Source organism: Nyctibius grandis, chromosome 7 (genome assembly GCF_013368605.1).
Source record: "Nyctibius grandis isolate bNycGra1 chromosome 7, bNycGra1.pri, whole genome shotgun sequence".
NCBI lineage: Eukaryota > Metazoa > Chordata > Aves > Nyctibiiformes > Nyctibiidae > Nyctibius > Nyctibius grandis.
In genome coordinates this window covers 23,784,343-24,072,700 of record NC_090664.1, presented here as the reverse complement: position 1 = coordinate 24,072,700, position 288,358 = coordinate 23,784,343, and the positions used below count along the sequence as shown (strand labels likewise).

The window sequence follows — 288,358 nt, the reverse complement described above, 5'->3', positions numbered from 1 at the left end:
ACCAGAGCAAAAAGTTAGCATGCTTAACTGAGTGATAACATGTATGTCCTCAAAATCCGTTTTGTGATCAAAAAGTCTAAATAATGTATCCTTTATGGCAAGAAGTCCCACGAAACACTGAAGTTCAAGATTTCCATTATTTGACTCATATTTTGGTGAGAGACAACTTGAATTAGGGCTTGCAAAGGAACTTACACAGTAAACATTATTTTGGCCATAAAAACAAAGAACAAAGGAAGAAGCAGGGCTGCAGTGAAGAGAGGACAATATTGAAAATATTCTAGGGATGCTCTCAAATTAAATTAATTCTTTGGGATTGAGGATGTAAGGCAGAAGATCTGAAGAGAATTGAGGGGGTATAAATAGAAATGATCACATCCAAAGAAAGTTAATATGTAGTGAGCATGAATCGACACTAACATCTGTCTCAGAATAGCGAAAGAACTCATACATGAAACTAAAAATCATGTGGCAAGGATTTTTAACAATACATGACATTTGGCAGTGGCAGTTAGGTGCTTACATTCTCCCCTTTGTCCAGGACTGAAGAAAGAGGAAAACCTGGCTAGACCTATCAGCTGGAGCTCAAGAGGGGCGGAGAACTGTAGAACAAAATTTAAAGGACAAAACAATTAAACACCAAAAAAAGTGGTATAAAACACAACATGGCTTTAGTTAGGGTGATCTTATCAGTCTAATATGATAACATTATTTAGTAAAATTACCACATTTTGCAAACAAGAAGAATTTAACCTCAGTCAAGTACTTCATACTATACCACTGAAGTTATTAATTTATCTGGAGAAGGGGAGATTAATACTGAAGAAGTATAGTATGCATACAGGACTGGCAGAAAGAGAAATGAGGTCAGATTGCTCTCAAAGAGGAGGTGTTGGGCTGGCGAGACTGCTAGTTGAATTCCTCAAGGACTTGCCTCAGCACCAGTCATCAGTATTTCCATCAGCACAGAGGAAGTTCAGAGCATCATAGAGGCAGAAGTAAGAGCTGGAGCAACAGAAGTGGGATAAATTTCAACAATGTAAATGAAAGGCTATATACATGGGAATTATTAACAGGAATCTCTGCATAAGCTGAAGGATACCTACAGACAAGGAGATGTATTTGGGTTCATTAACTGATCACATCAGGACCACGGCAATTACCAATATGAAAAGTGCAGCTGTCATGTTGACTGTTATGATCCTGAGCGTGTTTGTGGTCCACAAATGTATCAGGGAAACAAACATTAATGAAAGAAGAGAAACAAAAATAAATGTGCATAAATTAGCTACAGAGAAAGGTAGACTGAAAAGGAGATTTCCTGTGATCAAGAGTGTGAGATTCTGGGATAGCCTCCTGGTAGGAGTAGTGGGGGCAAAAACACGATCTTATTTTCAAATGGGACTTGATCAGTTTGTGAGTGAGATTATATGGTAAGGATACCTGAGATTGAAGAGGACCAAATGTAGTGATCCTTCCATCAGTGTGTTTCTAGCTGCACTGCTCTCATCCCGCTTCACACTGGTGAGCTGGGAGGTTGGGAGGTTTGCCTTAATCATAGGAGTATCTCTACTGAAGGAAGAGGAAGAAACCTGAACAGTTCTGAACCTTTTCCAAGGCTTCGGAGACATTAAAAAAGAAACCCAGGAATTCATCCAAGGTTTTATGTGACCTAGTTCAGCAGTTATGGTTCCCTCCCCCAGCACACACATCTTAAAAAAGACATAGTAGAACTGTAAGAAAGTAGAGATGGGAGTGATGGGGCTGATCAAAAGTATGGAACCACTTCCAGGTGAAGAACAATTAACTGCATTAGGACTCTCTAGCCTCTAGAGAGATACCTGAGGACAGATACATTACAGACATCTACAAAACCATGCACAGGGCAGAGTGGCTGCACAGGGATCATCTATTCGTGATCTCCACGAGTGGAACCAGAGGATGTCAAAAGGAACCATCCAGTGGCAGTTTTGAAAACCACAAGACGGGTGTTGTGGAGCTCCCTGCTGCAGGGTGATGTGGATATGACAGGACAAATCCTTTAAATGGAAAGGTATCACATCTGGCTAAGTTGCTGAAGCATGAATTGCTGTAGGATACGAAAGTATTTCTGGGAAGTATTGTGCTCTCCACTACTGACTTCTACTTGCTTCTCCCAGAGGCAAGATGCTGGGGTTAGGTGGACTTTTGGTCTGATTTGACACAACTGAAGAGTCCTGAACTGTTCAGTACTGAAAAATCATGCCATGGGCAGAACAGAGATCACGTTCAGGGTCAGCCCTGTGTCCTTTGCAGTCGGCAAGCACAGTCCTGGCACGATCACGCAGGATGGAGATCTTGGGCCACATCTGCCTGAAAACACCCCACACATTATCACAGAGCCAAGCATGCCCAGGCCAACTGGCTGTGTAGACGGAGGGCGGGCAGGAGCTGTCAAATACGGTGTTTTTTGAGCAATATAGCCACAGCTGCCGAACGCGAGATACATTCAACAGCTCTTGGCAAATCCTGCTGTTGGAGCACAGCTGAGAACATTTGGAGCGCATCTGCAAGAACATTTGCTGTAACGCTTACACCTGGGTCCTACTGTGTTTGTAACTATGACCCCATAAAAAGTCTCTGGGCTTTGGCTTCTAGTAGCTAGTCCATATAAGGACAGTTGAGGCTTGTGGGGTATCCATGACTTCAGATTTTATCAATTAACAGGGAGAAGTATGCTAAGATTTATACTAGTTTCTTACCATCTTCATTGATCTCAATGGAGTTAAACAGAACTGGAGTAAGGCAGCATTAAGCCAGACATTAAGGTTATGCTAATTGTCAGCATTAATCAATGTGATCTTCTCTCCAAATCTTCCACCCTTGCTTTGCTCTCCCTTACATTATTTGCTTTACTACCTGATCTTTCAGGGCATTATCCAAGGTTGTGAATAACAGGCAAGAGAAAAATAGGTCTCTCAGACCACACTACAGTGCCAGGAGTGCTTCCAAATTCCTAGGTAAGGCACACAAGCTGGCCACAGCTCAATTTCATACGAGAGTGAGACTGTGCACATGTCAGGCTTCCCCACACCTCAGAGTTTGCCAAGAACCACCCTAACATGCTCTCCAAACAAAAGCTCTCCCCACCCTGCCTCTGCCCCCCTCCCAGGCGGTACCCAGGGGTGCAGCTGGAGCCAAAACACCAAAGCTTAAGAAATCTGATGCCTATATGCTTTAAAGCTGCTTAACTTTAAATGTCCAAATAGCTCAGCTAAAGCTATGACTTACATATTTAAAGTTAAGCATGTGCTTAATTAATTTGCTGGCTAGGGGCCTAAAAGTACAGTAGCTGTTACCTAAATGCCTTACCTACTGCTGCTCTGTGAATTCCCTGCTCTTTTTTGTGGCCCGGGTCTTCTCTTCCCCCATGCATGAAACCAAAACATCCACCCCTGCAGCCAAGATAACCCAGGCTGCCATAACTAGTCTAACAGCTTCCAAGGAGCTGGCTACCGGGAGGGCATTTAACCATGTGTGACCTACCAATGTCCCTGAACCAGGACATCCAAAGGCTCTCTTTATTGCTGTAGAAATGATAAATTTCATTGATACATCTCCCGATTTCTGCACTCGACTGGGAGCACTTCTCAATTCATGCTAGTGTTTTTGTTTCAAGGATTTTCCCATCTTCTTTTTCTTTTAATGGACTGCTCTGCTGCAGCAAAAGATTCATTGCCTTGTTAGAGCCACTCTTTCCAACAAGGAAAAAGAGTTCCCTCTAGCCACCAGCTTTTGTAACAGCAGCCACGCTGCCTCCACGCAGCACTTTCCTTTAAATGTGGGTTTATGTTTATGTAGCAGTAAAACTGTAATCTGAACATCAGTGACAAGTCTACTGAATAGTTATTAAGCTTCTAAATTATTATATTGTTTTTTCAGTGAGAAGGAAAAACAAATGTATCTGGGGGCAGAGAGAATGCCAACCTGAGACAAAAAATATCAGCCATAATAATAAACTGAAAATGTTTGGAATAATTTAGGATAAAATGCTCATTCAAAAATATTTTCCAGTTTTTGGGGAAAAGCCAATACAGCCAAATAGGTCTGGGAAAAAATATCCTGAGATCAGAACAAGAAATAATTAGCTTGTAACAGAATTCAAAGAATCCTCATTTCAGTTCCCCAAACAGACTTAGGAACTGAAAATATTTTTATTTCATTTCTATTTGTTTTATATGTATCCCAAGGTACTAACTTTTAGTGTTAAAAGTCTTGCTTAAAATCACCCTTCTCAGGCTTATTCAGTGATCAATGCACTCTTTAGTCCACTTTGAGTGTTAGGAACGAACTAGAAAAAGCAGATCAACATTCCATGTAAAAATGATGCTGAAATATGTATGGGTTCTGCCAAACCAATATGGCTATAAAAAATCTCTATCAAGTGGTTGAAGCAGACATGGTGTAGACACCTCACAAACAAACCAGTGACCATTTTCAAACACCACTCTGCTGAAGACTCTATCCATAAACCACTATTCAAGAATATTGAGGAAATGAGGGTGGAATAAGTGATATCAATATGGGAGTGTGGGAGGTAGAACAGAGGAAAAAAGTCAATTTAATGTAATATTGAAACAATAATACCAAAGTGAAGTGAAAACTAGAATAATATGCAAAAGTGAAGTAAGTGATCATGAAAAATATCGCAGTGAGAGCCTGAGAAAAGACTAGAGAGAGGAAAAACAGAAATGATTGCGGTAATAAGGACAGAAAAACACAAGAGGAATCAAATCTGACATTAATTGTAGGATTGCATAGGACTTATTGTAACTATGGAAAGATATACTGTGCTGTGGGTTGTATACTGCTTTCAATATTTGCCTGATGTTTATGAAAGTTAACTACTATTTTATTATATCATATGATTAAACCAAAGAATTGAATGTGAGAAAGGAGTGTTAACTGTCAGGACAGTGGAAAACGTGCATCAGTATTTGTCATCATATTGGTCTAATGTTCATTTTCCGTAGGAACTAGATTGTCATTAAAGAATATAAAAAATGCCACATCAGCTTTTAATGCCTACTAGAAATTCCATGCTGCTCAAAGATGCATCGAAGCTCTCTATCAGCCCTCCTGTTGGGGTCCAATGCTCTCCCCAGGCTCGCGAGGCCCTAGCGAACTCTAACAGGACCATACAGTTGATGGTTTTTCATTAATTTTTTTTTTTTTTTAGAAGTTTGGGTTTTATTTAACAGTAATTTTGTTAGTAAAAGGGGGAATTGACACACCATCCCCACTGGTTGCTCCACTGCCCGGTCCCTCAGGGTAAATGGGGGAGAAATCCCTTCTCCTGCGGGTGAGATGCAGACAGTTTTGGGGTGGGACACAGCGTGTGTGTAACAGTGCACAACAGGTCTGCACAGCCACTATACAGTACTGTATCTACTGGCAAAGAGATCAGGAATGGTAAGTGCAGCAAGTATTGCCTGAATTCTCTTTAAAATTATCTTTGTCAGTGCTCACAAAACACTCTTAAGCTTTTTGAACATATTCAACTGACACGAGTATTTTCCACTGAGTATTAAACAACTTGCCTTAAAATGGATTTTTATCTATCATCAGTCATGTTAATACACGCGTGTTCTTCTGAAACAACCAGATAACCAATCACAGGTAACTGACTTCACTTGAATATATATTTCGTAGAAATGGCCTATGCGCAGATGATAAATTCTCAACTATTTATAAAAATCAGATTTAAAAAAGATGATAAATATGTGCACATTGTGAGGAAGAAAAAATGATCATGAAAATAAGCCATTCATTTAATGCAAACTATTTATGTGTCATTGGTTGTTACTAAAATGTGTATCAGGTCTGGTAGTGGAGTTAATATCACTGTCTTCTCAAAAAGACACTTGAGAGATGTAAACTGAATGTTCACTAAATCTTCTTGTGGCACTGGCTTGCTACTAAATGAAAGACCAGCTCTACTTCATTTATGGATGTGGATTTCTTTTTGGAGGACTTTCCTTGTTTGAAATACATAGCAGATCATTCATTTTGTGAGAGTTGGCAAGACCAGGACAGAAGGCTGAAAGAATGACAGCAAAATTAAATGAGAGGAAAGTAGCTCATGGGAGAAAATAGCTGGCTTGCCTATTTGAACCAGCAATTGATCTACAAATGCTATTTGATTTGAGTATAGGCCTTTTCTGTGATATTTATTTTAACTGTTTTCATAAAATTCATTTTAAACAGATTGTATAGATTTCCAATGAAGTCAGATTAATGTTTCGTTACAAGAAAGGAAAAAACTCACACGAAATGAAAATGCAGGTATTTAAATGGTTAAAATTTAAAAAAAAAGTTGCCTAATCTGTTTGACAAACTATTTTCATACGTATTATTCCTATCCTACTCAACCCTCCTAAATACTGGATAAAGATTCAGTTGACATCTATAACATGAAAATGCAGTTAAAATGAGGCCTTCTTAGATATTAGGTCTTTGATATGCTTATACCCTAGTTTCTGGCTGGGACAGAAGCATGTCCTTTGAAGACTACCATACAGCTTGTCTCACTGCTGGAACACTTAACTTTTATGACCTTTACCACTAAAATTGGACAAGATTGCTGGTCTAGTTCACAAGAGACAGCTCCAGTGTTCATTATTTTATGAAGTGGAATACAAACAATACCTTCAGATGAGCAGCAAAGTTTCAGTCATAGCAGATTCCAACAAATACCTCCCTCTTTCATGTGCAAGGTTCAAAGCTTTGCAAGTCTGGAAAGCTCGATAGAGGATGGAGAGTTAGCCAGATTCAATTCATTAGGACACATCTTAACTGGCAGCTTGTAAAATAAACCTTCTTCCCCACCTCTTTCACCTCCTTCAAAAAACATAATGCAACCCTGACAGAAAGCTGATAACTTAACCACGCAAAGGAAAGCCTGAAATCTGCAGACAAGGATTTTGCTATGTGCTGAGCCTGGAAAGTGGAAGGAAAATGATGTAGCATTGTCCCCTATGCACAGAACTTCAGGGAGAAATCATCCAACAGAGTAGGAAATGTGTTCATGATGTCCAGATTGTCACTAAAGCGGGGATAGATGGTGGCTTACCCATCATGGAATTGCTTGTAGAGAGCTACAATGTGTAGAAAGGAAGGATTCCTTATTATATATAGCTGTCTACACCTGTCTCTTCCCCAAACACACACAGGAGTGCACACACATGCACTCCTGAGATATTTTTCTTTTATGCATTTCAGACTATTTAAAAGCAAATCCCTAATTTTAACCTGCAGACTTGCATCTGCTATCTAGAGATAGTGATGCTCTTCCAGAATGAGTGAAGTGGCAGTTAAATGATATAAAAAATCATTGTGTCTTATATAAATGTTGTCCTAGGCAAACCCACCCTCTTAACATGCAGCAGGGGAATTCCCAGAAGAGACCCATGCAGGGGATTAGTGTTCCTTCCATCATTTTCTTGATCAAAAACATCCTGAAATAAGGTGTCGGGTGGTGCACCAGCAAAGTTATTCTCATTAACTGCCCTGCACACATATGCATACAGTAGTTGGTATACAATATGTATTTATGAATGTGTATGAATAAATGTATATCAGAGAGACACAACATAAAATTCTCTATCAGTGAATATCAGGCTACTAATTTTAGCAAAACATTTACAGTTGCAGATCTCCCAGGTTTTACCATGATTAGAACAATTTCTTCGCTGTACAGCTTACTAACAAATATTTCTACTATTGATTAGTTCCCTTTGTCAGAGGAATCACAGAATCACAGAATCACAGAATCACAGAATCACAGAATGTTAGGGATTGGAAGGGACCTCGAAAGATCATCTAGTCCAATCCCCCTGCTGGAGCAGGATTGCCTAGACCGTATCACACAGGAACGCGTCCAGGCGGGTTTTGAATGTCTCCAGAGAAGGAGACTCCACAACCTCTCTGGGCAGCCTGTTCCAGTGTTCAGTCACCCTTACCATAAAGAAGTTTTTCCTCATATTTAAGTGGAACCTCCTGTGTTCCAGCTTGCACCCATTGCCCCTTGTCCTGTCAAGGGATGTCACTGAGAAGAGCCTGGCTCCATCCTCTTGACACTTGCCCTTTACATATTTATAAACATTAATGAGGTCACCCCTCAGTCTCCTCTTCTCCAAGCTAAAGAGACCCAGCTCCCTCAGCCTCTCCTCATAAGGGAGATGTTCCACTCCCTTAATCATCTTCGTGGCTCTGCGCTGGACTCTCTCTAGCAGTTCCCTGTCCTTCTTGAACTGAGGGGCCCAGAACTGGACACAATACTCCAGATGCGGCCTCACCAGGGCAGAGTAGAGGGGGAGGAGAACCTCTCTCGACCTGCTGACCACATCCCTTCTTATACACCCCAGGATGCCATTGGCCTTCTTGGCCACAAGGGCACACTGCTGGCTCATGGTCATCCTGTTGTCCACTAGGACCCCCACGTCCCTTTCCCCTATGCTGCTCTCCAACAGCTCTGCCCCCAACTTGTACTGGTACATGGGGTTGTTCTTGCCCAGATGCAGGACTCTACACTTGCCCTTGTTATATTTCATTAAATTTCTCCCCGCCCAACTCTCCAGCCTGTCCAGGTCCCTCTGAATGGCTGCGCAGTCTTCCGGCACGTCAGCCACTCCTCCCAGTTTTGTGTCATCAGCGAACTTGCTGACAGCGCACTCTAATCCCTCATCCAAGTCATTAATGAATATATTGAATAGTACTGGTCCCAGAACCGACCCTTGCGGAACTCCGCTAGACACAGACCTCCAACTGGACTCTGTCCCATTGACCACCACTCTCTGGCTTCTTTCCTTCAGCCAGTTCACAATCCACCTCACTACCCGATCATCCAGAACACACTTTCCCAGTTTAGCTGCGAGGATGCTGTGGGAGACCATGTCAAAAGCTTTACTGAAATCGAGATAGACCACATCCACAGCTTTACCATCATCTATCCACCGGGTTACATCCTCATAAAAGGCTATCAAGTTGGTTGAGCATGACTTCCCCTTGGTGAAGCCATGCTGAGTGCCCCTAATGATCCCCCTATCCTTGATGTGCCTAGAGACAGCACCAAGAACAAGTTGTTCCATCACCTTTCCGGGGATGGAGGTGAGGCTGACCGGTCTATAGTTACCCGGGTACTCCTTCCTGCCCTTTTTGAAGACTGGAGTGACATTCGCTTTCCTCCAGTCCTCAGGCACCTCTCCCGTTGCCCACGACTTAGCAAAGAAGATGGAGAGTGGCCTAGCAATGACTTCCGCCAGCTCCCTCAGCACCCGCGGGTGCATCCCATCAGGGCCCATGGATTTATGGACGTCCAGGTTGCTTAATTGGTCCCTGACCCAGCCCTCATCAACCAAGACAGATTCCTCCTCTATCCTGACTTCTTCTGGGGCCTCAGGGGTCCGGGGCTCCTCAGGACAGCCTCCAGCAGTATAGACAGAGGCAAAGAAGGCATTCAGTAACTCCGCCTTCTTTTTATCCTCTGTCTCCAGGACTCCCACCTCATTCATCAGTGGGCCTACATTGCCTCTAGTGTTGGCTTTACCTGCAATGTATTTGAAGAAGTCCTTTCTGTTGTCCTTGACCTCTCTTGCAAGGTTTAATTCCAAGGAGGCCTTAGCTTTCCTAGTTGCCTCCCTACATCCTCTGACAACAGACTTATATTCCTCCCAAGTGGCCAGCCCCTCCTTCCATGATCTGTACACCCTCTTCTTCCACTTGAGTTTGCCCAGCAGTTCTCTGTTCAACCATGCAGGTCTCCTGGTACCCTTCCTTGACTTCCTACTTGTTGGGATGCTCTGATCTTGAGCTCGGAAGAAGCAGTCCTTGAATGCTAACCAACTATCTTGGGCCCCCTTACCTTCTAGTACCCTGTCCCATGGGATTTCCCCTAGCAATTGCTTGAAAAGGCCAAAGTTGGCCCTACTGAAGTCCAGGGTTGTGATTCTGCTAGCTATTCTGTTCCTGCCACATGAGATCCTGAACTCTACCATCTCATGGTCACTACAACCAAGGCTGCCCTCAACCTTCACCTCTTCAACCAGACCCTCCTTGTTAGTGAGGATAAGATCCAGCAGCGCTCCTCTCCTAGTTGGCTCATCCACCATTTGCATCAGAAAGTTATCATCAATGCACTGGAGGAACCTCCTGGACTGGGGATGGCTGGCTGAGTAGGCCTCCCAGCAAATATCAGGGTAGTTGAAATCCCCCATGACAACCAGGCCCTGTAATTGCGAGACTGCTCTCAGCTGCCTGTAGAAGGCCTCATCACCCTCCTCATCCTGATCCAGTGGCCTGTAATAGACACCCACAACAGTATCACCCCTGCCAGCCTGCCCCTTAATTCGCACCCACAAACTCTCAACTCGCTCCTGATCCCCCCCTGGACAGAACTCAATACATTCTAGCTGCTCACTCACATAAAGAGCAACTCCACCACCTCTCCTTAGTGGCCTGTCTTTCCTGAACAGGACATAGCCATCCATGACCACATTCCAGTCATGCGAGGCATCCCACCAAGTCTCTGTAACTGCCACTAGATCATAGCCCCCCGACCGAACACGGATTTCTAACTCCTCCTGTTTATTCCCCATGCTGCGTGCATTGGTGTACAGGCATTTCAGGGAGCGAGCTGGGCACACCGATTTCACCCCAGGGGGATGGGAGGCCTCCTGGTCTACCTCAACACTAGAGCATTGCCCCAGTGGTGCAAGCCCAGATACTACTCCATCCCCCTTCAAATCTAGTTTAAAGCTCTCCGAATGAGCCCTGCTAATTCCTGTCCCAGAACCCTTTTGCCCCTACGACATAAACCTTTCCCATGTATCACTGTCACGCCTGTTGTCTTATAAAACCAGCCATTATCAAAGAACCCAAAGCCCTGCCTGTAGCACCAGTCTCGTAGCCAGGCGTTAATAGAGAGAATCCTACTGTTCCATCCCACGTCATCACCTGAAAATGGAAGGAGGGAGGAGAAAACAACTTGTGCCCCAGACTCTTTCACCAACCGTCCTAGGGCCTTGTAGTCTTTCTTCATCCCCCTCAGACTACGGGATGCAGCTTCTTCCCCACCTGTCTGGAAGATCAGCAGGGGGTAGTAGTCTGTGGCCTTCACCAGGTTGGGGAGTTGCCTGGTGATATCCCTGATTCAGGCTCCAGGCAGGCTGCAGACCTCCCTGTGATGGGGGTCAGCTCTGCATATTGGGCCCTCAGATCCCTTTAGGAAGGAGTCTCCAACCACTAATACTCTTCTCTTCTTCCTTGTGGAGGAGGTAGCTATACGCCTGTCAGGTTTTTCTGACTGTGGTGGGACCTCTGATATAGGTTGCCTCTCCACCACATCCCCATTGGACCGGCTGTATTCCACTAGGGCTTCATATCTATTGCTCAGAGGCACCTGTGGAGGCAAGGTAGGCAAGGAGGGCACTCGCCTTTTGCTACGGCCATAGACTTGCCTCCACTCACTCCTCTCCTCTAGGTTATCGTTTTCCACCTGAGAGGGGCAGAGTACAGGGGTCCCTCGATCCTGGGAGCTCTCCGGCAGGTGCTCCCATTTTTGTTGCAGGGAGGGCAGAGCCTGGCTCCACCAGTCTGTCTCCATTTCAGCCTCCCAAATGCTCCTAAGCCTTTCTACTTCGGCTTGAAGCCTTTCAACCTGGCTTTGCAGCTGTGCCGCTCGGCCGAGCAGATCATCTACTTGCTCACAGCGCACACAGCCCCCTGACACCACAGAGACGCTGTAGCATTCCCTGCAGCCTGCAACCTGCACCATCGCCTCCTTCCGTGGGAGCTCTGTCTGGGTTCCCACATCCATTTTGGTCTTCTTCCACCGGGTAGATACCATTGTTCTTTCACTGAACTGGGAAATACCTGTTGGTGCCACCCCTGGTTGACAGCATCTTGGCACCTTCCTCGCCTTGTGCACTGGGAGGGAGTCAGCGCCCTCCCCAACAAGCTGCAAACGACTGCAGCCTCTCCTGCCCTGGAGGAGCCTCTCCTGCCCTGGGACACACCCAGTCACTGCTGACTCACACAGGCACAGCTGAGTCTCCCTTTCCCCTCTGGTCAGGGACTAGTCCCTACCCTCCAGGAGACTTTTTATCACCCAATCAACAGGGGGTGGAGCGTTTAAATCGTTTAAATCGCCCGCGGTGCCTCTGCCGTGCCTCCGGCTACACCCCCTCCTCTCCTGATTCGTTGCCGGGAACCTCCGGGTCCGGGTCCGGGGGAGCAGCTCGGGGCTGATGCTCGCGGGGGGCTCAGGGGGGGCCCAGAGTACGAAAAACCGCCCGGTTAAGCCCGATGTCGCCCTCGCCCCCGCACTAACCTCAAGTCGCTGCCGCTGCTTTCGCTGCTGCCGCCGCTGTCAGCTGTTTGTTCAATCACCATAGTGATTGCTACAGTCACAGGAATAAATCTCATGATTCTTTTAACTGTTATGCTACAGGAATAAAGGAAAGAAGACAAGTATTTTTACTGTTTCTCTAACTGTACAAATAGAGACTGCCAACCTTCTCAAAGACACTTCTGCCTCTATCCTGCCATTTTGTGATTGTTATGTGAGAATTTACTTTCATTTTACAAAACCTTTCTGTTGTTTTCTTTTTTCAATGTTCTATTACAATCTGGAAACTGTCTCTCTAGAAGTGATTTACCGCTCCAGTAGCTGTATATTTCTTTGGAATAATGACTTAGCACTTAGAGTAAACTTCAGGATTGGACCTGCCTTGATAAAGTCATGCATTATGCAAGATGAGCGCTTTGGTTCTTCATAATATCAAAACTACATTTGCATGCCATTCGCCTAACCCTGCAAAGCTTGAAACGGGAGAGATTCAGTGGTGGTGAAACAGAACAGTTCCTCCTTCTCCATGCAAAACACATACAAACTTGTCCAAGGCAGGGTTGGGGATGTCTGAGGCTCATGAAATGGATGGCCTGTTCTAAACTCAACCCCAGGACTGAGGACAGGGAGGGAAGAGTGATTTATTCCATCTCCCTGAAACAGACCTTGTACATTTAAACACCAGTATCACCTGAAAAACATGTACAAGGTAGCCTGAGAGGAAGGACAAGTGGAAGAAGGGAGAATTAGACCCCCTGATTTTTCACAGCTATGTTCACTTTGCATCTGAAGTAGAACTGTTCCTTGCCCTAAACTACACTATGAGGAAAAGAGTGGAGAAAAAAGCCCAGAAAATATCAATTCCCCTTAATGATATCGATCCCCTGATTCTAAAATTCTTACTTGGGTCAAAACCCTCTTAACAGGATCTGCGCCTGAATAAGAATGGAGTAACTCAGCTGCTTACAGGAGCTGGTTCACTGTGCTAGTATTCCCATTGCACCATTTTCCATGTGTAACAGTTAGTCCTGTATGCCTTTGTCAGAACCTGAAACTAAAGCTGCTAGAAACTAACAGAAAAGGGAGTTTTATTCTATGGAATGCCTCAGAATGACTCTCAAAAGACATGTTTTTTGGCTGTTAGGGTGGCTGCCCATCTGGTTATACTTTTCAAGAGAAATGATGATTGAATATTCCTTCTTATGTGAAACAGAATTACTAATTCAGAAATATCAAAGTGATCTGGTTTTTGTTCTGTCACAGCCTGGTGTTCAGGTTAGTCTATTAAACTACTTCAGCACTTTATTTCACCTACTCCAACTCTGCTATTCTTTAGCCAGGCTTTTGATACAGCAGTCCTGACTCACACTCCTTGCAGTTCCCTCAGATGGCTGTAGCATGACAATCCACTTAGCATCTAAACATTAAAATTTAGGAATAAGCTTTAATGGTTCTGTCCTTCAGAAAGTGAACTTACCGAATTTGGACACAGTCAGGACCAAAACTGGCCAAAGCCTCTCCTGCCCACGGATCCAGGGATCACTTTTCCTCTGGCTGCTCTGTGGTTCTGGCAGAGCTTCAATGACAGTTTCATCTTTTCCTCTTCTCATCTCTTATGCTAAGCAATTGCCTGGAGCGATCTCTTTCCCATTTAATCCCACGTGTTCACGTTCTCCCCATTTTCTAAGAGTTTTACTCCGTCTTGCTTTCTGTAATGAAATTTTGGCCCTTGTTATCACATATATATGAGACCTAATACACCATGTACTAAGAGCAAAGCAAGGAAATTGCGCTACATTTACTAAGACTAAGTAACACCTTGCTGGGTCAGTAATACTACTTTAAGTAAAATGCCTGGATAAAAGTGACTGCTAAAAGTGACTGAGGAGCCAGACTTTGCCCGTGCATTCTGTAACAGTGGGAGCCTTCTGTTTGCCACCCAGACAAAGTCTCGGAAATTCCTGTTAGCTCACCATTTAGCATTATCTAACTGCTTGTGGCTGATCACTGATTTACCCTTGAGTTTTATGAGTAATCTTGCACCAAGTGCTGATATTGAACAATGTGGTTTGGATTAAAGGTGCCTGTTCATCATCATTACAGCCCGTGAACCACCTACTCTGATAGAAATGTTTCTGTGTATTCATTAATTCATGCTTGAGAAGCTCTTTATAACTGTAAAGCAGTACATAAATGCTGATTTATTGTTTTTCTGAGATTATATGCTGTTATTGATCATCCTGTTGAGGTTTGTTGTAGGGCTTTCTGGAGACTGTACTGACTGTACTGTGTTCTTGGCAAGTCCACAGGCAGGGATTTCACAGCCCAAAGGAAGTAGAAGAGAGCTGAGTAATGATGGCACAAACCTTTTGCTGCTTGGACAGAGATCTCGGCAGTCCCTGGGGCCCTTGTCACTCAGAGGAGGCACAAAGTGGTGTGTTACTGCAGAGGACAGCCTTTCCCTCCTTCCCACTCTCCTTAGAGAGAGCCCTGGTGCACCTCCAGCCCACCCCCACTGCACTTAGTGATCCAGGATCTCAGCAAATGCTTTCCCATCACATTTCCTCTCCTCCTGAGTGCAACAGCAAAGCAGGTTTGGCATCCCCTCCTTACAAGCCTCACTGCCCTCACACATACATTACACATATACTCAGATCACAACTTAAGTAGGATTTCTTGGCATCACATGCTGCATGACTCAGTCGGGGTGGTCAATGTCCATTTGCATCTTTAAAGGAAAAAAAAAAAGCAGGTGTATTTTCAAACACAACAGAGTTCACCAGATAAAGCAAATGTCTCCTTCTTGTATAATATGTAGTTTTATCAGGCTGTTAAGCTGAGTTACCCAGCCAAACCCCAAAACAGGTCCTGAACAGTGGCATCTCTGAGGAATGCCAGTCTGTGCCTGTATGTAACATCTTTCTGCCTAAGGGAGCAGCCTATCCATAATCCAGCAAAACACCTTAAAACCAGGCTACTAGAACCAGAAAATCTTTACAGACACTGTCATCAAATCAAAAGGTTAAGTAATTTATTACAACTTTAGAAACAAAAATAAAAGCATAAAATGCAACATCAAATTTTATCTGAAATTTTAGTTTCATTCCTAGCTGCCCACACTGGTCTTTTCCTAGGATGTCCCTCTCTGTCCCAGGCTGAAGCTGAATTCACACTGTCATGTGCTGTTATGGAGAACTGCCATGGGAGACATCTGAGCCAGCAAAGCTGAGGGACAAATTTAAGAAGCAGTACCTGTACTGCAGTGTGGAACAGACCTTTTGTTCTGGTTTGGTGGCTATTTATATGTTAGTTTGTTCATTGAAAGCAAATTTAGAGGAAGGCCATTTTGATTGTCTTCTTCTCTATTCCTATAATTATAATTTAATGTGTGCTGGTTTTGGCTGGGATAGAGTTAATATTCTTCACAGTAGCTAGTATGAGGCTGTGTTTTGGATTTGTGCTGAAAACAATGTTGATAATACAGTGATATTTTCGTTACTGCTGAGCAGTGCTTACACAGCGTCAAGGCCTTTTTTACTCCTCACACCACCCCATCAGCAAGTGGGCTGGGGGTGCACAAGATGTTGGGAGGGGACACAGCCGGGACAGCTCACCCCAACTGACCAAAGGGATATTCCACATCATATGATGTCATGCTCCGCATGTAAATCTGGGGGAAGAAGGAAGGGGGTGACATTTGGAGTGACAGTGTTTGTCTTCCCAAGTAACTGTCACGCGTGATGGACCCCTGCTTTCCTGGAGATGGCTGAACACCTGCCTGCCCATGGGGAGTAGTGAATGAATTCTTTGTTTTGCTTTGCTTGCATGCGCAGCTTTTGCTTTACCTATTAAACTGTCTATCTCAAACACGAGTTTTCTCTCTTACCCTTCCAATTCTCTGCCCCATCCCACTGGGGGGGGTGAGCGAGTCGCTGTGAGGCACTTAGTTGCTGTCTGGGGTTAAACCACAACATCATGTAAACAACCATATTTTAAATATGCTTAAGTCAAGATTTGAAAGAGATACTGATCACATCTGCAAGAATAAAAGCTATATTCCACCTAACAACAGAGGCTCTACCTGCAGTGCCAATGGAGAACGGTGCCTGGAAAGGATTCCGGTAACTTCACATAGCTGTTGCTCTTCATTTTGGAAAATTCAGTATCATTGGTGGTCTCTAATGATACATGACTTTCTCAGTCTAACTGTGGCATATAGAAAAGGGGTCCTGTTGCCATCCAGACTACTTAAAAATATCTAACTCAAAGATTTGTTGAGAAAAGAATGCAGAATTATTCATGAAAAAATTGTCCTGCCTAACATAACCCTGCTGAGCTCATTCAAACCTACCCCAGCTATGAATGAGGCCCATTCAGTTTAACACAGGAACTGTTTGCAGGATTCAGATTCCAAGTTTGACACAATTAATAGTGTTTATAAATTCAAAAATGTTTCTGTTAGGACAGAGTGTATTCAAGACAAGTGATCATATTTCATAGCACACTTAGAGGGTGAAGAGGCACTTGACATAAGACACTCTCGTTTTCATAATTCAAATGATTTGATTGTTTAGGAAGATTTACATTTTCTTCAGCCTCTTTCCCTCCCTTCTACCAGTTTCATATATAACACAATTTTTCTTTTCCTCCTATTCCAGTGCCTTGCCTTTGGGAGGATCTAAAACAGAAAAAAAAGTTTGGCCTGAGTATCAGCAAAACTGAATAGCTGCAAAACTAAAGTATGCTTTTGCATTTAGTGGCTCTGCAGTTGCATGAAACAAGACTGTAGCATTGTCATGAAATTAATATCATGAAATGAATAGCAATGATTCTGTCTATTACAGGCATAAGTAGAGACTAGACTGAGAAAGGTACATAAAACTAGTGTATCTTGAACTAATTCAAAAGAAAATAAAGAGGCACTGGAGAAACATATATATAGGGAACACAGAATTTGGTAAATGCAAATTCTGCAGTCAGAATAACTGTGTCATTGACTTTTTTGTTTTGCACTCACAACATTATTTTTTGCCCACATGGCTATACAACTATACTAGGACCTCTAGTGTCCTGGTTTTTGTTCTCTTCAGAACCAGAAAACATTGTCAAAAACACAGGCTCTGCTTCAGGAAAGCATCTATATTTAGATGCCCAAGTTCCACTGAAATCCACATGCTTTAACTTTAGCTCATATAGATGTTACCTCAAGTTGGGGGCAAAAAAAAGAACAAAAAGTACAATCTGAAGGAGATACCTTTCAATAAAGTGTACCTATAAAGCAGGGAAGTGGACATGTAAATCATGAGCTTTTGGCTTAGGCTGTAAAAGAGACAGAAGAGTTACCTCAATTACTGAGAAGCATGTAAATGTGATTGACGGACGGGGGTAAAGGCAAGGGAAAAGCAAGGTCAGTATCAAGACAGCTTCAGAGTCTTGATCAGTATCAAGACAGGAGATAGTCTGTCCATCCTAGCTCCTCACGCTATGTTTACATGCTGCCTGGTGCTGCTACAAAACTGCTAGAATAAGAAAATACTACATGAAAGACCAATTAGTTAGAGCCCTAGACCTGGAGCAGAAAAGAAACAGCCTGTATTGGGCAACTAACACACGTTGCACATTAGCCTTCCAGGTGGTAGACGTGAGCTGTGCTTTTGTTATTTATCAGCATTCAACACTGAAGAGCAAACAAAAAAAAACAAACCCCAAACCAACCAACCAACAACAAAAAAAACCTCAGGTCTTCCTTAACAAGGAGTTCCTTTCAGCTGGTTATTAATTAGAGAAGCAAACGCTGGATCTCCTGCCCCTCCGCTGAGCTGCTCACAGCGAAAAGTACAAAGTGAGGGCCTGCTCTGTGAGTAAACTGATGACTCACTTTTAATATTGGGTTGAGCCAGGATCTCGAAGGCTGCCAAGTTAACTCTACAGGGATCCCCACTTCAGCCCACTCACATTTCCTAATAACAGCACTGCATTTCAGCAGACTGCGCTTAAGCGAGGCACTTTGATTTGTAAACAGAGGCGGTCTAGGAAATAATGTACCAGTGTGGTTAGCCCTATAATGTCATAAGACAACAAGGTATAATGGCAGCGCTGCTATTAAATAGCCAGAGGATATTGCTCAAATTTGAATGTGACAGCAATTAATAAGAGATAATTTTTAATGGTATTTTAAAATTCTACCCATGCCCTCTGTAGTCCCCGGAGAGGTATTACTGCCCCTCTTTGCATCACATAAAGAACAAAAGACTGCTGGTAAATGTATGCCTACAGAAGCACACATTTTAAAGAGTTTTAATTTATAGTTAGAAGACCAAAAAATATTTTATACAAAATAGACTGCATGTTCCTGTGTTTTGACATAAGGGCTTAAACCATCATGCTTGCTGGAATACTTTTATGGGTTCTTTAGACATTTATTTGAAGTCCCCTAGTCTCAGACTGGTGAAATTTAGGATGTGTAGAAACACGCCAGAGTACTGACTCACTCCTGGCAGATTTGTGTCTCTTTCTATCCCGGCAAAAACTATGACTCGCGCGCTGTTGCCACACAGATCAAAAGATGCATGTTTATTGTCTTGGCCACATGACTGAAAATATATCGCTGTGTAAGCTCTGCGTTAGGCTTCCTGCTTGAGGACAAACCTCTTTCTGTTCAGACATACAAAGGTTTTCTTAAAAGAGATGTCTGTTTGGTTATAAGACTCCACTGCCAAACTGATTGCAAATCCAGTAGTGTATTCTGAAATGTGAAACAACTCTGTGAAAGAGGTTTAGCTCCCTACCTACCCCTCTTACCCTCTTTGTCCACTTGGGTAAGGCTTTAAGTTTCTTTGTGGCAAACAGCCTTCAGCACGCCACGCACGAGGTGCTCTTTCAGGATTATGGTCTTGTGCCTGCCCTGTATACATGGGATAATGTGCAGGAGGTATAAGCCCTGTGGTAGGAAATGAATGCTTTTTCCCTCTCACTAAATCACTTTTGCTTCTACCAGGCAGTCACAGAAAGGGAGGAGAAAAGCCTAGCCAAGGGATATTTTAAAATCTAAACCCAGGCAAACGAAGGAAAAAATCCCCATCTGACCGATGACATTGCACCCGCCTAATCTTTCCCAGAGAATGTTATGGGGCAGTAAGCACGCACCACACTCTCAGTCCACTTTTCCTTAGTCTGTGTGCAGTGGGTTGTCAACCCTTAGCTCCCTGCTGGGGCTGTGCACCAGAACACCCTGTGCTCCTTAGCCCACAGGCAGGTAACTTCTCTCCCTATTAAGGAGCTGCTAGGTTCTGGATGCTCCTTAGTTAATTATATAAACCATGATTTTTCTTCTGCTGTCTCTAGTGGTGCAATATCACGTAAGACTTTTTTCAAAGTTTGTTCACAGTTCAAGCAGAGAACTGATTTTAAGTCTCATATACTTCCCTGTCCATGAGCTAGCTCTGGGGCTCAGCCCGCCATGGGGGGATGCTGTGGTGCTTCTGGGTGCTCACTTCCTCTCACTCACTCAGATTTTCAATTTTGATGTACAGCCAGTCAAAATGATGTGGTTTCCTGATGACAAATAATTCAAATTTTGCAATTAAAAAAGAACTATATGTAGGAGTTGCTAGCTAAATCTTGTCATTGCTACCAAGTAAAACATTAATTAAGTAAAATCTCTGTTTAACATGCCCTTGCGCACAGCATAAAAATGTAAAGCGAAAACTATTTTTATCTAATAGTAATTAATGCTTGAGATTCTCTTTGCCTTCTAGGCACCACAGGTCTCAGCAAGCAGTAACATAGACACAAAGCACTTAATATACATGATCTACCATCACTGTTGTTTAGCATTTCAAAAGTGGCTTTCCATTAGTAGGTATCAGTTTATAAATTTATAAAAATAGGAAATCTATTAATGGAACTTTTTTTTTTACAGTGGTTATAATGTCTTCTTTTCAGGGCTGTATTTTTGATTGTTTTTGAATGCTGCCTGGACAGAAAAGATGTGTTAAAATGTGAATGCTAGTCCAGCTGCTTTGAGAAGTGTCAAAATAAGTAGTGTATAAAAGAGCTTTTTGGCTGGTGTTAAACTACAGTAATTACCCCATGGTAAGAGAGACACCAGTGAGGATTTAATGCTAACTGTATGCAGTCATGGACACACACACACACTGTTACACCTTTTATTGGTTACATAGCAACATGACCCATATGTACTTGAAACACTGTTCATGAGATGTGAGGCTTTCAGGAAAACATGATTTTCTTGGGATTACACCAATTATTTAATCAGTAGTTATTATAAAGGGGTGTGTATGTACAGGACTGGAGGAGAAGGAGGCAAAAGTAATAGAAGTATGAAAAAGGAAGATGGCAATAGTCAAAGAAAGTAAGGATTCCTAACTGTACCAGGTGTAAGAGCTCTTAGAGAGACTGATGACATTATACATCTGTATGTGTGTGAGACAGTTATTTTGTAATCATTAGCTAGCGGCCTGCTTGGAAGGAGAGGAAAGAGACACCAATGGTTTCAAAGGATATAATATTAAACAGTGATGCATGTCACTGTGGCATTTGCAGTTAGTTCCTCAGTGCCTGGGTGGCTGACTATTCATCCTTCTTGTTCCGCATTACATTTCAGAATAGAGCATCTTCTAAATTGTAAATGTGGTATGAATAATCTCTAAAAAGGTATCTTTGCCTCAGATATAGCCCAAAACTCTGAGAACTTCAATGGGATTGTGGTGCAGGAAGTGCAGAATTTGCCCCAAAGCTCACGAATGCAGTTACAAAAAATGCCACACATTGCCCTTCCCCTATATATGTATGTTTGGCATTGTGTACACCGCACCGAAGGTGTACTGTGCAGAAGTAGTAGTTTAGTTATAATGGGATATAATACTTTTTGGCAGTACTAATTGTAACTGACCTCTGTATTCTCAGTGCATTAAAAATGGGTTCCCTGAAATGTGTTCATTTTTCATTACAGGAATATTTTTCCAGATCCAGAGGCAGACTGAGACGTCATTGATATAGCCTGCTCTGTTCTGGTTTGATGAGGAAATGCCAAAGCTAAGCTACCCACAATCTTCATGGCAGTTAAACCTGGCACAGGTGCAGTAACATTCTTTTCTTGCTGTTGGGACTAATCCTGATGGTATTGATGTGACTGTCTCTCATTTCAGTATTTTGCACTTGCTAATCTTCTCAGAAGACAGCCTAGGGCACTGATTTTTTTTTTTCAGCAGATTTTCCTAAACTGGGCACATGTTAAAAAATGTACGAGTTCTCCACGGATACAGATGGCTCAGGACATTCAGGATGGTAATGAGAGTCAGAGATGCTCATGAAAGAGCCTGTGGATGAGAAGTGGGAAGGAGACGTACTGTATCATGTTCATCTGTTTGATGGAAGTCACAGGGATAAAATTATGAGCTTTTGTAACACCCGTGTGAACACAGGGACTCCATAGTTCCTTGTGAGCACATGGGAGCACGAGTCTGGGGAAAGAAGCTTTCCTGTCCTACTCTATTTGAAGAACAGAAGCTTTTAGCAGTTGTGGGGTTTTTTGGTTCCCATCCCCAATAAAAACCAAAACAAAACCACTTTTTCCTCCAAAATAGCCATGAGTCTCAGAGTCTGGGAACTCAGCTGGGGCATGTAAGTAAGAAATGCAAGTGCCTGAATAGCTTATTGTCAAGGCTCCTCTGCAATAGATAATTCTCTGGAACAAGAATTTCTCTTCAGGAGCTGAGGGAATTTATCATATCATCTTCCCTTCTGCAAAAGTTGGGTGTTTTCACATCAGGGAATTTTCTACCAGACACTTGGCTAGAGTGAAAGGACGCTGGTGCACTGACGTCAGGGGATTCACATTGCTTTTATCTGATGTGAACTCAGGACTAGTTGGGAGGTTTCAGTAAGGTCCTCCATAATTTAGAATTCCATTTACTTTTTATCTGAAAAAAATAGCAAGTTTGAAGTTCCAGCTGCTGCATTGGTTAAAAGATTGAGCTTTATTTGACAGCCTGCTTAATAATTGCAGCAGCGACATGTAGAAGACCTATTCTGGCCTCTGAAAGATTAAACAAGATCAAGCCTGCCAGACCTCTGCAGAAATCCATGTGGTAATAAGCAGAGCAGATTCAGCAGATCGCTCTCTCCTTTCTGTAGCCCTAGTTCAGCAAAATAAGTGTATACATGAGCACTTCAAACAGTAATTTGTGGATACTGAATGACAGAGATTATAGATTTGATTGAAGATTTTAGGAGTATGATTGCTTTGAATTTGAAAAAGTATAAACTGGATTACGAGGAGAAAGTCTAATACCTTGCCATTATATTATTCAAGCTGTCAGTTGTATGTGACAAAAGTGCAAGAGAACTGTAGTTCCACAGGATTAAAAAAAACTTGTTACAGGAATTTTTGTGCTTACTTTCTTGCTGGGACTCCTTCAAATCTTCTAAAGGCTTTACTAATTGTCCTAATTTATATGGAAGATGCTCAGCTACTTTGGTAATGAGCAGTAGGTAGGAGTGTAATAGCAGCTCCATTTTTCTAATGAATGTTTCTGATTTGACACCACTCCATTAATAAAAAATGATTAGCACCTGATAAGAGACCTGATACTGGAATATACCAGTGTGTATGACATTCATGCCCCAGTTGTTCCTATACTGAACAGTTCATGAATGCTGGTGCTTGTTACCTCTAAAATCAGATAAGATAATTCCTTTGCTGTATCATAGTTGTTGTGATAAGGATTCTGGGACTCAGTAGGACCTCAGCTATTTCTCCAGTGTAGGGCTTCATCTTTCCTGAATTTTCAGTCTAGAAGAATGAGCTTCAAAGAGCACACCCAATTCTCTCTGCAGCTCTCAACATCAAATTGCTAATCTAATTAACATCCATAAAAATTTAAACAATACATTGACTCAACTTTTCGTGGAGCCCCATGGCACCTAGTTAAGTTACTTTCCAACACTGCTGTAAATCAAAAGAGAAAGGCTAAGGTCACTGTGTTTGCTGTATGCTTCAGCTTGGGACCCTGATTGCTTTACCAACTGCTCATTGATGTTGTTTTTATAACTTGCTAAGGATTACTTCATTTCTTGGTCCAAGTTTTTTATTTGTATCCTCACCTGACATGCAAGGTAGCCTCTAGCTCAAATATAATATGCACAAATTTAAAAACAAAAAACGATTCAGGAAAAGTACTTGCAAAGGACAAAGTGCACAGCAAAGATTTAACATAATCATCAGCAGAAAAATACATATTTCTTCAGTGTTTTGCTTTTAAGGTTTCCATTCCAGCTGGGCACAATTCCCATTCATACAGGGAGCATTATGGATGTATTCTTTGAGAGGAAAGTAAAAACTTGGACAAAATTTTCAACAAGAGTTTCTGTTGAGGGAGTGGCCCAGCAAAACAAAGCAATGGGTAAACAGTGGATCAAAAGGCTTGAACTGATAGATGGCAGTGGAAAAGCAGGAGGAGAGAGTGTAGTCAGGCCCAAGGCAGGATCAGCCAGGATAGACGTCTGCCTGTAATAGTGTCACCGACCTGGATGGGACCACTCCACTGCTCGGGGCTGGGGCGCAGCGATTTCCTTATTGGATCAGAGATGTAGCAATGCACGAATCTCTCACCCAGAGTTTCAGGCAGGTCTGGGTAATGATGCCTACTCTATTTTAAACACCAATTTTTATTGCACTAAGTGTTTGGGAAGCATCAGCTCCCAGTTGTGCAAATTATGTCACAATGCAATTTCTAAACTAATATAAAACTGACAGTGAAAAATCGTTATCATCTGCAGTAGATATTACAAATTCCCAAATAGTGGACCTTTAATGTTTTATACCATTGCAAGTTAAATTGGTTTTAACTGTCTTACATTTGTTCTGCCTTTCATAAAATACTGTGTAAACTATTCTATTCAATTTGAAGAAAAACAATAACATACTCAGGAGTCAATGCAAGGAAAAAGCGTTGATAAAATTTATCCAAGTGTATTCAGGGAGTGGGTTTTTCCTTAGAAAGTTTTCACTTATTTGTACATAAGAGTGTTATGGTTGACAAAACCTAAGGAGATTATGAAATCAAGGGCGTCTGATGTGGTCCTGTGAATTTGGACACACAGATGAGTTTTCTTCCACTAACACAATTCTGCATAAGAAGTAGTAAGTCTGGGAATGAAACATTATATTGGGTCATTCCCACATTTTTTACCATAATTTTTGTTGCAAATGTAAAAATCTATAAAGTACAGTCTCTGTATCTTGTACCCTTTGTGCAAATGTCTTTTTAAATACCTTTCTGAGACCCTCTTACTCCTGGCAAGTAATTTAAATTTTGGCACTTTTTTGCATATGTGCTTGTTTTCAACTATAAAATATCCCTGTATATTTCTTGGTCCTCTTTTAGCCTTCAGTGATTTTTTTATTACCTTTGTTTTATAAGGTGTATGTCTGGAAGCAACCATTGTACTTGGGCTTGCATGCTTGCTCATTGTCCCCACTGAAACTTGTACACAGATTTTACAGGGTGACTACATTGTTTTATTTATTTATAAATTAATTACTAATCCTTTCTTTCCTCAAATGAATCATACACTACAGATATTTTTTCTGAACTAAAGGACTTAAATTCAGTCCTCATCCAATATCCAATGGTTGAATATTTCAGACATGGGAGAGATTTTATTTTACAGACTCACAAAGTATTTTGAACAGAATTTTGAACTGAAAGGACAACATAGGACTCATAAACGATGTGGATCTGGGTTTGAGAAGACTCTGTAAAACTTCTGCTGCCATGATGTAAGTAGGAATCCTGTTACCTTCTGAATTTGAAAAGCTTGGATGCTTCACCGTGTGAATGTGATTCTAATTTGGATGTGGGGATGTACTGTAACTCACTTTTCTATCTTCTTACTTAGTATATAAATGGATTTTCCTAAGTGTAAAATCTAGTTCAATATTTTTCAGACAACTTGACTACCTTGAGGGGTTTTGTTGTTTAAACTGACATATTTGATAATTCTTGGGCATATGTTTTCTATTAGCCTAGTTATTCCTTTCTAATTTTCATAGAGTCTATGAAACTGTAAATAGACATCAGATATTATTTTTCTATTCCCCTATGTCCAAACAAATTACAATTTAATGAATGACGTGCAGGTTTTAATCGGACTGGAGAAGAACGGAAGATCAGGTTTTACAGCTGCCGTAAACATGGCCTAGCGCTGCCCAGTGGGTTTTTTTTTAAAAAGATGAAATTTCAGCGTATCCCACATTTACAAAAAATCTCAATAAAACTTTCCATGGCCAGCTGTGACTCCAAGCCCATCAGAGATACAGCTGTGGAATGAGTGGGATTTACTGCAGCCTCCTTCTCTTAATCTCCGGAGGATTTCTACTTACTGTCTAAACAAGTCACCACGTTAAATTATAAAGGAACCCTAAGGCTGCTCGCGGTACTATGAGATGACAGGATTGCACCGGCTGCTCTTCCAGCGAAGCTAACGGGAGCTGCTGCGGCTGCGGCAGAGCTCTGCCCGAGCGATGGGCAGGCTTGGGGCTCCCACCGGGGTCCCGCTCCGTGCCCTTCTAATTACAACTGGTTACAGTCAACCTGTGAGAGTTAAAGGCAGGGAAGAAAAAGTCAGCCAAGCTATCAGGATAAGCACATCAAACCTCTGTCATGACTGCTGGCTTTGGAATAACACCCCACCTGAAACATGCACTCCTAAGTTTCTCCTCCAGTTTCTGGAAGTGATGGTTATTTCAGAAGAAATCAATAAATGTCAGTATGCATAAAATATGGGACAGACCAAATAAAGGTATTTCAGTATTAAAAGCTATTAATTTTGTGCAACATACATTTGAATTACAATATTTTTAAATTCCATTAAGCTAAAATGATATATTTAACTCAGACTTCAGAGTGCTAATTTCATAGTCCCCTCCAAGCTGTTCCTGCAAAGGTGTTAGGGGTAATTAACTGCCATTTTCTCAGTAATTCAGAATCTGCAATTAATCAAAATGCAGGGCCTAAGTGATTGTAGAAAACAGTAACACTTAGTTTATTATGTAGCACATTCTCATTCTGGTTGTTTTATGATGGGATCAGCTACACTTTTTCCCCAGAATTTATTATGCTTACCCTTCAGCCAATTAGTTTTTCTCACTTTAACTTAAAACCTGGTGAGTTTGTTATATATATGTGTAACGTTGCTTGTCAGTTATATTGGTCGGAGACCTGCAGGACTGCATGTGTTTATGCAATTAGGAACCCGGTAGTGTCTAGAAAAATGGCAATTTTGCTTTCTAAAAGCAATAGCTTTTCTTTAAAAAATGGGAATGGAAAAATGAGAGCAATGAGAAAACTGTTTGCCACAGCTACAAGCGCCCACCACGGAGGGAGACCCAGAGCTGGCTGCTGTTACACCGCCCAGGGACAAGCTGTGGAGTCCAGGTCTACAGTCACTTGGTTGTGGTACATGGATACAGCCGTGCTTCCAGATCATGCATGCAGTACAAAATTAATTGGTACCAAGGCATTGTGATAATGATGAAGCTGAAACATTTGATTTTCATATTCAAAGTCAAGCTTAGAGGTAGCATTTTCACTGAGGTTCTCATGTACTTTTGGAACTAAACCCTGGTGCATTGGCACATGTTGATTTTACAGCTGGTCTCACAGGGAAGATTTTAAAATTATAGCCAGTTAAGTGGATAGTTTGCCAAATGCTACTTGTGTGGATAATAGTAAGTAGGCCTCCAAGATGGACTGACGGGATAGTTGTAATTGACTTAGTCCATTTTTGCTTCCTAGCCATTTAAACCTCCATCTGGAAATCCTTCTCTGATTTCACAGCTGTGGTCCTGAAACACATACTGTGGTGCAGTGGAGTTTAATCAGTATTAAAAAAGACAGAAACTCTGGAGTGAACCAGACTTTGACAAGATAACTACCGATGTAAAGCCATAAAAAGGACAATGCTGAAAGACTCCTGCTGTTTCTAAGAGTGTTGGTAGAAGTTAATCTCCCAGTTTGATAGGATTAATGCTGATGGAACAGTGTGCAGTATGTTAGACACCCACAGCACTACAACCACTTTGACCAGAATATTTATTTAACACAATTACCATTTAAAAATCTCTGCTGCTGTAGACTTCTTCCTAACCTGTGTTACCAATCCCATCTTTATGGGTGCTCAAAAAAACAGGCCTTTATAATTAAAAATAGCCCTCTTAGGTGGAGCCCATGCAAGTTATTCTGCCACAGTGATAAGAGGTGCCTTGTGTGAATGCATTCAGAAGTCTTGCTCTAGGCTGGATTTTTTCATTGGTTTTGATTTACAAGGGGCTGGTTAACACATTTGGCAAACCTATAGAATAGTCCTATAGAATAGTCCTATACAGTTAATTTATACTATACTGGTACTAGTGCTGCCCTCTACTGAGAGGAGTGTCCATTCTCAGCTAAAGGATGGGGTTTGTTGTTTGGCTCCTACCAGCTATTGCTTTCTCTTACTGATCTATAGGGGACAAAAGACACTTTTTGATGGGGTCACAGTCTAGGCCAAGAGTGGTCTAGGTCATAGTGGCACGATGCAGTGTACTGACAGCTGAGAGACCCAAATATGTCTACAAAGTACAGGTTTTGTGCACAAAGCAGTCTTCCCAACAGCTAACACCAAAGAATGTGCAGGCAGAGGATCTTCAGATCGTAGGTGGCATCACTAAATGTAACACCGTGGGTATACACAACAGAAATAGAGAGGATAAAAACCAAACCCCTGACTTGAAATAAGTGTGGTTTTAAAGTTATACTATATTCCTTTTTGACTCATGTATCCTATTTGGATCTGGATAATCCTAATAACCTCGCAAAGTATCTGAGAGCACTCGATTTGGCACAAATTTGGCAAGATAAATTGAATACTTATTTCCCAGAGACCCTAAAGAGAGGTGATATTGAAAGAAGCGACACAAAATTGAGATTTCACAGTGTTTTTGATAGATATCAGATACATATGAGAAGTGGCAGTATTACCCTAGTGATGGTTGCAGTGACATAGTCAAAAATGACAAGTGGTATTTCAGTCAATCTATCTCGCACGGCACCACACAGTCTGACTGCTTTGTTTTCTTGAAAAAAAACAGTTCCAACATATACTGCTGTGCCTTGGTTCAAAAAATATAAAATTATATTGAAAAAGAGAAAGAAGGGTCTTGTATTTCTTTTAGGCTGAAATAGAAACATACAGGAAAGTGAAGTAAGAGAGAAATTTAGAGAAAAGGAAAACTTATGAACAGATGTCGCTGTTTATTTTTATTTCTCTCTCCCTCTCCGTGATTATAATAAATTATCTCTTTTTGCAATGGTTAGGGAAGAAGAGGACTACAGCAAGGTTGGACAGAAGCATCAGATAAAACAGAATATAACCCCACTTAAATCCTCTATTCAACATTACTCCAAGATGGAATTAAAGCTACTGTGTGAATCTGGTGCTTTAAATGAGTGAGGCCATCAGAGTAGTGAACTGTCTTTAGACACACTTGGGAAAAAAAATCTGAGATGATTTCTATCTGGTCCTTAAACTGATTTCTGTATTCTGGTATGGATGAACTAGATCATCCACATATTTGGCTGGTTTATGTTGGTTAAAACATGAATAATAGGAAAGGCAAGTAAGGATTCAGAGATGTCAAAAGCAAAGGTCATGTCAAAAAAATAGGGCCATTCCACATATTTCTGTGCAACTGAGCGTATAAAAGACATTTATATTTTTGAAGAGAAGGCTAGTTTGTCTGAACTGTTCGTAACACTTTAAATTACTCATGCTGAAGAAACAATTTAGTCAGCTACATTTTTTCACTGTTCATCCTGTTTGCTTGCCTTTTTCGTATCTGAACTTGGAAAATCAAAACAGACATTTTTACAGCAGATTTTTCGTTCTTTGTTCCAAGCGTATTTGTCACGTGCCAGAGTTTAGAATAAGATCCAAATCCACTGCTCGTTGTAATGCACCCCAAAAGAATTCTAGGCTAAATGAAAGTATTGCTAGTCACCTTCACATTGTTTTCTAATATAAGCATAGAGATCAAGTAGATAGCAAAAAGTAAAAATCCTAGCAACAAACCTCTGTGTTTTCATGAGCATGAACATGACAAATTGTTTTCAAACTTCAGTAACACTAACTTCTGTGATAAATACATGGGCTTATTAGAAGTTTCCACTTTGGAAACCCTCCTGCATTAGTACACAAATAAAATGTGTTTTGGTTTTAGGGGATTTTTTTGTTGTTTTTTTTCTTTATAGTCAGACAAGTCATGCTATTTATCTGTCCCATAGAGGAGAACCATTATGCAGTTTCAGCAATGTGTAACTGAGCAGAGATTCTCAGGTCACGGGAAGCCAACAAGGTCTCAAAAAATTGATATTGATGAACTAACCCCAAAATTATTGGAGCATCTCCACCTAGTCTGAATCACTTGGAAAATCTTAAACAGGGCCAAAATGCGTGTGGATTGTCATGAGCCATGAAAATTCATTTTTAAGGGGAACTGCTGGGGTTCTTTTTAATTTATGAACTATTACTTCTCACAAAAACATACGACAAATGGCTTTTTACCTTCTCCTCCCATAAAACCATACAAAGCATTTTGCCAGGCTAGTAAGCATTAGCAAAAATGTTAATGTTAGTTTTGTATTGTAGGAACCGATTTCCTGGGATATAGATACAGTAGCATGATTTAAAGCTTTGCCATATTAAGCTTCTTTAAGTTTCTGCACACGCTGCAATTTTAATAGAATGTGTACATTCTTTCTGCTCCCAAATGTTTTTTGTGTTATACTTTGTTCTATTTAAAAAATGACACATATGAAACTGTACTTAGGATTAAGATATGACTACTTCATTATATAATTCTCATAGTTGAAGAAAAGATTTCCTTAAAAAAAAGTTCAAGCTGAAACTTGGCATACCAAGTTCTAGTTTGGGAAAGGCTGGGATGCAGAAAGGTTTTACAAAATTTCACATAAATCAGTATTGTCATTTTAAAATTATTTTTACAGAAGAGCACAACACCCCTTTTAGTACCATTTCTTGTTCTCTTAATATTTGCCGAGTCTTAAATAGAAATGAGCTATTTTTCTGAGTTGTTTTCCCAGCCTTTTCATCTCGGTTTAAATGATTGTTTCATCTTAAATAGAAAGTTTACCAAGTCTCAAATTCTACTTAGTACTTGTTTTGCTTCTCTCAAAGCATGTGTAGTGATGAATGCTTTAAGTTAATTTAGTGCTGTGAAAGGTGCCAAACTGTCAGACATGGAAACTAAAATAGTCTATTTGTGCTGAGAATGTTTACTTTATTTTATTGTTCAAATTGCAGTTGGAGGCTTCTCCAGCTTTGCGCAGCCATGAAGACCTGTAACATTGGCGAACGTGGAAGCTGGTGAAAGGGATGAGGCTGTAAATGGAAGTGTGCTGGCTGATCTATGCAATGGAAAAGATGAACCTGGCACAGAGCACTGTATTTTAAGTACTTCTAGGATACTAATCTCCCCCTTGTCAGCCTATTCAAAATTTTTCTGAAGCAAAGGAAATCACACTGGGATAAAACAGTGTTTGATAGAGCCTCATTGCCAATATACAGCAAAAAGATCATCAATGTAGTTTCCCATGATTAAGCACAGTGCACACTACTGTTGAGACTTCTTAGCTAGAAACTATCCCCAGTTGCTCCTCCGCAAATCTAATTATTCAGCTAGTTTCCCATAGTCACAAAGGCAAAATAGTAAGACATGCATTTTCTCTGGTTAGGGATAGCAACTTCATTTCTTACCAGTTCAGTACAAAGTACATGCCTCCTTCTCCTATCTCCTTATGATTTTTTTTTTTAAGGTTAGGAAGGAATTAACCTATGTCTTCTAAGTCATCCAAAATGACTAGCAACTGACAGATTTGCAAAGATACATTTAAGACAAAGGATGGACATACTTCTTGGTGCGTCTGAACTGGGCTTGTATTTCCTTTTTAACTGTATCTTGTTATTGTTTTGCATTAAAAACAATACAGTACAGAAAGAGTGGACTCTCACTCCTGAGGCAAGTACCTACATTCTCAGTAACAACCACTAGAATTATGTGAGTTAGAGAATACATCTCAATGTACCTTAAGACTGCTGTTTGTTATTTTTCATTAAGTTTATATTCTCTTATCAGAAGCACTTTGTTGGTAACAAATTCATAAAAATAATTCAAGCCCTTTGGGTTGGGGGTCTTTTTTTTCAGATTTTATATCTTCTACAGTCTGTTCAATCTCACCGTGTTAGTACAGGAATATGGCTATAACATTCTTGCATGTGAAGTTGTACATCAGGCACACTTTAAGAGATTTATGTCATCAACCCCCCCACAGTATTAATCATTTTTCAAGGTCATTTTTAGCTATCAAAGTAAGTGCCTTAGTAAAATTGCCAAGGCAGCTTTCAAGCCAGGTCAGTTGCAAGTTTTCAGGTGCCGGAAAAGAAAAAAAAAGCAAAAAAAAAAAAAATCAGCTGAGGAATTCACAAAACAAGTTTCTTGGCAAAGTGTCCATAAAGGTCTGTGATGGGAGAGTAACCATTCATCAACATACATGCAAGCTGTCTCTGTTATGGAAACCAGGGCACATTTAGAGGAAAAATAAACAGATTTATCAGTCTGGTTACAATTTTATGAAGTACAACCTTGAAAGGTTTCCTCTGTCTGTTTCAGACACTGACAAGATAAACTAGACATGGCTAAGGCTGAATGTGTTCTTTCTGACAGGTGCTATGATAAGTGTGAAAAGCCAGGTATGCTTCACACACAGTCTCCACATAAATCTCAGACAAGGTTTATGTTCCTTCATTTTGTTTTCCATATTTCATCATCGCTGAAGCCAAACAATCAATGACATATGATTTGGGGATGTTTATTACCACACCAAATGGCTGAAGCCTGCAAGTATGGAAAAACACATCAAATTGTTGGTTTTATGAGAGACCATGCTGACATTTAGTAAAAAATATTTCAGTTATAATCACTTGGGAATTCCTCTCTTTGCTTTACATTTTGGAGAACTCTGTGACAAGAAGATGCTGGTTTTCTGGGTCAAATTCAATTACAAAGGTTGTGCAGGCACAAGAGGCAGCCTGGAGGACAGTTAAAATACACCAGCATTTTATCAGCATGTGAGTACCAAATATCTGTTGTGGACCAAATTCAAGCGCTGATCAAAGCTCACGGTGTTTCTATGTTAAGTTTAGGACTATTTTTCATATGACTAAAGCTTGCAGGTGTTGTTATTTACATGTTCTTTAGGAACATGGAATGGAAATATTGAGAGGGAGGATGTCTGCAATGAAATCCTTTTTCTCCTACTTCTTCCTCTTCTACAGTTTGCTCCCAGAAGCCCTTTTGTTTAAAAGACACACAATATGTCACATTAAAAAGAACTTTTAATCTTGTAGTGGCATCCTAAATGACATGTATAGTCAAAGAGAGAGGCTGATATAAGAGAGAGGCCAGTACACCATATGATCCCCTCTCTGCTACAGCACCTGGCATCCCACAAGTGTTGTTAAGCTTTCTCCTTAATTTAACTCAGCACTAATGTAAGTCACCGTCATACCTAGGAGCTCTGTAGGTATTGACAACATACTTTCTCCAGATACCAAGACAGACAGAAAATGAGGAGAAGAAAAGAAAAGAAAAAAGAAAAGAGAAATGTGATAGAAAATAAGGAACCAGCCTCAAAATATGTAGGGGGAAATAGAATTAAAAGAAAAAGCTGATACAAGAAAGATACAACAAATCAAGCTGTAAGGAAAAAATATTGAAGGTGAAAGAGTTTAGTGTCAGGTTTTTTACTAGGTTAAGTTCTTTGTACTCATCTGTTTTTCTTTTCTTACCCCATGCTCCTCTGAGGTAATTCATGCAACTGAGCTCTTGAACATTTGCCTCACTTTTTTAAAAAACAGAACTGGTGTCTTCCCTTTGATGTGCTTGCTAACCTCACAGCAGGACTGGCAGGTTTCTCAGCAAGCTTGCCAAGATGCTCAAACTGCCTTAGAGACAAGGCCATGAGCTGCACAGGAGCCTGCTATGGGGTCTCAGGTTCCCAGTCACCTTTGCTGGCACCTGCCCTATTTGAACAATGCTGCCATCGAATATGGAGTATTTCCATTTGCCTAGTCCTTCCTTCATAGCAGCTGGGGTTACACGAAGATGCAGAGCTCAGTGGGTTTTATTGCATGATGCACAAATTGGCTTGATCCTGGAGAGTCAAAATAATGGACAACTTAAACATGTCAAGACCAAAATGGCGGGGGGTGGGTGGGCGGGGGGGTGTGTGTGCGCACGCGCACGTGTGTGCGTGTGTGTGTGTTTTACTTACAGCGACAATGTTCTGGTTCAGGACAGATCCCTGGGGATGGGAAAGCACGGAACGTGATGCTGAGAAGTCAGACAGAGATTAAACCATAACTTCCTTTGCACTCAGTACACGGAAATAATCAGAAAGTTATTCTGAGCATCAGAAATGCCTGACACAGAGTACCACTTGGCAACACAGGTAGGAAAAACATGCATCTTTTTTCTGATGTGTACTTGAAGTCATTTTAAATAAAATTACATCATTTTGTGGGAAGAAAGTTCCCTTTACCAACACCCAACTTTCTCCAAGAGCAAGCACTTCAGCAAGAGACAAGTAATATGTCATCTATTACTGTGTAGGAATACAGGACATCACGTTACACCAGAACAGGGTCTGCAGAGACTTTTCTCTGCTGAGCTTTTTAATGGCTTGACCTGCTGATTACATGTTCATAAAGGGGAATGGAGATACTTTCTACTACTCAGGAGAAAGAAAAAAGCTGATTTCATTCTGCTACCCAGTCAATATCTTCAAATAGGGAACCATAACAGACTGACCTTTTACTGTCTCCATCTGCCCACAATGAGAATTATGCTCCCTGTTACAGAGCAGTTGTCTCTCTTGATACTTTCTAATGAAGATTATGGCCATTTTCCTCTATTTGCTCGATCCTCAGGTACATAAGCTTGGTTTTTACCTCAAAATTTGCTATTTAGATTCTTGTGATCTCAGCACCATTGTCATTCATACACAATCAGTTACAAGGATTGGAGAATGTAAAAAACAATTTTCTTATGTAAATACATTTGTTACTTATGAAAAGGAACAGGAAAAGCATGAAAAGCAAGAGATTGGTAGATCTACATTGTAAACATAGAAAATTGGAAAGGCTTTTCATAAAAATTTTGGTACCGGGAAGTAGAGAAAAAAATCAGAGTATGTAGAAGACAAACTTTCTCAGTTATGCATAAAAATAAAAAAATCTTTAAGCCTAAAAAGAAGAAATTAAAATAAGCTAGCTTCTATGAGCTTTATTTCCATCTCTGGTAACTGACTGAACATCTTAAGCCTATTTTCTAAGATTAAAATTCAATACTGTTAAGGAGACAGTAATGAAGGAATCAAGGAGAAGAGGCAACCTGATGTTCATAGATAAAAACGAACAATAAAAATGTACCTGCTGGGATTCTGGGGTTGATTTCAGTAGCCCCACTACTCTTTGGCAAACATCCTATTGACTTGATCAAGACTAGACTTTCAACCTTGGCTTTTAAAAGGGAGAAATGATTTTAAAGAAATAACAGAGGCATTGTGCCAAGTGCACATTAAATACAGATGGGAATTCCCATTTAACTTCTGCTTCATCTGCAGAAACCAGGCATTCATGGTTCGAAAAGTAAAGGAAACCTGTGATTCTTTGAAGATTACAAGGAATAGGATTCATTAGGGGTTATGTTGAGAAAAACAGTGACAGAAAGAGCAGCTAGTAAATGGGAGCAAGAATGACAGTTGGGGATGGTGCTAACTCCTGAAGCACAAACGAAACAATAAATAGAAAGCTGAGAAACAGTTCTCGAAGAAAGCCATTATATTAATACAATAAATCAATTATACCCTGCTCTAAGCAGCAATTTTAAAACTGAGTAAGAGGAGAAAAAAGTGTAACACACATCACTGTCAAATCCTCCTAAAGCTAACACTTACTGACCAAAACCTGCACAAGACTCACAAAGGTGGGGCGGGGTCCAAGGTGTGGTCTCCTTGAACGCAGGATGCTCGTATAACTGCTAGAGAGAGTCCAGCACAGAGCCACGAAGATGATTAAGGGGGTGGAACATCTCCCTTATGAGGAGAGGCTGAGGGAGCTGGGTGTCTTTAGCTTAGAGAAGAGGAGACTGAGGGGTGACCTCATTAATGTTTATAAATATGTAAAGGGCAAGTGTCATGAGGATGGAGCCAGGCTCTTCTCAGTGACATCCCTTGACAGGACAAGGGGCAATGGGTGCAAGCTGGAACAAAGGAGGCTCCACATAAATATGAGGAAAAACTTCTTTACGGTGAGGGTAACCAAACACTGGAACAGGCTGCCCAGAGAGGTTGTGGAGTCTCCTTCTCTGGAGACATTCAAAACCTGCCTGGACGCGTTCCTGTGTGATATGATCTAGGTAATCCTGCTCCGGCAGGGGGATTGGACTAGATGATCTTTCGAGGTCCCTTCCAATCCTTAACATTCTGTGATTCTGTATGTGTGCAACGCTCTGGCTTGCCTTGAAATCCTGCCCTTGGTCTGGCCTAGGTAAGAACTTTCCTTAAAATTCTCAAAAATTCATTTTGCCTCATCCAACTCCTGTCCTTGGATAGTGTACATTCCTCCAGCTACAATCATTCTTTGAATTGAGATGGGGCTTACATGTACACTTCTAGCCCCAGGAGAGAAAAGCTGGGGTGCAGGCTGGATGGGGGCAGCAGCATACCCCGACAGTCCCCTGATCCTCCACAGCGGGATCCAGCTTGTAGAGCACATGGCAAAGCCCCTGGCATAGCCATAAATTACCTACAGTGTGTGTGACTATGACTAGCTGTTTGACTTCTCGTTAAGCAACACTTACAATATCTGTAGGCACACAGTACACAGTTTGAAATTGCTGATTGTACTCTGATTTATGAGGGGTGGTGGAGAGGGATGAAGAGAGACGTGACAGTTTGGAAATGGGTAGCAAAACTTAGCTCACAGGGAAGCTAGATAGGACTTTAGTTGGACCCCCAAATGCATACATGTAGGGCTTGCCTTTTAGTTATTTCTTTATTTTTTATAGTAAGTAATGCACTATTTCTCTTACTAGTTTCAGCTACAAATGAGAGTCTCAATATAGGGAAAAAAGGCTCTCCAGGTAGCATTTATTTACTATCCAGCCTAAGCAAAACCAATACTGATAAGTGTAAGTTCAAAACACAATTCAGATTTCATGATATTTCCAGATCAAAGAAGGTTAAGTGTGCTTGGAAGACGTTCAGCTATAGATCTACATTTTGGACATGTGTCCCTTCGTAACTTCCAAACTGTTGGACACTTGCTCATCATTTCTTTCTCAAATGATGTTTCCAGATCAACAAACTTCTCTTTCCCTGGGATGAGCCATTTCCTAAGTCTTGTCTTTCAGAATGCAATCCCTTTTCTGTCTGTTTTATGACAACTAGTAACACTGTGCTCCAGTTTTGTATGAATTTTCTGAGAATGTTATTTATTTTACAGTATTGGCAGAGCAGGAGACTTTCCTCTGCTTTTGACTAGGGCCCCCGGAGAGAGCTGACACACCACTAGCACAGTGCCAAAATAATACTGTAGGACATTCAGTCTAAATTAGCAAAAAATATTAAGATGACACTACTTCTTTTTCTTCCAAAACTGTTAAGGTTGATATGTTATGTTACAAAGAGCAGACTGAAATCAAAGTTCTACTTTCCTGCAACCTCCTAACCATACCCTCCTAACTGTGTTAGCTTCAGGCCTTCAGCAGAAGTTCTGCTATTCCCCATCTTGGCCTTGCTGCATAGTACTATGAATCATACTACATAAATTGCACAGACATGCAAAACAAAGAATTCGTTTTATTTGTCACTTAAATAATATTACAGTACTGATGTCACAAACGGTCTATTAATTTTATATTGAAATAGTGAGGATAATACTCTCCTTTTAATTTGTGTGCAAAGCTTTTCCAAACAAAATCTGACAACTCGAAGGGAAAAATAAGTGGTTTCGATTAAATTTTGTACCTGAAAATAAATAAACACTGCCAATTTTCTAGCACTAAAAACTATTTACAGAAATACATTTTGAAAAGGTTTTTTTTTCCAAATATTTCTGTTGGTGTTTCAAGAATAAAGGTAGATGAAATAGCTCTGTGGTGAAAGGCACTTTTTAGTAAGACTAACAGAATGGAAGTCTTTAAGCATGAATGGTATCTATCAAAAAAAAGATTCTGTTTTCTAGAGTTTTAATAAGCAGAGTTGAACGAACACTGGTCCCACATAGACTGTTTTTTTTTGATAGGGTCCTACACTAATTTTTAGATCTCATCCCACTAGAAAGCAGTGTGAACATCTTCCATAGTTTACTGTGCAGTTCCATTATTTCCCATTAGCTTTCATAGCAGATTTATTCAATACTGCCTCTAAAGTTATGAATTAGTCTTTTTATATATGCGTTTTTAGAGAATACCCTTAATTCCACTCTCTAGTTAACCTGAAAAATAATGCAATTCCCAGTCTAAGTCAATGGATACTTTTCATGACTAAATCTGAAGCAATCTGAGCCAGATGCAGCGATGCACATCCACTACAGAGCACAGACATATCATAAGCATAGTTGCATTTTCTATCCCCAATATCCACACACATGCCAGTCTTATTGATCTTATTGATTATCCAGAGTCTGGACAGGTTAGATAGATGGGCCGAGACCAACGGCATGAGGTTCAACAAGAACAAGTGCTGGGTCTTACACTTCGGCCACAACAACCCCATGCAGTGCTACAGGCTGGGGGAAGAGTGGTTAGAAAGCGGCCCGGTGGAAAGAGACCTGGGGGTGCTGATCGACAGCCGGCTAAACATGAGCCAGCAGTGTGCCCAGGTGGCCAAGAAGGCCAATGGCATCCTGGCCTCTATTAGGAATAGTGTAGCCAGCCGGTCTAGGGAAGTGATCGTCCCTCTGTACTCGGCACTGGTGAGGCCGCACCTTGAATACTGTGTCCAGTTCTGGGCCCCGCACTTCAAGAAAGATGTTGAGGTGTTGGAGCGAGTCCAGAGGAGGGCGACCAAGCTGGTGAAGGCTCTGGAGGGTCTGACCTACAAGGAACGGCTGAGGGAGCTGGGGTTGTTTAGCCTGGAGAAGAGGAGGCTCAGAGGTGACCTTATTGCAGTCTACAACTACCTGAAGGGAGGTTGTAGTGAAGTGGGAGTTGGCCTTTTCTCCTGGGCAACTAGCGATAGGACAAGAGGGCACAGCCTCAAGCTTCGCCAGGGCAGGTTCAGGTTGGACATTAGGAAGAATTTCTTTTCAGAAAGGGTTATTAGACATTGGAATGGGCTGCCCAGGGAGGTGGTGGAGTCACCATCTCTGGATGTGTTTAAGAAAAGACTGGACATGGCACTTAGTGCCATGGTCTAGTTGACAGGGTGGTGTCAGGGCAACGGTTGGACTCAATGATCCCTGAGGTCTCTTCCAACCTGATTGATTCTGTGATTCTGTGATGTTTTTGAGTCCCCACGTGCAGAAAGGATGCAAGCCTGAAATCTCCCCCACAGACAAATCCCCACAACCATTACATAAGCAGAACTCAGTTTGCTCTCAAAATGTAATTCATTACTAGAGGTAAAGATTTTGTTATCCACCTTTTCTGCAAGATTATCGTGGTTACACTGCTTACACATAAAACACACGGATTTATGTTCAGGCATAGTGGGAACATCACTCAACACGCTAAGTAGGATTAAGACACCTTTTAACCTTCTCAGTGAAGCTCTACAGAGATGCACTTAAGATGCCCTTACTCAGAACAAGAAAAAGCATAACTGAGCACATTACTGTAGTTCAGTGCAGTCAGGTAGTTTATGGTCTCAACTGCCAGGACAGTTTCTGTACTTTACTTTGTGACTGGCATAGTGCACAGGGCTAAACGTGTAATCTCGTGTCACCCTTTTTACATTAATACAACTCAAATGTGCCTACAGGTGGCATTGTCACAGCACAGCAGCCTATGGAGGTTGGCAGTACACAGAGAAATTCCCCCACCTCCAATTTACTCTAAAATCTTAATTCCAGGTCTTACATCAGCTGTTGAGACTTGACATGATCAATACTGAGCTTTTGCTAATTAACAGTGGCCTTATGTAAAAACTAAAATGCCTTGATGAACAAATGACTAACATGGATTTTTCAGCATGTTTGTCTTATCTAAGTAAAGGAGAACAGATTAGTATACAGCAAACCCAGAAAAAACAGATATGTAAATAAATAGAAAATAATTACATGTTGTAAAAAAAAAACAAACAAAAAAACAAAAAACCACACAAACCTGAGTGCAGTAAAGACAAAATGAAGTTGTTTCCTCAGCACTAGAGCAAAGGATGCCTCCCTTCCCATCCCCTCAAGCCTAATAAGGTGCAAAGTTTTGCCTGAAGCTTTTCCCACTGTCATGGAGCCCACAGAGGGGTTAGGGCTCCCCACAGCTGAGCCTGGGACACTTTTTCTTCAAACAGGGGAACTAATATAATTTCTCTCCCTTGCCCAACGACTCATTTCCATAAAACTTATAGGAATTCAGTATTTCAGCTGAGTAGACAGAAGTCTGCAAACTGGCCAATAAATAAAAATTTACTAAGGAATGACAAACAAATGCACCGACACTTCACAGCATTTGCATGAGCTTGTATTCACAGCATGGCCACATAAGCCTCTTCTCCTATACAACCAAATTAAGGAAAGAATCTGAAATATGAACAGTGAAAAACTGGATGAACACATGTATTAACTGTACTTTGAGATATATGAAAACTAGAAAATAAACTCAACATGGTCACAGCAGCTAGTGCATATACAAAGGTTTTGATGCTGAAATACAGAACACATAGAAATTCTGTTTGTCTCTTCCACTCTTATTTCAATTAGCTCACTAGCCTTCTGTGCTGTGTCTGTATTATACTTCATCCTGCTAAAATACTATTTAGAGAAAAAAAATGCAGCTTTGCATATTAGTTAATTTTCCACCTGAATAAACAAGTTTTCTTTACAGTCAACTGTCATACAGAAGTACCCTGCCATGTCACAAAGGAGGAATGAAATAAGTCTGCAGGGCTCTCACTGACTTTATTAATTTAAAAGAGGCATTATGAATGTAGTCCAAGGCTGGAACAGCAGCAATCAAAAAGTACAACAAAGTGCAGAAGCGTCCTTTGTCATTCAGAACCTTTTCTGGTTTTGACAAGAGACTTTGTAATTGCTCCAGTAGCACAGCACAAATTGAAAGTAATGCTCTGAAGCTAAAACGCTTACCAGAAACTTCCTGTCATCAAATACAAGTTCACAGAAGTTTTGAGTTCTTTAGATGACAGATGTGGTGAAAAAGCCTGACAGAAAAAGCAATACTCCACCGTGTGGCATTGCATGAGAACAGGCAGAACCCTTCTGCAAGCCAGATTTTTCCAAGTCCTACATTGATTTGACATATAAAGTGTAAATTCATAGTGGATCACAGTAGTTTTCTTGGAATCATATTCTGACACATTAAAAAAAAAAACAAATTCATGCAATTTCTCCAGAATATCGATTGGGAGAAAAAAACCCCTTTTGCTTCCTTATCTAACAACGTAATTCAGATGCTTAGAATGGAATAATTCTCTACTTGAAATGACTATTTGGACATTTTAAGCATGTTCTGTCACACTTCTAAAACCTAGAGAAGCATTTTAAATGGACTGAAGATGTTTGGTGGAGAGAAGAGAAATTTATTCAAAGAGAAGTCTTCAAGTTTCCTTCTATTCTTTGGATAGATTTTTGAAATTTCCAAAAATTTCCTTAAACTGAAATTTTACCTTTTGTACTCTGGGTTTATGAAGAAATCCCCGGCTTTTTTTCTTTTTTCTAAATCCTTCTCTCCTAGTCAGTTTTCCATAAAATTCATTGAATTTTCTTAGATCATTTTCCAAAGTGTTGTCCAGTAAAGAAACAAAAAGTCTAATCATAAATAATTGCAATCATTAAAAACAAAAACAACCCAAGCAAAAAGTGAAGTATCAGAACTCACTGTTCTCAAGTCTTCCTAACCACTAGAAATATTATTTAAAGAATAGTTTTTGCTCAGTGGTAAGAAAAAAACATCACCAAACTAAAAGTGTTACAGAAAATGAAAATACATGTTTTTTTTCATTTGTTACATTTATCATTGTAGAATTAGAAGCATTCCATAGGAAAACACTGAGAGAAAGAATCCTTCATCAAGGTTTCACATAATCTTTATGATAAGAAGCAGCATTGCTTGTACCTACAGTTCCTCATTGGTGATGTTGATGTGTCTTGCTGCATTGCAACCTGAAAGAGTTTAAGACTATAACCTACCTCGAGCCCCGTGAGAACTCTCAGAGCAAGACATTACAGAGATATTCAGTCTATTTTTTCACTTTATATCCACAGCTACTATTTGGCTAAAAATTAACAAATTTTTTTTTTCTTTCTTCATGAAACAGATCTCTCTCTTATTGACAGTATTTTAATTCAATCCAGTTTGTTAACATCTTTCAACTATCTTCTGTTTCAAGTGTAATTCAGAAATTTGAATGCCTGTCTCACAAATATAGTAATTACTCTTCTATATCTAAGACTTGTTCATAAAATGAGTAAACAGCCTTTGGGGAATTTGTTTTGCCTGAGAAAAGCCATTTGCTGCACCTAATTAATAGGAAGATAAAAAGTTATTTGCAACACATTTGTCATCATAATATTGCACAACCACAGATCTACAGCATAAATACAAATCAGGAATTAATAAAATGATGCTGGTCTCTATTTTGGGATTATTTCTGGCAATGTTTTTGCAAACCAGCCATTGGAGTGAGATGGAAGTAACCACAATACACATTACTACAGAACTAATCTGTGAGCACCTGCATATTTTGGTAAGTACTTTACAAATACTATCCAGGTAAAAATACGAATTTTCAAATGCACTTAAATCTATAATACATGCACACTTTTCTCTACTTCAGAAACCTTACAACTGTCCACAGTATCATTCACTTGGCTCAAGTGTTCCCGTTTACAACTAAGAGTTCCAGTTCAACTGACATCTATCCTAGATGAAAAGATGAATTTTGAAATTATACATATGAAACAGGAATTATCCTCTCTCTGAGAAAACTAGGAAAACATGGGATTTAGTAATAACAGACATAAAGTAGGTCGCTTGTGCTAAATTCAGTTTAACATCAAGAAAATCACATCAAAACAAGTTATCAGCAGATACCATTCATCATCAGTGCAGACTGTTCCATGTCCTTATTTCTAGCCACAAGACATGGAATTTCTTTGAAATGCAGAGGTCCTCTACACTGCATCTCTGCGTAGACTGTAGATACACCAGAGGCAACGGTGTGCCCCTCTTCACAAAGCCACAAGCTAATGTCGGCAAGTTCCATGAAGAAACCACAAATACCTATGTCTTATTTCTCCTTTCTCCTGATGTTGATATTAACAATTACTGATGCAGCATAAATTTGCCTTTCTTTTTAGTCCAGCTTTTAAATGTTGGTTTGACTGATCCATACAGAATTTTTAATTTATCCATGCACTAACACTTTTGAGAAAATAAAAGCATAGACTATGTCTTCATACACAGTAACAAACAAGCCTAAGCAGCTGACTTTATCAAGGCCAACTGTAGTCCAGTCCAACTCTCCTTGAAAACAAGGCAACTCTGGCTTCAGCCAGCTTCATGAATGAGTGGAAGTTATTCCACACTAGTTTTGACAAAATGCTTTCAATCAAATCTGGGACTGTACTTGCACAGTCTCCTGAGTCTTCAGCAGAAATAGTGTGTGCTGCACATGTAGGTATCACAATGAGTCCTTGCCCACTGACCGTGGCTTTGCAGATAGAACTGCATATTATTTCTGAATGCAACCTTAATCACAACTTAGTCAAGGTATTTGACAAAGAACTGCTTCTTTTAGTGTCCAAACTTCTAGTGGATCACATGCCTAATATGAGCTTCTAAACACCACAGTGACTGACACACTGGCTCTTACCAGAGCTTCTGAAACACACAGTTCTCCTCAATCAATTTGTGCAGCACAATGAAATCATGCTCTTGAATGAGGTCTCATCTTTCAGATGTAGTAAGAATATTCCTAGAGAAGCCCCTATACTCCAAAGGCACCAGTGAAAGAAAGCATAAAGGAAGAAGGAGCACAGAGGATAAGGAGCAATAGTCAGTCATATCTTGGTACCTGCACTCTTAAGAAGCTATCATATAGCTTTAAACATCAAAGGTCATAGGTTCAACCTTCTAGTCACATGAAATACACTAGAATAATCCATAGAAGAGGAAGGTATTGATAATGAGTTTTGTACCAGAATTTTTTCCTCTATTCATAAGGTTTCTTTGCTATGTACTAAGAACTACAGTTCACTCGCCTTCTGTACAGAAAGTTCATTTTAGCTGTTTCTGTAGATAGATTTCTCAAAGAAGTCTGTCAAGCTGAACTGTCTCTGGCTGAAATGGAAGTGTTCCAGCAGCGATAACACACTGTAGATACATCAGTTTGGGAAATGGGAGGAGATCATCTATGTATTCAATGTCTCGGAGCAGGGGTCCTTTAAAAGTTCTTGAGAATAGGTAAAGTGGGAAAACTAAAGCTCATTCCTTGATACCCATCTTTACCTGGAACAGTTGGCTCTAGGAGAACTTGAATCCATTGCCAGGCTGCAATTGTTCCTAATTGCTTGACATTACATTAATTCAACGGCTTGCTATGACTTACAGCTAAATTTAACCCAGCTCTACCTTAGTTATGTGGAAAGTTGTGATGAAGAACACAAAAATCATGATCTGTGTCTGTAAAAAACTTATTTATTGACAATGTTGGAGAATTGGGAAGCTTGATTTTCAGAGTTATTTTTGTTCACATTAATCCAGAAGACAAAGCATCTTCTCCCTATAAACAAAGTCTACTGGATACTAAGTCCTTCAGGCTTTATTGAAATTACAGAATTTCTGGAAGCTAAATAGCAGAATAGAATCAACATTATGGTAAGAAAAACATATGCCTTATTAGAATGAAACTATTTCAGTCCTTTCATAGACAATCCTAATAATCCTGAGAGTATCAGGTGACATAACCTCTTCATAGGTATATGGAAAAAACCACAACTCCAACAGTTTGGGTATGTAACTACCCTCATGCTTTTTATAGCAAAGGTCTGTACTGTCTGAGGGCTACCAAAGACTGGGATGCTTTCAAAGGCAAACTGTTTATTCAGAGGCAGATTTGATCAAGGCTCATGTTTCCCAAAACACAGTTAGCTTACTTAGACCCTTTTAAAAATCCTTTCCCTAGAGCTCATCCACTGGGCTGTTTGGGCTGCATATTTTAAGCAGCAGAAAAACTACCAAGTCAAAAGAAAAGACTTTGTTTCTAAGAGAAGCAAGGAAAAGACAAAGAGCAAAAGTTAACACCACAGATCACTGCAAGCTTCAGAGAGTACAAAACAATTGTTACAATGAGAGCTAAAAATACTTTCTTCTAAGAGTGCTTGCTCTTCTGCCAAAGGCATGCAATACACTGGGAAACATGTTCACACAATCAAACTATTTATAATACTACAAAGCAGCAGTCCCTGCTTTAGAAACTTATTATAGCTTGTTAAGTTGGAACTACATTTTTCATTATACAGACAAAAGATTATCAACCACAGACAGAAGTGAATATTGGCTTAGTTGCCAACTTAATGTTAAAACAAGAAAAAAAAACAGTATGTTTTCTCTAGATCATCTGATAGTTACCTTGGTGTAACTATCAATATAGTTATAGGCCAAAACACAAGTTTACTTTCTAACCTTCTCTTTGCTATGTGACAGAAGTGAATTGAACTAGAATGCACTCCGATAAAAAGGAACAGAAGGGCCGTGCAAACAAACATGAAGTCACCTGGTCTCACTGGAAGTTTTGCAATGTTTGCTCTCTATACTCAAAAAACTCGACTCAACTCAAAATTCAATACAACTCTTCATTTGTAGTCCAGGCGAACACAGAAAGCTAAACATTTATAATGATCAAACTTCAGAGAAACTTTTACGGAAAGTGTCAGGTTCAGCTTCCTTACTTTGTTAATTTCAAGCATAGGAAAATCTTACTTTTTTTTTAAGGAAAAAAAACAAAGAGAAGTGATTTAATGTAATGAATAGAGTGACAATTCACTTCTGAAAATCCAAGTTTTCTTGCCATATTTAGCTAATGCCGAAACAGTGTCTACCGCAACATCAACAGTGCAGCTGTGAGGCTGCCAATACTGGCTCCAACTGTGAAAAGCACTTTTTTCTTTAAGTTTTTTCTTCACATCTCCCCTTCCAAAGACACAAAACAGCAGAAAACAGTCAACTGCTTTGTACAATTGTCAGGCAAAGGAATCTACAATTTTATTTTGTAGCACAGTTTCCATTTGCATATTAACCTAGCAAGAATTTAATGTGACATATTAATAGTATTTGCAACATTGGAGCAACAACTTGTTCAGCAATTATGAATTGTCATCTCCTGCATTTAATTTATTTTTTAATTGCTCTCTTCTGTTGTAAGCCAAGAAAGAAAACCGAAAAATAATACAAGAGGGTGCTGGCCACACTTGTGTGCCAAAAAAATCCTGCCTTTAAATAAGGCCCAAAACTGAGAAAGATTACTTTAGGCTTTCAGAAAAGTTGCTGAATACCCTCAAAAAGACAGTTTGCATAGTTTGTTATATTACAGTAGGCAATTATCTTTCAGTAAGAGAATGGTAAAGCAGCAGAAGTGGAAAAAGAGCATTCAAAGTGCTGAAAGCATTTATACTATCTATGTTACTTGATTCATTAGTTGCAACTTCAGTTCTTCCCCCCGAACATCTCCCTTCTCTCCACGCTGACGAGAAGCTGGAACAGAGCAAGACAAACTCTTGGTGCTACAAGCTGGTTTATGAATTGGTGGGGCTTGGCCCATGCCGCAGTCATCAAGGTGGGTCTGCTGGAGATGCATTTCCCTTCCTTAAAAGGGAAAGTGAGCTATAATGATTACTAAGGACTAACGGATGAAGTCATATGACTCTCACAGTCCTTAGTTCATCTGCAATAGCAACTGTGTCTATCCTTCTCCTCCTGTAGTCAACAAAAAACATCCTCCTCTCTGATATATCCTCCATACCTACCCATCTAACTTCTTCCCTCTACATCAATCTGTTAAGAAAAAAAGGGAGGGGGAGCTAACACATCATTTCTGGCTGTAAATTATGGCCCAACCTTCAGCCTGTCTTGTGTATTTAAATTTTAAGCACACATTAGGGTGGGACTTTTTTTGTTACTCTCTGCAACACTTAACACACCAGAATACTGCCCTCAGTTGACCTTGTAGCATGCTGTAACAAATGCATTACAAACACATTATCTGACTTCTCAGATTTTGTCACAGTACAGGAAGAATGGAGTCAAGACAGCATCCATGAAATTGCATGTAGTTCAAGTGTCAGCATTGTCACATGTAGGAACACAACAGGGACAATTCATATTCATCTCAGGACTGTCCTACACATCAGAAACTGGTTTCAAGACCAAGTACACCAAAGAACAAACAAAAGAGGATATAATGAAGTTTCTGCTGCCCTTAAACATTTAGTTAAGCTCACCTTACGGGAGTCCAAAAACTCTTAACTCAGTTCTTTACGGTGTTATAGTAACTTTAAAATGCCTATGATGTACTGCCATGCCACCAAGCCTGGAAGATAGAACCTTAAGATTTGTTTTGATAAGTCTGGAGCTTTAAAGATACGTAAAAGACATTAACATAGCACGAAGTGAGCTCTAAAACAAGTATTATCGCACTTTAGGTCTAGAATATGTTCAATGTGAATGGATATGTTATTAGGCACTGTATATAAATCTACTAAAGTGAGCTAATGGTATCAGCATAATCACTAGAGCAACATGTTTTGTCTTGAGAGCACCTAGAGAACAAACACATGAACAGCATATTTCCACATACACGCTATTTACTTACAAGAGAGTAAGTAAAGTTCTTACTCAGAAGAGCTGGTGATGCCTTCTCAGAATAGCTAAATCAATACCAAAGTAATCATTGCCTTCTACCTTGGTTAAAGAATTAGCCAAACCATGCCACTCTAAGCTCTCCCCAGAACTCCTTACAACAGAAAAGAGCTGCAGCCAAAAGTACCTGTATTCAAAAAATTGTAATACAACAGGAAAATTCGTTCTTAATAAAGGCACATTTGTTAGCGTTTGACTGTCGGTTTCCCATTGTCAGAACTTTCCAGTAACATTAATTCCAACAGTTTGGAAAATACTGACAGTAAGTACTTGCTATTCTAGAGAGCAGTGTTTGAAAGTTACAACTAGCACAAAAAGTTGGGAGTTGCACTTTTTCTTTTTTTAAGAGAACTGTGAAGTCAATAAGCTTGATGTATAAAAATGAACTTTCTTATGTATGTCCTATTACCAACAGCTTTATCAGTCTGTATCTTAGTGGTATTCTAACCAGTAAGTGGTACTCCATTACACTAGACAACATTAATCTTCTCCTGTCTCCCCTGCTTGCTCTGCATCAACTGATCATACTGTTTTATTTCCTAGAGTACCACCAAAGGTGTTTTGAAAGATCCAAGACACTCAAGAGTTTGCTTAATCTTTTAAGTCAGGCTGCAGTTTCATTCACAGGCATTCACATGGCCTCTTACCACAATAAAAAAAAACCTCTTCTCAGCCTCCGGGAATTCAGGTGTATTTCCCAGAACCCCAAAGGTAAGCCTAACATACTCTTATAAAATCAAGACACTAAGCAGCAACGATGGAATTAGAGTAGCAAAGACCACAACTAGCCACTGGTTAACGCATGGAAGCAGGAAGCAGACACAGAGGTGATGTATGGGTTCCTGTAATTATGTTCCACTGTTCTGTGTCTTCCTTTCCAGTAAACAAAACAGGCAGATATTGCCTTTATCCCATTTCTTCCATTACTTCTTTAAAAGCTCCTGCCTTTAAAGCTGTTGGTGCACATATGCACACAAACATCATCCCACCTAGCAGAGCAGACTGTTTAATAAAGAAACATACATCTTGAAACAGGATTTTATTGGAAGCTTATAAAAAATGTCTGGAATCTTATTCAGGAAAGGCACTTCAGACTTTAGTCCCTTTTCTTTTTAGCTTTGGGTTCTTGTGACAGCTGAGATAATTCACTTTCTTCAACTTCATCACAATGCTTTCTTTTCTTTTTCTTTGACTTTTTATGGTCACTTTGGTAACCACTGGAGTCACTGGTAGGCAATACATGTTCCTGTTCTTCTTGCTTATGTTTTTTCTTTTTCTTCTTCTTCTTGTTTTTATCATCACATACTCCATCTACAGCATCAACACTTTGCTTTTCTGCATTTTCCCTCCCAGTGTTATCCATCTCACATAGATGCTCCTCTGTGACATTATCTCCCCTAGCATCATTCAAGCCATTTTCCTGGTGGTCAAACTTTTGAATTTCATCTCCATTTGTACTGTCAGTGATGGTCTCAGATCGTCTGGGCTGCATGCTGTAAAGAAATATGCAAAATAAGCTAAAGAAGAAACATCTAAGGGCACTTCACCCAGTGAAATGTCAAAATTTGCTAAAACACAGTATTTACACGAAGTAGATAGAAGATAAACATTTGCTACATACAACAACAAATGGAGAACATAATACTCTAGTTACAGAAAATCATACAGCTAGTTTAATACTTTCAGCTTAATTTCTATTACCTGAATAGCTTCCTTCTTACAACAGAATCCATATTCTCTTTCAAACCTTAGCCTCAATTTCTTCACTAAAATGCTGTACGTACCATTTCGGTATTTCCTCTTTTTTTCTACTCCTTCATCCTCTAATTCATAATTACACACTATGTGGTAAACTTTTTTTTTTTTGGTAAGTTATTCACAAACATGCACAGACAACGACCTGTTCAATCACACATGAGGCACGCTGCTGATTTCACCAAGTAATTGTCTTGCTGAAGTCAATACAGTTAAAACAAAGGTGATGCCAGAAGAGGCCAAAAAAAAAGAACAAAAAAGAAAAAAAAAGAAAACCAAAACAAAATCCAAAAACCCAGCAGGTACCTTGCAATCCATAGCACTGGAGAAAACATCTAGCAAAACAAATATGGAAAGAATGCAGTTTAAAAACCATGGAGGAAGAGATGCTCCCAGAGGTGTTGAGGACAAAATCATCAAGTTTCATTCTAAGTTCACTAAAACAATCCATAGTATCCTTCCAGATTAAAAAAAAACAAAACAAAACAAAAACAAACCAACAAAAAACTAGCACCAGAGACCTCTAAAAATGTTATGATTTTGTCAGTAGTCATCATATTGTACATTTAATTAAAAACATAACCACGTTGGTAGAAAAAAATTGCTCAGCTAATGACCATTTAAAAAACATCTGAATGAACTCTCTTAAAGATACCACTATTAAGATTTTTAGCAAGCTGCTCTAAAAATTTACAGAGGCATAAGTGAAAGGAGGAAGGTGATGCATTTTTTCATATAATCTTTGAGACCAAGTATATTTGTATGTTTCAGCAAGCATTTAAGTCCTCCACATCCATTGTGGTTATGTAACGTGTGCGGGCATGTAAGTGTGTAAACACCAATGTAAACGCTGTGTTCAGGAACTAGATTGTTCTCACTTGTAAAGTCTACACACATTCACAAACACAGCTACTCTAGATATTTGGGGGTGCTATTTTGAACATGTACTATTTATACAATCAACAGTTCACAGGTCAGCATACTTAGATTTTTAAAGCTAAAGCTAAAAAAAAGAATCTGTTTTTATTTTTCCCAGAGAAAATTTCCATGCAAGTCCTTAACACTACACAGTTTAGTTTAAGAAAACTAACACAGGCTATATATAGACATGGGTTTGTGTATAAGCAAGAGCGATTAAAGATTAAGATGTTAATTCAAAACATTTAGCTTGTAACAAACCCATTAAACCAGTTAAAAATATTCTCTAGTATGGCACAATACCTGCTTTTAGTGAGTCCTCCTCGAATGAAGAACACCCCAGCTGCATCAGAATCCAAGTGCAATACTTGAAATTTCAGTTCATCCCCTATTTTTAACCCCAGCTCTTGCCACTGTACAATTGACATGTGTTCAGGTTTAGGGATGGAAGCATTGAAGCATCCATGGATCAGGCAGCCAATATGACTCGGGGCCACTTTATTAATCACACCCTAAAAACGAAAGAGTGTCATATGAAGCTATGGGAGATCACCCCTTTAAATGCACACATGATACGTACTTAGTTTCCTATATAGACACTTCATAAGACTTTATTTGCACAAGTTATGAATTCTGTTTATCTAGCAAGTAAGCTAACTCTTCTTCACTAAAATCAAAGCTGTTCCTATATACTCTTCAGACAATTCCTCCCAAAATAGAAATGAACCTGTATCTGCAAGAGAAAGAAAGTCAAAGCATGGGATTTTAGCCATAGTGAGTATCTGAACAGAACAAGTAAGTCTTTCATAGAATCATATGATTCTATGAGTTACCTGTTGTACTCCTCACACTACAGCCAACAACTTTGCTTTAAAGCCAGTTGAAGTATGATTTACTTGCCTAAAACGGCCTTCATGGTGGCACAGCACTACTTAGCAACTAAAGATACAGATAACACATAAAAAGCTTTAAAGTACTCCATTCAGTGGGTTTCTGACACATTCCGTGCCCAACGTTATTCACTTTTGTTTTCCCCAAGCATGAATGAAAGACACAGAGGGCTTTTGCATTCTTTTTCTAGCATTCATTTATCACATTTAGAAAGACACAAGCTACGCTGCAAAAGGTATGGCACAACAAAAGTAAGTCAACTCTCAACTTATTTTTCCCACAAGTACTGACACATGGGTGTTAACAAGCTTAAAGCTGCTCTCTGAGCCATACATCTCCTTTTACAGAAAGGCGGGCTTCAACTTGATGTATTGCTCTTGTATTCGAACAAAATTAACTCATGAGAACATCCTAAACATTCCTGCTACTATTAAATAAGAACGAACACACCTGTTTGAGAATTATCTGCTCTTCAGAAGGAAACATCGATATAAATGATACACAAAACTATGATATAGTATTTAATATGTAATCCTTATGATACAATGTTTTAATGTATAAATATTATATAAATTTTAAAAAACAGACATACAGTATAGATAGATGACAACTACTACTACAAACTGCTAAGAAACTACTCTAAGCTACTCCTACACTAATAAACTACTAATATAAACTAAAATATAACTCCACCGAAGTCCCAGACCTCTGGTGATGATGGAGATAAGCCAAACTTTGATTACTTAAAAAAACGCCCCGTGAGACGTCAACACGTCTACATACCACCAGTTTTTTCCCTTTCTTGGGACTGAAGATGACGAAGTCAGCCTCGATGTTTAGGTGTATAAATCCTTGGTCGTCGTAAATGTCCCCGAGCTCACCCACCACTTTGATGTTGTCGTAAGCCACCGGCACACCCTGGAAGCTGAAAGAAGGAGGGGGGGGGGGGGGGCGGAACGGTTAGCTATTAGGCCGGAGACAGCCACCAACGGGGCGGGAGCCGCTCCCCCCGGCCGCAGCGCGGCCCCAGGCGGGCTGAGGCTTCCCCCGAGCCGAGCCCCCCTCCCCAGCCGCACCTTTCCGAGTAGCGCAGGAGCTCGGCGTCGAGCTGGGCGCGGATGCCGGTGCGCTTGCGGCCCAGGTAGCGCGGGGCCAGCGCGACGTGCCTGCGGTGCGGCGCCACCACCAGGCACGAGTAGCGCCGCCAAACCAGGCCGCAGGCCACGGCGAAGGACGGGACGGCGGCGGCGGGCAGCGCGGGGGCGAGCGGCGGCGGCAGCTCCCCGGCCACGGCCATGCTACGGGCGGGCAGCAGCTGCACACGCCACGGCGCGCCACGATGGCGTCACGCTCCATCCGGTGGGGAGGGGGCGCGGAATGCAGGAGCCCCGGCCGCAGGCAGTGACGCACTTCCGAGTGCCCCCGCGCCGCTGGCTGGGCTGCGCGGGCCCGGCGGTGCCGCCCGGTCATGGCGGACACCTTGGCGGCGCCGGGCCCGGGGGGCGCAGGGAAGCCGCTCCGAGGGCTTGCGGGTGTCCGGGGCTGCGGCCCGCCAGGTGCCTGCTCACGGGCTCCGCCTGGCTCCTCCCAGCACTGCCGCGGTCCTGGGCAGGTGGCGGGGTCTGTAGGGGCGCCTGGGAACAGCGTGTGCGCTCGGGCGCACCCTTCCGGTCCTCTTCAGATTATACCTCCGTGATCGGCGTTATTTATTTTCTCTTTTCAACTGGTGTTGCAGGGAATGACCCCCCTCATGCATCCGATTGCACCGTGAACCTAAATCAGACATTGGGTAGTTCAGACAAAACACGATGGCATCGTAAATTTGAGTTTAAACATTGGTAGTTAGAGACGAAAGATGCTGTTATGATGTCAAATTACCTTAAATGCTGTTCTTCATCTATGGCAATGTTAAGAATATATAATTTGTTTTCTGTTGCTATGACCCGGTCTAATTTGTCTATATAATGAGAAATGTTGTAACACTTTATTAAGCACATATTAAAAGGTGGAAGAAGAAGAAAGATAAAATTAGGAAATCCACACAGTGGGATGCTGGTGCCCTGTACGTTGCAAATGATGTAGGAAGTGAGCTGCAGTAAAAGCAATAGAGAAGCTCCTTGTTGTAACCAATGGAACTTGTGGCTGGTTAGTAAAGTCTTTGTCCAAAAAAGTCAGACCTTATATGAGCACAAAGTTGCACAGTATTGCCTTAAGATTTGATTTTAAACTGATCTAACTGAACTGGTGCAAAACCTTGAAAAAGATATTCTTTCTTTGATTTAAATCTAGTTTATATCAGCTTAACATGTTTTAGTAAGTGTACACTTTCAAACTGATTGAATCCGCATGGGGAGTTAGAAAAATAAATTTTTGATATATCATTTTCATGAAAGGTGTTAAAATTCCTTTTATGCTCTGAGGGCCTCAGAAACACTTTTGTTCTATAAAAACAAGCCTTACATCAGATATCAGAAATCCTTGAACTCCCAATAAAATGATAAACGATGCAAAACCCTTTGAAACTACTCAAATACTACATCACCAGTTTTCTTTGGCTGAACGTACTGTGAAGACAGGACATTGTTAGTTTTCACAGGTAAAACAAATGGTATAATTTGCAGTACTTTACTATGAGTAAGGTTGGATTAGTGTGAAAGAACTGACATAAAAATGACTTTCAGATGTCGGACTGAACTTGCAAAATTGAAAGAGAAGATGTCTTGAACTACTGTAATCTGTATTCTCTTGTGGCTTTAATCGTCCCAAAATATTTAATGTCTGTTGAAATTAATTGTATGTTATACATCCTTGGCTTTCTGGAAGAAATATCTATATTTTTTATTTCATCTATTCAGATCATATTTAATCCTCGCAATGTGCTTTCAGTCTTGGTTAAAGACCTTATACAATAACTGCATCTACTTCTATTCCTACAAGAAATATACGTTTTTTGACTCATTTATGAGTGGATTTAGTTTTCAGTGAGAACATATAATTCACTAAGGGTTACACTCAACTTTATCCAGCATAATAAAAAACTAACACTGCTCCTTAAATAGAAACTCCAAATAAGATGGAAAGGCAGCATGAACTAAAACGTGGGCTTTTGGCTTTCTCCCTGCAGGCAGGTTGGACAAGATGGTGCCAGAAGAGCTGCCTCCCTCTGCTCCTGCAGCAATCTGGGGTTATCCCCGCGGACTTCTGTCCCCAGAAGACTCCCTACTCTTGCGTGCCATGACCCAGAGCACGCAGCACGTGCACTTTCTGGCAGCCTACAGAAGTCTTAATCCGGCAGGCTGCAAAAAAATCCTTTGCTTTATTTCAAGCGCTCAAAACTGAAAACCTACAACAAAATAATGATGTCTTAAGGCCTACAGATACTGTAGGGGGCCTACAGAAGGCTGGGCCAAACCCTGAACTATGTGGACAATGCTGGTAGTCTTTAAAGAGAGTTGTGTTTTAGCAGCCACACTACCACTTGGCTGGGAAGCGCAGAATTGCTCCCCAAGACAGATGGCTGTGGTCATGTGTAGGTATTTTAGTTGAGATCAGGTCTGCACTTTCTAGTTGAATCTCCATTTATCCCTGCTACTGTGCTTTGGTTTTCATTGCAAAGTGCTTTTTGGACTTCCAGTTTTCCTTTCAGGCTAAAGTAATCTGGAGGATGAACTTTAAATCCTAATGGTTGTTACGTCTATAGGGTCAGGCCAGAGCTAACTCAAAATAGCCTTCTTGAAACTCTTTTAGTATAGATATCTGGTCTCAGCACCAGGCATTTTTCTCTGTGAATCCACACCTGTTTGGTCACACTGCTTGCTGATGCAACGCAGCATAGCTGGACCAAAAGCAGCATTGTCTTGCAGTCTCCTAGAGACTTCAGACCCATCATGTGACAGGCTTTCGTTACCTGATTGTAAAAGATGTCCTGACCAAAGAGAGGAATCTCAATCCAACTGCCATGTCCCCCAGACACTGTTCAGTTCTGAAAGCCACCTGGACACTAACACTTAAATCCTGATATCCTCACATTCACTTCTTGTAGGAGGACCCGGGTAACTATAGACCGGTCAGCCTCACCTCCATCCCCGGAAAGGTGATGGAACAACTTGTCCTTGGTGCTGTCTCTAGGCACATCAAGGATAGGGGGATCATTAGGGGCACTCAGCATGGATTCACCAAGGGGAAGTCATGCTCAACCAACTTGATAGCCTTTTATGAGGACGTAACCCGGTGGATAGATGATGGTAAAGCTGTGGATGTGGTCTATCTCAATTTCAGTAAAGCGTTTGACACGGTCTCCCACAGCATCCTTGCAGCTAAACTGAGGAAGTGTGGTCTGGATGATCGGGTAGTGAGGTGGATTGTGAACTGGCTGAAGGAAAGAAGCCAGAGAGTGGTGGTCAATGGGACAGAGTCCAGTTGGAGGTCTGTGTCTAGCGGAGTCCCTCAAGGGTCGGTACTGGGACCAGTTCTATTCAATATATTCATTAATGACTTGGATGAGGGATTAGAGTGCGCTGTCAGCAAGTTCGCTGATGACACAAAACTGGGAGAAGTGGCTGACGCGCCGGAAGGCTGCGCAGCCATTCAGAAAGACCTGGACAGGCTGGAGAGTTGGGCGGGGAGAAATTTAATGAAATATAACAAGGGCAAGTGTAGAGTCCTGCATCTGGGCAAGAACAACCCCATGTACCAGTACAAGTTGGGGGCAGAGCTGTTGGAGAGCAGCATAGGGGAAAGGGACGTGGGGGTCCTAGTGGACAGCAGGATGACCATGAGCCAGCAGTGTGCCCTTGTGGCCAAGAAGGCCAATGGCATCCTGGGGTGTATTAGAAGGGGTGTGATCAGCAGGTCGAGAGAGGTTCTCCTCCCCCTCTACTCTGCCCTGGTGAGGCCGCATCTGGAGTATTGTGTCCAGTTCTGGGCCCCTCAGTTCAAGAAGGACAGGGAACTGCTAGAGAGAGTCCAGCGCAGAGCCACGAAGATGATTAAGGGAGTGGAACATCTCCCTTATGAGGAGAGGCTGAGGGAGCTGGGTGTCTTTAGCTTGGAGAAGAGGAGACTGAGGGGTGACCTCATTAATGTTTATAAATATGTAAAGGGCAAGTGTCATGAGGATGGAGCCAGGCTCTTCTCAGTGACATCCCTTGACAGGACAAGGGGCAATGGGTGCAAGCTGGAACACAGGAGGTTCCACTTAAATATGAGGAAAAACTTCTTTACGGTGAGGGTGACTGAACACTGGAACAGGCTGCCCAGAGAGGTTGTGGAGTCTCCTTCTCTGGAGACATTCAAAACCCGCCTGGACGCGTTCCTGTGTGATACGGTCTAGGCAATCCTGCCCCGGCAGGGGGATTGGACTAGATGATCTTTCGAGGTCCCTTCCAATCCCTAACGTTCTGTGTGACGTTCTGTGTCTTCTTTTTCTTCCTTAGTTTTATATATTCTTTTCACTTCTTGATGTTAACTTTCAGTTTAAAAAGTCTGTCTTAGCTGACCTTTTAGCAGCACTGCAGCGAGCCTGGGTCCAAAAAGGCAGCTAAAATCAATGTCTAAAACAGCACAGCGATGGTACGTTTGCCAAGTCTCGCAGTGGCTGATAAAACTGTGCTGAGCCTGTTTTTCTGTAGCAGTCAGGTTGCCAGTAAGAACTGGGACCAAAAACAAAAGCTGCGTTTTCAATCACTGCTGTTCTTTTCCTTTCTGTTTTATCCGTGTTTGTCTTGTTTTCTCTTTATGGAAAGAAGGCCAGACTCCAGTAAGGAGATTCATTAACAGCTACATATCCAGCACCTCTCAGCTTGTTTTTTTTTTTTTCCCATACAGTCATTGCCATCTTCAATCCAGGTTTCTGAATTGACATCATATGTTGGGTAGAAGCCTCATCCAACTGCCCATTCATGCTTTTTTGTGACAGCTGCAGCTCATTCATTCAGAGGGCAGCCTCCATCCAGCAGTAAAATCCTGGAAGTCTGGGTGGCGATGGAATACACTGCAACTCGTGCAGAGTGGAAGAGTGCCCGTGGCTCTGTGCTGGAGTAGAAGATACCCTCCTTCTTTAGGGCCATGCGCTCAAAGGACTCAGTGCGTTTTGAAGTTGAATCCATGCCAGGTTCCTCATCGCACAACTCGTGCTCTATAAAAAAGAGAAATGAAGAAATGCCTCACAGTTACAAAGAAAGGGTGGATACAGTAGAAATCTCATGCTCAGGATTTTTTTTCAAATATTTTAGCCGGCTTCACATTTTTCATGTGATATAGAAACCTGCAGTATTTTTAATGACAGTTGTTGCTGTGGTATTTAGAATGAAGAATCAGTACTCAAACTCTCAGTTTTTTTTGAAGTTGTGTGTTAATAGGTTTGCTTTGACCCTCATCGCAAATAGAGACTAACCCTAGCATGTTTGATTAGTGAGAATTAAGCATCTAAATGCCATTGAGGGTCTCAACTTGTGGCTCTAAATATGGAATTCTGTTAGGCTAGTTTTGTGGAAGTGTTTTTGAGAGAGCCACCATTCAGTTGCATACAAAATTGATCAATGTAAGGGATTAGCTAAAGTTACAATAGTTACAGCAGTAAAAACTCATTTGACTGGAAATGTGAGAGGAATTCAGTTCTTACCCTCAGGCAAAACTCTGATTTGAGCAAATATGGGATGATAAGATGAATACTTTTTTTTTTCCATAACAAAGACATCTGGCCAAAGAAGGTGGATACTCCTGTCAGTATATCCAGCATCTCTGTATCACTGGGTTTGTACGTAAACAAAACGTGACAAATGCTGCAAATCCACCAGATGGCACACGAAAGCCTTGATACTGAAAAGTGCTGTCATCCAAGGGAAGGATAGTAACTGCATAGCAGGCTGAAACTTTAATCTGTATTACAATATGCAGACTGTGCTGTGTTTTGTCAGTGATTACTAGGTCAATCTTTAATAGCTAGGAAATGACTTGGAGAAACATTAAGGGAAAGAAATGGGATAAGAGCAATTATGTTAATTTTTTTCAGCTAATAATTTGTCTTGATTTGTAGTGACATTTACGATGTCTGGGATGGGCATCTCCTAACAGTGGGGGACTGACTAGATTTGCCTTTGGCCCTTGGTTCTCCAAGTAGGTTGCTCCCTGCCAGGCAATGGCTGATGTGGCTGGCCATCAGTATTGTCTACACTGTGAATCACTCTTCTGGAGACAAAACATCTAATCTATAAATATATTACTGAAAGAACTGTATCCAAGTAGTTCCCTGGCCTTACATCTGTGGAAATAAAAGAACCTGCCGTAGGATGGCTGGTGCTGGCTGTGGTGCCCCTCTCCAGCTTGCTGCTGTTTGAAGGCATAGTTTGAATGGCAGAGACATCATGACCTGTGGAGATCTGGCTGTTGATCTGATGCCGAGTCTCTCCTGCACGTTTCCAGCCAGTGAGTGAAGTGTGTTCAGATACTGGCTGAAAGTACAGCAAATAATGTGAGAACATGACTTTTCTCATGTATACAAGAGGTGATATTGCCACAGAAACATGGGAGGGAAGCAGCCTATGCCAATGTAAAGAACAGTAAGGCTTTTCTGCAGCATTGTAAATGCTTCTGACAAATTGCACTAGCAAATGGGATGGATGCACAGGTTGTAAATGGGGTAAATGAGGTGTCTCTTAACAATCTGGCTGTGTTATTTTGCAGTTCATACTCTGAGAAACTTCAAGCAACCCTTTACTCTAACTTTTTTAAAATTGTCGGGAAGGATGGGAATTAAGGATCCACAGGGGATTGCCTCCAGAAAAACCAGCTGCTCTTAATTTTAAGAGTAGAAAATACCTTTTTGCCATCATGTTTTATGACCCCTGTTCTTCTTCAAGGTACTACAGAAGATAAAATAATTTTCTGGTTCTACTAGTTCTTTGTCTTTTTAGTGTTCATATTAAGTCAAGTAGAGAATTGTGATGACATTTATAATGACTTGAAGAACATTCAGACATTTAGACCTAAATCCTTGCTCAGACAAAACTCTAGAAATTATATAGGTTTTGCTGAAGCACAGAAATTTTTAACTTACAGTGCTATTCCTGTTTTTGCATCTCTTACCATATTTCTTTTTAATGGAAAACTATTAATCCTTCTGGCCTGGAGACCAGGTCCGTAATCTAAGGAGTTTGCCGTTTAAGAGAGATCCAAAGTAACTATCTGCTAGGCTGCTTTCAAACTAAAGCCCCAGTCCTGCAATCTGGTTTTTGCAAGTGAGTTTCAGGAACGTTGACACTTGGAAAGTATCAAAAACAAGGATGAGGAATTGAGTTGTGTGGATGTTTTTTTACTTATCATCTACAGACTTTAACAGGTAGATTATTACCTGTATTTATGGTAACAGATTATTTGGTTTTCTTTTGTCTATATTTTCTTCTGCAGTTAAAGGTATATGCTTTTGTATTGAAAGACCAGAAAAACTGAAGCCTTTACCCCAAATGTAATGGAAATGAGAAACAATTCTTTTTTGAGGTCCAAAATGTGCTTAGTTTTTGTTTTGTGGCTATATGGTTTTGTTTTGGATCAAATATGGACTTGTTCGGATATCATCGAAAAAGTTGTTCTCGTTTTATTTCCAGCCTACAAGAATGAAAAAAAGTACCTCAAATCTGATGGGAATTCTGTTCTCATGTTGTAAACCAAAGAGGCTGAGTAAGCATCATAACATTTGGCTGTTTATTCTGTTCATTCTCCAAAAATACTGGGATTCCTTTTCCAGAAATATCCTTTGTTAACTCAAAGATAAGCTTTTAATTATTTCAAATCAGTATATGGTATACAAAAAACTGCCTAAACGATGAAGATATTCTTCCTCAATCTCTGCTTAAAGACGAGCATACAAATAATGACATCAGTGTAAACAATTCCAGATATATTATTTTTCTGCTACTGTTCTCAGGCAGTGTATACTGCTTCAGAAAATCTTTAATGTAATTGATTTTCTTAGAAGAGCTGAGCCTTTGACTATCAATAGCAGCATTATCTACCTTCAGGCAAATAAAGGGTAGTAGTCATTATTCTGAGTGGATACTGAAGAGCTCAATGTCACCATTTGCATTTGAGTATAGCAGCTCTACACGCTGAAGCAAATGCACCTGCAGTAGTTTAGGTAATCTCCAATGTACTGTGCCTATAGTAACTCTTATCTTGAAAAGTATTTGTGTGCCACTCACCTCTGAGTGATTCCATGCTAGGTATCGCTTGATGCCTGAATGATATCTCTGAATGACAGGGTTTAGAACAGACCCAGCATAATTTTTAGGCAATTACCAGGTTGTGCTAGTTTAAAGAGAAGATTTTGTGTTCTCGCTCAACTTCCTGCTGAGTTCATGGTTTAATTTGGCAGCTCACAGGGTTCTCATTGAACTGGTTCAACTGCTTACCGTCACATCCATCCACCCACATGCAAAAATCCCAAGATAACGGAAGTCATGGCTATAGTAAAAAAAAAAAATCAAAATAAAGAACCCAAAAAACAACCAATCACACAACAACCAAAACAAAAGAAAACATGAGAATCAGGGACTCTTCTGTGAGAGTCATGACAAAAGTACAATTTTAATGTTCCCTACACTGGTGAAAGTGGTAAAAAATAAACGCAATGTGGACAAAATCCTGCTCTCATTTCTCTTTTCACTTACCCAAATCCCTTAAGACCATGAGAAAATTTTGAAGTGCAGCATTGTCCTTAATATAAATTTAAATGTGACATTAATTATTGCTGACAGCGGCGGCAGCAGCGGCAGCAACTGAGGTGAGGGCGATATCGGGCTGTAACCAGGCGGTTTTTCATACTCTGAGCCCCCCCAAGCAGCAGCCCCAAGCTGCTTCCCCCCCCCACCCCGGACCCAGGAGTTCCCGGCAACGAATTAGGAGAGGAGGGGGCATAGCACCACCCCCTGTGATCGGGTGATAAAGAGCCTCCTGGAGGGCAGGGACTAGTCCCTGGCCAGAGGGGAGAGGGAGACTCAGCAATGACTGGGTGTGTCCCAGGGTGGGAGAGGCCGCAGCAGTTTGCAGCTCGGTGGGGAGGGCGCTGACTCCCTCCCAGTGCACAAGGCGAGGAAGGTGCCAAGGAGCTGTGATCCAGGGGTGTCACCAACAGGTATTTCCCAGCTCAGTGAAAGAACAATGGTATCTACCCGGCAGAAGAAGATCAAAATGGATGTGGGAACCCAGACAGAGCTCCCACGGAAGGAGGCAATGGTGCAGGTCACAGGCTGCAGGGAATGCTACAGCATCTCTGTGGTGACAGGGGGCTGTGTGCGCTGTGAGCAGGTAGATGATCCGCTCAGCCGAGCGGCACAGCTGCAAAGCCAGGTTGAAAGGCTTCAAGCCGAAGTAGAAAGGCTTAGGAGCATTTGGGAGGCTGAAATGGAGATAGACTGGTGGAGCCAGGCTCTGCCTTCCCTGCAACAAAAATGGGAGCACCTGCCGGAGAGCTCCCAGGATCGAGGGACCCCTGTACTCTGCCCCTCTCAGGTGGAAAACGATAACCTAGAGGAGAGGAGTGAGTGGAGGCAAGTCTATGGCCGTAGCAAAAGGCGAGTGCCCTCCTTGCCTACCTTGCCTCCACAGGTGCCTCTGAGCAATAGTTATGAAGCCCTAGTGGAATACAGCCAGTCCAATGGGGATGTGGTGGAGAGGCAACCTATATCAGAGGTCCCACCACAGTCAGAAGAACCTGACAGGCGTATAGCTACCTCCTCCACAAGGAAGAAGAGAAGAGTTTTAGTGGTTGGAGACTCCTTCCTAAAGGGATCTGAGGGCCCAATATACAGAGCTGACCCCCATCACAGGGAGGTCTGCAGCCTGCCTGGAGCCCGAATCAGGGATATCACCAGGCAACTCCCCAGCCTGGTGAAGGCCACAGACTACTACCCCCTGCTGATCTTCCAGACAGGTGGGGAAGAAGCTGCATCCCGTAGTCTGAGGGGGATGAAGAAAGACTACAAGGCCCTAGGACGGTTTCTGAAAGAGTCTGGGGCACAAGTTGTTTTCTTCTCCCTCCTTCCATTTTCAGGTGATGACGTGGGATGGAATAGTAGGATTCTCTCTATTAACGCCTGGCTACGAGACTGGTGCTACAGGCAGGGCTTTGGGTTCTTTGATAATGGCTGGTTTTATAAGACAACAGGCGTGACAGTGATACATGGGAAAGGTTTATGTCGTAGGGGCAAAAGGGTTCTGGGACAGGAATTAGCAGGGCTCATTCGGAGAGCTTTAAACTAGATTCGAAGGGGGATGGGGTAGTAGCTGGGCTTGCACCACTGGGGCAATGCTCTAGTGTTGAGGTAGACCAGGAGGCCTCCCATCCCCCTGGGGTGAAATTGGTGTGCTCAGCTCGCTCCCTGAAATGCCTGTACACCAATGCACGCAGCATGGGGAATAAACAGGAGGAGTTAGAAATCCCTGTTCAGTCGGGGGGCTATGATCTAGTGGCAATTACAGAGACTTGGTGGGATGCCTCGCATGACTGGAATGTGGTCATGGATGGCTATGTCCTGTTCAGGAAAGACAGGCCACTAAGGAGAGGTGGTGGAGTTGCTCTTTATGTGAGTGAGCAGCTAGAATGTATTGAGTTCTGTCCAGGGGGGGATCAGGAGCGAGTTGAGAGTTTGTGGGTGCGAATTAAGGGGCAGGCTGGCAGGGGTGATACTGTTGTGGGTGTCTATTACAGGCCACTGGATCAGGATGAGGAGGGTGATGAGGCCTTCTACAGGCAGCTGAGAGCAGTCTCGCAATTACAGGGCCTGGTTGTCATGGGGGATTTCAACTACCCTGATATTTGCTGGGAGGCCTACTCAGCCAGCCATCCTCAGTCCAGGAGGTTCCTTCAGTGCATTGATGATAACTTTCTGATGCAAATGGTGGATGAGCCAACTAGGAGAGGAGCGCTGCTGGATCTTATCCTCACTAACAAGGAGGGTGTCCTGGTTTGGCCCAAACCAGGCCAATTAGTCTTAGAGAAACCAAGGTCACTGCTAAATTCCTCACTGCTTACAAGTGAAGAGCCGAAGGGGGTTGTACCTGCAGGGAGGAGTGGATGGGGCAGGTGACCCAGGATTGACCAACGAGGTATTCCATCCCATACATGTCATTCTCACTTTCCTGCTTATCACTAACCCACTGCCTCCTGGAGGTGGGGCCCAGGAGGGAGGGGCCCTCCTGTCTCCCACTGATTGGTACCAGCTTTGCCAAATCTCCAGTTAAAAGCCTGCAGGTGTGATGGCAGGGGAGTTATTGCATTTTGCCCTCTGCCCGTGCTGGGTGGAGCTACTGCCTTTTCTCCTCTGTCTGTGCTGGGGGGAGGTACTGCCTTTTCCCCTCTGCCTGTACTGGGGGGAGCAACTCTGCCTGAGGAGGATTTCCAAGCTCTTGATCTTGGTTTTGTACATATTTGTATGTATTTGGTTATTTCTATTATTATTGTTATTATATTCTTTTTCATTATTATAGTTTATTAAAACTGTTTTAACTTTCCAACCCATAAGTCTCTCTCCCTTTTCCCTTTCCCTTGGCGGGGGGGGGGGTGGGGGGGGGGAGAGGGTTAACAGAGAGCATCTGCCACCTGGTTAATAGCTGGCCCAGCTTTAAACTGTGACAGAGGGTCTGGTTGAAGAGGTGAAGGTTGAGGGCAGCCTTGGTTGTAGTGACCATGAGATGGTAGAGTTCAGGATCTCATGTGGCAGGAACAGAATAGCTAGCAGAATTGCAACCCTGGACTTCAGTAGGGCCAACTTTGGCCTTTTCAAGCAATTGCTAGGGGAAATCCCATGGGACAGGGTACTAGAAGGTAAGGGGGCCCAAGATAGTTGGTTAGCATTCAAGGACTGCTTCTTCCGAGCTCAAGATCAGAGCATCCCAGCAGGTAGGAAGTCAAGGAAGGGTGCCAGGAGACCTGCATGGTTAAACAGGGAACTGCTGGGCAAACTCAAGTGGAAGAAGAGGGTGTACAGATCATGGAAGGAGGGGCTGGCCACTTGGGAGGAATATAAGTCTGTTGTCAGAGGATGTAGGGAGGCAACTAGGAAAGCTAAGGCCTCCTTGGAATTAAACCTTGCAAGAGAGGTCAAGGACAACAGAAAGGGCTTCTTGAAATACATTGCAGGTAAAGCCAACACTAGAGGCAATGTAAGCCCACTGATGAATGAGGTGGGAGCCCTGGAGACAGAGGATAAGAAGAAGGCGGAGTTACTGAATGCCTTCTTTGCCTCTGTCTATACTGCTGGAGGCTGTCCTGAGGAGCCCCGGACCCCTGAGGCCCCAGAAGAAGTCAGGATAGAGGAGGAATCTGTCTTGGTAGATGAGGGCTGGGTCAGGGACCAATTAAGCAATCTGGACGTCCATAAATCCATGGGCCCTGATGGGATGCACCCGCGGGTGCTGAGGGAGCTGGCGGAAGTCATTGCTAGGCCACTCTCCATCATCTTTGCTAAGTCGTGGGCAACGGGAGAGGTGCCTGAGGACTGGAGGAAAGCGAATGTCACTCCAGTCTTCAAAAAGGGCAAGAAGGAGGACCCGGGTAACTATAGACCGGTCAGCCTCACCTCCATCCCCGGAAAGGTGATGGAACAACTTGTTCTTGATGCTGTCTCTAGGCACATCAAGGATAGGGGGATCATTAGGGGCACTCAGCATGGCTTCACCAAGGGGAAGTCATGCTCAACCAACTTGATAGCCTTTTATGAGGATGTAACCCGGTGGATAGATGATGGTAAAGCTGTGGATGTGGTCTATCTTGATTTCAGTAAAGCGTTTGACATGGTCTCCCACAGCATCCTCGCAGCTAAACTGGGAAAGTGTGGTCTGGATGATTGGGTAGTGCTGTGGATTGTGAACTGGCTGAAGGAAAGAAGCCAGAGAGTGGTGGTCAATGGGACAGAGTCCAGTTGGAGGCCTGTGTCTAGCGGAGTCCCTCAAGGGTCAGTACTGGGACCAGTACTATTCAATATATTCATTAATGACTTGGATGAGGGATTAGAGTGCGCTGTCAGCAAGTTCGCTGATGACACAAAACTGGGAGGAGTGGCTGACGCGCCGGAAGGCTGCGCAGCCATTCAGGGGGACCTGGACAGGCTGGAGAGTTGGGCGGGGAGAAATTTTATGAAATATAACAAGGGCAAGTGTAGTCCTGCATCTGGGCAAGAACAACCCCATGTACCAGTACAAGTTGGGGGCAGAGCTGTTGGAGAGCAGCATAGGGGAAAGGGACGTGGGGGTCCTAGTGGACAGCAGGATGACCATGAGCCAGCATTGTGCCCTTGTGGCCAAGAAGGCCAATGGCATCCTGGGGTGTATTAGAAGGGGTGTGGTTAGCAGGTCGAGAGAGGTTCTCCTCCCCCTCTACTCTGCCCTGGTGAGGCTGCATCTGGAGTATTGTGTCCAGTTCTGGGCCCCTCAGTTCAAGAAGGACAGGGAACTGCTAGAGAGAGTCCAGCGCAGAGCCACGAAGATGATTAAGGGAGTGGAACATCTCCCTTATGAGGAGAGGCTGAGGGAGCTGGGTGTCTTTAGCTTAGAGAAGAGGAGACTGAGGGATGACCTCATTAATGTTTATAAATATGTAAAGGGCAAGTGTCATGAGGATGGAGCCAGGCTCTTCTCAGTGACATCCCTTGACAGGACAAGGGGCAATGGGTGCAAGCTGGAACACAGGAGGTTCCACATAAATATGAGGAAAAACTTCTTTACGGTGAGGGTGACCGAACACTGGAACAGGCTGCCCAGAGAGGTTGTGGAGTCTCCTTCTCTGGAGACATTCAAAACCCGCCTGGACGCGTTCCTGTGTGATATGGTCTAGGTAATCCTGCTCCGGCAGGGGGATTGGACTAGATGATCTTTCGAGGTCCCTTCCAATCCCTAACATTCTGTGATTCTGTGATTAATCACAAGGTTCTCATCACTATTTTTGCCATCACCATCTTCCTGGAAGCAAATGAGATGCAATAGTCAAATCCCCAGATATTTGTTAGTCTTCACTCAAGCAAATTTCAACTGACGCCAAAGGAATTTCTCTGAGTAAAGACCAGCACGGTGTGCTTGCTCCATCAGAGCGGTACCCAAGTGTGACCCACAGCATTACACCCATTCTCCAAGGCAAAGGTGTCTGTCTGATAGAAGTGCAGCCCTTGGTTGCCATCTGGACAATGCAGTGCTCTGCGTTTCCACTCGGTCCAACAGACAGTGTCCTGCCAGTGCCGGCTTGCACACAGGATAGTCAGTTACTTATGCACCAAGTAGCTGGAGACGAAGTCCCTTGTGTGTGATGGAGGGAGGGTGTAATACCTGCTATGCTTCTGTTTGCTCTAGAAGTGGGCCCCATAAGTTGACCTATATTAATGCATATAGTCAACAATTATTGCTGTCATTTTCAAATGCACAAAATGCAAGAAATATGAGCGGCATCTTCATGAAACAATGGCAACTTGGAAAATTGGTGTAGTTATTAGCATCATATAGAGTAATAAAATATTATGATGCAGTGGATCTGCTTCTGTTTGGGTCTTAGAAATCTTCAGAGGAATCAGAAGACTTAAGAATATATTATGAAAGTACATATATTCTGTATGTGAGGAATAACCCACTTTGTAATTCTTGTTTGTGCTTAATACAGTGGAACTGTTTTCAAGTGTTTGTTGGACCTATTCAAAAAATACCAAGTTGGCTCTGAGCTGGGAGAGCTCCTCTTTTTCTGTTTTATTGTGAAAGAGATGTAAAGGGTCTGAAAACTGGAGTGTCTTACTTGAAGCCAAGAGTGAGGTTTTACTTTGATTTCAGTACATTCTGGATTGGGTGTTTAGAAGTTGTTTCTGCCTCTACTACACAGGTTTAACATGGCAGCAATCCTTGAGCACTCTGGCTAATAAGAACATAGACAATTGAGTCCCACTTAGCCAGGTTTGTATCATTAATAAATATGGTTAATGAAATATTATTAATATCTTGAGTAAGTAAAGGACATACACTGCTGTGCCATTTTTGACACAGGGAAATGATAGCACAATGACTATATAATGGAGAGGCTGAAAGAGTTGGGCTTGTTTGGTCTGGAGAAGAGACGGCCGACAGAGGAATTAATTGGCTGTCTTCAACACCCTAATGATTAGCTATGGAGAGGATGGACCCATAGTCTTCCTGGCAGTGCACAGCGAAAGAACGAGAGGTGCACATTGTAGCAGGGGAAATACTCTTTAGATACAAGGAAAGAATTCTTCACAGTTAAGGTGATAAAATGCTAGAACAGGTTGCCTGGAGAAGCTGTGGGATCCCTGTTCTCTGAGATGCTAAAAATATTCTTTGGACAAGATGGCCTCCAAAGGTCCCATCTGACTTAAATTATTCTACGATTCTAGATTAAATGACAGCTTCATTACAGAAAAATAAGTATTTGGCAGTGACATAAACAGGGCCATGGCAGTCTTTTAAATCAGAGTTCATACTAGTAAAAGCTGAGGAAAGCAGAACAGATATGAATGTGCCCTGCAGCAGCCCTCAATCTGTCTTGTGGCCTGAGAAACTCTTTATTTACATATCTACATGGCAGCCATGAGCAGAAGCATTCTAGATGCCTCAGGGAGTGCTTAGAAATTACTCTCTAGATGCAAAACGAGATAGTATAAAAGATACACATGACTACACCCCTCCTGCTCCAGGGACAAATAGAGGCCATGGCTCCATTGTGTAAATTTGTCATGGACAGAGACTGCTCCAGAGACCCTGGTGGTTGTTAGCTGTACTCCAGGTGTGGCCTCACCAGTGGTGAGTAGAGGGGAAGGATCATCTCCCTCAACCTGCTGACAATACTTTGTCTAATGCAGCCAAGGATACCATTGCCTTCTTTGCAGCAAGACCACATTGCTGGCTCATGTTCAACTTGGTGTCCACCAGGACCACCAAGTCATTTTCTGCCAAGCTGCTTTCCAGCTTGGTGGCCCCCAGCGTATGCTGCATGGGATTGTTTCTCCACAGATGCAGGACTTTTCACTTCTCCTTGTTGAACTTCATGAGGTTCCTGTCAGCCCATTTCTCCGGACTGTCAAGGTCCCTCTGGATGGTAGCACAACCCTCTGGCACATCAGCCACTCCTCCCCTTGTGTTCTCTGCAAACTTGCTGAGGTTACACTGTGCCCCATCATCCAGATCATTAATGAAGCTGTTAAGCAGGATGCCACTGTTCAGTTAAACAGATGTTGAACAGCAATGCCACTGTGGTTGTTATCCATGAAATAGCAACCACCTTTCACCAAAAGTTATGACACTGCGGTTGCTGAGTTCTGCAGTATTCATCTCAACTTGAACCAGGCAATAAATGTCCTAGATGCCACTGTGTGGTTACTGTTGGTTCACTGACGTTTAACTGATGACATTTGTTGTACTGCTGCTCAGCAGATATTTCAGGTTGTGTAGTATATGGTGGATGAGGCAAAGCATAACTAACATGTTTACTCAGCACCACAGCAGTGTATTGCGTCAATGTACTTTGCAAATTGAAACAGGCTTTTTCAAAGCACTCTGTGCTCCAAAAATAATGTGACCCTCCAATTGCAACTCTCAACGCTGCTCAGTATTGTGATATTGCTGATACTTGCTAATGATCAGGTGCTGAAAGAAATTCAGAAATGTCACACTGCCAGCCTCCGGTTGCACAACATTTTAAATCTCAGCTCTTCAACACTTAAGCACACAGATCGCTTTGCTGTGAAAATGGACTTCAGTGAAACTACTCATGCTAACTGATAAGCACATGTCAAAGGGTTGGCAAGGGCTGGAGTCTTAGGTATTTCCACAGGCAATGTAGCTGCCCGGGGTTAGTCTGCCTTTGACAAGGAGGGCAATCCAGCAAGATTTTGAGTTAGAAGTTTAAATTATTCTCTCCATAAATGAACCATTCTCCTGGGCTCATCCAACACTGTAGTCTCCCCACAGCACAGTTACTGTGGAGCGTGTGGGGAGGAGTCTAGACCAGGACAGCAGGGCACAGTGCAGTCATTGTAACTACTTGTGCTTAATGCTGACCTTGCATACAGTCTACACACAGACCCTGTATTCCCCTTATGTATTCTTATAAGTCTTGTAAGACATAAAAATCAGAACTTTTATTGAAATTGGTGTAACTTCCCACAGGGTATTTCTTCATTGCATGCATTTTTGTAAAAGTAAGGACTGTGCATAGTAGATATACGTGAAACATGAGAGACATGAGAGGGAAGCTGAAATGCTAAGTGTATTTATTCATATAAGTTTATATTTGGAGCTTAATGAGCTAATAGTGAAAGAATTTAAAGCATACATATATGTTTTAAGGAGGAATTTGAATCTACAGACAGCTTGATTGAATTGTGCAATTAGAATAATTTGCACTTACCACATAGACATTACCTATGATTTATACTTTGTAAACATCTATATTAGTGTGGTTTGCATGGCTTTAAAAATATTTGGTTTTGTCTTCTTTAATTAAATTAATTTATTGTAAATATCTCCAGTTATTTGTGATACTTGTGAGTGATCCCATCAATAATGGAACTCAAATATGCTGAAAGAAAATGATCTGATTTCCTGAAATACATAACTTAAACATGCAGCTTAGCAGTTTGAGCATTCTATCTGCAAAATCAACTAAAAAGCATTCCTCTTGGGGCTAGCTACTATTATTATGGCATTATTTGAGATTAGTAAGAGGCTCATGGTGTGTGATTTCCTTCCTTCTTTTTTTTTTGTCACTACTGGTTAGATTAATAAGTAGCTAAAGGGTATAATAGCCCCGTTGAACTGGTGAGGCAAAGCACGCTGAAACGTCTTACTGGTAGTGATAGGAAGTCATATATTATTGCGGCTAAGACACTTCTTTCTCCTGTTGCCATAAAAGAGTTTCTCAGACACCTAATGCTCTGGAAACATAACAAATTTTTCTTTTTAAATTATGATCATGTAATTGGTGGTTTCTTATACCATTTTTGTAAACCTAACTTTGTATTTTATGTTGAAACTGTGTACGTGTCTGTAAGGCATGTTGCCTAATAGTTAAAATTAGATGTTTGGTGCATTCACTTGACCCTGCTAGTGACTGCCAGGGTGCAGCAGGGGCACTGTATGTACCACAGGACCTGAGCTAGAAGATCAGAGCATGTCCTTGATGGTAACCAGGGTTACTGGGGTCCACTACAAGCCAGACAGGTCCGTAGAGAGAAGGCAAGTCTGAGCTCTAGGCTAAAAGCCTAGAAATCAAGTTGCCGGGTCAGGTCAGATTAGAATCAGATTTGAGACCAAGCATATGGGGACCTGCAACAGGGACCAGGGTGAGCCTCCACTTAAATGCACCTCCCAAGAAAAGGGGAGAGCTTCTACTGAGGCTTCTTCGAGCTGTTTCTCAGAGAACTCTTTCTTCATAACCGTTTCAAGGCCTGACAGCTGCTTGTCGAGGTTGGTTCTTAGCCCAAGTAGCCAAACCCCCAGGAGGGAGAGAATGTGCTCAGGGCCCTGACAGTGATTGAGTTTGCGACTGTGGGCCCATCAGCTTGATTGTATTTATCTTGACTTCAGATTACTTATCAGTTTGGTACAATAGTATCAACCTCACACAGATGTTGTAAGCCTTAATTCATGCTCATTAAGTACTTTGACATTACTAGATGAAGCATGCTTTTTTACTTGTCTGGATGTATTGTTATTTTTACATGGTGTTATTTCAGCCACTGAGCCAGTAATATGGCACTTATATTTGATTCTTTAAATGGAATTTGAATCCCATCTTTCAGTGGTCCTTATGTAAAAGCAATGATTTTGTGTAGTTGTGGCTCCCTTTGCAGCATTTGCAGGTGATTACATATGTACTCTTCGGTAAGAGAGACTGAACTACAGCTGCATTGTTATTATTAAAGAAAGGTAGTTTATCTCACTATTAAAAGACCATATGAGTAACCAAAATAGTCATACTTTGCCATGTCACAGTAGTTGTACTGCTTTTAAGTCTACACAATGAGGTCTTTTCTTTCCAGTAGTCCAAACCATGGAACACAATTACATGTAAGTAAGAACCACCTCAGACTTGAAAAACTGCTAAATAAAGTCAAGGTGGGGATTCATACTGTTGTCAGCATGCAAAGAATCAGATAGTGCCACAGCAACAATAGGACAAAAATTACTGGGGAAAACTAGCTTGTCACTACAGCAGTAAGGAAAAAAAAAAAATCTATCCGATCCCTTTTCAGCTAGGAATGGTAAAAAAAAAATAATAAATGAAGCCTTTGAACCCTGAATTGCTTTCCATGAACAACAGCTTTGTACGAAAGCTTCAGGTTAGTAACGGTGTAACTCACTCAGGTTTATTGCAATAAATTATCACAATCCAAAATCTTTTCTTTCATGGAAAGTATTTTTTAATTATTTTATATTTTTATCACAGGTAGAAGAAGCAGCTATTTGTCGTCTTTAAAGTAATTCCACTGAAAGATGGTTTGCAGAGTAAAAGAGTCTCTTGGGTGATCTAATCACTGTGGTAGGTTATCATCATTCCTTTGGGCGATACTCTAATGAAGAAAGGAATACAAAAACATTGGACGTGGTTGTTTTAGGAAATAGTAGGAAGGAACAACCTCAAAAACGCTGACTTGCGTAAGTTATTTATGCCTTCAGTTGCAGCTTGTACACCTCGTTAGTTAATCTTATGCATGCACTGTAGCTTTGGAGGGCTTTGAAAGGATCTCACTGTTGGCCAGTCAGAACTGATTCTTCTTGTATCTTGTTCTTCCTGTCTGTGCTCCCTTGTTCTTGTAACCTTACATTTCAGTATCACTAGTAGATGTTAATTCACTTGTAGAAATAATTGAAATTTGCTGAAAGAAAAACATAAATTGCCTTCCTTTAATAATTTTGGAATTTAAATTTAGAACTCTTACTAAAATGTCAAATGTTTTGTGCTATCCTTTTATTTAAATGTTTGTTACACTGTATCTATAATAGGCTATCAAACTGTAGAAATAAGAAGTGTTGGGAGAAAAGGAGGCTGAGGGGAGACCTTATCGCTTTGTACAACTACCTGAAAGGAGGTTGTAGCGGGGTGGGGGTTGGCCTCTTCTCCCAGGCAGCTAGCAACAGGACTGGAGGACATAGCCTCAAGCTGCGCCAGGGGAGGTTCAGGTTAGACATTAGGAAGAATTTCTTCACAGAAAGGTTTATTAGGCATTGAAATGGGTTACCCAGGGAGGCGGTGGAGTCACCATCCCTGGAGGTGTTTAAGAAAAGACTGGACATGGCACTTAGTGCCATGGTCTAGTTGACGCAGTGGTATTAGGTCAAAAGCTGGACTCGATGATCCCAGAGGTCTCTTCCAACCTAGTTGATTCTGTGATCCTGTGATTCTGTGATTCTCCCATGTCTTGTTTTAACCCTGATGACTGAAACGGATGTAATACTGATTTTCAGCCAGGATAAGAAAGAAGAGATACCAAACCTGAGCATTTTGGTTTAAATCTTTACTTCTGAGAGTAAAAAATATTTGCTAGGTAAGTCTGAAATGGCAGTTTCAACTATTTTTTTTCTTTTTTTTTTCTCTGTATTGCTTAAGGCGAGAGCAAAGGATCAGTGGTATCCTACAGGTTCATGCCTGGATATACCAGTGCAGGAACTGGCGTTAGGCTACATTGTATTGGTGAAGCAAATGTCAGAACTGCCTTCTACAAAAAGAATCAATCAGATCCTATGAAAGACTTAAACAGCTAAAGCAGGACTGAGATGGATTTCAAGTGCCAATTCAGAAACTCCATTTTAATCCTGGGGCAAAGCTCAGTATGAGTTGTTCTGTGCTGCCTGAAGCTCGGCACGGTGCACTGGGCTGACCTGCCCCACTTCAAAAGGCTTCTTCTCCAGCTCCATCCTAAACCTTGCCGGGAGCCAAGCTCTAAGCAGAACAGGTCTTGAGGGCCCTAATCTGGGGCGTGTGATGAGAATACCTGTAAAATACATGGATAGTATCAGCTGTCTGCTCTCTCCAACACATTTGTAGTCTTTTTTCAAATGGAGGTGGATGAGAAGCCCTTATTTTATGCAGTGGCTAGAAGAGTGAGGCAGGAAGTGGTTCTGATTCCCTTCCCAGCAGGAGGAGATGCAAACCTGCAGTATCGGGGAGTGCTTTAACAACCCAGCTGTATGGCTGAGAGAGGACAGGGGAAAAGATTGGGGTTAAAACTGAGCTGTTCTGCAGCTGCTGGAGAGGGAGGTAGCACTGGGTAATGCTGATTTTTTTCAGTAGTCTGCTTCTGCCTTCAGGTTTGCTTAGGCAGTGGCGGAGGAAAGAATCCTCAACACGCAACCCTGAAAGAAACGCTGTGACAAGCTGACAGCAAAATTCAGGGCTTGTAGCTGACTATCCTAATCAGTAGTTCCCAGAGCTGTGCTGCTTTGTGTGCCCTTCTGTGCGGTAAATCATGTGTGCTTCGTTTCGACAGAAGAGGACCTCCCAGCTTAACCTTTTGCAAGACATTTGGTGAACACTCCTGAGAAATGGGGATAGGAGCTTGAATGCACTCAGGCTGAGCAAAATGGGCTCTTGCAGTTGAGATGTGATTCAAGAGGTAGAACCATGAAGTCCTCTCAAGACAGCCTGAGTTTCTGGGTACCCAGTTCCTTCACAGGTTCCCCATATAAGATAAAGATTCAGAGCTCTGGATCCTGAGAGCAAGAAATATTTCCTCCAGGGGGGCAAGGCTCACTCCTTTCTCTCTGGCTGGCCGTAGGTGGGCTACTACTCACCACTTAGCTTTCTGGTTGTCTTTTCAAGGCAACTGTCTCTCACACATGGTACAGGGAGCCAATTATATAAAGAAACTTTGGATATTCGACTTTGAGAGTGAGGCACATAAGATCAGAGTTGCAAGACCTAGCTTGCAGCTGCCCAAAGCTTTTATCAGAATCTAATGCTTTTTAACACTGTGCTGGACTCATAAGTGAGATTTAACTTTACATGGTCTTAAATTATGCTTAGCCTCCGTTTCAGTCCATGCTACACTATTTCCATAGAGTCTTTCTAAGAAAATCCAGACCTGTTGTCAAACTCAGGTTCACCAGCACAATCAGGCTGAAGCCACACTCCTAAGAGTGGTGTGAGGACATTGCGTGCTTTAGTATGCTCCCAGCCTCTTCATGGCCGGATGAGTCAGGGGTGATGTGAGTGCGTGCAGCCCGGTTCACTCACAGGCAGCCAAGCGTCAGTTCTTCCAAAGCAGCGTGGCTGCGGCAGCCAGGCTGGCAGCTGGTGGGAGCTACGAACAGTGAAGGCCACAGGGTTCAGCACACTTAAACACATGCTCAGGCCTGCTCCTAATCTCTTGCTGCTGACCTGTCCAAAATGTTAAGTAATCTGGGCTAAAACAGCACTGCTGTCAACCTTGGTGAGTAGCTTTCGCTTCTGCAGTAACCGCCTGTGCGATCAGTGGGACTGCTCATGTGGTACTGTGTATTGAGGGCATCAGTTGGAAAAATACACTTATTTCATAATCCGTTTTCATTTTTTTATTCTGTTTTCATTCTGTGTCTTGGAGCTGATGGCAATGTGCCTACATCAGTGTTGCGCATCTTTGGACCATCTCCACAGATGCTTGCTGACAGGAGGAACTGAGCAGCTCTCCCTGGCAGCCTCCTCCCTGCCAGGATTCATGCATACAGGTGAAGAGGACAACTTGGGGTGTTTTTCTTTTCCTCACTTTTTGCTAATTTCCAGCTCGGCAGAGAACTGTGGACACTCTTAGGAGGAAAAGGTCTTCTCCTAAGGAGGTCATTTTTCACCGCAACTGTATTCCAGTGAATCCATGGGATATTCTAACGTACAGGATAATTTTCCTGGCAAATTGCTGCTATTTCATACTTAGAGGATATTTATTTATTTACCTTTACTGGACGTGTATATTTGTAATTATGCCTAGGATGATGCTTTATTTTGGATGAGCTGCCTTGCACATATTTATAGATTGAGAATAATTGAATTTCTTGGCTGTCACACACTTTTGGTAGGAAATATTACACATGTTTATATGGAAAAGGATTTAAAGTTCTTATATTTATAAAGTGAGCATGAGCCTGCCAAGTTATGAAACTTTATTTGGAAATAAAGGTTCTACTTAAGTGTTCTTGAGACAGTAGTATAAACATTGGAAATGTAAATGCCAAAGATATGAGTGTCACCAAAGAAGGAGATTTAAAATTAGATTCTTAATTCCAGATAAATGTGCTGTTTTGACAGAAGCTCTTCTCTTTGCCAGTAAGCTGGTGGGCATCTGTTATGTTTCCATTCCTTGACAGACCCAATGAATATCCAGGAAGTCCCCAGAATGTACATTTATTTGAAACCAGAAGTAAATCCTCCAAACAAAACTTCAGAGTTCAAGCATGAACCTTTTTTAGGGTTAAGAGCAGTGCATTCAGGGGAACCATTAAAAAGAGTCATCTTAAAGACTTGCAAGTATTGCAGACTGTAAATGTAGGGGCCGTGAGGGGTGACGGACAGTGCAGTCTGCCTCAGGGGACTGTGCAGGCAAGGCAGCTGTGATTGCATTGACTGATAGAAATGGGCATTTTTCACTATTGGGTGCTAATGGAAAGGTGGGGAGAAGGAAGTAGAAATCCCTCCGTTTGTCTCTTTCATTTTTTTTCCTCTCCAGTAAATATGTACTTAGGAAATTCATTCATTCTGATTGATCACTTCTGTGGTTTTGGTCTACACATCCAGCTGCTATTTTTGCAGAGTTCAAGGTGACGCAGATTAAGGGCCTGATTCTCACATGGACACCACTGCAAACCAAGAGTAGTCATTAGTCATTGGACTCATCTCAGTGTTAGGCTGTCACTCACAAAAGAATCCCTGTTTGATTGTCCAGGTTTAACTTTAAACATAAGTCTTAGTCCCATTGCTCTCAGTGGAAGCAGTTCCTTAAGCACATATTTATATATAGTCTAGTCCTCGAAAAAGACATTAATTTAGGATTTGAGAAGTTGAGCCCCAAGGCATGTGTACATACTACCTTTTGTTCCTAAAGCATGAACAATTAATTTTAAATCTTTTTCATTATTTTATATGTGTGGGATTTTCAAACCAAATACTGAAACTAATACTCTACAGCACAGGGGAGTCGCAAACATACAAAAGAAAATAAATTGAACACAAAAATATTTGTTAAATGAAAGTGAAGAATTTAAAGATACATTGAACAAACCTACCTTGTTTTTCCTTTTTCTTTTTTTTTTTACTGCCGTTAGATGTATGATGTGCGAATACATCATTAAACCCTTTTTCTCAGAATTAAAGTGTTTTTTCAAATTTTCCAGTCTTGCAACAGGGGTGCAGTTGGTTCCTTCGTGCCTACACAAACTCTTCACTGCAGCCGTAGAACTGCCACAGAGTCAGTAATGTTGCAACACTTACTTGAATGGCAAATTGCAGCAAATTAATGTTTATATATCCTTGAAGCTGTTTTGTTGGATGCTCGTTCTGGCTGCATTACTTGCCAAGAGGCTGTTGTGACCCAAGTCCATAGCATAGACTCTGGAAAAGCTAACGTATATCGTAAGAGGGGGGAAGAAAGGTCATTCCCTCTTGAGAAAGCCATTTAATATAAGGCAAACATCTTTCTTTTGACAGATGGAAATGTAATCTCCGTGTAGTCTTTCAGCTTTCTTTGACAGTTGGCTTTGAACGCTAGCGAGAGCAGAGCTCTGTCTGTGCAGAGCTAGTCATGGAAGCAGTATAGGTGTGCCTGTGCCATGCAGTGCACTACGGTACATGATCTGTAATGTGCAGAAGCAATATAGTCATGTTGTGTGTGGTTCTCTGTTCAGGTTTGTCAGCCCTGCCTCTCAACACGGCTAATGAGTTCATGTTAGGAGTGCCTCATTAATACAATTAAACTGTAACTGGTTCTGCGTCTGAGGATTATGGGGGTTCTGCAGAATTCCTTATTGCATGGTGTAAACCTTTTAAGATCCTAGGTGTATGGGTGTCGATGCTAAAGTAAACTTAAAGCTCATACAGAAGATCTGTCTATGCATTGATGGAAGTCAAGGAAGGAGACAGATTCTAAAACATAAAGAATTCCTTATTTTCCTCATTACTCCTAGGGGTAAAATAGGCCGTTTTTCTGAGAAGAAACTAGGAAGAGAAAGCCAAAAAAGTATGAAATTTTATTCAATTTTAAAATCCTTATAGTATGAAGACTAGTTCAAAACAATCAGGGAAAGAGATGAGATGAGAACATTTAGCCTGCTGGCTGTTGGTCCAATGTAACTTTGGTAAAGCAGGGATGAATGGAATAAGTAATTAAAGATACTGTCATAATTCCTGTGCGTAGGAAAGAAATAATAAGCTTACATGGAAAAACTGGAAAGTGTTTAGGAAAGAAGTAAAAAAAAAAAATATATTTGATGTCTGGAAACCTGCCCCACAGTCAGGGAATTTAAGAAGCTCATCCAAGAGAAGGTTAAGACATGACTTGATTCCAGTTTCTCCCAAGCTTCTTAATTTAGCAGACAATAGGACAGTGAGAGCCAGTGCCTGGGAAATAAAGCAAAAAAAAATTTGCATAGAAACAAATCATTTTAAAGTGGGAAAATTTCTTCTCATTGGAATAAGCGAGGTGATGATAGATTACATCCTTTGAAGTCTTTAAATAAAGATCAGATTTCATTCTAAAAATAAAGTTGCTTACCCCAGGTGTTATGAGATTGATACAAGAATTGTCAGATGAAGTATCATGTCTTGTGTTATACAGAAGGAAAAACTAGTTGGTCATAAGGTGCTTTCTAGTCTTAAAATCCAGTCAGGTATTTCTTCATGTTTGAATGTCTTAATTTACAAACTTAACAGTGTTATTAATGGTTTTATACAATATTTTTAGCAGTATTAAATTAGAAACACAACAGTCCCTTGCATAAATGCGATCATACAGAATCCGATACCTTTTGTAGTGTTCAGATCCAGAACTCTTGGGCCATTTCAAGATCTCTGCTGCTGCCATCACAGTGTGGGTATCAATATTAACCTACTGTCCTCTATGTATAACGGTTACCAAAGGAACTCTGACACATGTATTTTTCCAGGGTGCTACACAGTTAATAAATAGTCCTCAGAAAAATATTAGCTGTCAGCATTCCTGGAGTTTATGCCTGGATTTAGGGGGGAAAACAGCAATGATATCAGTAAGTATAGCAAACCACAGGAATTTAATACTGTCAGTCTGGGTGTTTGGACTTCATGGTTTAGAGTTAGATTTGCCTCGTTTGCAATCTCTGTAAAATGAAGGAATGATCTGTGTTTGCTTTCTCTGGGCGGGGAAGGTAAGAATTTATTCAATACTCAACACTTTAAAGGGTACGGCTGTATTTTAACAGAAGAGAAGAGATAAGGGAAGATATAAGACATTACCTGCTAGCTTGAGCCTGCGTGAAGTGGAAGGGAGAGAAAAAAGGGTTCACCTAACGATGTGGGAGAGGAGCTGCACAAGTTTGTGGTCCCGGTTACATCTTTTGATTTGTCTCACACTAGCTACTAGTAACTGGGTGTGAGAAAGAGGGCAGGAAATCCTAATGGTTCTCAGCTCCTTTTAAATCTATATCTGCTTTTTAGGGGTACAAAGAGAAGTTGTGTTGACTCATATACCTAGTTTATATCTGTGGAATTATATGCGGCACTGCAGTGACACTTTGCACTTCAAGGCTTTTTCAGTTGTGCTTGTGGTCCCTCTTCCTGCCTGCCTTCCTAGCATGTTCCCATTGCACATTATGCCAGTTCATCAAAACAGCTATTTTCATGGATGCAACATTATTTTTAATTAATTTACGTGGTCAACCTGTTCAACGTGCCATAACTGCATATATTTTTAGAAGGACACATTTTGCAGTTTATAGCAGGATTAAAACTGGATTTCAGAAAGGTTCTCTGGGAAAAAAAAAACCTTCTACTGATTACAAAGCAAAATTACACTGATGTGGAAATCACTAAAGCAACCTGCTGTGACTCAGTGGTTAAAGGACATAAAAGATACCTTACAGCAAATAAAACATAATGCAAGGGGAAAAAAACAAACAAGCTGCCAATTCTATATATGCTCAGGACTCATTTGAGGGAGCCACAGAGCAATTGTGAGGCTGCTCTGCACAGCTTGTTGTTAGTTCCCTGACAGAAGTAGATGTGTCTCTCCTGTGTCTTCAATGTTTCTTTGACCACTTTGTAGAGGTGACAAGAGAGGCCTTGGTGCAGACCTCTGGACTTTTTGCTCCAAATCAAAGCTGCTTCTTTCTGAAGCAGAACAACAGTTTCACAGCCAAACAAGTCTCTCCAGGCACACAACTTTCTGCTGAAATTGCAGCTATTGATTCATCTCACCCAGTTCCCTTTTTCCCTTCTGAACACTAAATTACTTTTTCATGATTTTATAATTAGGGCGAAAAAAGGCCTTCCTGAGCAAGCTTCCCAAATTCACTCAGAGTTCCTCAGGCTATGATATTGAACTAGGGAACTAGGGTGAGTTTAGCATCTTCATTCCAATCAAAATATATTTTACCAAAAACATTCTGCTTTGTTCTTTTTTTTTTTTTTTCCCCCCCCACCTCCTCCCCTGGAGACTGTGAGTCTGTCTGGCTAGCCCTTGTACAAGTTCTAAAAATATTCTTCAAAATCTGTCTCCAGATGCATGTACAACAGCTTTGTGGAACTTGTTGGCGGTTTATAGTGGAGCTAAAGATGTCACTTTGATACAGGAAGGGAAAGCTAGCTAGAATGATTTTAAGCAGGAAGATTATGCAGTAATATCTGCAGTGATATGGTAGTCTAATACCAGTCTGCTTTTAGATATTTCTAAGCTTTTAATTATAAAAGGCTCCTTTTAATTCCTTAACCTGCCTGGGACTAGGATCTGAAAGGATTAAAATGGCTTTAACCATTATACTCTCTTTTCCCTCTATCTTCATAATCACACGCTCAGGCAAAATTCTGGTATAAGTATGACTATTATGGCTTACTGCTTATAAATTTTGTGTTGAATCTGACCAGCTCCACTGTCCTTCACATCTCCTCAGACCATCTGAAGGGAAATTCATGTGTCCTAATGGAACAGATCGATATATATTGAAGATTGTGCAAGACAAAGATTTAAAACATATTATATGCACTTTTCTGCACAGTTTGCAATAAAAAATGTTGATTGTTGTAAATTCAAAATGTGTGTGTTTCTCATAGGCTGAGGTTCTAAGAAATGCCAAGCATAGCCTAAAATATAGCTTAAAATATTAAAACATACATTAAAGACTTACCAGCTAAGTCCTATGTACAAAGTTCAATAAGTAACTTCCTTCAGGAAGAATGTTGCTTGTCCTAGTACGTAACAGCTGAATATCTCTGAGAGAATCTGAGCCAGCATCTGCTTTTACATCAGCATGAATCAGAAATAACTGCGTCAAGGACAATACGTGATTCATCTTATTTAGATTAAAATGGATTTTGATGCTCAGCCTTCAAGCTATTGGTGTAGATATATTGGCTGGGCACTTTCTGAAAATTGAACGTTTTGGTTTTCATACAGTTGGTAAGTGAAATGAGTGTCCTTTCAACCGTAGCAGTAATGAAGACATAGAGAAAATATTTCCATTACATTTGGACTCTGTATGTAGATATGGCACAAAACTTCATTAAACAAAGTGAAACATTTCTTAGAATTCCCCTACCACATCCATATATTATGGCAATTTACTTTGAATTTAAGAATTCTGGTCCTCTTTGCATGTCTCATGTAGGAGCAGTCATCTTTGTCACATTTGTTCCTAAGTCTTTTGAATTCCAGCTTTGCATTATCAAGGCTCTTATTAATGCAGGGTTCAGCCAGGTTTTCTGCATTTTACAGGCTTGGCAGCAAAAGAAGAAAAAGAAAACCCAAACAATTGAATCTTTTATTCTCTGGGGCCCAGATCTCTCCTCTCTCCTTCCAGCACCCCCTGAAAAGCAGCAGAAGTGGTATAGTTGTATTTCTTAAATTACAGTAGGGCTTCAAACATTGTGAGCTTGGAGACTGTATCCTCCCTTCCTTTCCAAAGCATGAGAAAGTGGTTGTTGCACTGGACTACTGTGTTGGATATAGAAGAAACACCTATTCCCCTGCACCATCCCATGCTCTTACTACCATGCCGGGAAATGAAGTGTTTTTGATAAGTAAATGGGTAGTATTTTGGTGTGTTCTTTCATGTCATTCCTGAGCAGATTCTGACCTGCAATTCCAAACCACTCTCTAGGATCTGAAGCTGCAGTTCCTAGTCCTGAGGTGTCACAAGATACCTCTGTATGAATTGTGATTTTACAGTTGTCCCCCAGAGCTAGTGATGAACCTCAGCCAGGTAGCTCTAGGTGGATTTTTGAGTAATTTTTTATTTTACTCTTGCTTTTCTTTGATAAGACCCTTTTACACTCTTTGTACTGATGCGATGAGGAAGGGAATCCTACAGACCCACCTCTTCTGGTTCTATGATATCCAGTGTGGATTTCTTCAACCTGTATGAAACTCTGCAGCCCATTTAGATGCACTTGACTGGTTGTGTCCAGAGCTGCAGCAAAAGTGCTCCCAGAAGGGGCACATACTAGGGACAGATATATCCCATGTTTCCTGCTGCTGAGGTAGAGAAGCATTAAGCTGAAGAGGCAATGGCACCTATAAAGAGCCCAAACAAGCTGGAATGTAGTAGAGGAGACAGTCTAAAGGCTGGTAGGACCTGGGAAGGGGAGCACTTTCCTCAAGCAGAGATGCCTTAACATCTAATTCTTTTGCTATGACAGTATCTATATTCTTTATGAACAGTCTCATTAGCAATTACTAATGTGCGTAATACGTATTAGTGTATCAGGGGATTAGAGAAGATTCAAAAACCCTTTGAGACAGTAGATAAGTGAAGAGAAGCCTTGTAAGGTGGACCAGTTTTTGACTCACAAGCTTAGCCATCCAACTAATTTGCATGAAGTTTAAGTGAGAGCCTTAAATCACAGTGAAGATGTTCCCTATGTTGTAATTAGACGGGAAACTCCTTTACAGACAGAAAATCCTCAGGTGATTGAACTGAAGATTATTTTATACCATATAGAGTCACAAAACAATTTAATATAATTTCTAGAGGTTTTTATGGCATGACTTGAATAATAACAAGATTCTATTCACACTTGTCTGGGAACATAGGTGTAAATCACCAAATGTTGCCAGTCTTCAATAATGCTCACATCTCAAACTCATGTTGAAGTGCTGCGCTTTGCAGCATAGTCATAGACTCAATATGAGTGATTTTATATGAACATTTTATATGGATATTATGCTGTATATGTTCTGTTACAGATTACATCTTCCATTTTTCATGGCTATATGAGCCAGTAGGTCCTACAATAAAGTTTGGGGCCAGTTAAAGCTGCTGCCTTAACATACACAATGCTTTAACAGACCACAGACTGTTGTGGGTGTGCAGAATTGCCAGTGTGTTCTGACCTTGATCATGCCTCTGTTCAGCCTTCATTTTTCTCCTTTCTGAGCTTGCTTCACCCCTTTAGGAACCTTTGAATGTGTTGGGCAAAACTGCAAGCATGACAGTTCAGCTTTGCAAGATCTTTCTAACAAGAAAAAAAAACCCAAAAGATGTCTCTAAAATCTGTGGTTTAGATTTCATTTTATTTGTCATCTTTTATGAACAAATTACGAAATATACTTCATTCACAAATTGGAAATATTTACAATTTCTTTACAACAAGGCATTGCTGAGGTTTTGATTTATGGCGTTCTTAGAGCATTCTGTCTTTCAAAACAAAGACAATGATGTTTTCAGCACACTGTTCATTGACACTCTGAATGTGAAATGGGAGCCTTTTGGAAGAGTAATTTGCACTTTCTTTTGATATGATCTACTGGGAAAACTGAGGCTGGATGCCTTTGCAATGTGGGGAGGGGGACTGTGCAGATGCGTTGCTGGTACCATGCCACATGATCTGAATCCATGATATTACACCAGATGCTGCTAAGTGGGGAGGAAAAAAAGATTCCCCTGAGCCATCCTTCCTCTGCCCTCTTCTCTTTAGGAATCCTGTGACTGGGCTTTAATTATTTAATTCCAGTTTAATTATTTTTTTCTGGTTTGTGAGTCTTCATGAGAAGAAGAGTCTTGAGAAGTCAATTTCAAATACTATCACAATTCTGAAAAGTTATTCAGACAAAAAAAACCAAAAGAGAGTAGCCAGGAAGTGAATAAGTATTGTATATCCGCAAAATGTTTAGGAGACAAATTTTGAACATGTTTCTAAAAGGGAAATGCAACTGTGCTGTTTTGCAGTTGTGACATTTGAGCCATAAAAGCTAAGATAGTTCCATTTTCTCAGTTTCTTGGAGTCAATTTTTTTCCTGGAGAAAATTCTAAACCCGCTTCTTTCCACGGAACTTTTTAAAATTTCTTAATATACACTTCCATTATAAATCAGATGTGGGCCACCATTGCTTAGGTTGTCTGTCATTTCCTGCAACAAGAATAGAAAACACTGATTAAAATTGCAATTATTTTATGTTGTTTGAAATTTAGTTAGCTAAGGTTATAATAAAAATTTAACAAACTCTACATTTCAAACATTCAACAAAACTTTAAATTTTATTTGGCTTCATAAATCTCACTGTAAAAAAAAGAAATCACATTTCTTCCTACATAAATTAGGTACATTTGAAAGCTGATAGACTCATTGATACTGATTGAGCTGGACATTAATCTCAGACTGCATATGCAGCATTGATGGCATCCGTGCAAGTTTTGTGATGTTGTTCTTTGAAAGTGCATCAACTCAAGCTTGTGTGGTAATCTACAAAGGAACAAGATGGTAATTAAATCTTCATTTCCATTCAAACTTTTTTCTGGGCTGACATGCTACAAACAGATGCCATTCGATGCTAGCTGGAATAGATATTTGGGAAGTAGATCTAGATCCAAACAGAGTCTAAGGGTTTTGACTGCTTGCCTTTGGATAGGACTGATATTGGTTTTCCCTTAATATGCCAAACTACAATTTTTAGCAGTTCAGCAACTGCTATTCAAGCAGCAGATGAGTCATCCTGGAGTAAGATGACCTGATCATGAGTCAGAATCCTAAAGCACCTAAACCAAGGTTTGTTTGGAGTTAGATTTTCTAATTCTCAAATTGCAATCCAAGTAATACCTACTTAGCAGCTGTCTAAGCCCAGATATGGCTACATTCATTAAGCACTTCTCTGACCTTCAAGGCTGCAAAGCCACGTGGAGTCTATGCTCAGAACTGCCTTATTCTGAGCAGTCCTAGGCCTAATTTCACACCAAATTGAATCAGGATGCAGAAATGAAGTGATCTGCTGCTTATGTCCAATGACAGATCCCAGAGAATATCCAACTATGCCCAGAGGAATGGGCACACGTGAAAATGCAGTTTGGGCTATTCTTTTTAAAATTCAGGTAGATGAGGTAGAGGTGCCGCTGTTGGTCTAGTTCTAAAATATTTGCATGAGAACTAGAAGCTCTTCTCCTCTTAAGTTCACCTCTTCCACCTCCTAGCTACAGTTGGAGAAAATGTAGAAGAAAAGGGATTTGTTTGTTCCCCTTCTTGTGGAAATTTCTATGAAGAAAGTAAAGCAAGATTCATTGGGCTAAAGAGAGAGGGAGGGAAAGACAGACAGAAAGAGCAAGCCTGACTCTACAGCATAGTAGCTGAGATTCTTGGTAAAGAGGAGGAAATTCTGAGGCTTGATCTTTATTCCTAGTCTGACTCTTTATCTCTCTTCTTTTAATCCACAATATTTGATTTATAAATAGTTTGGGAGGAACTCAAAATTTCACATAAAGTGGAAGCACTGGTGCCTCCTGTCCTAGGTGTTAGCAGCTACATTTTGAAGCAGATCGCAAGACTTAATTGTTACCTGCGCAGTTTTTGAAAGAATGGATGTGCTATTTCTCTCTACAAAGTAAACTTGGGGCTATCAAATCAGGTAGATTTGCCAATTAATACTCCTGAATCAAGTGTAAGTTTCAGAGAAAAGGTGTAAACTTCCTGAATTTTGAGCATTTTCTACCACCCAGCTCTCCATATGACAGGTGGTGGTGTTGGATGTATGGTGCCTTATTCTCCTCATATACTGAAGAGAAACATGCATGCCTAACACTGAACTCAAGATCCTGGTCTGGGGGCTGCCTGCTCTGAAACAAGGCACTATGGTTGCCTGTTTGTAGGTGCTTACACGCTTTGTTGGATCTATGCTGAAGATAGATACCACATAGCTGGGAAAGGGACCAAGAACACCAAACCCATTTAATATTAACTATGTCAGCCACAGTTTGATAGTAATCTGTCAGAAGACTACTCATGAGCAAGTGTAACTTTCCTTTTGTCAGCTTTATCACTTGAATCATCTGCAGACATCAGCTATTCGAATACCCTAATTTCAGAAAATATTGAAAATCATTTATTTTGCCCAATATTTCTGTTTTCAAAAATAAAAGTATTAATAGATTAAAAAACGTTGCTGAATTCAAGAAATGAAGGAGCACACAGATTAGAAGCAGAGTGAGTCAATGGTGGCAACATCCAAATAGGAGCATTTGGATGTCTATAACTAGGGTGAATATTTTAAATGCTCAACTTACTTCCAGATTGCAGCGTTCACCACGTAGAATTATGTCACCACCTGGAAGCACCGTTCCTGTCTCAGAGTGACATCACAGGATCAGCCAACTTTGATTAGCTGAAACTATGACTTCCTCTTAGAGGTGGCCCTTCCTGAAGTGACATAACAACATGGTAGCTCCCTAGTGTTCAGCGTACCTTGGAGGTAACTCTGGTGTCGGGGGAACCACCGGGCAGCTGGGCAGGTCGGTTATTTCAATACCCCTCAATCTCTAATATAAATATAACAATTATACAATAAATATAGCACAAACAAATGCACATGCAGTACATGTCTATATTACTGTATATCAGTATAAATATACAAAATAGTCTTATATCTAAAACACTTTAAATCTACTTTATAAATCAGGGCCTAATTTAATGTAAGTTCTCAAGTAGCCTTCATTACTTTTTAGGGGCATGCCTTGAGCTAATTTACTCAAACCTGCCAGCAGCAGGCAGTCCACAGGCTGTAGGTCTAAGAAGTCCCAGATCAGACCATCTGTGCATGCATACCTAATTCTACAACACACATGCAGGGAGTCCACCATCGGTGGGGTGCATCCCACATTCGCTGAGCATGTGCAATAGGGTTGCTCTGCACATGCATCATGGCCCTTCACCCAAGATAGGTGGGCACTTGGCAGTCCTCACTGCTAAGTGTCTAAAGGCTCAGTAGGTCAACACGCCGGGAAAGGAGGCAGTGAACTCCTGCTATACATGGTCATCTTCAGCCCAAATTGATAGGGTTGGCAGGTGTTTGTATTTTGAAAGGTTTTTCTTCCCAGGACATTTCTTTTTTCTTTACCTCTCTCTTTTTCTCTCAAATGGGCTTCATCTTTGTCCTTGTTGAAGCAAGAGCATCTTTGAAAGGCAGGATCTAGCCTACCATCTGCAAGACCATGGTCATACTTGCCTAAATAGCTCATCAGAATTCTGCTTCATTTTAAAATGAGAGGGAGAAATGTATCTCTTCCCTTGATTTTATCACCCTGTTTTATGTTACTGCTGTAACCTATACTATTTAACTTTTAAAAACATGTTTCAAACATCTTCTAAGGTGAATTCAGTCTATATTTCTGCTTGGAGTCTCATCTCAGTTAAGAAACCAAAGAAGAGCGACAAGTAATGTTCGCTTAATGGACAATTTACTGCTATATCATGTTTTGTCAGGGAATCTGAAAACATTCTACAGTCTGAATGAATTAATCATTGCTCTGCTGTTTAGAAGTCTCGGTAGATATGATACAAACTGTTAAACTTAACTGTAATGCAAACTTGCACGTACGGAGATTTAAGTGGGCAGTCCACTTGACTTCTGTTCCTGTCGCTACTCAGTTCTCCAATGAAAGGCATTGGATACGAAGTCCAAACGTAAAGCACAGGGTGTCAGTGGACATTTTACTTCTCAAATATGAATGGGATCTGTAACTCCCAAGGAGCTATTTCAAGAATTCTGTTCAATTAATTCTTTTATTCCTACATGCTCAACTTTGGGAGCTTAAGTTTCAGCACCTAAACATAGACCTAGACTCCTTGGTAAGCTTCCTTTTAACAGAGAAAGGCAGTAAATGCTCAGTGCTGCTGCAAATCAGACCAGTTTCATTTAGGTGTCTAAATATGCCCTTAGGTGCTTAGGTTTAGTCATCTGGGTTTGTGAACTGTGGCTTTTGTGTTTAAATAACCTACTTTATAAGCTGAGTACTTGGGAGAGGAAGAAATTGATTAAATCCTGGAAGCATGCAATGATGTGGTTACAGAAAGCATTCTGTGCTTTTTCACAGTACAATACATGATAATCCATATTAATAAGGTTTCCAATTATTTGTGAAATGCTATATTTAGCAGCTAAGCCCTTGAATAGCCATACAATGGAATTATGTTGGAAATGGATGTACTTCATTGAAATGGATGTACTGCAAATATACAGTACCTAAAAATAGCTCCATATAATGCAACATAATAAAGCTTACACAGAATGGCAGCATTTCATTTCCCAGAAGCTCTTTCTCATATAAAACTGAAAACTGAATAAATCTCTTGCCAGTTGTAAACGTTAACACGTACAGTAGCATTTTAGGAGAAGCAGAACAAATAAGGGAGGACACACAACTCACTTTTTCTGCCATTTCATGGGAGTGATGCAATGAATGTTCTCTTTCTGAGAACATTCGCCTTTGTTCATAGCTGGCTAGCCGACAAGTGAGCCATGAAGAAAGGGTGCAACCACCAATTCCAATGCATGCAAGAGACATGGAAGCAAGATGCAAAGAATAGAGAGCAGACGACTTCTTTGTCAGAGCACGAAGAAATTGAAAATTTAAGATTCCTCCGATTAGTCCACAGATGCAACAGGCAGAAAAAAGTATCATCTGTCAGGAAAGACAAGAGAGGTTATGTCACAGTAACATTTTTCAGAGACAGAGTCATCCATGTAAAAAATTAGACTAACCATAATGCAATGCTTTGTTAACATTATGGATTGCAAAAGACTTTACAGACACTCATTTTTAACTCCCTCAGCTCCCACAGAGCTCCAAGGGAATATAATACCTTCTGGTGTACAAGAGTTAAGATTGATGTTGAATGTAAGATAAAGTTGGGCAGAATGAATTGCTCATGTTAAAAGCTGGTCAATGGAAGGAATACTAGGACATAAATCTTCTGATTTCCAGCATTTCATTCAAAACAGTAACATGACAGAATGTGTCGTAATTTTCTATTGTGCAGTTTCTCACCACTCCTCAGGAGCAAACGCCTCATGTATTTGCAGTGATTCTCTCTTGCTTTGTGTGCCATCTGACTCTGCCTTTTGTTCAATTCTAATTTGTTCAGTCAGACAGCAGTTTGGAGGCTTCCTACAGCTTTTGTGGGGACTTCAAAAGTGTTCAAGGTGAGTGCGCTGGACAAAGAAGCAACAGAAACAACAAAGAAATCTGTGATGCAGCTCTACAGAAGGTCAGTGTGGTGACTGTGTGATGTTTGTTTGTTTGTTTTTAACTTGGTTAAAATGTTTCTGGGAACTTTGGAAGGATGTGAAACAGGCTGCAAATAATGAGACCTGTTTAAAGATCTCCTATCACTTTAATCACAAAGATGACACCGTGGTTCAGGATGTCCTTGAGCCACAAATGACTCGAGGGCAAAAGACCTTATTATGGGGACACTGCTAAATTATTGTCTTATTCGCTTCCCTTGATACTGCTGGCCTGTCAGATGTTGATCTAGATGGGCCTTTGATGTTACTCAGTATGGTTTTGTATTTGTACTTATCTACTGTGGTAAGAACAATTTATGGAGCCTTACAGACCACTTCTATACACAACGGGGATGAGAATTTCATCACGAATGAGGCCTTCAGTCAGTATGTTGCAGTTCATTGGGAAGTGACAATTCCATGAGACCACCAGAACAGACAGCTTTTAGAAACTGGTTATGGTCTACATGCTTTAAGAAATTAGACTGTCATTGTAACAGGGTTTAACTCATTAATAAAAATAATCTGAGAGAGATCTTGATTCCCTTCACACTTATACTGGTTTTACATGACTTCCATCTGTATATGGCAGAATAATCAAGCTGACAGAAAATTAAGCCAGACATTATCACGTACAATAGGATCACATCTTTAACATAAAATTCTGCTGTGACTTGTGTAGTAATAACACCATTTTGCTGCAGTCAGAAAAATGACTGTACTTCTGATTCTTAGAAGAGAGAGAAAACATCTGCCATCACTTTAAAACTGGCTTATTCATTATTCTGATTGCAAAAAGAACTTATTAAAACAGTGAACAGCTATGATATCTAGACTCAAACTTGGTCAGCAGCCTCATTGAGGTGGCAGCCCAGTCATGCCACATTTCACAGAAAGGGGTTTTTGAAGGAGAGAAGTTACAATCCAGTGAAGTTATTGAGGAACTTTTTACTGACTTGACATAAATTTGTGTCAACAGGTTTTCCATCCATGTTTATCCAGACAGGGATAAACAGGGATACGTGGCTTAAATAGGCATGACCTAAATAGGCCATTTCAGAACTGCCTTGTTTTGCTTGATTAACCCAAAGTGCTGATTGCCTTTTTGGACCGCTGACTTGCAATTTTTACTGACTTTTTATCAGAAACACTTGGACACAGAAAGCTCCCAGTAAGGAGTTCAAGTTAGATAAGTATGCCTTTCAAATACTTGTGTTATATATGCAATGGAAAAACTTACAACAAGTCCAGATTTTTTTTTGGCGCACAATATTCCACATATGCCACAAAGCAGAAACTGCAAAGAAAAAAAAACACAATTATTTCATCATTTAAGGTCTCAAGTTTAAATCCTGCTGTGTTGCAGTAGTGGTGACCACAACAGTAGATTAGGCAATGGTTACAGTTGTTGTCAGCATTTTTATCACAAACCTTATGTTTCAGGAAGTTATAACTCAACCATAAACACATTTATCCGAGAAGAAGAAACTGGAATGAGAAGTCAGACTGAGGATGATTACTCATGATAAAAGAAAAAAAAAATCCTACTTTTTTTGTGTTTACCCAGAGCTGTTTGGGTAAACAAAACATGAAAAAACTCCCCAGTGTTGCAAGCAATTTTTTTTTCTCAGAAAAGTTTATCAAGGTAGTAGTCAGTGATCCAAATCATCTACTTTCAAGCATAGCTGAGGTACTTAATGCCCTGATCCTACTGTGTGAACCACTGAGGGATCATACATGGATTGTTATCCTCAAGACAGTGGAACTCTGGGCAAAAATGCAGTTGTCACCTCTGTGGGTGCAGATGTAAATATGAGTACATCTTTTGATGTGGCTATACTGAGCATGCAGGAAAATCTGTTTTAGATTCTAGATAGCCCACTTCACAAGAGATAGCATGAAGGTATCTGTACTTTTTTCATGTAGTTCCCTTTCAAAAACGTATCTGCTAATTGTCGCATCAAGCATTAGGTAAAAACTGATTAACAGAAACAGAAACATTCCCTACCAGTTGATATGAATAGGTGTTAATGCTTTTTAGTGACGTACATCAAAGACCAGTGACATTCTCTGATGTCACTTTTTCTTCCTACAAAAAAGTTCAACGAGGGAAATAGGGAACAGGCCCTGAGGGAGCAGTCGTGTTAAGAAATACAGAAGTTGTATGAAAGCAATAAGGCCTTCTCCAGGTGTTTGTAATACTGTCAAAAGATTTCTTCAGCACCTCATAAATTCCTTTATTAAGAAATCTGTGCTACTTATTTTCAGTAAAGCTAACCCTACCCCTCCATTGGGAAGTAATTTTATAGTTTTAAAACTGGATTTTTCCATATCCTTTTTTGCACTGAGATGGTATTACTAGCAAAAAGTTCTGCTTGTCCTTGATTTAGGATTAAATCATGGAACAGACCTGGCTGTTACGTAAGAAGTGAAAAAAAATAAAGCAGTTCCTATACAGCATTCAGGGTCTGTGCAATATATTGCATGTACATTTCATTTACCCTCCAAAATTTTGCAGATTCAGTATCTCAGTTCAAGAGGTGCTTTAATACATAGTTTATCTCCCTACAACTGAAGTCGTTCATGCATATAGCTAAGCATAAGCCTTGAGAGGTGTTTTTACTCTGACTTAGGCCCACTGAATCAGTTCCCCACAATCAATATGGTTGAATTTTGTATATTATTTACCTCTGTACTAAACATGGGATGTGGACTAAATACCAATTTGATTATGGAGAGGGCTGGGTCGTATCGACCATGGTTCTGAATGGCTCGGGACATACCAGGACATACAACTGGTAATTGCTACTAGAGCTCACCCATTGGAATAACAATCAATCAAAACGCCAATGGGTAGGGCTCCCTCTGTCCCTTTCCCACAAGCAGAGGAGATTTCAGCTCAGAACTATCACACCTGCCTTGTAAGTTTTCACTCAGTCGTTCTGTGAAGTTTTGGAGTTTCACTCCCAATCCTGTTATTTCATATTGCCTTTAACTGAAGGCATGCTTCAGATTTTCACATGAAATATTTTGTATTTCTCCATACTAATGCAGAAATCTCAACAAAATTTTTGTTTGAGACATCACTGTAATTAAGTTCTATTCAGTCAGATTTGATAAAGCAGATTAATAATATTTTTCCTTGTAGTGATTGCATAGGATTAAAAGGAAAATTTTGTGAAAAGAAAAATTTATGAATTCTGGAAGGCTTAGAGAAAGGATCTGGAAGCTGCCATCAAAGATAGTTTCAACTTGTAACAAGTCTATGTTAACTAGTTTAAAAAGCTGGGATTTTGATAATTTACCTTCAAAGTTGAAAGAATATGTCACCCATTTTTCCAAGAATGCTCTAATTCTGCTCCTATCAGAGTCAATGGATTTTTTACCATTAATTTCAATTGGAGAATCTCTATTTCTATTGTACAGTCTTTGCTAGCCAGAAGGAAATGTAATGAACAAGTTATATTAGCCTTGCATATGACCAAAGGAGCAACAAGCAAATTACAGATTCACTCAGCATTAGAACCCACCAGTTTGGGCAGTTCTGCTATTCTTTACTGTTTTTCAAGGACAGGACACACACTCTTCCAAACCACCTTTACGTAGTGCCATATACATATATATTATGTAAGATACTTCCCAGTTGAAATCCAAAGAATAGTGAATGAGCTGATCTGCAAGCCCTAAGGTACTGGCTTTTCAAAAGCAAGGGGTGACTGCTCTATTCCATAGCTGTCAAAGTATCTGAGGGCCTACCTGGACTAATGATCTGGATGCAGGAGTCAAATGCACATTAAGTAAGTTTGCCAATGATACTACATTAGGAGGGGCTATAAACTCCCTGGAGGGTAGAGAGGCTTTACAGAGAGATCTAGATAGGCTAGAGAGCTGAGCAATCACCAAGTGTATTAAATTTAATGAGAACTAGTGCCAGATTCTGCACCTGGGACAGGATAATCCTGGTTGTATGTAGAAATTGAGGGATGAGAGGCTGGGGAGCAGCCCCACAGAAAGAGATCTGGGGTTTGGATTGATGGTAAGTTGAATATGAGTCAACAGTGTGCCTTGGCAGCCAAAAGGGCCAACCATGTCCTGGGGTACATCAAGGACAGCATAGCTAGCCAGTCGAGAGAGGTGATTGTCCCACTCTACACTGCACTGGTGTGGCCCCACCTCGAGTACTGTGTGCAGTTTTGGGTGCCTCAATATAAGAAGGACATCAAACTATTAGAGTGTGTCCAGAGGTGGGTGACCAAGGTGGTGAAAGGTCTTGAGGGCAAGACTTACAAGGAGCGGCTGAGGTCACTTGGTTTGTTCAGCTTGGAGAAGAGAAGGATGAGGGGTGCCCTCATCACAGTCTACACCTTCCTCAAGGGGGGCAGCAGAGGGGGAGGTGCTGATCTCCTCTCTCTGGTGACCAGTGATAGGACACATGGAAATGGAATGAAGCTGTGTCAGGGGAAGTTCAGATCAGACATGAGGAAAAGGTTCTTCACTGACAGAGTGGTTGGCCACTGGAAGACGCTCCTCAGGGAAGTGGTCATGGCACCTAGCCTGTCAGTTCAAGGAGCATCTGGATGACGCTCTTAGTCATATGATCTAGTTTTAGGTAGTTCTGCAAGGAGCAGGGAGTTGGAGTCAATGATCCTTAGGGGTCCCTTCCAACTCGAGGTATTCTATGATTCTATCATAATATTTTATTGTGTCAGAATCAGTATGTATAGTCTGTATGTATTTTCTCTCTCTGTACATTGACAATATTTATACATATACACAAGGAATAAAGTGTCCTGTAGTTAAAGAACTCGACAGAGAACCAACTGAAATTTCTATTCTATTCTATTCTATTCTATTCTATTCTATTCTATTCTATTCTATTCTATTCTATTCTATTCCACAGAATCACAGAATCACAGAATCAATCAGGTTGGAAGAGACGTCTGGGATCATCGAATCCAACCATTGCCCTGACACCACCATGTCAACTAGACCATGGCACTAAGTGCCATGTCCAGTCTTTTCTTAAACACATCCAGAGATGGTGACTCCACCACCTCCCTGGGCAGCCCATTCCAATGTCTAATGACCCTTTCTGTGAAGAAATGCTTCCTAATGTCCAACCTGAACCTCCCCTGGCGAAGCTTGAGGCTATGTCCTCTTGTCCTTCTATTTTATCTCAGAGGAGTTGGGTATTCCTCGTTCTTCCACCTTCTGTGTGAGCTTGGGAAGATCATGCCAAAGTTTTATAATCCATATGACTACAAGACAAGCAAGTTGTGAAACTAATGCACTAGTGTACCTGAACATGTTAAACACCTTGGAAGAAAAGCACTTCGGCAGTAGCAAAAGATTAATATTATTTGAGGTGTTTTTAGATGACAGTGTGTTACATTCACAGAGAAAAGACTTGCCCAAAAAACAGTGTGGTTATTTATTTATGACAGCAAGCATTTTGCTATTAAAACCAATGGATGAATTTGAGCCACAGCGTCAGGCAATTAAACCTCATGTAAAGCTTTGAAAATGATGAGCCAAGTTTACCACTCTCTTCTGAGGCTGCAGAGGATTCTGATTCACTGGAAGCAGTGGAAACCTGCTTTACAGTGAGAATATTAGCAATCCCCGGGGCTCAGGAACACTGCTCATGCAGAGTTGCCTTAGCCAGGCTTTTCAATGTAGAAACCTCTAGAAAGGTTAGGAAGTCAGTAGGACATTATGTTATTGACTCTGATCATTGCTTTGTGATAGAATAGCTAGGGACATGGGAATTTTTTTGTTGGTGTTATAGTAATTTCCTGTAAAATTTTTGATGTCTCAGTGTTGTGATCAGCAGTAGTGAAAAGTAGATGGGAGAAACTACACTGGCTCTTTGTACCAGAAAAAGGATGCAAGTACAAATCAGACTCAAAAGGAGTTTCCTATGTTTGTTCCTGTTTGTCTTTTAATTTTGAACTGTTCTATTTTATAATACTGCGAACTGGCATACAGCCACCAGGGGCTCTGCTGTTGTGTCACTTTCTGTCTGTTCTGGGCTATTGTGGAGGACTTCATCTTCATGTCAATATGTCATATGATTTAAATTTGATTTGTAACTGTTGATCTACTCTGGACTACAGTTTACCCATGACTAACTAATACTGTCATGATGAGAACTTGCCCGTTTCTACATGATCATTGATTATTGTCAATCAATTTTACCAACCTCTTGGACTCTTTAAATGTAGTTACATTTTCTAACCATGTCAAACCTGAAGTAATTTAAGGAAAATACACTTCCATTAAAAATAAAGTAAATCAGGGGTGGAAAAGAAACATATCACTGAAGATAAGTTACTTATAAAGATTGATCAATTGTTGAAGTGTTCACAACTCATTCCAAGAATAAGGCTAAAACATTTCATGAAAGATAAGCTAAATTAATAAGCCCTCCAAAATGCCCTGGGAGCCAGAGAGGGACTTTCAGCTGGGACTTGTTGAAGCAGATGTTTCACTGTTGGACTTTGATTTTGATTATTATTCATCAGAAAAATCATAAAAGGCTAAAAGATCCAAAATCTGACGTAAAAACCTGCATAGATCAGTATTTGCAGCGAATTCTCGTTACTTCTGGGGTTATTTTGGTTGCAGACTTGTTCTTACCTTCTATGATACATGATATTTCATGTCAAGACTAGCAGAGGAGGCAGGGATTGAATGTATTATCCAATGATAGATGGGGGCAGAACCACTCTTGGGTGATGGGTAAAAAATCCAGAGAAAGACAGTACAAAGCACAAAAGGTACTTAGGAGACTCAGTGGGCTGTGAGTGCCTCAGTCCCCCTTTCAGTGAAGATTTGACGAACGGGGACCTAAAAGAGTCAGCATCCCTCTGATAGCACTAGTATGATTACATGGTGATGCAGTAGCGTCTGTTTGTCTGTGGAGTCTTTGCCATTCACACTGCAGCTGTGCCTGCTTATGTTCAATATGCATATTTGAAAATCTCTCTTTTCATCTGTTGAACTTTGGAATAAAGAACCAAAGACCACCCAGAAAAGGAGAATGTTTATTTTGAGCCTGCTTTAATTTACTTTATAGTAAATATGGGCTTGAAACAAAACCTCAGATCCAAACACACAGAAAGTTCAGTAGGAGGCTGAAATCTCAGTTTACATTCAAGTTCTGTGGTTTGGATCCATCCCTATTTCATATTTGCTGGAAGAAAAGACTTGGCCTCGTTCACTTTCTCCTGGAAAAAGGGGGCTTTCTTACTGGTAGTCTGAGAAAAAGATTCCATTTTAGTTATATTTGCAGAGAGCCAAAGATTTGCTGTTTTCCATCAAGCAGAAGAAAAGGAACTATTTTTATTTTGTATCTTGAACTTAAGAAACCTTTTTTTTCTTCTGCTTTGAGGTGGCAAAAGCAATGGTGAGTGTAATTCCCTTGAGAAAATGAAACCGTCTATGGGAAGTCTTTATGGAGAGCGGCTGAAGAAAATAGTAGAGAAAACCTGTTGAATATAAGGACTGCTTGATCCCTAGTTAGTGTTCATGACAAAGAAGCAGCCCTAACTACATACACTGTGTGGAGTGCTCTCCAGTGTTCTGGGTGATCCATACATATCTGATGAAATAGAGGAAGGGAAATTATTCCAAATTTCAATATAACACAGTGAAAATGCAAGCATATCATACCTGCTCAAATAATCCCCCACTTGGAAGAGTAAACCATCAAGACAGAATCAAGAGCTTCACTTCTATCTAATCTTGTCAGGTGGTAAACCAGAAAATCTGTGTTTTTTAGTAAAAATGTATAAACATGTGACTGCCATGAGAAGACCCAGGAATTTGAAATTAGTAATATCTAGAAAGGACCATTCTATGTAAGAATCTTGTTGCTTTAACTCTATCCAAATGAGAAAAAATCTGAAATCCCTAATGGATTAACTGAGCAGAGAAGATATCTCTAATTGTAACTCTTCTTTGAAGAGTATTTCAGAACAAGGATTAAGTTTTCTTAGTGCAGGCATAAAGGGCACAGAATCCACTCATGAAAACAAAGGCATCAAACTAGAGAAAAATGACAACAGACAAAAAGAGTGAGCTTAGGTAGTAGGTTTGCCTGTTACCTCCACAGAGAAACACAATAATCTTTGCAAAAGAGAGATGGAAACTTCTAATGATGTTGTTGTCCCATGCAAGGGGTTGTGGGGACAGGAATGTCTAGCTGGCTGCAAGTCGTTCAGATCCAGAACCAGAAGCAACAGCACTGCCACAACTCAACCCTGTGTCCCACCAAATCTGTCATGCTGAGAGAGGGGCTCTGTTGAGGTGAGATGTATTAGCTCAGGTGGTGTTACAATTCCCACTGATTTGCCAGATTCAAGACAGATTCAGGCAGTTTAAATTCCATCCCAGTCCCTGTGTTTAGTGTTCCCTTTCATCTGGTTCTGGGCCTGCAGAGATACTTTAAGAATGGGAAATGGTTTTTAGAAACACTCAAGGAACTTGAGAAGTGGGTCCCTGGACCTGAATGTCTACCTACTATCAGTGATTCAAAAAACTTCTGGTCATCTGGAAAAAAAATCAAATTCTCAGCACAAAATAATAATATTTATTTACTTGTTTAGGGCCTATCAGAATAACAAATAGTAAATAATGCTTTTTGTTGGGTTTTTTGTATCAAATATTTAGTTTAGAGTATGGCTGCTTTTGTCTCAAAAAGTAATAAATTAATGATTATTCCCTGCAGGTGAACTAAAGCCTTATCTCAGCAAAACATTAAGCATATGCTTAAGTCAGTCTATATTCAACAAATCCTCTTAAATACAAGCCAGGCACTACAAGTCCCCTTAGACAGACCATCTTCCAGATTGGTTTATGCTTCTGGAGTGTCTGAATGATAAAAAAAAACTACTGCAAGACCTCAGCTGGAGTGAATTGTCCTGGTTCCATGCAAGGCAAGAACCTCCCATGCTTGGTACATCCTCCCTTATCTATAGGTACAGAACTCTCTCCAGATTCCACTGAGCTCACTGACAGTGCTGTGATTCCTTTCATCAGGAGCAGGAGCCAGACAGAAATATGGTCAGTTTGATGAAAATGCAATGCATATGTTAAAATAAAGTAGGATCACATCTGCATTTTGTCCGCATGCTAAACAATAATGTGATTTTTTTAGTGTTCGTTTGAAAAAAAAATAGTTTGACTGTGCTTTCCAAAGGAAACTTGGCAGCAGTAAAAACTAGATGCATAATTTAATGTTTTAAAATTTTAGGCCACCAACATTGATTTAACAATCTAAAATGATGTTCTTGCTCTGGGAGAGTTCCATACTGACTGACCCTTTTTCTTTTCCTTCAAATCCTGAGTAAAAAAAAAAGTCATTGAAATAAAATATTTCAAGTGCCAACTTGGAGCAAATTTCTGTAGCCAAACTCTAAATGCAGATTTTTAATGGGCAGGCAGACTTCCACTGTGCTAAAATCACAAATCATGGAAACAATAACTCTGCCCCTACAGACAGACCGGCCGACCGACCAACATCCAGAGAATGCGTATCTCTCAAATGCATTTAGATATTTGTCTTTATAAGGGAAGAAACTATTACTTTTGAGGGGCATAGCTGTAAGTGAATCATCAGGTCTCTCTCTTGCATATGAAGATAGATGGCATATTTGACTAAAGATGTGGCTGTTGTCTCTCATTCTCTTTCTCTCTCTCTGGGAGAATCGCATTTATGGCAAGAATTTATTCACCACTGCAGAATAAATGAGAATCAGAGCCATATACATATGTGCATGTGTGAATATATAGTCACTCATCATAGTGATAGTGATGCAACCATTATGTTCTAAATATAGATGAGAAAGTATGTGATCATTTGAAAAATATCTATGAATACTTTTTGAAAGATTAACTTCTGATTTTTTTTGTTGCTGCAAAAGCCTTTGCTATGGATGCTATCATTCTTGCTATGTTAGTGTTAGTGGTTCTGCACGCTCATTGGTTGGATCATTTCTATACTACATAATATAAATGAATTGGAATGGTGGATTTCAGAAATATACCTCAATTTCTGGAAAAAAAGAAATCTGGGAGACACTCAGTACAGCCTGTGGAGCAGATTATGAGACTGTACTTTTTTTTTTTTTTTTTTTCCAATTTAGCAGCCATGGCCTATTTTAAAAAGAACAGATTGGATATGATGTAAAATAAACTGGATAGTCGTCTCCACTTGCTCCAGGTAATTTGAGAAGTTAGTCACACCTTCAGTTGTTTTCTTTTGGCTACTTTTTAAGCAACAAATTTAGAAACTCTTTTCCCATTTCTATGCATTTTTGATGTAGACATTGTCCAGGCTTTCCATGTCTTCACTCTTGTCTACTCCACTTTCCCTGGCTTGCTTATACATAATGCAGAGCATGCAATGATCAGAGCACTTCAGCCCATGCTTAACTTCACTTTTATCTCTGATACTATGGGTGGGCTTCACATGCTTAAAGTTAGGTCCATTAGTAAATTGTCTGGCTGAATGGAAGCAGTGAACAATAGGAACAACTCTTTCAAGAAGAAAGCTAATGTGCGTCAAATGCAAAGCATCGTAGGGAGGCAAGTATAGGAGATAGAATTTTAAGATGCCCAAATTTTGGGAATTGAGGTTTCCATGGTGATGATATCTTCATCTACTTCCTTATGAACTTGGGCCTCTGCTGAGTTCCACCCACATAAGTAAAGGATAGAAGAGGGTCAAAATTTTTCAGTTTATTTCCAGGTAAATTACAACAGGAGACATGACACTGTTCAATTTAACTTCAGTGTTTTGCATCCTAACGTGTGAAAGTATTAGTTTTTCCTTTAATGTCCCTTTCATTTCTTTATTGTTCATTTCTCAAAGGAAAACCTTGATTCAAGGGTGTGAATTGGAAAAAAATAACATATTTTATGCAAGATGTATTCTTTCACACAGGCAACACGAGCTCAGTGTAAGATCCAGTGAGCAGAAAGGTGGTTTATGCCATTTCTGCAACAGGACAATTCTGAGGATTGTGCAAACAAACTTTTCTCCAGTTGTTTTAACTTGGACCTAGTTACCCATGGCCCTAAGCATCGCTGGAGAATGGTAGATCTCTGCCCCCTTTCTTGTTCTGCCTTACTTGCTAGTCCGCTAGTCAGAAGAACACAACCTAACAGACGATTTGAACGGCTGGAGTGGTACAAAGAGGGTGCCGTAAGGGTGACAATTTAGACCAAAGATTTTCAGTTCAAGGCAAAATAAGTAAGCCTTTATAGCCCTGTCACCCCACTCTACATATCACTGTGATTTCTCATTTCGTCTACTACATGAAATGTAAGCTGCTCACCTTCACTTTACAGTTTCTTTGTGGCCTTGCTCTGCCCAGCCAACCTGCAGTTGTTTGCTCAGTTCCTAGCAGTTGATGCCTGCCTCTGCTGGGTCTGGTTTGGGCATCCTTAACCCACTTGCTACATTTTCAAACAAGTCCATTTGGGTTCCCTTCCATGCCTCTGCACTCACATAGGGGGAGAATTTCCTATAAACATTTGCAAAACCACTTCATTGTCCTCTGTCTTATTCCTCTCTAAAACTCTACCTACAAACAGCTTGAAATCAGCCAGACTAATGGTGTGTTAGTGCAACCACCTGTTATACCAATCAGTTTTGGTTTGCTGTTTCTTTGTACTCCCTTACATCCTTTTATCCTACATCTGTCTCTTGCTTTGATTATAAGGTCCTTGGAGCCAACATGTAATGCAATAGGATCTTAATCTATGGCTAGTACAAACTCTGGGGTAACAGAAACCATAAAAATGAATGAGGCAGTTGTGCAGGAAATGTGCATTGTCATGAAATGCTATCAGCTGTGATAGCGTTGTCACAAAATGCAATCACTGCATAAAATGCTGATCTCACTGACTGGTCAAAACTCTGACTTCAGTGAAAGCCCGGATATTGCCCTCTGTCATTAAATCTTCAGATAGACCCATGTTTTTGAGTAATCTTTTTTCTTTGTCAGCAATGATCAGAAACCTCCCTCTTTGAAGTAATTTTGATAATATCATTACCTGTTGGCCACTGTCTTATCTTATCTGGTCTTCATTCTCATTTCTCACCTACCTGTTCTGCAGTGCAGAATTATGTGTGTTTATATACTGCCAAAAATATTTATGACTGTTGTCAATAATTAATATTTACTGACAGTGAGAATATTACATGAAGCACTTTGTCAGAATGAATCTATAAATTACAAGAGGTTACGCTGATGAATAACCAAGAGCATCTTTCATTTATCATCTTATCTCAAGCAAAGCAAACAATCTTTTTAGAAATACTGCTGTACGATCCAAGCTGGCCAAAACCAGCTTTGGAGTTCAAAAATGCCCACTCATGTTTAGGCTGAATATTCAGTATTTCCTACGCTTTGTTTCATAAATATAAATAACCATTTGGAGGAAAATTCTTCCTAGAAACATGCATATCTCAAACTGAAAAAATAAGAAATGTTTTTGAAAAGTAAGAAATGCTCTGTGATATGAACATGCTGCTTCTATTAACCCATTATTGGTGTTTGATTTTTTGTTCATTTTGCAACAAGCTCAGGGTGTCCAGATCATGAGAACATATCATTCCTTTTCCTTCCCATTTCCTCTTTATTTTTTTCCTCCAGAAGCTCAGAACTCAGCTGACATACCCTTGACGTTATTTTAAAACACCTTTTGACAGTCTTGTCATAAGGGACAGGGCTGTTCTTTTTTAAAAGCAAAACTCACAGTCAATTTAAAGATTGTAAGCTACAGCCCGTGTTCCACTTGAGGCATCGGGCTTTCCCAGGTGTGAGAATGGGTTCACAGAAAGTTCAATTGTTCACAGCAAAATTGAAAAATGAAAAGGAGGGAGAAAGAAGGGGTCTGCCCCCGCAACACACACATACATCTCTCCCCACTGTACCTCCCCCCTCACCCCACGAGGATGCAGGCTGTACCCCATGCACATCGGAAATGGACCCGGCGAGGCTCTCGGCGCAGCATGCACACGCGGAAGGGAGGGGGATGCCTTCGCACGGTCTGATCATCACCATAAAGAGTTAAAGAGAGAGTGAAATGGCTAACGTACACACACCCCGCTCCATACCGGAGAAGAGTCTCCCAGCTGAGGTTTATGCTCTGTGAGGACCAGGCTGAAACTGACGGCCCCCACGGCCACGCTGGACACCCCTAACCCTATCTCCAGCACGGAGAGCACCAGGAGGCTCCCGATGATCTGGCTGCTGGTGCACATCCTCCCTCGGTCATCCTTCCTTCCCGATCAGCCGGGGAAACCGCGCATCCGCCTTCTCCTCCGGTGCTCCCGCGGCCCTAAGTCGCCCCCAAACTTTTCTTCCTTCGCCGGCAGCCGGGGCGGAGCGGCGCATCCGCGGCCGGCGGGCGCTGCCCTGCCGAGGGGCGGCCCCGGTGCCGCCGGGCCCCGCGCTCGCACCGCTCAGCGCCGCGCCGGCAGCGAGCGCGGCCGCGGCGCCGCGGAGCTCTCCAAGGTGCCGGCCCGGCGGCGGGAGCGGGCGCGGCTGCGGCCGGCCGGGCAGAGCGGCGGTCGGTGTGCGGCACCGCGCTCCTCAGGGGCTGCGCCTCCTCCGGAAAAGTCGACCTTGTCTTATCGCCTCCTGCGCTCTCATTGAAATGACCTCACTGGGATTTTTCTCCTCATCCCTTATTTCTCTCCCCCCTCCCCGTCTCTTCCTGGGTTGGGGGTGGGGGGGAGAGGAGTGTGGCGAGCCCACCCCAGCTATATTTATGTACGAATCCAGACCCAATGCACAGGCGAGGCGCTACGGCAGCCCCGCCCCAGGGCCACAAGGCACGGCACCTTCCTCCGATCCTCCCCCCGGCTCGCACACCTCCTCCGTCCCGCACCCGATCGGGCTGGCGACAGGACGTGGAGAGCCCTGGCCATGCCAGCTGCAGGCTGCCGCCGCGCAACGCGCCCCTAAAAGGTGAGCCCCCGTGATGGGGTGTGCGCAGGCCTCCCTCCTCCCAGGTACTGCTGTCAAAATTGAGGAGGAAGTCCATCTTCCTCTTGTATTAGTGTAAGGTCTGGAGTCTGTCATGTCTCACCACTGCAAAACTCTGGTCTCCTCCAAAACACTATTGGTGAAACAGGCAACTGCTGTAGCCATTCTTGTCACTCTGACAACGGCTGCAACTGTGCCAGTCCTAAAGCAAATGAGCAACAAAGCATAGTATAACAAGAGATCCAGAGCTGCTACTAGAGCCATACTGGATTGCTTGGTACCAACCTTTATTCCTGTGGCTTAGATACAGGGAATGCTTTGCCACTCTGACTGCAATTTTACAATCCAGATGTGCTTTACAACATGGTAACACACAAACACTAAATCTAGCACATTGGATCTCCTAAATATGGATCACTAACCTACGAATAGTTACCTTAACAACAGGGCAAAAGCACTACTTGAACAATTATATCCCCCAAATCTAGATCATGATTCAAAGACATCAGCTTCCTGCAAGATTTAGCTAATTTTCTCTATAAATATTCTATGTTTTTATTCTAAGCAAAACATAAATGGAATTTTTCCTTATATGTGAAAAACTCGCATTCTTATCCTGTATAGGAATCCTACACTCAGGCAGCAGAATCCAGAAGGGCAGTCTAGACTTATCCATTATTTTCATGGTACAATTTGGAGACAAGAGTGTGAGATTAGCAGAGTCCTGACTGAACTTATTTCTTTGGGCTCCAAAACATGTCTCTTGTGTTTTGAGAAGACAGCAATTGAACCACACTCATGGGTGGAAGACAGGATGCTAAAGTGCAGGAGAGCAAGCTATACATATGTATTATATACACTTGAGAATATTAGATCCACCATTACAGGTCAGAGTTTAGATCTCATTTGTAGAAATCTTGCATACTTAATTGCTGTGAGTAGAATTAGACTGGCATCAAAGCCTGTCACCTTAAGCTGTTTATGTTCTTTAGGTATCCAAGAGTGAGAGAAAGGGGTTCTGAGATAGGATCTTATTGCTTTCTAGTTTAAAACTTTAGCTGTTTCATATTTTCTCACACTTTTCCCAGTTCACAGAAGCAGAACAGGTGACTACATCTAAAGGAAAGCTGCATTATAGTTAAACTTGAATTGTCCCCTTTCCATCTGTTATATTTTTAATGATACCTAACATCTCTGATCATTAAAAATCAAGGCACAGCATAAAAGTTCCTAAGCTACTATATTTATGTAGGAGGATGGAGAAAGCGCAGATTTTCAATTACCCACATGGGTGTAGGAAGGTGTTTCTGCAATGACAGTATCCTTATTATGTCAGATTGTTATAAACGTTAAAGTATGCTAAGGTGCAATGATTTTACTGCTCAGAGTATATTTTACCAGGACTACAAAAAACAGTGGTGATAAGTGGGGAATTGCATAATGACAGATATAATTAATATATTTAATACTTGCAACCAGATAGAGTGCCTGTCGTATCAGGATAGAGCTCGTGTGGCAGAAGTAAAATTTCCATAAACAGCTTGTTTTATGTAACATTTCCACTTCAGTCATAATAAGCTGTCAGAAAGATGGGGGGGCAAGAGACCTTGTGAAATGTGTGTCCTAGATGGAGATCACTTCATGTGACTGTTATTAAAACAGATATCAAACCTGAGTCCAGTGGCAGGAGAGGAAGTGCTCTGGGTGCCTGCTTTTTAATCTGCAGATTGCAGAGAGGTGAAGAGCTAAGCAAGACCTCAGGCAGAGTTAATAAGACTGCCCAGGAGGAGCTGCATGAGTTATCTCTGGTTTGCACCCTTTCAAATAAAGACAGGAAGGAAATGCAATATTCTAATCATTATCTTTTTAAAATGAAAAGATACAGTCTTTGTCCTTGTAATCTCTTTAGTTTATTTGTACTATGGTGCTGCATCATCATTATGTACTGATCTAGGCAATTAACTTTACACATGGGAGTATTCATGCATACATTTCAGCACATGCTTACATCTTTGCAGTATTAAGGCACTCTTTTCCAGAGTTATTTAACTGCTTACTGTCTCAACTGGTTGGTTTTGAAATGTTTCCTCTATTTCTGATTCCCATAACAAAAAGATTACGATTAAATACTAGGGAAAAAAAAATTAAAATCATTTGATATGCAGGCAAGTTTTCATTATGACTGCGGAAAGTTAAATACTGAAATCCCATCTCCAAAGTACAATTACTAGAGTAATGAGGGCTTTGGAATTTTTTAATTTAAACTGTTGAATTCATGAACAAAAGTCATCATTCTTATTCTTCTTGACTTCTTTGAAGGAAAACTTTTTTCCTCTTTTTTATCATTGGAGACTTTAAAATGGTTCATGACAAAAAAATTCTAGTCACACAGCGGGATGAAGGGTAATTGGATGACATAGTCCTGGCAATGAAGAAATAGAAATCAGAGTACAAAGATTTGTTTATACTAAGTTCCTTTTATATGGCTCTGATGACCAAAAGAAGAAACACTAAGGAGGTTATAGCCTCTCCATTGGAAATGACCAGATTTATGTAACGCTTCCGAGCATCATGTTAAAGTCGTTGAATTTATTTATTCCCTAATTCCATGTGTCTCTAAAACAATACTGTAAAGAGCTTTATTGTGAATAAGAACTGGGCCTATAACATTAAATCAGAATTCAAGCCATTGAATCCAATTTAGCCTAGGTAAATTGTAAATAAAATTGAAATTATATAGCTATCCTATGGCTGCTTAGAAGATGAGAAATAAGTTGGTGCAGTTCCAAGATGGGAGGTACTCATCCCCTAAAAGTTCCTGTTACTAATATGCAGGTATAAGGTAGCAGTCATGGGCAAATAAACAGAAATTTGGGTGGTCTTGGAAGCTGGATCACTCTTTTACTTTATGGATTTTCTTTTCTAGCCAGTCCCAAGGAATATCAGTTGAGCTATCTTGGAATAAATGACATAGGCTAAATGACTTCTACCACTACATTCTTTAGGAAATGGAAAAATTCAGCCTCAAGGGCAGCTTGAAAGTCCTCTTCTTTTCACAGGCACCTTCTGCTTTCGCCTTACTTTGGGGATTCCATTTCTTTATACCGATTTGTCACCTGGATCCCTTCAATTAAATTTGACTGAAGCAAAAGCAATGGAGAGCAGCAATCTAACAATGTCTTTTAAGTGTTTGGGGTGATACAGTGCCTTGGGTTCTATAAAGAGATGTCCATTGATTTCATTCTAAAACCAGCTGTATCAATTGCATCCTATGTATAGAAAAGTGTACAAAACAGTCTTTAGAACATTCCCTCTTTTTTTTTGGTGCAAAATCAACTCTTAGTACATTTTACTCCTTAGTTCATACTCTAATTTAACTGCACTGATATTCTAAAATGAGAAGCAAAACCCATCACAATCTTGCAAGGGAGAAGATAAGGGACTGACATTGATTTTTGTCTGCTTAAAATTCAATACTAAGACAAATTTTCTGCTGAATGAGTAGCTCAGCCCCAGCAAAGCTAGGATCTGTGGCACTTATGCGGCTGTTAAGGTTGTTAGGTCACAATTGTTTTTCTTGGATCGAGTCATTAAGGTATTGTCTTATAACACGCAAAAAATCTGATGACATAATCTAAAACTACTTGGCACATGTTTTCATTCAAGAGAAGTTAGAGGATTTGTGACAGTCATTGATGTTGGGTGGAAAATTTCACACGTTTTCAGGTTCAGGTTGAGTAGTGAAAATTGGATGGACTCTGTATAGGCCAAGTTAAAAGTGGTTATAAATTACTTTTTCTTGGTTTTATTCTTAACTACCTCCTTTTTTATACAACTGTAAGAAAGTCTGTTCCCCTTAAGGCACCTTTTACTAGTTTGAGAAGGATCCTCCTTCAGTAGAAGATATAAGAAACCTGCACACAAATTCTAAGTCTCCTGCTACTCATCAAAACATTAATTAGAAGCGCATGTGAAATTACTTACCCCCATGTTACATACAAGGACATGAGTCACAGGATCTTTAAAGTGACTTGCCTAACATTGTACCTAAAGTCTGTAGCTGAACCAAGAAGGTCCCTTTCATCCAACATCAATGTCCTGTTAAATAAACACACTTTCTACATTAATATGGTTTCGGTGGAAGCTGTAAGAAAGGATGATCATCAGAAAAGTCTAAGTTTTCCCAGGAACTGTGATTCCCTGGCTCTGCAGCACATAGTTCCCTGGCAGTGAAGACCCTTGGATGCATTTGCCGACCCATGTCTGCCCAGCAGCTCTGTTCATGAGTATAATATACAGCACTCAAATGCCTAATTAAAACAAGTACTCTTCTGTTACATACATAAATATGAATTTAATACTTGTAAAACAGTTCCTGTCCATTTCTTGGTGCAGTAGTGCTGTGCTAAATAGCCTCTCATAGAGATCTGGGGAGCATAAATCAGATGAAAAGACATTTGGTAACCCAGAAGGATGAGCTTTATAGACCCATCACCTCTGATCCACTAAAAGGAGATGTCACCCACTGAGGAATCTAGAGCAGAATATAAAACTGTTTGCTCTAGGAGCTGTTTTGAACTGTATGGTCAAACACTGGGTGTATGAAGTAATTATATACTTACCAGAGAATCATTAAAATATTTATGTTCTTTCACAGGATGGACAGGCTCTTTAGTAGGGACATAGGAGAGTTCAACAGTACTCGCTTTCCAATGCGATTTAGGCCAGTGGTGGCCCATCAACACAGTTTCCTTTGAGAGGGAGCACTCCCTCCTTAGTAGGAGGAAGTCATTTAAGCTGTTAAGGGAAGGTTTTCTGGAGATAATATCTGTGTAGGATTGTACTCTGCTGAGTAAGATCTAGATGTAAGGAAAAATCATATTGAAATAGGATTTCTGTGGGATTCAGGATTAAAGAATAAAGGAAAAGATCTCCCTACCATGGAGAAGAAAGGCTTGGAGCGATCTGCTTTTGGGGGACAGAAGCAAAGAGGGCTGGGGACTGACAAGACTGGAAGTCAGCAACTTATCACTCTGAGCTGAGCTGTTGTTTTATGCTAATAGCTAGAGAAGGAGAACATTTTAATGGAACATTTTAATGTGTTTGTTTCCATGAGGAAGGAAAACAAAGCCAATACTAGTCTCCTTAACAACGTAGGCAAGCATTACATTTTTGTACCCACTTTTGTCCTTATTTTGGGGGTAGCAAATGCAATTCTGTGATGATGACAGCATAGCTTGTTGGAAAAGGGTGAGGAGGAGACCAGAGAGGGATCGCTGGGCAGTGACAGGGCTGGGAAGTTTCAGCAGTGCTTATGGGGCTAAGGGAGTTTAAGGGGAATCAGTGGGATTTTGGTGGGCTGGGGCTGTGAGAGAGAAGATGGGACAGTTCAGTAGGGCATGAGAGGAATGGGAAGTGAGAGTGTTTGGAAAGTAATGCAGGGTCTTCCTATCTCTTGCTTATCCTTGCAAGTATGCGTGGACTTGCTACAAGCCCAAACCCTTACACATGAATATTTTGAATATGTGAGGGGAAGAGAAGAGTCACATAATGCCATTCTTTCCACAAGAAGGGGAAAGAAGAAGTAGCGTGGGATAGAAAATTCAAAAAAACCTTGTTGAGGACTTCTCATTTAGATGCCGAGGGGCTGTGAGTTAAAAAGTGTTGGGGCAAAGACTGCCTTGCCCACTCTAACCTGTGCATCAGCACAGCAGGAACAGAGTTCCATGTTGATTCATTAAGTGCCTGTTTCATCTGACTTGTGTCTGACCAAATAATCTGGTCCCTCCAGCAACCTGATGACTTAAGCTATTATGTATGATGTTTATGAGAAACTGAGGAAGGAATGGGGTCTTATACTGCAGAGGTGAGTCCTTGTTGAAATCTCCAGCTTTGCTCTGTCTGATGTGTGTATTACCTCGGGGTCCTAGTGGACAGCAGGATGACCATGAGCCAGCAGTGTGCCCTTGTGGCCAAGAAGGCCAATGGCATCCTGAGGTGTATTAGAAGGGGTGTGGTCAGCAGGTCGAGAGAGGTTCTCCTCCCCCTCTACTCTGCCCTGGTGAGGCCGCATCTGGAGTATTGTGTCCAGTTGTGGGCCCCTCAGTTCAAGAAGGACAGGGAACTGCTAGAGAGAGTCCAGCGCAGAGCCACGAAGATGATTAAGGGAGTGGAACATCTCCCTTATGAGGAGAGGCTGAGGGAGCTGGGTGTCTTTAGCTTAGAGAAGAGGAGACTGAGGGGTGACCTCATTAATGTTTATAAATATGTAAAGGGCAAGTGTCAAGAGGATGGAGCCAGGCTCTTCTCAGTGACATCCCTTGACAGGACAAGGGGCAATGGGTGCAAGCTGGAACACAGGAGGTTCCACTTAAATTTGAGGAAAAACTTCTTTACGGTGAGGGTGACTGAACACTGGAACAGGCTGCCCAGAGAGGTTGTGGAGTCTCCTTCTCTGGAGACATTCAAAACCCGCCTGGACGCGTTCCTGTGTGATATGGTCTAGGTAATCCTGCCCCGGCAGGGGGATTGGACTAGATGATCTTTCGAGGTCCCTTCCAATCCCTAACATTCTGTGATTCTGTGATTCTGTGATCTCTTAAGGTTTCTTAGTAGGAGAGGATGCTCTGAAAAAAACTGGGACAGGAGAGGAGGATTTTCACACCACCTCTGGTTCTAAGTTAGAAAGAAAGGTTCTATTTAGGATCTTTGCTTAGATGGTTGCCAAGAAGATGACCTGCAGTAATACACTAAATAGAGGCACTTTGAATTTCTCACTCTCATTTTGAACCACTGGAGAAGTTATTCCGTAGCTCCGTAGTACATCTCATAGCTCCACTCCTGAAGCTATGAAGCTATGGAGAGGTGTTATAGAGGTATATGGCATGCATATAGCAGCTCTACAAATTAAAAAAAAACCCCATTGCTGTGCAGTGCCTTCTTATACTCTAGTCAGTAATCACTAAACATACTAACAGTGAGCATTTTGTTCAGACCATTTCTGAAACCTGCCTACAGTCCTGAAGCTATTGCTTTTTAAGTAATGCACTACCGTACTAGGTGTGAACATACAAAAGTTACCAGATACAGTTCCTACCACCAGCTACTCCACAAGGATCTCACTGGCATCTTCTGAACACATCGCATTTTCATCTTGTCCTCTGCAACAAACTGAGAAGCTTTCAAATGACATTTATGTTGTCTTTGCTTGCAAGAAATCTCCACCAATTTACTCTGCTGGTTGGGATGAACACTAAGCATACTGATCCAAAATAAAAAAGAAACATAAATCTTTATTCCCAATAATTCATTCGATGTAATGTCCAGGAAAAATCCTGACTTAGTCACATTTTTTTTTAATACATTAACCTTGAATGTTCAAAACAAAGCAAAAGTGAGATAACATCATTACTGTCTTGCTATATAAACAGAAAGTATAAACAGTCTCTGCAGGATAGTGAATTAAAGTGCTTTTTGAATTGTGTGACTTACATAGCCCATCTGACATTCTTCCATCTTTCAGTCTCTGGCCTTCACTTTGTGCGGTAAGTTTCATATTCCACAGAAGTCCATTAAATCGAGATTTAATTAAATCTGGATGCAGTCAAAATATTTTTTACAATGATTCTCAAACCTAAAATGCCATGAAATGAGCATCTAACTAGAAGCTCAGTACATTATAGATCTGCCATCATTTTTTAGAATCCTGCAACACATTCAAGTAATAAAGGTTAGAAGGTGTCTTAGTAATAGCAGCCCTCATATGGTATAACACTCAAGTGCATGTTCAAAATTCACCTTATGAATAATGCTCTCCTGAATGAGGATGAACCTAACACATGTACAGCTAAATATGCACTAAAAGGCTTTGCTGAATCAGAGTCATTACAGCCTTCATCACGTAGATTCACAAAGCTCACATTTGCCTAAATGGGAGAACAGCCTGAACGAGGGCTAGAATAAACCTGCACACGTTAAGTGGCCTGACAGACTGTGTAACTCATGCATGATAAGGATTTGTGCTGCTGCAGTAACTAGGAATAATGCCAACATGGAAAGTGGCACTCGAGAACCTCAGGACCAGTATCTGCTCCCGTTTTTGGCATCCGATACACTGTAGAAAAAGGCAGAGTCCAGGCTCCAGCTGTTGCCTGCTCATATTCTTTGGATGAGTCATGAAAGAGAAAACAGCTGGGACAAACCCTGTTAAGAGCCCTAACTTGAAGCCTGTTAGGATAGTTTTGCAGATGAATAAGGAGTGTGGTTATTTCCCCTTTGCTAGCCCTTTTAATTAGATCAGAATCTATATCTCCCACTGAGTAATTTTTTCCGCTGATGGGATGCATTGTGTCTAGCAAAGTCCTTCAGCATGGGACACCTGGGCTGTTACTTGAGTAGATTTGGAACTGGGTTTTCTTTTGTTGCATTATACTTTTGCAAAACAATTGTTAAAATTTTGAGCCCAAGGTAAAGCACAGAAAAAAATCATAAAAAATTCAAAATAAAAATGAAAGCATTTGGGGACTAAACTTTAATTATTTCAACTTTTTCAATGTTAGGCAAAAATAGGAATTAATGGTTAACAAAAAGGTTTTCCTTCAGCCGCACATGCCTCCATCAACCCCTTTTCACTGCTAAACAGTAATAATTATTTTTGTAAGAAGCACACTGTATAGAGAAAGTGAAGAAGGACTCCAAAATGGTAAGCTCAGAGGGCATAGAGTTGAAGGAGTGATTTGTCAACATTCCTGGAAATCATTGTTTCTCTTGGACTACATCCAGCAAATTGTTAGTTTCTGTAACACATGATTTTATTAAAGATTTATAGTCTGATCCAATTCCTTGTCTAGTTGGTAGAAATCTTTCTATTGAATGAAATTAAGTTGAATTGGATATAGCTGTGTAATGGCTATTAGTTGGTCAACATTTACAAATAGCTTTTGCTGCTGAAACAACACAGGGTATATTGATAGACTGAAATCCTACTACATCCATCGATAAAACTCGGACTGATTTTGGTCAATAATTTCTGTATATTGATGACGGTTCAGCAGCAGCTGCTGAATCTGCTGTCTGGCTGGGAAAGTTGTCCAGTCACATCACTTTCATGGGCTTAGGGAGCTTATGCAAAAATGGCCAGTGTTAACAGCAGGAGGAGGCCAAAGGCACCCTGGCTCTTTTTTCACCTAATAAAATCACATCTGGGCTTTATATGAAGATATGCTATGGATGTAATATTATAAGTTAGAATTCTGGCCTTACAGCTCTGAAGAGCAAGTGTTACCTGAAACAACCATCCCTAGAGACACATCTTGAGTCCTCTGGGCTGCTGGTTGTGCTTGGTGCATGTGGTTCCCACGGGATTCAGTCAGATCAGTTCACACATATCTAACAAAGAAAACAGGTCCCATCATCAAAATCTCCGCTTATGTAGCTACTGTCGTGCTTCTTGCCAGGAGAGCTCTGCTTGCTCAGGTAACTGCCACCTGCCGTGGTGGAACAAGATAGGTGCACTTAGGTTTGCATTTGAGTGTTAATGACTCTTTCTAATTAAATGTTCAAATAACAGTGCATCAACAAAGCTATATTCCGTAGTTAAATTGTACAATGATTAATTTAGTAGCGTTTTAACTTGGGTGAGCAAGAAAAGAATGTATCTCAGCAAAAAACTGCTGAGGAACATCTTAATTGCAATTGTTTCAAGATAAAGTACTGAAGGCACAGGAAGGATTACAAATAATGATCTTAAAATTACATCCGTCTGGCAGCAATTACTGTAGTTGAGAAATCAAAAAAATCCCATACCTTCCAAACTTGCAGAACCGTGAGTACTAGCTAATAGTAAAGACTGATTTTGTAATAATTTCTAGCAGTCATATTGCAATAATATTTTCACTTCTGCTTAGTGCTTTCCATCCTGAAAAGACGATCACAGAGCTGTGTTGTGGTTTCTGATTCAAAGCACATTCCCCAACATGTGTTCCTGATACATTTTTTGACATTGCATGTTATAGCTCAGTATGATAATTACACCAAACTACTTTAAAAAATGCTTATTACTGCATAATTATTTTTGAGGGTTGTTTTTTGTTTGTTTATGTAGAGAGAAAATCAAAGCATAAAACAATAGTAACCTAAGAATCATGTATTTTAAAAGCTTTCACAGACTCTCTCATGCCTTCCTTAAAATGTGTCTGCAAGCACCACAGCCTCTGATGGAATGGAGCAGGTTATCTTCATGGGGCTGACATTTTCTTTCAGAGCTGGCACTGTGCTACTCTGAGAGACACCCTCCATCAGACCTTTATGTAGGGGAGGAAGAGCACTGCCTTCGGCCAGACACTCTCAGCCATCTCTAGGAGACTTCGTTCCTGTTTGCTTTTTACATTTCTTGTTTCACTGGGGCTCAACAGATTGTCTCTCACAAAAACATGATTTTCCCCACTGTTGTTCCACACTCTCTCAGTTTAAACCATACCCACAGAAGTCATTGATTATGCTTTGCATCTTTTGACTACTTTAACACTACCATGAAAAAAAAGAAGTGGAAACTATTTTTATGACCTGCCAGCCATTTCAGGATATTTCCCTTTTAGTACATTTGATATGAGCCTTTTCTCCCAAGTGTATTAGGAATAATTTAAAATGCAGTTGAGCTGTATATTTTTCTCAAAATTTAATTTTTAATCTAAACTAAATGTCCCCAAAACAGTATTTTCCTTTTGAAAATGAAATGCTAAATGTACACATAATTAAAAAAATAAGATATTTTAAATTTATTTTTTAAATGGAATTAAAATATAATGTAAATTGTGTCATGTCTGCAAGATGCCTGCATGAAAAATGGTGACAGTTCAGAAATAGATGCTTTTATGAAAACCAATATTTTGGAGAAAAAAAGAGATGTCACTTAAATATAATAAACAGAAAATATATTTTCCCACTGGCCATGGTACCTCATGTCCCTTCAATAGCACTCTAGAAATAACAGCATAGATTTCCGCTTACTCTTCCATGATATTCGGAAATTGGAAGGAAAAGATGATAAAACATCATTGAAATAAGCATATTTTAATCGGTTCCTAGCTAATGTGGTCAAGTGCAACTCAAGATAGATCAAACAGATTTCTGTCATTTACAGACTTAAGTAGATTTAAAGTTAAGCATTGAGTGCATTAATCTATTTTAAACCTGGTGGAGCTGAACCAATGAATTATCATCCAAGAATCTAACCTGTGGGAATGGATATGAATAAAAGCCTCCTGCATCCGTGTTTAACTACAGAATAATTATGTTTTTTTTAACTTTGCCTGCTCCTACCACATCACACACACCTTTTTATTCATCAGATATTTCTCAGAGCTGTAGTACCTCAGGGAAAACTATCACCCCTGGAAGATTGTTTTGTCATTCATAATTCATTTATGGTTCCTATCACTGTAGATATAGATTACAAATCAAGATATGGAATTTGAATATAGAATATAGAAATATATATAGGAATACATAAAAAAACCCATGTTGTTTACAGGAGATTGTCTTTTTATATCTGTTTTAACATTGCTTCAAATTATTTAATGTTCCTCCTAGTTACTGATTTAGAAGGAAAATTTGCGCTTTCAGAGAAGAATGCGATTGCCCTTGTTAAACATTCAAATAATTTAAATTTGTCAATCAAAAGATGTTCTTACTTGTTTAGGATCTAAACAAAGCCTTTTCTGAAATCTTCTTATCATGGAAAGACAGATAAGCTATTTGTATATGGTACTACCTATATAATATTAATAAAGAAAACAGGGCATCACAACTTGAAAAAAAAAACAGAAAACATTCACCAGAGTGAAACCTGTCAGGCTAGTGAAATATGCCACAAATCAACTATGCCAAATTCATAGTCACATTTAAAGTTAAATTTAAAAAAGCCCTGTCCAGATAATTTGTATTCCCTTATGTCACTATAAATCAGGAATATGAGACTGAAACTACTGTGCCATCAGCAGATGTAAAAATCCACACACCACATGCTTGTGTATAACCCTTGCATTTCCAGGGCAACATAAAGAGATGTAAGTATATATAAGAACCAGAAAATTTGCTTCTCATTAAGTCATTGAGTCTATTAAATAAGAACCTGATGTTCCCTGAAAATAACATAAAATGAGTGAATAAACTATTCCACAAATGACTTAAGCTCAGATGCAGAGAGTAAGGGGCTTCTCTGCACCATTGGACTGAGGGTGAGCAGTGGCAGGTTCGGTTTCCAGATTTGTTGATGAGACAGAATGACAAAATGACAGGATGGTTGAGGTTGGAAGGTACCTCTGGAGGCCATCTGGTCCAACCACCCTGCTGAAGCAGGACCCCGTAGAGCAGGTTGCTCAGGACCATGTCCAAACAGCTTTTGTATATCTCCAAGGATGAAGAGTCCACAACTTCCCTGGGCAATCTGTACCAGTGCTCAGTCACTGTGAAAAAGTGTTTCCTGATGTTCAGACAGAGCCTGCTATGTATCTGTTTGTGCCCATTGCCTCCTGTCTTGCCACTGGGCACCACTGAAAAGACCCTGGCTCCATCCTCTTTGCACCCTCCCTTCAGGTGTTTCTGCACATTGAGACCATGTGAGCCCTCTCACAAGGCTCTTATTTTCATACTGCATTTCCTGTTTGTAAGGCAGAAATAATCTTTGTGCTTTCCTTTTTGTCTGATTCGATTTAGAGCATGCCCTCCTCAGAGGCTGGTTCTTGTTATGTGTCAGTACTGTTGCTGCTGCAGTGCTGTTTGTTCACACAGAAGACAGCAGTAAGTGTTGTTGCTCCAGGTCTGAATCAGTAGGGTTTTGCTGTGATGCCAGCTCAAGGCACAATATTCTGTGGTTGGACAGTCATGACAATGCTTCAGCCCAGAGCCTGTCAGCAATAGAGTATCCTCATTGAAAGGAAAGTCCTCAACTCTTTACTGGATCTAAGCAAGGTTTCCTTGTGATGTGGTTCGTGATAACCACCCCGGCTCTTGAGGACAGGCTATGTCCCTGAATTCCACTCTTGTTTCAAGCAGGATAAAGGCCTCCAATCAACTGAAGAGCCAGGAAACCAGCCTTTCCTTTCTTGGAAATAAATGAGTGCTTTTTGGTTTCAATTTTTTTGCTCTCCATTTACAAAAGTATGTGAAGAGAAACATTAATTACAGATTTTTTTTTAAATCTTTGCTGTTGGGCGGAGAGAATGCTGTATAATCTTGAGAATTCATAACATGTCCATAGGCATACAGTTTTCTTAAATAAACAGAACAATTAGTAGCTTGACAAAAAGGGCTGAAGTTATTTCTTGCTATTCAGTTTCCAAAAAAACCAACTATTATTCAATGTATTTTAGCTCCAGAACAACATTTTTCAAATTAAATTAATTCAAAGACATCACAGGAAAATGCCTCAGGATGAGGGTAAATATAGCATAATCTCTGATACAGTCTATTTTAATAGATGTTGCTGGCTTCAATCCTTTATGTTGCCATATAAGCATAAATCACAATTTGAAATTATTTGAGCAGTAATGCAAAAAAAAAAAAAATAAAAAGATCAGTACAAGCAGTATCTATGAATAGATATGGTCAAACAATTTTAAGGGAACAATTCTTTCAAGAAAATATAAATTACATGGGAATGACTTGATTTCAATAACATTTTTAATTTAAAAATGTGAAAGATTTGCTTTATTTCCCCTTAGTCATTTTGTTTTCCACTTTTTGTGGATTGATGTGAAAGTATTCTATATATAATAATAACTATTAACTTGATCTTGACATTCTGTGGCAAAAGGAAATGTTGTAACTTGACTTTGTTCCAACAGGACAGAAATCAAGTTAGAAGCATTTCGCACAGAAAGGAGGGTAATGTTTCTGACACCCTCCAGAAGTAATCGTACTAGTCATCTTCAACAGCTACAGAGGTTATGGTGTAGGCCAACTAGTTTGTCTGCCCTGCATGCAACTTGAAAACTAATGTTTTCCATGTATAAGGAAATTGCCTGACTTAAACTCCTAAGTGAGGTACAAGACATTTCCCACTCCACTGGTCAATCTGCAAAAGAAAAATAGTCCCTCTTCATATTCCAAATACCCTATGCTGTTACCTACTCATCCTCTCTCGTCTTCCATTTCTCACTCTTCAGTAGGTAAAACAGAAGTCTCTCAACAGATTACTGTGGTATTGTAGAAATGCTCGTATCTATGAATATTTCTCTTTTACTTTGGGTTCTTTAAAGTTACATTTGTTTGAAAAATATTTTAAACTATCAATCAGCTTCTTCCCGTGTGTGTCTGCAGGTACTGGTGTCAAGTATTACAGGCTTGGTCCTGCTGTTAGTGAAGTCATTCAAAAAACTTCTGCAGAGATCAGGTACACTGGAATAGATGCTGCAGTAAACCCAACTACAGGACTGTAGAAATTAAATGATAGCAACATTGTGGAGTATATTAATAATCCCACTGATTTCACTGGGCTTCCGATCTGGCAGTGTGAATGGAGGTGCATAGCTGCTTACAATTCCAACACCACCACAAAAAAAGCTATTATATCAGCAACATACAGCTAAAACAGTTTTGGAAGAACAATCTGGATTTTCATCTGCCTTGTGTATCAGCAGTGAAATTGCCAGCTAAACCCTAATTGTGGATTCTTTATGACAGGTAATAATAGGAGATACAGAGAAGAGCACAGCTTGTATTTCAGCTACCATGCTGAGCTGAAAGAGCTAGCAGCTTAAAACACCCCATGTTTTGATTTGTAAGCAAAGCACATTTTATTTGGGTGTCACCAAGAAAGAATACACAAGGGACCATACCGTAGATGGAAGATGACCCTGGGGAAGTCAATAGGAATTTTCCCAATCACTTTAGTGGAACTGAGATTTCATCCAATACCTATTTTCTCAATACCTTGCAGCTTTGCAGGCTTATAAAAAAACCCCTCAAACAATACTCATAAAGAACACAAGAAAGATTTCTCTGCAGAAATATATCTTTGTTTCTTTGTCAAATGCTCTGCCTTGCAATGGAGGCACACTGCTCCCACTGACTTTGGCAGGAGCAGGGCATAGTCATGCAGTGAATAATTTGGCCCCTGAGCTTAGTGCCCTCTCACTGGCTTGGCACGCAACCCTTTGGATAGTGGTCTTGTTCCTTCTGCCTATGCGTTGACTGGAATTTAACATTACATCCACAGCTAATCTTAACTCTTGATAGGTCTCTGAGCAAAGCACAACTTCAGATCATAAATGAAACTGATTCTTTTAAATGCATAAGCCCAGCTAGAAGTTTTGTGACAGCAGATGGTTTCTAAGTTAGCTTTGATGTAATGTAACATAGGATATTTTGTTTTCATCAGTACCGTGTAGCTTTCCCTATAGCTAGTTTTGTGCAGTAACTGGCTCAGTAGATCTCTCATTTAAATATGTACTGGGGTGACGACTGAACTTGGAAACACACAGATGCATTTTTAAGATGAATCTCAGACACATTTCCTAGAGTATGAGCTCAGGTTAGCAGTTTTAAATATAGTCTGGTTGGGAATGACTTTTGCCCTCACTTTGCTGTAACTGTCAGTTGTTTAGACAGGCATCTGACATTCCCAAGTCTGGTGTTTCTTGTAAAATCTCATGCCTGACAGCAGAGAAGAGGTCTTTGAGCTCATTCTTTTCTGCTTTGCACCTACCAGGCTCATGCTCAGAGAAAGTATGAAGTAACTAAAGTGTCACAAAATTGGAATAAAGTCATCTCATCTCAAGAATATGTGTCATGGACAAAACAAGCTAACAGGCAGGGGAGCTGTAGCCAAATTTTGCTTTCTAATACATAGTATTGTTAGTCTTATTTTCTATTTATTCTTTTCAATGGCAAGGTAAAGGTATATTTGATGCTCTGAATCTTAAGCCAGGTTTTCCCTCAATGTAATAAATTATTTAGACCAATATCCTTAATTTTTATTCCATGGTCTTCCTAGTTAATCTTTGTCTAAAAGTTTCCATTATATAGAAAAGTGTTTATTAAGAAAAACTTCAGTTAAGTGTGTGCAGAATTTGACTCACATACATTTATCAACATACCACCTTCTTTTTAAAAATGTTTTATGTTGACTCTGCAAAGTACAGGAAACTATTTATTTTGAGTGGGAGTTTTTAGGTGGAGAATCCTTTGACCTAAAGCTTCACAGAAATGTAATAATGTTCCTAAACATTGATCCAGTAAGAATTCAACTTTTCAATCCTTATTTTTAATAAGTCCTTGGAAGGAAGAATCTTTCACCAACAAGTTTCCTTTAATTCCACATTCACTTTCAGGTTTTTTTGGTGCCACCACAGGACTGCTTGATACCAGGAGATCTCTTGCTGGCTGCAGTTTCCTTTTAAACTCTTAAAATATAAAGCATTTTTGGGAAAAGGAAAGGAAGCACAGAGGCCAGTTCTGCTCTCCATCACAGCTATGCAGACAGGCTGCTCCATTCTCTCTTGGCTTGTGGAAGCCTCTGAGTTCAGCAGCACCTTGCTGCTTCACGCACTGGCTGTTAGGAGGAGACCTCATGTCCTCCAATGAATTGAGTGGCTGGGGCTCAAGAAAGAAGCCCAAGTTATAAAGGAGAAAAAAAGAAAAAAAAAAGCAGCAAGTTGTTTCCTTCTCATTGCTTCCATGAAATTAATTTCCCTAAATTTAGCTACTCTAAAGCTAATTTTCCAAGGAGCTTCTTCTTAGTCTTTTCTGCATTAACCTGTGCAACAAAGCAGCAAAGGTGTCTGTCAATGGCACACACTGGCCTGAACCCATACCAAAAGGCTGCCCACCAATACTCCACCTGATGCTTTTGAGCCCAGGAGTAAGAGGTGGCTGATCCAATTCCCTGTGCATTGCTCATCACACAGCCTGCTCTGCCTTACCTGCATTGACTCAGTGGGTCCTTGAGGCTTGAGTGAATATTTGATTGTGGTCTAAAAGAACTAACACTGCTAATTATTCTTGTGGAGTCTTGGTCTCTCAGCTTTTTGGAAAAACACGTATTGGCCTTGTACTCTGTTTTTGCACTGCGACTCATTTTAGCCAATGGGACGTGCTTTGCATCTGCAGAGCATTAATGAATACCTGCTCATGAGTTGATATCAGAGCAGTTTTGATAGCATAACTGTTACATAAATGCAGTTACTTTGTATAAATATGCATATGCACACCCTAATGAGACTGGTTATACCAGTTTCTCCTTTCAGTAACACTCTTCAAGTTCAACGAACAGCTTAAGCATTGAACTTTGCAACCTCCAGATCAATGGCAGATTTAATGTTGCTGTACATGGTCTTAATACTAAAGGAGAACAAATGCTATCTACCACTGGTGCCAGTCAGGCTAACCAGGTCTGTCTGGCAGTCAAGCCAGCTCTTGAGCTCTGCAAAGCATCTTGTGCCTCCAGTTTCATTAAGCCTAACTCCTCCTCTCATGTTCAGGCCCTCACGGACTACAGAGACAGTGCTGAAGATTAGATTAGTACTCTGCATAAGGCTTTGTTAGATACCAAATAAGCCGGGACTCACATTCTGGCAAGTTGTGCCCTGTAGGTTGTCCTTTATTCATGAGGAGAACATCAGGCAGGCAACTGCTGCCATGCAGTTTTCACAAGCAGGTTAATTGGTTTCCAAAAGCATGACTTCATAGCAACTGACTTAATGTTCTGCAATAATGTTGCTAATGTGTGGGTATAAATGGCAAGGTTGGGGAAGGGGGGAGGTTGCTTCATGACTGACCTCTGTGGCAGGAGGTCAGGAACTGCCCTGTGCCAGACACAGCCAGTTCCACCCACCTCCGCAATGGACCCACCTCAGGACACCAGTGAGCCCAACAGTGGAGCTTTTGTTGCCTCTGAACCAGTCAGAGGAGTTTGTGATGCCTCAGGGAAAATGTATTTCAGAAATGAGAGAAAAGGAGCAAGGCCGGAGGAGCAGGAAGTGCTCCATGCTGGAGCAGGGACACCCCCAGAGGGACTGCAGCCCACGGATGAGCCCACTAGAGCAGATGCACCCCCAGAGGGACTGCAGCCCATAGTATTTAAATGTTGGTCATCTTTGTTTTTCAATACCTGAATCAGTAATTAGATGTTGTAAATTAAGTTAAATTCCCCAAGTCAAGTCTGTTTTGCTGCTGAGTGATTTCCTGGTCTTTATTTTGACTCACGAGTTTTCTCTGCTTCCTATTTTCTCCCCTGTTCCACTGGAAGACGAGGAGTGAGAGAGAGGCTGTGTGGGTGCTTGCCTGCTAGTCAGGGCTAACCCACCATGTAATGCTCATTTTTTCTAAGAAATATTTTTCTCCTAAATATTGCTTGTACGTTGTGTATATTTTAACTCCTTTTAAAATACAAGAAAGTAGACTTGACAGCAATTCACGACGGAAACAGGGAGAGACAAACTAGTTTGTTAGTTCTAAATACCACCAGGTGTATGGGTGGACTAAATGACAGACATCATGCAAGGTATAAACACATTTTTGGGGTCCTTAAACTCTGAGAGAAAATTTAATGGTTTAAAGATGCATACATATGGATAAGGCTTACTGATAGAAGCACAAGTATTATTTCCCTAATATCAATGCTCATGTGTTTCTTCATCTGTTTTAATATATTTAAGATTTTGCAGGTTACATATAATTTTCATTTCATTTCAGAGTTACCTGTTGGGGTTAGTTTCTTCTAAGTGTACAGAAATTAATTCTGTGTACATGCAGGAAGCCAGCTATCAACATCAGAGTCAAATATTCATGTTTCAATACATCTCAAAATGTGTCCAGCCCTTCCTCATCACTATACAAAAATAGTAGTTGAATTCCTCCAACCACAAGTTGTGAGATCTTGCTCATTTTTTATCTGATCACTGCATATGCCCAGGTATATGCAGTAGGTAGCCTCTTTGTATTTCAGCTCAGAAAAAAAATCAGTATAGACAAAACTGCTGCAGCTCATCTGCTGAGTCATCCAGAATAGCTTTTTGTATTTCTCTACCTCTTTGTCCCATTTCAAATAAGATTAGAAATGTTTTTTCTTTTCTGTCTGGTGTGCCCTCTGCCTCTGTCTATTTTCACTTTTTAGTTATTTCACTCTCTAAATTGTGCCTTGCTTATTCTGAGGATTGCTTTTGCACGATATCTTTATCATTTAAGGAGAGGTGCTCTGAAGGTAATAATGATAATATTTTTCAGTTAAATAGGGGATACAACATTTTGCTAAATGCAGATATAACAGTTATTGGCCTCACTAAAAATAAAGGCTGACCAGAGGAGTGTTGAGCAAAAATGATGGAACTTACTATAAGACTATGTAAATGTCATGTGCTGTACAACTTGTTTGCAAAGACTTACTTCAGTTTTCAATTTTCAGTTTCAATTTTCATTTTTTTTCAAGAGTGAGCTCTAGAATTTGAGTCTTCCATGAGCAGCTGTCCAACTGGAGACATTGCTGTGCAGGTGCTTTGAAGTACAAAGAAGTATCTTTAAAAATAAAGCCCTATATATATTTCAGAGAATGTTCCACATCAGCAAGAATCCATACAGATGAGCTGGTGGGTGACAAATCTAAAGAGGGAAGAGGCATCCCACTATAAAAATCTCTTCTGAAAAGAGTGGTAAAGTTACAAAGTACATGACAAAAGGAGGGGTTTGGAGACAGTAAGAACTGACTTTGCCTTACTTTTCTTAAAAAGGGAAAGTATATGAAGAGTTTGAATTTTTTTTTTGTTTCTGTTAGTAACAAGTTCTTCCTTTCTATAATTGAATCTGTCTCAATACACATGGGCTTCAGGCACCTTATGATGATGACGATGATGAGAAAGTGGTTTGCTATACGTATAATGAAACATCCTGCACTGGTATTTCACAATGTTATTTTTGGAAAACCATAAATAAACTCCAAGTAAATTAGAAGTTATGTACACTTCATACAGTTAAAAACAGTTTTAAGCACACCAAGAATGAGTACTCCAGTAATTTTTTTCTCCTCAGTGTCTTAGGGCAGGGTGGTTCAGCTTGCATCCAAAGTGTGCATGGGAAGAGAAGCTAGGATGTTTGCTGCTGATTCAGACAGGGTGCAACATGCTCAGTCTTGATCTGCTCAAATAATAGAGTGCTTGTTTCCTGTGCTGAGGTATGACCACTTTCATGCTCTCCTCTTCAGTAAAGCACATCCTCTGTTCTTCTCTGGATGTTTTCATAGCCTTACAAATCACACTATCTTCTCACTGTTTATTTTGGTGAAATTGCTAAACACTGACCTCCCATTACCTGCTTACTTTTCCTAGTTGAGTGAACTATATCAAAGGTGCAATTCATTTTTCTACCAGCTGACAGAACAAGAAGGAAACTGTATTTTCTCATGCTCAGTTTTTAATTCAGATACAAGCCCACTTAACTAATCACATTTATTAGCATCCTTCTCACAGAGTAGGTTTCTAGTTTGGAATTGTTCATGGAATATTTTCTACAAAATGCACATTAAAAATTAATGAAGTCAGCATGAACAAACACAGTAAATCACTTGTTTGTTTGTCTGGCCACATAATTTTGTAGACCTTTCTTCTATTTACATTAATGCAAGAAGAAAAACATTCACAGTATTAGTCCTATGTGGTTGTGGGGGTAGATGGTTTCTCTACATCCTAATGATGATGGAGGTTTATTGCCAGACTTCTAGTTCTTCATTCATTATAATTCACAAACAACAGAGCTTTAACAACATTGTCAGAGTATAAAATAATTATTTAAAAAATAGACAAGTGAAATTCACAATACAAAATGTCAGCCCAAGACAGGCTATTTATACATACTGGGCACAGGCAAATATTCTACCGTTGTAGCATAAGTAAATGCTTTGAGTCAAGGACTCACTGAGTGTGAAATTCTGATGGTACTAAGACAATGCCAAAATTGGAAAGAAGTCCTTCAACCCTGACTTTAGGGGGGTGTGGACACAGCAGGACATGTTTTGGATGCTATTGGAATGACAATAATAAACATTGATAGCTGTCTACAGTACCTGATGTTATAGCTCAGAGCACTCAGATGGCTAACAGGATATGTGATTTTTCAGGAGCTCTTCTTTCAGAGGCTCACTGTGATCCCGTTGGCCTTGGTGGGAGGACCGTTTGATCAGTGCTGAGTCTTTTGGCATCTCCAACTGAGGAAGCCATAAAAAGTTTTAGACAGAATCTAATAGTACCTCTGCAAAAGTTCCCTCTGTAAAAAAGAGGTTAGGTTGAGTAAAGAAGACAGGCTTTTTTTTTCCTGTATTACTCAGGAGACTGAATATCTGTCTAGATAGCCAGATTGGGCTGTAAATCACATTGGGAAATCTTCCTGCCTGAGGAAGAAATCTTTCTAGATAGTACTGGAGACAAGCCAGGGGATTGGTTATTGTAGGCTGGACTGAGAAACAATCAGTTCTCTGTGATGGTTCTCAGCATGCTAACAAAATGTATGCTGTAAGCCTTTGCTTATTCTGAAGCAGATAGCACTCTTGAATGCTGGAGAAATAAAGCTACTTCATTAGAACTTCCCCACCAGCTCCTTCTCTCTCTGTGGATCCTCAGGGCACTTATTGTCATCATGAGAGTGACTATGTAAAGCAGAGGTGCAGCTTTAGCAAAACACAATGAGACTCTATGGTGAGGTCTGCCACAAATCCTCAGTGAGGTCATAATGAATTAGAGGCCAAAATAATGGTCATCTATTGTGAACCCAAGTAGCACTGCAAGTTAATCACTGGCTATACAGAAAGAATAACTCTAATAGTCACGTCAGCGCCTAAAAATTAATATTAAATTCATCCTAAAATCCATTCCTTAAGAAAATATTTGAACTTGCTTTCCTAATATCCTGCCACATCAATCCAGCTGGACAATTTCTCCCACCACAACAGATTTGCAAAAGGATGGACTTTGAATGATCTTTTAAAGTCAACACATTTAGTTGCTGAAGAGAAAAAAAATAATGCTGACTGATGAGACTTTCCTCAACTCCTCTCTCTCAAACAGGTCCTGGTTGGGAAGATAATATACGTGGTGTGGACAAGGCCATACTGACCATGTTGTGCAACACACTAGCCTCAGGTTTTGAAGTCCTTGTCTTAAGAAGTCCTAATCGTGTTTAAAAAGTGAGGAGAAAGTATTTATTACTAGTATAATCTCCCAAAGAGAAGGAAGAATGTTTCTAAGTAGAAAAAAACTCAAGAAATTTCTCCGTTTCAAGATGAATAATAAAAAAAACACTTCAGTCTAGAGTAGTCAACATCATCTTCATTTTTATTTTATTTGGTACCACAAAAGAATCAATAGATAACCTGGGCAAGGGATACTGGGTGTACAGTATGAGCTGTGCTATGCTTCCCAAAACTACAAAATAATTGTTAAAATGAAAAACTTGCAGCATTACTTTGATCACCAAGGACATCCTCCAGCTCACAATATCTGTCAACAAAGCTACAAAACACAGGATTTTTAGACTTCGGGGAAGAAAAATAAAACAATGGAAGACTCCTAATTTTAAAAGTGTATGAGAAAAGGAGTTTGTAGTCTCTAGCAGGAGAATTCCTAGTAGCATAATTTACTGACAAATGCCAATCCTGAACAGGAGAACAAGTCTCTGAATAAAATACTATCTAAAAAAAATAGTATTTAAATGCATCAATCCTGACTTACACTGGAGCACACTTCAGAAAGCATTGCTGGTATCATCTCACCAAAGGTCACAACCCAGAACCATCACATACATTTTTGTGCAGTCTTGTATATGTAGTAGCTTCATCTGAGACAAGGCTGAACTCAAGATGGAGTTTTATGACATAGCTTGGCTCTGAGTAGGCGTTCCTCTTATGTATGTGCACATACATATGCTTGTGCACAGGAAGTCTTTTATGTGTAGCACACATAAAAATATTGACAAGGAATTATATCTAACATAGTAAAATCAAGTGACGGAAAAACATGCATCTAATTCACAGTTAATATAACTCCATTATTGTCTATGAAATCGTACCACTTTGTGATATTTATCTCAATTCAGTTGCAACAGAGATTAATATAACACAATGTCTAATTCACTAAGAGCTTAAGAACTAAATGTACAGATATGTTAAACCTGTATGTATCTAATTAAAACAGACTAATAGAGAAAGAGAGGAAGATGCAACCAATATCCTATTAATGTCTATAGCTAACAACGGAATGATAAATATTTTTAACTCATTCTTCAGCTGGTGTAAGTATCTATTTACACCACATAAGGACCTGCATTTTTATTTGTCACTGATGCCCAACAACATTTCACCAGGTTTACTTCTAATTTAAGTATATAAGCTTGATTCTGCTTTGGTCTTTATTAAGGCATGTCACAGAACTGAAGTAAAATGTACATCTTTGAGTAGATATGACTGGATTTGTGGATGAAGGAAGAGCAGGGGATGTCTCTTACTTCAACTTTAGCAAGGCTTTTGGCACTGTCTCTCAATACAAGAATACTGTCTCTTAGATACAATATTCTTGTATCCAAGTTGGAACACCACAGTACAGATGAGTGAAAACTAAGTGGGTGAAAAACTGGTTGGACAGCTGGGCTCCAGGAGCAGTGGTTAATGAGCCATACACTACCTGGAGGCTGGTAACAAGTGGAGTATTGCAGCCATCTGTACTGGGACTAGTCCTGTTTAACATCCTTGTTAGTGACCTGTATAAGGTGACAGAGTGCTGCTTGCTCACCAAGTTTGCAGATGAGACCAAGTTGGGGGGTGCAGTTGAGATGCTGGAGGGCAGGACTGCCATCCAGGGAAACCTAGACGGGCTGGGGGAATAGTCCAACATGAATATCATGAAATTCAACCAGGACAAATGCCAAAGTCCTGCACTGGGTTGGACTAATCCCTTGCACCAACTGTGGCTGGGGACTACCAGGCTGCAGAGCAACTCTGGGGTTATTGGTAGACAGTGAACATGAGCCAAGAGCGTCCCCTTAGCAGCAAAGAAGGTCAGCAGCATCCAGGGCTGTATACCTGTGCTGAGGTACTTAATGCCTTCTTTGCCTCAGTCTTTAGCAGTAAGACCAGTTGTTCTCTGGGTACCCAATATCCTGAGCTGAAAGACAGGGACAGGGAGCAGAATGAAGGCCCCGTAATCCAAGGGGAAATGGTTAGTGACCTGCTACACCACTTAGACACACTCAAGTCTATGGGGCCAGATAGGATACACCCAAGGTGCTGGAGCAAGTCCAAAAAAGGGCAACAAAGCTGTTGAAGGGTCTAATAACAAATGTTATGAGGAGCAGCTGAGGTAACTGGGATTATTAAGCCCGGAAAAAAAGGAGGCTGAGGGGAAACCTTATCGCTCTCTACAACTACCTGAAAGGAGGTTGTAGCAAGGCAGGTGTCAGTCTCTTCTCCCAAGTAACAAGCAATAGGACAAGAGGAAATGGCTTCAAGTTGCGCCAGGGGAGGTTTAGTTTGGATATTAGGAAAAATTTCTTCACCGAAAGGGTTGTCAAGCATTGGAACAGACTTGTAGATGTGGTGCTTAGGGACATGGCTTAGTAGTGGACTTGGCAGTGCTAGGTTGACAGTTGGACTCAATGATCTTAAAGGTCTTTTGCAACCAAAACAATTCTATGATTTTATGATTCTATAACAGGAGCAGAATGAGTAGATGGAGAGAAGTGCTTATTCCCCTTGGCACTGTTGCCACCGTAAAGGGGAATAATTAGACCACATCTAGATATTGCATCCAGCATTGGGATCCTCACTACAAGAAAGACGGTGACAAATTGGAGTGGGATCAGTATAGGGCCACCAAGATGCTTGCGGGCTGCAGCATATGCCCCATGAGGAAAGGCTGACAGAATTGGCCTTGTACAACTTGGAGAAGAGATGGCTCCAGGGGGCCTGGCAGCAGCCTGATGGGGCCTGTGGAGAAGTTACTGAGAAGACAGAGTCAGGCTCTTCACAGTTGTGTGTACAGTTGTGCATAGTGAGAGGCTGAGGGGCAATGGGCATAAGATGAAAGACTTCAGAGAGCTATTCAGACTGGATATAACACACGCAAAAAAAAGACATCATGAAAACAGTTGAGCAGTGGAATGAGTGCCTAGAGAGATTGTGCTGTCTATACCCCTGGAAGTTTTCAATACTAGACTGGACAAAGCCCTGGAACAACATGATCTGATCTCTGAGCTGGCCCAGCTCCAAACAAGAGGTTGGACAAGAGACATCCTGAAGTCTCTTCCCACTTGTATTGCCCTGTGATTCTCAGACAGTGTTCACTATTTATTCATGGGAGTATGATAGGCAAATATTTCTTGTTCCATATTCTTGCTTATCGATACAAAGGTCCCTGGTCTGTCCCAACATGTTTTTTCCTGAGGAAAGTTCTGCCATGCAGGAAGCAAACCTTAGTAATAAACCTGACAAACTCAAGCATACTGCATGAGTTCCTCAAACTGCATTAGAAATGATTCACTTAGTATTTTAAGCAGACCCAAGTCAGTATTTTATAGAATTATACAAATATTCACTATTGATAGTCACATTGTATGATTCTGCCCCTTTCCTGGTTGAGTATATTAATCTTAGTCAGGCATGAATATTTACAGTTATGAAGGATAAATTTCCCTCATTAAAAATATTTTGTAATTCTCCCTTAGAACTCACTGTTCTGGTAAATTTTCCTGAAACTGGATTCATTTATCAGAACATTTGCAAAAAAGCGACACAAAGTAAGCACTGTAGTTTGAAGGTTTCTTAAAGTCCTTCAGAATATTCACATTTAAGAGGCCAAATTTTCTGATTTCAGACATTTTAGCTGTTTTTCAGTGACTGCTAACTTGTACACATAGCAGGAGAGTCAAAGCTCATTGCTTTTCTAACTCAGAAAGTCATGGTACAGACAAGGAGGGAACTACGAAGACAAATACAGTAGTAGGCTGCTTTTATTTGCCTTATTATCACTTGTATATATATCTCACCAGAAGAAAAATCAACACAAAACTCATGATGTATGGCTTAGTCTCTTAATTATCTTAGCTGTTAAAGCAATCCCTGGATAAGATTAAAATAATTTATGTAGAAAATCCTTATCAGTATTGGCTATTCTTTTCAGGTTTCTCATATAGCCTTTCTTTCCATTCTAATATTCCCAATCATTTTAAGCTCTCGAGGGTATGTGCTTATGTAATTTTCCTATAATCATTTCCTCTTGAGGTTATTGAATATCTTGAAACTGTTACCACAGGGAAATAAAAGTATTACTAATTTCAAAGTAGTATAATTTAAGTACAACTTGAAGACATGAAGGGCTACTCCAGAGGAATTCATATGGAGGAGAGTAATCCATTGCAATGAATATTTCAAAGTGGCAATTTAAGGCTACAGTTGTAAAAGATTCACATACCATTTACAAAGCTTCAGTTAGCCTAAACTACCAATGTCAAAGTAATTCTTTCCTAAACACAGTGCACAGCTGTGTAAGTTCCAGGGTTTGGGGGTTTTCCTTTTGCCAGTAGCCTGTTTGCCATTACACTCAAGCCACAGAAGACAATTTGAAAAGACAGGAAATATGAAAACAGATGTTCCAACTATAAAATAAAAAAGGAGGGGTGGAGGGGAGAGAAAGAGAGAGTTAAAATACGGCAAAAGTGGCATAATGAGTTTACTAAGTATGTAAAAGATAGAGAAGGATCAGAGGAACAAGTTGGTCAGGGACAGGTCAGCATGGTTACTGCCAGAGTCCTCACCAGCTAATTCTACATCTTCATTAACACTTGACCCAGATGCCAGTTCCTGAGCAGATTTTTTATAGTGTGGTGGAGCTGTTTAGAAGCTGATTACTGTCCACAAATTACAAGCAATAGAGTTTCTCATTTTTAAAAGTAATGAAATTAGGGCAAAGTATTTGCAATATCAGACCTATCAGAGTGGGGAAATCCAACCCACTGACATTGCAGCAATTCAATATAGAAGTCAGGCATTAAAGACAAAAGGTAAAGGGCTTGAAGTGCTGTGGCTACCCAGCAGAATTCGTCCCATGGTTGACTCCTGTGAGGTACAGTACACTGAGTCAGATTCTTTCCTCAGCCTAAATCCACATGTTGCAGAAGAAATTAATGATCACTCAAAGTGAACTGTATACATGCTATACCTCATGTCATTTAGTTTCCTGCTTAAAGCTGGCCAGAACATAACCTATGGCAGCCTTAGGGCTGCTCTAATTTAGAATGATTTCTTAAGACCTTAACATAGTGTATTAGAGCTCCCTTCTACTTCCCGTCTTTATCAGGTGTAAATATAGTTTAGCCAGTTTTATTCAGCCAAAGGAAAAAAAAACAAACAACTTTTCTGGGCTAATCTTCGTATCAACAGGGCCAGCCCAAATTGGCTGTTTTGCTGGAAAGTGGTCAGATAATCTGGCCCAAGGGACAGAAAAACATCAGTTCAAAATATCTGAAGTACAAATGTGGCCTGAATGTAACCCAGGAAGTTTGGTTTGTTTTCCCAAAGCATGACCTGAGCTGAACTATCCAGTCAATATTTGCAAGAACAAACAAATGAGAGCCATAAAATTCTTGGTTGCAGTTAAATTCCCTTTTCCTGCTAGACTGGTGTAGAAAGATTTTACATCTGCTGTATGTAGGCAGCTGCCAATTTAGTCAGCATTTGGGAATCCCCAGATGGCATGAGAAAGGACAAAGCTTTTGCACAACATACTGCAATAGTTCTGGGGAAAGAACATTCCTCGGAAAGCTAGAACAACACTTCAATTTACTTGGGAGCTTGTTCATCACAGTGCTAAAATCACCGAAAACATTCCACCAGCTGAGCTGGTGAAAATCAAAGCTGTGTAGCTCCATTGTTCAGCCCACAGCATGGCCCAGGAAGTGATAATTGAATCAATATGAGAAGCAGTTCAAAAGAGCCTGATCGTTTTGGCTTCTTCTCAGGAAAGCAGGGAATCATTTTAAGACAAAAGTTGAGTCCTACTTTCTTGTCCACTCCAGAATGAAAACCCAGTCCCCAGCCTTTACTAGGGAAAGTCAGAAATAAAATCCTGAAAAAAGCAATAACAATTGCCATCATGATGTCTTGATTTTTGGACAGAAATCTTAAGAAAATCTGCACTGAATTGCCAGCAAATGTGTGTTTCCTATGCACAGTAAATATAAAATGTTATTAAATTAATATTTATTGTCCTATGTCATCACAAGTTCCATTTGTTAATCTATCTTCATGGGGACAAATAGCTACAGAGAGGAGAATGTATGGATAACAAGACCTTTAGGTAGAATAACTAATTCTATTTCTTCTTAAAAGATTTTAAATGTCACTACATCCTTTAGACCTGCAGTAGAATCAGCCATGTGAATAACAGTAATCTGGTTCCCTTATTCCAGGCTCCTCATTGTCTAGCTACAGTATCCTCTCATTAATTATTTTGGATTTATGGGGAACTTTCATTTTCAGACTTCCATTGGAAATATTTGATTTCTCAGTGCTTTGCACCATTAAAGGAGTCTTCTACTTCACTCAGATTTCATTCTTTCTTACACCAAAGTTATCCTTGAAATAAATGCAACTCTCCTGTAATGAAGTAAACAAATATCTAATCCAGCTTCTGATTTGTTGAAGATTTCTGGAAAATTAGTGCGCTTCTGCATTAAATTATAGTCTACAGCTAATATCCTCTTGCTACTGTGCTTTTGGATCTGGCTAGCATTGTAGTTAGCCAATTGCCAAAAACTTCTGTTGTTTGGTATACAATGCCATGTAGATGTGCCCGTTTTTCTTCTGTTCATCTAATACCTTCACCCTGAGATATCTGCCTGGCTTTACTTATTTAACACCAAAGTGTACAGTTTCTTTAAATGCTTTTATTTTAGACTAGCAGAATTTTGGAGGCAGCCAGCTTGCTGTCTGCAGCCAGCAGATATGGGCCTCTAGAGAAGGACCTTCTGCTATGCAAGGACTTGTGAGTAACCCAGGCCTTCAGCATAGCACAAAAAGAGCAATTTTATATTGTTATTTTCTTCATAAATGTACATATTGGGGTAATAAATAATTGCATACTTGGCTCTCATATCTAGGATGTTGTTAGTCTTTCTGTTCAATGAGGAGCAGATTTTTTTTCTGTTACTCTGCATAAACATTTACATTAATGGTTCACTAATGAACTCCAGTGGAATTTAGTTCTCTATATGCATAAAAGGATGTAAAACAAAAACTTTCTATCAACACCTCTATTATTGCCCTGAAAACCTTTTGCTTCATGTGCCTAGGACAATATGAATTATGCAGGATGGAGTTTAATATTAGTCTGATGTTGTGTTTGAAATACTAGTTACCGAGACATATGGCTAGGATTTCAGAGAAGTGGCAAAAGAACTAGCTTTCAAGGAGTTCTATCAACCATTTCATAAAAATCATATGGGAGAACAAGTCAAAAAACAAAAGAAATATAAAATATAAAAATGAAATCACACATCAAAAGTTAATCTGATTGACATCAGAATCCTTCTTAGCCATTCAGAGAAACACTTCTTCTGAAGCAGCACAAGCTGGTATCTGACCTTGAAAATTTTGAAAGTCCTTTTCCTTTTTTGTGTTTAATTTTTCTCATAAATGCTCAGTTCAATCAATTTAAGGGGACTTTGAGGGCTGGTGAAGCAATTTGAAAATTTAAGTCTGGAAAAAAGAGTCCTGTGAGAAGCATGTGACAAAACAAGTTCTTTCAAGAGAGGAGCACAGAAGAGGTAAATGTGTATCACTGTGCTAAGTGATGGAGAGGATATGAAGGGAGAAAAGGAGAGAAGACAATGGAAGATTATCTAAATTTTAAACAAGCTGTTTGTGGCATGATGTTTAGGGACCAACACAGAGCTAAATGTTGACGTGCTAAATGTGTGCTGTGCAGTTCAAATTTTCCCTCTATTTTCATCTAAAATGGCTTATGTGATAATTGACTTTGGTCAACAGAGTTTATTTAAATAATAAATTATATAAAGTAGAAAGTTAGCTATCTTTATATTTAGGACTTCTACATTAATTTCCATGGTAGTAAGACAGCTAACAATACACCTACAAGCTAGCATTTTAATGTGGTGATTTTGTGCTTAATTTCTTTGGATTGCCTTTGTAAATTTTATATTACCATTTCCAATTAAACAAATGACAGCATTTCCCAATTAAGTCAGTGAAAGCTGTGAAAAAAAGGTTGGTTACTTTGGTTTTACATTTTCACAAATGCAAGCAAGTTTTCATCCAATGCAGAACTCAAAGAATAAACTCTCTAAAACAAACTGACACATTGCAGAGCAAGCTTCACAATGACACAGGCTTTTAAGCAATGAAGATTCAGGAAAGACTGAAAGAATATTTGCCTAAAAGCTTGGGTGAGAGACGTTTCTCCATTGTGAGAACTATCATTGAGATTTGTTTGGCATTTCATCACAACGAGCCCAGCATAACTATAAGCATTTGCAAACTGGTTACAGCTCTGACAGGAACTCTATCACTGTGAATTATTCCAGCTACAATGCTATGATCCAGAAAAAAAGAAAAAAACTTGAAGACAAGCATGAGACATGCAATTCCAATGAAGTCTTTGAAAAGCCTTGGGTTTGGGTTTGTGTCTGTTTCACTAGTTGCACTTGTGAAGCCAGGATTCAAATTTAAGTGTATTTTTGCCTCACAGATTTCATGAGTGGTTTGACTTATTTCTAAAAATATAGGAACTTCATTATTTCTTTGATTTGCCAGTTGTATCAGAAAAGTGACAAAAATTCTGTAAAGCTGAGGGAAAAAAAAGAAGCAAATATAAAAAGTATTTGTTAAAATTTGAAAGCAAGTTACATATCTTGGGCACTTGAGATTTACTACAGAATACAGAAAAATTAAGGCAGTGTGACAGATATATTTTGAATGTGTACTTGCTTTGAGCTTAGCAAGAAGTTTTACACAAAGAGATTATGATTAATGATGAATACATCATGAAGAGCTCTTTCCATATATCAGAACAAACTTTCCTGAAAATTTTTGTGAGCATTCTGTAAGGGCAATAGCAGAGGTTACTTCTCCACATAATTCATGAAGCCCATGGACCTGCCTCAGAAACAGAGGAAAATATAAGTAAATTGGCTGAAAGCAGATGATATAGATTTCTGTGAGCAACTGGAACTGGGTTCTGCTCCAAGAAATGTATGAACTTGCAGCAAATTGCTCTGGAAAAATTCACTCATTTATGCTGAAATATCAGAAAACTTCGCTGTCAATCACTTTGAAACTGCGTGAACAAAGCTCAGGGAAGGGTATGTGAACAGAGAAGGACTAGTGGGAGATGTGAGGGTCGGTGGCCGTCTTGGGAGTAGCGACCACGAAATGTTAGAGTTTTCGATAGTGGGGGAAGTAAGGAGGGGCGAGAGTAGAACTTCTGCCTTAGATTTCTGGCGGGCTGACTTTAGCCTGTTTAAGAGGCTGGTGGACCGAGTCCCTTGGCAATCGGTCCTGAAGGGCAAAGGAGTCCAGGAAGACTGGACATGCTTCAAAAGGGAATTGCTAAATATTCAGGAGCAGGCTGTCCCAGTCTGTAGGAAGACAAGCCGTCGGGGAAAAAGACCGGCCTGGTTAAAGAGAGAACTTAGGCTAGAACTTAAGGAAAAAAAGAGAGCCTACTTGCTCTGGAAGAAGGGTCGGGTAACTTGGAAGGTCTATAGGGACGTGGCCAGGTTGTGTAGGGAGAAGATTAGAAGGGCCAAAGCTCAATTAGAGCTTGATTTGGCTGCTACAGTCAAAGATAACAAAAAAAGCTTTTACAAATACATCAACAGCAAAAGGAGGGTCAAGGAGAGCCTCCACCACTTGCTGAATGAGGAGGGTAGTGTAGTGTCAGGGGATGAGGAAAAGGCAGAGGTGCTCAATGCCTTCTTTGCCTCGGTCTTTAATGTCAAGACCGGTTGTCCTCAGGAGACTCAGCCCCCAGAGCCTGAAGTTAGGGACGGGGGGCTGTGTGAACCTCCCGTAATCCAGGAGGAGACGGTTAGTGACCTGCTGTGCCAGTTGGACACCCACAAGGCTATGGGTCCGGATGGGATTCACCCCAGAGTAATGAAGGAACTGGCAAACGAACTTGCCAAACCACTCTCTATTATCTACCGGCAGTCCTGGTTAACTGGAGAAGTTCCAGCTGACTGGAAATTAGCAAATGTAACGCCCATCTACAAGAAAGGTCGGAAGGACAATCCAGGGAACTATAGGCCTGTCAGCCTGACCTCGGTGCCAGGCAAGGTGATGGAACAGATCATCCTGAGTGCCATTACATGGCACATGCAGGACAATCGGGGCATCAGGGCCAGCCAACATGGATTCATGAAAGGCAGGTCCTGCTCGACCAACCTGGTCTCCTTCTATGACCAAGTGACCCCCTTAGTAGATGAGGGCAGGGCTGTGGATGTAGTCCATCTAGACTTCAGTAAGGTATTCGACACTGTCTCCCACAGCATCCTCCTAGACAAACTGGCTGCCCGGGGCTTGGATGGGTGGACTCTTAAATGGGTTAAAAACTGGCTGGATGACCGAGCCCAGGGAGTGGTGGTGAATGGGGCAAAGTCCAACTGGCGGCCGGTCACTAGCAGTGTTCCCCAGGGCTCAGGTCTGGGGCCGGTGCTGTTCAATATCTTTATAGATGATCTAGATGTAGGGATTGAGTGCACCCTCAGCAAATTTGCAGATGCCACCAAGCTGGGTGGGAGTGTCGATCTGCTGGAGGGTAGGAAGGCCCTTCAGAGGGATCTGGACAGGTTAGATAGATGGGCCGAGACCAATGGCATGAGGTTCAACAAGAACAAGTGCCGGGTCTTACACTTCGGCCACAACAACCCCATGCAGCTCTACAGGCTGGGGGAAGAGTGGTTAGAAAGCGGCCCGGTGGAAAGAGACCTGGGGGTGCTGATCGACAGCCGGCTAAACATGAGCCAGCAGTGTGCCCAGGAGGCCAAGAAGGCCAATGGCATCCTGGCCTCTATTAGGAATAGTGTAGCCAGCCGGTCTAGGGAAGTGATCGTCCCTCTGTACTCGGCACTGGTGAGGCCGCATCTTGAGTACTGTGTCCAGTTCTGGGCCCCGCACTTCAAGAAAGATGTTGAGGTGTTGGAGCGAGTCCAGAGGAGGGCGACCAAGCTGGTGAAGGCTCTGGAGGGTCTGACCTACGAGGAACAGCTGAGGGAGCTGGGGTTGTTTAGCCTGGAGAAGAGGAGGCTCCGAGGTGACCTTATTGCAGTCTACAACTACCTGAAGGGAGGTTGTAGTGAAGTGGGAGTTGGCCTCTTCTCCCGGGTAACTAGCAATAGGACAAGAGGACACAGCCTCAAGCTTCGCCAGGGCAGGTTCAGGTTGGACATTAGGAAGAATTTCTTTACAGAAAGGGTTATTAGACATTGGAATGGGCTGTCCAGGGAGGTGGTGGAGTCTCCATCTCTGGATGTGTTTAAGAAAAGACTGGACATGGCACTTGGTGCCATGGTCTAGCTGACATGGTGGTGTCAAGGCAACGGTTGGACTCGATGATCCTTGAGGTCTCTTCCAACCTGGTTGATTCTGTGATTCTGTGATTCTGTGAGTGTTGATGATACATTCTGTATACATGTTACCCATCCATGCTTATGTGCTGTATGGAGCTGTTGAGAAGATGAAGGTTGTGGTAGCTACTACTCACAAAGAGAGAGCCTGCTTCACCTTCATTTTGAACTATGTGGATTCTAGCTTTCATCTTACTGACATCAGGTGTAGTAGGTATCTGGCGCAGTGACCCAGGAGCAAATCAAGCTGTTGTACGTGGTTGTCACACTTTATTTCATTTAATCTGCTAGTAGTCTATGTTTTGAGCGGAATCGGCCCTTCTGTAACTGGTATTTCAAATCAAAGCATATTGATGCTTTGTCATGTATTGGGGAAGTCTTTTATAGCACTGAGGACACCAATTTCTAGTTTGTACAAAAGCTCATCGAAGTAGTCTTAACTATTCAGGTGGAAAGACTGAGCCATGACAGCATGTCTAAATGTTGACTGCATGTTTAAATGTAGAGCTGCATGCTTAAAACTGCAGCTGGTGCTTAGTCATGACATTAATAGCAATGTCATAGCACAGGAATATCGTCTACCCAAACAAAGCTCAGGGAAGCGTATGTTGGTTTAGCCTGACAAATGATGAAACAAAGATACACCTATAATGCTTTCATGATTGCAGTCCTTTCAATATGAGGGCAAGTTAATTTTACACTACTTCTACCAAGCTTGAAATCATGCAACAGGCTCTTCATTAGCGAGTATTAATATTTTCAGGAACAGCACTGTCCTCTCACTACCTTATTGTGTCTTATTGTATCTATGATGATGTTTTTCTGTCTTTGACGGTTTGCAAACTTCCTTTCCTGGAGGCATAATTTAAAGGATTATTTGAATTTAAAGATAAATTTAAATAAAAGCTTTTAGGACTGGAACTCCTCTTGCACATTTCAGTGATACAGTGAGGTTATTTGCAAATGTTATCTTTCGTTTTTGTTTCTGTGCTGAAAGGTTCATAACTACAAGGTTGGCAATTTTACAAATTTTATGGAGCATTCGCTACCATTGAAAAAGTGAGTTCAGAGCTGCAATCCTATGAACACAATTGCTGAACAATTTCATAAGATTCAGTGTGAGATTATAACATAGTCCAGGCATCTATTCCTGAGAAATTAAAAAACCTATCCAGAAGCATTCATTCTTTAACAAGTAATAATATTAAATATTAAGATTGAGTCATTAATGTACTAATAACTCATTCTGTAGAGTTTGTTACAAAATCGTTCTTAGGTTATTGTGATTTTCCCCTTATGTGGACGTATGAAACCAATCATATATCTGTTGTATTAAAGACTTAACAGAAAGCATGTTTTGACTAGAATAATAAAACATGGTAGATGCCATTAAAATTCCTCATCTGTGTTTATCAAGTAGCCTAAGTGGGGTGAGGAAGGAAGAAAAGAAGGAGGCTTACTGATAAAGCACTGATGCTGAAATGAAAAAGAATAAAGCATTAATAATATTTTTGATCCCTATGGTTTCTCTCCACCAGTTTCTCTTTCTCAATTTCACTGTCATTAGGAATGAATGTCATTGAAACATTGTGGAATAAGTCTAATCTAAATTCTTCCAACTGAGATCCTGAGCTATATGCACATATAAAACTAACATATTTGGTTTTTGCATAGCTCTGGAGGTTAATCTAGTAGAATTTTATCTGCAGCCCTAAAATATGCATATATAATTAAATACATATGAAAAACAGATCCAGTGAGTAAGAATCCATACCAAGTTTTACTATAAAAAACAATTATACTTTATGCTCTTCATGGGTTATCCTCCTGGACTGCAAGAATTATCCAGCTGCCAGATAACTTTTGATAGAAATATTCATGCTGGGATATATGTTTTGCAAAAGATGCTAATTGCCAGAGACAGGCTACCCTTGCATTTACTAAGAGGTTTATGAAATACAGGCAAGCCACAGTGTAGGTCTATCAGAGTAATCTGAAATGTCAATACTTTCAATTTACTGATGTAAGGAGTCATTATTTCATGCCCAGCTGATCACATTATCAGCCTCCCCTTACCGTGGGTTGGCCCCAGCCATCAGCCAAGCAACTGCTTGCTCACTCCTCCCTCATCTAGCAAGACAGGGGTGAGAATAGGAAAACCAAAAGCAAGAAAAATTGTGGGTCAAGGTGGAGGAAAAGGAGGGAAAAAAAGAAAGACGTCTGCAAAAGCAATCACTCACCACCTTCCACAGTCAGACTGATGTCCACCCATGAGCAACGGCCATGTTGGATAGCAACTGCCTCCTTTCTTCCTCTACCTCAGTTTTATTGCTGTTTGTGGTGTTATATGGTATAGAAAAACCCTTTGGCCAATTTGGGTAAGCTGTCCTGGCTATGTCCCCTCTCAGGTTCTTGCCCACTAACAGCCTACTTTCTTGGGTGAGGGAGGGAAGGAGTGTAGGATGGTAAAAAGAGAGCGCCTTGATGCTGTGCAAGAACTAGTCAACAGTAGCCAAAATATTGCTGTGTTATCAACACCATTTTAGCCACAAACCCAAAATACAGCACCATGTGGGATGCCATGAAGAAAACTGACTCCATCTTGGCCGGTACACATACAGTTTACCTTTTTTCTATTAAAAATCACAATCAGAGAGAAATTAGTATTGCTTTGGAAAAAGCCTTCTTTATTTACTGGTTTGATAATTGTGTTTTGGTTTAACCTCTTACTATCTTTTGGGTCTGATTTTGAGCATGATCTGGTTTTGAGCACAGAGGGAAAGAGTTCTCAAAGGGACTCCCTGTTCATATAAATACACCTATTTTCTAGCACAGACTTATTAGTATCTCCACTGCTGTGCATGCAGAAATGCTCCATATAATTAAGGTTAAGTCCTCGGGTGCAAATTTACTAGCAGAAATAAAGATGTCAATCTGACATCTTTGTCCACTTTGACCACTGGCCAATGCAGTGTACCTCAAGCTTTGGATGCAGTCAAAGGGCTCATAGCTCTGCAGCTCTCACTGTCTTACTGGGATGGCTGCTCCTTCTCTTTGCTTAATGGAACATGATTACTTCGGATCTGAAAGGCTACTTGTGCAAATAGGCACAAGTCCAAATAGTGATCCACAAAGTGCAGACTAGCTTTTCAAGGGACCAGAGGAATATCTTGATCAGGTAGTGTATGAAGAGCATTTGTATAGGACTGGAAACAGAATAAGCGTTTAATAAATTACATTTATTTTTGAGTTCTGAAACTAACATTTTTAGAGAAGCAAGATTCCTGGCTGTAGTCCGTAGTGGAAAGTATGGTTGGAAATGTTGATAGAGTTAGGAATTTGAACAGAGAGAGCCTCATGATCTGTGCTTAATAGTGATTTGTGAAAAGTTAGCTGACCTAAATTTATGACAGGATTAGAAGGAACATGCTGAGTTTCGGTCAGTACTTTGCAGTTAAATATAAGATTGGGACTGGGGTTAATATGAAGGTTAAGGTTTGAGTTTCAAAACAGGCTTGTGAACTAGAGTTAATAAAGGAGCTAACTTTAATCAGGTTTACCAGTCTAGAGTCAGAGCTAATTCCTTAGAGAACTAGGGGAAAATGCTGAGTTTTAGTCAGCAATGCCATATTCCTCAAGGTGCAAACTAGGGGTCGGTGGGTGCTTGGAAATAAAAGGAGTTGGGAGTTGTGGGCAGTACTGAGATCAGAAGGGCTATGGTAACCTGACTTTGTGTCTGGTTCCACAGGGGCTTACACGAACATATTGAACTTTTGTCTCTAACAGACCTGTGCCTTGGAGTTTCATCTTATGTTAAGTTTAGGGTATATGAACTCAGGCAATTCTGGCCAACCTGGTGTTACAGATTCTCTGATTATGACCTTGGAAATATGTTACATTATGTTACATTTTCTGCTGTAGAAGTCTGCTGTTTTAGACTGCAAAGCTTCATATACTCTCACGATCCTATATGAACAATCTATAACCCTAAAAAGGCAAACTTGGAGATTAGAATTCAGCTTTGGAAGTCAATGAAGGGGTCACCTGCTGTGTTTCTAAAGGTTCAAGAGCTTATTTTTAGGAGTGGTTCTCTTAGGAGCTAAGAGAGCACGGAAGGATTCAGTAGTGACAGCCTATTGCTGTCAAGCAGAAGACTTGGATCAGAGCCTCAGGTTTAGAATTTCAGAGGACAAATATGCAATTAATTCTTAGTTTAAATAGGTTTTTCAACCTATTTTTAGCCTTGGCTCTGTTAGGGTCTATAAAAACATAGTGAATATCTACCTCGTGCAACCCAATGTTAAATTCTTTATTATAATTAGGATTTGAAGTAAGTTCATACATAGAGGGAAGGCTGAACTGTAGTCAGCCTGTGATTTGAAAAATATGGCTAACCTAGTTCTAGTGTTATTTGCATTAGGTGCCTGATGAATACACTGAGTTTTATCTTAACATCAATCATAAGTTATAGGTTTAGAAAGTTCAAGGAAAAAAGTTCTGGTGACCAACTAAAGCAGCAGCTCAATTTTGAACTAGGGGAGCAAACTGAGATTAAATTACTTACTGCATGGCTGTACCCCATCCCTAGCCATACCACAATTAAATCCTAAACCTAAATGAACCAAGGGGTCTCTTGCTCCTGAGAATTAGAATCACTTCTGAGACTGTTCACTATGGATTAAGTCTCAGATGAATCATTTATTAACTGGATCTCTATTGACTACAAAAGGAGGTTAGGCATCTTATTCACAAGCAGCCACATAGACTTAAATGCCTAAATTCAGGCACTTTAATCTCAAACTGAGTCCCACTCCAAATAATTGATATGGACTATCCACTTACTTACTCTCTCAAAAGCAGTGGTTCCAAAATGACAGCAGGTAGCAAACCTGACATTTTCTTATATCCAATCCTAACTCATGCCAATGACTGAAAGGTAGCTCAAAAAACTCAACAAAATCTCTTAGGTCCAAATAATACTGCCCTAAATTTAGCCCAGATATGTTTTCTAACCACAATATTAAAATGAATCCTGATCTCTTGGCATTCTTTATTCCAAACACCGGATTTAACTCAGGTGAAATATAACGGAAGTGATGGAAAGTCACTAAGCATATTTCTTCCTTTCGCGTATGAGCCCTAAAGGTTATGTCAGTGAACATTTCTAAACCCAGAATTGACTACAGCTCAGAACTTTCCACATTTCAGAATCCTAATCAAATTCTAACCCTTGCAACCACAGCACCATTAGAAACCTAGTCTTCTATACATGTTGGAATCCAGACAAAATACCCTGGAAATATCCAGAATTTATTATGTTCCTTTAGGTCCTAAAGGCCATAAGCCTATGTTGATTAACATGTCTGAGTCCCACAATAACAGGAGCTGCTCAGAATTTCCATTTCCAGAATAATGTACGTAAGTGTAAAGAGCTAGGATTCTATATTGAGTTTCATGCAGTGGCCATCACTTGTCGTAGTATAAATTCATGGCTAAAGTCAGGGTTAGGACTCAGAAATGAAGGAAGGCCTAACTGTAATCAGTGCTGTCTTTAGCTAAGTTAACTGATCTTTAGACTGGCCCTGTCAGATTGATTGCTTTAGGACATTGGGGAACATACCATGTTGTGGTCTCCAGTAGTGCACTTTTCTCATGCAAAGCCAAGGTTTTATGTTCAAGAATAGGCTTTATTTTTGGAAATACAAGTGGCCAAAGAGTGTCACTACCTTCCAAGCTTTTCCAAACACAGCAATAATTGCAGCCCAGCACCCCCTTGATTTTTTATACCTTTATTTAGCCTTATTTCTAGCACTTAACTGAAAATAATTAACTCTAGAGTAAAAGATTGCCACATATCATTAAATTCCAAAGCAGTATCCTAGAATTTTATAGCCTAATCTAGGGTTATAAAGATAGTATTGGACTTAATTCTAGAGAAATAAATCAAATTCATCAAGTTTTAAGTCCTTTAAGACAGGCTAGCAAACCTAACTGTACTGCAGTTCAGCCCTCCCTCTATTTCCGAACATTACTGTATCCCTAATTGAGAGCTCTTGGTCTCTCCCAAACAAATTGTGTCAGGTTTGCCTTTCCCCTTGCAGAACCAGCTGTAATATTAAGGCAGCAAACTTATGGAGACCCAACAGTAACTGCAGTTCATCTTTCCTGGCATTCCAAGGCAAATACTAATTCGAGACCTAACCCTGATCCTAAATGTCTGTGTTGCTTGTTCCCTACTACCAAACTCAAGCACAGAGAAGAGGCTTGCTTTTAACAAGTGATTCCTTCAAGCAGAATACTAAGTATAATCTGTCAGCTCATAGCAGTGCTTGTCCAGACCCTTCAGATAACCCCGCTGCCAGCCGAGAGCAGCTGTCATGTACTGGCACATACCACTTCTATCAAGGAAAGGTTTAAAGATATAAACTGGCTACATGTATCACAGGAGCTCCCTTTTGTATTCTGCTTGTCCTTTCTCTCTCTTCCTTAGTCATCCTGTCTGCGTGTGGAGAATAACTTACAGTACCTCCCTTATCTGCCACGGCTCTATTAGCAAGGTAACAGTTTTCCAAAGAATAAAAGGTAGCTGTAAAAAGAAGAGCAATATGCTACAAATAAAACAAATAAGCACTGGATTTAAGTGCAGCAAGGAAAATTTAGGTTGGACACTAAGAAAACTTTTCCGTGGTTTGAATAGCTAATTACCGAAACATTCTTGAGATGATGCTGTTTGTCTGTCTTTTACTGGGGGAGGGAAAAAGTGGCAAGAGTCTGTGCAGGAGAACAGACACTGTCTTGCTTGTGAAGAGGAGGTCTTATAGTCCCTCTTAACTTTGTTTTCTGTGATTTGTATCTAAATGGCAGAGTCAGATAATACAAGAAAGAATTACTACAGCTAATCATAAATCTGTCTCCACTGAGATACTAAGGAGCAGACCATCTCTGGACTCCTGCAGTGAACAGCACTGTGTCCCAGACAAGCTCCAGGTCAAATGATCCAGCTGGTTTCTTTTTAAGTATCAAACACAAAATGGTTCTGATATTTGATTTTGAGTCTATGTTTTGCATTAATTAGATACCAATCAGACTCAAACTCATAAATGCTTTAAAGGGATTCACTAGCATAATAACTCTGATGCACTTTTATTCTTAAGGGTGTTCACATCTATTTGTTCACATTCTTCAAATGAGAAATGTATGTTTTAATTAAAATACAAATATCTCTATTACTCAGTTGTCACACTAAAATAGACACTTTTGTCACAGTATCCTCCAGAAGACTTTACAGAGCCCTTTAACTTACCCTTAAGCAAGTCTGTTTTGCCAAACCAAGCATCTGAGCAGGAATGGCAAACAGCATGAACTCACACTAGTAAAATATAGCAAAAGAAAACATGATAGAAAAGAGTAACACAAAAAGAGGTACAGGACACAGATAGTTTAACTGAAAGTTTAAAAGGTATTTTAAATTCCCTTGTAAAATGCCACTGTTGGATACTACAAAAGGACCTCTGAAGTCTTGTATGTCCCCACTTGGTGAAAAATTCAGAAAAATTCTGAGTTTCAATGGTGTTTCAGCTTCTCTAAAATACTGATGTGGGGCTGCCTCATAATTTTTCATTTTTAAAATTATGCCTTGCAATGGCATTTGTAACATTGCTCTGAAAACAACAACTTGACGGAAAAATAAGAACAGTTCCATATCTCAGTTCTCAAATGGCACTTCACACTTTGCAGGAAGGGCTGTTTAGCGTTCTAGAAAGATGAACAAATATGTTCTGTTTCATTTAAACAGTCTCTGCTCATGTTGTTTCACAGGCAAACTGTTTGCCTTTTCAGGAAAATATTTGGTTAAATGTGTTTCTTTGATCACTTGTAAATAGCTGACTTTTGTTTATACAGTGTGATTTAAGCTTTAGCACAGCTAGTAAGATGCCATAGTGCAGCACATTCTTTGGGAATCTTTCTGTTTGAGTTTTCTCTAATATTCCTGAAAGATCAAAACCAAAAACTGAACTACGATCACCGTTATGAGGACTCCAGGTCTGTATATGCATCTCAGGTCAGCTCCTGCTGCAAAGAGTTGCAGGCAGGACGTAACTACAGATGAGGTTTTGGCTGAAGACACCTGTGCTTCTTCCAGCAGCAAGAAATTGATTGCCTGGTAGAGCATGTTCCTCACACGTTCAGGGTCAAACTGAGTGCTGAGCTGTGGTCAGGAAGGATTTTTTACCTGGTCAGATGGACAGTGAATTTTTGGAGGAGGCTGGAGAGGGAGGAAGGGTTACCTTTTTTGTTCTCTCCTCTGTTCTGCTCTGCTTGTGGTACATCACAATTTTTTGAGACCTCATTTTCAAAAGTGAGAATTTTGCTGTCTGTTCCAAGAAAATAAATATAAGTGCCCCATGAGGTATGTATATGTGTTCAGAGAGTGTGAATAGCATGCTAAGCAAGATATGTGCATTTGCCTGCTTTCTTTACACTCAGGAAAACAAAACACATTTGAGCAGATTGTCAAAGCAGAATACATGTAGGAAATAAGGGAAAGTATTGCCAAAAATACTGTTGACATTTTATTGTTTGCTTTGCTTATACCTGCAAACCATACAGTTTTCTTAACACTTGGTTACACGCTTACTCACAAATGTTAATGTGAGCAAATATTCACTAATAAATCTGAATTGATAGCAGGCTTCACGAAATACAGATAAAGAACTCTGTGTTCCCAAAACATTCTTAGAAGTTTCAGATTTATGAAGCTTTGGTTATCCCAGCAGGAAACAGAAACAATAAGAAGATAACATACACGATTAAACCCATGGTTCCAATAGTGGACGCTCATGAATAACATAAAGTAAGTACTCGACTGCTGACAAATTTTTATCTTCTGGTAATGCCCGTCATATGCTATGCGAGCACGTACAGCATGCTCCCCTCCTGAGCAGCTCACTACCTAACAAGCACATTTCATCAGAGCGTTCAGAAAAACTGAACACATATTTCAACACATTCACTGATGGTTTGTGAACTAAAAATGGCTACACTTGTCCTCTATGTTATTTTCAGTAAAACATTCACTATATTCTTCTTGTAAGGTTGCAGACCTCAGCTGTCTTCTGCCAATGCAAAGGAAATGTAGAACACGCAACTAAAAATGTCATTTGCGAGGTACACCTTGGATTAGATCTTGTGTATTACTAAAGACTCTTTATTGAGGGACTGGCAGCTTGCAGCAAATAGTACCTTGCAGCAAATGCTCAGCTTCTCCTAATCACTTTTCTCTACATTTCCCAGTTTCTGCAGGGGCATAATTAAGCAGAATTACTAAACAGCAGAAAATAAGATATCCCTTGCTAGGCATTTATCTGGAGACATCCGTTATGTATAAACACATTTTCACTTCATTTTAAGGGATGCTCCTTTAAGAAAGATGCATATATATTGCTGTTATGTTGCAGTATGAATACTCATGGTCTCTAAGTTATTCAGATTGTTTGGGATGTATTCTTTCCAATTTAGCAAATATAGTTTCTAAGAGGATGAGATTTGGAAAAGAGCTGTCTAAAAATAGAACTGCTGATCCCACAATGGTCATTACTTTACCCTCAGGCTTTATGCCCAACAGAACAGAAGTGCTTGCTGAGGTGCCGATGCAATAACCTCATTGAATGTACTCTTCTATTTCGGGCTTATCGCTTCAGCATCTATACAGACTCCAGCTTTGAAATCTGCATTTCCTAAACCACACGTATTACAGCAAAGAGCTACGTTCTGTGCAAATCTTATGTTTAAATAATTTCAAGATATAATGAAGACTAAACATGCAGACTAAATATATGCAGGAGCACTTCTACAGTAGACAAAATGCTTATGATGGAGCTGTTTGTAACAGAAGCGAGCTTATCTCATTCTAAACTACTCTATTTGTTTGTCTGTGAGTGATTGTTTTTTTCCCTGGATTTTTTCAAAATACATTCAGCACCACGTTATGATACCTTCCACAGACTATATTTAAAACATCATAATCACAAATCATATGCTACTCAATACTCACAGGCACAATCAGTTATAATTCAATTGGTTAGCCTTTCTAAATGCTGCAAAGGTCCCAACCACCCAGCTGAGTTGAGGTTTTACCATTTGCTTCAAAAGAGTAGCAGCAGACAGAACCTAACTAGCTGACATGCAAGTCTCTCAAGGAGAAAAGAAGCCTTGGGCTGCTAAATGTCAAAACCGCTTACTTCTCAACCCACCTAAGTGCCGAGTCAGCTGTGTAGTTTGAAGATAAATGACCCACTGAGCCTAAAAACAACTGCTTTGGCAATTTGCAATGCCTGAAAGGAGCATATTTAATCTATCATGTTGTTACCTTTATCAAACTCATAACACCATCTGAAGTATAATAGCTTTGTTTCCAAATTAACAATGCATAAACCTATGAGCAAAACGGAATAGCTGTAAAGCACCAGTAGCCTCTTAACTGCACTTCATTTTCTAGCAAATATATAGCTGAGCAGATGCAGGGGTGGCCTTGTGAGAGAGACAAAATGGCTGCTGTGCTCCCTTGCAACATTCCTGGGAAAATGCTGTGCAAATACTAAACGTCATTGCTTTTAATTTCTTTTCTTTTTCCCCTCCTCACTGTCACAGGCTTTGAATACGGAGTGGTTAACAGGGTAGTCCTTCGGATGCTTTCACCAACAGCCCCCAAACAGAAGTTAACCAACACAGGATCTTGTTTACAAAATCCTGTGTTACACCATCTCTACTCGTCTCTTCTTTAAAGAACGCTAGGGTCCATCAAAAAGCACAATAATAGAACAGGTCTCATTTCAAACCAGGAACACTTTCCTCAGATGAACCCACATATTTTGCAGCCACTTCAAGGAGAAAATGAAAATCAGTACCAATAATGCCTTTAAAAAACAGAGCAAAAATATGCTGCACAATGCAAGGAGAGGACAGGAAAACAGAGAGTAAATGAGAAAGTGTTCAGATGCTGATCCATGAAGTGCAAGGCTTGGGCTGCTTCGATGTGGCCTCCCCAGGTTCTCCCAGGTTGGGATGCAATCCAACTGGCGGCTAGTGTTTCAAGCATCTAGTGAACCAGTCCCCCAAATATTAGCAGAAAAATTCCTTGACTAGTCCACATGACAGAAATTTTCCAGAAAGAGTGCTGCTTAGCTTATTTTAGATATCTGCAGCATTATGGACAGAGCTACTACAAGGGCCTCCAGGGGCACCTGTTCTTGCCACTGCCAGGAAGGCAGCCAGACATTTGTTTCAGGAGGGCACATCTGATGAACACTGTTTGTATCTATCAGTTAGGTGCACTGCTTATTTCATACGTAAGGACACCCTACTGACCCAGTTAGACATTCTGAATTTCAACTTCCCTCATATTAAAAGTGCAATAAAGAGATATAGACGTGGCACACTTCACAAGAATGTAATTGAAATGATCTATAATAAGAAAGCTTTAAAGTAATTTTTCCCATGACCTCACAAATTCATGTAATTTTTTGTCAATTACTAGCAGTGAATTTTTTAAACATGTGTACATATGTTATTTCTAATAGTAAATGCTTTGTAGAGGTGTTAGATTTCTATCACACTTCATTATTAACAAAAACATATTTGGTATCTTAAACTTGACACAGGTGGACTCGGCCTCAAAATGACATTTTAAAATGAAAATTTCAATGGATATCTAACCAATCAAGCAAAATGAAAAAAAAATCTTCCACGTGCAGGATTTCCTTTGTACTTCTAAATCACCTTGAACCCAACAATCTCAGCAGATTCTTCCAAATACCAGTCAAGTTTTGCAACGGATCTATAAGACTGCCTTAAGACTAACACAGCCACTGCTGGTAGGAAACTGCTGATGTTCATAGGTGGCTGGTCCTTAAACAGTAATTTTCCCCTCAAAAGTCAACTATGTGCTCCCTGTATATGCCAGTGGAGTCATGATTACTTAACTCTCACAGCCAAGGAGGGAGATGAAAATGTGAATTTGAAATAGTTGTTCGCTTTAAGGAATGGAAGCCAGAACTGTACAAAATTATTAAATTAAAATTCTGAACTCTAGCTGTTTTGATCCAAGTTGAAGATTTATTCATAAGCACAATTCATAAATAATTTAATCAGAAGGATTATTGTGTATGCTGTTCCTTCAGTTGTCCCTAGCTGTATGCAGTATAAGAGCACTGTTTCCTAGCAAGTCTCAAGTCAGAATGGTATTTGCAGGGATGATGTGACATTTCTGCTACGAATTTTATGATTTAAAGAGGCTTGGTTCCATCATACTTACATTTTGCATAGCTATTATAACTGTATCATTAACTGGTAAACATAAGCAATTCAAATGCAACAAAAAAAATCTTCTAATACCTTAAAACCATTCCCTGCACTTAGAGACTGATTTGGTGTATGACAAAATGGATCCCTGAAATACAGCTGAAGTCACCTAAACCAGTGCTATATAGAGTTAGCTTTTAAATCAATTCAGGGTTTCTTGATATATAAGGAAAAAAAGTACAGTTGTGGTGTCTCTGCGTCTTTGTGTCTGAACCCCAGAGAGTAATAATAGGAAATATGTCACCTGTTCTGAGGTTTCTTTCTATGTGAGCTCATCCTATTTTCTTTCTAGTCATTTTACCCTCACCTTGGTGAAAATATGTGGTTTGTTGCATTTTCTGCACTTTTAGCTTGCTCCACTTATCTACCAAAGAAATTTGGTCACTTATAAGCAATAAAAAACCCCTTGCACTCCAGGGTAAGGTTAGCTGGTTAAGAAACAGCCCAGAAGGACAAGGATTCTGGACTGAGGGAATTTTCTTATTCTTGATGACAAAGTAATGAACCTGAAGTTCATTTTCTGCATCAGGATCCCGTGACAACATCTATACTTGCTCTGTCACTTTCTTTGAATAAAAATGTACTTAGCTCGGATATGTGAAGTGCTTCTTCACTCTGATCATAAGTGTAAAAAAGGTCTTATTCACTAATTTAGTAACAGCCCTTGCCTGTAAATTAAGTACAATAGACTTTCTATTGGATATCAAGTACAAAGAATTCAGTGTTCACCTTAAATATCTGCATCAGACCATATATTTTTCTCCCACAAGGAACACAAGATGGTCGTAAATTTTACTGCACAGACAAACTAAATACTTTAATCAAGATAATTTCATGTTAATGGAGAAATCTGGTATTTAGCAAAAAAAAAAGTATTTACCTAAATTAGATTTTTCAATGCTCCTTGTATTAAATTGGAAGAATACAGAAATTGGTTACCTGTGTTTTAAAACTGTATTTTTTTTGTTATATTAATCTGTAGAGACCAAAGCTTGTATGCATTTTGTTAACCAGGATATATGCTCACCAGAGTGATGGGTTTCATATACGAAAACTATGCTTTCTTTCCTAAGTTTTGGATTCCCATCTGGAAAGGTAGAAGGCAACAACCCCTAAGCAATAAATAAAACCCAAGTTTAAGTTAACAAGGATCCGTATTAACACAGTCTGTTTACTGTCTGAACAGGAGATGGCTCCAGCTAGCCATACCCAAGGGACACTAGCATTTCTTAAGTGCAATGTTACATTATCATTATGTTATACATTATGAGGAATCTTGCAGAGGAGAAGTGAATGTAATGCAATCTGAAGGAAAACACGAATATACAAAGACAGGTTTGTCTCCAGATCCAAATCACATTAATTGTGAGCAGTATCCAGATCTCAGGAAGTCAAAAAGACGTAGTGATCCTCTATAATGTATGTTTCTAAATTTGGTAACTCAGTTAATATTGGGATTACAGAAAATACATATTTGGTTTACATTAGACAGTTGCCTGATTCTGAAAATGAGTGCTGGAAACTACCAAATCAAATGGCATTCCATCCATATCAGGATGATGATCTCAAATCCTGGAGTATTGCGTATCTTATATTAGACTAGCACTTTCTAGTGCTCCAGAATATTCAAAAAACTTATTTGCTTTTTGGAAAGCAACACATTTTAAGCATAGTTATATCGAGTCTGTCTTAACAGAGCTAGCAAATTAAAGGGTACAGCTCTTATCTCTGCTGCAACTGATTTCCAAGTTCCATAGCAGAACAAAAGTTTAAATCGAGGACTTCCCTCTTTACAGACAAGAAGTTTATTTATGGTGGCAAATTTTAGTGGGTATCTATTTTGGGAGGACAAGCCATCTGCCTAGAATCATTACACAAAACATTTACATTGCCATTTGCTTCTGTATGAGTAAAAATCTAATAGCAAATTTTAGCTGCATGAACAAAATAATAGCAGAGTACTCTGCTCCTCTCTGTTTTCAGTAATAGTGAACAATCAGTACTTGTTAGTTCCAGGAAAAAAGGGATTTTCTCAATAAAAATCAGAACAATGGAGGAAAATTGTTTCAAGTCATTTGGGAATTCACATACATGATATCAGCATTATTCCAGAGCTGCTTAGATCTTATCCAAACCTAGAAAAGCCAAAATCCTTTCAAAATGTCTTGGGAAATAAGGGTCTGGGCAGATGCTCACAGAGAAAGGAGCCTTGTTCCAACTGGAGCTGCTAACCTGACTGGAAACTTCAGTTCCCAATTGCTAGCAGATACCACGATCCACCTGGAAGTGCACATAGAGCAAAACTGGAACACATAGGCTGGAACCCCTCACTTCCCTTTCAGGCGCATGGGACAGGCTTTTTGTATTTTTGTTGTACCTGTCTATATAGACTAAAATGCATGTCCAGATGAAACTCTTGATTTTGACTAGTTGTCCAAATTGCAGAAGTCTAAAGGTAAAAGAGAATAACACATGGATTCAATGCAGATCAAATTATTTTCTAAAACTTTTATTTTTTAAAGGTGTGTTTGCTAACATCTTTGTGTTTTTTTCTGTATGTAATAAAATATCTTTCTTTTTCTCCTCTCTTATTTTCCTGTGGTTTAACCTCCATTTTACCTGGGCCTCCTCAAGAAAGCAATGCAGTCATCTTCAGACTTTCCCCAGGTACAGATCTAGGGGGACAGGGTGGCAAAGGACATTGTGGCTCTTAGTCTTAGCAACGCAACATGCATGTCCCAGGTTAAGTCTGACTACGGTCTTGAGGTTGTGTTAAACCACATGTGCACAGTGCCTGAACTCACCTGGTCCTGTGAATAATATCTTCAAAAGCCTGCTGGATTATTATTCAGTAGCCTACGCAACCATATATTTCAGTTCTTTTGTCAGAGTAAGGATAACACATGGACACAGATCCCCCCATTCCTGTAAGCCATCTTAAAGCTAGAGTAAAGGAAATATTTTTCTGCCTTCATGTTTTGCAGATTTCAATGAAACAGGCATTCTCAGAGCTTACCAGGAGAGTTGAATCCCACATTTAAAAAAAAAAAAAAACCAAAACCAAACAAAACCAGCAGGTACCATGCATTTCTATCCTTCTATCCAGGAGCATAGTGTTTTGAGGTATTGGTATCAAGGTATTGGTAATGCACATACATTTCTCTTCCCCTTTGAAGAGATTTGAATTTGCATTTCCCTGGGGAATGCTCTAACTACCCAGCTATACCTCACTGTAGAGTGTGTTGCCTGAGTCCTTCCTGTTAAAACTAATCCCCTCAGACTAATTAAATATCCATTTGGTCAGGAAGAAGCATGACGTTGCTGCCTTATAACTAGCGTATTCACCTGTGGATCAATTTAAAGTAATGAAATGTTTTACATCAGGCATTGACTGTAGGAGGGGATGAAATAGAAGTCTCCCCTGAAGTCTGGGTAAATGCACTAACCACAAAGATACCAAGTCTCCAATGAGCTTTAGTTTTCACAAGTAGAACATCTTCAGCAGGAGAAGCCACGATGGCCTTTACACCTCCAGGCATGCTTGTTAGCGAATTCATCAGAGCCAAATGATATGTGGGCTCAATTTACCTGAATACTGGATAACTTCTACCATCCCACATGGTGGGATGTTTTGTGGACAAAAAGGCACCCATACGTGCTTTAACACGTGTCTGTGACTGCCAGCAGTGGATGGACTCCTCCACAGAGCCAGGAGGTATGCTGAAAATACACATTCTCCTTGGGATTTCTCACTGTGAGCTATCAAAAATTGGCAGCCACTTTGGTGAGCTTTAGGAATTTGGGTCAGATATACCTGTATATACCAGTATATGGAGCCGATGTATCTAATTGAGGGCTTTGGATCTCATGAGGCCAAGATCCTTTTCTGGATGTGGCTCTAACAGAGGTGGCTACTATTGTGGCAGAGAAAGGAGATCTATTCTTTAATGCCCTAGACTATCATCATAACAACTAGGAAAAGTACAGCCCAACCCTCCTAATGAGCCCATCCTTTGTACTCTTTTTATAGGACCTGTTTTTATAGCACATACCACAATGAGACAAGGGAAGGATAAACAAAAGGAGATTCATTTTCTGACTTGCAACCAGCCTTTTGGGTGTGGAATGGAGTGGGATGGATGTGGTAATGGGCTGTAGTCATTAAACTGTGGCATCAGCAATTTGTTTAGCTCCCACAAAGCCCATGACAAAACATTAATTGAGTTAGTGCAAATGTTTCAGCCCTAAGTAACATGCAATAATACTCTGCAGTCTTTTTATTATGGGAAAAAAAAATCTTCCCTCTGTGCTGGAAAAGCAAAATACTTAATACCACCTTCAAGAAAAAAGTCTTCGCTATGCGTAACAAACAGTGGTTAATTCAGAAAATAACTCCAGCTGTGCTGTCCCTGCTCCCCAGTCAGCTGACATCCCTTTCTGGCTTTTTGGCATGTTATCTTATGCCTGTAAAGATACTTGCCAACACTGTTTTTTTCCCCCTGTTCCATTTGTTTGAGCTGTAGACTCAAAATGCAAATATATGGGAAACAGCATATACATTGTTTGCAATAAGTGGCAAGGGGCCTTCACTGTTTTACATTTTGAACCAGACAAGAAGGTTGGTCAGTCTATGGTTAGAAAAGAAGCTGAGTTCAGAGTTCAGCTCTCACATGATTTCTGTTTCCTTTACAGGCTCCCCTGTAAATACTTTAAAATATAGCACACTGGCACTGCATCATATTTCACTACATGGAACATAAAGAAGAATAATCATCACTTGGATGAGAAGCCAGAGTAGCCAAGATGCAAGTGAAGCATAGTTGGAAAAGGGTTAGTTCAGGTCAAAGAGCTGTTACACCAGCTAATACATAGCATATGAGTCAACCACTGACACAGAGAAATTCTGAAGATAAGCAATGGCCTCACGTAAGAATAGGGAAAGAAGATGAGTTAAAAAAAATGCCACCAGGAAACTCTTTAAGTATTCTGTCTTCTCTAGCACCTTGGCAAGGACCCTACTAAATGACTTCTTCAGTGAAGCACAGTGGATGAACTTTTTAGTAGTTCTATGCAAAAATGAAAGAACAACCTTAAGAAAGAAGGGGGGGGGGATAGCTATAAAAATACATGTTCTGCTCAAGTATGCTGTAAAGAAATTGGTGTTTGTGGAAGCAGGAAGTTATTCAAGCATCCTAAGTTACCCATTTATGAAGATCCTTCACCATAATAATTTTTACCCACTTTCAATCAACAAGATTTGGTCTGACAGTGCTAAAATTTGCTAACAAACTAGAAGTCTACAATCTAAAAGTCACCTCTCAATGTTAGAACGTGGAAGATGGCCGGAGAACTACATTTTCCTTGGAAATCTTCAAAAGGGCATTCCCAGAATAAAGCCAGGAAATCTGATTCCTCTTTCAAGGTGCTGAGCACAGGTACTCCTAAACATCACGAATAATTTTACCAGGAAGAAAATGTTTTACAATAGACTGAGAAGCAGACATTTATTTTCCGAATAGTGGTTGACCACTTCTCAGCTGTGACACATATGCAATTCCCAAATATTTTCCTTCTCAGACTAACCTAGGAAATTCAAAACAATAGTGTTCATTAACTCATTTTCTTGTAATCTTTAGTTAATTAGTATAAATGAAGCAAAGAACATCTTCATATTGACAAAAGCATTTAACAGGGAATAAATGAAGAAAATGCTTGAATTACTTCACGTTTTCATCCTGTAGCAACATCTTTTTAGAAGCTAAATTCTATGAATTGTCTCTATAAAGTTCCATAGTCCTCTAAACTGGAGTCAAATTCCTGAACTACAGAGAATTTCTGATCCAGGCTTAGCTCTAAGATACGCAGCAGAAACTTGAGTATGCAAATACTAAAATAAGAAAAAATATTCATGAACTGATGTGGAGAATACATAGGACAGTATCTGTAGAATTCTATTCTAAGGATCGAACAAATGCTCTAATGCACAACACCTGAAAAAATAAGTCTTTTAAACAGAAGATACTTGCAAATTTGTATTTGACTATTTTTTATTTTATTCCTGTTGGAAAAGAAATGAAGGATAGAAAAGATAGCAGGGTACCTGGCATTGGTCGAACCAATAGATGCAGATACTCAACATACCTGTAAAACTGTGCCCAGTAACTTGCCAGTCAGGAACAAATAACCATAGATTTGCTCTTATTTGGATTCCTGCCTAGGAATTCTCCATAAATGTAATGGGGAAAGGATATTTTTTTAACTCATATTTTTAAAAGGCAGAATTTTGTATACCTATGAATGTAGTATTTAGACATACTATAGAAAAGATAGTAATTTATATTCTTTCTCCTTTGGGGAATTGGGAGGAGGAAAATGCTTTAGCAGAGAAATTGCATGAAAAATGAGACCAAAAGAAAGGCTGAAGAAGCTATCAAAGAAAGCTATCAAAGAAAAAGATGAGTTGTAATAAATTAATGTGTCTATTCTACATGACTTACAGAAAAACTGAAGTAAAGAAGTAAAAATGGTATTATTTTAAGATAATCTCAAAATTTTTTGAAAGACATTTAATATTTGTGACTTTAAGTTTCTTTATGTAAAAATAAATTATTTGAGAAGCACTCAGGTCACATTTTCAAGCTTCTTGTTGAGTAACTAGGAAATAGTAAATGTGATTTAGAAAAAAAGAAAGCTGAAAGTCCCAAGGTGGTCCTCTAACTTCTAAGATCAACTTTTTTTAAAACAAAAAGTTATATTCACAGTATCTGTGACATTTGGCAACATCCCAACTTTCTTCCTCTCCTACAACAAAAACAAAGTGGCATCTTGAATGCAGAAGGCATTATTCTTAAAAGCCACATATTCTCCTTGTACTTCATCCTAGGGCTTTAGTGGAAACCTTCATGGTCGCATCTCATCTGCTTCCCTCCTCCTAGTCAAAGGGAACACAACAGATTTACTCACAGGGACCATTTTCCCAGTGCTGTGAGTCAGCCAGGGATGAAGCCTGCTCTAGAGAAGTACTCCTGAAGCACTGTGAAACCCCTTGCTTAAAAAAATGCATCACTACTCACGGCTCCCACACAATTTTCCTTTTCCTCATATGCCAAGTTTGAGTGCAGATCCTTTTTTCTCCACCTAACCATGTAACCAAGCTGGCATCGAAACAACTATTCCCCCAGCATTTGCATATTACATACCTAATGCTGTGATGTCAAAATGAGAATACAATTTGAGAGGAAAATTTCTAGAATATTGCAGGCCTGACTCTAATTTTCTGACCTTATGGAAACTGTGGAAGAAATTCTTTACTGTGAGGGTGGTGAGACCCTGGAACAGGTTGCCCAGAGAAGTTGTGGATGCCCCCTCCCTGGCAGTGTTTAAGGCCAGGTTGGATGAGGCTTTGAGCAACCTGGTCTAGAGGAAAGGTGTCCCTGCCTGTGGCAGGGGGGTTGGAACTAGATGATCTTTAAGGTCCCTTCCAACCCAAACCATTCTATGATTCTATGAAACACATTGTGCCTGTGCAGTACACTCATGCTGAGCGTTTCATGCTTTACATGAGCCAAACTGTTGATCTCACTTTAGAAACATGCACAGGACAATTTCCTACTGTATGTACAGCCCTGCTCAGCAAATGTCCTCCCTGCAATGCAAGGTGCTTTTGCATAGTGCTTAATTCAGCTTATTAAAGACCCTTCCAGCCTGTCCAATGGCCAAGGCCTGAAGGACACAAAATGCACTGGACTTCTATACTGCTTTGGGGGTAAATACCCTTCTTATATTAAAGGTTACAGAAGATTTAAGTCCCAGGGAAATGGTTAAAGGGCTTCCAGGTACCGAAGACAGCCCTTTTTTTGTATGTCTCTCAAAGTTACAGTGACACAGCTGGTCCTCCATACCAGGTTTATGAATTATGAACTCACAATTCATAAACCTGCATGGGAAAGAAAGAGAGGAGCAGACAAAATGCTGAATCCACATACTGAATGTTTATTTAAAACATCTAAGGTGCTTGAAATCGGAACCATTGATTTTTAAACTTGGGAGAATAAGGACAGTATTTGAATATATTAATATAGTAACAGATAAAGAACAATATTCGGAACAGAATTTCTTTTATTTTTATTCTTATTCTTCAAGGCAGTTTTGGTTTCCTGCACTGTTTTATTAAAAAAGAAAAGCCAAAGCTGGAGCACCAGTGCCCAAAATCCAAAGCAGACAACAGCCTCTTCTGTATTCACTCCCAGTATAGAAAAAGCAGGGATTTTTCCATTTTGCACATGATTCACAGTTTGCTGCAGTGGTGCCACCAAGCCAGCAGCATGTATACCTCAATACAAATTAGCAAGGGCTATTATTCTGCCATTTGTCATAAAAGCTCTCTCTGGGAACACAGAGCATATATTTCATTTCACCACAACAGAAGCAGGCTTGACAGCAAGGCCCAACTTAGTGCACCTCCTGCAGTTAACAGCAAAAAACTTGCAAATAGTTTCTCAGATAACACTGACATTTCACAAGGGCACAGAATTTTGCTAATGTGCCATCCCATTGAGAGACTTTTGCCTGACAAACAAGAAACAGAAATCCTTGCCCCAGTACCACCACAGACAACAATTCCTATTGACATCAGTAAGCGCCCTCGGACCTTCAGCATTCACAGATTAGCTGAAACTACATCATTAGTCATAGCGGATCAGATTGTTGCTGACTGTTAGCCATTGATTTTCTATTTAGCTTTAATGGCAAACTTAGCCCTTGCCAAAGCTTCCAAATTAACAGCATTAACTAGAAAACTGAAGTCACTTCAGGAGTGAAAAAAAAATGAAGGGCACTCCAAATTTTTCCACATTGTCAATATTTGCTCCTTGGAGCAAGTCTGAAGAAAAATGATCTTCTATATTACTACTCATTTCACTTTGGTCTCTATAGAGACAGCTCAGAAAAGTGCTAATTTATGGCAGGATTTCAAAAGACAAGATTCCTTAGTCATACTCTTACTTCATTTCCCTGATAAAATTCCATTAGCTGGCTATTAGTCTCCAAGAAGAATTCACATCTTATAAGGACTTCTCTACTCTGTATCTACCTTATGCTACTCCTTCTGGCCAAATTACTAGAATATGGAAGAGTACAGTTTATAGCTTAATATAAAGCTTCTGTATTTGTGGATGAAACCATGTTTGTGGCTTTATGTAATCACCAGCCACAAAGGCAGCTCAATCCTTTAGAAAAAGGACACATTTCATATTTTAAATAACCTAATCTTTATGCTTTTTCAAGTCCCACCTCCTCTCAAATTGCAGACTAAGAGATAGGATTAGTGTCAGGAATTGTACTGGTAAAAACATTGGTAATTTTTTCTCGAAAGTTAGTACAGCCATGGTCAAGCTTTACTCCCATGAGTAAAATCAAGAAGTTAATTTCTCCTCTCCTCTTGCATATTAAGGTTATAATAACGGCATAAAAAATATTAAAAAAAAATAATAAAAGACCTGGAATAAATAGATGAGAGAATTACCAATACACCTCTTACAAAGACCTCCACCTTTATAGGGGAAGTCTTGGGAAAGAACGAAAATAACCTCCCCCTACACCCTCCACCCCCAAAGAGCCTGTTTTCTCTTACTCAGAATAAGTAGCCTACTAAATCTTGCATTTTCACTTGTAAGGGTTGGAGGAGGGCATCTAGCAAAGGGAAAAATACATAATAAAGTCACAGTCTGGCATTATTAGCAAACCAAAAAATGCCATCATACTAGTGAGAGCTTGGAAGATGTGAGGAATGTAAAATCTAGCATCAACTACTGAAAGTAATCCTGCCAGCAAAAGGAAGTATTTTTCTTAATGAATATTTTATCCAGAAGGCTCTCACCTCCCAAATTCCTGCAGTTGAAAACCTAAACAACTAAGGATGAAGTCAAAATGTAAAAGAACAACAACAGCAAAAACCCCAATCCCTCCCCAAACCTTTTTCAAAATTCCCAAATCTTGAATAAATGAAATGAGACCTTGTCAGAAATCATTAGTCTCTGTTGACTTTAGTGAGGCTAACTGAATGCAAGTACTATCAAAATGTAGCAAAGAATTTTAAATTTCTTTTTCAAAGGATACAGAAAGCTGGCAGGGCCTCAGTCACTCCGCTGTTTTGAGCCCCAAAGCACAGCCCAAATGCTCTGGAGCATATTAAGAAGCATATGGGTTGCTACTAACTACTTTTCAGTAGTGCCCTTGATTTTTCCTTCCCCCTCGCCCCCCATTTTCTGTGATACCTTTTGGTTGCCATTTTTTATACTTATTTGTAGTGTTTATTAGAAGGTTTTAGAAAATGTTTTACAGGGTGGATCAGTTAGGGCTTGTGAACTATTTTCTATAGACCACTGAAGACTAAATGATCATTGTATGGGTTCCTGTGTTTGCAAGAACAGGAGTTCGCATTTAGTGACCCAAGTTGTCCTGTCAAGTCTTATAGGCAAACATATCAGGAGGAAGACAAAAAGAAAATATCCAGCATTGACCTATTAGGAGTCATATGTGAAATAAAAGCACTGAGACAGCAACAAACAAATCTGCCAAGTACCTTGCCTCTGACTGACTGCCATACACCATGCTTTCCTTCACCGTTGTCCCTTCCTCCCACTGTTGATTCAACCACCTACTTTTCTTACAGCCTGTGTGACACAAAAATCCCTCTTCATAGTCACACAATTTTCTTATCCCTAAAATTTGCTACTTCTACTTAAATGCTGTTATCAGTGATCTCAGATGATTTGGGGCTTACTTTATTCTACTGTGTGAAATACTAGTGTTTCAAGCATCTAAGCCCTATAAAACAGGGTTTAAATGAAATTAAATGTGTGTAGAAATTCCCTAGAGTGGAGAAAGCAGAAGCTTGATGTTCCAGAGTGTTTCTGCTATACTGGTGACAAACCCACTGACTCTGATGGAGTCATATTATCACAAATGAGAGGACATTAAGCCAATTTTTTGATGTCCTGTGAATATTACAACCATTTTTACAGTCTTTTTCATATAAGTCACTTTCTAGAAGACAGCAGAGTTATTCCCATGAGTACAAGACTGACTATGTATAAGAAATAATAAAGGGAGCCAAATAATTGAAATAAATAAAATGCCAATGATAACTGACATCAATATATTATGTTAGAACATGACTATTTAAAATCAACAGAACTACAATCTGAGTAGTCTTAGAAGGCAAGTGAAGAACCAGTCATTAAAATACTCTGTTATTCACTACTGCACAAAGTTTTCTGAAAAATCACACAACACAAAATTTCCATATATCTTTTGTTTTCTGCTCTCCTTTATATTCAAAGGAAAATGCTCTCTTAGAGCTAATTAACTCTATATTTTTCCATACTACTGTATGCTAATGGATATTGAAGTAGATCTACTTGAAAGTAGGAAATGCACATTAGATGATTTAGTGGAAGATACTGTGCTGTGTAAAACATTTTCAGTCTAGCATGACTAATCACTTGACAGTGTTTCTGTTCAGGAAGAAGATCTGAATCTCTTTGTACCTTCACCCTTCCAGACTCCATGTAGCCACAAAGAATTTGCAAACAGGGTAACGCGGTGAAACCAGAACAAACAGCTGACAGCGGCGGCAGCAGCGAAAGCGGCGGCAGCGACTTGAGGTTAGTGCGGGGGCGAGGGCGACATCAGGCTTAACCGGGCGGTTTTTCGTACTCTGGGCCCCCCCTGAGCCCCCCGCGAGCATCAGCCCTGAGCTGCTTCCTCCTGACCCTGGACCCGGAGGTTCCCGGCAACGAATCAGGAGAGGAGGGGGCGTAGCCGGAGGCACGGCGGAGGCACCGCGGGCGATTTAAACGCTCCACCCCCTGTTGATTGGGTGATAAAAAGCCTCCTGGAGGACAGGGATTAGTCCCTGCCCAGAGGGGAGAGGGAGACTCAGCAGTGCCTCTGTGAGTCAGCAGTGACTGGGTGTGTCCCAGGGCAGGAGAGACTGCAGTTGTTTGCAGCTTGTTGGGGAGGGCGCTGACTCCCTCCCAGTGCACAAGGCGAGGAAGGTGCCAAGGAGCTGTGAACCAGGGGTGGCACCAACAGGTATTTCCCAGTTCAGTGAAAGAACAATGGTACCTACCCGGTGGAAGAAGACCAAAATGGATGTGGGAACCCAGACAGAGCTCCCACGGAAGGAGGCGATGGTGCAGGTCGCAGGCTGCAGGGAATGCTACAGCGTCTCTGTGGTGTCAGGGGGTTGTGTGCGCTGTGAGCAAGTAGATGATCTGCTCGGCCGAGCGGCACAGCTGCAAAGCCAGGTTGAAAGGCTTCAAGCTGAAGTAGAAAGGCTTAGGAGCATTCGGGAGGCTGAAATGGAGATAGACTGGTGGAGCCAGGCTCTGCCCTCCCTGCAACAAAAATGGGAGCACCTGCTGGAGAGCTCCCAGGATCAAGGGACCCCTGTACTCTGCCCCTCTCAGGTGGAAAACGATAACCTAGAGGAGAGGAGTGAGTGGAGGCAAGTCTATGGCCATGGCAAAAGACGAGTGCCCTCCTTGCCTACCTTGCCTCCACAGGTGCCTCTGAGCAATAAATATGAAGCCCTAATGGAATACAGCCGGTCCAATGGGGATGTGGTGGAGAGGCAACCTATATCAGAGGTCCCACCACAGTCAGAAAAACCTGACAGGCGTATAACTACCTCCTCCACAAGGAAGAAGAGAAGAGTTTTAGTGGTTGGAGACTCCTTCCTAAAGGGATCTGAGGGCCCAATATGCAGAGCTGACCCCCATCACAGGGAGGTCTGCAGCCTGCCTGGAGCCCGAATCAGGGATATCACCAGGCAACTCCCCAACCTGGTGAAGGCCACAGACTACTACCCCCTGCTGATCTTCCAGACAGGTGGGGAAGAAGCTGCATCCCGTAGTCTGAGGGGGATGAAGAAAGACTACAAGGCCCTAGGACGGTTGGTGAAAGAGTCTGGGGCACAAGTTGTTTTCTCCTCCCTCCTTCCATTTTCAGGTGATGACGTAGGATGGAATAGTAGGATTCTCTCTATTAATGCCTGGCTACGAGACTGGTGCTACAGGCAGGGCTTTGGGTTCTTTGATAATGGCTGGTTTTATAAGACACCAGGCGTGACAGTGATATATGGGAAAGGTTTATGTCGTAGGGGCAAAAGGGTTCTGGGACAGGAATTAGCAGGGCTCATTCGGAGAGCTTTAAACTAGATTCGAAGGGGGATGGAGTAGTAGCTGGGCTTGCACCACTGGGGCAACGCTCTAGTGTTGAGGTAGACCAGGAGGCCTCCCATCCCCCTGGGGTGAAATCGGTGTGCCCAGCTCGCTCCCTGAAATGCTTGTACACCAATGCACACAGCATGGGGAATAAACAGGAGGAGTTGGAAATCCGTGTTCGGTCGGGGGGCTATGATCTAGTGGCAATTACAGAGACTTGGTGGGATGCCTCGCATGACTGGAATGTGGTAATGGATGGCTATGTCTTGTTCAGAAAAGACAGGCCACTAAGGAGAGGTGGTGGAGTTGCTCTTTATGTGAATGAGCAGCTAGAATGTATTGAGTTCTGTCCAGAGGCGGATCAGGAGCGAGTTGAGAGTTTGTGGGTGCGAATTAAGGGGCAGGCTGGCAGGGGTGATACTGTTGTGGGTGTCTATTACAGGCCACTGGATCAGGATGAGGAGGGTGATGAGGCCTTCTACAGGCAGCTGAGAGCAGTCTTGCAATTACAGGGCCTGGTTGTCATGGGGGATTTCAACTACCCTGATATTTGCTGGGAGGCCTACTCAGCCAGCCATCCTCAGTCCAGGAGGTTCCTCCAGTGCGTTGATGATAACTTTCTGATGCAAATGGTGGATGAGCCAACTAGGAGAGGAGCGCTGCTGGATCTGATCCTCACTAACAAGGAGGGTCTGGTTGAAGAGGTGAAGGTTGAGGGCAGCCTTGGTTGTAGTGACCATGAGATGGTAGAGTTCAGGATCTCATGTGGCAGGAACAGAATAGCTAGCAGAATCACAACCCTGAACTTCAGGAGGGCCAACTTTGTCCTTTTCAAGCAATTGCTAGGGGAAATCCCATGGGACAGGGTACTAGAAGGTAAGGGGGCCCAAGATAGTTGGTTAGCATTCAAGGACTGCTTCTTCCGAGCTCAAGATCAGAGCATCCCAACAGGTAGGAAGTCAAGGAAGGGTACCAGGAGACCTGCATGGTTGAACAGGGAACTGCTGGGCAAACTCAAGTGGAAGAAGAGGGTGTACAGATCATGGAAGGAGGGGCTGGCCACTTGGGAGGAATATAAGTCTGTTGTCAGAGGATGTAGGGAGGCAACTAGGAAAGCTAAGGCCTCCTTGGAATTAAACCTTGCAAGAGAGGTCAAGGACAACAGAAAGGGCTTCTTCAAATACATTGCAGGTAAAGCCAACACTAGAAGCAATGTAGGCCCACTGATGAATGAGGTGGGGGTCCTGGAGACAGAGGATAAGAAGAAGGCGGAGTTACTGAATGCCTCTTGCTCTGTCTATACTGCTGGAGGCTGTCCTGAGGAGCCCCGGACCCCTGAGGCCTCAGAAGAAGTCAGGATAGAGGAGGAATCTGTCTTGGTTGATGAGGGCTGGGTCAGGGACCAATTAAGCAATCTGGATGTCCATAAATCCATGGGCCCTGATGGGATGCACCAGCGGGTGCTGAGGGAGCTGGCAGAAGTCATTGCTAGGCCACTCTCCATCATCTTTGCTAAGTCGTGGGCAACGGGAGAGGTGCCTGAGGACTGGAGGAAAGCGAATGTCACTCCAATCTTCAAAAAGGGCAAGAAGGAGGACACGGGTAACTATAGACCGGTCAGCCTCACCTCCATCCCCAGAAAGGTGATGGAGCAATTTGTTCTTGATGCTGTCTCTAGGCACATCAAGGATAGGGGGATCATTAGGGGCACTCAGCATGGCTTCACCAAGTGGAAGTCTTGCTCAACCAACTTGATAGCCTTTTATGAGGATGTTACCCGGTGGATAGATGATGATAAAGCTGTGGATGTGGTCTATCTTGATTTCAGTGAAGCGTTTGACATGGTCTCCCACAGCATCCTCGCAGCTAAACTGGGGAAGTGTGGTCTGGATGCTCGGGTAGTGAGGTGGATTGTGAACTGGCTGAAGGAAAGAAGCCAGAGAGTGGTGGTCAGTGGGACAGAGTCCAGTTGGAGGTCTGTGTCTAGCGGAGACCCGCAAGGGTCGGTTCTGGGACCAGTTCTATTCAATATATTCATTAATGACTTGGATGAGGGATTAGAGTGCGCTGTCAACAAGTTCGCTGATGACAGAAAACTGGGAGGAGTGGCTGACGCGCCGGAAGGCTGCGCAGCCATTCAGAGGGACCTGGACAGGCTGGAGAGTTGGGAGGGGAGAAATTTAATGAAATATAACAAGGGCAAGTGTAGAGTCCTGCATCTGGGCAAGAACAACCCCATGTACCAGTACAAGTTGGGGGCAGAGCCGTTGGAGAGCAGCGTAGGGGAAAGGGACCTGGGGGTCCTAGTAGACAACAGGATGACCATGAGCCAGCAGTGTGCCCTTGTGGCCAAGAAGGCCAATGGCATCCTGGGGTGTATTAGAAGGGGTGTGGTCAGCAGGTCAAGAGAGGTTCTCCTCCCCCTCTACTCTGCCCTGGTGAGGCCGCATCTGGAATATTGTGTCCAGTTCTGGGCCCCATCAGTTCAAGAAGGACAGGGAACTGCTAGAGAGAGTCCAGCGCAGAGCCACGAAGATGATTAAGGGAGTGGAACATCTCCCTTATGAGGAGAGGCTGAGGGAGCTGGGTGTCTTTAGCTTGGAGAAGAGGAGACTGAGGGGTGACCTCATTAATGTTTATAAATATGTAAAGGGCAAGTGTCATGAGGATGGAGCCAGGCTCTTCTCAGTGACATCCCTTGACAGGACAAGGGGCAATGGGTGCAAGCTGGAACACAGGAGGTTCCACATAAATATGAGGAAAAACTTCTTTACGGTGAGGGTGACTGAACACTGGAACAGGCTGCCCAGAGAGGTTGTGGAGTCTCCTTCTCTGGAGACATTCAAAACCCGCCTGGACGCGTTCCTGTGTGATATGGTCTAGGCAATCCTGCCCCGGCAGGGGGATTGGACTAGATGATCTTTCGAGGTCCCTTCCAATCCCTAACATTCTGTGATTCTGTGATTCTGTGATTCTGTGATTCTGTGATTCTGTGATTCTGTGATTCTGTGATTCTGTGATTCTGTGATTCTGTGATTCTGTGATTCTGTGATTCTGTGATTCTGTGATTCTGTGATTCTGTGATTCTGTGATTCTGTGATTTATGAGCTTGCAACCCTGAGACAACCAGTGTGGAGGGTGATTGTTTGGTAGCAATCAAGGGATCTATCTGTTCAAGTGTATCTTTTGGCAAGATTAGGATAGACAAGACATTAATATAAAAGAATGGAGGATTAGCCAATCTCACTTTGCTGGTGAGCGAGTGAGGCATAGATCAGTGAGATGACTTCACACACTAAGAAAACACAAGGAAGTGAAGCCAGAGCTCTCAAAACCACTGAGTCTTATTCCTCTTCTTTTAACCCAGCTTCACGGCTACTGTTTCAGACTGTGCTGTCCCACCACAGCAGGTGTTTCGCTCTCAGCCTGCAAGGTTCACAAGAAAGCAACATGTCCCAATGCACCTCATTTTCAGAAGCATTGCAAAATGTCGCTGGACAAGTAAAGTGTTTTTTTGCTGGTGCTGGTGTTTTAAAAAATCTGCATTCTCCTTTGAAATGAATTATTAATGCAAACAGGGTAACTGATGAAGTGCTGCCAGTTAAAGTCTAACTACATAAGGTTTTATGTATGAGTTTTCATCATGCTGAACTAAGAGTTTAATAATACAGCTGTCAGAGTAGCTAAAGTTAGCAGAGCTTTAAAAGCTGTCTCTCAGCAAAATGGTGTCCTAAATCTTATGAAGGATAGAGTAAAGGATGAAAAACAAATTCTAAGGAAACTAATCCATAGATCTTTGGCCCCAGCTATTTACCACATTTTCTTCTAAATTGCTTCTAATAAATAAAATGGATGTATGAATGGTGGGAAAAAGAAGTTCTGTGAGTGCTACTCAGTTCTGAAAGAAATATTTCCAATTCAAATCAAGGATTGGCCTATGATTCAAAGCCCCTTAACTGGGATGTATGTAGACATACTGAGAGCAATCATATAAAAATTTAAACAGAGAGAGCAAACAAATTAAGTAGGAATAATGTTTTATTTAAGCTAATCCTGTTTGTTACCCATAACTAAGGAAGATTAGTCAAAATTTTTCATCTGCTTTTAAAAATAAAACAGGTTCCACATTTTGCCAGAATATATTCTATAGGCAGAATAAGAAGCTATAACTTAATTTCAGGACAGCTTAATTTCAGTAAAAACATTACTCTGTTTTTTCTTCCTGCTCTGGTGTGTCCAGAGGAGCTGATGTACGGATAAGTCTTGCAGTGCTGAGGTCTGACGCAGTTCTGCTGTGAATCAAGAAAATGTTATGGTTGTTGCTGCCTTATGTAGACTCTGTACACATAGACTTTGGCCTCTATAGCTTAATGACTGTAAAGAGTAATGTTTACTGAGGGTACACCACAGTCCATACTACCTGGCCAGAAGAGGAGTAAGATTCATTCTTGCTATTTGAACACTACTAGAGCTACTTAGAAGCTACATCTTCCCAGGTGGATTAATGTGAAGGAAAATACAGTACATGAAGTTCTGAAACAAAATTTCTGTGCAGCTTTGTGTGGTATCATCTTGGCTGGGACATGTGGCATCCACATGGAGTTCACATAGAGTATACAGTCACAGATTGTGCCTTCTGCCTTCCGCTGCAGCACATGTCCTGACATACTTGAGTTCAATTACCTTGTTCGTCATTCAGTACAATTTCACTGAGTACAGATGCCTAGAACTAATTAATTAAATAAATAAATAAATCCTGATATATCTGAATTTAAATTCCACTCACAGAATTACCCCTTTTGATGATATCTAGATGTGTAGACCAGGTTAGTATGGCATTTAGTTTTGTAGAAGATTCAGGCAGACGGGCTTTCTCAGATTGATTAATTATGTTAATAACTGTTAATTCTTTCCTCTCTGTCTAAATTGTTTTTTTCAGCTGTAGTGTTTCTTAGAAACAGCTCTATTACAGGAGTAAATTTTTTGTTACTTTTTTTTCTAAAATATTATTTTGATAAGTAGATAAACTTATAATATTCTCGCTGTGGCAAATTCCTGGTATTCAGTTTTAGCAGGCAGTATCTTCCCATTAGGTTGTTGACATCACTACAGCACACTTACTTATTGAAAGGCATTTCTTAAAAGGGTGTAGTTTAGCAGGATTTTACCTGCTTTTTACTTTTCCTCAATCCAGAAGTTACTATATTCACTCACACCAAAAGTTATATTGGAATATATAGGGCTCTCATAATTTATTTATTTTTTTCTCTCTGCTATTTTTGCCTATCCACTATCATCTTCTTCATTTAGATTTTCTAAGTAAGTTTTGACTATAAATTGATTATTCTTTGGGAAGCAGAGAGCAATACTCCTCCAAAGCACCTCCTCTGAGTCAGTCTGTGGAGGATAAATTCCTTCTGTCTCCATGCACTCTAAATAAAGGAGATCAGCCTTTTTAAATATCATAATGTCTTTTTTATTTTATGCATCTTCATCTTTCCAATGTCAATAAGAAAACTATTATGAGTCAGACTAGAAAAGAATAAAAACAAACAAACAGAAGTGTAGGATTACTTCTGCTTTCCAAATCATTAGATATTTTAAATTAAGATCATGGCATTATAATCTCTCAGATAATATTTAGTTTCCCCTTACCAACTGCCACTGTGAGATACATTTAATATAGTCTATATCTGGAGGGAATTTGAGCAAGATTATTTTAGGTCCCTAGTTCTGCAGAAACTCTTGCCATCCACATTTACCAGTCCCTAAATCAGCAATTAATCTTCCAGCCAAGTTCTAAACCAATCCTGATCCTTAAATCACTCTGGATTCTTGAATGATCATTTGACATTCTGAAAGTACTGAAATCACTGATCCTTCAAGCACCCTTGTCCTCCATATGGTCTACCAAAACTGCAGTCCCCAACCCAGTCACATCCCTCAAAATCCCTGCCTAGAGTGTTCCACAACCCCTCTCCCACCAACAGCCCTGCTCCTCAGTCCCGACATCCTCTTCTTCCCACTCCCTACCTTGAAGCTGCTTTGTGAAGTCTTTCGGCATCCTCTCCTAAAGCAGCAGAGCATCTCAGACCAAAGGCAGCAGATAAGCCATGGGAGGGCAAAGAAGAGGAGCCGTTATTGCTCAGGGAAGGGAGAAAAGAGAATGAATCCAATTCCAGCTGCTGAAGGATGTTTCACTAAACAGCATATATTAGGAGAACTGGACAGCTCTTTGCTGGGATGTAAGCCAGTGGGGTAGGGATAGATGAAAAGAGCTCTTCCTCAGACAGAAAATTCTCATATTGTGGGATCCTGCTCTAGCAAAAATCCCATCCCTGAGGCTAGAACTGAGGAGTTGATAACTCAAATGTCTGTATAGCACTGAGAGTCTTTGGGGAGCAGACCAGCATGCTACAAAGAAAACAGTAACAAATCCGCATGGTAGCTACAGGTGAAGTTCATTTGATGTAGGCCAAAGCCCTGGGAGAGAAGGGCTTTCGGTTTACACTTGCACATGAAAATAAAAGGCTTTGCAAAACCCTGAGTAGCATGTCTGTCTCTTGGCTGGCAGAACGGTAAGAGATGGAGAATGAAAAAGCAGCTTCTGAAGGGCTACTAGTCTTTACTTGAGTCTACTTTCTAGTCTCTACTTCCTTCCTTCCAGAGACAAGGAAGTGAACAGATCCTTGACCCCACTTTTTCCACAGCTATGTGGTTATTTTATACCCAGAGCTGAGTGGGAGTGAAGGATCATGCTGTGGCTCTGGTTCTTGGTCAGCAATACCATGTGCTGCTCTAAAGCTGAGTCATACGTGGCCAAATCATTACAATGGGGCTAAAAAGTACCTGAATTAGGAAAATAAAGCACATCCCTGAATAAGACCTCCCAAGATGAGCACGTCAAGGCTACACCGGAGCCTGCCACAGTGGTAACCCTCAGTTCCAGTATTTTATTTTGTTAGTGTCCTGGTTTGGCCTAAACCAGGCCGATTTTCCTTTCAGTGATTTTTACTTTTAGCTAAGTCTCCTCTAAGTAACTGCACTTTCTGAAACTAACTGCATGTTTTTGCAGACAGTGTCTGCTTCCAGGACTGATAACGCTCGAAGTTTGTAGTTATCACTGAGGCACCGGTAGGGATGTTGTGCAGAAAGGCTCTTGCTGTACTTATTCTTGAGAGAAACACAAGGTCCCTGCTGAATTCCTCACTGCTTACGAGGTGAAGAGCCAAAGGGGGGTCGCAGCTGCAGGGGGAAGCGGACAGGGCAGGTGGACCCAAAATTGACCAACAAGGGTTTCCATCCCATACACGTCATTCTCAGTATAAAGCGGGGGGATCACGAGGGTCTCGTTCTCTTTCTGCTATGGCCGGTGTCCAGGGAGGACTCGTCGTTTTCCCTGCTGCCCCCATCTCCCGATCCGTGCATCCCTGAATCCAGCTCTCGACCGTCGCTAGGCCCAGGCTGGGCCTTCCCGGAGCCTGCCCTGCAGTGCCGGTGGTGACGTGGGCTGACTTCAGGGGAGCTCAATCTTGGTTTTGTATATATATTTGTATATATTTGATTGATTTCTATATTATTATTATACTTTTTTTTTTTTCATTATTATAGTTTATTAAAACTGTTTTAATTTTCCAACCCAGAAGTCTCTCTCCCTTTTCCCCTTCCCTTTCCCTCTGGGGGGGCGGGGGGATAACAGAGGGCATCTTGCCGCAGGTTTAATAGCCAGGCCCAGCTTTAACCGTGACAGTTAGGCATTTTTACAATTAGGCTTCTCACTATTTGTTTTGCAACTATTTTTTATCCTGCTTCCCTCAAATCTATGTGCAATCCATCCATCAGTGTTTTGTTTTATCATAATTACTCAATTTTGCTTTTCTGATATTTAGCCTGAGATAGTGTATTTCATTTTCTCTTCACACAGCTTAATTTCCTTCCTCTAAATCTCTAAATTGCTATGTAGAAAAATACATTACATCAAATACATGCAGCTATAGAAGCTGAGATAAATGATGTGGCACCTGGTAGGTGCTGAGTTGCCAAGTTAGCACTCCAGATATCTGCAGTCTCATTGTAAAAATGCTAGTAACATTCATCCTTTGCTTACATACACTATAGAGTTAAAGGAGATAAACAGAAATCATACTGAATAGAGAGAGTCTTACAATTTAGGAAGATGAGATGAGAAAAAAAATTAAATTATGAACTCCTGGAATGGTTTTGTTCTCAATCATTTCCTTCAGTGCTAGTGTCCTTAATTAAATCCTCATCAGCTCTGCACTAACTCCAGTGTAAAATTACCGTCCTTGATCTTTGCATTGGAGTTTCTAAGCTCTCCCCTCCACCAGTTTCAATTATCTTTATCAGCTGGCCCTTTCTGCATTTCCTGCTTGTACCATGTCATTTCTTCTGTCTTTCCCATCTCTGTGTCCTCTTCCTCTTAGAGATACTGTTATTAGCGGTACCTCTGTGTGTTAGTCCTAAAGTCAGGTAGTCAAAAATAATGACCTTGATGCTTTTCCTTGATCCATTTTTCTGGGATGGTCATAGGCCACTGTACAAAGAATTAGACAGAAAATGTATAGAATACAGTATAAATATATTAACCTGTACTTGACATGTCTTTCTGCCTCAATGGATTTATGCTTGATGTTTTGTGTTATATTTTCACATTAATGTATGCTTTTCTTTGTACTTGTTCTTCATGAAGAGTCTAACAAAGATGGGTTTTTTAGCCATTTAAGCTCCATTGTGTTTGGCAACTTCCATACCTTTTTATGGGATCTATTTATTGAAACTGGTCCATCTGTGGTTGAAACTACATTTCAAGTTCCTTACCTGACATGAGTGAATATAGCATCTGTAGCACAATTAGCTAAAACTTTTTTACTTTTTTTTTTAGTTCTCCCTAAACCTCCTCTCATTTCACTCAGAAATTACTGTTTCAGAAATAACTTGCAGCAGCAACACTCAAAAGTCTGGGATTATTTTATTTCTGAACTTATTGCTATTTATCACTAAATAGCCGCAGCATTTTATCATTTGCTTTTCCACCAAAATTATGTAATTGGGATGATTTCACGACTTAAAATAGGAATGATGATACAATAAGGAAATATTATAGAAAGCAATGGGGATAGAGGTGGTGGAATATTATTGTCAGTCTTGGAAGAACTAATTGTTTCTGTATTTGCTTATTGTCTTGGATGGGACATGAAATTTATATTTTACATTGCTGGTTTTTCCCAAGCAGCACGGTTGGAAACCTTGACGTCATTTATCTTGATTGCTTGAATGAATGATGGCATTAGTAATTCCTTTGGGCTTTTTTCCTAGACTGTTTTCTTTAGCATTTTCTTGGTTTTGTTTGTTTAATTCTTGCTGTTCTCATCTTATCTTTAATTAGTTCAGTGTTCTTCTTTCAGTCCAAGTTGCACAATGCCTTTTGAAGTAGCAAGAAATAAGTCAGGAGGGAATAATCCCATTCTGTCAGGGACAATGCTGAAATTCTGACTTTTCTTTCCATTATGAAATGGAATTAAAATGACCTATAAAACACTCTTTCAAAAACATCATTAGAAACATTTGGAGGAATCATATTGCTCTGTTACAATAAAGTCTAAATATTTTGCTATTAACGCATTTTAAAATGTGTTATAAATAACATGATAAAAACACGATCTGTATTAAAATAGAAGTTATTTTAAATGTGAGTTTGGAAATAAATTAATCAAAACTTCCACGAATGTCAAAGTGGGACAATTCTCTACATGAAAAAATGTGCCAAATTGTCCAGTATTTCCGAATACATTATTTTCCTTTTTGTATAATTTGGTCAAGATTCATAATTCTCCACCTCAGGGTAACCTTCAGGCAATATACAGCAGCCATTTCACAAAAGAAACACTACAACTTTCTTCTCTTTCAGAAGCTTTTCCCCTTTCCCTCTACTCCCCTCTCATCACCTGGGAGGACACTGAATATCTTTGTTTCTATTCTGCATCCCTAATGTCTTCTGAGCAGCACTGAATAACACTGCTCTCTTCTCAAGCCCCTGTCTGGGTAACTCCTCTTCATGTTCAACAGCAACCCACAGAGCTCTGACTCTTGATCGCTCACTGTTGACTTTCTTTGTCCACCTTCAAATGGCAACATGTGTTATGGCCTCTTCACAGCCAGAATGCAGAACTGCCCCCATCTGGAAGGGCTACTGGCCATGCTTTATGCACCCCGATTCTAGCATGTGGCTTCCCTGGCTCCAGCTGTCTTTTTCTGCACTCCCTCTCCATAATTTTCATTTTTCCTCCTTCTGTCAGGCCTTCAACAAGTTCAAAGGTCTTTGACACGTTTTATTCTCCCCCCTAGACCCATTTCTGTGAATACAAATTCAATTGCTGTCCTGATACTGATGCAGCCTGCATAGAATCCTTCGATCCAAATACAAATGTCAGCCTCTTTTGGTTTGTCTCCCCATTTCTGTCAGTTCAACACAACCAAAACAGATGTCTTATGTTTTCTTTTCCAAGTTTTCTCTGCTACTTTGCTTTTTGCTGAGCACTACCCTGTTTATAATTAGGTATTGACTTTGATTCACTATGCATGTGAAGCCCAACAGAAGTTTATAACTAAGTCTTCCTGATACCTTTCAACTAAGATTAGTAAGGACACATCTACCAAGACACAAACATTCATTCAATAATTCATTTCCTGCATTTTGATTTCTGCAACATCCTGAAACTGTGACTAAACTAGAAAGCTTGAGAAGAATTGGACAGGATAAACAGGTAGAAATGGGACTGGAACAAAGGATCCAAGGGGACAGGGCAGGTAAAGATATAATTAGTGAATGCTCAGGGAAAGAAGCAAATAAGTTGTACCTGTTAGAGTGCATACTTTCTGGAGTTTGATATGGAACCCGGATTCCTAATTGTCACTATTTTGTGTGCCATTAAACACCAATTTGGTCTTTTGGTGATAAACTACTGTTTTACCAGTTACTTTAAATTCTCAAGTGGCAGACGTTTACACGAATCTAAAGACTGTTACTCTGCTGATGAAATGTGTGACATTCAGAGTTACCATAAGATGAAACTTTTATTTTTACATTCTGCCTAGGAATCACCAGAAGTAAGTTTCTCTACAGAGAAAATTTAAGCCAGGAGGCATATACCTCTTCAGGGAAATGGGTAAAGCAGAAAAGCAGACGGGTGGTTAACTTTGTGCAGGTGGATGAAACACCAGGTGAAAGCACACTTTTCTTAACCCTTTAACCCCTCTGCAACCACAGCTGAATTCACTTGTACAAAGACTTTGCAAAGCACCCTTCAAGGAAAACACATTAAAGAAAAACCCATAGTATGTTTATTTCGTTCAGTGTATGTGAAATACCTGCTCTGGGGTTGAAGTGGGGTTTTATAATTAAGGGGACTGTCATATATCATATTCCTACTTCATTTCTTGCAGATGCTGTAAGTGATCTCTATACTGTACCAATCAGAAATGGAAAAATTGCACTTACTCTAAATTTCCTCTGCCTGGAGTCTGAATTGCAGAAGTGCTTGGCGTGCACAGCTTCCCACTCATGCCAATGGAAGCTGTGCTTCATATTTAAAAAGTATGGATACTTCCTGGTTATTTAAAGTAAAAATATTTGGGCCAATTATGTTTCAAGTTGAGCATCCAAGTTAATTTTGATCTCTGTAGTTTAGCTATCTTCCATCTACATGTAGAACAGCAATAGCATGCTGTCATCTCAGAAGGGTCTTGAAAAGATTCATTCACTAATACATACCTGGGGATGCCTGGAGTGAGTGAGTGAGTGAGTGAGTGAGGCCCAGCTGAGAGCTTGTGAATGAGATCCAGTCCTAGCAACTACTGATGTACTGACTTCAACTAAGCTGAGGGGCTTCAGAGCAGGCTCTGATCCCCACAGCTCCCAAGGCTTCAACTTCATGATCCTTAAGTGATGTTTGCCAAGGACAAACACAGTCAATTAATAATTATGTCTTCAAAATACAATTTGAAAATGAAGTAAGCTCTAGAAATGATGGGGTGAACATAAAAATATTAAATAACTGGTCATTAAATGAGCATTACAAATTTTGTGCACAGGAGGAGGCAGTTCTGTGGAAAAAACATCATGTCAACATGTCCTAATGTATATGTGAAAGTACATTAATTATGGTTGATGAGACATCCTTAATTATGACACTTCTTAACTGGCAAGTGTTTGACCCTGTAATTATAGTAGTGTTATTCTAATGTAGGGGGGTGTGTGTAATTGAACTAATGGATATTCTGCACATACTCCTTCACACAGTTGATTTCTGACTGGCTCTTCCCAGCTGTTCTTACTAGTGCCCTGTAGCAAATAATATCTTTTGCTACAGTCATGCTGATTGCTCAGCTTAGTTCTTAGTGAATAAAACTTGTAATATAATCAGTGCAGAGGAAGAGTAGGACATTGCAAGTAGTCAGCACCGTCAGCTCAGATGGCTTCTTGTGCATTAGAAACAAAAATTAAGCTCAGAAGCTGTGTTGCAGCTCAGAACCTGTGAAGAAGGACACACCGTTCCCAGTGCTTTCTAGTGATATCTTTTGGTAATAAGCCCATGGTCTGTAATCTGACTGAATGCACAGGCTTGTTCCTATCTCTTTTCTGTTGGTGTATTTTCCCAGTAATGTGTCCACTTACAGCCTCCGTTAATGACAGCAGAAGTAAATAGAACAAAAAAAGAGAAAAATAAATGTATAATTTAAATAAAAGTTGAACAGAGTACTTGTAGCAATGGAAACTGTAAATAATCAGGATAAACTCTGAAAGTAAACCCTGTTTGTAGACTAGAATTAATGATCTTGTATCCTAACTAGGAGACAAATCCTCAGTTGTCTTACTTGGTGCAATCATGTTACTGGATATTACTGGAACTGTACTCACCAGCGCCGTGACTTTCTCCCAGAGAGTAAGTATCCTGGAGTCCTGAAGGAGCAGAGAAAGAAAATAGTTGATCCTGTCATCTTTTCATTTCCACTTTCTTTTAATTTGAAGCACTGATACTAAAAGTTTATTTTACAAATTTTTATAACCAGATCAATATAGAACATTAAGGAAAACATACATCCTCGTTTGGCCATCTTATATGTAGTATGCCAGTGTCATTGTAAGTAAACATGGGGAAAGGTACTCCCACATTTTTTTTCTTTTGATTTCTGGAAGTTTTCCCCTCCTGCCCTCTTTTGATGCAAATCACTTAAAACAAAGCCCACAGTCTGCCTTTTTCCAGAAAGGGAGAATTTACAAGGTACATTACTATAGCAGGCACTCTCCTGTTACAGCCACCCACCATCAGGCAAATTCCATGTTGCAAGAAGCTCTGAATCCAGGGTAAAAACTGTGTTGCAGGACATGCAATACATGAACTATATCTCATACTTTCCCAACATTTCTGTTCTAAAAGAGTGCCTGCAGCTACGGTTTCCATGTTTTATTACGCAAAATTGCTTCCAAAATACAGCATCATGCATGGTTAAACAGAAAGAAAGAAGGATCAGAGAATGGATAGGCAAGTGACATAAGGTTGAAGGCATAATGTGCCATTTACATCTGGCAAAGGTCGAACAAGGAAAGTTATCTTTAGTTTTAAGACTGGAAGTTTCAGAAAAATTTAGGTGATGATCTGCCCAAGGTCAACTGAAGTGTATGGCCCCAGGAGGTACACTGTGACAGTGATCACATTGAAAAGTGAGGTTTGAAGTAAAATGGTCCAAAGTCAGTTTTCAAGAATAATAGTCAGTATAGCAATACTGCAATAAAATCACTGCTGTGACAGATATCTCTGAGTCTTATGTATGTCTTATTTCATAAGACATACACCTATCTTTCAGTTGTACTGTGATTGTGGTAGTTTAATTCTCTTAGCTTTAGCAGATGGGACACAATGGTTTGGAAGAAGGAGCAGTGGGCTAATGTTGTAGGATATATTACTTATTTACATATTTTTCACCTTTATTGTCTCTTGATTCATAGTTTTTTAAACCTAGGAGGGACTATTGTGATCATGGACTCTAAAACCAGTAATTCATGTCTCAAATCAATAAATTCTATCTGAGCTACAGGACATCTTTCAGAGCAAGTATCTTTACATATCCTTTCTTCTTCTCACCTTTACCTGTTCCCTTTGCTTCCCTTTCTTTTTCCTCTGAAAGAATGTCTATTTTCATCCTACGGCTCCTAGCAACAGCTTTTTCTTAAATCACACATAAAACTCAAATGCAGCTTATTAGATACTGCATATGACGGTCATAGATACATTTATTTTTTGAGCACCTGCTCTATACCAACTCTAACCACTTACTGACATGACAGTGATAATCTTGCTCCTGCGTTATACATAGAGACATATAATTTATATAGAGACAGTGCAGGCAGGAAGGCAGGTATAGAGTTATCATGATCTGGCTTGAATAGTTCTTCTATGTGCTCTTGTTACTGCCACAGCCACAGAAATCTTGCCAAAGGAGGAGACCCTGGGGAGATAATGTTACAGATGTCTTTATTCACCTTCTGACTGGGACAGATGAATGGTCTTCAGTTTTGTGTGCAAGCATGCAGGGGTATGACCAGGGAAGGAGGAAATGTGGTTGAGATAAGACCAGAACTTGATCAGAATCAGAAAATGGATCTACCCCGCTCTTTCCTTGTGCATGAGCACCTCTAAGGCACCAGCAGCACCCAGCGTCTAAGAAGAGGTTTCATCAGGACACAGAAATAATGGTCTAGAAACACATTTATCTTTAAATACAGGAGGGCCAGGTCTGCTGGGAAGGAGAGAATAAACCAAATGGTTAGAAAACAAACCTGCCTACAGCGTTCCTGGTCAGAAGCAGAGGAGACCCTAAAATTCTGCATTTTAATGCAACAATTTGCCATAGCCTTCCTTGGACCCATCTGGTTTCCTCTGCATCTTGAGGAGTGTCTCCTTCCTTTTTTCCCTCCCAAGGCTTAGCTGTGGGCTGTCCTTTACAGCACACAAGCCCCATCGCTCCACTCTGCAACTGCCATAGCTGAATCCCAATCTGCCCCGAGTTCCCAAAGAGTCAGTGCCCCGGCTTCAGCCTCTGGACTTGCTCTGGGGAGGGTCCAGATCTCCCCTTGCTTCCAAAACATTCTAATGAACCCAAGGGCCAGGAGTTGAGACTGACACAGGATTTTATGAAAATGTGCAAGATATGCTTCTGCATTAAGCACTGAAAAACAAACCAAAGACTCTGGAAGGAGCACAGCAACAGGCTTGTGATCCCTAAAAAAACTATATAGAAAGCTGCCCTCCCCCTCTTGACGTAGAAATGCTCCATGTCCCCTTATCCCTGGTGCAGCAGGCCCAGCAGAGAATACCCCAGACTACTGAACCAAATATACCATAATATAAGCTAGTACTCCATCAGAATTGCTGTATTTACTGTATGCACTATATATGAGCATGTATATTTATATAAATAGTATATATATGTGTACCATACTTGCTGTGTGTACTACATTTTAATTTACTACATGGAATTAATATTTATTGAAATGTGTTGTTTCATTCTATGTCCAAACCACTCTGGTCTTTCCCTTTTAAATGTCCAATGATGTTTAGAAAGCCCTAATGAATGCTCTGTGAAGAATGCAACAAGAATTACAGCTGCTTTCAAATATAGCTACCCTCAATAAAGTGTATTGAGTTGCACCTTTTCTCTGACTGTTGGAGCACTGCACTGTTGCAAAGAGGAAAATGCAAGATTTATCCCTGAGAATCAGATGTTATAACAGAAGAAGAAATTATGATAATGCGCATAATTAGTAAAAAGGTACCTCTCACACTTCTGTCTCAAGATTTTACACACAGGAAGACTTTGTGGTTCATAACATCTAAAAATGGCACAAGCAGTGCATATGGAAAATGCAGATACTTAATTTTCTGTAAGCTGGGCATGCTGAAATGAATAAATTGAGTGATTCAAGAAACTGCAGTAAATGGTTTCTATCTTTTCTTCATAAGCAACTTTTTATAACTTTTTTAACATTTTATTTCAATACTTTTTGCCTTTTGAGGATTTTCATTAAAGGATCTCAAAGCTCTGAGATCTGAACAGGCCTAAGTCAGGAAAATTTTACTGATTTTTGATAAACTAAAACTGAGACAGAGTTAGTGGCCAAATCAGTGAAAAAGCAGGAAGTCAAACCCACTGGGCATCTTTGCTGGGCTGAGTGGTTGTTAGAATTAGATAACTACCTCTCTGGAATTATTTTAGACCTTGCTGCATTAAAGACTTTCCTCTTCTGAGTTATCCCTCTCTAAAGAGCTTTCTAAAACATGGTCCAAGTCAGCTTAGGTAAAGGATGTTATTTTTAGAAGGAAATAACTATTTAGGTATTATTTCAACCACCTTTAGAAGTACTGTTATACAACCAAAATAGAATTCTAAAATTAGGAACTAGTGTAGCGTTCATTGAAGCCAATGGAGACACATTTAATAAGTGCCGGATCTGGTCTCTACAGAATCAAGTGCAACTTGCTACATTACAGGCATACTGCCTTGAGACTTGCCAGTTTATTTCAAACGTGAAACCAGAAGTTTTCTTAAGCTTAGTCCTCATCTATTATTACATTCATCTTGCTTATAACATTGGATTTTAATGGCAAGATCCTCAGGTTAAGGACTTTAAACTTAGTCCATCCTCTTTTCACCTGAATTGCTCTTTAAAATAGTAAGGTAATAGAGAAAATCAGGGATAAGGTGCTGAAGAATGCTGCATATATCAAAAAAAACCTATGTCTACACAAAAATGAAATTTCTGTCTATTAATGTAACTGTGCAGCACATCCACAGTGCTGCATTTTACGGATGTATTTAAGAGCAAGATAAAAGAAAGAAGATTGTCTTTCTTCAGCCAAAAGAGAAATGCAGTTTACAGTTTGCTCTTTACACGCTATAAGACAGTTAATGATTCCAGAAACTTAATGCTTCTGCTAAACCTAGTACACCATTATGGTACATCCAGAATTCCCTGACTTCTGTACTTTTTCAGCATCAAATACCACAGACTCTTTAAAGAGAGGTGGGGATTTACAAGCTTGTTGGCTTGGAGATCTTATTAAGCCTCCAAACCTGTATGGGTGTGTTAACCCATGATGCAGGGCATATACGAAGTGTGCAGGATCAGATGCTATTAACCACTGCATCCACTGGCAGGGGCAGAAGCTTAAATTTCTGAGTTTTTTCAGAGCAGAATGTGTATACGCCTTCAGTATAATGAGAATATTATATTGTTTATACTTCGTAAAAGGGCACAAACTTATGTTAGATTGCATTCATTTGGGGGAGTGGGGAGTTGGAATTTGAAAGTTTTTCACCCAGGCTATTTCTTCTGTGTAACTCTGTCAGACTGCATGGAACAGGTTCAAGACATTTGAGTGGTAATATCATTGTCTTTACACCAAATATAAAGTTTTTGGTCCTTGCCCAGCTCTCCTCTACTTTGGAACATTTTCATAGACATTTTGTTCAAGTACCCCCTCAGCAGTCACCTGTCTCATATTTATTAAATTTCTTTTAATAAGGTGGACAGTAACATTAAACAGTTACTTGGACTTTCCTCTGTGCTACAGAACCACAACATTATTTGATTCCCGTCTCACCTTGATTTAGAGTTTTCACATGTATTTATGTGGTTACAGGTGTGTCCTACATCAAATTTAATAAGAGAACTATGTAGTTTGAAAATGACATTGTTGACATCCCTGGTGTTCTTTATCACCTTTTTTAATTTCTGAACCATTCCCTGAAGCCTGCTATTTCTCAAGAGGCTGAAATCTTAACATTGCTTTTAGTCAAGCAATACTACTTCATTATTCCACAGAATTATAACTGTTTCACTAAGGCAGGTTCTATGCAGAATAGTAATATTCAGTCTCCACAGTTTAAATCCCTGTAGAGGGTTTTTTGGAGGAGAATGGTCATGTAATGAGCCAGAAGTATGAGAGTATGGAGTGAGGGCCTAGCTGCGTGACAAGATTCATGTAGCTAGTGTCAACAAGCCAGCCTTGGAGAGATGAGGAAAAACAGTAGCTGAGCAAACAAGAATGGAGGGAGTAGCTGGGGGGAGCCGAACACGGAGGAGAAGAAACAAGAACTGATGGAGCCAATTAAGAAAAGACCAGTGGTAGAGCAGTGACCAATCAACACATCAAAGAAGAGTATGTTTAGTAATATTAACCAGTAGCAATGCACATGCTTACAGCCAGGGAAAGTACAAAATGTATAAAAGGGACAGCTTATGCTTAATAAAGCGTCTTCACTTTGATTCACATTGGATTGTGTGGAGTCGTGTTCCTTCTCCTCAAATCCCTAGCTTATTAAATGTTAGACAAAAAATTTCTAAACCTGTTTCTATGGAGACCTAGTATGAAGAAGACACAATTTGTAATCCTGGCAAATGCAGACCTTTAGTTTTCAGGTCTACATAAAAATGCTAGTTTGGATAAGCTCTTTCATTATTAAATGTTATTTTATTCTTATCTGGCATCCAATTTTTCATTTACAAAGGAATTTTGTTTTGAAAAATTGTAGACAACAAGAAGATGACCCAACCAAAGAGATGTTAGGGCATGTTTTTCAAAGAAGTCAGGGACTTAGAAGTGTAGAAAGTGTCTAGGCTGCTCTGCCTGCAGAAACCTGCAGAAAAAAAAGCATTATAATTTAAATTACATCATTCTGTTTTATTGACTCTTTGGCTGTGCTGAACACCAATAATTCTTTTTCATTAACTTTTCCTCTTTTTGATTAACTTTTCCTCTTAAGTCACCCTGAACTTATATTTCCTTTTTTTTCAGAGAGCTCTACAATCCCCCATGGTCTCTACCCTCTACCCAGCAGAGCTGTGCAAAGAGAATCTCAGCTATGTACACGTGCACCACCAGTAATATAAGTGTTTATACTCCAGAACTATTTGTTCAGAATCTTCCATCAAGGTACATCCATTCTTTAGTGTCTATTTGAGGGGAGAAAACACAGAAAGAATAAAATAAACATAATGCTTTCCCTAAATAAAACAATAACCTAAGGACCTTTCCCCTATCATTTGGTCCATTGCCAACTCCCTTGATTTCATTCATCTCTTGAGCTGATCCATCCAATCAATCTTATTTGGGACAGAGCTCAACAGGACCATGTGAGGTTTGTTTCAGTTCTACTTGAAGAGCTAACTACACCCTCGGATCGATTAAGCAAATACTATACAAAGTACAAATTTATCAGTCTACCTGTACCACATTAGGAATGTTTTACTGGCTAGTAAGCTGTAACATATTTTTTTTCAGTTTGTGGCATACCCCTGCGATAGATGTGAAATTCATAACTCAATGTCCCTGGCATGGTGCAAAAGGGGAATTCCCATTGCAGGGTTGGCCAGCTGCGTGTCCCAGGGTCTGACTCTCAGCCCTCAGCAGATCCCCAGCTCTGCTCTGAGTCAAACCAGCAGATGTCACATAAATGTTGCACTCTGTATTGCATCATCAGTGAAAAGTATTCCTTTCTCTTTGTATTGGGCTAGTATATATTTGTTTTGCTTTTGTATTCAAAATTTGTTTAGTTCTTGCTCTATTGGCTGATGTAAGTAAAAACAATCTTTTAAAAAAATCTTATCTCATAAGGGGCATAGAAGTGAAAAAACATTTCCCTAAAAATCATTTATTTTGTTATAGAAATGAGGATTCTGTCAAATGTATACTGTTACTTATAGTCCTGTCTTTGCATCTTAAATAATGAAATACATTGGATAAAGAAAAGCACATAATGAAATTAGTAAACTAATTAAAAGAATACGTTTAGTACATGGCACCAGCATGTCTATAAAATAGATTTGAACTTCAACACTAAAGATGATATTTTATTAAACAGTTGTATTTGACCTTCATGACTTTCTGAAGGACATTTGATTTCGAAGTTCTCAAATTCCTAGAAGACATCATCATTCCTGCAATAGGTATATCTTCTGATGAAGTTGTGTTGTGTTACACTACTGTATATGCCTCACAAACCTCTTCAGTCCATACTGGAACTTAGCAATCACACTCTTTTAGGGAAGGGATTTAAACTGTGCCCTTTGGGTAAAACCAAACACTGAGAGGTTTTGCACAATTAACTTCCATAGGCTGATGGCTGCCTTCTCAGTGGTGCTCGCATGTCCACAGCTGCCACATGCAGAAAAACAGGCTTTGCACTAATTTTAAATCCTGTGTCGGGGAGGTGTACCTGCTTGCACCCCAGAGCTGTGCCCAAGCAGCTGGCTGGAGGATGGCCACGTGACTCAGCATGCCATCTCATGGAAAGGGTGCTGGGGAATTACAACCCACGGGATTACATCAGCTGTATCGCTGCTGTGGACCACAAAATTAACTCTATAGCCTATCAAGCTACAGTTCTCTTTTTGTTTTCTTTTATGTTCCTAAAATGGGTTTCAGATGTGTTGGCAGTCATAGCTCTTGCTGAAGGCAGTTGGGATTGCAAGTGCTCAGCTCAAAGCTGATTAAAGATCAGCTTTGTGTAAAATGTAAATATTTCATAACATAGCTTTCAGCCTATTCTGAAGCAAAAACAAATGTAAGTGCTGACTAAAATCTTCAGTTTCGTATTTAGAAGATAACAGTTCCTGTACTTTGATTAATATTTTTTGTTTTAGAGTCTATTATTTTGTTATGTCTATTTGATAATCTGTGTGAGATAATCAATACAAGTGTAGACTTAGCTATGCAGATGTTAGGTCAGGTGGAGTTCTTTTGCCACATAAGCAAGAACTCCAAAGTGGCTGTCCTTTGGCTGAGGCCTGTAGTCAGCCTGATGAAGCTGCACCTCTGCTAACACGCTCTCATTAGCTTTGCTGCGAAGCCACGCAGGAATAGAACTGCTGTTTCCTCCCGAAGGAAACAAGCTGGCTAGCATCTGTCTGTGTGGCTGCAACTAGTCAGTTGGTCTCCCCTTGCCCACAGGTGAGGTAGGATGGTATTCCAGTAGATTGTTGGCAGATGGGAAAGTTTTTCTCCCCACAGTTATTTAGCCATAGCAAAGGATAGTTTGGTCCCTGCTTGGCTGCTCTGACTACAGTTCTGGATAATGCTTTCCTGGGAAATCTCTCGTTTCAGGTATGCTAATAAAATTAGTTTCAGGCATGTGTATTTTGAAACTGGGGTGAGTATGGTGTCTTTCTTTTTAGGTATCTACTTTGCTGGACTTCCAAATTCCACTAGTCAAAGCAGTTTAACCTTGACTAGTCTCATCAGCAGTTACTAATGAGCATAAGTTACTTTGATATGCCATTTCTAGTAGTGAGGTGAGTTCTGCTTTTCTATGTTTTAATATATCCCTTGAATTTCTAGAACCTAGATTTTAGTATCTAAAGAATTGGGCATTTAAATACAGCATTTACTATCAAGCACACTTTTTATTAACATGAAGTAGACCACACATATGGTAGGCTTTCCTGAAATATATGCCTGGAAAAACTCAATGTTTCTCATAGGATGTAAAATTAGATTCGCATTTGGAGGTTCGACCCTACCTTCATTTAATCAATTTCTGGTATTTATTAGAAATATCTCTCCCTCGATCATTTTTACTCTCAAAGCTAAAGCAGATTGCTTCTTATCACTTATTTCTTATGTCTATCTGTGCAATAAGAACTATTTTCAGGACAAAATGTGTCTCTGGGTAGCATGTAATAAAAGAAAAACAATAAAATCAGAATTCATAAACTTCCAGAAAGCACATAATTTAATTTAATTTGAACTAATTGTCCCTAGAAATCAATTGTACTAGTTTTATGGCATTATCCATGGCTTTTGCTTTCATTGTGACTGAATGCGTGACTGTGATATAAATTGTCTTTCTCTGAATTTAAAAGAACATTAAACTGTTCTGCAAAGAAGCTAGATAAAGTTAGGGAGAGGACATATTTTACTGTCTCAAATGAGTATTTCAGGTGATTTAGAATTCCAAAACATCAAGCAAGCAGGGGCAAAAAAGTCTTAAACATCATATTAAAAAAAAAAGAAAACATCAAAGACAATATTTTAAAAGAAAGATAGGTTCAAAGACAAGACTGGGAGGTCTTGAATTTATTTTGTATTCCAAATGTGACTGTGTAATTTTATGTAGTTTAATTGTTCAACTTCTGTTTACATTAGAGAGACTATACTGGTTGACCTAGCCAGTACAAGAATCTTAAAATGGGCCAAAATATAATTAAGTCTCTCTTTTAGGCTGCTTTACCTATCGGACACCATGAGAAGGGACCTACTATAAATGAAAATCGGATCTCTCCACTTCTGTTTTCCCATTTCTAGATGAAATGGTATGGAAAATGAGTAGACGTGCACGTTTGGATAATTAATTACTTGGATCATCTCTGAGTAAAAATGTTTGACTTTCACAGTGGAATCCTCAGAATATTACAGGTGCTGCATTTCTAGTTTCTTCAGTCATTTCTGGGTTTAGTTTTTTGTTTTGTTTCGGGGTTTTCTTTTTTTGGGGGAGGGAGTTGTAGGGTTATTTAGGCCATGCAGTCTCAAATAATTATTCCTTAGCATTTCTGAGATTGCTTTTGGAAAAAGAAATTTGTTGCTGGTGGGAAAATGAAGCAATGGGCAGCAGCAGTGGTTAGCATTTGCTTTATTTCTTTCCAGTCCAATATTATACTTAAAATGTCAATGGTGGTTTTGTTGTTGTTTGCTTGGGGGAGGGGGAGGGAGGGGGGGTGGGGTGTCCCGGACCAGAAAACTCCACTGTTTTCTAATGAAATCCCTGCCTTTTTTAGATGGCTACAGTTTTCTTTCTTCTTACTAAAATTCTCAATTGCCTCAAACTCAACAGGCAATGCTCTGTACGTAAATGCGCAGGAGATTCAACAGAATACAAGAAACCATCTCTTGTTTCTCTTTGCAGCCCTTATTGCAAACCCAGGAATATCTAACTTTTGAGGAAGCTGAGGTGCAATCCATTGATAAGGGCAAAAAATCATATTGAAAGGAGTAGATGGAACAAAAACACATCACAGCTTTGGCCATGGTCTTGCCTGCTTAGATATTAAAGCAGTATCATAGTGAATATTAAAAGTGTTATGGGCTTATATTTTCTTAACATGAGTTATTTAAAAATAATACAACTTTAAATAAAAGTGTTACTTTTTTATTATAACCTTAATGACCACCTTCATTCTGGTTTTATTGTAACTTTCAAGGAATATAATGCAAAGCATGTTCTTCAGTTAGCAGTAACTGATTCCCTGATGAGAAAATTGTTGGTGTTTAAAGCATCTGCCAAACATCTTCACCCTACACTGTATATTGCTTATATACTATTGCGTGTGTGCATGTGTGTACGCGTCTGCCTATCCACAGATTATAGCATATACCTTGGCATTTAAAACTTTATCAATCCATGTGTCTCACGAGAAATCCAAGAATAATGTTACATGACTCAGAAAACTTCGTAAAGATGAGGGATTTGACCTAAGACTGTTTTGACTTCTTTAACATACCCAACAATTGACTATGCTACTTAATTTTTTTCTCAGGTATTAATATTATATTTGTTCTCTTCCACACCATACCCATTCCTTTGACATCAGTAAAAATTATATCTGTAAATTCAGTGAGAGCAAATTTAAGTCTATGGTACTTACAGCTAAAGGTATAGCTTGGCAACAGAATTTCCAACATGAAAACCAAGAAGTAGCTTGTATCATTTATCCCATGCAGCCTGTTATTTTCCTACACTACTGAGCCAAATAAGTGCTTTTTGTTAGTTAGAAGATCAATCTTCTTACAATATTTACAAGTTTATTCTACTTTAAACTGTATACAGATTGTATTTTTTTTCCTTTTCCCACTGGTAACTTATACCCTATGTCCTAGTGTTCTAAGCTAATATATTCTAAGACAATTTAGGATTTCTAGTGACTATAGAGATTATATACTCAATATACTTAACAATATGAACATGATTTTCAGTTAGAGTATGGTCTGTAGGCACCTGAAGCTAGAGAATTTCATTCTGTTGATTCAAATGGATTCTGGATCAAGACCTTAACTCTTGGATAAGAAATAAGACAAGACGGCTGGCAAAACCCCTTCATTAATTTGTCATTAATTTGTAGCTGGAGTTCATAACATTCTGGCTATGGCCACATAGACAAACTGAAAGGTCAGCATTTGAAAGAACACCTATACCAATGGTTACTTCACTGTGAGGTCAGTGACAGAAGTAATTTCCTATTCCAAATGTCTGCAAATGCCAAGTCCTTCAGGAAAAAGGCAATAGCTAGTGAACGCTGAATGTTTACAGGGAACTACTGTGTCTGGTATCCTTTATGAAAATCAATTATGCTCAAGAAAAATCTTTCTTGTCCAAGGGAGGCTATTTATAGAGACATCTACAAGGATTTCAGCATACATTTAACTGCTTATGCAGTGGCTCTCTCCAGTTAAAGTGACAGAATTACACAGTGCTGTTAAAACAAAACATGTATGTATATCTTCTGCAAAATTTAGGCAAATCTGGAGAAAAACTGATTTTGTTTTTAATTGACCAAGAACCATGTGCCTTTGGATAGTTTAAGAAATCCTTTTTTTTTTTTTTTTTTTTTAGAGTTTGATGCTTAAGAAAGAAAAAAACTAATTTCAAATTGACTTGCAGGATTCCTTCTGTCCTTGTGCCTCCTACCTCTCCAATTTAAAAATCAGAGGATCAAACTCATTCTTTTCTTTCTTCTGAAATTCAGGCCTTTGTTCATATGCTTGCAAATTAAAACATGGTAGTTATCACCATTAGCTAAATGCAACAAGATTTTAGCTCAATTTTTTATTAAGAGCCTTTCTGATGACCTTACTCTCCAAGGGGACCATTATATTATGGTTTTCCTAAAAGCCTAGCAGCAGTGTGCACAAGAGGCAAAGGGTTTGAATGCCGTAGTGAGACTCTGGTGAATAACTCTCTGCAAGAATAGCTACTGAAACACTTGTTCTGGTTTTTACACATTCATCTCATTTCTGCAGCTTATCCCATAAATGGTACAGCTGTCCCTGTCTCAGTCCCCTGATAACCACAAAGTTTAAATGAACGCAGAAGACGCACGCAGAACAGAGAACATGAGTTGTGCAACCCAATTATGTTCAGCATGAGAAAACTGATTAGCTGAAAAATGTATTTTCCCTAAGCACACCTTCTCACCACATGTAATCGGCAGCTCTGAGGTAGCATATGCCTCATATGCCACTGAATGTCTTTATAGATATGCAGAACAGGGTAACCCAAATACGGAAGAGACAGTTAACATAAGCAGTGTTAATATGCCAATAGTGTCCCTACAGGAAGGAGCATACAATCTGCATGAAGCTCAGGAGACCCTTCAAGTTATTGAGTAATTAAGGACAAAGTTAATGACTCTCAGCGAAATCAATGTATTTCAAATTATGACCATAAGAACTGCTAAGATTCTGGATTTTTGGTGCTGAGACCAAAATGGAAGACTCTGAAAACTAGGAGGATTTTAATATAAAGGAGACAGAACTTGGGATAAATTTGGGAAGTTCTTTCATTCACACAGAAAGTGATGTGAATGAGGTTTGAAAATCATATTGAAAGAGCACGGTAGAGAAAACTATGATGACAGAATAGCTGGGCCGGCTATTAAACCTGCGGCAGATGCTCTCTGTTATCCCCCCCCTCCCCCCAGAGGGAAAGGGAAAGGGAAAAGGGAGAGAGACTTCTGGGTTGGAAAGTTAAAACAGTTTTAATAAACTATAATAATGAAAAAGAGTATAATAACAATAATAGAAATAATCAAATATATACAAATATATATACAAAACCAAGATTGAGCTCCCCTGAAGTCAGCCACGTCACCACCGGCACTGCAGGGCAGGCTCCGGGAAGGCCCAGCCTGGGCCTAGCGACGGTCGAGAGCCGGATTCAGGGATGCACGGATCGGGATCGGGGGCAGCAGGAAAACAGACGGAGTCCTCCTTGGACACCGGCCATAGCAGAAAGAGAACGAGACCCTCGTGATCCCCCCGCTTTATACTGAGAATGACGTGTATGGGATGGAATACCCTTGTTGGTCAATTTTGGGTCACCTGCCCTGTCTGCTCCCCCCTGCAGCTGCGACCCCCCTTTGGCTCTTCACTCGTAAGCAGTGACCTTGGTTTCTCTCAAGAACAAGTACAGCAAGAGCCTTTCTGCACAACATCCCTACCGGTGCCTCAGTGATAACTACAAACTTCGAGCGTTATCAGTCCTGGAAGCAGACACTGTCTGCGAAAACATGCAGTTAGTTTCAGAAAGTGCAGTTACTTAGAGGAGACTTAGCTAAAAGTAAAAATCACTGAAAGGAAAATCGGCCTGGTTTAGGACAAACCAGGACATTAGGAAATGGGGAATTGCTCACTTCTTCCCTGCCTACTTAAGGTTACACAAAATTTCTTGAAATGTAAACTCTGAAACCTCTAAATTCATAACTAAGGGCCTGTGATTGCCTGTAACTTCTCAGAAGGTATGTGTCATTGGAGGCCACCATCCCTTTCCACACAGCTAGCATGTGGGTGAAGGCCAGCAGCAGTCTTGTCATTTAAAAAGTCCTGGAACACCACGCTTGTAGCAATTGACATTAATCCTCTGTTTATCCAAGAAACATCACAACCATGTGGGAAATATTTACTGGCCTAAGCAGCAAAGACTTTGAAAATACCATACCCAGTGTGTCTGTGACTAATGAGATTTATGTTAGTGGGAGGAAACACAGGCATTAGATCAAGAGATATTTCTGCAAACTTCGTTCTACTGTACATTTGGCCTTGTTATGAAGTTATTTATAGGTACAATTTACTTAACCAGTGTTTCTGTGTCTGGCTTCTGTTTCAAAAATTCATCAAAAATTTATCATCTGGTCTGTTCGATGATATGTTCCTTGAAATGGAAAGCAACAAACTATAAGTGATATAGGAGGGAAAGAAAACACATGCTGCTATATAATTCATTTTTAATGGATATGAAGCATGAAAGTGAGTGCACGTAGAATAAACATGAACACTGGCTTGCAAGATAGTAAACAAAGAGCTAAAAGATGTTTCTCACAATTTCTACATTTCACAGTTACTGAAATTTAATGGGGGAGTGTACTCTTACTACACTCAACATCAGGAATCTTAACTTCAGATCATTCTGCCATTCTGCAAATTGTACTGCATTGCACAGATCCTTACTTGGTGTAAAGGACCCTGATGTCTGAGTCCAAAGAAACTACATTCAGCACATGGGGAGAATCAGGCTCTTGGAAGTCATCGCTTCTGAAATGGTAGCTAAAGCTTTGCTGAAGGGAACCATTCCTGCATTTCCAACCTGGCCCTAGGCAATGGCACAGAAATGATGAGTGGATTTCAATACGTTATTTAGTGTAGAATTTTGTGTACCCTCACTACCTGAAAGAAAAATATACACTGAAACCAGTGCAAATACTGCTATTAGCAGTGAATGTGGTGGGCCCTCAGACTTGCAGTTTTTGGTTTTGTATCTAGCAAGTGTTGAGTAAGACGAGGCAGCACTGGGCAAATGAGGAAATGGGGTTTGGAAAAAGCCTTCTTGCATAACCTTTGATTCATCCTTACAATAAAACTGTGTTCGTGTCATTGTTAGTGACAGGAAGATGAGTGTAATCCTTGTGGGATTTATCTGTTGGTGAGTCTTAATCACTTCTCCCCACAGGATAGTGAAGGGCTCATGTCAGCAGTCAGAGCGCAGACAGTGACGCTTGAACAAAAACTTCTTTGGACCCTTTCTGGCAAGAGTCCTTATTTTGATTCCAGTTACTGTCAAAAGCATCAGTGAATACTGAAAAAGTCCCCAGGCATTTTTTGAAGTAATCAGGTGGAGGATTTCTCCCAGAGGAAGATGCACAGAGTTAGAGACACGTGTTACCCTGCATTAGGAGTGCCAGGGTCTCAGGAGAGCCCTACACAGAGCTTTCCAACCAGCCTCTGAAACTGCAGCAAGTAACTCCAGGTCAAAGAGCCTTATAAAATGGTGAGATGGACAGAAAGGCTCTTTGTGAAGGTAACCAGCATTTGTAAACTTGGAAGAAATTAGGTTATTCTACTTTATGGAACCAGGATCAAGAGAACTGCAGAAGCCATATATAAACTTTTTCCCAAAATGTTCAACCTCAGCTGCAATGTTAAATTGAGAGCCACACTTCCTGTAAACTTGTTGTCAAAGCTATGAAATAAGAAGCTTAAACTTGAGCTGGGATTTCTCTTGGTGAAATCCAAGGGTGCTTGTCCACCTTGCTGTTAAATACCAATGTAAAGCTGTGAGCTCCATGGTCTGAAGGAGCTCTAGGCTAACACGTGAGCCCGGACCTCTCTCTGCTTTGATTTCCTTCTTGCTTCCAGAGTCCAAGTCAAGATTTCTGCTGTTTCAAAGCCACTTCTTATATTTGTTCTGAGTGAAAGACAGAACAAATGTCCTCTCTTGTTTCTCCTCAAACCTTTCTGAGGTGGGCACAGTCTCTGAGGAGCTGTGAAACCTCCCTTTGGCCGGTCAGACAAATAGGTCTGAAAGGTTTAGCTGCATTTCGAAGATAGAGATTTGATAAAGGTATATGCTAGTCTATGGACAGTTTTGAGGGTTTATCATGGTCTGATGACCCAAAAGGTTGGGATTTACTGATTTAGATAATAGAGGTGAAAAAGATCAGAAATGTCATCCTGACAAGGCTCAGCACAAAACTTCAGTATGGCTTTCCTACAGTCCTCTTTACATGCAGGTGCATGAACAAACCAATCTGACTCCTTTATAGAACTGGAGTAGGAAAAGTAGGGAGGTAATAGTAGAAAAAAATACTTGAAGGCTTCAGGTGACAAAGTAGGGGAAGTCATATATCTTAGATAGCTAAATATACCTACGTGACATCCTGCTTGGTGGAAAGTCAGTTCTGAAAGAGTTGTTTCTTCCCAGCATTATTTAGCAAGCTATTAGACTGACCTTCAGGAAAAGTTGTGAATACAGTGATAAACAAGACTTTTTACCAGGAGTTTAAGAAACCTTTAATATTGGGCTCAGGACTAGGTTTCTTGCCATCTGTAGTATTTCTGGGCTGCTTGTTTTGTTTTCTTTCTCTTACTGGACCTTCTCTTGACATTACTGGGGGAGTACTTGCAGCAGTTTCAAAGTGCAGGCAGAGTTTGAGTTTGTTCCTCAAGGAAAGATTCAGCCTCTTATAGAGGCAAAAATGTAGAGCAGTTTCCCCAACGCTTTAACACTTCATGCTTCTTTCCCCACCCCCCCTCCCCCTGCCCCCTTTTATTGGGGTGGATGTTGGTAAACAGCAACAGTAATGAAAGAGTCCATCAGATTCTTAATTTAGTTCCAGCATGAATTGGACATTTTCTCAGCTGAAAAGGAAGGATCTTCTGTCTTCTCTGGACACCTGACAGTGACAGTCTTAGTGGTTTTAATCATTATTGCTGTCTTATCCTATTGTTACCTTATTATTGCTGTCTTATGTGCTCTGTTTCACTGATGATTTTATTTTCAGTGGCTGCCCACAATATAAGATTTGCATTAAACAATGCCGAATGGGTCAGTGTCTTCAGAAGAAAACATAGCTGATAGCACGCTTCTCATTTGTGTGATAGGTATTTTTATTGGAATTAAATTTCACACTCCTTCTCTCTCCCATTCGCTTTAACATGCCAGAATAATTATGGGTGAACACAAGACAAAATATTTTTTTTATCTTCCCTTGTAAACTAATTGTTCACAATGGTAAAAAGAGATGATTTGCATATTTCCATAATGAAGTACAAATGAATGCAGGCTGAGTGTGAAGGGAGAGCAATCACAGCGGTGCATAGGGCTCCACGTGCACATTAGGTGGACTTACTAGGCTAAGTGAGAAAGTGATGCAAACACCCATATACCAATGGGAGAGGTTTCTGCCTGCAGCCCACTGTGAGTGGAACTCCAGCTCTGTTTCTGTGAGTGATTATGTTTACAGTTTAAGATGCATATATTAGAGTATAAAAATGTAAATACCCACATATTGGCTGTACGCAATTCATTGTAGGGGGGCACAAAAATCCCTTTACTTGGCTTTGTGTTTAATCAGAATAATTAATGAGCCTGACAATTTAATTCTGCATAATCATATTCCCTTAAGCAACTCCTCATTTATCAAATTCTGCAGGACAAGGAGAAACGGTGTAATAATAGGCATGAAACTAACCCTGGGCTCCACAGGGGGCTGCCTGCACCTGAACTTTCAAGAAAGAAAAAGACATAAGTATGAAAATTAAACCCTTTTATCTTGAAGCTAAATATTTTGTGCTGCACACGTGAAAGACTAGGTAGTAGATTGGACCCTTCGCATGGTTCAGATTACTAGTGAGTGAAAATCATGAAGAATAACAGGAGTTAGGGGATGCAAATAGATGATGTGGCCAGTATCAGCCCCTAGAAAAAGTATCTCTCTTTGAAGATGCAATTGCCTTTCCTATCAACACTTTTCCAGTTGAGAGAGACCAAACATTGCCCAGACACAAAGTCTAGAGATTCTCTCTTACCACCACCCAGATGCAGTTTTCTAGAGCAACCTGAAATACTTACAATTGCTGTTAGATTTTTCCAAAAGTGACTAATGTTTGGAGGTTAATTGTTAGTGCAAGACAGTGGGACATGTAGTCTAATGGGGAGTGATTAATGATCATTTATTATATCAGAGTTTCAAATAAAGTTTCTTTATATTGTACCTGACTGTCTATAAAAAGCAAGTGCTGCTCCGCACTTGGTACAAGAGCTGTTTATACCACAAGGCACAATACCTAATGCTATGCATTTCCTTCCAAGGCACAATATTAAGACTCAAACCCCAAATTCATAAATTATATATAATTAATATAATTATTTTAGTTCTTGCGAAAATTGTTATATTCAATTATCTCCTGAGGGGCCGTGTATAAGTCATGCAGAGTTTACAAAAATATCTGGTCTGCTGTTTTTTCCATCTCCATGAGGAGATGGAAATTCCACATACTTCTACTCAGGTCTGGTGTCTCTGCCTGTTGTTAGCAGTGACTCTCTTGAGCAGAGTGACAGACTGTTCTCTTTATGGTATGTCAGATTTGAGGAATATGTCACCTATTTCTGATAGCATTGTTTGTTTGGAGTGACAACCCTATGGGACCCTGGGGCAACCTATTGTGACTCACCCCTGTTTGCAAATGTGGGGTTTTTTGTTTTATGGGTTTTCTTGTTTTGTTTCCAAGAGAAGCATGGTATCAGTTTCATGCTTTTAGGACATGAAATCATATCAAATGGTCTTTGTCTTGCCTTTTCTGTCTTTTTATTCTCTTTTTACCCTTACTAACCAGGAGCATGAGTATTTTAACAGCCCAGAGCTTCTTATCGCAGATTGCTTTTAAACAGAAACAATAAGTGCTATTTTGTTATAAAATCATCCTAAATACAGATCAGAGTCTGACTCTGCATTCTTTCTATTTAAGATTTCTATTCTTCTGTCATTTTCATTCTCTACCAGAGCATTGCCCACACATTATGAAGGGTGTGCTTATTCAAGTTTCTATTCATGTTTTGCACTGAGATTCTAGTCCCCAGATTATCCACTCGGTGGATGTTAATGCATACTCGGACTTCACTCAGAGATGAACTAAATAGCTCCTTTTCAAGAAGCCTAACCAAGAGGTTAGTTCTCCTTGAGATCCCACCCCTCTGTATACAATGGAAGTAACAAACCTCAGGTTTGTATGGACTCCAGTGATTACATGCTTCTCCCTTGTTTAATGCAAGACATTTGTCTCCATAGTTCCATATATCATTGCACAAATTGTTATAGGCTTAGAGGGACAGTGCTCAAACTGATATATTCCTGCACCAGGCCTGTTCTTGTGGCTTTGCGGCAGGAAGATTTACTGTTGGAATTTGAGGAGACAGTTAACAAGCAGGTACGGGCTCATTTCTGGGAACCAGCATAGCATGCTGGATCAAGTTTCAAAAACTGAAAAGTATGAATCTGAAGTCTAGGACAAAAGCTTTTATTCAGAAGCGAGTCTATATAACTTCCAGAATCTGAGACATCTTTGAGAGGATAATCACCAAGTGTCTGTCTGTCCTTTTCCATGATCCTCAAAACAAACACAGAAGACTTGCTCCATCAGTGGCTGTCACAAGTGTCAGAGCATTAAGCGCATTTGCCTTCCCCTGGGGTTTGGCTGCCTGGACTCAGCATGCACGTAGGTAACGGTGCCAGTGTCCAGCCTTGAACTCTTTGAGAATGCTCTGCCAAGAAGCCCTAGTGGGAGGTTTTTCTCCCTGCTTTTACCCCCCACCCTGTTTTGCTCAGGAGCTGCTTTTAAGCTATGTTGCAGCCTTATTAGTGGCTGTTCTCTTATCTCCCTTTCTCTGTCCCTGATTCCCTGAGTTGTCTTTCTGGCTTGACCTCAGACCTGCCTCATCACTGTTGACTTGCTGGATGATGACTGGACTCTTGTATGACCTTATTTACTATCCCAGACCTGCTCTTCTTGCTTGGGCACTGTGAGGCCGTTCCTTGATCCCTGCTCCCTCCAGTCATGGACCAGTAGCTGCTCTTGCTGCTCCTTGACAATTAGGAATAAAGACTGCACATGTGTACCCAGAGGGGACACCTGGGTTCTGAACATTCAGACATCATTTATTGGCCTTTGTTGCTCATCATAGTCTCTATTAATCATCTCCAGTGGCTGACACTGACCTGTAGGATTAGGATTTCCCATCCATCTAACTGAGGGTTTGCTGTAGCATGTAGCATATGGGGATGTACATCGCTTACACAGTAGTAAAATGCCTGTAAAGCAGACTGTCTGAAAGCCACATGGATGCTAGTAATGAGCAGCATGAAAGGATGGATAGTCTGTAAGATGGCATTGTCCGCCTTTTCCATGACAAATCCAACAGCATATTTGTAAATCCAAACTGATTTCATAGTGTTAGGGGAGCCAGGCTTCATGAAGGCACTGCTGCTGCCCTGGAGGGTGAAATTGTGTGTGTGTGGTGGGAGAGCTCATGCTATATATAGCATGGATACCAGTTCCTCACCAGGAACTCTAATGCAGCCTTTTTTTATCTTGAAGTTCACACTTCCTGCTAAACATCCCAGCTGCGGTGAGCAGTATCCAAACTGGAAGAACCTCATTCTTGCTGTAGGTTTAAGACCTAGGGAGAGGGCCATGATGTAAAACTCTGCTCTTTGAGATGTTTCTGGTCATTTCTAGCAGGGCATGGATGACCCTGATATCACCTTCTGCAGTCCATGCTTTGCCAACCCAGCCAGTAACAAGAGGCAGCACAGCTGTGAAGCAAGTGAAAAGAAGTGAAGCAGAAACATAGTGCATGGTCCTTTTCATGAATCTTGTTGGTGGGGTTGTGACATGTGCAGGGAGCGGAGGTATGAAGTCAGGATGCTACAGGGCAAGTATTGTTGAGGTATGTAAGGTGACAAGGTAGTTGTGTTGCCATATGCTCCTGTGAATACGCAGCATGGCCATGACCTCCGTGATTCAAATGATCCTGAGGCTTTAACAATACAGAAGAATATCTGTCCACATTATTTGGCCCATAGGAGTGTGAAAACCTCTCTAATACAACTATCAAAGAACATGCCCAGATTTAGTCTGAGGAAGGTGACTTCTCTGCCTTGGAAAATTCTTATTGTTCTGAGTCTTACTATTGTCTCTACAACTATTCCAGATTCACTTAATCATCCATAATCTCCTGACCAAACCCTTTTCTCCTTTTTCTCAACCCAGAGTTTGAAATTGTTGGGTTTGGTTTTGGTTCAGACCATGTGCAAATTCTTCTCTAGTTTCATTTTCTCACTATACAATCTAATTAAAAGAAGATCAAGAAATGTTTTTTATCTACCAAAACACTGTTCCCTTCAGATGTCATACTGCAGTTTCATCATTAATCTGTCAAGTCTGAGTTAAGTAAAAACAGCTGAATATTAATTCTCATGTGTCAGAATCAAGTGTTATTTGCATTCGGAAGACAGTGTCCTTATTTTCTTCCCTGCCCCTGTGGTAGGTGCCCTTGCACGTCAAATGAAACACTATTTGAACTTTCTCCAGTTTTCTCTGTCACTGCCTAAGTCCTAAAAATGTGTAGCTTATCACAATTCTGTTCTTCTACCTTCTTATATATATATAGATAGATAGATAGATATAGATATATATTTGGCTTACTTTCAGTCCTGGCCTATGGTCACTTAGGACTCGCAAGAGATGCTTTATTGTGTCTCATTCCAAAGTCATGCATAAGAATAAATTGTTGTTACTTCCTCAATCCTCAACACCTCCACACCCCCAGTTCTCCAGGGAAATCTACAATTAAATTTCTGCCTGTGATAAGATGGACTGGGATGAAAAAGAAGAAATATATTGTGTAGAGGTACCTGTCACAGACTTCTTTAAAATCCACTATCTGGGAATATAAGCAATTTACCTTTTTGGAGGAAGGAAGTTGGCTTCATTAGCAAAGCAAATAAAAAGCTATGAGCACTAAGTTTAGTTCTTGGGGTGTTATGGCTCTTATCACAAGTCTATTCATCCCATAACATAGGTCCCATTCCCAAACCATTTTTATCCTTCCTAAACTGGGTAGATATAATGAAATGCTCTCTGTAGTGAATCATCAGAACCCATTACTCCTTCCCTAGCAGGACCTGTATATGTTAAAAGGGAGCATTTCTAGGAAAATGCTACAGCCTGCTATGGCTTGGAAGAACTACTGTGTACTGTCTTTTTTGTGATGCCTGCAAGTTAGAGGACAATGGCTTAGAGAATGGGGATTGGGAAATTATGTTGTGGAAATAGTTGGCACTAAAAAAAGGCATAATCAGTGAAGTGGGGAACTAATGGCATACTGAAGGGTCTATAGCTGGTCTTGAATTCAGAGCTGATGAGAGATCTCAGTTCATCACATATTGTTGAAGTTCTGTGATTACGATGAAACAGTTGAGCAGTACCAGCATCTAGCTAGATCAGAAAATACTATTTCTTGTTTTCCTTGCAAATATGCTAAATTAAGTTCAAAACTTTAAAACATTTTTTAAAAAAATAGCAGAGACTTTAAAGAAGCCTCACAATGGTTTTAATTAGTTAACTATGAGGGCATATTTAATTCAAAGTGCTATCTCAGGTAGACAAGAAATGAAGCCAGCAGAAGAACACAATGTGTTCAGTTTCCATGGAAATTTACTCAAAGGTAAAGGGAAGGTAAGCGCTTATTCCATATATAAGGCAGTAAAATATTCTCAAAAACATCATGAAGTCACCTAGTCTGCTATAAAAAAAATCAATAAAATGCAATATCAGTTTTCAAATTCTGTACCTATAAAGACAACCAGTGTAAATTTCTACAGGCAAAGCAAGCAAGGGAATAGTTCAAAACTATACCTGTTACTAAGTTTGCTTAGTAACAGGCACAATCTGCTGAGTGAGCCAAAAGCTGTCTTTGCCAGAGTAAATTCTATTTTTAGAATGATCACTGCATTCTGCAAGCTCATCTATGACTTCGCTGGTTAAATCAAAACATTATCTAGCCTGACAAGTGCCAAAAACAAATGATGTTTTTTATGACTGCATCTACAAATATGGATGATGCTTTTATGACTTTTTTATTCATCTTCTTTTTATACTGGTGATACTTGGTTTTGTTTAAAAAATGCGGAAGATCTCAATTCAAGAGTGGAAACAAGTGATCTTGAGTACAGAACACAATTGCTGCTTGCAAAATATAAACGAAGAGATTTTTATTATTTTCTTGTAATCAGTGGTCAGTGTAGTCCACTGAACTTGTGCTTCATTGTTAGTCAAAGAAAAATAGTGTTTGTTAGGTCAAAAGGCCAAGTTGAGAGTTTTGCTAACTTAAATTTTTATTACCTTTTGGAAGTCAGTGGGATTTGTGCTGAAACAGAGCTGTGTCTATCGGAAAAACACTTCTATACGAACTTTTATAATCACACTTTGTGACTGGACCTTTTCTTTTAGTCATGCAGCACTGCCACCATATAACACGTTAACATGCATATTATGTAGTAGATTTGGTGAAAGCATGGAGCATCCCTAGTGCAGTGACAGAAAAACATTGTATCTTCCCTGACACTGAATTAAACTGCTGTGCAATTGCATGGCATTTGGCAAGCAAGAAGTAAAATCCCTACAATACTGAGGATGTCTTAGTTATGATGTTACCATTTTAGATCATCCAGAATGTGTGTGGCATATTTATTCCTGAAATGTTTCCTCTGAAGAACTAAACTCCTGTTTTAATTACCTGATGCAATCCCCCCCAGCCCAAAACAAAAACAAATGAACTTCTCAGATGCAGATAATGAGAACAAATCAATAACACCATTGTAAAACAGTACTACCTTCAGGAGACAGCTGCAAGAGTAAATAGGTCCATTTGTTTTGAAATCCTTCCTGAACATCATGACTCATCTTCCAGATCTATTTTGGGCTCTGTCGTATGTGTGTGTGGCTGAGGTCACACAAGCAAGTAATCTAAGCGGCTGAAGCAGTGTCACCTGTCAAAAGGAATAGTTTCTTACGTGGATTTGCTGTATAGAAATGTCTTTTCATACTCTGCCTGTTCATAAAAGGATATGAGAAATAATCTGCCCCAGCTGCAATAACTCAAATCTTCTTATTTAAAATCAGAGAGAGCTTCACATTCCTTCTCTAGATAATGTCAAATCTAACCCTTAACTCCCAGGGAAATCAGGTAAAAATAGTTAAGATGGCTTTTTATTTTATCTCAAAAGCAGGTTTAGAAGGGGTCAGAGAAACAATATGTATTTAGAATAGAAATATATTTCTGGGTTTAGATAGTACCTTTTGCTCTGGTAATGCCACCAGAAGACTAAAAAGGTTACTAGCTGATTTCTACCCATTCATCCTCTAATTAGGGAAATTCAGTATCTATGCACTTGACCCTAAGCCTGATCATGAGTGCTTTTTTAGCTTGGGTGTCAACTTTGAGGGCTGCAAAGAGTACAAAACACTAATGCTCGCTCACTGGGACATCTGCACGGAGGTGTGGAGCTGGGGCTTGTTCAGGGCGCACGATGAGTCAGACCTGGCTGCCCATGCATGCTGCTCAGCTGGGTGAGCAAACCTCTCCGGCGGGAGCATTACCCACTTGGAGGGAAGCAGATGTGTCGGGAAAGGAGAGAGAGGAGATGCCCATGATATATTCACAAAGAAAATTATGTGTTTTCTCCAGTTTTTAACCTTTTCATTTAGTCCTTTAGAGAGCTGAGAATAGTGGTGTACTTTAATACAAGCATCTGGAAGAAATGATGATAGCTCTTGGAGTCAGATAGTGAGAAGAATAACAGTCCACTCATTTCAATAGAGTATTGTCAGTGTGCCCTGATCACCTCAGAGCAATTCTTGCTTTTAGGTTCAACAGTTTTGGAATTCCGGGAACAGTATTGAGTTACAAATGAATGCAAAGAAAATAAAAACTGTGATCTGCACTATTCAATAAAAAATTCTGGGGCAGTTTATGTCTGACTCAGACCCTGACTTTCAAAGAAAACTTGGGTGGCAGTTTGGTGTGGGGGTTTTGTTGCTGTTGCTGCTGATTGCCTATTTCATTTCTGAGATTTTATTTTTTTCCCCAAAGCTCCTAAGCCCTTCACAGTATGGAGAACTACTAAACTTTCTAACCAAATTAGGATGAAGATAGTTGTTTCTCAAAACCCTGAGATTTTGAGATCCATATAGGGGACTTTGGATTCTGACCAAAAACTCATCTCTAGGTTTAATTCTTTTCACCAGTGTCCTGGGAATAATGTACGATGGGAAGCAAGTCACCGTATGAACAAGATTGGTAGGCCAAGTACTCTGTCTGCTCTCTGATATGTTAGGCTCTTTCACTGTTGCTTCCAGGTCTTGCTATAATGGACATCCTGATCCCATCACAGCAAAGTTTTGAAAAATCAGAAGTTATTGGCAATCAACAGTAAACTAACCAATATAAGCTTATTAAGAGCCTTGATCACAAGGGCATCTGGACACCTTGGAGCCAGCACTAATGTAGACAAAAAGGTATTTATTAAACAGTAGCATAAAGTCCCTTATGTTTCTTATTCTGTTACTGCATATCACCAGAGTGCTTTATGGTGGATCACTTTAAAATCTTTCAAGACCTTTTCAGAATAACTGCTAAAGCAAGTGAAGAAACAGTGGTTATATTTTTTCTAATCAACTATCTGGAGAACAGGTCCTTCCAGTTCATGAATGAAAACTGATGTCTGCAAGAGATTTATGGTCTACATAAGTTCCCATCTTTGCTACATGCAAGTGAATACATTGGCCCTGTGTCTTCCAGATTATGAATGTTTATTTGTCTCATATACCATTTTTACAAGAGACTCTAGTATCTAGAATAGTTCTGGCAAGAAACTTATCAAGAAGTCTGAACAGACAGCAAAACCTGGTAAATATGAATTAGAACAACAAATGTTATTGTCAAACTAGAGGCACTAAATCATACCCATGTTCATTCATCTGGAGCAAAGCGTCCTCTGCAGCACACCCAGCAGCATTCTAACAAGTGAAATGTGCAAAGTATCCAAATGGTTATTAATTGAGTCTTAATTTTGTGGGCGTAGTACCAGGATTATATGCTAAAGAAACAAGAACATTTCTTTAACAGTAAGCCAGCTGAGTAACTCCTTTCACCGATAGAAACTCATTGGCTAGTTTCTAGTAGATATCAAGCTAGCATGCATAGACTCTAGGAGGAAGGGGTAACTTGTCTTGCAATTGCTATGATTCTCCAGGATGTAGTCTTCACAGCAAAATGACTGACTGGCATTGGTATATCCTACTTTTAAATAAAGAAAGAAAAATTTAAAAAATCAGAGATAATATACTTTTTCCAAGGTACAAAAATATAAAAATTACTGAGCCTAAATTTCATGTTTACCAGGCCTGAGATGTACAGACCAACCTGAAGAATCATCTTTGCTGTCTATGGCACAGATATAAAAAGCTCTAATAAAGTAAGCCAGGAGGGGTTTCTGCTTTAGCACTTGATTCCAGATCATAGTGCTTGCCTACCTCATGGTAAAGCTCTGTCATTTTAATTAATGCAAATCATAGACAAGTTGCAGCAGAAGACAAGGTGCGATAGAAGCATAAATTGTTGTTATTTGCTATTGCACTCTACTGCAGAAATTTGGGAGCTGCAGTACAAAGGAATCTGCAGAATCTTATAAGAACACTAAAAAGTAGAGATTTTTGCAGAAGTATTGTCTGTCAGTTAGTAAGCTCATTTTTCTCTCAAGGGAAAATAGATTTTCCTTCTGTAAAGATTTTTTTGTATTATTATTATTTCTTCACATTGTGTACTACAATAAATTGCATACAAGGGACTTGGTTGGAATTTACAAATGACTGTAGCCTTTTATTGTGTTTTATGGACTTGTAAAATTAGAATGGGTACTGTAACTGAAGTAATATGGTAGTCATTTTCTATGCAATTTGATTTAGGGAAATCTAATGTCTGATGAGAACTTACTACATGATTGGGCGTTAATATTCTTTCCTGCTCTTTTCTGGTTTAGTACCTCCTTTCTAACACAAAGTTCATTGACATTCTCCTAGTCATGCTCAAGGTTATTCATTACGTGACCATTACTGCCTACCTTCAACTCACTTTGGGGGAATTTCCAGTCTCGGGCAGTTACAGTGTTTGAAAAGCCCTTCAACAACTTTAAAGTTTTGCAAAAATCAAAATAATTGCTTCTTCAGCACTATCCAAAACTTCTGGGTATCAGACACCCTGTCTCTCCCACCATCTCCCCTCATGAGGAGCTACACCGATAACCTCTGACGGCATAGCTGTAGCTTTGTTCCATGCTGCTACCCAAGACTGATGGTGAGTGAAGTTTTTAAGTTTACTATGGGCCATTAAGGGTTCCTCTACACCCCTCTTGTCCTTTTGATATGTGACTTTTATCCCAATACACTTAAAGCTATTTCTTGAAATGGATTTGTGCTAAAAATAAGGACCATTGAACCCAAATGTGCCTGAACTCTATAGGTTTGATTTGCAGGGAACATGCCTTTCTGCACAGCCGACTTTGTGATTTTAAGCTGAAGTCTCCTGACATTTGCTGTTTAAGTTAATGACCTGTCTCTTGAAGACTGGTGATTGTAAGACTGTCTGCTTTCATTTAGGTGAAATCTCTAGGCCTGTGACTGCATGGGAAAGTTTGAAAGCTTACTCTGAGTTCACTTTACATTTTCAGAAACAGAGACAGAAGCCTTCCAATTAAAAAAAATATGTAGGCTTTCTCTTTTTTTTTTTATTTTTGAATAGGTTTGCTTTTGGTCTTGTGGAGTTTAGGGGTCTCTTTTGAGGTTATGGATTTCTTATTATCATTTTGGATTTCAGCACCTTTCCTAGACTCAAATCTTTTGCACTTGGCAATACAGTGCATTGCCTCTGTTATAATTTTTGTAACTGTTGTTCAGAAGTTATTAACTCTTGAAAATTGCTTTGAAGATCTTTCAGATTACTACTTCTTATTAAGTCAAGCTGTAAATGATCAGTTAACATAACGTATTGATTAGTCAGCTGACCCAGGGATCCCTATGTGAAAATCAATGACATTAGATTTTTCAGAAATGGAATTAAATGGAAATGCATTGGGTTTGTCAGACGAACTTTTTGCCGTTGACCAAAGATGTCCTATCTATAATAATGTGAGTAGTTTTAAGCGTAAAGAAACTAGGGTACAGATATCTGAGAGGAAAAAACACAAAGGTGTAAGAAGGAAAAGGAAAACTGAGAAAATCTGAGTAGTTGTCTTCAAACGGTATCAATTTCAGAGGGCTGATTAGCACCAAGAAGCCAGAGCTCTTGGCACTGGCACCCTACCCCAACACAAAGAGAGGCTGCCATGTTGCAATGAAATAATTTTCTGCTCCAAGGAAAGCTGATTTTTTTAACTAGAGATGTTTTACTGCTTCACAGAAATAAAGCAGTGGGATGTGCAGGATGCTGCACTATATATACACCCTCCGGCTATACTAAGTTTTGACGGATTCCCTGTAGTAATTTTCTACACATTCCCTCTTCCTAATCACTAAACTTTGAATGCCACAAGTAGCTGGCAGATGCCTCCTGGATGGGGAAAGGAGCAGAAAGGGCCCAGGCCTGCTCTAAAGAGGTCAAAGAGGGAAGAGTCCAAGAGTCCAAGTCCTCTATCACAGTTATAAACCAGCATGAAGTTAGTGTTGGAGAATGCCCGTGTGTTTGACTCTGCAGGCTAACGCTTAGGGCACTTAACTGGTAGAGAAAAGACCTTGCTTAAGACACACGCTCCATGGGGGTACGTGAATGTATGATGTCATCACTGAATTTAAAAATAAAATAATAATTTATTTTTAAAAACATCAAAACAGATACAAGTAGGTTTTCCCCTCTCATGTGAATTCCTTCCTCCTTAGGCTATAAGGCTGTTCTATTTCTTCTCTGATGTACTTCTAGCCTTCTAACCATTGCATTTTTAGAATATAGTTCAGATTTTCTTGGGTCAGAACCTTACATTTGAGTTGGTATTCCTTCTGTTTAAAAAACCGAAGCAGAGGATTTAGCTCCTCTTACCCCAGCTCCAGTCAGCATATCATGGCAAAGCTTATAAAATTTGTAAAGCTTACAAAAATTGGCACCAAGTCCACATGACTCAAGGGTAGCAAGGGGACTATTCTATTTCAACCACTGTCATTCTAAACTTCCCCCGAATTTCTGTGCCTTTTTGCAGGCACCAGGAACAGCAGGGTTTCTCAGCCTCACCAGTAGCTGGCTGCCACTTCACAATACCAAGTGGGTGTTCAAACAGTGTATTCAGCAAGTACAAACAGCCTCATTTGAGTATTCAGTTACTGCTAGCCAGTAGCTGAACATTAGCCAAACCATGGCAAGGCAGAAAAGACTTAATGCTTCATGGCTTGCTCTTTCATCTTGTCAGACTTGGGTTTTTGTTTTTTTTTTTTTTTAACAATTATTAAGGAAGTATATGATGCAATACAATATAATCTAAACATCTCTTCTTCATAAAGTTTCAATCTTCACTGACTGCCTGATCACCACTGTTCTGAACTCAGTAACTAGCCTGTTTGTCAAAGCAGCAGAAGTACATGCCAAGTGATTTTGTAGCATAACTGTAACAGCATTTGTCACGTACTAGCAAATCACTTAGAAGAATCACTTAGAAATGGGTTTTCCACATGCCTCCTGTCTTGGAGTGCATAGGGTCTAGAGTTTGCATAAGATGTGTCAGTAGGCTTTGTAGGTCAGACCTATTTTCTTATTCTGTCAAAAATCAAAACACATTGGAGGTTTTTCACCTTTCTATTTCATACTTATTCTCACCTTTTTATTTTGTAACTTTTTTCCTCATATTTCCTGCATGTTTTCCCCCTTCTCCTATTCACCTTCCTGTTTTTCCACCTCCTTTTCCTGTGCAGTTCAAGCTTTGATTATCTAATAAGACTTGTCCTTAAAGTGGAGTTAAGCTGGGATTGAAGACAAATTTTTGCTCGTTGCTCAGAAATAGAAACTAGCCAGGAAACATGCAGACCACCTGTGACCAGAAAAGAATTAAAATGGTAATAGATGTAACTCTGGAGATAGGACACTCCATAGTGTCCTTGCAGGGGGTGCTAAAAGACCTAAGGAAATCTGTCACTGCACACCTAAGAAGATATTGAAATGTTAACTTTCAACAAACATTGACCATGGGAAAGGAAACATTTTGTGAATGAAAAAGCAAATTGAAAGATTGTAATGGTGGAAATGTAAGGGCAGGGGTGAAGAGGGATAATAGCGTCATGCTTCATGAAAAAAAAAACCTCAAATATCCCTCAGGAAAGAAAGTCACATCTGTCACTCTTCCACCCTGGCCAGGACAGTCAGTGGTCAAAGGCAGGGCTGCTGGCTGCACTTGGGGCATCTCAGCAGCACCCCACTTTCATCCTCTTTCCCCTGTTTGCCTTTTCCTTGCTCAGTCTGGATGACAGGCAGTGCTGTATTCTGGAGAAATAAGAAGTAAATTGTGCTCATCATGCCAGGATAACAGGTTGACTGGAAATTCAAAGGAAAATTATGGGGGAGAAAAAGAAAGAAGGAGCTGGTGCTACAAAAGGAACTGAGATACAAAGGGGCAAGGGGGATAGGAATATCAGTATTCCTCATTTTGATGAACAGTGAGCAATAGGCTGATTTAAGACAACTGTTTTTCTTTCTCAGGTCCCTAAATGTCACTTTTACAGCTAGAAATGTATGAATCTACATCTACGTTTAAAATATGCTGCTAATCCTGCAACACATATACAATGAAGTCTTGTTTAGCCGTTGGAATAAAAAAGATGGTGGCTTTGGTAAACAGAGAAAGTGTCCCAATTTCTGTGTCTCAACTGATCCTTGTGCTCAACTGTGTCTCAACTGAACCCTGTGCTATAAGCAGAAAAGAGTATTTTTAGTGTATTATAAATACATATGACTTATTTACTCCTTTATTTGGAAATGAAATCTTAGTGTGCTTTGCATGAATGGATGTGAGAGCTATATGAAAATGTTTTCCCAACAGAAGTCATAAATAATAAATTCTGCAGCAAGTAGCCACTAGTTTTAATATTTGCAAAAAAAAATGGTACCAAAAGGTGCTATTTTCTTTCACAAAGGTAGATGCATGTTATTTAAAGACCTGATGCTGAATCTGTGCAAAACTTCATTGTGAGACAATTTTTAAAACTTCTGGAGGAACAGAGGAGAAAAAGTGGCTAAAATACAAAGTGTTCACAAGGACTGGAAAAGAGCACAGCCTGCAGAAGACCCTGAAGCAATGCCAGCTTTGCCTTTGTAACCCTGGAGAGACATTTCCACTAGGGAGATCATTATGCAGGGGCTGGTATCCAAAAGCATCACCTTATAAAGAAGGAGCAAAACAAAGCTATGGCATGGACAAATCTCTAGGGTCTCAACATGGCCTGCATTGCCTCAGAAATAGGTAATCCCTGCTTTCCCAACCCCCTAAGAGATCAATTATGGAATTATTTTGAATAATAAAACATAAGTGGAATTTCAGTCTTAGCTGCTACCTTACCTTGCATTTCAATTGAATCCTCAGAAAGCCTGGCTTATGGCAGAGGCAGTGTCACAGGAAGAGTAGAGGAAGTTTATAGCCTATAGTTTACAGTGTTCTAGCTTGGCATGAATAAAGTAGGCATCTTGCACAGAAATACTTCAAAAGTCGTCTGGCTACAGTGACTGTGGTATTACTGGGTTTGAGCACATAATTTCAATCCCCTCATTTTTAGATAATCTAACTATGCTGCTGCAGAAACAGTAACTCTGGAGGACAGTTTGGCATAGGAGGTCCCAGGCTGGCAAAAGCTTTCAGGTTGCTCCCCACCTCCCACTGAGGCAGTGGCTGGTCCTTCCCAGTGCCCACAGCCTGCTGCTGCCCAGGGCCACCCCGGGATGGGCTATACCAGCACCACATCACCCAGCCTGGAGCTTCCCTCAGAAAGGAACTTTTCCACACAAATTAGCACTCTAGGACAGGTTTTTAATTAGTGTCATTTCGTTGTAACTGATGCTGTCTGACCCTGTGAATAGTCTGTAAAAACTCTGCTTAAGGCAGAGGCCACTGCATGGGAATTAAGGGCCAGTACCAAGTCCTGTAGTATTTATACAGGAACCCTTTCACGGATTTCTGTTAGCCCAGGATGATATCAGCAGGTGATACATTTGCTTATTTTTGACCTCTCACAAACAATACAAGAAGTCCTTTTTCTGCAGGGCTTCCAGGTTCCTCCTTCTACCTCCACACTTTTTCTCCATGGGTTAGTGCTGGAACACACTGGTTGTTCATTTAACAGTGAGACAGTGCCTGAGGAATGAGGCAGCAGCTTCTGCATCCCTTGACTCGTGGAGCTTTTCCCTTAGTCTGCTATGCTAAGATATTGACATAACATGCAATTTGTCTGACTATCTTTGAACTGATGTTTGCAAGCAACGAGTGTAGGAACAGATATTGAGCAATGAAGCAGGTTTGGAGAAGGAAAGTTGCAATACGGATACACAGCTTGTTTTTCAGAACTTACCGCTTTCTTGTAGTGAAATTCCTTTACAGAACGGCCAGGCTTGCACTTAGCTGTTACAATAAAAATGTGTACAATTGCATGCTTGTGTTTTCATTTTTTTAAAAAAGGACGGTTTATGTTTACCTTGACAGAAGAGGGCTAACAGTGTGGGTTGCAAGCCCTCTGGCCCCACAGCAGCTGGGCTGGGAGGCCGGTGTGAGGGCAAAGCAAGGACTCCGTGCCCCACCTCCATGAGTGCATGGGCCCCAGCTCATGCCCAGGCACCTGGGAGCCAGGGCATGGGATTAAATTTATTTCTGTAACTCTGAAATTCAAAACTGCAGCTACTGAAGTTAATCACCGCAAATTTCATAAAGGTTCACAGAAATATTCTAGGTGAAGTATTGATGTCTGTGGAGGTGTTGCATTAAACAGTAAAGAATTGACTATTTAGACCTCCTGAATGGGTAATGCTTAACCAAAACACTGTTTGGAGAGTGAGATAATTAAAGCAAGTCAGATCATACAGAATACAGTGATGGCATGTGAAAGGTTAACATCAGGTAGTGACACTGTTTCAGAAACATCTCAGCCAGGACTGGCAGTGTTATAGCCTCATAGAAAATATACCTTTACTCTGCTCAGCAGCACTTCAGAGCCTTCATATATCAATTGGCCCAGAGGGAAAATGTGAATGTTATTGTTTTGTCTAAACAAAAAAAAAGTCTGTTAGAACAAATTTTGTGGCCAAAATTAATGGGACTACAATAACATGTCAAAAACAATGCGTGCTTAATATCAGTGTGATGTTTGTTCACTTGTTTTCCTTTGGGTCTGTACACTGGCAGACATTCATAGGATGTGGAGTCCTTGTGAAGTTCCATGGTTTTGGAACCCGTAGATAAACTCAGTAATATAAAAATATATGTGATTAATGACCAGTACTTGAACAATACTTCAGAAGTATTGGTAAAGGTCAAATATTTATATGTCCCTATTCCATCTTGTTTTCTATGGAAAATGTTGGTACATGTTGCTGAAGTCCCAGTGTGGTATATATGGGTCCACTTATGTCATTGCACGTATCTTTCAAATTTTTCACTGAACAAATAATTTTTCTGGAGGTTACTTTGGTTTATGAGGAAGCTATGCCAATTCCAACCAACAGATATTAAGTTCAACAGAGTGCAAGGCATTTTCTTTTGCATTACAGCTAAAATCTCATAACCACCTCTATCCAAAAGAAATATGAGCTTTTTAACAACTTTGAGGCAAAACTCATAATAATAACATTTTTATGTAGCATTTTTCATTTCAGGATTGCACAAAGCACTTTGATTCATAGAATTGCTTTTAAGCCAAGAGAAATCATGATTTTGGTCTCCTGCAAAGCACAGATCTGTAGTTCTTCTACAATGCCTCATAACTTGTGGCTAATGCAGTAGCCTTGGGAGACCCCCATCAGGCAGGTTATATCAGGCTTATTTTGCAAATAGGGAAATTGTGATATTCAGTTAACTGGCTGAGTCTCAGAACACACAGCACAAAATACAATGCTCAAAATAAATTGAGATTAATCTAGGAATTAATTGTTTTACCAGCTGCAAAATGCCTAGCTATTTTCAGACATGCATTTGATGGGGGAAAAACAAGCTTCTGATCACAGCCCCTTCTTTAAGTCTCAAGGACTTGTATGAACAAAATTAATTGTCTTTAACTGAAACTGTAAGAGCAGTGATAGACACTTGCTCTTAATCATTTTGGGGTTTCATTACAGTATTTGAAGTCAATATGTTGCATTGAGGAGGAGACAGTTTAGTTATCTATTAACAAGCTGGTGGTGATGAAAACAAGTCATAAAGAGTGCTTTGGGGAGATTTTATTATGTTTCATTGCTATGATAAAATAATGAAATAATAATAAAAGAGAGGCAAATCAAAGAGCAGCAAATGAAAATGGAGATTCAACATTGTTTATGTTCCATGTTAATAAAGGGCAACTTGCTTTTGTGTTCATGATGGACTAATGAGCAGAGTTGTGTGGATAAATAGGGAGTAATTCAGATAGAATGGCAGGTACAAAGGGGCTGTCCTTTTAAAACAACTTCTAATGGAAAAGACAAAATTGTAAGGTTTATTTTTATCTACAATAGTGACTTTTTGAGATGCAGTGCAAGATATGCTATTCAACGTTAGGATCAATGAAACACATTTAACAGGTTCAGTTTATGGCTAAACTAAACACAGTTACTGTACTGTTCACTAGCTATAGAAAAAATCATATTAACATCAACTCAAGTTGCATTTAGGTTTTTAGACTTGGTTTCAGAGACCATCACTAATAGCTACATAAAATGTATAATAACCCCAACTCTGCCAAATTCTTATTGTAAGGTTTCATTTACAAGTTTCCCTACAGTCTTTCTAAAAGAGTTGCAATGGATGGGGGTTTTGGTGAGATTTTTAAATCTACTTTTCTTTGGTGAAGTTTATTTTTGCTGTTGCTACTTTATCAAATCAGGGGATTCAAAATACCTGAATCTAGAGAAAAGTTTAGGGTTTGTAGGGAACATCATTCCCTACAGAAAAGTTTCCATTGTTTTAGGAGAACTGTTGTTTTATTAATTTGGGTTTTTCTTTCTTTAAATCAGTACCAAAATGATCCACTTAGTTATGCAAGATAATAATTTCTTTCTCTAGGAGTGCAATATAGCATTGTATCTATTTAGACTTCTGAGAAGTGTTTGTTTTTATTTGAGACAGGTCCTGGGTATTGGCAGAAAGACTCCATCCTGTTAAAGCATGTCTTTCATTGTAGCACTAAGTAGGTGAAAGGAGTGTTCATACGGGGTCACCTTGTTGTTTATCTGGTTTCTCATCATTGCTGAAGAGATAGACTTTTCCAGCTTTGCTGAAAAAGCCAAGGAAGCAAGATGAGGAAATAAAATCACGTGTTTCTTCACCTTGCATGCTTACAGCTACTTGAGATCAGCCTGCTGTCTTTTATCACGGCAATATATATTGCTGCATACTCCACCACTGGAATTTGTTAGGATTTTTTTCACCTGAGTGGTAGAAATAATTAACATCTATCTTTTCATATTATCGACATTTCTTTCAAGATGATTCTATACTATTGTTCAAGCTGAAGAACCACATCACTGATTTTTTTAAACACAAAGAGGTGACTGATTTCCCACAGATTCAATGATGTTAGGATGCCTGGGAAAATTTATTCTGATTTGTTTTTCAGAGTTTAGGTGTTCAAATTTTGCTTAGTTAGCACTGTATTGATTTTAGCTGCTAAGTGACCTATGATTATGGGCTTATGTTCTAACATTTGAATGTGGATGGAAAAGGGGGAATTACTTTCTCTGTATCAATTTTCTTTTTTGCTCTAATGGCTAGGAAGACATGAAAATTTGAGATAAGCTGTGTCAGTGTGATTTCAGGGGTAAAATGTTGGCTTCAAAACATTCAGCTTATTTCTGAGCATGAGATGCAACATAACAACATGACTTTGAACCACTGAAGTCTTTCATCTAGAGTCTGCATTCATCGCTAGTACTCTCAGAAACCAAGCTACATTCTACAAACAATGAAGACTTTCATTTCAGGACTGCAGAAACACTACACTGTTACTCCAGGTAGCATGGTAAATTGTACATCAAGCACTTGAAAGGAATAAAATAATTTGAAGTATGCCTTTGTGGTTTACTGTGGTTATAAAATGACAAATCTGACAAAGCAGAGCATGGGCAGAGAACAACCTCTATATGCAGCGGAAGAGCTATCATTAATGTGTTGCAGAATCCATTAAAATAATATATTGCTTCATGCAGTGTCTTTGGTAATCTGACTGGAAAGAAAACCTACCACAGACAGCAAACCCGAAAAACACAGATGAATTTGGCATTTTGCACAAAAACACAGGAGAATTATTGTTATTGTGTGGTGTGCCAGAGGCCATCAACTGGTCTGCAGCATCCCATGAATGCTGCAGTTAGGGTTTTCATTAAAAACTCTCATCCAGGCTCTTCAGTATCACACAGCAGCGGGCGGGTACGTCACCCAGATCTGAATCTTGCACTGCCAAGTTGTTCATGTTCCCATCCTTGCTTTTACTTCTGCTACTGGTAAACTGCTGTTTCTGCCTTATAGAATTACATGACATTTCTAAAAAATGTACTGATCAGCAACAGGATGAAACCAAAGCCTCACTAAGGTTTCACTCCCACTTCTGAAATACTGGATTATGAGATCTAACCCAGAGTACCAAAGACTTTGGTTGTAAGGAAACTCAGGTTGCACATGGGTCATGAAGGCACAGAACAGCCAATATGACTCAGATTTCCTGGTCTGAATTATGGCACCTCTGGCTTTGAACCCAAGGTTTCTTGCTTCTCACCTGAATGTCCAAACTACAAGACAAATAATATCTTTCTGTGTTAGCTCAGTTGTTTTGACCAAAAAAGTTTCCTGCAACTGGAGAAACCTTTCCTAAGGAAAGTTGCTGAGGCTGGTACATGAAGTCTTTAATATTAAGTAACATAGTAACTGCAGCTTGTTCTTCTGTTTCATTGTCTCTGCACAGGAAGACTTCAATGCTACAGAGTTGGGTTTTGAAAGATTTTATTTTTCTGCATTTATTTTAGAGGGATTGGGGGAGTGGTGTTTTTTTTAGGCTCAGGTTTTATTTTATTTTATTTTTGGTCGTCTTATGCACAGGCACTCTGGAAAAGGTAGAACTATTCCATAAATCTGTGTCTCTTGTACAGATGGACTCTCCCATTGTTGTACAGATATCCATCATGTTGGAGAAAAGAGCTGTTTACTGTGGTCCTCAGGCCTCAGCTTTGATCTGTCTTCCAGAGCTCACTTGTAGTCTGTTCAGTCCAGTATGGAGAATGAGTATAATATGTCTGCAGGAACCTGTTCTCCTGGGGAATGCAATACGACTTTCTGTACTCATTTCATGTCTATGTGGGACAGCCAAGAACTAACTTACACATGTATAACTGAGACTAGCTCACCATCTTCCAGTGAACAAGAAGCCAACTAATTGATCAGAAATGGTAGGAAGCTACACACATAAGAAATCTTACATGAGAGCAAAATGTCAGTAAAGAATGCAACAGAGCTTTTAAAGTTCTTTGTGCTTGTCTGTCCATGCCAGTTCTAGTCACAACCCACCCCATAACTGTACCATGATATGCTAGCAATAGGATAATTGCAGTACTCTAATTGCATTCTTTTTAAGTGATCAAGCAGAAGTAGTTTTCCAAAGTAACTGTTATTAGCAATAGTCATATCTTCCCTAAAAACAGTAGCATCAATATCTACTTATCCAATTAGAATCATATCAACTCAAACTAGACAGAATCTTTTTTTTCCATATTTTTTGACAAACTGTCTACAAAATTTTGTGTAGAGTGAAGGCTGAAAAGCTTAATGGAACATACTAGTTTGACAACTAGTGATTTTTATCAGGCATTTATATAATGCCCAAATATTTTATTTTTGATTCTTTTTCTGAACGCAATATAAATGCATTTGTAAGAAATAACTATTTACATGTTAAATTTGGTGTTACAAATTAATTTTATGTTAAATAAGAGATTTAAAAAATGACAATTTAAGGTTGATATACAATACTATATAAGTACTTCAGCATTGTAATGAATAACACAGATATGATGGTAAAGGACCAATTTAGCAAAGCACTTTAAGGATGAGCATAAAATCTTTGATTTCAGTGGAAGTTAAGTTGAATTGCACTCTGAATCTTCTTAAAACACTTGTAATTTTGGTTAATATCCATTTTGCAGTGAGGAAAATAAAAACTGCCATTTAGCCTAACCCACAGGGTTTGTCAAGAGCAAAGGTAAATAGTTTGTCTCCTGCATCTTCCCCAAAGGCGAAAAAAACCACTATATCCCAACTGTCAAACACTAGGTATTCAGTCTGTATGTCTGGTAACTGTTGAAATAATGTACACACAATGCCATTCTCTTTCCAGTACTGTAACAGCAGAGCAGGGAAATAAAGGCTATCCAAGGCTTTACACTGACAGGGAAATAGAAGAGACAACTTCAGCGCACTCCTTTGCTCCAGGCTTCCTATTTGGCCTCAGGTAAATCAGTTTTCCAGCTGTAAAATAAGGGTAAATCTAACTCCCCATTCCTTGAAGTGTTGTGAAAAGATATATTATATATCAGATGTTCAAGAATGAAGATACTAGTGATCTAAAAGATTTCAAAAAGATGATCAGTATGCTGCCCTCTAGAAACTTAATACTGGATGATAGTTTAACCTATCTGAAAATATTCTTAAACCTCTTTATTTGTTAGATGTTTAAGGGGAGGAATATGTTAAAACTTCAGAGAATAGTAGTTAGATTTTCATTGTGACTTAAGCCACTGAAGAACACTAAATGACTTCATGTCACCAATATAATGTTATCAGAGTGGTCCAAACCACTGATCCTGATCAAGCTTTTTAGCAGACTAAAGACTTAAATTGTCCAATTTTAAAAGAGTATTTTCTGAAACACAATCCTTTAAATTTGTCTCAAATTGGTGATTCAAAAACAGCTAGTACAAGTCGTTAGTCCATTTTGAAAATCTCAGTCTTCAGTTTAGAATGGATCACTGTATTTTGATGAATCCATTGCATTCAAAGAGCTCTTTATAAACTCTCCTTGAGAAGTGTGGGACATGATAGTTAATGTAAGCAATTTCTACAGCATAAGTCATGGGGATAAGTTTCAGCTTAGACACAAATTCTGGTACAGTTAAAGATCTGAAAAATGAGCACAGAATAGAAGGTCTGGCTAAGTGTTAACCTTGTGCAGTTAAATCAATACTGTAATACAGACCCTCAAGCTGAGGCAGCATCACCCTTCCTGATCACCCCTACTTAGTGCATGCTGCTGTGCATTGTGTAAACGCTTCCTTTACCATTACAGAAAAAGATTTAAAAATAGAAATCAGGTGCAGTAGTTACCTTGGGGCTGTCTTTTGGAAAGGGATGATGTGATAGACATTAGAGAAAAAATCTCATCCTTTCCTTCTAAATGCATTGGGTGAGAGAGAGATATCTTACATTAGCTATGCAAGCTGTATTCTGAGACTGTACTGGTAAAACTCTCACTTTTGCCATCTCCTGGAAAGTTTAAAAGCCCAAAAGACCAGGCCCGCATACTTGATGCAGAATGCAATAGACTTCCTTCTGCCTCTGACATCCCAGAATTCTTCCAGCAAAGTTGTACCAATCATTCTGTGGTTGTTTTATTGTGGTTCAGTGACTGATCAAATAGAATCATCAGGTAGACGCAAAATACTTTTTTCTAGCTAAAACTAATAACTTTCAAAAACAAACAAAAAAACAACCTGCATTTCATTTTCACTTATTTTCCACTTTTGAAAGTCATGTTTCTCTAATGAATGCATAAATTAGCCAGTTTGTTTCTGTTTAGAAAATGACAAAAAACATTCCAATACTTCAGGAGGTTTTTTCTTACCTATCATTGTTTTTCCTAAATTTGTCCTGATTTTTTCCTAATTTTGTCCTAAAATTTTGAATAATTGAGGGGAAGATTTCTCTGTAAAAGAGTTATTATTAAATAAATCATCCATCTTAAAGCTGTGCCTAGCTCTATTCAGTGGTCTATTTAAAATGTGTGTGTGTGCTCAGTCCAGTCTTTAGCATTATAATCAGCTTAACATCGCTGTTAAGCAAAAAATCACTGTCAAAACTGATTCCATTACTGGTACTCTTGATAAGCAGCTCAAAGACTGAATGGACTGTGGGGCTAATTAGGCATCTGGAATGGGCTCATTTCTCATCTGTAAAGCTTGGCTCATCGGAAGGCGACTGGGGAGGATAAAAGATGCTAAAGAAGAGCTTTTTCTTTTGTCACAGGAGCCTACTGTGTTATTTTCCATTTCATTTCATTGAAACATAGAAATGTATTGCATGGCAACCTGATGATTTTAATTGTCATAACAAAATTATAACAAGATGATCCATAATTTTAAAGATTTGAATCAAAACTCTGAGAACTATGGAACTCATTATACTGATTTCCAACTTGCCCCGTCAGAATTATTTTTCTAAAGGTAACTAAAAGCTTAACATAATGTAATCAAATATTTTAAAATATTATTAAGGAAATAGTATTGATCTAATAAAATAGTATCAATAAAAATCAGGAAGCCATATTTTGAATCACTGTAACCATAGAAGAAAAAAATAATTAACTTTGGTAGATCTTGCCTTTTTTTTTTAATTTTATTGTCACTTTTGAGAATTCTACTCATGGGCACCTTTAATATGGATTTAAGATTCTAAAATTAAGTTTTTGTTTTTACCAAAATGTATAATTCTCTCTTCTGTCTTTAATCTTATTAAAGAAAATTTGCCTGTTATTATAAGGATTAGTTTATTAAAACTCTTCATCATTCACTTCTGCTGCTTGAACTGATACGCTTCAGTAATTCAATGCTGAATTCACATCTATCTTTCTACATAGCTGCCAAAGTGGCTGTTTTTCTTAGATACAAATTTCTCACTTGGAATTATATTCTGATTTATCAGACAGCATTCTTGTTATTTACAACTTTGGTTTTTTTCATTTCTTGTGGTGATTAATAGTCTCCACTTGAGAAATTCTTTTCAATGGCTTCTAGGCAAGTGTCACCCATGCTGCTTCATCAATTCTAAAAATGTATCTGAAAATTCACCAAAATTATTTAACAATTATATGGCTTCTTCATTTTCTTTTCTCAGCACGCAGCAGAAACATAAGATATTTAAGAGGATATCAGAAGTGTCAAGTGTTGTCTATGCTAACACTTGCCTATCACGAGTTTCATAATTGTAAGACAAACCTCAGAAAAAGATGAGATTATCTGGAAATAAACAGGTTGTAAAATACATTTTAAATGCTTTATATTTACCCCGTGGCTTCTGAGCTTTTAAATATGCACTTCAGATATATTTTGTACCCTTTCCTTTGCAACCACTTGAACAGAAATTCCTAAAAGAAAATGTAAACTAAGATTTTCTTAATCATAAACTTCTAGAAACTGGAAGTTAAAAGATTAAGTTTGTGAGAGTTCATAACTGTGCCTTAGGCTCCCCCTGGTTAATATGGAAAGCAACTGTTACTGCCAAGATCTCACTATAACCCTTTAGACTGAAGACTTGAAAGCTAACTTATTTAGATGGTTATAATGCTTATCAGTGAACACACCACCAAGAAACTATTAATTCCTTAATTATCTAAAAGCCACACCTATATTGCTAGGAGTATTAAGTCACAATTGCACTTCTATGGAGAACCCTTGCAAGTCACACACAAGCACTATTCTTTTCCCTTCTCCATTTAGTATTAGGGTGCAAGTTTTTTCCTGCTTACTCTGCCCTGTTGTGCCAAGTCTTCTGTGCATACGTTTGATGGGGAGACCAGTGGGTTTTCTGGGGGATTCTCCCCAGCATCCCATGGGACTTGAGTGTGCAGGTTATCTTCACCACCACCAGAGTCATCTGCTCTCCCACTGTCGGAAGATACCACCCCTCTCTATTCTCTGCACAAGTCCTCAATTTATTCTTTTTTATTATCTTTTTTCACCACCCTACCTACCATCCTGCTCCTAACTATGTTTTTTTCATTGGTCCCAGTTCTGCTACATGCACATCTAAATAAAGTTTTTCCAACATCTTTACTTAAGCAAACTGAGCCCATTCTGGTATTACTGATGCAATTACCCAGGTACAAGTGGCATTGCATCCCAAAACTACCTCCCAATTACTCTGTTCATGCTGGTTAGATTTAACTGACCTGTTCTGCTCTCTAGACATTGTAATCCTACTTTAGCCTTGACTCCCATACGTAACTCTAATGAAGCACATGTCATTTCTTATCTTACGCACTTAACAGTTTGCATACTAGAGCAATTGAATAATACATTTTTGTGCTGAAACCCTATCTTTGCCATTGAATAATTTTCATGCTCCTCCTGGTTCCTGTCAGACGCCTTAGCCGATTGTGGGACTGACAGTTCCAGGAGCTATGATCTAGTGGCAATTACAGAGACTTGGTGGGACGCCTCGCATGACTGGAATGTGGTCATGGATGGCTATGTCTTGTTCAGGAAAGACAGGCCACTAAGGAGAGGTGGTGGAGTTGCTCTTTATGTGAGTGAGCAGCTAGAATATATTGAGTTCTGTCCAGGGGCGGATCAGGAGCGAGTTGAGAGTTTGTGGGTGCGAATAAAGGGGCAGGCTGGCAGGGGTGATACTGTTGTGGGTGTCTATTACAGGCCACTGGATCAGGATGAGGAGGGTGATGAGGCCTTCTACAGGCAGCTGAGAGCAGTCTCGCAATTACAGGGCCTGGTTGTTGTGGGGGATTTCAACTACCCTGATATTTGCTGGGAGGCCTACTCAGCCAGCCATCCTCAGTCCAGGAGGTTCCTCCAGTGCATTGATGATAACTTTCTGATGCAAATGGTGGATGAGCCAACTAGGAGAGGAGCGCTGCTGGATCTTATCCTCACTAACAAGGAGGGTCTGGTTGAAGCGGTGAAGGTTGAGGGCAGCCTTGGTTGTAGTGACCATGAGATGGTAGAGTTCAGGATCTCATGTGGCAGGAACAGAATAGCTAGCAGAATCACAACCCTGAACTTCAGGAGGGCCAACTTTGTCCTTTTCAAGCAATTGCTAGGGGAAATCCCATGGGACAGGGTACTAGAACGTAAGGGGGCCCAAGATAGTTGGTTAGCATTCAAGGACTGCTTCTTCCGAGCTCAAGATCAGAGCATCCCAGCAGGTAGGAAGTCAAGGAAGGGTGCCAGGAGACCTGCATGGTTGAACAGGGAACTGCTGGGCAAACTCAAGTGGAAGAAGAGGGTGTACAGATCATGGAAGGAGGGGCTGGCCACTTGGGAGGAATATAAGTCTGTTGTCAGAGGATGTAGGGAGGCAACTAGGAAAGCTAAGGCCTCCTTGGAATTAAACCTTGCAAGAGAGGTCAAGGACAACAGAAAGGGCTTCTTCAAATACATTGCAGGTAAAGCTAACACTAGAGGCAATGTAGGCCCACTGATGAATGAGGTGGGGGCCCTGGAGACAGAGGATAAAAAGAAGGCGGAGTTACTGAATGCCTTCTTTGCCTCTGTCTATACTGCTGGAGGCTGTCCTGAGGAGCCCCGGACCCCTGAGGCCCCAGAAGAAGTCAGGATAGAGGAGGAATCTGTCTTGGTTGATGAGGGCTGGGTCAGGGACCAATTAAGCAATCTGGACGTCCATAAATCCATGGGCCCTGATGGGATGCACCCGCGGGTGCTGAGGGAGCTGGCGGAAGTCATTGCTAGGCCGCTCTCCATCATCTTTGCTAAGTCGTGGGCAACGGGAGAGGTGCCTGAGGACTGGAGGAAAGCGAATGTCACTCCAGTCTTCAAAAAGGGCAAGAAGGAGGACCCGGGTAACTATAGACCGGTCAGCCTCACCTCCATCCCCAGAAAGGTGATGGAACAACTTGTTCTTGATGCTGTCTCTAGGCACATCAAGGAGAGGGGGATCATTAGGGGCACTCAACATGGCTTCACCAAGGGGAAGTCTTGCTCAACCAACTTGATAGCCTTTTATGAGGATGTAACCCGGTGGATAGATGATGGTAAAGCTGTGGATGTGGTCTATCTCGATTTCAGTAAAGCGTTTGACACGGTCTCCCACAGCATCCTCGCAGCTAAACTGGGGAAGTGTGGTCTGGATGATCGGGTAGTGAGGTGGATTGTGAACTGGCTGAAGGAAAGAAGCCAGAGAGTGGTGGTCAATGAGACAGAGTCCAGCTGGAGGCCTGTGTCTAGCGGAGTCCCTCAAGGGTCGGTACTGGGACCAGTACTATTCAATATATTCATTAATGACTTGGATGAGGGATTAGAGTGCGCTGTCAACAAGTTCGCTGATGACACAAAACTGGGAGGAGTGGCTGAAGCGCCGGAAGGCTGCGCAGCCATTCAGAGGGACCTGGACAGGCTGGAGAGTTGGGCGGGGAGAAATTTAATGAAATATAACAAGGGCAAGTGTAGAGTCCTGCATCTGGGCAAGAACAACCCCATGTACCAGTACAAGTTGGGGGCAGACCTGTTGGAGAGCAGCGTAGGGGAAAGGGACCTGGGGGTCCTAGTGGACAGCAGGATGACCATGAGCCAGCAGTGTGCCCTTGTGGCCAAGAAGGCCAATGGCATCCTGGGGTGTATTAGAAGGGGTGTGGTTAGCAGGTCAAGAGAGTTTCTCCTCCCCCTCTACTCTGCCCTGGTGAGGCCTCATCTGGAATATTGTGTCCAGTTCTGGGCCCCTCAGTTCAAGAAGGACAGGGAACTGCTAGAGAGAGTCCAGCGCAGAGCCACGAAGATGATTAAGGGGGTGGAACATCTCCCTTATGAGGAGAGGCTGAGGGAGCTGGGTGTCTTTAGCTTAGAGAAGAGGAGACTGAGGGGTGACCTCATTAATGTTTATAAATATGTAAAGGGCAAGTGTCATGAGGATGGAGCCAGGCTCTTCTCAGTGACATCCCTTGACAGGACAAGGGGCAATGGGTACAAGCTGGAACACAGGAGGTTCCACTTAAATATGAGGAAAAACTTCTTTACGGTGAGGGTGACCGAACACTGGAACAGGCTGCCCAGAGAGGTTGTGGAGTCTCCTTCTCTGGAGACATTCAAAACCCGCCTGGACGCGTTCCTGTGTGATATGGTCTAGGCAATCCTGCTCCGGCAGGGGGATTGGACTAGATGATCTTTCGAGGTCTCTTCCAATCCCTAACATTCTGTGATTCTGTGATTCTGTGATTCTGTGACCTCTGGCTTCCAGCAATTTTACTACAATATTTAACACACAATGCAATGAGTCTCACTAGTCATCTGTTTGTTTTCCTTCAGCACAAAGAACACGTTGGAGAGTGAGGGTACTCAAACGGTAGCACTGTCAGAAACTTAATGCTGTTCTCCAGTAGGTGACATGAAGATGACATTACCTGTGTGCAACAGCTTGTTTGAGTCTCTGCCCTTTGCCAGCTGTTAGCCAAAAAAGAATGATACTGCTCAAAGTCAGCGTGGGACAAAAAAAAAAGTCATCTTTGCACCATACAGTTGTGAAAATAAAGATTAATGGCTGTGGTTGCTTGCTGGCATGTAGCCACTGTAATTCCTGCTATGCATGCATGTGGTGTCAGGCAAATCACGTATGGTACATGGAGGTCACCAGTGTCCCTCTCCTCCTGCCTCTTCTGGGGACATAACTCTTGTGCTTCCAGTGTATCTCTTCAGAGATGGCACCAAAGCTGACGGAGGAGGCAGCAAAATTCGGTGCACTGGTTAGTGTGTTCAAGAGCCTCTGTTAGTCTGAGCTTACTTGCGATGTAAAACAAAGCAAGATCTGGCTTTGTGTTTCCATAGTAGCCTGGGAACAAGGACACTCCAAAGCCATGGCTTCCTTGTTGAGAATTATTAAAAAATTTGGGGAGTTTCTTAAAGCAGGAAAGAAAAGAAAAAATTCCTATGGGATTTGCTTCTCACTTATTGAGAGTCAACATAGATTCTTTGGAATCGGAAAGGTTGATCCATAGTTTGTAGCAGCATTATAACTACCTTAAATTCTGGCTTTTGCTAAGCCGTTAGGCCACCTGTGTCTTACACACTGGGAATGTCTCTTTTTCATTTGCTTTTGTTATAAGAAGTACTTCTCCATGCCTTAAGAAACAGACTGTTGTTGCGGAAACATATCAAATGTTTTCTGGTGGTGGTCCCAATGAGTCTGATCCAAACTATAAGCAGTTTTTCAATACCTGTTTTTGGATTATTTATTCAGTAGCATTCAACTTATATATGCACACATACATATATATACATACATTGAACATGAGGCATTGATTAGTCCTCTAAAAATCACATTCATCATCCAGACTTCTCAGTCATAACAAATGCTGCAAGCTGTATTGAAATAGATACATAGAAAGGTTTCAAAGTAATTTCCTTTGAAGTACTATCTCATTTGGAATAATAGATTTTTCTTATCAAAAGCAAAAGATTCTGGAGTGATTGTAATCGTGTAGAATTGTATATAAGAAATAAAGTGTTAAATATGTCTAATTCATTGCAGAAGCTGCACTTATTACTTTCTATTTTATTTCCTCTGAAATGAGGAGAGCAGCACAAAGTGGACCCACTGATCAGCAGGACTTGGCTTTTTGTCTTTGAGGGTGCCATAAGTGGATGCTTTCATTTCAACATGAAGAGATAAAAGATATTCTCCACTGTCTCTTATTTGAGAGGTCCCATAAAACATCTATGGCTCAGGGCACTTATGTGGATGTGACTGTAGTTTGAATGTATTTTATACCACAAAAAGAAGGCAAGGCTTCTTGCACTTGGGGAATTGACCATACAGTAATAGGCTAGGCTTTGCTTTCAGATGCATCAAAACATCATGGCTAGTACCAAATTTGTATTATTACTTACCACACTGACTCTTCAGTTCAGTGAGCCTGACGAAAGGCCATACAACTACAAATCACATGTAGCTTGTAACCTGTACTTGCGGCTCAGCAGCCAGATAAAACTCCATGACAACACAGTGCAAAAATCCTAAAAGACTAAGAAAGTTACTGAACGAACTATCGAAAAACATGATATTCAAGTCCATCAGTTCTGAAATGTGTTTCAGTCACCTCTGCTGCTCTCATTTCATCACTCCAGAGACTACCAGCCATATTTTAAAACTATTGTACACGTATTCAAGCACTTTTAGTCATTCTGCTAAGACTAAGTTTGGTTCAAGTTTTGTGATATTTATCAGCTCTGGATACAGCATTTTTCAAATGAGAAAGTGCAGAAAGAGATTTACTTTTCTATCTGTATTTAATGACTACCAGTTAGATTTAAAAGCTGACTGAAATAGTGAGAATGGATAAAGGACCAGTTAACCCTTTATGTTAGAGTTACATTGTATCCGCAATGATTCTTAGCTAGCTTTATTGTATTGACACCTTTCACATTATTTCATTTGATGTGACATGTTTCATTCGCTAGAGTAATGAAAAATAGCCAGCTGTATATTATTTTTGATAAGGGTGCTTGTAGTTATCTTACTGAAGTGGACTAACAGGGAATACATGGCAGAAAATTTTCAGTCATAGTTCCATCATCCCTTAATTACCTTTAACTTCAGTTCCTCTAATTTCTTCCACATGAGTAATGTGTAAAAGTTGATCTTAAAGAGTATAGTGGTCATTACTAAAACTCTGTGTATGTCTTATAAATAATGCACATTCAACCAGTTCATCAATTTTTTTCAAATCCTGTTTGTACCAAAGTAACATTTACACTTAATCATGTAAATAAAAAGCTATTTATCACCTTGGTTTGTGCAATAAATTCATCAATATAAATTAAGCACTGTAACCTTGTGAAAATTATGAAAAATTGTAAAAGACATAAAAATAGTCAAATGGAGTAAATGGGTCTTTATATGAAGAAATACAAGTTCAAACAGTAACATGGCAAGGATATGAGTATTTGACCTAAGCAGTCTAAAGTAAAAAGCTTAAGAGAATTAACAGCAGTATTCTAAAGGACTGTGGCTATTTTGAAGTGTTAGTTTTTTACTTCCCTCCTCTAAGCAAGTTCATAATAGTTTAGTCGAGATGACCTTCTTCTTTGCATAAAAGAAAGAAAGAAAAGAAAGAAAAGGTATGGCCCATGGTTCTTTTTGAAAAATCAAAATCATCCTAAACTGAGTAGTTGTTACTGCAAGATTGAATTTTTTTGACTGAATCTGGATATCCTGCCATGATCCTGCCTTCTCACTGTAGAAGTCTGTGATATTAATCTTCTTGCATTTCTCATCGTGTGTTTTGAAAGTGGGTGTGAAGATCTTTATAGTGCAGGAGAGGTTTCCTGTCCTACTTTCTTATAGGGCAAAGTGTAATTCTTATTAGAAACAGAGGAGCGATGGAGACACGTTTACCATGGCAAACCTGAAGGGCTGAGGTTGGGCTGAGCTGCTACTGAGAAATTCACAGCAGGTAGCTGGAAGGTTAAACCACCACAGGTGATGCAGGTGTAGTTTTACGTGTCTTAAAACTTGTACAGTAGTCTCTGAGCATAAAATACTAATATTATGAGCTTGTAGCATTTTATATCTGTGTTGCTCAATTAACACTAGTAAATGGTAAGTCAGCACTCTACGAAGTGGAGTCTGGCTTGGTCATTTGACTTAGGTTACTTGTGGATTTCATTAAAAGAAGGAAAAAGATACTTGCCCAAGAGAGTCAAATTCATTGCAGATATGAACAGCGAAAACTCTAGTGAGGTCATTTGGCTTAGTTACAACAGAAAATAACATAGCCTCCAGTGCTTAGAAAATTTCTGATCTGTGTCTAAACAACTTTACAACCCTATTTAGAATAAAGAATATACAAACAATATGTTCTCTCTTGCTTTCCATTTTAATTAGGCTGGAAAGTCTTACTGGGGCCATATGGCGTGTGTACAGTTAGGCATCCCTCAGTTGACTTGAGAATGAACAGCTGTTACTGTTATGGTCTGTTATGGTGTAAAATTAAACTATCATTCAAAGTCCATAAAGGGGTAGGTGATACCTCTTCCTAAACCAAGATGTTAAAATTATGCCAAACTGGACATCTCTGAAAATTGTTCTGTATTTCTTAGAGTTTTTTCTCTCTGCAAAGGCACCTGTTTGAAGAGAGAGAGAAGCATTTCTTCCTTTTATTCAGTGCCTGGCAAATACCATCACAAAGAGTGAGTTAAACACCTAAAGATGGTGAACATCCAACATATAATCCATCTGTGTACAAAAGGCTCAGTCTGAGGCCCAGGTGTCAAGAGTACAAGAAGTGGTGCCAATATTTTCTGCTCACACTCTGCACTGGACTTGGTTTTATCCTTCATGAGAACAATACTCTATATAATTCACACACTTGAGTAAACAAGGATATTTTTTCATTACCATTTTAAACATATTTTCAGTTAATTTTACAATGTCAAAGTAAGAGGAGTGAAAAAGAACCCAGCACTTTATGATTAGTGAATATTTTGGAAAGAAAAGAGCTCACAGTCAAACAAATACAGTGTTAACTGAAAAATAATTAGTGTGCTTTGCCCTCAGGTCCATCACTTTTAAAGCTTATCCAGTTTACCCTGCTGACATCAAATGGACATTTTGCAGTGAGTTACCTAGGCTGTGTCATAGATGTATGTGTCCCAGAAGCAGCTATCCATATAAAAGCAGCTTAGCAGAACCAGCAAGCCATTTATAATGTGTCTCCAAATCCCTGCTGGCTTTTGCAATACAATTCCAACGGCAATCACCACAGCTTCGAGAGTGCTGCAGAGCCTGCTTCTGGTTTGGATGGCAAAGGGGGTGGCTAGCTCTTTTTTGTCACTGATGTAAAATTGAAGCACGCTTGCAACGAGACTTTAAAAGTTCTTTTTTAATGTTATATCATTTGTATATATTTATTACCACTTTAAAAACTTTGGATCCAAGCCTCATTTACTGTATGTTGAAACCAGTGATGTTGGACTGATATACACAGATGCTGTGCCTCTGACCTATAATTACTATTCACGTAAGTTTCATAAGCAAACTTTTATATCTGTTTTATAGGCAGAAAGTTTCAGAAATGGAAAATGTTGAAGGTAGCCTCTGGTATTGAATGAATCAGCCACAGATTTATGATGCTGTCCTAGGAGGGCTGTAGTTCCTTCCTTAACCTTCCCAATTCAGTGTGCTCACTTCACGTCCCGCAATGCTGAGATGCCCAGCATAGCATTGCTTCTTCTGTTTTGTCTGGGCAGCTGCTGCTTCAAACCCTGCAACAGTGGCAGGGTGCTTAGCTATAGGCAGCCAAGCCAAGGTTTTCCTATGATTACAAGCCACAATACCTGTACTAGCATGTGTTGTGCCATCCTTAAAAGAAAGAGACTGTTGATCACGCTTGCCCCTTTTCTTTTTCTCTTTTCCCTTGTCATTTTTTCCAAGAAAATGATACCATGCTTATTTTAATTCAGAATGGCCGGACATCTCCTGTCCAAGAAACGGATTCAAGGTGGGATTTCACAAGACAGCTGAGCTCTGACACTGAAGGTATTCACTGAAGGTATCCACTGAAGGCAGGAGGGTATTCCTTATATAACAGCGTGACAAATCTTTGTGCTGGAGCACCCTGGGTTTGCAGTGTACACTCCAGATGATCTGTAAAGTGAGAGCACTATTCCAGCTGCATGGTACAGTTAAGATCTGGTACCAGAGTTGTCTGAAAGAGTAAGTTTCTTCCAATAGAACGTAGTGACCATGAAAACAATTCAACTTGTAGCAAGATAGTGAGATGCATGTTTGGATTCCAGGTCTCCTCCATAAGTAGTTCACAGCACATAGTGAAGCAGACAGTTCTGGAAAGAGCTTGCATTTGTTGTTCCTGTTAATTTATACTGACAGTTATGTGAGCTCTGACAAGTGAGTAATGGGAGCAGACAGACTGATAGTGCTCAAAACAAGGTAGCTGGGTCACTCTGGACCATCAGCTTAGGAAAATATTGACCCTCGTGTGTTCAACATCACAGGAGAAGCCAATGTAAGCAATGGCTGGGACAATGACTGGGGCTAGAACACATGAGTTTCTGTTCCTTACTTCATGCCAAACACCTTGACTTGTCCTGTGCAGTGGATCATGACTATTCGTGTGTGTACAGTCCTTGTTTGAGGGAAAACTGGGTCCATGGTACTCAAACTTCTGTTACAGAATCAGATGGTTAATGGTATTAAAAAAACAGTCATGATCAAAGGGACTATGACAGTAATAAATTATTGGATGGCTGTGACCTTTCTGCATAGACGAAAAGCATCTCTGTGCCCTGTACAGTTGAATTCTGTAGTTGCTTCAAGGAGATCTGACAACTGCTTTTTGCTCTGACTTTATGCAATGTCTAGCATAACAGAGTACAGATGCTGCCTGTTTCTGGATCAGTTACTACAAATAGCACAGTAATAAATCCCTTTAAATATATTAGTTTAAATTATCTCCTGACTTTCAGCTGTGTTCTGTCAGCATCAGACTACAAATCTCCACAGTACAGCTTTTTCACTGTTTACATCAATATCCAAGATGTGCAAAGAGGTGGAGGGAGGTGCAGTTGTAACAGAAAAGTAATGAAAGACAAAGACAGGGTTGTAGTATTATGTGTTGCCTTTAAAGTAATCTTATTGAGTCTTGATGTTAATGTGACAGAGAAAGGGGAAACAGTAAACCAGTGTTAAAAGCAAATAAAAAAAACCACCAAAAAACCCCAACTGGAACAGGAAAAAAGGACAGAATTTTGAAGACAGATTTTGGATGCCATCACTTGAATGTCTGTAGGTACTTTGGAGGTACTTAAACCTTTTAAAATTTCCTGTGATCCTCTCCTTCATTAATTAAGCTAATTACAAAGAGAAGCACAGGCCAGATTATGCAAGCTAGACTTTGATTACTGTATTGTGCTTAGAAACGATTGATTTTCTTGAGGGGAATACTAGCCACAGAGGAATATTTTCCAGAATTGTATATGAACAACACAAGGCTAGAAAAAGTAATCCATATTTTTTTATTATTGCATTCACGCATGGAAACTGTGAGGCATCTTCCACTAAATGAAACACAGGAAAAAGAAATAACTCCAGAACGATGAAGAGTCACTCTGGTTTTTATTAGTCTGAGACAATGGCTGACATTAGTGTTTATTTCCTTTTAAATCAAGTTGTTTTGCAAAATTTTGATGGGACGTAACTAGTAATATCATACAGGAAGTCTATAACTAACCTCAGCATTTATTTCTCTGGCTGTTACTCTGTACTATGCTGGCTTCCTCTTAGCGTTTATGTAAGCACTTTTGTGCTCATTATAATCTTAGTCATGTGCTGCCAGTATCTCAATAAGTACCTCCCACAAAAATGTTCCTGCGTACTGTACACCAAATGCTGTGTCCTTCTGGTGCACAGGAAAGGAAGGGAAAGAGCAGCAGAGGAAATTTAAAAAATGGGAAAAAAAATGATGATTTGCAGTATAGGCCATTTAGTATAGGTAAGTATAGGGAAACAGCGCAGCTTTTGGGGGGCGTATTTTGTCAGCATTTGCAAGACAACACTCTTAAAAGTGTGACACTTGGTGACATAAGACCAGCAGAATGCAGGCAAATGTGGCTATATAACAAAGATATTTTAATAGATACAGTGAAAACTATTATTACTGCACATAATGAAGGGCCAGAGTATCCTTAGTTTATACACATCTTTTAATGAGTCCCTTCTGCCATAATGAGTCCCTTCTGCTGTAATGAGAAAAAGAGAGAGATAGCAGAACTATTCTAAGTTAATGGGTATCCCTGAGGACAAAAATAGTTGGACTTGAGGGAAAAAAAATGTACACAAAGCCAGTACCTTATCTGGAGGCTTGTAGGTGGGCCCAGGTTCAAGATTTCTCATTTAGGTTAACAACCCTAGGATGCTATTTTTGTATCCGCAGTGACATCAGTTTTGAGAGAACCAGTCTGCTAGAGAGAGCTCATCTGAAATTATACAGTTACAAGAAAGCTGTTCACTTTGGGAATGATCCGAGTATATAGTGAAAGATAAAATAATATTTCAATTAATAAAAAGTGGTCAAAATTGTCATTGCTACCCATTCTAGAGATGCACCTGACATTACCTAGAAAAGACCCTTGGATTATTTAAATGTTCTCTTTTCTCAAGACAGACTTGCTAATTGGTTGTTACACAGTCTTGGGTCTTACCTGCAGTTGGGTATTACACAGAGAGACAGAGGGACTCCTCTATCAATGCCTTTGTCTGCTAAAAATATTTCCCAGCTTTTATTTTTATTGGCCATATGTACATTGCCAAAGCTGAAATAAAAGCAGTCAGGATTTCTAAAAAGACATCCTGTCTCAGAGGTCCACTGGTAAGTGAAGAAAAACTTCTCTTACATAACTAATCTTATAGTTCATCACACTTTATGGCCCACAGTTGCAATCCAGGCTAGTTCCTCTCTCCTAAAGGTCCTTCCCACATCTGCACATGGTGTGAGGGTATCACCGACCACTCACATGAGTGCACCACTGGTCAGGTGAAGTGTACTTTCTCCATGTGCAGTGAGGTGAGTAGATAACACATGGCAAAGGATGCCCACAGTTTGGTTAAGTGATGGATATATGTCTGGTTACATGACGGAAAATATGCTCACTGTATACAGCCTGCAAATGCTTCCTGTGAAGAACCTGTGAACTTTGCTGCAGCCAAAAGACCAGTAGTTCTTAACATACTGCTTAATGATAAGCCAGATAACTACAAAGGCAGCGATGCCCAATGGATAAGGCCTGAACCAGAGTTTGGAAAAATCCTGGAGATATGTTTTGGATGACCTTGAAAAAAAGGTTTTCTTCCTTCACTTTGCTTCTTGTGCTTTTTCTCACTTTCCCTCATTGGAGATCACTTCACAACAGACCTTCAGTGTCAAACAAGTAATTGATGTAGTAAAAATAGATAACAATAATAATCATCCAAGTAATAATAACCTTTCTCTCCCAACCTACCTCCTCTTTTACCTTCCCTTCCTCTCCAGACATACTTTAGAGTAGACAAAAATAAACTGAAGAGGGCTTGAAATGTGTTGATTGGCTTGTAGTGGTTTTATTATCTTGTAGTGGTTTTAATTACTGTATCTTCCATGTCCTGTATTTTGTTTTGTTTTCTTTCTCTGGTGAAGTAATGGGACACAAATTTCAGTAGGAGTGCAATAGTCCCACATAAGCTCCACCAACATTGTTCCTAGACTCTAACAGGCCAAGTGTCTGTGCCAGCAGTGCTTACCTTTATGCAACCCAATCTCCAAAGTATAATCCTACTTGTAAAAAGTCTTTCAAAAGGACAAAAGCAATGTGAGGTTAAAGGCACTGTTAAAAACAGGAGACTGGCCTTAGCTACTGTGCTGCTGCTAAATGTCTTGGCTTAATTCATTAAAATACATATAAAATAGCAAGAAACCAGAAACCTGTGAGAAGGTGTCTTTTGTCTAGGGTCAAAAACCATCCTTCATCTTTGGCTTCTGTCTGTTAACAGACAGGACTATCACGTTTCTGTGTTTTCTTTTGGTTTTTGTCTGGACATGTTCTTCTCTCCTGCCTTCACAGTTATGTGTGGGCAGATTTTTTTGGCTGGGACAGCCTTTGTCCAGGTTGTGTTCAACCTCCTCAGAAATCTATTCCTGAGCAAAGAGACAAATGAAGGGCTGGGCTGAGCCACTGTGGCATTAACAGGAAAGAATCCCAGGCAGCTAACCAGAGGACTAACAAGGGGTAATGGCAGGGCTTGTAAAAGCCCAGCAAGGACCTACAGGGCTGTAGGGTTGTGGGCATGGGGCAGTCTAGAGCTGGAGAGAAGCTCACAGATGTGCTTTGCAGGTGGTAGAAAGCCTGGGGAGCTGAGGCTGTTGGAGGTGGGCATCCAGCTTCGGAAGAGCTTTGGAGAGAAGGAGAAGGGTTGGGTATCAGAGGAAATGGGGGTCTCAGAAAAATATCGGGACCCAGAGTAGTGGGCGAGGGAGGGCAGCTGATATGTGAGGTGGGGTGGGAGTCCACGCTGAATGGCTGCCAGCCAGGTCAAGGAGAGAACACCTCTAGGGAGAGGGGTGAGCAGTTTTGTAACTGCCAATCAGGCTGGCAGCATGGGTTGCAAAGGGGTCTGTGCAACCGAGGCACCAATGTGAACTCATCTAACCAGCACCTGCAGTGGGAAATGGGCACAAGACAGCTCCCACGGGCGTCTGCACAGCTGGCTCTCATTCTCCCCATCTCAGCTGCACCATCACTTGTGCTTCATGGAGCAATATAGGCCTTTTATAGGCAAATAAATAATGAGGAAAGGGCAAGGTCCATTTAGTTTTTCTACAGTACTTTCATATGTTTGATACCCTGACATGCAGTGTATATGGACTGCCACTGAAGTCATCTTGCTGGCTGGAGGTCTCCAGGTAAAGAGACTTGTTTGTATGTATGAAAATGGGGCTTCTGACCTAAAACCTTTAACAATGCTAGCAGGCATATGGAGCCAATTCAGATTTCCGTTTCTATGAGATAATCCCCTGGCACTAATGACTAAGGTCTGTAATTTATTCAGCAAAATGTCCCAACCCCCTCTTTCTTTGTGATGTCTTCTTGCTGGGCCTTGAGGGCTTTGGGATTTTTTTTTTTTTTTTAGATTTGATAGTCCTATTTAACCCTCCTGCAAATGGGACCCCAGAGACAGCTTTTCAGTTACAGACAATTAGTTTTATAGGCAGCATTATTAAACCATCTATTAGCTGTTTTTTTTAAGCTCCTTTATTAATAGCAATAGAGGCTTTTGTATGAAGAATAGAAGGTGGCATTATATGAGAAGGTTTCAGACTGTAATAATAACATTTCCTACTTGTAAGTAGAATGAAGAAATGAGCTTTCTCATGTGAGATTTTGCTTAAAATCTGTCACTCCTTTCCCTCCTCATCCTTTCCCCTCTTCATGTTTTTTTCCCTCTGATGCATGAAGTAAGGCTATCCTGGATCCCGAGAGAGAAGAAAGGTCATGGGGCAGGGCCAGCCCTGAGGACTCTGACTAGGTTGCTGTCTCCTTGCCTAAAGTTTAGGATCGCACTCCCCTGTCAGCAGCCCAATTGCCAGAGGAAGCTGGAGGATCACGGCTCAGTCCAACCAGCTGCTCTTGGCACTTGAGGCCATGGACCAGGAGAAGGGTCATGGTTGTCGCTGAATAAATTCATGAGCTATCACCATGACTAGGGGCAGAAGGGAGATGGGGTACTAGAAAGGAGCCTGCCAGAATGTGTGAGAACTGTGCCAGTCTTGTGTTTACAAGAGTGCTGGGAAAGTCAGGGTGAGAGCAGGTGCCTGCCCACTCGAGCCCTGCAGTCTCCAGGGGAGTGTGAGAAACAGAGCGAGCACAGGATAATATTTCTCCCTGCTGCATTTTCAGTGTCTGCTTCTGTGTTATATAAAGTTGGTGGCTGCACACAAACCACCACATCCATAAGGCACTTTTTTCCATAAATTTGACTAATTGCCTTTTGGACCCATTTATGATTTTGTCTTCGACAATATCCCGTAACAACACTTTCCCCAGTTGCTCACTGTGTGAAAAGGTACTTTCACTTATTTTTAAACCCATCGCCTGATAACTTCATTGTTATGAGCCATACTGAGCAGTCATTGCTTATTCACTTCCTCCCTGTCACTCCTGATTCCCTTTGTTCTCAGGGTATTGCATTTGACAAGGCTGTATTTTAGACCTTGTTCTGAATTTACCACAAATGTAATGTTTAAAGCTCTGAAGTTGTGGAGTGGAGCTGAATGCACTTGTCTTTGTCTGCTCTCGCGGGACTATTGTGCTGTCATCCCTATTCCTGGCAGGCCAGTTCATTTACATTTTAAAACTAGGGATTTATAATGGATATGTAAATGGACATTCCAGTCGGTATAGTAATTCGTGCTACTTAGTTTGAAATTAAAGTCCTGTTCATAAATTTAGGATTGAAGATATAGGCTGTATTCCTAGCCAATTTGTACTGAAAGGATCGTAAGTAACAATTTGATTTGACAAAACTGAAATAAATGTTCAATTTAAACCAATCAGCAGTATTATTTCTTTCTACTGAAGGTTCAGAAGCTTAGGTTAGTTTTGACTGACCTTTTCAAACAGAGATTCGCCTTCTCAAACTTACTTTCATGATTCTCCAATGAAAAAAGGGAAAATTCAAGAGCATATTCTTGTGAGGCCTGGCTTCCCCAGCAAGCTCCACAGAGAGCCCTCTTTTCAGAAGTGAGTTCATTCTGCTTCAGGAAGCAATATAAGCAAATTACTTTTGCTTATGAACATGCAAAGGGAGTGTACATTCATCTTTTTAACACATAGAATTTTTAAATGAAGAAAAATGTGCATAAAGGCAATGCCCATTTCTGTGGTATTAACAGACCACCCGTGGCCATCTTCCTCTTCTCATCTTTGTCTTACAAAAGCAAAATAAAACCCGTACAAGATTCCAGTGGGCAATATCATTTTCCTTTGTTTATTTGTTTAAAAATATATACTGTAAGATAAAAAAAATAGATAATATATATATACACATTGACAACAAATATAAAATGGCACTTTCTGTACTAAGAATAACCACAGGTTATTTGAAGAACAATATCCCACACTGTCTGTAGACATTTACTGACAGCAGAACTATCAAGAACAATGTTTATCACCCACACTGGACTAACATTTTCTTCACATATTTACAATTGTTCTAGGATTTCTCCAGAGAATTTTATAGACTGGCTAGTATCTGACACTGATGTGCAGAATACCATTTGCTACATTCTCTTCCTAGCGGGGCGGGGGCTGGGGGTGGTGGAATCCGAACCCCTTACTCTCCATTGTATTGTCTTTTCATGGGTGATGTTCATAACTACAACACAAACAGAACAAAACAGCAAAGCTGTCCATAGCTGAACAAGCTATTAGCTGTTAAAAAAATTATGGTCTCTGGGTTTGGCTGGGAACATGGTATTACCATCCACAGTTCTAAACAATAGTCTTTATTATTTAGTAGATCATTGTTGGCTTGATCACTTACTGAGTCCAGAAGTACTTTAGGAATAAGTCTTTAGAGTCAACTCAACACAACAAAATAGAGCTGCTCCTTTGGAGCTGCTTAGTGTTTGCTTTTCACAGAGCTTAGGTTTACAGGAATAATTTGTGAAAATCAGTCATTTTCAGAAAAAAATACTTAAAAGAAACACTTGCCCACCTGTCCCCATTTTTCTGGCTTCAGTAGGAAGAAGGATGGCTGATGCCTCCTCCCCTTTTCTTCACTGGATGATTCCACAAAGAACACCCCTCAACCTGCCCCTTGCTCTTGGCTTCTAATCTGCTGCCTGGAGACTGGCTTGAGGAGTAGCCCTTCAGTTATATTTTAAAAGAAATGTCCTTTTCCTTCCCTAAACCTCTGCTTTCCAAAAAAAAAAAAAGCAAGTGAAACCTAAGGAACTGAATCCTTCCTTAAACCCAGCTGGAGGATTGGAATTTATGTGGGGTAATAATTTGCCTTTTCTCTCTTATCTTGACTGTTATTAATTCAGAAATACGTCACCTCACTGTGCCATTAAATGGCACAGAGCTGAGATGCCTCTGCACTGTAACAAAAAGAATGACTTCCAACTTCATTGAAAAAAACAGCATTTCTGACTGCTAGATTTTCCTTGCTGCTGCCCGCTGTGGAATGTGTCTGCCCCATTCAGGTGTAGCCAGACCTGAGGGATCCATTTTTCCATCTTTCACGGGTGGGTGGAATCGTAAAGCAATCAGTGCACTCACAAGTTTTCCTTTGCTTGTTTGCTTAAGTAACGTACCTGTTCAGAGGTGAGAAGGATGGTGAAAGGGTTTTTTTCTGCCTACACATACAAAGGGAAATGGAACTGGCTGACAGCTCTTTTCCCCAGGCTACACAAAGAAATGGGGAAACCTGGAAACAGAGGGCCATTTAAGGCAAGGACCAAGGGCTGGTATTTTTCCTTGTCTCCTGCCGATGAGTTGTTAATCTCATCCCGCTTCGCAGAAACCCAAGAAGGTATGTGTGCAGGCTCATGGGAAAGGTGTTCTCTCTTGACAGGGTGGGAGGAAAGGAGAAAAGGTCAAGAACAGAGTGTGTTTACCAAAGCCCTGTGCTCCTAACTCTGTGTTGCCGCTGAGCACAGCTGCTTCCACTCTCAGCTGACATTTTGTGGTTTTGAATACTAGAGCACTAAATAAAATATGGGGTTTTAATACCTTTTTTTTAATATATCCAGTGTGGGCTGCTAAAGTAAACAGAATAATGCGCAAGTGCACATTTCTTTCATATGAGTGGAAGCTTAAAGCAAAAACAAGGAGTGCAATTAGCAACCAAAGCCCACAGTCAGAGACCCTGGAGTACAGCACTACAGACAGATATAAATTCCCTTTTAAAGAAATATACTTGGAGGACCAGTTGCATAATTCTGCAAGCTAAGGAGAACACAGACTCACTAAGTCAATATTTGCTAAATCTGCTGGGCCAAATTCAACTCTCATTCAAGACAGAAACAACTTTGCTGTTGTTTCATAGCGATGAAAGGGCCTGGCCATGAGAAGAGGCAGGAGCCTCTGCTCCCTGAGCACTTCTCTTCCTGAGTTCCTAACCACTGACCACCTTCTCAGGATGGATTGTCCTTCAGCCTTGAAGGCTTTGGGCAGCTTGTCCTTCATATTTGGTAGAATCACACAGCTAGGAATGGGTGCTTTTGGTAGCTTTTCCCCCTCTTTTGACTAGTAGTAATAACAGGAAAATACAGGACTGAACTAAGAAATCACTTTCTTTTTCAATAGTGCATGTAGTAAACACACATTTACTAAAGGTAAGAAATTAAAATGTGCAAAAAAAAGGGCGGAAGCAGAGATCTGTCTTCAGAAGCATGAATAAGCTGAGTTGCTTAGCTGTTGCAGCCAGGTTAACAAAAGAGGAAAAAAAAAAGAAAGAAAGGGAAAAAAATGTAAAAAAATAAGTGCCTTAACAGGGCTTTAAGTAAGGGAGCATGGTCTGCTGGGACACATGAAGATCAGCTGGTGAGAGAACATGATGAAGCTGAAAGATTTGCTCTGTGATCCTCTCTGGTATTTCAGCTCTTAGGGAGCAAAATGTATTTCCCTGCAGTTTTAAGCAGGGAGATGGTGTGTGACCTGTTGCACCACTGAAAAATCGTGTTCAGGTTTCACAGCCTCTGCTATAACCAGGGTCTAAAGTGAAAGCAGCAGCAGTCTGGGAAACCTACAAAAAATTTTCCTGGGAGTATGCAGTGGTACACTGTAAGTATTATTTTAAATAATTTATTTTATTTTAATGTCTATTTTTAATATTTATAATTTTAATATTTCAATTTATCATTTTACCTTTTAAAAGCCTATTTTAAAAGGAACCAGGACACACCTTTTCCTTACCCAACAGCACAAAATACAACAGATACTTTCTCCCCTTTTGGGGGCTTCACTACTTGCAAGAAGGAAGGAAGAGCTGGTGTCTGCACTGAAGTTCAGATAACAAGAGAATATTGTTTTATATTTTCTCTTCAGCTCTGTTAAAACTGCACGGGGCAAGATATAAAACAAATGTTAGCACCTGAAACGACAGGCAGCTCTGATAATCTGACTCCTTTTTTTCCACCTTTCCTTGATCAGCAAAAACAATTACTGTTCTCTGGGCTGAACTCCTCATTCTGTTACAAATCAGGAGCAAGTCCACTGAAGCCAGATAACTTGCATGCATGCTAATTCATTCATACCCTGATGCTAAAGGGTCTTTTGGTGAGTGAGCTTTCCTATCACTGGAGCAAGTGCTCTTTCCTCAGACTCCTTCCTGAGCTATGCATGCTTTGGGAAACCTTAATGAAAGTAGAGAAGAAAGCAGGTTAGAGGAAAGGGGAGGGGAAGGAAAATGTTTGAATGTACTGTTTTGTTTTAGAATCACAAAACCTCCCTTCTCAGTAGAGATCAGCTAAGACAACAGTAGAAGCACAGGTTCTAGACTGAAATACTACTACTTTATGGTATTCCTGGAAGAATTTGGCTTTTTCTTGTCAACTGCAAGTGATGGCAGAATGCCAATTTTCTTTTCAACTGGTTGTCATGAGTATTTGCTGAGATTTCTGGATGAATGTTGATCAAATGTGCTCAAAATGGCTTTAACCTTTTAGATCTACCACTTCACTAAAAATATATTTAACATCTTACATTAAAAAAATTAAATACATTTGGGTAGCCTGTAACTATTATTCAACCTGTATTTTCTGTATTTATAATAAGCTACTCAGAAATTGAAAGATTTTTATTGATAGCATCTAAGCAGGGTTCTTTTTAGAACATATGACTAAGATAATTAATTGCTCCATAAATAAATGAATCTAAAAAGCACCCCACTGTTAACGTTTTTTGAGAAAATAATAGCCATCACCCCTATTCTTCATACAGTAAGGTAGAAGAAAATGATCAACGGAAGGGAGTATGAACTGTCTACAGCCCTTGTACCTACAAAGCCACTCTTCCCTATTTACCTATTTAACAACAACAGAATAGGAAGAAGCAAATCATCAGAGGGATGGACAGTGTACACTAAAAAGGCTTCCTGAATTTTCGCTCAGCAGAATCTAGACAAATTTTCTAGAATTTTTTTTAAAAAAAGAAGAAACGCAAACCCTGTTGAGATACATCAGCAAACCAATGAAAACCAGTCACCTTTGACCATTAAATTGCCTGTCTCTCTTCCAGTCTCCAAAAAAGACACCAGAAGCTGTTTTGGAAGGACTGAGCAGCACACAGCTATTTTTCCAGGTGCAAAAAACTGTTGAATTCCTGTTTTGTGAGAAGATGAGATTAATTTTGTCCCAGATGAGCAAGAAAGAATCTTAAAGTTTTTTCTAGGCTACCCCGCACCCACTGACTTAGAGTTGAGGGTTTTGGGCACGAATTAAAATAATATATTAAATATTTAATTTTAATACCCCACTGAAAACAATGTAAATCTAGGCCCCACGGGCTGAAATCATACATGCATAGTTCTGGTTTTAAAACTGATCTCCACCTAAAAGTCAGTGCAATCAGAAATAACTCCTTTTAGAAACTACACTATAGAATTCAAGTCATTTTTGTTGACCTCACTAGTTTAATCCTCCACTCTTCTTATTTACTCAGTAGCCCTTAGCAAGCTCTGATGAGCTGTAGCTGTGAACTGTGGGGCTAGATGCAACATCAACTCAGGTGAAACAAACTACATACTGTCCTGTTCTACAAGCATCACTGAAACACAAATACCAGCAGTACAGCTTCCCAAGAGATTATTTCCCAAAAACGTATCTTGGTAGTCTATTCTTCTTCCTCTGTTTTGGAGAAAGCACTGGCCCGTAACACCTCCATGCAGTTCACAAGAATCAATGTTCCAGTTAACTCTCGCCAATGTTTTGTTACTGGGTTTTTCATTTTATCCAAGGCTGATTGCAGGTCTTGTAAGACATCCCTGTAACTGTCTCCATAATGGGCACCCCACGTGTAGAGAAAGTCGTATGCAGGTTTCCACATCATCTGCAAGTAAAGGAGAAGAAAAAAAAAGTTTAGTTGCAGAAACTGAATTATTGAGCAAAAAATCTAAATCTTCCAATAGTAGAAATGTCATAGAAAAGAAAAAAGAAAATAAGTGTTTGATCCCTAGCCACACTGAAATGCTTTATAATAAAAGGCATATTAATATAAAAACTGCAGTAACATTATGTACTTCATTTCTATGAAACCCTCAGATTCTTAGAGGGGTAAATAATGGAAAGATAAATTCTTCATTCAGATGATTATCAGCAAGTCAAAATATATCCCTGTCTGAAAGCATAATTCAAAGAACATGGTGGAGGGAAAACACTTTCCTCCTCGTCATTTTTGAAATGCATACACCAAACAGCATTTTCCCTGTTTGGAGTTTGACTGTGCTTTTGATGGCTAATGCCTCCCTTTGTCTCATTAATCAACATCCCACTGCCCTCCTACTTAGCCTAGAACTTTTAAACAAGCTTCTTATCTTTACAAAAATGTTTTCTGGTAACAGCAGCAGGAAGACAATCTATCTATAAAATCTCTGTTTAAAAAAAGAAAAAACCCCAAACACTCCAAAAGCAGGAGAGTCAAAAGCTTATATAATTAATTTTTTAAAATCAGGACATACAATTTTAAAAAAGTGTCCTGCAAGAAACAAAGGAAATGAAAAGACAGGTTACCAGTGCTCCTTATTTCAAATTACAATATGTTTATTTTATGCCAAACAAATATGGAGCAAATCCTTAGCAGGTGTAATTTGTCATAGGTCTAGTGACATTAATTAAGCTATGGCAGCATGATTCAGATACCAAGCTGGACTTACATCTTTCAAAGTGCTGATGTCCAGAGTAAGTTTGCTCAGTTTACAAACAAAAAATTGTTTTCCCAGCTGCTGCTTTTCCAAACTTAACTTGGGCTATCCACTTTCTAGTTTCACACTCCTCATTGGCAGTAAATGTTTTGCAAACAGCAATTGAGTTAGCAATTGCAGGGATGGTGATACACAAAGCCACAAAGAAACCCATCACTTTCCTAAAAGGTTCTGGCATTTGCTGTTTTAACAGAAACACACTTATGCATAGTAATAAAAGCATATGGACTGATGTGCGCACATTTATATATATATATACACAGAAGTGATAAGGAAGTCCAGATTTTTTTAACATCTTTTTCTCTTTTAATGGAAAAGCAGTTTTCATGGTTCTGAAGGATAATTCAGGAGGAAATTGGTTATTTCCTCAATATAGTCTTATTAATTTACAAATAATACACAACATAAAGCTCTACTTCCTTATTTAAGTTTTATTTACTTGATCCCTTGAGGAACTAAGTAGCAGGAGAATTTCTTTGCTCATAGTTCTGAGCTTTTCTCCACATTCGGGCTAAGAACTCCCAACTTACCCCAAGACTGATTCTGTTGTAGTTTCTGTAAACATCTCCCTCAGCTTCTGCTGTATTTCTCCCCCATCCCCAAATGGAAAAATCCATCAAACTTACATCCCCAGCAGTGTGTCTCACAGTTTGATTAGTCTGGTATATGCCTTCAGTTTAAGCCATATAAAAGTGCCTATGCTTTCAGTGAAGTTTCTCTTTTTAGGTCTACAGGAGGGAAGAGTATCATCATTTACCCAAAATGAATAGTGCCTACTTCTCTCTTTAAGCAAGTCTATCTTAAGTCATAAGCATAAGGTTACAAAAGAAGGAAAGAAAAGTAATTTGGTGGTAGGTGGGAAGAAGGAGAGTGATGAATTCTTTCCTTTTATTAGGCAGGCTACATTGAAAAAAAAGTTTTTAATGTACTACTGTAAATACTAGATATTATAACATATTTTAATGAACTAAAACAGCTCACCACTGTTGTATTTATGCTGCGACCAGAAAGTTTCCATGCTCCTATTTTTAGCTTGATAACTAAGGTAGCCAACAAGAGAAGCTGGGATTTCCTCATATTCTGCTGCTGGCTATGCCTTTTCTCTGCCTCCTGCTTCCTTTCCTTATGTTCGTGTTAGACCAGGATATTTGAAGAATTGGGGTACAGCCTTCTGTCTTCACTAGAATGTGAAAAGACAGCGAGTATGAAAAGATGCTAAGCTTTGACTTATGCTGAAGGTCAGTCTGACACTGTGCAATCAGAGAATTGGCTGAAATATGCCTAAAATACAAACCCTGCTTTCCTCTATCACAACTGATTTTTTTTTTTTCTTGGGACAAAAGACAAGGAAAAAAGGGGGAGGGATGATCAAAAGCTTTATAAACTGATCATCAGTGATGCATGATTAACTCAGCAATAATCTGCATGCTCACCACACTGAACTACACAATGTAAACCAAGCTTCCAAGGCAGGTCCTTCTCCACATCCACATACTCTAATGCAATGGGTGAACTGAATTGCGTTTGACATTCCTGAATTATATCAAAGCAGATTTCAGGCAAAATATAAAATCACTGCAGCGTGCTGGGCAAGTCTCATCTCAGCTGCGTGCATGAGTTTTCCCTCCACTCCCAGTGCCTCTGCTGAGTAGGTGATAATGATACCTACATCCTCTGTAAAGTGATTTGGAATTTACTGATGAAAAGCACTTCAAAATCTAAGCACCAATTGTATGTACCTCAAGTTGCCTCTGTGATCATCTGGGAGATTTCTCCCACTAAGAAAAACAGTAAGTTTAAAAGTAGAAACATTTTTCATCCAATCAATGCTCTTGATGATAAAACAGTCCTTGATGGGTAACAAATTGGTTAATGTTTTCAGATAATCCTCAATAATTAGTCAAAACTTATTACTCCCCATCTTTGTTTCTCTTCCTATTTTCACACCAACAACTACTATCAAAGAGAAAGCTTTTCCATTAGAAAACTCCAGGCTAGGATAAGATGGTTTTCATCAGGGTTCTGTTATACCTGCTAAGTGAATGTGAGGATCAGCAATCATTCTGAAATTAGTCAGATGAATGCTAACCTTGTAACAACACTGGGGACGTCTCCACAAAGGTATGAATTTACACTGCATTAGCCACATTCATTTTGCATCCCTGCTGAACAACATACACAAAAGTTTATAAACAGAGTATTGCTTTCTCTTTGTAGAGGTTCAAAGTCACCAGAGCACTGAGAAGTTCAGAGGTCAGAAGAAAGCACTGAAATTCAGTAGAAAGTACTGAAATTTAAGGTTAGATTCACAGGACAGTGAGCATGCTGAGTGTTCACTTGAGATAGCAGTGCCAGAAACCTGATGTGTTTTGAACTCACACCTGTGTGGACAAGCACTGTTCCAAAGCTCACATGAAACCAAAAAATTCCCCATGGGCCCATCCTAAGCCTTAAGAAATGACATAAAAATAAAGCAAAATTCTAATCTTTGATTGCTTGTTGAATGGTCTCTTAAAAAATACAGCATATGCTATTATTGCCTTTTTTTACGATGAATTTGACTGTACTATCTTCTGGCAGCAGACACTGTCACTGAAAGGCAGAGAATCTTGTAGGTCATTTATCATAAAAAATAATGTAAAAAACTTTTGAAAATAAAATAGGATGTATGAGGCAGAAGATGAGCTTCATGGAAATAGACACCCATTTAAGCCAAAGTAAATATATATTTTTTATATATTTATATATATTTTTATATATATATACAAAAATAAATAGGTATGGTGCTAGAAAAAGAGTTCTAAGATTGTTTTAGTTCTGCTGTCTGTTAGCAAAGGAGACAACATTTCCAATACCATGGAGACACGTAGATTTGCACGTAGTTCAGGTCTATAATTCCTTCTGTAGAAAGCTGGGGTTTTGTCAAACACAGAAAGCTTAGTAAGTAAAACAAAAGAGTAGGAATTTAGACAAGGCACTGCATAACAGTGAAAAAAAAAACATAATGGAAATGACAAGCATTCACATTCTGTTTGATTTTAGTGTTTTAGAATAAGCTAGTGCAAAACCAGCACCAATAACAGAGTGATTTTTTTCACTAAAGGAGAGTAGTAGTTGAGGGATTGGTAGAGCTGAGAGTTTTATGAGAAAAAAATTTAAGGATGAAGGTGCATCCAGGCAAAGGTAATGTACTCAGAACAACTGAAAAAAAAAGAAAAACACAAAATAGCTGAAAGAGAAAAGCAAGATCAGAGGAGGAGGCAGTGTTTGCAAACAGCAATGATAGAAATAATTTTGCAGAAAAGTGCAACATTTTGTAAGTAAATGTATGGAATTTTTGTCAAATGTTGATTGGGGAGGGAGGGTGGAACATTCAAAGGGAATAAGAGGTGATGATTCACAATTAGAGCAGAAATCTCTGAATAGCTATCACCAGGCAGATAAAACTGAGATGAAAGACTCACTGGATTCAGACTGTGGAAAGAAGGATGTGTTTGGCAGGGACAGGAAGAATCAGCTACAGGGAAAGAAAAAGGAAGAAAAATTATCTTGAGTAGTTCTGAACTTGTGAATGAGAAATAGCGATTCCTTTGGTACTGAGAGGTGAGAGAGAAGGAATTCAGGCTGGATCATGGGCATTGCCTGCAATAATCAGGGGATGATAGTACAGGCAGAGGGAGAGTCGAGCCTGAATGAAAGTGCTCAAGACAGAAAGGTCAGCTTGACCATCATTCAGCAACCCTTGTTAAAGAGGATCTTCAGGGTAAAACCCAGTCTGGGACCTAGAAGTCGTTAGTACATAATTCTGTGGGAAACAGTGGATCTACTGCATTCTTTGGTGTTAGAGTAGGGAAATGCAGGAAGCAACCTGGCTGCCCAGGCAAATGTGTGCCAGAAGCACAGGCTAGCCTTCGGCTCAGAGGCATGGACACGGGCCCACCCTAAGGCTTGTGACTTATCTGACATTGCACGGATGCCATGGGTACCTCTGGGCACCTCAAATGGCACTAGAGATATAATTAGGTACCTAAGTAGTTCCTTAGATGTGTGCACACTAAAATACATATGAGAGGACAACTTGATTTTTGTTTAGAACGCATACTTCAGTATAAGCAGAGTGCTTTACAAAGGAGGATAAATAGTGTGACCTACCTGACAAACTATGAAATTAAAACATGGATTTGCAATGTTCATATAATAGGACAGAGGTGGAATCGGCGTCAGAGCTTCCAATCTCTTGTCATGCTACTTAATCTAAATGATGACAAATCTTTACGCAGGCACAGAAGAGATAAGTGTTAGCAGTGGAGGTAAACTTGCTTTCACTGGAAAGAGCAAAAGCTGCACTGAGGGTGATTTGAAGTGACTCATGCAAGGACTGAATGGTCTTCCTCACTGTGTCTGAAATTACAGCAATTATGAAAGGGATGGGCAGAGGAGTAAGATAAACACGTGGACAGGACAGTAAGAAGGGACTGAAAGTGGCCCTTGGGGTGGGAGTAAAGAGCTGAAACTCAAGACAAAGACCAGGACCTCCACAGCAAATTAGTCTGGCACAATAACACTGATCTGGCCTCAAAGGAATATCTAGACAATGGTAAACAAAATTTGATGAGAATTCCTTGCATTGAAAGGCTTACAATTAAATAAGGAGCTGAACTACAGAAGGAAAGAAGCACACAAAAGAAGGAAGAAGAAAGGTCCCTGGCTGTGTTTGTGCAGAGGAGCAAGTGTGCACACACCGTTACACTGGAGCCTTACCTCCAGAGCTACCACACCATTTTTCCCTTGGTGGGGTACTTCATAAGCCTCGATTTGCTGCTTTGTGAGTCGAGCTAGCTTCTCCGCAACCTCCCGCCAGTATTTGCCAAGCTTGACAGCTGAAGTCAAAATGATGGTATCCTGGGTAAGACGTGCCACTAATCCCTGGCAATCTATTTTCAAAAGTGCCTGCAACAATAATATTCGTTAGTGTTCCTTCACCAGTAATTACAAACAAAACATTATAATTTCTTTTTATAGCACTATTCTGCATTTCTAAGCAGACAGGAAGGCTTTTGTCTATTTTGTGTTTTTACAAATATGTAACTTTTTTCCTACAAAAAGGTGTTGCCAACAGTTTCATAGGAAAACTGCCCACAAGCTTAAGAAAAAATTAAGCTGGCATTCCGTTGCTTCAGCATTCCAGCGCCACATGGTTCCTGCCGAGCTTACAGATCCTGAAGGAAAAATATGCTTCTCCAACAAAAATATTTGGGTCATCAAATTTAGCTTCTTAAAAGTATGACATGAAACTTAAAAATGAAGTTAGAGCACTAAGGCGTGGCCCTTCGTCTACTGCTTTTCCAGAAAATCATTGATTACGTTGGCCAGCACCTTTTGATTTATTCCTTCCACAGAACTGATAATTTGCTGAGCCTTAAGCAGAAATGCAAGTATAAAACTCTTCCCTCCGCCATGCCAAATGAGCTTTTAACAATAAACAAATTAAAATGGTTCCAGGAGTGAAACCCTGAAATGCAGATATGTTGCATTCTCCATTCTTTATTTGTTTGGATAAGAGCTAATGAGAAAAATAGATGTTTTCTTCTCAAATTAACAGCAAAATGTTCCACTGAAAATGTTGACTTTTTCCGTGAAAGATCAAGAACAAAATCCAGAAGTTTTCCTTGGTTTTTAGATACTGATTTTTAATAAAATATCCAGCATTTCTGCAGAAATCAGACATTTGTGTGATTTAATTGTAAAACATTTTTCCATAAGAATCCTCATTGCAAACAGTAGAACTTTTGGTAGGCACAGTAGTAAGAAGCAGACTATAGTGTACAGTAGCAAATCCCCCTATACTTAGGCAAAGTGGAGACAAAGTTGTTCAGTTTGCCTTTGCTCCGGTAATCAAGAACCCTAATAAACATAAAAATAGGATATTAATTAAAAGAAATAACCAGTAAATTCTACCCAAAAGTGACATGGATGATATCTAGCTTTAAGTTCACCTTTACAAAGACAGGGACCTGCATTGGCACTTCATAGCTCAAAATCATATACATCTCAACAAAATGGGACATCTTGTCAATCTAATTATGCCCCACCTTTTGCCTGTTCTGTAATGAACTCTATTTCACTGTATTCAATTAAAAGTTTGGATCATTTTCACCTTTAACTCCCCCCTCCACTTTTTGTGCAGAGACACAGTAGACCAAACTGTACTTCATACTTCCTCAGTTTTAGTCCACACAGTTTAATGCAGTCTTAAGAGTTATAAGTGGCCACTGCTACCAAAATTTTCTGAATCCTGCTGAAATTGCTCTCAGCACTTCAAAGGGGATAGACTTGTTATGAGAAGTAAACCATGTTAAGGTTTGCAATTCAGGATAGTCAAAAGGCTTTAGATGAAAGGCTACAATGTGATTTTTTAAACATGCATTTTTATAATATTTTATTTTCATATGAAAAATTTCATTATCTTCTGTCCCTAAATAGGCTGGTAGACTTTTCAGTCAGAGCCAAGGACATTATTGAGTAATCATTAATTCCAAATTAATTTGCACACAGATCCGTAAGTAAATTAAGATGGTTAACAATGCAACCCATTACCTGGAAGCATTTAGAATAAACCCACTTTTGATTCACAAGTAACAGTATTGAATCACATAGAAGTTGTCCAGTGGCTTACAAACAAGGCCCATGAAAATACGTACTGAAATACTTGCAATATTGTCTTTGGGTTGCTACAACATTGACTATGAAGTTGTCATGTGTGGATAGAAAAATCTTGTCTTCAACATGTGGATCAGGATTTCCTTGCTTTAAAAATATGAAGCAAACAGACATGCACCTTAGGGTACACAAGATGTATAAATAATGGAGTTTCCACACTGTAAGGTTACTAAATACTTCACAATGGGAATATGAATTGCTCAGGGAAGCAATTTACCATGATGACTTCCATGACAAAAGACAAAAGACAAAATTATTTCAATCAATCATGGCCATTTAAAACCACAAAAAGTCAACTCAGTCAACCTACTAAATGAGCAAGGCTCCTGAAACATTTACAGAACACTGTTTAGAATTAATTCGTCAAAGTATTATTCTTCATGAGAGTCTGGATGTATTTTCCATCTATAAGTTTCTACAACTTTTAGTAATATGTTCAGGTTTGTAAAGATTCCCACAAGGGTGCAGGACATTTTCTTGTTCACACATGACTATTGAGTAGTTTCTTGGCAATGCATTCCCAATAACCAAGTTAGTTCATGCAATACTTACAACAATGAGCTCATAAAGGAACAGTCTTTTTTTTTTGTTAGCATGGCAGTCTTCCTTCATCCTCTTCACAACATGTGCAACTCTCTCTGATTCTTTATCAGCATGTGCCTCATTAAAGTCATCCAAAGACATATGTGAATATCCTAGCACCTCAGCCAAAGCTCTCCAGTCATAAACACTCTCTGATACTGTAGACAGAACTACTGAGTAGATATAAGTCAGTTTTTTGAATGGCAATGCAATTTGTTCAACAAGATTCCTGGTTGTTAGCTCGCTATCAGCAGTGTCCATAGCTTGTTCTTTGGAAATCACTTTTATGTTTTTGCAATGTACAAGACCAATCTTTCTTCTGAGAACTCCTACATACCACTCTTTTATTTTAGTTTGTCCAATGGCTTTTACTTTATCTTCACCAAGAAGTGCTATTGTGTCCCCTTTAAAATATTCTAGTAAATAGTCTATCTTATTTTGACGTAACACAGTTTTCAAAGCCACTCCATAAGTACTAACACTCAAAGTTTTATCTTGAAACTTTGGATATTTAACTGTTGGTATTAAAAGCAAAGGCGCAGACTTGATTGCTTTGCGGTTTTGTAAGCGCTTTGGCCTATTGATAATTCCACTTAATTTCGGAGCTGGATCAGGAGTCGTAACATGGAACTGTGTTACTTGGCTACTTTTTAAGACTTTAATCTGAACACGGAAAACAAAGAAATGCAGCTCCCTGCATCCAAGCATGGAAAACAGGAATTGCTGGCGAACCGTTTCACCAGTTTTCAGCTCCTCCTCTTTAATATTTTTGTTTTGGTCTTCCATCTTCACTTCAAAATCTGGATCACAGGATACCAAAGAAATGTTTAGATCTTGTGGCTTTTCAAGCAGAAATGTATGTTTTCCCCACAGCTGAAACACAACGGGAGGCATACTTTTCCCTCTCTTTTTTATGTCACAAACTGTGAGTTTTCCTGGAATGTAGTTATGACCAAAGACTGTAAAAACTGTTGTAAAAGATGGATGAATATATTTGGGACCATAAATTCCAACTGAGACCATTCTATGAACATAGTCCCAGACATTAGTTGCTGGAGGCTGGATTTTGTTTGCTTGTATGGCAATCACTGCATACATCACGTGACTTAGGTCCATTAGCTTCACTTGTACGGTATCTTGATAAGTGTAGCAATTCTCCAGCTTCTTAAAAGGCCCTTCTTTATTGAGACTAAAAAAGCACACAATATCACTCATAACTTGACTGAGTGGATCATTCTTCACTTTAGCTGCAACTTTCACCTCTAGGAAAATGGCTTCCCTCGTGTTGAGGTTGCTCAGCGTAAGTTCTATCAGAGGACTTACGGTGCTAGACAACTCATTGTTAAACGACGATGGAGGGTTAAGGATAGCCTTTAAACCAACTGCTTGGAATTCCCCAGGTAATACATGACCCACAGGGACATGAATGTTGATATCTGAGTCGGGTAGCTGTACGGAACCCCCTTCATGATTCAGTTTACAAACTACATGAACATCTGTAGCTTGCGTTTGTGCCCATCCAGGACTATGGCTCATGGCTTCTAAATCTAGGCAAGACCGGGTGAGTTGTCGGTGATTCAACCAAGCCATCTTGTAGGCTTCACGGTCAAATTGAAGCCACGTCACGTCTGAAGCTATAGTTTTTTGAGGTGTTGTCTTGTGAGGATTAAATCTTTGGTTATCAACAATATCCAGGAAGTCAGAGACACTCTTGGATCGTCCAGATCTTCTTGCTAAAGTATTTCTTAGAAGACAATCAATATCTATCTCATCACCTGAGGAAGCCAAAGAATCCCTGTTGCTAGAAACTTTAGAGAACAAATAGGGTTTTTCTTTTAAGATCGAAAGGTATTTATTATTTTCATTTCTATTTGAAGCAGCTATGTCATGTATGAAGGGGTTGGAGGCTGACAGTTCATTCCAGAAAGGATTAGTCTTGGAAACAGGATGGGCATGTTTGAATACATTAGACCAGTCAATATCCAAATCCAATTTACTTTCATTGACATCTGTTTAAAAGAAAAAAAAGAAGCATTTCCTAAAGCACAGAGACTTGAGACATTCCATTCATTTCCAACTGATAGTCTAACAGGTTACTAAATTTATCCTCCTAAAATACATATAGATCATTTATATATTTCTCCTTCAGGTTTTTAAAGAATATCAATATTGATTTCTAAGTAACATTAAGAATCTTTGTTAATAGAAAGAGCCCTAACAAATAAGCACTGAAGGATGTAACGCATTTGCGAGGTGCTGATCATTATCAACTCGGGCGACATCGGGCTTAACCAGGCGGTTTTCGTACTCTGGGCCCCCCCTGAGCCCCCCGCGAGCATCAGCCCCGAGCTGCTTCCCCCCCCACCCCGGACCCGGAGGTTCCCGGCAACGAATCAGGAGAGGAGGGGGCGTAGCCGGAGGCACCGCGGAGGCACCACGGGCAATTTAAACGATTTAAACGCACCACCCCCTGTGGTCGGGTGATAAAAAGTCTCCTGGAGGGTAGGGACTAGTCCCTGGCCAGAGGGGAGAGGGAGACTCAGCTGTGACTGGGTGTGTCCCAGGGCAGGAGAGGCTGCAGTTGTTTGCAGCTCGTTGGGGAGGGCACTGACTCCCTCCCAGTACACAAGGCGAGGAAGGTGCCAAGATGCTGTCAACCAGGGGTGTCACCAACAGGTATTTCCCAGCTCAGTGAAAGAACAATGGTATCTACCCGGCAGAAGAAGATCAAAATGGATGTGGGAACCCAGACAAAGCTCCCACGGAAGGAGGCGATGGTGCAGGTCGCAGGCTGCAGGGAATGCTACAGCGTCTCTGTGGTGTCAGGGGGCTGTGTGCGCTGTGAGCAAGTAGATGATCTGCTCGGCCGAGCGGCACAGCTGCAAAGCCAGGTTGAAAGGCTTCAAGCCGAAGTAGAAAGGCTTAGGAGCATTTGGGAGGCTGAAATGGAGATAGACTGGTGGAGCCAGGCTCTGCCTTCCCTGCAACAAAAATGGGAGCACCTGCCGGAGAGCTCCCAGGATCGAGGGACCCCTGTACTCTGCCCCTCTCAGGTGGAAAACGATAACCTAGAGGAGAGGAGTGAGTGGAGGCAAGTCTATGGCCGTAGCAAAAGGCGAGTGCCCTCCTTGCCTACCTTGCCTCCACAGGTGCCTCTGAGAAATAGATATGAAGCCCTAGTGGAATACAGCCAGTCCAATGGGGATGTGGTGGAGAGGCAACCTATATCAGAGGTCCCACCACAGTCAGAAAAACCTGACAGGCGTATAGCTACCTCCTCCACAAGGAAGAAGAGAAGAGTATTAGTGGTTGGAGACTCCTTCCTAAAGGGATCTGAGGGCCCAATATGCAGAGCTGACCCCCATCACTGGGAGGTCTGCAGCCTGCCTGGAGCCCGAATCAGGGATATCACCAGGCAACTCCCCAACCTGGTGAAGGCCACAGACTACTACCCCCTGCTGATCTTCCAGACAGGTGGGGAAGAAGCTGCATCCCATAGTCTGAGGGGGATGAAGAAAGACTACAAGGCCCTAGGACGGTTGGTGAAAGAGTCTGGAGCACAAGTTGTTTTCTCCTCCCTCCTTCCATTTTCAGGTGATGACGTGGGATGGAACAGTAGGATTCTCTCTATTAACGCCTGGCTACGAGACTGGTGCTACAGGCAGGGCTTTGGGTTCTTTGATAATGGCTGGTTTTATAAGACAACAGGCGTGACAGTGATACATGGGAAAGGTTTATGTCGTAGGGGCAAAAGGGTTCTGGGACAGGAATTAGCAGGGCTCATTCGGAGAGCTTTAAACTAGATTCAAAGGGGGATGGGGTAGTAGCTGGGCTTGCACCACCGGGGCAACGCTCTAGTGTTGAGGTAGACCAGGAGGCCTCCCATGCCCCTGGGGTGAAATCAGGGGGTGAATCTGGGATGAAATCGGTGTGCCCAGCTCGCTCCCTGAAATGCCTGTACACCAATGCACGCAGCATGGGGAATAAACAGGAGGAGTTAGAAATCCGTGTTCGGTCGGGGGGCTATGATCTAGTGGCAATTACAGAGACTTGGTGGGACGCCTCGCATGACTGGAATGTGGTCATGGATGGCTATGTCTTGTTCAGGAAAGAAAGGCCACTAAGGAGAGGTGGTGGAGTTGCTCTTTATGTGAGTGAGCAGCTAGAATGTATTGAGTTCTGTCCAGAGGCGGATCAGGAGTGAGTTGAGAGTTTGTGGGTGCGAATTAAGGGGCAGGCTGGCAGGGGTGATACTGTTGTGGGTGTCTATTACAGGCCACTGGATCAGGATGAGGAGGGTGATGAGGCCTTCTACAGGCAGCTGAGAGCAGTCTCTCAATTACAGGGCCTGGTTGTTGTGGGGGATTTCAACTACCCTGGTATTTGCTGGGAGGCCTACTCAGCCAGCCATCCTCAGTCCAGGAGGTTCCTCCAGTGCATTGATGATAACTTTCTGATGCAAATGGTGGATGAGCCAACTAGGAGAGGAGCGCTGCTGGATCTTATCCTCACTAACAAGGAGGGTCTGGTTGAAGCGGTGAAGGTTGAGGGCAGCCTTGGTTGTAGTGACCATGAGATGGTAGAGTTCAGGATCTCATGTGGCAGGAACAGAATAGCTAGCAGAATCACAACCCTGGACTTCAGTAGGGCCAACTTTGTCCTTTTCAAGCAATTGCTAGGGGAAATCCCATGGGACAGGGTACTAGAAGGTAAGGGGGCCCAAGATAGTTGGTTAGCATTCAAGGACTGCTTCTTCCGAGCTCAAGATCAGAGCATCCCAACAGGTAGGAAGTCAAGGAAGGGTACCAATAGACCTGCATGGTTAAACAGGGAACTGCTGGGCAAACTCAAGTGGAAGAAGAGGGTGTACAGATCATGGAAGGAGGGGCTGGCCACTTGGGATGAATATAAGTCTGTTGTCAGAGGATGTAGGGAGGCAACTAGGAAAGCTAAGGCCTCCTTGGAATTAAACCTTGCAAGAGAGGTCAAGGACAACAGAAAGGGCTTCTTCAAATACATTGCAGGTAAAGCCAACACTAGAGGCAATGTAGGCCCACTGATGAATGAGGTGGGGGCCCTGGAGACAGAGGATAAAAAGAAGGCGGAGTTACTGAATGCCTTCTTTGCCTCTGTCTATACGGCTGGAGGCTGTCCTGAGGAGCCCCGGACCCCTGAGGCCCCAGAAGAAGTCAGGATAGAGGAGGAATCTGTCTTGGTAGATGAGGGCTGGATCAGGGACCAATTAAGCAATCTGGACATCTATAAATCCATGGGCCCTGATGGGATGCACCCGCGGGTGCTGAGGGAGCTGGCGGAAGTCATTGCTAGGCCCCTCTCCATCTTCTTTGCTAAGTCGTGGGCAACGGGAGAGGTGCCTGAGGACTGGAGGAAAGCGAATGTCACTCCAGTCTTCAAAAAGGGCAAGAAGGAGGACCCGGGTAACTATAGACCGGTCAGCCTCACCTCCATCCCCAGAAAGGTGATGGAACAACTTGTTCTTGATGCTGTCTCTAGGCACATCAAGGAGAGGGGGATCATTAGGGGCACTCAGCATGGCTTCACCAAGGGGAAGTCATGCTCAACCAACTTGATAGCCTTTTATGAGGATGTAACCCGGTGGATAGATGATGGTAAAGCTGTGGATGTGGTCTATCTCGATTTCAGTAAAGCGTTTGACATGGTCTCCCACAGCATCCTCGCAGCTAAACTGAGGAAGTGTGGTCTGGATGATCGGGTAGTGAGGTGGATTGTGAACTGGCTGAAGGAAAGAAGCCAGAGAGTGGTGGTCAATGGGACAGAGTCCAGTTGGAGGCCTGGTCTAGCGGAGTCCCTCAAGGGTCGGTACTGGGACCAGTTCTATTCAATATATTCATTAATGACTTGGATGAGGGAATAGAGTGCACTGTCAGCAAGTTCGCTGATGACACAAAACTGGGAGGAGTGGCTGACGCGCCGGAAGGCTGCACAGCCATTCAGAGAGACCTAGACAGGCTGGAGAGTTGGGCGGGGAGAAATTTAATGAAATATAACAAGGGCAAGTGTAGAGTCCTGCATCTGGGCAAGAACAACCCCATGTACCAGTACAAGTTGGGGCAGACCTGTTGGAGAGCAGCGTAGAGGAAAGGGAGACCTGGGGGTCCTAGTGGACAGCAGGATGACCATGAGCCAGCAGTGTGCCCTTGTGGCCAGGATGCCAATGGCATCCTGGGGTGTATTAGAAGGGGTGTGGTCAGCAGGTCAAGAGAGGTTCTCCTCCCCCTCTACTCTGCCCTGGTGAGGCCGCATCTGGAATACTGTGTCCAGTTCTGGGCCCCTCAGTTCAAGAAGGACAGGGAACTGCTAGAGAGAGTCCAGCGCAGAGCCACGAAGATGATTGAGGAGTGGAACATCTCCCTTATGAGGAGAGGCTGAGGGAGCTGGGTCTCTTTAGCTTAGAGAAGAGGAGACTGAGGGGTGACCTCATTAAAGTTTATAAATACGTAAAGGGCATGTGTCATGAGGATGGAGCCAGGCTCTTCTCAGTGACATCCCTTGACAGGACAAGGGGCAATGGGTGCAAGCTGGAACACAGGAGGTTCCACATAAATATGAGGAAAAACTTCTTTACGGTGAGGGTGACCGAACACTGGAACAGGCTGCCCAGAGAGGTTGTGGAGTCTCCTTCTCTGGAGACATTCAAAACCCGCCTGGACGCGTTCCTGTGTGATATGGTCTAGGCAATCCTGCTCCGGCAGGGGGATTGGACTAGATGATCTTTCGAGGTCCCTTCCAATCCCTAACATTCTGTGATTCTGTGATTCTGTGAACTCCTATGACCATTAATTGGCATTGAGTATGCTAACGTCCCATAAGGTTTAAACCCTTACATTCCAGTAATCTTTGGCCTCTTTCAAAATAGCATGGATTTCTTTCCTTTGTGTTTAACTCTCTGCAAAGATTAAACAACTACCATTTCATTTTTCAAACACTGTAGACAGTACAGATATATGCATTATTCACGATTCCTTTTCATGCTAGTGAACATGCATTTAATTGATAACAGCACTCTTACAACTTATCTCAGTGTGTGTGGAATTTGTTATATTAGCTTTCCATTAAAAAAAATCATTGGCATAATTTATGAGGTCTTGTACAATTTGAAATTTGGAGAGAAATGTCTTTGTGGCTACTAATTTTTCAGAGATTGCACTTAAATAGACAAATAGGAGTGTATAAGTGAAATTTAAATACGCTCTCTCATACAAATAGTTATTATTAACAATAATATCTATTTGTTCTGCAGACAAGATGACCTTATATTTTCTCCTAATAACTGTTCACAGAAGCTGGTTTATAGGTTGATTAAGACTCACACTTCTTGCAACAAATAGAGTATCTGCAACTTTTTGCGCTAAGGGTTTCTATTACTTCAGTTTGCTGTTATTTTGCTACATACATACGTTATATCATCCCTTCTTTGTACATGCTTGTAAAGAAATTTGTTTTTAGAGGGAAAATTCAGCATTTCTATTCTTTCAGCATATTTATATCCATCATTATTACACTTTCCCTAGTACCTCCCATCTCCAAGGTTACTAATTATTGCTCGATTGCAAGAATGACAATGCATTCAGCCACAAAAAGAAAAAAAAAATGAAATGCTAGTACATTTCTTTTTGTTTCATTTGTTATAAATTGTGACAAAAAGCCAAAACCATGAAGTTCTTCCACAGTTCCAGAAAAAATCCCAATTTGGAAGAATCAAAGTGGAATTTAGCCGCTTCTCAGTGGCCCATCTGCAAGGCTTTAGCATTGTCTTGACAAGAGCCTTCCAGGTGAGCTGCCAGGGGGTTTGAACGCAGGGGCAGCCTCCTCCCCCTTGGGCACCCATCCTTGGCCCGGGCCACCAGACAGGGCTGGGCTGCTCAAGCACCAACTGAAATGTCCTTTTGTTTCTGCCTTCAGGCCAAAAGCTTTCCTTGCGCTGTGATCTTATTACAGTCAGCTCATTATTATCTATTTAAAAATAAATTAATCCCAAAAGAAATGTTAGGGGTTTTGTTGGTTTTTTTCCCCATCCTAAAGGGCATGTTTCTACAGGAAAATTCTGAGCAGAAAACTCTGTCAGAGCCTGAGTCATTAGGCTGGATGCTTTCTCATGCCAAGGTAACAGCACAGATTACTGGGGTGAAAGAGGTTAGCGAGGAAATAATTCCTGCTCCCCAACTCACATAGCAAGTGCCAGGCTTGCTGTTACTCACACCTGCTTCTGGACAAAAAGCTAAGAGAATGCCTACCTTGTGAAGGTGAATGTTTTCTTAAATTTTGTGTTACAATAGCAATGAGATTAAATCAGCTTTGCTGGGACTCCAATTTTTAAACTGGGCTACCTCCAAAATTACCTTGCCTTCCTGTTTTTTAAAACACTAAATTAATGTAGTTTGGCTAAGAACCCCCTCTCCTCTTCCCCATCTCGACCCTCAGTAAACATACCCTAAATAGAATTTATTCATGTAAGGTTAATGATTCCAGCTCTTCCTCCCAACCTGCCTGACCCACCTGACCTGTCCTTTGCTATCAAAGAGGACAGAGGACTTTCTTATATGCCAGCAAGTTTCCTTGTGGAGAAACTTGTGGCAATCCCTTATGTTCTGACTCCAGGGACATCTATGATGGCCTGAGTAGTGCAAACCACAATAAAAAAAAAAAAAAAAAAAAAAAAAAAAGGTGTACAGGGATTTACAGAGTAGCTATAGCTCTTAACACTATTGAGAGTTTTGCAGAAATACAGGCTTCAGGTGGAGAGCCTTAGTACAGAAAATACCAGAAGAGACATACTGTAGCTGGCTGAAGGTGTCCGGTCATCCACATCAATCAAAGTCCCCTCTGACCTGCTTCGTGGAATCTCTCCACTGGTCAGGGAATCTGTTCCACTACTGGAAGTGTTCTCCTCCTAGGAAACAGTTAAACATATAAAACATCAGCAAGTATGCAATTTGAAAAAGGGAAAACTGTTGAAGAATAATTGAGCTTTGCTCCTGTGATGTGAGACAAATTAAAAAAAAAAAAAAAGTGAATTTATGGTTTATGAGTAAATTTATGGAGTCTACCCAAAAGCATCACAATCCTGAGTGAGTCTTAGTATCTCATTTGCAGCAAAACCACCAGATGCTACAGCTGCAGTACAATACAGTACCCCAGTCCACAGTGAAATCTAACAACTCACATAATTAAACGTCTTGCAATTGGGACTGAGCCAGCTGTACAATAACTTCCGTTCGGAAGGTCTTGAATAAAAACATTTTTTAAAAAAATAAACATTGTAATTCCTGTTTTCAGATAAGTTTAACTAGAATCATTAAAAGAGAACAGCTAGATCTATTCCTTCCTTCGCAAATTAATATAAAATATTTCCAATCCTTCTGCTTTATTATTCTTCCTATGCTCTTCCCTAAATGAACATCAGGTCAGACTTTCCTTTTAGTCTGTACAAGAATGACTTAAAGTACCCTTCTGCAGGGCCTATGCCAGCACAACAGCCCAAGAGAGGACATTCAGGTCTCTCCTCTTCCTTGTTCTGGCTACAAGAAGTTCTGTTTGGTTTTGACACAGTTTGCACGTGGACCAGGCCACACAAGAGCTGTAAACCAGATGCTGTGGTTGGAGGAGAGTCAACAGCAAACCTATCACAAGGGCAGGCAGGATGGGCATTGCTCTGATGCAGGCGACAGGAGAATGAACCTCTCAAGGTACCACTGCTTAATGCTATTTTCAGCTGCCCAGAAAGAGGAGTTGCCAGTCTTCAAAGGAGCATTGGGTGTCCTATGTGCCGAAGTTACTGTGTCCCTGAAACAGAAACTGGCAGAAATACAATCTTCCAGACTTTTTCTGTGTAGGAGAGCTCATTCAATTAGTGCTATAAACCAAGAGATAATTTAGCGACTTTCCCAGAATCCTCTCACTGATCCTATACGTAGTGGGGTATAAATGATGATGGGCAATAGGTACGTTAAGACATATGGTTAAAAAGAAAAGGAAAAAAAACCAAACAAACAAAAAAACAAACCAAAGTGCGAGAGGGGAGAGAAAAGGTAAAAAAGCCAGTTGTTTTTTGGGGTCCATCCACAGGACACAATAGTCAGCTTTGTTCAGGAGTCTGAAATACTGCAGCCTGTTACTTCTGCAGCAGCAATTGCAGCCTAAGCAGATCTCATTTTATCATGTTTAAAATGGAAAAAAAAAAGATGCATTTGACCTGGATTACTGTGGCTGTAAGAAAAAGGAATTTTCAGTTACAGTTCTAGTAGGTGAGTTATGGGAAAAAGGAAGCATACCTTATATCAAAGCATTACTGAATAGAAACTGGAAGCCAGGTGTCTGTTTCCATTGTACAATGCCATGGTTAAAGACATCTTTCTTTTTCTACAGCAAAGGTAGATTGGTACTTTTTGTTCTTCCCACAAGAGCTACCTTCAGCTAATGGCAATCTGTTCAGGTGCTGATTTGCACTCAGGCAGGATGCAAGGCTGAGGTCAGGCTAAGCCAAACTCTCACCCAGCTGCTCTGCTATCAGAGGGCTGTATGGACTTTCAGGTTCCTCTGTTACCAGAAATCTCAGATGTTGGCCTTAGAAGTCCGGATTTCAGATACTAGCGAAAGCTAGCCTCCAAGACAAATACTTTGTGGCTTCTGCTATTAACACCTCACCAGAACCAAACCAGAAACTAAAATGCCTCCTTAATCTCAACATCGTAATTTGAGGATCTGACATCCCACACCTGTATAAAAAATCACTGTTCCTTCTGTCTCTGGTAAGAGACAGTGTCTTTGATAATGTGTACAGAATCCTTCAAAGGAAATAAATTTTTCTTTGCTGCTGCATCTCAAAATGTTGAAAAACTGAACACATTGTATAAACATGCAAGATTTTTATCTCAAACTTCTACTTCAGGGACTGGCAAGGTTTAATCACACAGTGTAAGGTATCCATGGTCCAAAATCCCAATAAATGTACAAAAAGAAAGTCTACTTTTTACAATACCAGTGTATTTGTTGCCAGCGCTAATCCCTGACTGATGACGTTGATCAATTGACATATGAATCTAAGAACAGTTCTTTAAATAGTTAAAACACCCACAATTATTTCAGTAGCTGTATGAAGTGGGAGGCAGTAAGTAAAGATGAGGAAAGAGCACAAGCGTGCAAGTAGATGAACAAAGGCTAAAATAGGAAACCCATGGGGAAGGGGGAGGGAGAGGGAAAGAGAAAGAAAAATGATCTCTTTACACAGGGGGAGTATATTGACAGAGACAAGACAACATGATTGCATATGGATGTTTTATAAACACCGAGAATTTCTGCAAATAGAATAAGCCATTTCCTAAAAGTTCCCTCTGGGAACTCCTTAAAACTTTCACCACTTGCCTGGCACAAAGACAGAAAAGGTGGATACTGAAAAGGAAAACCACTTTCAAAAATAAGCCCCCCCTTTCCCCCCTTTCTCTCATGAGCATGATGAGGGAGCCCTTGTGACTGAGGCATGTCTTCAGGCCAGCCAAGAAGAGGACGAGGGAAGGGGGAGATATAAACATTCCTGGGCAAAAGATGACCACATTTGATCAGCATGTCAAGGGATGTGGGAAATGCTGGGGACAAGCCGTACACACGCCATCAGGTACCAGGCAATGTGCCTCCTGAACAGTTACATGATCTGACTCCAGGGTCAGGTCCCATCTCTCCTGTGTTCCAGCCTTAGTTCTGGGAATGCATAAATCCCCAGTGCCTTCGTATGAGACTAGGAAAATAGGAAAACCCAGTGCTCCCCCTTTTCCATGTGTACATTCTGTGATGAAATAGCATCCCAAATGAAACTTTTAATGGGCAACCCTATTAATTAGGAAATTACCTGGACAAATCCAGAAGAATGATCATCCACAAGAGAAGAGAGATCAATGCATGTGGGATATATAAAGCCATGCTGATCAGTGGCCAAGGGGAAAGGTGTGAAATCCTTTTGCAGCAAAAGGCAGGAATTATGTATGGAAGAAACAGAAACTAAGCTTTTGACTTGCTGTAGCTACTGAGTAAGAAATATGCTACTGAGTAAGAAATATGTAAACTGACATGTCCTTAATGGTGCAAAGAATTATTTGACTGATGATATGTCAGCTCACAGTGTGAAGTGAGCAGGGAATGAAGAAGTGAAGAGGTTGAAAAGAGATCAGCTACGGAGGTGACCAGTGAGTGAACCTGAGTGACTGCTGAGAGAAGTGGCACTTTTCTCCATGAGGGCAAGAAACAGTTTGCCAGGTGCACTCTGCTGTTCAAGCCTGGAGTGCATTGCTTGACCCATAAGAGCAGGGGACTCAGGACCCAGAGTGCTGCTGGCAGGCACATTGCCACGCTGTTACAGAGGAAGAAAAACAGTAAGAGGAAGAAGAAAGTCTCAGGTAGAAAGTTGAGTTTCACAGAAGTCAGGAGATAGATTTGCTGCAAATGGCATTTTTGCTGCACGTGATCCTCCAGAATTCTCTTCCAGGTCTTTTAAAAATCAAGCGCATTTTTTTTTTTCTTTCCAGCCTCTCTACCAAAGAAAACATGTCCTGCTGTGCTTAAAATAGTGGTAAGGAAGAAAACAAAAAAAGCCCCAAAGCAAACACTTCCCCACTGCCTTTGCCCTCAAAAATGAGAGAGAATACATTCCTTTGTGTTTTTAAAGTATCAACATCCCAACTAGCAATTTGCCTTTCATTCAACCTTAACCCTGTTCGGCCTTCTTCAAAAGCAGGTTGTGTTAAGAGTAGAGGTGTCCTGTGGCAGTGTCTCCCCACGGACTCCTACATGCACCTTACACAGATACTACTACTCGGCCATACCATTATTCACAGTGATTCACGGCTTTTGTATCCAGAAAATGAAGCTTATGCATTTGCAAAGACAGGACAAGCGACACAAGCAGGTGATGGAGATGCACCTCATTTCTCAGGCTCGTTTTTAGCTGTCATGGGGAAAAATGACTTGCTAGTTATATAGGTTGGGTTGTTAGACTTACTTTACAAGTTTATTTCTGAAAAGGGAACAAGGTACATTCACCAGAATGTTAAATATAGTGTTCCTGATATGGCCAACTACTGAGTATACTGAATTATTTAAATTCTATTAAAGAGAGATAATGAATCCTAAAGAGAAAGCAATACAAAGAAGAGGGGTGGTTTCAGAAGGCACTACACGTCATCAACAAATCTAAACCACTGCCTGTTCTCAGCAGATTAACATGTTTCTAGCTAAACATTTGTTACAGTAATACATCATATTTTAACAGTCCCTTGGCACTTGTGGCCTGGAACAGCTTTATGCAGATCAGAGTTTGGTGACAGGCGGTTGGACACGAGTTTACCAATCTTTGATTACAAGGCTGAACTGTGGTACTGTAGCTACTGATAGTAAAGGATCAGTTGAAGTGATAAAGTCTTTGACTTATTCTCTTAGCTTGATGCATGTGAGGCAGTCAAGGAAATGCAGCTGTATCTCATTCTGAGCAGAGACAGAAATGGCTTTTAATGTTCAACCTCGAGAGATCTCAACCCTATATTACCTATTTTACTAATACTTGGCAGCAATCTTAATGCTTTAATATGACTCTGTTACTTGTCACCTTGCCTGTAATGATAGAAAAGCATGTTCAATTGATATATCTACTAGTTTACTCTGTTGTTAAATAGTTGCCAAGTTTGGTACCTACTTTTTCAAAGTTCTGAAGATTTATCACCCAATAGGAACTGCAGAGCCACTCACACTCCTTCCTGAACCTAGGTTTTAAGTTTTCTGTAGACCCCACATATGTCTACACTGCTGCTTGTAACTGACGTAATCGCTGCTCATAAATGCTTCATCCGAGCTAGTGTTAAAGGGTAGAGCTAGTAGTCTTGGCACAACAAAAAGAGGACTTGAAGTGGGTCATCCTCTCAGTAGATTTCCACAAGTTCACAACTGGATTTTTACAGCCTCTGCTCAGCTCTGCATGACCCAGAACTGGCTGCTTTACAGCCCAGTTGGAGGGCACTATGCAAGCAAAAATGACTATACCATAGGCACTCCCTCTACAAGGCAAATATCCTTTCTTCCATTCCACACATCTACACTTCTAAAATTGCTTGTTGTAAGCATAAGGGCTAGAGCATTTATTTTCAATTATAAGCTTTGCATTTGGGAATATTGCTTTTCAGAAGCCTCAAGAATGTGTAGTTAAGTTTTGATGTTATCTTTTGCGTTTCAGCTACCACTTTGAAATACTCCATGGTTTCTCTTTGGCCTTGGGAAAAAAGAAATATGTTGCCTTCTACTTACATTACTAAGTAACTTTTTAAAGAACAGGCAATGAAAAATGAAGATGTCGTTAACAAGTGAATTAAAGCATCCAACTTTGTACTATTTGCAATATTTCTTCTTTTTGCTAAACAGAGGAAACTTTGCAAGTTTACTAGCTTAATTCTTCTATGAACTCATTTCCTTACCACCTCTCAAAAGCCTCTAAAAACAATAATAGTTAAAAATCGCACTGGATTCTCACTTTTTGTATGTAACCATACATACTTTGGAAGCACAGCTAGTTTCTTGACTTTTGGAGGTCTTACGAACACACTTCTGGCTTCTTCATAGAGATTGCAATACTACAAGTTATTACTGACTGCAATGCCAACAGAGTCATTCCTTCAAAATGGGTGTTGAAAGCACTCTGTAAGGAACACCTTTTATTTAGCAGTTTCATTAAACAGTAAAAGTTTCCATTTCTAGGTGCTGCAAGTGTTTCAATGCCACCATAATACATGCAACGTTGCAGAGCAAAGGCAAAGCCTCTATGTACCATGTTCTGCATGTAAACTAGAGCCCTACTGCCCATCTTTGGGTACTTTTAATGTTTGCTAGGATGAAACCAAAACCTCAACTGTCAACATTTTTTAACAACCTAGGGAGTGGGAGCAACTGAGAATCTCAAAATCTCTGCTAGGTATTTATATCCTTGTGAACTATAGCTGTCATCATGGGTTTGTAAGTACGGGATGCCTCCAAAGTACTTAATATATTATTTTGTTACCCTGATTCCTTCTTCTCTTTCTATTGAATTAGACTTTTACTCACATCCAAGCTGCATGCAGAAGTTACACTGGGTCTTCAACTGAGCAGCTTACCTGTTAGTGGTGAGTGGAAGTAAAGCCTTAGACATCTGCACGCTAGCTTGGCGTAGAGAGCACTCCCCATTCTGCATAGTATTTATTATGCTCTTCCCCAGTAAAGGCTCATGCCTCTGCCCGTTAATGCCAAAAGTCAGCTTTGCAGAGGGACAGATATGAGCTGTGGTCTTTGAGGGCAGGAAGCAGTGGTGGGGGACAGAAGTAGCAGTAGCATTAACAGTAGCGAATGATTTACAATCTCAGAGCTAACTTTAAGGATAATAAAGGAAATGTCTTTTTTTAGAAAACAGAAAAGCCTTTGTATGCCTCAAAGCCATAGGGGCATGACCAAAAAAAAAGAGGCTTCCTCTGTCTCTAAGACTTGATTTTGGCAACATCTTACTGTTTAATGCTCTTCCAGTTATATACAGAAAATAGCACATCTACTATCCACCCAGAAAGCAAGTAAAGGATAACAGTTTCCAGACAATCAAACCCATGTCAAGTAGCGAAGTAGTTCTTTGTTAGGAACTGACAATTGGGCACCTAAGAGTTACATGTTTCATAGAAATAATTACTTTCAAATTTAAGGGCTCAGCACAGGCAGGGGAAAAATCCCTCTTGACTTTCAACATTTAAATATCTCATTTGGTCCAGTGATGTGATAACAGAAATCCTACAAGAGCTGTGCTCTCTTCACAGCTTCAGGACAAAGCAGAATACCCCAAGAAACCAACCTGCAGTGAAGTTTTACTTGCTCATGGCTCTTAAAGTTCTTAAAATTGTAATTGTAATTAATATTAACAACAGATTTTAAGCACCTGTATCAGCTGGATATGTTGCAAACATATAGGATGTTGTTTTTGCTATTCTATGCTAAAAACAATATAACAAGCACTATGCCGGGACACAGACTCGAACATCCAACTGTAGAACTGAGTTGCCTGTCTCTGTGCTGCCTGGATACTGACACTTCGTTTTGCCAGATGTAGATTGAAAATGTATGGGCAAAACATGCAATGTGAACCTTGAAGTAAATTGAACCTGATATCCAGACCCATACAAGGTGTCTTTACTCTTCTGGTGTTCTGTTTTCAGGAGACTGAGGTGAGGAGGACACTGCAGTGTGCTGTGCTTTTGATGAGATAGTGGACTAGAAAGGTGTCTTTCCATAAGCACGACAGACTTTTCTTCCAGAGGAAAGGAAAAACACATCAGAAAACCCGCACTGTCAGGTGGACCTTTTTATATGGAACCACTTTTGTTTGGTTTTGGTTAACCTGAGGGGGACAAAAAAAAAACCCACACAAAACACACACACCTCCATCAAAAAAAAAAAAGTTAACGGCAATACAGCTGGAGAGTTTGTTTTGCATGCTTAAACTACATCCGGCAAGCTTCCAAAATGTACAAACTAGCCAATAAGAAATCCCAGTTGTGTAGGGCATGAATGGAGGGCAGGAGAGGCAGACAGGACAGGACTAAAGTGACCCACTTGTTCCATCTCTCCTGGGGAATATAAAGGGAGATCGATACTGAGAGAAATGATGGAAGATGGGTGACACATGACTAGATCAACATGGAAAAAAAGGAATAAAATAGGCAGCTGTCTGTGTTGGGAAAATAATTGCATTAAATATGGTAGAAGAAAGTAAATCCATTTGGCAAGGACTCCTCTGGTTGTCATTAGAGCTAAGTTTAGAGAGTTAATAACTGTAAGCAAAATTATTCTTCAGTGCACCCACAAGTTACATTTTGCTCTACTTGACTGACCACATAACAGACACAGGGAATATGTAACAGCACAAATAGTATGTTTGATAGATTGTGATAATATTTACACAGAAAGACTGATACCTATTTTTTGTGTATTGATCTGTTTTGACTGAAGAACTTGTTTAATAGTCCTTGGCACTTTAGGAACATAGTGAAGAAAGCATCAGAGAGGGAGTCTTAATCACAGGGACACTTTCCAAGGTATACTGCAGAAAGTGCACTTTTTCTTTGTTGCTTTTCATTGCAATTATAGTCCCCAAAGTTTGGTCGGAACTCTTCTGCAGCAGGGAGACATCACCACATTTATAACATTTGTGCCTGTGTTGTTAATAATAGGCTGAGCTGTCCATTAAGTTACACCTGCCAATATGTAAAGGTTTTTTTGACACTGTAGTTTTGAAGGGAAGAAGGGAGGGGAATTCATAAAAATGTATTTTGTCCTCTAAAAGCCAAACCCAGTACCTTTCATCATACTGCAGACTCTCCCTTTACATAGCAATTACACATGCTCTTGACAAGGAAAAAATCCCTCTTATTTCTGTCAAATGGGATTCATGTTTAAAAGGATAGTTTCTCTACTAATGAAGGATATTTGAATCTCTGATTGTACTCTTAACTACTTCTTATTAATAGTATTGTTAACAGAATACTTTTACTGAAATAATTTGGCTGCCAAATCGGCTCTAAAATGGCAATGATCCAGCAACAAGAATGAAGTCAGAGGAAGATAAACTGCCTTGCAATATCAGATCCCATTTAATAATCCATCTCTGATCACAGAAGACTACATATTTCAGAGGAAGATGTAAGAAGTCCTGTGTATGAAAATGAGGAAGAGCTGCTTCCAGTGTTGCTGGTAGTTTTATAGCGAAAATAGGAGTGATTCTATATTTTTTTAAAAAATAAAATACATCAGTCTACAGTATCACTGTGGATCTTCTTCTAAAGGAACGGTCAAGTTCAAAATTGAGGCAACAAGTTCCCAACAAATTGCATGCCCTTATGTGTCTAAATTTAGTTCTTAAATCTAGATGCCTGATAGGCTCGTTGATTGAACCATCTATTCCTACCTGTTGAGAAGAGGACATCTATACTTTTGTTCCTTACTGTTTGGTATGATGAGAAGAATAACATGTCCAGTCTCAGAAATTTTTATGCAGCAGTGACAAAGTCACGCTTCAAAGATTTTCTCTTCTTTTCTTTTTCAGAAATTAAAGTAAGAATTGTGTGAGATAGTTGTTCCAGATCTCCTCTTCCTCCAGTCCCTATATTCTTTATCCACCTTCATTCTCTCCATTGCACCACAGTGTCCATCTGTCTTTCCAGCAGCAGTTCTCTGTCTGGTAATGTACGCCATTAGCCTAGATGCAATACCTCAGTCAAAAGAGAGATTTCTCATCCAGGAAAAACACACTATTATATTGTGATGGATAGTATTACCCACTAGAAGAATTTTAAGTATGTGTATTCTCTTGTCCTGCCTCCCGGGAGGGCTAGAGGCAGAAACCATTCCTGAGGTTCTCACCAGCTGGTTGACTGATCTCCAAAACTGATCAATGAACTGCTCATACAACAAATTAGAGAAGTCCCCCATGTTAGCCCAGGCATTCCTATGCTGACTTTAATCTCCCGTTGTCTCTATTCACCCCCAACAGCAACAGCACTGCTCCAACTTGCTCTTCCTAACAGCCCTACCTTTCCAGCGGCTATAGGTACCCTACCTCCCCACTGGTTCCAGCTCTTCCTCTGAGCCAACATCACTGACTTTTAAGGGCAAAATTTGACGAAGCAGCTGAGAGCGCTGCAATTGCTCAGGAGTAGCATGAGCAGGCACTATATGCAGATGGGTGCTTATCCACTCAAGAAATCTTCCCCACTCAGCTCTGTAATATCTTTCTGTGCCATTTGCCATGAAGAAAGCACTTAATGTTATTTCTTCTTTGCATTTAATATGGCAGTGGTGAGAAGAGAAAGAAGGCATAAAGCTGTTGCTGCTTTCTTTCTTGTTTCATTCCCGAACACCACACAGGTGCACTGGCTATGACACTGTGTTAGAGATGTGGAGGGAATTAGCACAGGACAGAAAATGAGGGGGTCAGTGGCTCAAGCTCTATAATGAGGAAGACTCTCCACTCAAGTCATATGTCAAAGGGGAAAAAAATCAAAACCAATCCCTAAATTATCATAAATTTCATCCTTTTATACACAAAAAATAGTCAGTTTAGTGGAAGAGAATTTTCACCTGCCCCAACAAATCTGGCTGATACCCTCAAATACAAATAATGGCTGGAGTGATGCAGTTACAAATTGCTCAGAAAGTTGGACTAAAACCATATTTATCAAATTCCCAAACAGTGCCTCTCAGATAACCTTGCAGAAAATCTTCAGGAAAACGATTCAGAAATGCTGTGGATTATACTCTATCAGTTCAAAATACGTGCCCAGTTTTTTTATTTCATTTATTCTGCCTCAGCAAGCTTTACTAATTTTCACCACAGCTTAAGTTATTGCCTTTCTAGCAGAAGTGGAGGGCTGCAAATAGTAACTCTTAGGTATAATCACAGCATTTGAATATGCTATATCCATCTTCCCCCCTGTTCTGTCCCTGTCCTCTCTCCTCCCCCAAAAAAAAGCCCCCACAACTCCAGTCAGTCCTCCACTCCTTCAGGAATTTTTACATGCGGTAAATTCATTTTCACTGATATGACAGTCTCTGCAAGACCTGGCCACTCTCCAGCCTTGTGAAGATCCTGGTGTCAGTCCTTTGTTTTGCCTCACCCTTCACGGACACTGAGCATGCTCACCTTCTAATGTCATATAGATTGGGCAAAGTCAGTGTTTTATACTATTATGTCTCTGAAAAGGCTGCAGTTCTTTGACCTCACTGGCTTCCTACACAGAAAAACCCTGGGCATCATTTATCATCCAAAACCACTTCTGCAGCCATATGATGCTCCATTCACTAGAAAGAGTAGTCACCTGGTACATGAAGTGAAACTGCTATATAGGCTAATGTCAGACTACAGAAGTAAGTTACAGAAAATTGATTTGAGACCACTAGGATATTTAAACATCATGCAAAACCACATTAATTTCACAACTATTACTTTGAAAGGAAATTTTCATGCACTGCATAGAGTTGAGGTTTTCCTGACAGCCTGTCTTGCAGGAGGGGAGGTTAATCTCTCCCTGCTTGAGGGAACTACCAACAGTGTCCCATACATTGGCTATAGCAGATTGAAAGGAACAGACAACCATGTAAAATATCACTAAACAGTCCAGAGTGCAAACTCCCTACAGATACCAGCACAGGCCATTTTATTTGGGATCAATGCCTCTATGAAGCTGGAGTTCCTCTAGCTAGCCAGTTTCACTTTGATCAGTAATACCAGAGTAACATTTGCTTTAGACAGAAAGAAACCAGGTACAAGGGTACAAGTAAAATAACCTGAAATCCAGACCACACTTATAACAGCTTTTTAGTACTTTGACTTTCCTAATTAGGAACCTGAAGGCATCTGCCATGTGTTAGCTCAGAGAATTCAGCCTATTCAGCAACACCTTCCAAATGCCAACCCTAAAGAAACACTTTTTCTGGTTTCATCTTCATAACTTTACTGTCCTTGCTCCATTTGTACTGAAACATGGGAGGAAGCATTCACAGCTTTTCCAAAAGGTCACTGACTTTGACGATCAAATCATTTCCCTACCCATCCCACCTCCTTGGCAGCACATTTTCAGTTTTGCACCTTTAACTAGCTCCTACCTCTCCAGATGATAAGGGTTCAAAATATGTGTTGTGTTATGTGAAATACTGCAGAATCATATATGCAAAATTCTACTGTTTTTTTCCTAACTAAATTTATTATTGTATGGGTTTTCTATAGAGACCAACATCCATAACACATTTATAGTGCAGTTGAAAGACTGTTTAGGTCAAGCAGCTCGCTCCTACAATTACACATGTATCCTTAACATCACTGTCGGGGGTTCTTTGATTTAAGTATACAACTGTCATAATGTGTAGGTATAATTTTAACATTTAACTTATAAACATCAAATCAAACACACACCTTGATGTGCGATGGTAAGTTACTTTGCTTAAAACATTTTTCCTTGGCTGTATTGAGACAGGAGACTCCTGTTATAACTCTTTGCTACAGACACATGTAATCCTGGCTGTGCAATTTATTGCATGAGATTTCCAGTCTCCCTTTTATGGTTTTATTCTTCTATGTTTCAGGTCATTGACGACGACGCAGATATTTGCAGAACATGGAATTCTCCAACAAAGAGTTGTGTAGTACAAAAAGGGAAAGAAAAGCATGAGGTATGAAAATCAAACCTCAAATTAAATATGTTCTGCTTCCAAAGCTTCATCTAAACTTTAATTTGGCAAGTATTCTTGGAGGTGCATGGTCCAAATGTTGTCCAGCATGAGGTTAGTTTAGGTCGGCTCCCGACAGATCACAGTGCAGGGTTATATTTGCATAGGTTGCTTTGTCTGTAGTAAAGAGAAATGTGTACAACTTTGCTCAAAACTTGAATCATCATGATCTAAAAAACTTCCATGATGTAGTTTTTCTGTTAGCCACTGCGCAGCTATGCCACATCCACCAGAAGTGAGATCTATCAGTCAGCAGATCATCAGTGAGAACACATAAAGATACTTGTCTAATTTGGTGCAAGTTCTAATCTTCAGAACTTCAGAAGATTCTGCTCAACTTCACACCAAGCAGAAATGCCCATATGCCCAAACAGTCTTGACAAACATAGCTAAACAGTTTGTTCTGTTGTGAAAGTTAGTCCAGATTATTTTATTTTACAGCAGAAATTCATCTCATGCTGCTGATTTTAGCAAGATTTTACAACAGCAAGTCAATGTCTGTTGTCATCAGTGTGCTGAATCACTAGCGTCCACACAAGTAATTTAATTTTAAAGTTCTTTAGAGATTAGCATAAAAAAACCTAAGGCTTAACCTATAATCCAGATATGAACTTTCTGTCTGGAGGGAGAGTGAGCTTTTGCTTCACTTTCTCCATATTAGGAGAGAGGTTATTTGCCACCTAAGAAATGTGTAGGTTTTTCAGCCTCCCAGATCTATATTCCCTGAGAGGAATAGGGCTTGAGACACACAGATTTCGGCACCACAGGCATAGAAGCTGAAAACCTGGCAGCTCGTATAATTGCCAGACTGTTTCAGAATCACTAAATTTCATTTATTCACAGATTTCAATGCCAAAAAAATCAAAGCAATCATCGTTACTCTTCCTATGCATAATCAAGGCCACAGTCTTTTACCCAGCTCTTATTGTGCCAAGTTGAATACTTTTCATTGAACTGAAACTGTTTAAAAAAAAAAAAAAAAAAGTACAATTTTGAGCCCCAGAGCTCATGATTATATTCTGTTGGGACCCAAACCAGGTTTCCTTTTACTTTTTCACTTATATCCTGGTAGAACAAGCTGCAATAGCTTCCCTCTTCTAAGCTTTGTCCAAATACATAGCAAGCACAGCCTGGTCACAAGGAACTGGTTGTTTAATGCACAAGACAAGGAAGGGCAGGGATGGGAGAAAAATTGAGATAGACAAGTTTACAGATGGAAAGACTAAAACACAAAGAGACTGATAGCCACATTCCAGCATCTTCCACTCCTACCATAAGAACTGCGTAAACATCTGCCAACCCCTTAAAAATCCTGCTCCAAACAACTTGTCCCAGACCACTCAGGAAATCAGTGACAGAGCACAGAATGTGTGAGTGCCATGAGAAGAAAACTGCCACCAAGACCAGGGCTTTGAAAGATAAATAGCACAAGAGCCCTTCTCCTTCCCAAAGTGTTCACACCCTGAAAAGGCAATTAACTTGAGAGCAAGGCAGGTATACGTAACACCTCCTGACAGCCTTTGGCATTGCTAGATTTGGCCTCCCTTTCCAGCTATGAGCAGAAATCACATATCAAAATCAGATAGAAGTAAACTGTAGCCATGTATAACAGGTAGCAGAAAATTACTGACATATACACACACACTCCACACTGTTTTCTCTCTCACATGTTTTCATTTATCTGGTAAAACAGCTGACCTGTAGCCAAACTTAGAATTCTGAGATCATTTATTACTTTAAAAAAAAAAAAAAAATAAAAAAAAATGACAGTGATGGTGAATGCAACTTCCATTAAGTTCAGACTTCAAGCAAATTGTCCTTCCTTTTCTGCTACCATATACTACAAAAGATGAGGAAAGTCTAGGGAAATTCTTACTTTTCTGGGGAGAACATCAGTAGTGCACACAGTACCTCCTGTCTGTGTGTTTTGTGATTGGAGTACAATCATTACCAGTAAAAATACACCAGGGAATTCCAAAGTGTGAAGGGCTCTCTTACATATTTTCCAGATTAGTAGCACTTTTCTACTCAGCCATATTAGCATCCACCCAACAGTGCAAATCAGGCAAGTAACTGTGGGTGGGATCCAGCTGGCAGAGAATGAGTACCTGTGCTCTGGCACACACAAAGGTAACTCTGAGAGCCATGAAATGCACCTCTTGCTCTCTGATGATGAGATAAAGAAATTAAGTTATTTATGTTAGGATGATGCATGCATTAAGCACTTACAACTAGATTCACACATATACCTCAGAGTCCAAACGCTTCTGAGTGCTCCAAAAAAAAGCAGTTATCTCACTGGGGAAGCCACGCTATCTTCCCACTTTCCTCAAAACTATATGGAGTTTAGCTTGGAGGCTTTTAAGCTTGGTTCAGTTAGTGTAACCCATGTCCTGCGTACCATCTAGCTGTAGGACTAGACAACTTTGCTCCTTGTCCGTTTGTCCTATATATGGAAAGTGAGGGGACAGCTTTGAATTTAGCATTCCTTTTCTCACCCCTTAAGACAGGTATTATAAACACTTCAATCAGAAGCTGCTTCTCCTGAAAACTATTAGATGTTTCCTTGGAAAACTAATGAGTTTTTACAAATGTATTTGTGATGTTATTCATTTTACTTGATGGTTGTATACAACTTACTGGAAGCAAGTCAACAGTCTCAGTCCAGAGCTGAAGAACTAGGGTCCACACTAAAGAATAGACCAAATTTCAAATAGGAAAAAGAAAGAAAGAAAGAAAGAAAGAAAGAAAGAAAGAAAGAAAGAAAGAAAGAAAGAAAGAAAGAAAGAAAGAAAGAAAGAAAGAAAAAGAAAAGTCACTGAGCAGAAGAACAAACTGGCATTACTCATGTTCGTAGCACTGTAATTTCAGAGGGAGCAACAGGTGACAATTTGTGCTGCAGGAATTAGGGCAGTACTATGAATAAATTGAGAATTCTTGTCTCCCCGCTGCATCACACCCCTCCCACCTTTACAGAAATCCTGTTAAATTAAGGCTAGTGGATCAGAGGGAGTGAATTCATAAAAAGGTTATCATCACATCACAGGCTTTTCCTCAGGGCTCAGGGTTGGTATTGAATGATATCATGTATGAATAAAAACAAACCACCTAAAAGTCTTGCCAGCTGCCTCTCCCCTCCCCCCAGTTATTTCAGACAAAGTAATTTCCTTTTAATTATGCAGCTTAGTACATGTGGAAATATAGCTTATTCTCCATGTAAATACATACCCAAAGTTCGGTCCCAATTAGATCATAGGACAAAAATTAGGCTGTAGGATTTGGCACTGATGGGTCACAAGCTTCCTGGCTCCTGGTGAAACTTTTGGGTTTTTTACGGACGTAGGCTCGGGTGGGAACTTGAACAACTCCTCGTCAAGTTGTTGCATGAATATTTTGTGATACAGCCCATTGCAGCCAGAGGGAAAGGAGCTGTTTGTTTTGGCATGATTACAAGATGACTCGCACAATGGACAAGCAAGGCTGTTGGCAGTTCATATTAGTATCACAGAATCACAGAATCACAGAATGTTAGGGATTGGAAGGGACCTCGAAAGATCATCTAGTCCAATCCCCCTGCTGGAGCAGGATTGCCTAGACCATATCACACAGGAACGCGTCCAGGCGGGTTTTGAATGTCTCCAGAGGAGACTCCACAACCTCTCTGGGCAGCCTGTTCCAGTGTTCGGTCACCCTCACCGTAAAGAAGTTTTTCCTCATATTTATGTGGAACCTCCTGTGTTCCAGCTTGCACCCATTGCCCCTTGTCCTGTCAAGGGATGTCACTGAGAAGAGCCTGGCCCCATCCTCACGACACTTGCCCTTTACATATTTATAAACATTAATGAGGTCACCCCTCAGTCTCCTCTTTTCTAAGCTAAAGAGACCCAGCTCCCTCAGCCTCTCCTCATAAGGGAGATGTTCCACTCCCTTAATCGTCTTTGTGGCTCTGCGCTGGTAAGTAGAGACACATTAAAAGTAAAGATGAATTAATACCATTATATCTAACTAGAGGTCAGTGCAGATGTAAAGTATGAGCCAATACATTTTAGAAAAAAATTAAATACTGGTGAACTCCCATTTAATGCAGGGAAGTATTATATGCCTCCATGGAGAGAGAGAGACAGAGATTAAAGAATTAATTCAGAGCAAGCTTGGGATAGAACCAGGGTCAAATCTCCCAAGTTTTTAAGGTACTGGACAAGAGACAAGATCATCTGGCATTGCACTTGAGGCTAAGCCTGCTCTTGGGGATGCCATCTGACTGGGTGGCTGGCTGTCTGGCTTCTCCAGAAAGCAGCAGTCCTACATCTCCTTTGCATCAACACTGGTGCTTGTCTGGCCTCAAAGGGAGCTGGCCATGGCACAATGAGTCAGTGTTCACCTGTGCTGGTCTGTGGGAAGTAATGGCAAGGTACGAGAAATGGGACTGCCCCATTCAGCAGCAGGTAGCCATTACAGCAGCTTAAATGTAGGGCAAGAACTTACCCAAAGTAAAATGGCAGCTCCCTACCTCGCAGGTATGTTGTAAAGAGGAACAGAAAGATTGTTAAGTACTCTGAGTCTCCAGTGAAGGCAGACTTCCTGTAATAATTCAATAAGACCCTTTCCCCATTGAGAAAGCTGAAGAAAATGGCAAAGATATTAAACTATTTACATTTTTGATTCAAATAATTGTCATCCAGAGTCTTGTAAATACGTATACCAAGCAGACCTAGAAGAATCTCTTCTGAGCTGCGAGAATACTCACTGGGTTTTCCAGAGCATTTCAGCGCGTAGAGTCACCCACACAGCAAGGGGGAGGCAGCATTTGGGGGTGCATAACACAGCTTTCAACTAAATAATCAGCCAGCTTCTGCCTGAGTAGGCTGGCTTACAAGGTGAAGCTCAGCTCTGCGGGGAAAGGACTCGTACTATTACAGAAATTAAGCAGTAAATGTCTCCTATAAAATTCCTTGAAAAGGATGTCTGGACACATCCAAACCTAAAATATTTTCCTCTGCACCATGAGGACATCAAATCAGAGCCCAAAACGTCACTTGCTGAAAGCTATAAAACTTTGTTTCGTTTTTCTGAAGTTTTCATTGATTCAAAGCCCTGATTCAACTTCACCGCTTCTTGTTAGGGAAGTGCTCCAGTGCCTCCACTTATTGAAGTATACAATAGGCACTTTGAGTAAATTCTGAAGGGTGGGATGGGAAGGTCAGTGGAAAAGTGATATGACAGTGTTTGCTCATAAACCAAAATTACTGAGGACTAACACTAGAGCAGACTATGAAGAAATACTGGAAAGTCTAATGAATTGAATAACATAAGATTAAGATTGCTGTAGATAAGAACATGAAGAGGAACTTTCAGAGGAGCAATTTAAAATTACTCATACACATTGATTTCTAAACTAGGTGTAGTTTCTTAGAAAAAGTTTAAGCGTTATCCTCAGCAGTGTAACAACAATGTTTGCACAATGTGCAGAAATGCAAATAAGATACTGGTCTCTACTGAGAGTCAGATTAAAATACAGTAAAATATTACAAAGCCAATACATATATATATATATTTTCCATTAGTATATGACCTCACCTTTACTCCAGAATTCAGTTTCTGAAAAAAACCCTATCTACTCCCAAAAATACAGAGTTGAAGGAAATGAACTGAAAAGAACTCAAGAGAGTAAGAGACGAGAGGAAAAGGCTTCCATAGAAGAAGTAGTTAAAAAGATAGAAGGTCAAATTAGATTAAACTTTTTGTGGTAGCAGCAGAGTATGGGAACGTCAGGAAAGGCATGCTGCTGAAGTAGCTTCTTTTCTCCTCTCCAATCATGTTCCATTTCCCATTGTGGGATCTGTGAGGTAACTTAGGATCCTATGCAGCATTTTGTAGGAGAAGGGTTGGAAGAGCCTCTAGTTCCAGATAGAGCTATGCTTATTCTTTTACAAATTTTTTTTTGCAAATATATACCATATTTTGGGGTGCAGAATTTTGCCATACTGTAGCTGCCACTAACGTAGAGCTCAGCGCTTCAGACAGGACATCCTTTAGAGACCATCAGATTAGGTTGACTAACTGTCTGTTCTGTCCAAAAAGCCAGTCTTTTGGCTTTTACAGCAACATGATTTCTACATTGTGTGTGCTTTTTGTGTTTCTTCCACCTATTTCGTATTCATATTTCAAGGGTGGACTTCCCTGCAGGGCCTTATGCCAAAGTTTACAGTAACATAAACACGTGTAGTTTCTCAAGGAGCTTGTGTTTATCTGCTGTGGAAAATAGAAAAGAAGGGCATCCAACTTCAGAGGTAGAGAATTTCAAGGTTTTTTCTTCCCTTGGACACCCTTCATAGAAGTCCCTCAGAGACAGTCCACCAAACACAAATATTCCTGGGCCACAGGCTGAAAATCACTATGATAAACAGTTAAAAGGAGACTGAATAGCAAAGAGTGCAATTGAACCTAATTAGCCATTCTTATAATAAGGGGAGGAAGGAGGGGGGAAGAGAGACAGCACATTTTATACCAAACATTTAAATGCTCAATAACCTTCCTATTGCAACTTATAATTACCCTGTTGAACACATTCCCACAGGATATTGTTGTACTATATAGTTTAGTGAATACAACTCTAGGTATTCCTCATTTTTAATGTACCCAAGGTAAACAGTATTTTACAGCTTCTAGAATGACAATAACCAGCTTGTACTTGTGTTGTAAATCCCGCTGTACACCTCCCACCCAACACAGACACTGTGCAACTGGTTTCAGTGTGTAAGTTCTGTGTTGGTGCATTTCGTGTTAACCGCTGTCAAATACATGGTTTTGGGCTAGGGAAAGTGTTGCCAGTGTGTCAATTTGCACCTCCCAAGATCTACCCAGTACAAATGATCCCTTCCCTCCTTCTCTCCTTCTTTCACTTACTCAGGAGGATGCCTATTGCCATTTCGTAGTAAAACCAGTCAAAAATTATTCCCAAGCTGGTAAGATTTTGAGCTGTCTCCTTAAAAAAAGAAATCTATACCAAATAAGAGGTGTTATTATCTGACTGGTAATAACAGGTGGGAAGAGAACAAGAACTGTTTCTTTCTTGTCTTTCATTTAAATGTTTTTATTTTTAAACAGACCAGCCAGCTCTGCTTGTCATTTTTTAGCCATAAAGGGAGTTGATTCAAGGTCTGTCAGCATGATTGGTCTTGCCTCCATGGAGGTTTTGCCTCCATTTAGCCTGGAGATATTACCTTTCAAGGATTCTTTTAATAGAGAATGAGTATTTTAAAGTTCAGAAGCATATATGCTCTTTAAACTCTATTTTTCTGATTTCTAATAGCTGCCTTGTTAGCAGGGAGGATTGTTATGCGGTGATCAGCACCCTATGGCATGCTCCTGATCCCCAACGCACAAAGCCAAGGGCCAGTCCAGCTGCTGCATACAGGAAGAGGAATACCTTGTCTCATTTCATATATTGCTTCAATAAAACTGAACCAAACAACCAACCAAAAAAACCCCCAAAAAAACACCACCAAAAAAAAACCCCAAAAAATCCATACCCCGCACATGCACACACACACAACCAAAGTGGCTTATTTCACAAAAGAAAAAAGACAGAGAAGGACAGCTTAATGTTGATTGATTTAAAATTGTAAGAGGTTCACCATTATTTATGCTCTCAGGACAGGCAATCACCAGCACTTAGCAAGCACCATGCCTTTCTCCACACATCCCAAACTACCCTAGGGTACAATACCGTGCAATTCAAAATGTACATGGGTTCTGCACCTTCTCCAGAGGCACCTGGCACTAGCTATGGCCAAAAAAGAGGGCATCAGAATGCAGGATTAGTGCTAAGAAAAAATTACTATGATACTTCAGCCCTTCCAAAGTATTTTAAACAAAACCAGCAAAATATACTTGAAAGAAAAAAAGCAAACTCACCATTCTGGAAACTAAGCGCTTTCTCCTAGATCCAAATTATGTCATTGCTCAAGACATCAGCACTGTTGAAGAAGCACCTATTTTTGCTCTGGCTTTGAAAAACTCCGGTGTGCTCAGGGTTTGGCGAGGTGCTGGGAGCATACCTGGTACACCTCTCTCTCAGGGGTGCTGAGCAATGCCTGCTGGAATGCGCAGTCTGACAGGTACCTGGTACCACTTGTTCAAACAGACAGGAAGGAGCTATGGAACTACATTACCCATAATTGCTTTCAGCTGGTTTATGATTACACCTGAAACCAAGAGAGGTGGTGTGGGAGTTTCGCCTTAGGGAGGAGAGATAGGCACGCATTGGAAAGAAGGAAGCGTGTGCTCCTTGTGTGCCGAGAGAAGATAGTTAGGGTTTTCTACTTTAAAACACCACTTTGCAGATATATTGAACTTTCTTGGAGGGGGACAAAGGATGGCCTTCTGATAAAGGTCAAGTTGAGAACTAATTAGATTTACAGGCAATGTATACAGTGACCGAAATCGTGTGAACCTGTATGACCGGTTTGGGCATCTCTGTGCATGTGAGAGTATCAGACAACTGGGTATGAGGAAGCAAGTGAAGGAGGGGTGGCAACAGCCTCAGACGACATCTACAGAGGAGGGAAAGCAGAGTTGGTCAGGAAGATGGGGGTAAGAGTTCCTTTTTGTCTCCATGAGCTTGAGGAAATAGCAAGTTTTCCCAGACTTTATGTTGCAGGTATTTTTCTCTGTGATTTCACCATTTTGTAGAATAAAGTTGATAAAGATTACAGGGACAAAGATTATAGCCACAGAGAGATAAGTTAAATGGTCTTTGCACCAGGAATGTCACGGGGAGTTGGAGAAGAGGTGATTTGCCTGTCCTGTTGTTATTTGCTACCTGTGTTTTTGTGGCACTTCGGACTAATAGCTTGAAACTCCCCTTTGATGAAAAGAGGCTTCACAGGCTTTCTAAGCCTGCCTTCAAAGAGCTGAAATATAAATCAAACAGGGTAAAAAAACTGATAAAGGCAGAATCCAGGTTGTTTATGGAGGAGATAGTGTCAATATTGGTGGGCAATTTCCACCAAATAAGCTACTTGCCAAAATAAGTAGTTTTGTTTGACCAGGGCTGGTAGCAAAGTGGGGTGAAACTCAGTAAATAGTTTCCTCTGGAAAAAAATGAAGTTGAAATGGTGTCAATGCCATTTCAACTAAATGATCAATTCATTGCAGCACCATTCAGTTCCTTCAGAGAATCCCCTTGCCCCTGCCGATAATCCAGAAAACAGCCTTTCCCTATTGACCATATGGGATTTTGGGGTGGGATTCTGTTTTATTTTTTATAATAAAGTAAGGCATTGACTGTGACAAAGATGAAAAAAGAGATGCCCCATCTCCAAATGCTTTAACCAACTAGATATATTGTTGAAAGCTCTGTCCTGCTGTCAGAAGCAAGTGGTTAGGGTAACACAGCAGGGTTATTAACTTTTTACTAAAACCACCTGTTACAGAAAAATTAAGTAATTTCTACTCCTACTGCCTCTCTAAAGGTGTAGTTTAGAAATTGAAGACCTGGAAATAGAATATGTAGGGCAGATAAAGCCCTGTCAGACACCAGGAGAAGGGAAACATTTCCAGAGACACTTAGTGGCTTACTCAGAGCTATTAAGAAAGCAAGTATTTAATTTTTGTTATATACTTAATTTTCTGGGTTTTTTTGAGGTGGGTACTGTCTATCACGTGTCTCTAATACTAATGACAATGACACCCCAAAACAGTTGAAACTCACTGTTATACTAATATAGTTTAATAATAAATTAAGATCCTTGTATCTTAAACTCTAAGTTTCAACCCCTTATCTGTCATCTCAGACTGCTCTTTAAAATTCCCTTTTAGATAAGATAATTTTCCCCAGACTTCGTTTCTCTGAATGGACCATTAGCTCATAACAGAAATGTTGGTTCCCAGTAGAAGTATTTTCAGAGCCAGATGTCTTTTAACAATCCATTCTTTTGATTCAAAGAATAATTTAAAAAATAGTAGTGGTATTTTACTTTAAACAGGAAGACTTAAGTTTAGGCAGATGATTTTTAACACCACTTTTCACAGGAATGAATCAAAATTCACTAAATCTAATATGCTTCTCAACTGTTTCTCAGCTAGAAAATCACTGTAGAGGATATTTGTACCCGTAGCTTTGTGGAGCCCTTCGGGTGGGACCTTGCTGATCCACATAAAGCATCTACAGGATTTCAGTTCACCTCTGGGCCTAAGAAAAGGGCTTGAGTATTAACATAGTCTATCTGGGTTTTCTGTACAATGGTGACCAATTACTAGTTCCCACATTTTTATTAAACTCTGCCACTTCTGTCTTCTTGCATAACAGAGTTTACCTTGAAGGCATCTCAAGTAGGTGTTTAAAAGCCAGCACTGCATACCTTGCTACATCTCCAAAACCATATCTGACCAGTCAGCTTCCATTTCCAGACTCTGCTGAAACCTACACTCTCCAACAACTTTTCTTTGAACATCATTTGATGAGACACTGTGGGTTTTTGCAGTTTGACTCATTTTCAAGGCAAAGTCTTCCAGAAAGCAGATTTAGACTGTTAGGTCTTAGAAATGCTAAGTATTACATGGACAGTTAATAAGCATTTTCATGTGTTTAACTTCACTGTTTGTGTGCAAGGAAACCCACATGCTGTACGCACAGACAAAAGCAACAGCAGATGCTCACAGGCTCATTTGGCAATATATTTTTCACATTTTTTGTTTGCTAAGCTCAATCCACTTCTCAGATACATTTCTGAGAGGGGCACCATAAACCCTAGGCTGCATGACAGTTACCTGTACCGTGATTTCCAATGAAAATTAGCTGTGGCCACTACACTTTGGTTTATGCATGCACGTGTGAGAGGAAACAAAGGCACAATGTCAGGCCATTCTGGATATAAAGAAGCCAATCAAACACAGTCAAATATATACATTTTTTCTCTCCCCCCTCCCCACCAGTGGAAGAAAAACTTCCACGGCAGAAAATGTTCTGGCCAAAGATGTCTATGTATGAGGTAGCAGCTTGAGTATACCTCCCAATGAAATAACATTTAATAACCAAGGGAGGTGTGGGGGTGAAAACTGGGTTTCTGCCAGGTGTATGCCAGAAAATGTTTAATAGTACAGTTATGCTGGCAAAAGCAGTTTGGGCTGTTTTTACTGATTCCAGAACCTTAAGTATAATCTATACCAGCAAAAGTACTCCTTCTGCCAGTTCTGTGTCCACATTAGGGCTGTTGCCAGTATCAAACACTGCCAAAAATCACATTCCTAAGAGACATTACTTAAACTAACAAAAGTTTCTAATACAAAGCAGGCTTTACAAACACGAAGGAATACTGAACCCAGGCAAGCAAAACCACCTTTCGTGATAAATAGTGAACCAAAGCACTCAGAAAGCTTTTACCTGGTTTCTGAAGGGCAGGATACAGTTTTGGGCAATGTTAAATATCAGAAAAACAACTCTCAGAACATGTTGTATCCTCAGAGGGCTATCTCTTAGACTTTAGTCAAGGTGAAGACTTGGTTTAAAAAAAAATCTGTGGCATCGCATTTTAATGAACACATGGAACTTGTGGCAACAGTACCACAGTATGGGAAACTACAACCAAAGTCTACAGCAAAAATGTGTACTGAAACTGCTGAAGGCAATAGACCAAACTGAAACAACACTGTGCAGCATGGAAATTAGTAAGGAAGATGTTATATTGAGCAACAGAAGCTATATCTGTATTACTATATCTGCTTGCGCTCTGAAAAAAAAAAATTGGAAACAGTTCTCCATGGTGAGCTGGACCAAGAACTGAAATTTGTTTAAAAAAAAAAAAAAAGTGGGGGCATGGGGGGGAAACCACCCAGAAAGTCCTGGTGAAAACACAGTTGTTCAAACAACATGTTGATATATGATTGGCATATATCAACAACTCAAAGAAAATCATTGGTTTCCTCTAGTATTTATCTTAGTGAAGGAATGAGTATACCATGTCTTTATGCTGATTGAACGTTAAATTATATTAAAAAGAGAGATTTTTTTTTTTCTAATGAAGGGAAAAATTTAAAGAGGATCATTGAAGGATCTGCTTTAATTAATATGAATACGTAGCTGACAAATTGGACTGAAGAATATCAGGGCAGGAACTTTCCTGAATGGTGAGCATATGTTTGCCAAAAGGGACTTGGAGGAAGGGCTCTGAAAGCGGTAGAGAAAGATCTCTTTCTCTCTTGAAATAGCAAGTGGGTTGGAACTTGTGCCCTAGGGAAGGACTCACAAGATGTCTTTTGTACTGTGAAAACATTTGTTTCCTCTCTGTAACTAAAGCTGTTTAGCTTGGTTAGTTGCTAGATTACTTTATGCAAAGTGTGTTCATTAAACAAACAATTTCTTTTGGTGTTTACACTGTTTTCACTCTGTTGCTAGCAAACATCTCTCTCCCACAGCCAAATCTGCTGCGCTCTGCAGGGAATGTTCACTTACTCCATTCCCACAGAGAAAAGGCATTAGGTGACCTTGAAAGAAGGAAAACAAATTTGGCTTGAGCATGGAAGCCTACCACCTCGGTCAATAAGACACAGGCAAGGATCCCTGTGGCCCAAGCAGTGTTTTGCAGAGACCTGTCCTGGAGAAGTGCCTTCAGTGATGCCTCCAGATGCGAGGCAGAAGCAGCAGTAGATAACAGGGCCACATAGCACTTAGCTCTTGTAGCATTACACTGGGCAAAATAACATCTTTCAGATTAGGAAAAGCCTATTTTTGTCCTAGTTTCTCATTAAATCTCGTGGACTTGGATCACTTCACTTGCATTGCATGTCACTAAGGAAAATGTTCCATGTGACAGTAAAAAAGATTCTACAGGTGAGAGTGACAAGGCAAAAGAATGGAATCCAGGCCAAAAAGTTCACGTCTTAAAGAATAATGAGCAGGGAGGCAAGAAAAATATTGTTCCATCTCAGAAGATTTTCTTTTATTGTGTTTCTAGAGATGATTAGCACGCTGTACTCAGCCTCACTTGGGTAGAAAATAACTGACTACTCAAGATGAAGTGATGTTGTTCTTTTTAGCCTGATTCCCTCAGGAAACAAAGTCTATACAAACATGATGTGTCTGTCTAAGACTCCGACTGATCCTCCTCACCAGTAGTTTGTGCATCCATTAGCCAGTTCAATTCAATGCAGAGACAGAAATCTCAGATTTGGTAAAATTCTGCAAGTTTAACGAAAAGGTTCATCCAAGTAAAAAAGAAAGCTGAGGATCTTTGTGGAGGAAAGGTTACTATATTATTAGACCTCAGAGAATCACACAGAAAACAACCAATGAAAGAGGGACTGCTAAGAAAGCACATAATGCAGAGATGTTTTCCTTTTTTAACAGTTACAAATCCAGTTCAAAACACAAATTCATGAGAAATTCATCTCCAGAAGGTCCTCTTGTTCATAGGAATACTTTTTTTTTTTCATTAGTCAATGTCCATACAGGAAAAAAAGAAGATACTTATGTGCATTTATAGAACATAGACATAAAGAATCAGAATCTGATCTCATAGATCCCAAGCAGCTCTGCTGAATTAAGTAGTAAGTGGCTAGCTTTGGCCATATAGGTGGTCAATATGGACCAGTTTTTCAGCAACAAGTATGTTAAGAGCTTGAAAATCTGGCCACGGATGTCTCACTGGGAGTCAGGAGATACCAGATGCTTTTGAAAGTCAAACCTTTGTTCAGGTGCCTATATGGAAAGAAGGTGCTTCTGAAAATAAGATTTGGGCTAGCAGAGTGTCACTCAAAAAATGTATTCTAGCACCATTACAAACTTAAAACTGATTGTCTCCGTGTTAGATAGGGGTTGAACACTGGCATAAATAATACGACTTTCATGTTCTTTATGTCACTTAAAGCTGAAAGTAAGTATTTACTAACTGTGGTTTCTTCCTTTTAGTTCAGATTGATAAAAATGCGATTTTGTAAAGGCTCAAACACATTAAATTTTTTGTGTTATACCTTCTTACCCACTAGGTAAGTAGTCTAGGTCTACTACATTTTTGACCTATCATACCCATTACTTTGTGTCTAATATCTTAAGTATTCCTTAGTCATATTTACTGTGTGGTATATCAGATAAAGAAGTGGAAAGATTTCCCTTCAAATGTTGCGTACAACTAGAAATATGAGTCAGGATTTGGATAATGTCTGTAGCATGAAAAACAATTTTTCTATAAAACTATCATAGAATTGTATAAGAGACCTAAATTGATCAGGTTTTATTCATCAATTACTTACACATCATTCTTGTAGATTAAAAATGTACAGGTTTTGGTTGCATTTTTCGTCTATTTTCCTTAGATAATAATAGTTCTACTATGCCTTTGTCACAGATTTGAGATACAGAACTGTGTATCTGAGCTCTCACTTTCTGTGTACTCATTACTTGGGAAAAGGCATTCCATTTCTCCCAGTCAGGTACATCAAGCAAGTGAAAAATCTTATAACAATGCAAAGAAAAAAACCCACACCACTGTTAAACTATTAAGCTATGTAATCACTCAGGTGTTCATTTAGGTTTCTGAGTCAGCAAAACATCAGTTAATCTTGTTTTTGTTGACGTAATTCAGATGCATGTTTAACCGTGTGTTTTGGTGTTTTGCTCTTTAGGAACAGTATTATCATACTTACTTACATTGCATAAGTTTACATTTTTTTTTGAGCTGGAATCTGAGCTCTGGAGTACGTACCTCTCAGCTCCATGAGCAACTGATACTAACCAGACACTATCACCACCCTGATAATACCGTCTCACCTTTTAATAACAGAAATTTAATTTTCCAAAAGCTCTACAAACTCTCACCTGATCTGCAAAACGCTATTTCTGGAATTGAAATCTTTTTTCTGTAACAGGAAATTTCTGGTGCACTATGACCACATCACACATCCTCCTAATGCAGACCGACCCCACTCCTTTCAGAAAAGGCCTGGCATTATCATCCTTGCAAGGGAAACACAAGACCTGGCTTTGATTCCCAAGTGACTCCACATGGCCAATTTGAAGCAAATATAATGGCCCTGAGTCCTTCCTAGATGGTCTTTAACATTGCCTACCAAAAGGGAAGATCATTTCTGGCTGCCTTAGGAGCAACAGGGCTGGAACCCAACAGCATTTCAGCTGAAAAGCCGCTCCCAGACCTGGCCAGCTCTGGGAGTAGTTGCTGTCAGCTCTGGGCCCATGGTATTTAAAAGAGATCCTCTTATTCAGTAACACTGCCAATTGCCTCTGATTACCATAATGAACGCCTATGCTACTAGAGCAGTGTGTGCTGGTACAGCAGCCCTCCGCCCACTGCCAGCACCCCTGGCCATTCTCTGCAGTGTACGAGGCAGCGGCAGCTGTGCACTCCCTGCATATAGCAACTCTTTTGGCATTGAGGCTGCTAATAAGGGAATAATGGTAGTGCAAGAAGACAATATTCTGACCTCATTTTCTGTTAATATCATGTTTCTCTTTGTTTTATCTTTTAAGGCTTTCAGAGGTCTCAACTAAAAATGTTTTGCCAGCTTGGAGAAAACCTGCAAGGTGTAATAAATAGTTTAATTTCAGTACAGCGTATGCTGAGAATGCAGTTATAAAAAAGAAATAATGACAGATCTTCAGCTGCTATTAATCAGACCAACTTTGCTGAAGCGAAAGGAGTAATTCCGGTTTACATCTTCTGAGGATCTGATTCCTATGTTTATCGCCAAAGCTGTTAAACATGGAACATCTCTTCAGCACACTAAATCCCTGTTAACTGAAAGCTGTGGAACTAGGAGCATATTTGGTTTCGAGGCCTTTATGGGACCTGTTCTGGAAGGCAGGTTCCTGCAATGCACTGAATATTTTCAGTGCTGACTGGCTCAAGGGAGTGCTCACTCAGAAATCTTGCAAGGTTGGTTCCTGTTGCCTTCATTTTGAATGTAATGATTTATCTTTGTTGACACCTACAGGAGCAGGATAAGATCAAATAACAAACTGCTTTAAACTTCTTTAAACGACATGGGTGGTTTCAGGAAATATTTTCCAGCAAAATAATACAACCGGTGCTTAACCTGGCATCTTCCAGTGTCGTACACAATTCTCTTTGGCTTTTAAAACAAATGCAGTGAGGAAGCTGCAATTATTCAGGGGTGATGAAATTGCAGTTCTGCGTCAAAGCTGACTGTGGTGCTCACAGCTGCGACTTCGCTGACTTCAGACAACTTTGAGTTTAGACCAGCAGTGACACTGCCCTGTGGGTAGAAGTTCAAGTAGGAACAGCAAAAAAAAGGGCTGTAAAGCCATCTCAAAATGTAACAAAAAAACCTAGTTTCATTTCAGTAAACACACACACAAAAGTTAATCAGTCTATGAAGTAAAATGGTTTTGAATAACAGTTTGGATCACAGAGGATCCACGAGGATTGCCTTTGCATGCATTTCTTGCTGAAGGTCAAGTTCAAAAACATACATAAATTGGACAGTGATGCTGGGACGCTTCAGTAAAACTTCTATAGTAATGTAAATACAAAAATACATAAGAAGTGCTCATAAATACTTGCCCGTATAAAAACCTACATTTTTGCTTTCATATTATTAGCTACTCTTTTCACTGGCTTAGTTTACTGGAGGTTTGAACTTCATTTCTATATAAAGAAATACTTTTTTGGAAAAGGGGCTCATTATCTCACTTTATTAATAGTGGGCATATTTAGTCATAGTAAAATACTATTCACTAAAACATTAATCTTTCAATTATGAGGGAAAAGAACAACTTACAAATCTGAAAAAGTCCAGAGAGTGATCTTCCTGACAAGCATCTTGAAATGACTTTTTCAGCAACATCTGTAAGCTGTAAGTCATCATTTTTTTCCCCTCATAAACACATAAAATCATATACAAGTTCAGTCATGATTGTTAAATTGTGGATCAAAGCCACAGTTCGTTATAATGAAGAGAGTACTTGAACACGCCCATGAACAGCATTCATTATCAGTGCCACCAGGCCTGTTGTTAGTGCCTTCACTGCTTTTGAAAACAGATTATATTGGTGTTTGGCTGAACAAATATACATATTTCTGATCTGACTTTCACAATCTTGATGTGAGCTGACACTGTCTCGCAATAGATATGACCTGTCAAGCCTCACACACTGAGAGGTCAAGGCTCATACTTGTGACTCCAGTTTCCTGCTCCTCTGTATCTTAGGCCACATCTCATGCACTGGCCATGCAGTGCCTTTGCTCTGGTTCCTTTGTTGGTGTTTATTTGCTGACCAGATGCACCTGGAGGATTTGATTACAGAATAGGGGAGTGTGCTACATTGCCCCATGTGGAAGGACTTCTTCCATTACTCGTTTCTTTGATTAAAACAGTGCTACTTCCACACCAGCCCCTTCGACTCAGGTCTCAACCTCACATCCCCCTTTCCACCATCCAGAATCTTCCTCATGCATTGAAGCAGATGAATCTTGAAAGGAAATGTACTAATAAAGTCGGAAAATCAGTCAATCATAGCTGCAATTAGAACCATTCATCCAAAGCATATCTGCATGCATGTTTCTCTTAAGGTTGACATCATTATGAATTTCCAGATCTTATATAATTGGTGCCTCTTCTGTTCAAAGTTTGATTGCGTGCTGGACATTGGGAAATATATTTATGAGCCAATGAAAACGTCATAAAATACTTTGATGAATGAGTGTCTAGTTTTATTTGTCAGCCACGCTTTCTTTGGAACTTTCCTCTTCCTTGGAATCTCAGGCACCTCCAAGAATTTCTAACTTCACTTCTTTTTGTTAGATTTGTCCTAGAATATAACCCTTGGCGAATCATTCTTGCCAAAATGTCTGTGGCAGTTCAGAAATTACGCCTTCACAGATTTTTATCCTTGCTTCTCTGCCAAGGATTCTGTAGCTAGAGCTCTTCTAGCATAACATATCAGGTGAGTGCTCCTCATTGCACACATAATCTGAAACTGTACCATGAAAAACCTCCTACTGCAGCCCCAGTCTGCCATTTGAATGACAAGGTGCTAATCTTTGCTTGATATCTTATTTCTAGATTTCAGCAATGTGAGTGGACAGAAATAAGACTTGCCTTCCTTTGCTGCAACTTGTGTTGGAAAGAAGGTCTACCCTCTTTGGAATTTTTCCATATAACTAGTATAAAACAGGGTGATTTTTAAAACTTACAATCCTTTGCAATCAGTTCAAACATAATTTTAAATTCTTTCTTTGCATGTCTCCCAGTTTTCCTATTGCAACATGTTCTAGTTAGTTCAGAAATTAAAACCAGTGCTGATCCACACGTATGCTTTCCTTTTGATCAACTTCCTTATGATGTCATCATGACTCTTCTTTATTTGACCTGAAAAATAACATCTCATTTGTGTCATTTAAATTAAATTTGATAGTCTAGTGAACAACTACAGGGATATCACATACAGTAGTAGTATTTTTACAGTCTGAAGCCATGACGAATTCCAGGCATGGGCATTGTAATGAGCAAAGGGAGCCCTTGCCAGCTCCATTTTGCTACATATGGTACTAAGCTTTTCATAGTATTGGCATCCTTGCAGAAGTTTCCGTGACAGTTGTTGAGCCTCAGGACTGAATAAAATATTGCAACTTTACCATTACAACTACTTCTCCACATTGAGTAATCTTGTGGACTCTATATGAACCTTCTGTCATTACCCATGTATGTTTGAACGAAGTCAGTTGCTTTTTCTTGGGGAAGTTTGCCATTTCATCAACCATAATTGGATACTGTTTACAAGAAACCATTGCGAAAATAGCTCTCACAGACTTAAGATCCATGATTTCTGTTATCTCATTTTGAGTAACGGAATTGTGCATTTGTTTTGACCCTTTTCTGGTTGTTCTAAAGTACCAGGATCACATCTGCTTGCAGAAAGCAGTTGAACCAAGTTGCATGCGGCTTCTGAGAGGCAGGCATGCCTTCAGCAGCTTATTCAGTATAATGACTTTGTGGTGCAAATCTTTGTCTTGCAAGGTGATGAATGCAACTTAGAATTTTGTTATCATTTGCCTTTTTCCTTCTTTATCCTATGAATACTGAAAACTTACCAAGTCACTGGCATTCTTTGTGGTTGCTTGAAGAGCAAGAGCTCTGATGCCTCAAGCTTCTTTTCTGATTAGGAGATCCAGGCTAAATAAATGTTTCTTCTGAGTAGTTAATCAGAAGTTATTCACAATTAAAAACTGCATGACTACAGAAATGGAGTGCATTGTCACAGACTTCGAAATAGAAACCCTGAAAAACTTCAAATTACAGTGAGCAGAGGAAGGGTTTCATTTCCCAGAGCTGCACAGAAGGAAAGGCTTCAGTGGACTCTGATGAAATATTTCAAATGTTTTCCTGGGATCAAGCACTGTTTGCTCTTGTTTCAGGTGCTGATAAGTATAGGCCATTATTACACCAAGAAAAAAGTTTCACTTTTTGTTAGAAATAGAATTCCATTTTTTAATTAAAGATATTTAAATATATTTAATTTTGAATATATTTAATTTTATCTTCAGAAAAACCATTATATTTTCTCATTATTTTGTTCAATCACTACTTATTACATTTGTTAAAATATATAGGACTCCTGAAACTGTTTAACTGAATTTGGGTTTACTTGTTAAGTTCTCTTTATAAAGTAATCTGAAATATGGCAGAATGATGAAGGGAAAGTTAGGAAATTAGGTTGCTATTTGTCCACAGAAGAAGTATCTTTTCCTGGTTCTGAGATAACTATTTGTAGCCAACTTGTTAAAATATAATTTTAGAAAAGGATAAAAAAAAAGAAGAAACATTTCCTGCAAACATTTTTTTCTCAAAAATTTTTTTCTTCATAAAAACTACTTTTATTTTAAAATATTTCAAATAGCAAAAAGTAACCAAACAGATGTTTTGACTAGAAACTTTTGATCTCTTCTTCTATTTAAGAATCTTCCCAAAGTCACACATAGATTTTGCAAAGGAGTGATGCAGATGGTTGATAGTTTAATCAGTCTAACTTCAGCACAAGATCCACCTTTACCTCAGTGCCTCATATAAAGTTCCCAAATGACATAGGCCAAACCTTCACTGTCAGCCTTGATGTGATTGCCACTTGCCCTCACTTTTTATTGGTTTTTTTTTTTTAAAAAAAAAAGCAGGAAACCAGGAAAAGAGCTATGTCTGGTAAAAAAACCCAACCTTACTATTTATTTACTTTTGGAGATGTCCTGCCAAATGCTTCAGGTTCATTTTCATGAGAAACAGCAACATTACCAGAAGTGAAATATGTCTTTGTGGCTCTAAACATCAGCAAAATACTGATGAATCAGAGAGACAGAAGTATGCTGCCAAATCATAATTTCAACAGAATATTTTTTTGTTTCCTTAACTGAATACTTGATTAGAGATAAAACAGTATTTTACGAAATCAGAGGACTAAGAGAAAGATTTCCAGTAAACAGAAATGAATTGTCCCTTCTTCATTCCATCACCAGGAACACAGTGGCTCTAAAAAAGTAAAAAGCCAGGAGCCACATCTCAGGGGTTTTTGGTCTAAATAGAAAATCTGGTTACATCCGTGAAGTATGAAAAGTATATTTTTCTCCCTGTCCTTTTCCTTCCTCTTCTGATTTCTTTTTAAACTATCCTTTACTCAGTCAATGTTCACCATGAAGGTCAGCAGTAGCCCACTTATAAAAGGTCAGAAAACTTCACATTGCTCTGTAAGTTCAGGAGTTAATAGAGGTTTAGATTTCGATTTTGAGTATTTGGATGTTACTGCCATATTTTTTAATAAAATAAATGGTCATTTGAGCATGCATAATGATTTTATGTATGCCTTAAAAACTTTCTTAATGTTACAATCTTTTTCTTTTGTTACTTTTTCTATAAAGACCTTATCCCAGTTAGTCATTGGTCATTGAATTCACAGTGGTACTGATAATTTTTATTATTAATTTAAACTCTGATGCATAAAAATTTTTAGCTATATATTTAACTTGAAATGTTTGTATTTAATTGAAGAGTGCATTTACATGCTTTTCTGATGTCAGATATTGAAACAAAAAGTGTTTAAAATTCAACTTCTACAGTAACACACTTTTTAAAAAAATGGTTTCTATTCTGTAATAGATGTCTTATGGAAAGTTGAACAAAAAATGTGATAAAGTTATTTTTATCCACACCAACTTACTTTCAGATTATTTGAATCAAGAGATTATTGAATGTGATGTGCGTATAAACATCTGAAATTAGGTTTAACAGACATCTTGAAAACCAAAAATACTCTAACATCTTTTACAAACGTTTCCACTGATGA

At 40.2% G+C, this 288,358-nt stretch overlaps 3 protein-coding genes across 4 annotated transcripts; all 3 read right to left on the bottom strand.

Annotated features, from left to right (window-relative positions):
- Positions 1 to 48,648: 48,648 nt before the first annotated feature.
- POLR1F (RNA polymerase I subunit F) lies at positions 48,649 to 52,504 on the bottom strand. The gene is made up of 4 exons (XM_068405397.1): positions 52,265 to 52,504; positions 51,972 to 52,113; positions 50,601 to 50,809; positions 48,649 to 49,117 (listed from the first exon to the last, which is right to left on the bottom strand). Exons 1-4 carry the CDS (start codon positions 52,483 to 52,485, stop codon positions 48,721 to 48,723), a joined length of 969 nt encoding a protein of 322 aa, XP_068261498.1. The 5' UTR covers positions 52,486 to 52,504; the 3' UTR covers positions 48,649 to 48,720.
- Positions 52,505 to 83,649: 31,145 nt separating this feature from the next.
- TMEM196 (transmembrane protein 196) lies at positions 83,650 to 198,671 on the bottom strand. Of its 2 annotated transcripts, XM_068405425.1 has the most exons (6): positions 198,595 to 198,671; positions 175,015 to 175,056; positions 90,111 to 90,167; positions 88,011 to 88,265; positions 86,050 to 86,123; positions 83,650 to 83,730 (listed from the first exon to the last, which is right to left on the bottom strand). In XM_068405425.1, the coding sequence occupies exons 1-6, from the start codon at positions 198,655 to 198,657 to the stop codon at positions 83,724 to 83,726; spliced, it is 498 nt and encodes a 165-aa protein (XP_068261526.1). In that variant the 5' UTR covers positions 198,658 to 198,671; the 3' UTR covers positions 83,650 to 83,723. The 2 variants fall into 2 exon arrangements, with proteins under 2 accessions (XP_068261526.1, XP_068261525.1); XM_068405424.1 differs by lacking the exons at positions 175,015 to 175,056; positions 198,595 to 198,671 and adding an exon at positions 102,000 to 102,146.
- Positions 198,672 to 237,353: 38,682 nt separating this feature from the next.
- On the bottom strand, positions 237,354 to 285,818 carry MACC1 (MET transcriptional regulator MACC1). The gene is made up of 5 exons (XM_068405190.1): positions 285,666 to 285,818; positions 254,560 to 254,674; positions 245,713 to 247,751; positions 243,202 to 243,390; positions 237,354 to 237,569 (listed from the first exon to the last, which is right to left on the bottom strand). The coding sequence occupies exons 1-5, from the start codon at positions 285,816 to 285,818 to the stop codon at positions 237,354 to 237,356; spliced, it is 2,712 nt and encodes a 903-aa protein (XP_068261291.1).
- Between the last annotated feature and the right edge of the window lie 2,540 nt (positions 285,819 to 288,358).

Excerpts from the sequence above, each read along its gene's own strand:
- POLR1F (XM_068405397.1), bottom strand. The coding sequence starts at position 52,485 with ATGGCCGTGGCCGGGGAGCTGCCGCCGCCGCTCGCCCCCGCGCTGCCC. Across the intron at positions 52,114-52,264 it reads CTCCTGCGCTACTCGGAAAG|CTTCCAGGGTGTGCCGGTGG; the intron begins GTGCGGCTGGGG and ends TCCTTCTTTCAG. Across the intron at positions 49,118-50,600 it reads GGAGGACTCACTAAAAGCAG|CATGCAGCCCAGACGATCTG; the intron begins GTATTGTGCCAT and ends ATTTCTTTACAG.
- TMEM196 (XM_068405424.1), bottom strand. The coding sequence starts at position 102,146 with ATGTGCACCAGCAGCCAGATCATCGGGAGCCTCCTGGTGCTCTCCGTG. Across the intron at positions 88,266-90,110 it reads AAAAAAAATCTGGACTTGTT|ATGATACTTTTTTCTGCCTG; the intron begins GTAAGTTTTTCC and ends CTTTCCTGACAG. Across the intron at positions 86,124-88,010 it reads CCCATGAAATGGCAGAAAAA|AGATTGAGGGGTATTGAAAT; the intron begins GTGAGTTGTGTG and ends TATTTATATTAG.
- MACC1 (XM_068405190.1), bottom strand. The coding sequence starts at position 285,818 with ATGGTTTCTTGTAAACAGTATCCAATTATGGTTGATGAAATGGCAAAC. Across the intron at positions 243,391-245,712 it reads TCCTTTATGAGCTCATTGTT|GCACTTTTGAAAATAGATTG; the intron begins GTAAGTATTGCA and ends TTATTGTTGCAG. Across the intron at positions 237,570-243,201 it reads ATGGTGTGGTAGCTCTGGAG|ATGATGTGGAAACCTGCATA; the intron begins GTAAGGCTCCAG and ends CTTTACTTGCAG.